This window comes from Theropithecus gelada, chromosome 6 (genome assembly GCF_003255815.1).
Source record: "Theropithecus gelada isolate Dixy chromosome 6, Tgel_1.0, whole genome shotgun sequence".
NCBI classification, from domain to species: domain Eukaryota; kingdom Metazoa; phylum Chordata; class Mammalia; order Primates; family Cercopithecidae; genus Theropithecus; species Theropithecus gelada.
Genome location: NC_037673.1, coordinates 24,348,627 through 24,636,984, shown reverse-complemented (window position 1 = coordinate 24,636,984; position 288,358 = coordinate 24,348,627). Strand labels below are relative to the sequence as shown.

General features: G+C 35.1%; 1 protein-coding gene across 5 annotated transcripts; it reads left to right on the top strand.

The window, feature by feature from the left end:
- Positions 1–119,664: 119,664 nt before the first annotated feature.
- CDH10 (cadherin 10) lies at positions 119,665–284,652 on the top strand. Of its 5 annotated transcripts, none has more exons than XM_025388152.1 (12): positions 119,665–120,046; positions 173,476–173,829; positions 233,589–233,883; positions 235,447–235,566; positions 236,305–236,472; positions 260,197–260,384; positions 261,893–262,146; positions 266,558–266,694; positions 273,143–273,264; positions 278,754–278,862; positions 279,858–280,109; positions 283,608–284,652. In XM_025388152.1, the coding sequence occupies exons 2-12, from the start codon at positions 173,599–173,601 to the stop codon at positions 284,090–284,092; spliced, it is 2,361 nt and encodes a 786-aa protein (XP_025243937.1). In that variant the 5' UTR covers positions 119,665–120,046; positions 173,476–173,598; the 3' UTR covers positions 284,093–284,652. The 5 variants fall into 5 exon arrangements, with proteins under 5 accessions (XP_025243937.1, XP_025243936.1, XP_025243941.1 ...); XM_025388151.1 differs by having other exon boundaries at positions 283,602–284,652; XM_025388156.1 differs by lacking the exon at positions 266,558–266,694 and having other exon boundaries at positions 283,602–284,652.
- The last annotated feature ends 3,706 nt before the right edge of the window (positions 284,653–288,358 follow it).

Sequence of the window (288,358 nt, the reverse complement as noted above, 5' to 3'; positions counted from 1 at the left end):
CAATACAGTAATAGGGGAGAACTTCAACACCCCACTCACAGCACCTGACAAATCATTGTGACAGAAAATTAACTAACTTCATTAAATGTTAGGAAAAATGGACTTAAAAGACATTTCAGAACATTCTACCAAATGCAGAATATACATTCCTTTTATTAGAACATGGAATATTCTTTAAGATAGACCATGTTTTAGGCCACAAAAAGAGTCTTAAACTTTTTTTTAAAATCAAAATTATATCAAGTGTCTTCTCAGACCAAGGTTGAATAAAACTAGAAACTAACACCAAGAAGAAATTCAGGAACTATAAAAATAAATGGAAAGTAAAAAGTATGCTGCACCAAAACCTGTGTAATATAGCAAAAGCAATGCTAAGGGAAACATTTATAGCATTAAATGCCTACATTGAAAAAAGTAGAAAGATAAAAAATTGGCAATTAACACTACGCCTTAGGAAACTAGAAAAGAAAAAAAAGAACAAACTCAAACCAAAGTGAGCCGAAGAAAAACATTAATGATCAGGAAAGAACTAAATTCAGTAGAGACAAAGAACAATAAAAAAAAAAAAACCAAAAAGTTGATTCTTCAAACTGATTTACAAAAATGATAATCACAAACTAGAGTAACCAAAAAAAGAGGGGAAAATCTAAATAAGCCCACTCAGAAATCAAAACTGAGACACTAAAACTGATACCACAGAAACACAAAAGATCATCAGAGACTATTATAAATAACTTATGCTCAAAAATTAGAAACCTAGAGGATATAAGTAAATTTCTAAAAAAAAAAATACAACCTCCTGAGATTGAACCTGGAAGAAATAAAACTTCTGAATAGATTGACAATGAGTAGCAAGATTGAATCAGTAATTAAAAAAAAAAAAAAAAAACACAAAAACAAAATAAACCTCCCCAAAACAAAAACAATAACCAAAAGCCCAGTACCAGATGGATTCACAGCTGATTCTAACAAACATAAGGTAAAAAACTAATACCAATATTCTTAAAAATATTCCCACAAATCAAGGAGGAAAAAAATTTCCCTAATTCACTCTATGAAGCTGGTATAACCCTGAAACTAACTGAAATCAAATGAGGACAAAAAAAACAAAAAAAAAAAAAAAAAAAAAAAAGGAAGGAAGGAAGAAAGAAAGAAAGACTATAGGCCAATATCCATGATTCATTATCCATATGTTCATAGATTTAAAACCCCTCAACAAAATGCTAGCAAAGTGAAGCCAACAACGCAAAACAAAGATAACATTCTATGATCAGGTAGGATTTATCCCAGGGATGCAAGGATGACTCAAGATCTGTAAATAAATAACTGTGATACATCACATAAAGATAATTAAAGACAAAAACCATATGAACATCTCAGTAGATACAGAAAAGGCATTGGATAAAATTTAGCATAGGTTTATGATAAAACTTATCAACAAATTAGGCATAGATGGAACAAACCTTAATATAATAAAAACAATATATAACAAACCCATAACCAACATCATACTCAATAAGAAAAAGTTGAAAACATTCTAAGAACTGGAACAAGACAACAATGCCCACCTTCACTACTCTTATTCAATATAGTGCTAGAAGTCCTCACCAGAGCAATCAGAAATACAAAAAAAAAAAAAAGTCACCCAAATTGAAAAAGGAAGTTAAACTATCACTGTTCACTGATAAGATGATCTTATATTTAGAAAACCCTAATGAATCCACCAAAAAACTCTTAAAGTTGATAAAGGAATTCAGGAAAGTTTCAGGATATAATATTAATAGACAGAAATCAGTATCATTTCTATAGACCAATAATGATCTAGCCAAGGATCAAATCAAGAAGGCAATTCAATGTACAGTAGCCATAAAAAATATTTAGTAATGTATTTAACCAATGAGGTGAAAGATTTCTATAAGGAGAACTACAGAAATCATAGATAACACAAACAAATGGAAAAACATCCTATGCTCATGGATAGGAAGACTCCAGCCTGAGCGAGAGAGAGAGACTCCAACTCATTAAAAACAAAAAGGAAGAATCAGTATCATTGGAATGATCATACTACCTGTATTAGTCAGGATTCTTTAGAGGGACAGAACTAAAGGAATATATATATGAGTTTATTAAGTATTAACTCACATGAGTTATTACAAGTTGTTAATTATTATCACATGAGTTATTACTATTAGTATTAACTCACATGATCACAATGTCCCACAATACGCCATCTGCAGCCTGAGGAGCAAGGAGATCCAGTCCAAGTTCAAAAACTGAAGAACTCGAAGTCTGATGTTCAAAGGCAGGAAGCATCCAGCACAGGAGAAAGATGTAGGCTAGAAGACTAGGCCAGTCTCTCTTTTCAAATTTTTCTGCCTGCTTATATTCTAGCTGTGCTGGCAGCTGATTGGAGTGCCCACCCAGATTAAGGGTGGGTCTGCCATTCCCGGCTAACTATCAGATGTTAATTTCCTTTGGTAATACCCTCACAGACACACCCAGGATCAATACTCTGTAACCTTCAATCCAATCAAGTTGACACTCAGTATTAACCATCACACTGCCTAAAGCAATCTATAGATTCAACATAATCTCTATGAAATTATCCATGTCTTTTCTTAGAGAATTATAAAAAAAAAATCTTAAAATTCATATGGAATAAGAAAACAGCCTGTATAGCCAAAACAGTTCTGAGCAAAATAAGCAAGGCTGGAGGCATCACATTACCTGACTTCACCTTATACTAGTAGACTACAAACAGTAATCCAAACATCATGGCACTGGTATAAAAATAGACAGATCAATGAAACAGAATAGAGTTCCGAGAAATAAAGCCACATACCTAAAACCATCTGATCTTTGACAAAGTCAATAAAAATATACACTAGAGAAAAAACACCTATTTCAGTAAAAAGTGCTTGACAAATTGGGCTGCCTTATGCAGAAGAATTAAACTAGCACCATACCTCTTAACATATACAAAAATTAACTGAATGTGGATTAAAGATCTAAATATAAGACCTGTAGTTACACAAATTCTAGAAGAAAATCTAAGAAAAACTTTTCTGGTCATTGGCTTAGGCAAACAATTTATGAGACAGTCCTCAAAGGCAAATGCAACAAAAACAAAAATAGACAAGTGGGATGTAATTCAACTAAAAAGTTTCTGCACAGCAAAAGACATAATCAACAGAGTGAACAGACAACATGTAGAATGGGAAAAAATATTTGAAAACTATGCCTTTAACAAAAGGCAAATATCCAGAATCTATGAGGAACTCAAACAGCATAACGAGGAAAAAGCAAATAATCCTAATAAAAAGGGCTTAAAGGATATGAGCAGACATTTTTCAAAAGAAGACACAAAAGTGGCCAACCAACATGAAAAAGTGCTCAACATCACTAGTCATCAAATTAAAACCAAAATGAGATACTATTTTATGCCAGCAGAATGGCTACTACTAAAAAGTTTTAAAAAAAAGAAAAAGGAAAAGACGTTGGTGATACTGCTTAAACACTTAGTATAACCTTTATGGGAAATAGTATGGAGATTTCTCCAAGAATTAAAAATAGAACTACCATTTGATCCAGCAATCTGAATACTGGTTATCTACCCCAAAATGAAGAAATCACTATACCAAAACATATCTGCACTCATGTGTTTATTGTAGCACTATTTACAATAGCAAAGATATGCAATAAATGTTAAGTGTCCATCATTGGAGGCATACACACACTCACACACATACTTGCACACACACATACATACATATTCCAGGGTATGTTTGTGTATATGTTTGTATCTATGTATGAAAGTACACACATGCACACATAAATTCCATGGTAGTATTCCATGGGGTGTGTGTGTTTATATATCCAAAACAATGAAGTCATGTATTTTGCAATTGGAGGCTACTATTTTAACTGAAATAATTCAGAAACAGAAAAATCAAATACAGAATATTCTCATTTATAAGTGGGAGCTAAACAATGGGTACACATTGAACATAAAGAGTAGAATACTATACATAGGAGACTTCAAAACGTGGGAGGTAGGAAAGGAGTGATGGTTAAAAAATTTACCTATTGGGTACGATGTTCACTATTCAGATAATGAATATACTAAAAGTCTAAACTTCACTACTACGAAATATATGCATGTAAGAAATCTGTATATGCATGCCATATAAATTTTTTTTATTTATTTACTTTGTAAATATACTTTAAGTTCTGGGATATATGTGCAGAAAGTGCAGGTTTGTTAATAAGTATACAAGTGCCATAGTGGTTTGCTGCACCCATCAACTTGTCATTTACACTAGGTATTTCTCCTAATGCTATCCCTCCCCAGTGCCCCGGCTCCCGGACCAGCCCCAGTGTGTGACGTTCCCCTCTCTGTGTCCATATGTTCTTATTGTTCAACTCCCATTTATAAGAGGGGACATGCATTGTTTCATTTTCTGTTCCTGTGCTGGTTTGCTGAGAATAATGCTTTCCAGCTTCATCCATGTCCCTGCAAAAACAAGAACTCATACATTTTTATGGCTGCATAGTATTCCATGGTGTATATATCATTGATGGACATTTGGGTTGGTTCAAAGTCTTTGCTATTGTGAATGGTGCTGCAATCAACATACATGTGCAGGTGTCTTTATAGTAGAATGATTTATAATCCTTTGGGTATATACCCAGTAATGGGATTGCTGGGTCAGATGGTATTTCTAGTTCTAGATCCTTGAGGAATCACCACATTCTCTTCCACAATGGTTGAACTAATTTACACTCCCACAAACAAAGTAAAAGCATTCCTCTTTCTTCACATCCTCTCCAGCATCTGTTGTTTCTTGACTTTAATAATCACCATCCTAACTGGCATGATATGGTATCTCATTGTGGTTTTGATTTGCATTGCTCTAATGATCAGTGATGATGAGCTTTTCTTCACATCTTTGTTGACCACATAAATGTCTTCTGTTCATATCCTTTGCCCACTTTTTGATGGGGTTTTTGGTTTTTTCTTGTAAATTTGTTTAAGTTCCTTGTAGACTCTGGATATTAGCCCTTTGTCAGATGGATAGATTGCAAAAATTTTCTCCCTTTCTGTAGGTTGCCTGTTCACTCTGATGATAGTTTCTTTCACTGTGCAGAAGCTCTTTAGTTTAATTAGATCTCATTTGTCAATTTTGGCTTTTGTTGCTATTGCTTTTGGTGTTTACTCATGAAGTCTTTGCTCATGCCTATGTCCTGAATGGTATTGCGGAGGTTTTCTTCTAGGGTTTTTATGGTTTTAGGTTTTACATTTAAATCTTTAATCCATCTGGCGTTAATTTTTGTATAAGGTATAAGGAAGGGGTCCAGTTTCAGTTTTCTGCATATGGTTAGCTAGTTTTCCTAACACCATTTCTTAAATAGGAAATCCTTTCCCCATTGCTGGTTTTTGTCAAACTTGACAAAGATCAGATGGTTTAGATGTGTGGCATTATTGCTGAGGCCTCTGTTCTGTTCCATTGGTCTATATATATGTTTTGGTACCAGTACCATGCTGTTTTGGTTATTGTGGCCTTGTAGTAGAATTTGAAGTCAGGTAGCATGATGCCTCCAGCTTTGTTCTTTTTGCTTAGGATTGTCTTGGCTATACAAGCTCTTTTTGGTTTCACATTAAATTTAAAGTAGTTTTTTTCTAATTCTGTGAAGAAAGCAGCATGAGAACTTCCTAAAGGATACACAAGTATCAATAGCCAAATATATCAAGCAGAAGAAAGCATATCAGAGATTGAAGATCAACTTAATATAAGAAAGTGTGAAGACAAGATAAGAGATAAAAGAATGAAAAGGAACAAACAAATCCTCCAAGAAATATGGAACTGTGTGAAAAGGTCAAACTTACATTTGATTGGTGTACTACAAAGTGACGGAGAGAATGGAACCAAGCTGGAAAACACTCTTTAGGATATTATCCATGAAAACTTCCCCAACCTAGCAAGACAGATCAACATTCAAATTCAGGAAATACAGAGAACACCACAAAGATATTCCTTGAGAAAAGCAACCCCAAGACACATAATCGTCAAATTCACGAAGGTTGAAATGAAAGAATAAACGTTAAGGGCAGCCAGAGAGAAAGGCTGAGTTACCCACAAAGGGAAGATGAACAGACTAACAGTGTCTCTCTTCATAAATCCTACAAGCCAGAAGAGAGTGGGGGCCAATATTCAACATTCTTAAAGAAAACAATTTTCAACCCAGAATTTCATATCCAGCCAAACTAAGCTTCATAAGTAAAAGACAAATAAAATCCTTTACAGGCAACCAAATGCTGAGGTATTTTGTCACCCCCAGGCCTGCCTTACAAGTGCTCCTGAAGGAAGCACTAAATATGGAAAGGAAAAACCAGTACCAGCCACTGCAAAAACATACCAAAGTGTAAATATCATCGACACTATGAAGAAACTGCATCAACTAACATGCAAAATAAATAGCTAGCATCATAATGACAGGATCAAATTCACTCATAACAATATTAACCTTAAATGTAAATAGTCTAAATGCCCCTAATTAAAAGACACAGACTGGCAAATTGGATAAAGAGTCAAAATCCAGCAATGTGTTGTATTCAGGAGACCCATCTCATGTGCAAAGGTGCACATAGGCTCAAAATAAAGGGATGAAGATATACTTACCAAGAAAATGGAAAGCAAAGAAGAGCAGGCATTGCAATACTAGTCTGTGATAAAAGACATTAATCCAACAAAGATTTAAAAAGACAAAGAAGGACATTACATAATGGTAAAGGGATCAATCCAACAAGAAGAGCTAACTATCCTAAATATATATGCACCCAATAAAGAAGCACCCGGATTCATAAAGCAAGTTCTTAGAGACTTACAAAGAGACTTAGACTTTCATACAACAGTAGTGGGATATTTTAACACCCCACTGTCCATATTAGACAGATCAACGAGGCAGAAAATTAACAAGGATATTCAGGACTTGAACTCAGCTCTGGACCTAGCGGACCTAATAGACATCTACAGAACTCTCCACCCCAAATCAACAGAATATATATTCTTCTCAGCACCACATCACACTTATTCTAAAACTGACCACATAATTGGAAGTAACACACTCCTTTGCAAATGTAAAAGAACTATAATCATAACAAACAGTCTCTCAGACCACAGTGCAATCAAATTAGAACTCAGGATTAAGAAACTCACTCAAAACTATACAACCACATGGAAACTGAACAACCTGCTCCTAAATGACTACTGAGTAAATAGCACAATGAAGACAGAAATTAAGATGTTCTTTGAAGCCAATACACAACATACCAGAATCTCTGAGACAGAACTAAAACAGTGTTTAGAGGGAAATTTATAGCACTAAATGCCCACAGGAGAAAACTGAAAATATCTAAAATCAATACCCTAACATGACAATTAAAAGGACTAGAGAAGCAAGAGCAGACAAATGCAAAAGCCAGCAGAACACAAGAAATAACTAAGATCAGAGCAGAACTAAACAGATGGAGACACGAAAAACCCTTCAAAAAAAATTCAATGAATCCAGGAACTGGTTTTGTAAAAGATTAACAAAATAGACAAACCACTAGTCAGACTAATAAAGAAAAAAAGAGAGGAGAATCACATAGAATAAAAAATGATAAATGGGATGTCACAACTAATCCCACAAAAATACAAATGACCATCAGAGAATACTATAAACACTTCACACAAATAAACTAGAAAATCTAGAAGAAATGGATAAATTCTTGGACACAAACACCTTCCCAAGTCTAAACCTGGAAGAAGTTAAATCCCTGAATAGACCAATAACAAGTTCTGAAATTGGGGCAGTAATTAATAGCTTACCAACCAAAAAATGCCCAGGACCAGACAGATTCACAGCCGAATTCTACCAGAGTTATAAAGAGAAGCTGGTACCATTCCATCTGAAACTTTTCCAAACAATAGAATAAGACTCCTCTCTACCTTACTTTATGAGGCTAGCAACATCGTTATATCAAAATCTGGCAGAGACACAACAAAACAAGAAAATTTCAGACCAATATTCCTGATGAACATCGAGGTGAAAATCCTCAATAAAATTCTGGCAAACCAAATCCAGCAGCACTTTGAAAAGCTTATTCACCACGATCAAGTCGACTTTATCCATGGGATGCAAGGCTGGTTCAACACATGCAAATCAATAAACGTAATCCATCACATAAACAGAACCAATGACAAAATCCACATGATAATTTCAATAGATGCAGAAAAGGCCTTCAATAAAATTCAACACCGCTTTATGCTGAAAACTCTCAATAAACTCGGTATTGATGGAACATACTTCAAAATAATAAGAGCTATTTATGACAAACCCACAGCCAATATCATACTGAATGGGCAAAAGCTGGAAGCATTCCCTTTGAAAACCAGCAGAACACAAGGATGCCCTTTCTCACCACTCCTATTCAACATAGTAATGGAAGTTCTGGCCAGGGAAATCAGACAAGAGAAATAAATAAAGCATATTCAAATAGGAAGAAAGGAAGTCAAATTGTCTCTCTTTATAGATAACATGATCGTATATTTAGAAAATGTTGGGAAAAGCTGAGTGTTTGGAGAAGGTGAGGCAAGGTTTGCATGTCTGACATAATGTAAAAGAGTCTTGGAACATGTCCAGAGTCCAGGGTCTAAAACCCCTTGTGGCCTTTGAAACACCAAGCTGTGTGCTAAAGGTTGGAAGGCTACCCTGATGCACCATAATATAAGCCCAGGGCATAAAATCCCTGATAGCTTGGATAGAATCCAGGGCTCATGGCTCTGGAATGTGTCTAGACTTGCTGGCTCCTTGCTCCTTGCTTTCCCAGGATCCATTGTACCTTGAGTTAAAAGAGTCTGCTCTCCATTATCAAGTAGCAAAGCAAATGCTGAACGACCACAGCTGTAAATCATGTGCTTAATGCAACACGCCCTTTCAACCTCCACATTCTTATCACCTGTTTCTTTGTTGGATTACCAATAAATAGCGTGGGCTCCCAGCGGTCAGGGCCTTTGCAGCCTCCACGATCGTGTTGGCCCTGTGATGCTCACATTTCTCTCTCAAACTGTCTTTTTCTCAATCCTTTGACTCTGCCGAACTTTGTCACCCCCATGACCTGGTGTTGGATCTGATCACAACAACATTCCTGGCTGCTCAACGTGGGGCGACAAAGACCTCAGTGAAGGAACGCTAGAGCATGTGAAAGCGGAGGACGCATCGTCAAAGGACACCCGAGGACGTCTAAAAGAAGCTCGGTGGGAAAGCTGAGTGCCTGGAAGAACTAGGGTAACAATGGAACAAAGTGAAAGCAGATCTTCTGCTTGATTAAATTTCTTAAGACATTTATTACAAAGAGGGGGAGTGAAAGCGCTCAGAATTTATCACTCTTTAGTGCAGTAAAGCAGTTCTGCCCATGTTTCCAGGTACAAGGGACTATGGAGTTGGATGAATGGCAGAGAATTGGCAGAGATTTTTCAAAAGCATATAAAGATGGAGCAAAAATTGCAGTCTTGGTTTGGTCAATGTGGGTGCTAATAAAAGCAACTCTTGAGCCATTTCAAACAGATGATGAGGCAGATTCAGATGAGGAAGAGGAGGATGAGTGTAAAAATTCAACTTCAGATTCTGCATGTGAGGAACAGAAACGGGAGGAAATTAAAGAAAGGGAAACTGAAAAAAAAGTATGTTTTACTAGCCCTTCAGCTCCACCTGCTGAACTAAGTTTATAGCCACCTCCTCTCTCTCCCCTTAATGGGTGAGAAAATAGCTACAAAACTTAGCCCTCCTGTAGCTGTAACAGTAAACCCTGGAGCAATTGGTAGTACTAAGACCCAGTGGAATCTGAGACTGCTTATTCAGAGAGCACCTCAATAAGTGGAGACATATCCGGCACAGTCAGTGCCCTTACAAATGGCAACAATTGTCTCCCACCACGGTGGGGCGGTGCTGCCGTGGACTTTTGCAGTACAGTTCCTGTTTCCCTGCTTCGTGGGGAGCCACCAGAGATGGTCCCCAGGGGAGTTGGGGGACCCTTGCCTCAGAAACAGTCAGTCTATTACTTGAAAGATCTAGAGGTGTCACTGTGCATATGGGAATGATAGGTTCTGATTATACTGGAGAAATTCAATTAGTTATTAGTTCCTCAACTCCGTGGTCTGCTTCCCTAGGAGAAAGAATTGCTCAGTTGTTGACATAAAGCTGGGAATCAGCACAGTGAAAAGAACAGGAGGCTTTGGTAGTACTAATCCAACAGGAAAGGCTGTATATTGGGTTAATCAAGTGTCTGACAAAAGACATATTTGTACAGTAGACCTGCTGTTGGATGCTTACAGATTGACACACAGGCCTTGTTGGCAGTAGTCCCCGGAAAAAACAAATCATGGGCTGCTTTGCGTAGGGCAAGTAAAGTCATCTTGAAGCTTCAGTTTCATGGTTAACCTGCCTCTGCTAGAGAAAAACATTTAATGAGCACACAGGCATGATATGGGCTGAATGTGTTCATTGTAGTGTTTGTGGCTTTTAAGATGGGAATGTTCAACCTTTACTTCTACTACACTGGTGCAGAACAAAATGAAGCCTTCACAACAGAGTTTTAAGACACTGTTCTGGGCTATATTTGGTTTCTGAAGTGAAATCAGTGGTCATCAACTATAACCAAAAATTAATTGAAAACATTGTTCCTTATGGAGTCTATAATGTTACAATGGTGATTGTTTTGCTAAAATTTCCATGATCAACCATTTATTCCAGGAAATTGAGGATGACGCTGATATTGAGTAGACATTTGCAAGGACGAAACTCTGGTTTTCCTGCTTTGGGGAGAGGACAGCACTTCCTGTTCCCTTCAATCTGGTGCCGGGTCTAAGGTCCCTGTCTTGTCTCTTGCTGAAGCTTCTTTAAGTGGAGTTCTGAGCTCTACCCAGGGTCATAAAAAAGGTTTCCAGGAAAGATGTAGAGATAAGTAAGTAAAGTAGAGACAAGTAAGTAGAGCTAAGTATAAACAGAGGTAGAGAGAGGGTAGAGATAAAGGTAGAGAGGTAGAGATAGAGATAGGTAGAGAGATACATGAAGACTAACAATATCAGGTCAGTGCCCTAAAGAGGTACAAAAGCAGAGACTAGCAGAGATTTGCAGGGACAGACAATAACATTCTGAATTATGGAAATTTGTTATGGCTCAAAGAGCAAATATAAAAGGAATAGAGAGGAGGGAGGTAAGGATAAAAATGTTCTTTCTTTTCTCTCCAACAGGACATGTTGGTCCTTTAAACTTAATCAAAGGGTGGATGTACTGGTGTCTGCAGTTTTTGCTGATGCACAAGCATTCCACTATTTAATTCATCTTAATGCTGTAGGCCTTAGAAAATATATGGTCACACACAAAGAACTGGGGGAAAGGAAAGATAATTATATGGGGAAGAGGATTTATTTGTGACTCTCCAGGTGACAATCAAGTGCCTATGTGGGTGCCCACCAAACATCTGAAGATCTATCATGAGCCACAGCATCTAGTGGACCCACCTGTAGAGTGCGAATTGAAGGTTTGAAGAGCCTCTTTTGCTTTCCCTGTGCCTTCTGTTAGAAGGGGCCTGTTTCTCATTATCAGTGGCCTCCCAGCTACAACCACAAAAGTTTTTGCTTCTGTTTCAGTAGATTTACTAATGTGGGGGTGAGGGAATGCTTGTGTTTTGCAGGAGATGAATGAACCATATGGATGCCCTCAAGATGTGTATGACCATGGAACGGGAGACTGGAGGGACCCATGGATCCCAACCATTGACTGGCTTCCCCAGTACAAGCCATAAGCCAGCTGAATCTGAATGAGAAGATGGAACAAAGACCGACTGGAGTCACGATGCTTAATGGACCAATGCTTTCTGACTTGGCTCCTCTCTACCCTGAATATAAGAGACCCTAATAGTTAGGCAGGAGTATCATCACCCCTATTCAGCATGAAGAAACTACAGAAGACCTAGGATTAAGGGTCCTCTTGTAAAAGATAAAGGGGAAATATGTGGAAAGCATTCAAACCAGAGTGACTCCAGTTTGAATAAGGGCTAAGAAAAATGAAGCTGAATCACCAACCGGCAATTAAGGGCTGCACAGCCTGCAATTGCCTTGCTCAATTAAAAGAGACTACTTTTTATGCTAGTAATAATGATGGCTAATAATAATGATAGTAATAATGATACCTTCTCTTTTACAAAAATGAGAAGGGGGGCATGTTGGGAAAAGCTAAGTGTTGGGAGGAGCTGAGGCAGGGCTTGCATGTCTGACATAATGTAAAAGTCTTGGAACATGTCCGGGGTCCAGGGTCTAAAACCCCTTGTGGCCTTTGGAACACCAAGCTCTGCTAAAGGGTGGAAGGCTACCCTGATGCACCATAATCTAAGCCCAGGGAATAAAATCCCTTGTGGCTTGAATAAAATCCAGGACTCGTGGCTCTGGAATGTGTCTAGACTTGCTGGCTCCTTGCTCCTTGCTTTCCCAGGATCCATTGTACCTTGAGTTAAAAGAAACTGCTCTCCATTATCAAGTAGCAGAGCAAATGCTAAACTATCACAGCTGTAAATCGTGAGCTTAATGTAATGTGCCCTTTCCACCTCCATGTTCTCAGCACCTGTTTCTCTGTTGGATTATTAGTAAATAACTGGACTCCCAGATCTCAGGGCCTTCACAGCCTCCACAATCGTGATGGCCCCCTGGTCCCACTTTAATTCTCACTGTCTTTTTCTCAATCCTTTGACTCTGCTGGACTTTGCCACCCCTACAACCTGGTGTTGGGTCTGATCACCCCAACAAAACCCCATTGTCTCAGCCCCAAATCTCCTTAAGCTGATGAGCAACTTCAGCAAAGTCTAAGGATAAAAAATAAATATATAAAAATCACAAGCATTCCAGTAATAGACACCAGTAATAGACAAATAGCTAAATTATGAGTGAACTCCCATTCACAATTGATACAAAAAGAATAAAATACCTAGGAATCCAACTCACAAGAGTTGTGAAGGACCTCTTCAAGGAGAACTACAAACCACTGCTCAAGGAAATAAGAGGACACAAAAGGAAAAATATTCCATGCTCATGGATAGGAAGAATCAATATCATAAAAATGGCCATACTGCCCAACGTAATTTATAGATTGAATACATGTATATATTTTTAATGGAACATTGAAGTTTTTTTAAAATGGAAACCCCAAACTCATATATAATATCAATTATATGATATTTATACATACATGTTGAATAGCTTATTAAAATATAATAAAGTCAAATTTATACTAAATGAAGAAAATTATTTTTAAAACAAATTTTATAACAAAATGCCAAAAAAAAATTTTAATATTTTGCACATTTCCTTTTTGCTTCCCCACCTCATCCTATCCAATTTTTTAGCCATCTATGTTTCCTAATACCTGATTCTTGGAATAGTTGATTTGAAATTTGTAGCTGTAACTTTTATCTTCTGATTTATATATATGCAAATTCTGTGTAAACATCAAAAACATTTAAAGAGTATTTGTAGAACAAATGGAAAAATAGTTCACAATGATAATCCTCCATAGATAAAGCAGCCTAATTTTAGTTCAAACCGGGAATCTATTTGCAAATCAAATGTCATAAATTTCAAGATTTGTAAATACTCTCACATTCTTATACTAAAGGGAATTTCTAAATGAAAAAGTTATATTCATAGTGATTTTGAATTAGCAGTACACACAATATTATATAATTATTCCTTACTGAATACAAAATGCTAATATACCTACTTGAAGGGCATATATAAATCCCAGTAGTTCATCTCTAAAATCATCTATAATATGCTCACTTTTAATTGTAAATTATTAGTTTAAATGTTACTTTCTACAGTAGATTTAAATTCCCACTTGTTATCCATAATTGTTATAGAAGATTTGGTTTACATATGAATCTCATTTTTTTTATTATGCTCTTTACTACATTAACAGCAAATATTGCTTTTAATATATTGTGACATGTCATATTTAAAATATTGTAATGATAGTTTAAAAATGACTAGATTATTCAGTTGATTATAAAATTGATTCAAGAAAATTTATCACACGTACCTCAATTTATGGATACAATCTGTTTCTAGAATGTTTCTTGGTCAATAATTATACCTAATAATTTTAATAATTTTACTTATTAATACTTTTTTTTTTTTTTTTTGAGATGGAGTCTCGCTTTGTCACCTAGGCTGGAATGCAGTGGCGGGATCTCAGCTCACTGCAAGTTCGGCCTCCCAGGTTCACGCCATTCTCCTCCCTCAGCCTCCTGAGTAGCTGGGACTACAGGTGCCTGCCACCACACCCAGCTAATTTTTTGTTTGTTTGTTTTTGCTTTTTTTAGTAGAGACAGGGTTTCACCATGTTAGCCAGGATGGTCTCCATCTCCTGACCTCATGATCTGCCCGCCTCAGCCTCCCAAAGTGCTGGGATTACAGGCATGAGCCACAGCGCCCGGCCTCATTAACACTTCTAGCCTAAAAGATTTTCATATAATCAATGAAAATTAGTGGTTATATTTAAAGATTATGCTGTTATATAAACTATTTTTTTAATTAAATCTTCAAATAAGCGAAATAATTGGTAACATAATTTGTTTTTTCTTGTTTCAGCTATATTTATGAAAATAACATTAACAAGTCCCATGGAATATATGCAGTATCTTTAATGATTCAAAGTGTGTCTAGCAAAAGTAAGCTCTATACAAGTGTCTATTAAATATTCAATGAATGCATTTCTATCCTTTCTGTTGCTGTAAAATAATATGTACCAGCTGTAGGCACTGATTCAAAAGAAGTAAAAGCTGAAATAGGAAAACAAGGTTTTTTTGTTGATAAATCTTAATGGCTAATCTGTACAGAGCTTTGAATAGGTTCTGATGGTATGTAAGGTTGAAATAGACTCCACACTCTTAGAATGTAAACTCTAGAAATGAAAATTATGCTCATATGTAAGTAATTGTAAAACACAATATTAAATTTAAGGTTAATGGTACAAGAACAAAAGTTATTATGTGGTTTTAGAAGAAGATTTGCTTCCAGCTGTGTAAATTAGAAAATTATTTGACCTCAGGCTTTCATAAACATAAAATAGACAAGTGGAGTAACTCAAGTAGTGTACGGTGAACAATTTAATTGGCTTGTAGTTGGAAGCAAAATAAAGCAGAGATTATGTAGAAAAAAAAAATTAGACAAGATGGGAAAAGTCATCTTGGGGACATATAATCCTGGGCCTTATATTAAAATTAAGGTAATTTCATTTGGTATATAATGAAGCCATTTAAAAGGATTTTATATAAAATGTAACATGATTTTTATGGCTTTGGGAATATTAATCTGGCAACATTTTGTCATCTCAAATGGAAAAGGAGTGGAGAAGTCTATTGAAGTTTAATGCAATAGTTCAGGGAAGAGGCAGTAAGTTTAAGTACACTTGAAATAAAGCGATGCCAGTAGGGTTAGAGAAAAAGAAAAGAGGATAGTGAGTATAAAAGTGTTAATAAAAGACACAAGAATTAGAGGCAAAGAAGAAAGTTTAAAAGAGCCATGACTCCATTCTAGAAATATTGTATGGATGTGCCACAAAATTATCCAGATCCAGTACTGAGCAGTGGTGTGGAAATGCTGAATAATCAGGCAAATGGTTTAACATCTACACCTGTTGTTAAAATTTTATTTTTGTGAATTACCGAATCAGAACTGGAAAAAGTAAAGATTTTGAATAGCTACATTGGAATCCCCTGAGATGCTTACTAAAATGTGCATTTCAAAGCCATTCCCTGAACTAAATCAAAACATGTTTAAATTCACTAACCTTATAACCTTATTTTATTTCTTCATACTCTATGCTATCATTAAATTATAAATATTAATTTTGGGCTAAAATATAGACATCTTTTGTAATGAATAAAAATTATAACAGTAAAGACATACTTTGAACATATTTAACCCTGATGTTTCAGGAGAAATTTACTGTAGGTTAATTTAGTCACAGTAATACATAGGACAATGTAATAGTTAAATTATTTTTAAATCACAATGGAAATTTGTGGATTAATAGAGACAAGGATAGCATTTTCATCTGTAATTGCTTACCTGTAGTCAATGTTATTAATGACTAATGTGTATTTTAAAACAAAAATGTATAAATAATTAGCTTTTACTATTGTCTGTTCCAATACTCTTCTTTCAATATATATTTTCATTTTTTAATACACTTATTTTCTGTTTTGATTACGCTCATCAAAGTCATAGTACACTCATTTTATATTTCTATCATACACTACCTGACTTTAAAATTTTGCAGAACCATCAAAACTGTTGTGAAACTCTTTAGCATATTAAACAAAATAGTTTTAATGAAATTTTCTTAAGTCGAGAAGCATTTATAAATAAAAAATACAGGCAAAGATTCTAACAAAGAGTTGTATTTTTACTTTGGTTTCTCAATAATTTACACTTGATTTTAGGTAAAGAATGTAATAAATGTGTGGAGAAATGTAATTACCTGTATTGGGGACCTAACATTTCTGTCTTTACATGCCTTCATGAACAGACAATTTTATATAAGACAGTCTGAAACTGGACTTATTAACATTAATTTTCATCTTTTTACATAGAGATAGAATAAAAAGGTGAGGTACGAAGATATAGAAGACAAGACTAAACCTGTTACAATTATAAACTATTTGAGTCACCAACATTTTTTAATAGCATTGATGAAGTGGTTGACTGTGGACCAGGTCACTAGATATTGAATAACATGACCATAGTATGTTCATACAGGTGTAGTTCAACAAAGCATGCACAAAGGTCTAGAGACCTATTTTGCTGAGAAGCATAGCAGATCACGCTGAGCTTATTTTAGTACTGATGTAATAAAGAGGAACTTGAAGGGATTGAAGAGCAATTTGTAGGGATTTGTTAAGGAGAAAATTAGCTATGCCAGAGTGCATGTAGGCAGAATCAGAAAGATAATGAATCTGGAAAGATGTTTGCCATATGGAGATAAAAAAACATGACATTTTCCTAAAAATGGAATTTATGTATCAATCTAGATCCAGATCTGGAATTGGTTGAATCATACAGATATCAATCTTCAAAAGACTATAAAAATTCAATTGGATATAATGTTTCCAAATTAAGTCAAGAAAAATCTCCTTAAAATCTATCTTTGAAAGAAATAGAACGTGGACTTCCTGATAATAAGAGTTATTGGGTCATTCCGTATCAGAATATAGACTAATCGCTAAAGAAATAATTTGTTATTTGTTTTTAAATATTCTTATTAAATATATGTTTTAAAACTACCACTTTAAATGGAAGTTTGCAATTGTCCCCTGATTAAGTGCCAGGTTTTCTTTGTTAAAATGCTCATAGAGCTACATAACTAGACTAAAAATCATAAAAATATGCAAAATGTAAAATGTCAAGCAGTGAAAGAAATATGTGCTAATGTTAATGCTAATGAAATAGAAATAAGAAAAAAATAAATGTTGCGTCTTAAAGATTGCCAGTCATTGAACCAAAGCACAGACCATGTCATAAAAAAGAAACTCACTTCTGACTCAGAGACTTGGTATTCAAAATAATCAGAACAATTATTGGTAATCTTTCTCCTTAGACAGCTTGTTTTTACTTCCTCCAAGATATAGCCCTCCCTTTCAAGGAGGTGGATGCCTCCATGGTAACTGTACACTGTCAGTTAAAGTCTAGAGATGGCCGCATGTTTGAAGTTGTGGCTTTATGTGTACTTCATCGTATTACAAAATGTAGTTGAAGAGGAAAGTGTCACTTGAGAAGATATGATCTAGATGAATAACTCCTGTAAACTGCATTCTGACTTATAAGTTTGTCCAAATGTATTTCAGCTATAGATCTTAACACATAAGTTGACTTTTATGCAAATTAATGTAAAACAAAGTCAGCGTCCACTCACACATCATTTCTAGTGACAAACATAGACCATATTAAGATCTCATCTTGCTTAAAGATGAAAAATGAAATAAAAACTGTAGAATCTGAAACCTATCAAAGAAATGTAAACAAATGAGTGAACATGATTGTGAAATCTCAGTTTATGAGATCTTCAATACAATATAGAAAAAAATGGAAGGAAAATATTTAATAATCTCAGAAGATTATGTGAATATGTGGCCTCACAATCCTTATCAAAATCTCAACAGCACTTTTTTGAGATAGAGGAAAATTTATATGGAACCCCAAGGGACCCTGAATAGCCTCCAAAATTTGAGAAAACCAAACAAAGTTGGACTCACGCTTCCTAATTTTAAAAGGTACTACAAAGCTATAGTAATCAAAACAATGTGGTACATGACATAATGATGGACAAACAGATCAGTGGAAAACAGTAAAGTGCCCAGAAATAAACCCTCACATATATGGTCAAATGACCTTCAACAAGTGCAAAACCACTCAATGGGGAAAGGATAACAATTGGTGTTGATAAAATTGTATATTCATATTCAAAAGAATGAAGTTGGACCCTTATCTTACACCATACAAAAATTAAACTGGATTAATAGGACTTGAAACTATAAAACTCCTAAAGAAAGTATAGAGGAATATTAAACTTGGCAACATTTTTTTTTGGATATGACACCAAAAGCAAACTCAACAAAAACAAAAATAGCCAATTGCAACTACATGAAACTTAAACACTTTTGTGCATGAAAGGACTTAATCAACAGACTGGAAAAGCAACACATCGTATGGGAGAAAATATTTGCAAATTGTATTATGGATAATTGGTAAGTTCAGAATGTATGAAAAACTCTTACAACTTAAAAATAAAAATTTAAATAACCCAATTAAAACATGGATAAAGGATTTAAATAGACGTTTCTTCAAGATAATACACAACGACCAACAAGCATATGAAAAGATGCACAATGCCACTAATCAGGGAAATATAAATGAAAACCACAATGAGACATCACCTTACACCCATGAGGATGACTACTATTAAAAAACAAAACCATAGAAAAAAGGAAAAAAAAAAAAACAAGAAATAAGTGTTGGCTAAGATAAGGAAAATTTGGAACCATGCACACTTTTGACAGGATTGTAAAATGGTGCAACTAACATGGAAAACAGTATGGGCGTTCCTCAGAAAAGTTTGAACTGTCACATTATCTAATAATCTCACTCCTGAGTAAATATCCAAAAGAATTAGAAGCAGTGTCTCAAAGAGATATTTGCAAATGCATGTTCATAGCAGCACTGTTCAAAATTGCCAAAAGTCTGAAGCAACCCAAATGTCCACTGACTAATGAATAGATAAACAAAGTATTCTATGCACATACAATGGAGTATTATTCATCTTAAACAGGAAGAAAATTCTGTCACATGTTACAACATGGATGTACCTTGAAGATATTAGGCTAAGTGAAATCAACCTGTCACACACATACACACAAAAATACTATGTAGTTCTGTTTATATAAGATATCTAAAGTAGTCAAATTCATAGAAACAGGTTACCAAGGGCTAGAGGGAGAAAAAAAGGAGAATTGTTTAATGGGTATAAAGTTTCAGATTTGTAAGATAAAAATGTTTTGGAGATCTGCTTCAAAACAATAAGAATATACATAATACTATGAACTTAAAAATGGTTGTGATTGTAAATTTGATTTGATGTGTTTTTACTGCAATATAAAGAAAGGAAAAGAAAACCTGGCAAAAGAATATAAGGAGCTATGTTAGGCTATTTTGCATTGCTTTAAAGAAATATCCGAGACTGGATAACTTATAAAGAAAAGAAGGTTAATTGACTCACAGTTCTGCAGGCTTTACAGGAAGCATGATGCTAGCATCTGCTTGGTTTTAGGGAGACCTCAGGAAGTCTACGAATCATGCTGGAAGACGAAGGGGAAGCAGGCACATCGCAACATGAAAACACACACAGAGAGAGAGAGAGAGAGAGAGAGAGAGAGAGAGAGAGAGAGAGATAGGTGGGGAGGTGGAAAGGTGTACCTCAGACTTTTAAATGACCAGACTTCATGAGAACTCACAGTCATGAGGACAGTACCAAGCCATGAGGGACTCGCCCCCATGATCCAAACACCTCCCACCAGGCTTCACCTTCAGGGTTGGGGATTAAAATTCAACATGAGATTTGGGTGGGGACACAAATCCAAACTATATCAGCAACCAACAAATTTCAATGTATGTAAAATAACTTGAGATTAAAGAAAATTAGGGATTTAAGAAATGTTTACAAGAAACCTAAAAAATACAAAAAACAAACCCTCACATTAGAGAAAGTAAATGCAGGATTTATACTGTAAAAAAGAAAATGGTTTCAGACTTGGCAAAAGAGGGAGTGAGAGAAAGCCTTCCCAGAATACAGATGAAAAAGTCAAAGAGATTTCTAATGTTAAATCAAAAAGACAATACAATAGAGGACAGAAAATAGAGATGCAGCCTTCCAAAACTAATATTAATAAAGAAAAAAGTAGGAAATAAGGGGAAGCAGAAGCAAAAAAAGACAGCTTTAGTGAAATAACACTTTCCTATGATAAAGACCAGTAGGTGTACATTGAAAAATGGGAATGCATTGTAGATAAATAAAGAGAATTATAGCTTAGAAATAACTACAAATTATTCTCACAATATTTTAATTTTAAAGCCCTGTAGCAAACCTGAAAATATATAAAAAACTGGAATCGCAAACATATTCTTTTGCACTCTACTGGATATATAGAACAAAAATTATATTTTAAGTATATTCTACCTGCTCAGATTGTTCTCCTATGTAAAGTTTATATGGAAGTCTTCACAAACATGCAACTGTCTAGTCAATATTGCATTCTTAAAGCTCTTCTTGGAAAACATTTCTTTGAGCATTTCAAATCATTCTTGAATTTTAGAATATACCAAAGTTTGGACTTCCTCTCATATATTGTCAAGGCCATAATTTAAGTCTTCTTATTCCTGATAAAGTGAAAACTGCAGAACTGTTAGAGATAAAAATTGACATCTATTTTCCCAATGGCTTCATGTCTTATGAAGTTCGAGGCCAGGAAATGGACAGGTGCCCCGCTCCCTGCTTCAAGCCCTCTGCCTGAAGACAGACTTACCCAATCATCAGTCTTAATCCAAAAAGTTTGTCTTCCTTAGTTGGAAGAAAAGGGCACAGGACAAAGGAATTTGTCTCTGGGCTACAATTGAGTTTTGGAAGGACATATTATGGAACTATTTCCAAGTAAATCCTGCAGGGTGAGGGCTGGGGAGAGGGAGTGCCATTCTGTCATCTTTTCTAATTTCCTTCAAGGTTAGTCTATGGTAGCATTCCATCCCAATTTTCTCATACCCACAAGGTGGTGTCTTTCTACTCTTTTATGGAAGTATACATTTTAAAAGACTAGTATGATTTTAACATAAAGGAGGATTATAAAAGAGATTTGAAGGCATGACATAGTCTTACTCTAATTACAGAACAGAGGCTTATATTTTGATAAGAGCCCAGAGACGTTTTGTATCTTAAGACAAGTGACACTGATTTAATCTGTTTCTCTATTCTACTTTCCTAGAGAAAGAAAAATGGTATTTTTACTGATGTAAGGAATGTGAGCTCATTTGGGATTTTTTTTTTTCTTAAGGGATTTTCTTAACTGCAAGGAATCACACAAAATGAAAGAACAATTAATGTGAAAGATATAAAGAAAAAGCAGTGGCGGTGGCAGGCGGGAGGGGGGAGGGGGGAAGCCAGCTAATCAGAGGAGTCTAAATACCAAAGACTTTTTAAACAGTTTTATGAAGGTATCATCCACTTACAAGAAAACCCTATTTAATTGTACAAGTCAATAAATTGTAGTAAATTTGCAGAGTTGTCCAACAATCTCCAGCTGTAGAACACTTCCACTCATTCTGAAAATATCCTTTGCAGCCATAAAAAAGGATGAGTTTGTGTCCTTTGTAGGGACATGGATGCAGCTGGAAACCATCATTCTTAGCAAACTATCACAAGAACTGAAAACCAAACACCGCATGTTCTCACTCATAGGTGGGAACTGAACAATGAGATCACTTGGACTCAGGAAGGGGAACATCACACACCGGGGCCTATCATGGGGAGGGGGGAGGGGGGAGGGGGGAGGGATTGCATTGGGAGTTATACCTGATGTAAATGACGAGTTGATGGGTGCAGCACACCAACATGGCACAAGTATACATACGTAACAAACCTGCACGTTATGCACATGTACCCTACAACTTAAAGTATAATCATAATAAATAAATTTAAAAAAAAAAAAAAGAAAAAGAAAATATCCTTCAGACCCATTTGCAATCATTGCCAATTTCCATGCACAGCACTAGCAACCACTAATTTCTTATCTTCCTCTACAGGTTTGCCTTTCCTGGAAAAAACAAAAGCTCTGAAAATGAATACAGTTATGTTTTAATAAATATTTTAGACACATATGAACTGAACCTCATATGCCTATTGCCCTAGATTCCAAATATCTGAGCTTTCCTGAGAAGCGGCCCTGCCTGTGTTTGCAGAAAACAACAACAAAACAGTTTACAAGCATGCTAACTTGCTGTTGCAAAGGCCCAGCCTCATTTGTTGTTGCTTAGAATGTTCTTACTCTAAACACTATGCTACAAAGAGCTTGACCAGGTGTGGTTGCTCACGCCTGTGATCCCAGCAGTTTGGGAGGCTGAGGCGGGCGGATCACTTGGGGTCAGGAGTTCAAGACCAGCCTAGTCAACATGGTGAATCCCCGTCTCTACTAAAAATACAAAAATATTAGCCAGGCATGGTGGTGTGCCTGTAATCCCAGCTACTCAGGAGACCGAGGCACGAGAATTGCTTGAACTCAAGAGGCAGAGGTTTCAGTGAGCCGAAATCTGGCCTGGGTGACAGAGCGAGACTCCGTCTCAAAAAAAAAAAAAAAAAAAAAAAAGGAAATAAAAGAAAAGAAAAGAGCCTAAAGCTTTATTTCTCCAATATTCCTGTGCTGATTATTAGACCTGGGTTCAATACCACAAAGACCTAGTTCTACACACCTGTTTTTCCACAGTTGTTGATATTCATTTAACTCTGCTTGTACTTTTTTTTGTTGTTCATTAATTTTGATCTTTCCCACAATCGTAAGGCATCACTTTAAGAGAAATTCTGCATTGAATGGAATCACAGAGTAAGAGACTATGTCTCTGTTTCTTATGGATACAAATGCTCATTTTCATAACAGAATAGTCATTTATTGTCCAACATAGAAATTTTACACACTGGTTTTAATTCTAACACTTCATTTTAGCCTCCCTGGTACGAGGTATTGTAATGAATCATGTAGGAAATATTCTCATCCCCAATGTACTATCTTGGCTAATCAATGTCAACATCTGCATTCATTCCTTCAGAACTACTGGGCAGATCTCATGTCTGGCTCCACTTCTAACATTAGAATGTCTAACATTCTAACATTAGGATGTTAGAAGTCTGTCCCGACTTCTAACATTGCCATAAAGTCAAATTTGTGTGTCCAAACTCATCCAAGAAACGCCAAGGCAGTTTAGTTATACTTTCATAGAATGAAGAGAGGCAAATAATCTGTATCCTCGCTTAAATGAAACCCACATTTTTATATGATTTCAGTGAATCAGTTGGTAAAGAAGTTGGGGAGATTCAAAAGCCACCTGCAAGAGACATAGTGAGTCAAACAGGAAATTATGGCATTTTTCACATATAAGAAAGAGTACCCTAAAAAAAGTGGATATCTTTTTGTTCTGTCTGAAGGCAGAGAAACATACAAGCTGTTAATCCAGCATTACCTGGGAGTTCAATGACAGGATGATACAGTTAGAAAGAGATCTGTGAAGAACATTATCTGTTTCTCTCTCTGTCCCTCTTGTTTTTTTCTTCTCCTTAGTTAAGTTGCAAGTCATCAGATCCTGAAGTTTCATGAAATAAATATCAACTGGTAAGTCAAAATTGCTGTTAAGAACATCTGGTACCAGCATGACTAGTTGTTTTGAGGCCATTAAGAGTTCAGGCAAATTAAAACTTGAAATATTTTCTCCTTCATTCTGAATTTTTTAAGAAAGATTTAGGCTATAAGTGATGACTAAGAGTTGAATTTTTTCTAATCATGCTTCTTAATATAACGTTCTGTAATAATTTTTCCTCATTGCTGTAAGACATAATTCTTCCTTAAGAGAAAAATCACATCGGGAGAGATACAGCAAGATTTAAAGAAAAACCATGGCTTTCGAATCGAACATAGATTTGATTTCCAGTTGTGCTTGCTATGCACTTAAACTTTTAAATAAAAATGAACAAATAAAAACTTAATAGCTTTATCTAAATATCTTTTTTTTTTTTTTTTTTGCATTAAGGAGTCTATTCACTGGTTTTAATCTTAAAAAAAAATTATAACGTGGATGTTCCAGTTCTACTTTCCCACCTGAAATTCAAAAGTTGCTTACATACCAGAGATGCATTTGGACCTAAATCTATACGACTCCAAAATACATTTCACTCTCATATTAGCAATGTTTTGATTAACTGAAATTGTAGTGAAGATTTACACAGCAAAGGAAAGTACACAGACCATAAATGTACAGCTCAATGGATTTTACACACTGAACACATTTGTGTACCCAAAACTCAAATCAAGGAATAAAAATCATCCGCCTCCCAGAAACATTCCTTCCCATAAATACCTCTTCCAAAATAATCACTATGCTACCTCAAAAACGCAACTTAGTTTTATCTGTTTTAAATGTATAGAAATGGAATCCTATGGCATAAAATCGTTTGTCTGCCTTCTTTAGTGCAGCGTCATGTTTCTGTTGTTTTTAATATTATAATTAAGTCAGTGAAGATTTTTATGCATGAATTTCGGTGAATATTTGTAGAACACCTGATCCTGTTGCTGTTCTGGGTGCCACTATACGGCGAACCTATTGGACTGAACAAAGAGGGGTGAATGCGGGAATAAAGACAGGAGACAAAAGAGTATATTGGAAGAAGGGGTCAAGGGGCACCTTGCCTCTAGTGGACAAGGGCTCTGAGCTTTACACAGCCCTCCGTATTTATTAGGCAAAAGAGACAGTGAGAAGGGTGGGGTGGAAGAAGGGGTCAGGTGCTGAGTCCAGAGTAGGCTTGCAAGACTGTATTGTCTAGATGTCGCAGTAGACAACCTCGGCGCCAGGGAGTGATTGCCTCCAGCAAACCTTCTGTTGGCAGGAGCAGTCCGGAGTTTGTTAGCATCCTGCATGCATGATAAACAGTTTGCTGTTTGATCATATAGCCTCCAGTGGAATGCTGAGTTGGTCACGTCCCACGGGCCTTCGGCTCCCTGCAAATATTAGTATATGTTTCTGTCCTATATAACCTAGGACTAGAATTGTGGATTGATGAGTATACCGATATTCAAATTTAATAGATAATGGCTCCCCCAAAAAAGTTTCCAAAGTGTTTTTTGGGTGTGAGTTTTAGTTTTAGCTTTTTGTTTTAGCTTTTTGTCCTACCACATCTAGATTCTCCCTTTTACCTTTGCCAAAATATTTTATTTATCTGAATAGTAATTTTCACATCTGATAATAAGAACAGCCCTTCAGTATTGATGTGAGAATTAAATACTGTGGCATATTAAGAATAATTCATATTTGGTCCATTGGAACTATTTGAGCATTATTAGTAACTTAACCACTTGGATTTTCTCCTTTGCTTGTTTTGCATAAAACATCATCAATTATTTCAAATAGTCTATCTGTTGCTGTTAATTCTAATTCCTCAAAAACTCATATACTTAATATTTCCAGAGACAATTTACATTTGCAGAAAAAAACTATGTAAAATGTGTATGAAAATGTCTTATATTTTTCATATTATAAAGAGGTCAACATGATACTAAAATAGTAAATGCACTATTTAAAATCTAAAGAACCAATTTCAAATAGCATTACATTATAATTACTGGCTCAGAGTGGTAACCAAAAGACCATCCTTGCTTCCACTAAGCTTTCATTAAGCTCATATTACAGGTTTATAGATAATTACCAACTCATTTCTTTCTTCTCTTTGTTGCTCTGGGATAGTGCTCAGTTCTAGAACTATCACTAAATTAATTTGAAATAGGCGCTGTGGCACCTCCCAACTTAAAAGGAGGCATATTTTGATATAGAAAATGGAGAGAAACACAGTAAGCTTAAGAAGCTGAGAATTCTATTTAACTCAGTAAATATTAATTGAGCAATAAACTGAGAACTCTGATTGCATAAAAATATGAAAACATGATTCTTTTAATAAAAATTCATACCTATTTTTTGAGACAGGGTCTCATTCTGTCACCTAGGACAGAGTGCGATTGCAGGATCTCAGCTCACTGAACTCTTGGCTCACTCAGTGAGGATCAAGCAATCCTCCTGCTTTAGCCTCCCATTTATCCCCAAATTGAAAAGCTGCATTATGGGTATACACGTGATAGAGAATCACGCCTAACTGCGGGATTTTGTTTTGTTTTGTTTAGTTTTCTGTTTATTTGTTTTCTGATAAGCAATGTAACACTTTTAAATTTAAATGAAAAAGATACCGGCCTAATGATTTAGTGGTATTCTAAAGCTACTAGAACAATACAACAACTCATGACATTTTCAGTTTTTAGAAGGCAGCTCTTAATGATAAATACAAAGAACAATATTGTACAGTCTTTGTCTGTAAAATTAAAAAAAAACTGTTTATGATAGAAATGCTTTTAAATTGTTTTAGTCAAACTCAAATAAAAGGACTTAAAAAATAAAACGTCAACTAAAAAGAGTTTACCAGAATACTGAGCTCTTTTTGATATTCATAGAAATCAACACAATGTCCATTAGCACAGAATAAAAAACATAAAACAAATCAGTGTTAAAAAATACCCTGAATTAATGGAACATTAAAGTTATGATTTAAACCCACAAAAGTCAGGAAATTCAGAATTAGAACTCCCAAGGTAACCTTAACTGTGACCTCTTGCGCATGTACACTGTTTAGAAAATTGAGAGTTTTGCCTTCCTGATCACATATCACTATAAAGAACAATTCTGAAGGAAAAAAAGGTACAACATTTTTTAGAACCATTGTACACGTTTAAAATTTTATACCTACTTACAAAATCAAACCATCAATCTTATATGACCACATGAGCTAATTATGGGATAGGAAAGAATTTTAAATATATACTATAGAAAGCTGCAGAAGCTATAACATAATGCATATATATATGAAACATATGAATTTGTGCTTTCTTTTAAATATAGCCATAAATGCCTTCCATATAAAAATATTCACATTGCAAAATGATGGTGGGGGATATTGTCAAAATGGAATAACATTTAAGAAAGAATGATCAAGAGAAATAATTGATCTGAGAGCCCAAAATACCATTTTTCATATTTATAGTTTCCTAGAGAAGATATTTTATCTCTACAACTATGACTTCTTCATTTGTAAAATGAGAAGATTGAGGTAAGCGACATCTTAGCATCTTCCAACTTCAAAAATAGTATAATTCTGTGACTTCATATAAGTTTATATTCTAGAGGAGAATCAGAAAACTGAGATCATATTATTCCTAAGTAACTTGTGTCAGAAAGCTTAGTGAGAAATAGATGGTCAGCCAAGAAAAAAAAAAATGTGATGTAAATAACTACTGCGCTTCTCTTCAATAAGATTAGCCCATCTCACTAATACTGACATTTCTTTCAGAATTTTTAGTCCAAAATGTTAACTCATCCATCCAAAGATTAGCCTAGTCTCTGTGACTAGGGGTAGGGTAGATGTCTTTTACTAAATTGAAAAACATTCATCAGGCCCCCAGATCTGTTTTTCACAATACCATGAAATTAGACCAAGCAGAGCTGAGAAGAAAGATATTAGAGTAAAAATGCCATATCAGAGTCACCATGGTATCCAGTTCTTTCAAGGAAAGGCACCAAAAACAGTTTCTAGACCTCCTTGACTTTACTGTAGGGCTTAGCCTGATGCGGAATCAGAGGCTCATTAACTAAACAATAAATTTCTGAAAGCAAGCAACAACAACAACAAAATTCCATGACATTCAGTTCTATATAGATCAAAGGAAGCAATTATTGTTTTTAATTCTGTGTGTTTAAACTTTTGTTGAGGTGTTAAAAACTTTCTAGTTTCAAGCAACATTGAATGACACAGATCAACATAAGGATGCTGTGTCAGGGCAACTCAAGTCTAATAGCCATGTGTGAAGTTGGAACTTTGTGCCTAAGTATTGTTTTCACCAAAGAGCATAATGCCATTTTCAAGAAAACCAAAAAGACTGGATTTTTTGTGGTTAGATAAGAATTTCTTAAGTCAGTTATGAAATCCTAGAGACAGGATTGTATGGCCAATTTACATGAAGAAATTTAATATATTTGACTCATTGGTGAACGTACTATAAAGAAAATAACATTAAAATGTTACCTTTGTAAATGTAATGTCATTTACAAAATCCAAGCAACCTTTTCTATTATAGGTGTCATAGATTTAATTTCTGACAATTGTTTTACTATCTCTCTTATTTGCAGCTGGATAAATTGAGAGAATAGCAACAGTGCCTATGACATAGCCTCTTCTTATTGAAAAAGGTTAAAGTGAGCTCTGAGAAAATTTAAATGTTCTATAAATCAAAAAACATACTTTTCACTATTTTTATGTTTACATATTCTCCTGCAAATATTGCCAATAGGGATATACTTATTTTATGGTTGAAATAGTAATAAAACCAAATCATTGTATAGTCTACTTTTCAATAGAACTTTAAATCACCATGTTTACATGTCACAAAATATTTTCATCATTGTTTTAAAGGCAGCATAATATGCTACCAAGTTAATGCACCATAATTTACTTAATTTCCTTATTGTAAGACACTTTAGCTATTAGAGAATATACCCAGGGAATTACTATGTTCACATTGCTTTTTTCCCCTTCCTTGACAAATTTCCAACATGAAATATTTATGACTTAATACATAGAGTGACATTGTAACTAGTTGAAGGTTGAGGAAAGGAGTGCTTAAAAATTAGACTGCAGTCTTAAGAGAAATGACTGTCAATGATAAATTGTCTACTGAGATAGCAGGACAGAAATCTTGTCTCCTTATGGTACGTAGAACTTTAAAAGTAGGCTCCCATAGACATGGATATCTATTCAGTACCCCAAACTAGTTGTTGCTGAAAGAGTAACAGCAATATTTTAGATTTAAATAGCCATTCAGAGTCACAAAATACTTTTAAGTACCTACTCAAGCATTTTTATTACCTTAACTTTCAGATTAAAATATTAGGGTACAAACTCTGATACACTCACACTAAAACAAAAATCGGGATGCTATAAATATTAGCAGGATAAGCACTGATATTTTTAGAGTGATGACGTTGCTTTGTGTAGGTAATAGAATTATCTAAGAGATATTATTTCATTATGCAAAACAAGTATTCCTACTCTGAAATATCACTGCAATTGAGGCTAATATCATTTTAACAAATACCCTTCCACTACCTTGAATGCTTGTAGTACTTTCCTTCTCTTTCCTAACACAATCACATTTCTCCATTGCGATGTCTATCCTTTTATTAACTTTTTTCCTCCTAGTCACTCCTCAGCACTTATGGTCCGGTTGCTGGCCCTATCACTTGACTGAAACATCTCCGAGAATAGGTAGCAATAACCTGTGTGTGATGAAATCTAAGGAACACTTTCCCATCTCTATTTTTATTTGACCCCCCTGCCACATTTGATATTTTTGATTACTTGCTGTAGAAAATTTTATTTTCCCTTGGCTTCCATGTAAAAAATCTGCCCCCATTGTCCTATAACTTTGTTGTCTCTCTTTCTCACACACATACACATTCATATACATGTACACACATACACACATATACACTTTTGGCCAGCTTTTCAGGTTGAAGCTCCCCAGGATACTGTTCTACCCTATTATCTTATCACTGTACATTTTACCTGCTGCTTATTCTTTCTCATTGCTTAAAAATTAAGTCATATATACTGATTCCATAATTTAGATTTCCTGCTCAAACCTAAGAATAGAATAATAGATATATCGTAAAGCCCTCTCTCTACATGAATAGTCCTGTTTAAAACTGAACCAATTGCCTCATCCCAAGACCTCCAATCCTGATTTCAATACTTGTTCCACTGAAATCAGCCAGAATCATGTTATCTTCACCACCACTCACACCTCCACGTTTTTTTCACCTTATGCATCCGCTTAATTATTGCTCACCCTCTAAATATCTCTGTAATCTATTTTTTTCACTGCATGGCCTCTGCTGTTGGTTCACAATGTCTTCTTTTTAAAACTGTTAAAAATATCCTCCTAATTCATATTATGATATAATACTTGTCCTCTAATCCTATCTCTTTCCAGGTTCCCCCCACGTCCCTCTCCCCCACCCCCCGTTCAATAAAGGGAATTTTCTAAAACACATTGGATTTAGTTACTTCCCGGTTTGATCCATGGAACTTCAGTTACCTGCAGAAAAGAGTCTATACTCCACAGCATTCATGCACATTTTCATTCAGCCACTCATTCATTCATACATCCACTCACTACCATGTCTGAGAAGCGAAGAGGATATGGAACTCCCCGTTTCATGAGGCTTACAGTCAATAATGAATGATTTAAGTTTAACAAGCAATGACACATGGAAGGAACTTAGAAACAGAGAACCTAGCAATGCTTTGGGGTCAGCCAAAGGCTTTGTGATCAAATGTAATATCAAAGTTGCAAAATGTAACGTCAAAGTTGCATGTGGATTTCCCAGCTAAATGTGAGGAGAATGGAGGCAGCGAAGCATGGAGGCGTGGATTAGACGATTGTTCCAAATAGAGGCAACAGAGTAAACAAGGCTCTGGGGCAAAAGAGATTTACATAAATCTCTTAGATTTACAAAAACCTGATAGCGGTGGAGGGGACAAAAGTTGAGAGAGAGTAGGTACAGATGAAATTTAGGAGGAATACTGACATAAGAGCTTGGTGGACCCTACTGTTACTCTTAAAAATATGACAGACGCACATTTGCATTTTAGGAGACGTAAGCAAGAACCAAACAAACAAACAGATAAAACAAGCTCTCTGGCTGCAGAGAAGAATTGCAAGGACCTTCATGACCAAGATCCTGCTTATAGGCCCCACCTCGCTTCATCCCTTCCTCTCACCCGCAGTGCCTCTTTTCCTCCACCCCGAATATCCCCCACAGAAGTAACGTGGCCGTTTCCTAGTGTCTGCTCTTCCGTCTGTTAAGGTCTACATACATGCTTTTCTTAGTTTTTGTTGTCGTTGTTGTTGCTTTAGATCTGAGTCTCGCTCTGTCGCCCAGGCTGGAGTGCAGTGGGGCGATCTCGGCTCAATGAAAGCTCCGCCTCCCGGGTTCACGCCATTCTCCTGCCTCAGCCTCCGGAGTAGCAGGGACTACAGGCGCCCGCCAGCATGCCCGGCTGATTTTTTGTATTTTTAGTATAGATGGGGTTTCACTGCGTTAGCCAGGATGGTCTCGATCTCCTGACCTCGTGATCCACCCGCCTCGGCCTCTCGAAGTGCTGGGATTACAGGCCTGAGCCACCGCGCCCGGCCGCTTTTCTTAGTTCTTCGAATCTGCTTCCCCTTTTCTCAAGCCATCAAAATCCTCATCTTGTACAACCAGTTCTAGCATTTTGTCTTCTGTAAAGCCGTATTTGATTCTGCTGTCCTTTGTGTTTTTACCATCTCATGAACACATTTATTCGAAGATGCATATCCACTTTTTGAGTTCCTGTCCCTACACTAGAATTAGAGTACCTAAAATCACTGGATGCATTTTTCACTCTTTATTCACTATGTCTAGCACAGTGTCTGACACTTGATGAAAGACAGGGAAGGGAGGATGGCAAAAAAGAGAAAGTGAATGGGGGTGGGGAGGAGAGCGAGTTTATTTGATCAGTATGTTATTTTCCTGCTATTTCTATTACCAGAGTAAAATGCCAAAGTGGGAGGGGGGAAACTTCCTATGAAGTAAGTCGTCTTCTCTACAAAATTCTTGACAGATGGCCATGCAGACTTTGCTTGAACATTCAGTGACTTGTGGCTCATTTTTTTTTTTTTTCCTAAACTAAACCAGTATTTAAAATGTTGAATTTTTAGAACTGATGTTTGCCTTGTAACTTTTATTCATTGTACCAAGTTGTTCTTCCTGGAGACATGAAAATCATGAAAGAAACCATCTCTAGGTACTTTATGCTATGTTATTGAACTTATTTCCCTGGACAGTTACAGTTTGGCAATGCCCAGAATGAAATGTAACACTCATTAAGCAATAGCATTGATAAAACATAATATTAAAGCCACATTTGAAGCCAATGCTATTAGATTGTTACTTTCAGTACTCAGTCTTTTGGAGTCACCTATGCTTTCCTTGTTTCCTGAAGATATGGGCCCTTAATTTTCTAGCGTTCTTTTCACTATTACTCCTTTCCTGAACCATGATGATTCTAATATCCCCAAAGACAATCTTTCTAACACCCTGGACTTGATGTTCTTTAGCAAAATACTATCTAAACTTCTCTGCCATGCAGACCATGCATGTTCATATCCAACATCTTACTAAAACACGTTGGATTTAGTTACTTCCCTGTTTGATCCATTGAACTTCAGTCACCTGCAGAAAAGAGTCTATACTCCACAGCATTCATGTACATTTTCATTCAGTCACTCATTCATTCATACATCCACTCACTACCATGTCTGAGAAGCGAAGAGGATATGGAACTCCCCGTCTCATGACGCTTACAGTCAATAATGAATGACGTAAGTTTAACAAGCAATGACACATGGAAGGAACTTAGAAACAGAGAACCCAGCAATGCTTTGGGGTCAGCCAAAGGCTTTGTGATCAAATGTAATGTCAAAGTCACAAAATGTAATGTCAAAGTTGAATGTAGATTTCCCAGCTAAATGTGAGGAGAATGGAGGCAGTTGTTATTGGTAAGTAACAATCAACCACAACTTCAAACTCAAGAGTTTCATTTTTACAATTACCTTCTCCTCTTATTTCTCTAGGTCTCTGACTTCAAAAATTATTGGTCTCCAAAGGGACAATCAATCCTGTGGTCCTACCACTTCTTACTGTTACTCCCCTTTCTCACGTCTTCATTTTGCTCCTAAATTTGTTCCCTTGGTTTATCATTATCATCATTTCCTAATATATTTGTCAATTTACTTCCTCTGTTCATTGTAGTCTGGGGGGCAACTCCAAACATGGTAAAATACCATATCCTTTTCCTTGATAATTTTGCTTGTGCAGTTGAATGTTTAAATCCATGGCCGTTGACATGAGATGACCTTTTAAAACCATATTTTTATTTCCTGTTATTTTATACATTCTATTTATCCTTCAAATCTTACACCTATCCTGACAGTCCTCATTTTTGCTTGATATCTTGTTTCCAACTTCACTGAAGAAAAGGGAAGAAATATGAACAGACCTTTCATGTTCTCCCATCACCACATGTATAAGCCTGCCTGCATCTTTGTCTATCGCAGTAAATGACAAATCCAACTCCACTTTTTTCCAGTAACTCAAGGCAAAATCTTGTAGTCAGTCAGAAATCTCATTCTGTATTAATACCTAGGTCCAATTTGTGGAGCTCTGAGGAGGTAAGAGAAACGTGAAAATGGACTTAGCTGGCAGGAATGGAAATAGGGTCAACAGGAAGGAAATGTTCAGAGAAATAGGGTCAACTGCAAATGGCTCACTGGCACCCAAGTATCCAGTTTCAGGCGTTCAGACTGAGCAACAGGATCTTATAAAACTTCCCTCCAGCCCCTGCCTCTTTGCAGACAGCCCCTTCTCTGCTGTGTTGCCCATTGTTGCACCCTTGCAACATACTTTTGTGCTTTTTCTAATAAATCTGCCTTTTTGTTTCCTAAAATTGCCTTGATAAATTATTTTACCCACTATGCGCCGGCCCCAGGCAGTTGTAAACCACGACACAATCCATTGGTAAATCCTGCTGGTGTTAGTGTTAGTGCTACTCAAGAATCTATGTCTTCTCAATTCCATGGGAATATTATTTTCCTGCTGGACTGAGATATTTTTCTTTTGTTTTTTAAAGAGGACTTCAAAATGATTGTGATTGTAGTCTTCTAACTGGTTTCCCCTTGTGTATCCTTGTCTACCATTATGCTGCCTATTTTCCCAGGAGATAATATGATAAGTTTTAAAATATTTTGGATTATGTTATTTCTCTGCTTATCTCATTGAATAAAAGTCAAAGTGATTACAGTGCCTTTGGACTATCTGAGAGCATTTTTTAAAATATCTTTTAACATGTCCAACCAATCACATACTGCTATTTTATAAATATACACAAATAAATTATTAAAAGTAAAATAATAAATGTTAATTCAGACCAATTAAAAGTAAATTCCTTCAGATAATTATTTTACAAAATTACACCAACAAATTTCAAATGCTTACGCTCAGTTTTCATATTCATTTAATCATACACTGATGACAGTTTTCAGAATGAGATTAAACTCTGTACCTATCTTGAATGGTCTATGTGGCTTTCCAGGGTCTAGTTCATAGCTACCTTGCTCATCTTACCTCCTTGCACCTTTCCCTTCAGCTTTTCTTCACAAGCCACATCAGCCTCATGACTTTACTTTAAATAAGACAAACATTCTTCCTGTTAGGCCGTTCGTACTTGTTCTCCACTTTAACTTCTTCCAGATTTCCACACTTTGTATTTTAATAACCTAATATGCAGAAATGTTTACGGAGACAGTACTTCTGTTGTATTTCTGTAATTAACCACATTTCCTATACTTAAATCATGCAGACAATTTATTTTCCAGTTTTATTAAAGCTTCACCCTTTACTTAACCATATTTTTCACAAGAAAAAAATGATAAAAATGTTGGTATGCCTGATTTTTACCTCGTTATGAGTATTACTGTGCTATGAACAATGAAAGAAGGATTGGCTAGGTTCAGTTGAAGGCTTTGGTCAACTGTTAATAGTTTTACTTATTACATTATTTATTCCTGCACACTAGTATGGCAAATCCATTGTTGAGCAAAATAAAATAATTCCAAAGTTCAAGCTCTCATGGCTATTGACAAAAATTTCATAGATTTACCATGTGCAATTTCAGTCTTTTGCAAAGGACCCTACTTAGAATATCAACTCGCATTCCACGCTCTACAATTTTTTAAGATCTCTGAAGTTATAAGCTAAATATCTTCAAAAGTATATCTTTTATTTCTATAAGAATCAACATATATTGGCTATTGACAGTAGCTGGTGGAATTTATGAGAAAATCAACAGACTCTCCACCAACATTAAGATTCATTCTTCAGAACAATGTAGTTATCTACAAACAAATCAGTAACTCATCAGCCTTTTAAATGTTTACCTATAAGTTTTCATAGATAGATAGATAGATAGATAGATAGATAGATACTTAGATACATAGATAGATAGATTGATTGATGGATGATAGATTTTATTTGATGATAACAAGATGTGAGACATTGCCAGCAGAATTAACTGCTGTCTTTATTTTATAATGAAGCGTAACATGAAGAGAGGTTTGAAAAGAAAATTTGACATTATATAATAATGCATATTTTTCTCTCTTTCTTCATTTTGCCACATGTTATTTTTATCAAACTTCCTAAAAGCTTGCTGTTATATCTTCATACTTGTTTCTTTATTTCTTTCTGTCCTGGCCTACATCCTTAAAGATTTTCTCCATTCTATCTGGAAACTCTACTTCCTTTCTCAGAAACTAGAGCATATGGTTATTTATTTTAAGACCTTACTATTTCTTATCTATCTATGTGATCATTCTCTTTTATTGCTCACAACATTTTTGATGATATCAGGGAGGAAAACAAAGATTGTGTTGATTGAAGGTCACTTTATATGTTTCATCAGCATCTATACTTCCTGGATCTCAAATTGAATAATATTTCTTGTGTCCCTTCTGAAAGCAGCACTTGCAAATTGCCACCCCAAGTTATCTATATTTCATGTCTATTTGTAAAAAAATTCATTTTAAAGAAGTATTCTATAAGTACATTTAACATGGGTATATTATCTGATTCACTTAGTAAAAATAATATAATAAATATGGTTCATAGCTAACTGAAATTTTATTATTATTTTCTGTCATAAATGTGTTTATCTTCAAGTAAAAATTAGTAATTCATCAATCTTTCTCTCAGTTCTCTATATTAAGCAGCAATATTCATGGATTCTCTGTATATTCTCTCTCTCATGCTTTCTATAGCTAAAAGATAAGATGCACTAAGAATTACATTTGACTATGGAAGCCAACATTTTGTATTTCCATGCAGTTCAACAGGATGCTGGTAGTTTCATTTTTAATTATTTTATTAAACTATTTCACTCAATGCTTAAAAGTTAATTACTTCCAGTTTTATCCCTCAAATTTTTAAAAGTGTTTGTACACAATTAATGATCTGAAAAAATGAAGATATTTCTAAATACGTATATTTTATACACTCTCATGCTTTCTATAGCTAAAAGATAAGATGCACTAAGAATTATATTTGACTATGGATGCCAACTTTTTGTATTTCCATGCAGTTCAACAGGATGCTAGTATTTTCATTTCTAATTATTTTATTAAACTATTTCACTCAATGCTTAAGAGTTAATTACTTCCGGTTTTATCCATTAAATTTTTACAGGTGTTTGTACACTATTAGTGATCTGAAAAAGTGAAGATATTTTTAAATATGTATATTTTATTCACTCAGTTTGCCTTCTGAATGCATCCAACAACCCTTAAATAATATTATGTGATGATTCAATATATTTCATTCATTGGATCAAAATTTACTGACTAAATAATCATGCCAATCTGCTATCTTTGTCCACAAATAGCTTAACATGCAATAAGTGAAGAAATATGAATAAACAAGCATTTAAAACAATATAATACTAGTAAGACAAAGTAATATGGAATGAATATTTAAGCAAAGAATAGAGTCTTAAGGAACACTGTCAGTAATCAATTATGTCTATTTCATAGCATGGGAGTAAATAGGGAATAGAGGAATGATGACAGACATCTTCATAAATCCTAAACATATTTTAAGAAGGGAATATTATGTTGCAATATAATGCCAGCAAGTTTGAAATGTAGAAGAAATGGTTGAGTTCCTTGACTACATAAATTATCCAATTTGACTCTAAGCAAGAGTATATCAGAGTGCTCTCATACCAATTTAAAAAGTGAATTTATAATAAAACACTTTCTTACAAAGAAAAGATGTATAGTTTTATATGGATAACTTTGCTGGTGAATCCTTTCAAACATTTAGAGAAAAAAATATTACAAGTTCTCTGCAAGCATTTTGAGAAAATAGAAGAGGAAGGAACACTTCCAAGCTAATCTTAGGAGGATAGCACTACTGATACCAAAACCAAAGACAATTAAAAGCAAAAAAAAATCAAACATATTTTGGGAAAACATGCATTACATAGCCCAGAAGTATGGTTGGCTACTACAGGGACATGGAATAATACAAATAAAAACAATTCAATAAAAGTTAAGAGTGAACCTGCACCAATTGTGAGGATAGTATTCTCTGTACAGGGAGAATGCATAGCTCTGATTGGAGTCCAACAAGGTTTAGAAAAATGTTAAAATTGAAGAGTATAGCTCATGTAAGTTTGATGGTCAAAGATGGAAAAGGAAAGGTGAAGGTAATCCGGGCAACATATATTCTCATCTTACATAGTCTGAAGTCAAAGTAAATTATTAATATCTTGATAAAAAATAATACAATGGTGGTTATCAAAGGCTGTGGACACAAGGGAGTGGGTGAGGTTGGAAAGGGGGAAAGCAGTGTTGGAGGATGCAAGAGGAAAGAAGTGATATTGGTCCAAGCTTACCAAAATTTCCGTTAGACAGAAGAAACATGTTCAAGTGATCTATTGCACAACATGGTGACCAAGATTAATAATACTATATTATATATTTCAAAATTGCTAAAAGAGTAGATTTTAAATGTTATAACCATAAAGAAATAATAAACATGTGAGATAATGGATATGTTAATTTGCATGATCTTATCATTCTAGAATATATACATGTATTAAAACATCTCATTGTATCACATAAACATGTACAATTATTATTTGTCAGTTAAAAAATCAAAGTTTTGAAAGTGGAACTTTACAATTTAAGGAAAAATTGTGGAAATAATATTCTATCTAATTATGTATTATATAAAAGAAAGTGTCAAAAAGAAGTAAGGCCTAAAATTAAGTCAAGAGTGATTAAGACAACATTATAAGAATTAAAAACAAACTGTTGAATGTGTTTTCCCCTAGGGAGTTGTGTGTTTTTAAGGACAAAGAAGTGTGAAATTATTTTTAAGCCATTCTGAAATAATTGCCTTTTTAAAATTAAAAAACACTGCATATATTCTTTTAAAATTAAGGAAAATCATGTAATAGGATTCCAGTAAAACAACAACGAAAAATGTTAGATGATACTGAAACTAGGAGATATGTCAACCAGCCAACCAATCAATCATTAAAGTAGCAGCTGTCTATTATTTTCAAGATTCCATGTTAAAAGTAACAGAGCACACTAAAATTATGTGTTGAAAAATTATGTATTGAAGAAGATTGCAACTTAACTAAGCAAGACATATGCTTCACACATATGCATATGCACACAAACTCTGTACAGGTTGAATACACTTTCTGATCTCCAAGAGTATAATGCCTTAAATGCAATCAGATGTGTTGCAATAGGGCCAGCACAGCAGCTCAGGCCTGTAATCCCAGCACTTTGGGAGGCTGAGATGGGCAGATCACTTGAATTCAGGAGTTTGAGACCAGCCTCGCCAACATGGTACATGGTGAAAACCCATTTCTACTAAAAATACCAAAAAAAAGGAAAATTAGCCGGGCGTGGTGGCAGGTGTCTATGATCCCAGCTACTCGGGAGGCTGAGGGAGGAGAATTGCTTGAACCCGAGAGACAGACTGAGGTTCAGTGAGCCGAGATCACACTGCACTCCAGCCTGGATTAGAAAGAAAGAGTCCATCTCAAAAACAAACAAACAAAAAATGTGTTGTAATAGCTAATGACAGTGATCTCAGTGCAGGAAAGAGACCCCCGAAAGCTCCCTGTGGAGCAGCTGTATATTTTTAAATTACACAGTCTAATATTAATTTACATTTGAAATATGTGAATATAAACATTTCAATTATTATCTTTTTTTTTTTTTTTTTTTTTTTTTTTTTTTTTTTTTTTTTTTTTTTGAGACAGAGTCTCGCTCTGTCGCCCAGGCTGGAGTGCAGTGACCGGATCTCAGCTCACTGCAAGCTCCGCCTCCCGGGTTTACGCCATTCTCCTGCCTCAGCCTCCCGAGTAGCTGGGACTACAGGCGCCCACCACCTCGCCCGGCTAGTTTTTTGTATTTTTTAGTAGAGACGGGGTTTCACCGTGTTAGCCAGGATGGTCTCGATCTCCTGACCTCGTGATCCGCCCGTCTCGGCCTCCCAAAGTGCTGGGATTACAGGCTTGAGCCACCGCGCCCGGCCTCAATTATTATCTTAAGTGATAATTCCAAAATAACCTGAAAATATCAGCTTTTTCAAGTTTCACAAATCCTCAAATAAAATGAATTGTTATTATGCCCCTCTTCCTAGCCAACTTTAGTAAAGTGGATCAATAAACAGAGTTGTTATTCTATCTTGACAGGGATTTTTGTCCACTTTGGTCAGGTCAATGTTTTCACGGGTTACTTTCTTTTTTAAGGCAATCTTCTCAGTTGTGACTCCAACAGATGCATTGCAAGTCCCAGGGAACCTCCCACACTCAGAGACTGCTTTCAAAATAGATTCATACAAAAGTGAAAAAGCAGTTAAACGTTAAACAAACGCCAATGGCCGGAAGCAGTGGCTCATGCCTGTAATCCCAGCACTTTGGGAGGCCAAGGCGGGCAAATCACCCGAGGTCAAGAGTTGAAGACCAGTCTGGTCAACATGATGAAACCCCATCTCTACTAAAACTACAAAAATTAGCCAGGTGTGGTTGCATGCACCTGTAGTCCCCGCTACTCGGGAGGCTGAGGCAGGAGAATTGCTCAAACCGGGGAGGCAGAGATTGCAGTGAGCCAAGATCACGTCCCTGCACTCCAACCTAGGTGAGACTTCGTCTCAAAAAAAAAAAAAAAAAAAAAAAAGTGCTAATGTATTTTATGCTGGCCAAGACATAAATCATATACAAAAATATAGGAGAGTGTTCCCTCTATTCCAAAAAATAAAGTAGCTCTATTATGTGGATTGTTTTTTAGTTGGGTTTCCTGGTTGCTGTCGTTTTGGTTTAAATGAAAAGCATCTCAAGAAAATAAGGATATTTTTTCTGTGTTTATCATGTGTCTGTTAGATTAGTCCAACATCCCTCCTGTCTGGGGAGCCTCCTACACTGACTTTTTCAGGTCAGTTCACATCATGAATCTGTTTTCATTCAGAGCCACCCAGTTGCACTCAGGGTCATATTGTACTATATGGCTCTCTGTATTTCATGATCTCTTTCTTACGTGTTTTTCAGGGACTTTTTTGCTTCCAGCCTTTTACATATGTTCTTTCATCTGTCTAAAAGAATCTCTGACTTCCCTCCAACACTAAACCTGATAGCTCTAGCTTCTTATGTGAGCTGGGACAAACCCTAATATTTAATCTGGATTGGAAGTTTACACAAACATTGGCTCACCTTCAGCTGAAATTGCCTTCAGTGTGCTTCTGCAATAAATGCCCAACTAGATGTTCAACTGACAAAGGGAACAAGGATAGGAAAAAGGTGAATTGCACCCTGTGTCTCTCTTTTACTGAGTAAAGACCCAGACATTTGGCAGTTAAGGCAATCCAGGTCAATGGAGCGAGGAATCTATTTTGTTGAAAAGCCGAGATGACTTCTGTAAAATCCATTAAAACAAATCCTTTATTTACTTCCACAGAGAGAACTTTGTCTAATCCCTAAAGAGTTCAAATTCAGTATGCCTTGTCATAATTAAATGTTTACCTGCATACTTTCCATATTGTACTCCAAACTTAATGAGCAAGGGAAAGAGGTGATTTTCTATCATAGTACTTTGTATTAGTGTGCACTCAACAAATGTTTGTTCATACATCCTGAATATTTTTCTCATACCTACAATATATTAAGTTTTTACTGAAAAATGAAAAGAAAGTAAGAGAGGCAATATCTTGGTAAAATCCTTTCTTCCATAATTTAAATTAAGAAAAAAAAAAAGTTGGCCAGGTGCGGTGATTCACTTCTGTAATCCCAGCACTTTGGGAGGCCAAGGCAGGTGGATCATCAGGTCAGGAGTTGAAGACCAGCCTAACCAAGATGGTGAAACACCGTCTCCACTAAAAATACAAAAAAACATTAATTGGGTGTAATGATAGGTGCTTGTAATCCCAGCTACTCAGGAGGCTGAGGCAGAGAATTGCTTGAACCTGGGAGGTGGAGGTTGCAGTGTGCCGAGATCACACCACTGCTCTTCAGTCTGGGTGACAGAGCGAGACTCCATCTCAAAACAAACAAACAAACAAACAAACAAACAAAAAAAAAAAAACCCACGCTTCCATGCAATAACAACAGGAACAAGAATTAAAAACAAAACAAAGCATTGGACTCTCCTCTGCAATAACGGAAGTGGAAGACAATGGAAGAACATCTACAGACCATTGAGAAGTTGAGACTACAACTATCACATCTCCAAGCAAAATACCAAACATACGTTAGGCAAAAGAAAGGCACATTTGAGCAGCAACAAACTTTAAAAGGATACATCTTTATGTATGTATTTGAAGAAAATGTCAATGAAAAACTCTCAATAAAAATATATTTGAATTAATGATATGAATTTCAAAAGAAAAGACAAAAGGAGAGGGGACAGCAGTGGTGATCCATCAGTCTTGAAATTAGTTAATTGTAAATAATGGATGTGTGGAAAACAAGTGGAAGTCGTGATTCTTGTAACAGAAAAAGTGCACAGAAAAGAAAAAATAATAATATTATGAAACTAAACTAAAATAAAGTATGCCAGTATAAGCCAGGAAATTGTAGAATGGGCTCTCAGTGGGAGACATTATTAAGGCAAAATTTCTCTAAAAAGATTATCTTATATTATTGCCCCTAATAATTTTTGATCTCATTGGTCATGCATATTCTTCATTGCCTAGTATGTAAACAGTATTCTTGATAGAGAAAGTAAAACTAAATAGTACACACAACTTCTGCTACTGAAAGGCTGTCAGATGATTGTGAGAAAAACACATTTTTTAAATAGAGAATAGAAACATGCTCAAGAAGCTGTGAACTTTAGAAGTGAATTTATGCATGCAAAAAGGAGGCCGAGAAGACAGATGTTTTCTGGAAAGAAATCGGTAGAAAGGGGGAAGGGGCAGTAATTTGTTAATAGCATTGCGTTTATTGTTTTAGGTTGTCTTAGTTCTGCTGTTTCCTGGAAGCATGGCCATCAGAGAAGCACTACCAGCTGCCACCCGCAGACTCCAGAAGCAACTGTGGAATAGCAAATAGCTAGATTGTCCCTGAAAAAGTGCCAGTTTGCTCCTCTCTCCCCAACCTTCCCTATAACACACACACACACACACACACACACACACACACACACCAGACTTACTGCATTCTTTTTAACTTGATAGATGTAAATGTTTCTTTTTCTTACTATATGAAAGTCAAATATGTATGTGCATTACAATTTCTCTCTTTAGACAGATAAACTGAACCCATCTCTGTATCTGTGAAAGAATTTAGATCTCAGAGCCCTGCTGCAAGCACAGACCTTGGAATACAAGGATAATTGAGCAGTTTTCAAATCCAATGGGGAAGAGTGGGGGCAAATGTATCCCCAGCTGGCATGAGTAACTGGGAACTGGCATCTGTGGCTTATAATTCCAACCCTTATGGTGAAAGGAAAAATGCACATACATACTCTATTAGGGTCTATTTTCAATTGATCATTGTCTCTTTTCAGTTGTTTCATTTAGAAGCCTTGTAATTAACCTTCACCCAGAGGTTTCATTTACTGAAATGGATTGCATATTTTTGGCCGTGTTGTTTGAGGAGGAGAATGAGATCAATATAGTCAATAAGATTAAAATAGAATGTATTCAAATTGTTCAATGCAATTGGACACATTTGACATATCTTAGCATATTAAAGATTAGACTGAGGAAATAAATTAATTTCAATTTATAATAATAATGAAGGAACAAAGTAAGAAAACAAGCTACTCAAGGGAGAAAAAAAAAATCCTTCAGAGCTTTCTTTTTCCTCACTAAATTGAGATGACAACTGTGCTGGGATTTCTAGTCCCCTTGTTATCACTACCATCACTATCACTGGGTCACCTTGTCATACATCTCATTAGTTAACACACAATTCTGTAGAAACTGCAATAATCAGTATACATCCAGATAGGTTTCAATGTCATCTCTCCAAAATGTCTATTGACAAAACGGAAGTGATTCGATATATTAGCCAAAATTAGAACCTTCAGAGTTCTGTCAGTAGGAAAAAAATAAATATATTTGATGTTTCTAAACAATTTTTTTATTACTAAAGGTGATTTAGGCCTAAACAATAACAAACAATAAAGATGACTAGTAGCCACTAATATAATGTAGCCAATAATCATTAAGCATATCTTCAGTGCAACTCCTCATAGGTAATGGAGGCGAAGTTGGGAGAGACAGGTCAATCATTTCACCTATGAATGAAGTAAGATGCTGACTGATGCATTATACCTGTGAACACTTTCCAATTGAGGACACATGTTGGTAAGGTCATATTCACTTATCTATTATTGATCCTGTTCTCTCTTTTCTCTGTTACTTTTGGAAAAGGTGTAATGAAAAACAGCAAATTAGTCAGAAAATAAATTTTATCAACCACAGTTGTGCCAATTCATGAACTTTGCAAAGTATTCTTTCATTTGCCATCTGAACGCTAGCATCAAAGATGATGCAAGGGAGACAGAAAAAAAAGAGCAGATGAGTGAATGAGTAAAAAACAATGCATGGCTAAAATAGTTCGGTATACAATGCTGAATAACCAGTTTCAAAGGGAGCAGAAATTTCCACACAAAGCATCCTACATCTTTTGGAAAATTACATCATTTTTCTTAATTTACAAAGTAATACTACAAATGCAAATAAGAAAGAAAGAAGGAAGGAAACCTGAAATTTACTTATATTTTTCTGCTATTAGAATGAACTGGTTTTGTGTTATTAATAGACTCAAACGGCTTTTACTAGTATCACTCCCATGTCACAATGTGTTGACACATTATGTATTTTCTAACACATTTGGAACGCTAGGTTTCCCTAGTGAATCTCAGCATCTCAGAGGATGAAAACAAAATCTGAACATTGTCAGAAACATCCAACTGTGTTCTAATTTAGAGACTCAATGGATTATCCAATTGTCTTGAGATGTTCATTGTAGGATAGAAAATAAACCTTTTTTGAAAAATCATATTACTTATTTAACTATTTATCTTGCCTTTGTGGTATACTCCTATTATGATTCTCATTCTTCTTGTCCCCTGGTTCACATATGCGAAATAAATTAGTTGAGACCAGAAACTTAAAACAAATAGAGAAATCTCAAAGAAAAAATTGTATTATATGGTAAAATATTACATTAACCACTGCTAATAGTTCTTGTATTCTTCCCTCAATCATTGTCTCTCTAAGCACATACATATAGAGAAAGTGAATAAATATACATATCATTATGTCCTCTTTGAACACCTGATTTCCAATAGCTATGCTTCAGTCAGTATGTGAATTTGATATTTCTCTATGGTTAGACATTGGAATTACTTTATTTTTTTCACAGTCATGGTTGCCAAGTACATTCATGAACATAACATTTTGTATCCATTTCTTACCATTTTTAGTAGAGTTTCATACAAATGAAATAACATCATCTTAAAGACTTTTTTTTTCAGTTAGACATACAGTAGTTCCTCGGTATTCGTGGGGTATTGGTTGCAAGACTTCCCACCGATATCAAAATCCAAGGATGCTCAAGTCCTTTATATACAAAGATGTAATATTTGTGTACAATCTCTGCACATCCTCCTACATACAACTCTGTACATCCTATATACATCACCCCTAGGTAACTTATAATACCTAATACAAAGTAAATATTTTGTAAATACTTGTTTTATCATATTTTATTTCATTATTTTTATTGCCATATTTTTTTATTGTTTCTTTACTCAAATATTTTTGATCTGCCATTGGTTGAATCCAGGGATACAGAACCCACAGATACAAAGGGGCTACTGTACCTTCATTTCACTTTAGTGAAAGATTGAAAACAATATCCCAAAATGTAAAGGGCATGAGTGTGCAAGGTTTTGCTATTTCACAGACAGTCGCTATGTTTAGAAGCTCTTTCAACTTTGGACATTTACTTAAACTATTTGGGTTTTAGTTCCTTCTCTAGTCTCAGAAGAAAATAAACTTTCCTCTAGAGATTACTTGAAATGCCACGTATAAATGATTACCATAATCCCTAGCAAACACGTAGTGTTCATAAGTGTTAAATATTATTGTTATACCTTGCAAGCACTGCCCTGTGTTTAAGAGTCTCATGTCCTATAGAGCCAGACAACTTGATGATGAACCTTGGTTTTTCCACTGCACTAATTATAAAAACAAGTTTTGAATTTTTATGTGCCTCAATTTACTCATAAAGTGGGAATACTAACAGTGCCTACTTGGGGATTTTTTGAAGATAAATTGCTAATACATATAACTCAAGTCCTAGAAAATTGCGAATCACATATTGGATGTTTAATAAATGTGGGCTACTACATACGCTATTAATACTGCAATGTTTACCCTACACCTTCTTTAGGATGTATCTTATTTTTAAATTATAAATTATTTTCAAATGTCCCAGTTATAAAAGAAATATTTTGTTTTTATAAGTCGTTCTTTTAATACTGGTGTGTTGATTCCTCTTCTGAGAATTGACAAACTCCATAAATTTTTCTCTAGGTGATGGTAATCAAGAATGTTTGTATTTTAGCTATTTGTTCATTGTATTTTCTTGCACAGATTTTCCTAATGTGTATATGTTAACTTTGGTGATATTGGTTTCAGTTATAATTCCTTCATAGGTTGTTACATCCAACAAGCATCCACTGATTTTTCTTTTTCATTTTTTTGAAGGCTAGTGGGAGTTTGTTAATGTTCTGTTTAGAATTTGTTTATTTATGTCTTTATTTATTTTATTTATTTATTTTTTGAGACTGAGTTTTGCTCTTGTCGCCCAGGCTGGAGTGCAATGGCATGATCTCAGCTCACTGCAATGTCTGCCTCCCGGATTCAAGCAATTCTGCTGCCTCAGCCTTCCGAGTAGCTGGGATTACAGGTGCCCACCACCATGCATAGCTAATTATTTTTATTTTTAGTAGAAACACAGTTTCACCGTGTTGGCCAGGCTGGTCTCGAACTCCTGACCTCATGTGATCCACACATCTCAGCTCCCCAAAGTGCTGGGATTACAGGCGTGAGCCACCACTCTCAGTCAAATTTGTTTATTTGTAATAGAAGGTAGAACATAATATTTGTAATTTCATTGGCTACATTTAACATTTTGAATACTGTTCATTTATTCACTTATGAACTTATTTGTTTGATGCTGAGTATTGTGCTATGGACTGAATGTTTGTGTCTCCCCAAAATTTATATGTTGAAGCCCTAATCCCCAGTGTGATGGTGTTTGGAGGTGGGAATTTTGGGAGATTATTAGGTCATGAGGAGTGCTCCTGATGGGATTAACATGCCCTTAAGAACAAGATTTATCTTTGTGTCATGTGAGTATACAGAAAGAAGCATCCTTCTGAAAATTAGGAGGATGGCCCTTGCCAAGAATTGAGTGAGCCAGCACGTTAATCTTGGACTTCCCATCCTCCAGAATTGTGAGAAATAAATGTTTGTAGCTTAAAGCCATGTAGTGTATGGTAATTGTTATTGAAGTCTGAACTGACAACTGACTAACATACTGGATAAGGCTAAATATAAAAATTCTATTACAAATTTTCAATGTGTAACAAATACTACTTTTAAATAGTTATCTTTCATTCATTTGTGATTATTTCTATGTATATTAGCCTATTTCATTGCATTGATTTCTATTTAGTTCATTTTGTGCTGCCACAACGACTGGGTCATTTATAAGGATGGAAATTTATTTACTCACATTTCCAGAAGTGGAAAAGTCCAAGATTAAGACACAGGCAAATTTAAAAGGGCCTGGTCTCCATATCCGAGATGGTGCCTTAAACGCTGCTTCTCACATGGGAGAAGAGCATAAGAGCTCACACCTGCAAGCCTTTATATAACAGCATTAATCCTTTCCTGAAGGCAGACCCTTAATGACCCAAGTTCCTTTCAAGGTCCCCATCCCCAACACTATTGCGTTGTGAATTGTTTCCAACACATAAAATTGGGAGGAAACATTTAAATCATAGCAATTCCTTATAACTCATTTTAATAGTGCCCCCACTATTTTGAGTCTGTTATTTCTATGTTTTTATATTAGGTAGAACAAGACTTACAATTTTTTTTCCTTTTCTGAAACATTTTAGCTATGACTTACCCTTGTTTCATTTGTCCTCCATGAGAATTTAGAAATATGTATGTATGTATGTATGCATGTATGAAAAGATAGATAATGGTTTAATTATAATGTCGATATCTATATTTTCTCTTGATACAGTGATATTTGTATTACTTTTTATAATCTTGGAAAAGAAAACATTTAAGCTTCTTGTTGGTAGAATTAAAATGTTTATTACATGCCCATAAATCTTAAAATCTTAATATATACATATATATATTATAACTATGTATTATATATCATATGGCTAAAGTTACTGATTACTGGTTATCTGATTATCTTATGATTCTCAATTTGAAGAACATATTTAAAACTTATTATAGAAATTAGATACAGAGGACAATGAAGACTAATTTATACCTTTCAATCTGTATTGTAGAAGACCCTATTAGATACTATTTGTAGCACAGAAGGATTAAAACACTACATGCCTTCTATCCAACTAGGAAGTTTAGTAACTCATTTAATTAGCCTAAGCAGAAATAGGAAAAATAGGGAGAAAATTTTAAATTTAATTAATTCCGAATAAAGAGGCATTCACAAGTTTTGGCAAGAAAAAATTATCAGATTTCTTGATATAATTGAACACAAGTATTTTAGAAGTCTCAAAATCTCCAAATTAATATCATTTATCCACTTTTTTTAAGAAGAAACATATATAATAGCACTACACCATATATAAATAGTTTTAAAATTTTTCTTGGATTATGCCATTTATGTTTTTAAAAATATAGTCATCAGATAAGCCTTATCCTTCAATTACTGCTAATTTCTATCAGAGAAAATACTAAAAAACAATTATCTGAGTAATGTTACCAGTTTAATATATGATAATATTAATTAGAAGAGAGTATTTTACTCAACACTCATGAAATATTTAATGCTAATGAATGCATCTTCAAACACACTTAATAGTTCAAATATACAATTTTCTTATTCATGTTATTTCAAATATATATGATATGACTTAAATATAAACAGTGATCATATCATTATCTATAAATCAAACAGGTTAAAATAGAGATGTTTCCTTCCAGTAGTCAATTATGTATATTGTTCTATTTACACAATGCAAATATAATGTTTTATTTTTATATTTTCATGGTTTAAAAAATGTAAACCTATTTAACCCTGAACATAAAATTTTATTCCAGCAAATCAATGATCACTCAACTGAAAAAAACTAAATATGTAAGATGAACATAACTGAACATATTTAAAAGGCTTTATTTTTGTTTTCATTTACTTGTTTGGATTGTGAATCTGAATTTTTAGAGACAATATTTTGTTTCCTATGTAATAATTTTGCCAAAGGAATGATCACTCTCTATGAATCTTAATATCAAGGAACTTTTAGAACAATAATCAACGTTATTGTTCACTGAATTTCTAGGATTATTATTTGTAGATTCAATCTATAGCTAATGTTATTAGGTTACTCAAGACAAAGTTAACGGAGAAAAACACACACATTGTTCTATAAAAATGCTACAGAATACAAGTTTTTCTTATATAGAGAGCTTAGTTTAGTGTTTACTGATTATTTCAAAAGCAGCTTTATTCATAGCTACAGTGGCAGAATTTGAAACTATGCAATAAATTTCACTGGATAACAGCAATCCACATGACTTTCAATAAAGATGATACTTTAAGACCATAATTTGAGTATAATTCCCAAACCTAAATACATACACACACACACACACACACACACACACACACACACACACCCCATGATAGTTTCAATTAATAACCTGAGCTTAGAAAAGAACTTATTTTGTTCAACTATAAGGTAACCATTTCCATAACCCGTGTTCAAAACTCAAACATACATCAGAGCATGGGGCCAAGGTTTCAAGCTTCCTGACCCTCAGCCAGCAGGCAACAGAGATCAAAAGAAAAGCTTTCTCTGTAATAAAAGTAAATAATTCCATTTAAAGCACAAAAACAAAACAAGGCTCTGTACTCTAAAACAGGCATCTGGGGTGAGAACCACTTGCTGAGAAGAGAATGGAAAAGCTGCTGCCATCTCATCACTCCCTGAGACTATGAATTATTTGGGGGACCTGGGAGAGGTGGGACTGAGACAAACCACCCTGATGGCTTGGTGTCTAGATCTACAAATATCTGCTGTCACCAAGGGGACAAAGTCCCCATGCTGCTTTCAGATTGATAGAAACTGTGGTTTGTTGAAGTCATTGCCAAAACTTCTAGACACAGAGAATAAAACACAAAGAGATAGATGCAAAAGGGAAAATGAATTTACATCTAGAATGAAACTCAGTCACATACTCTTAAACACATGGGCAAATAGGCCGTAAAAGAAAATTTATTTACAAATTAAAATTAGACAATAACACATAATTCATTCTATTAAAGTATAATTTTAATCTTTAAAAGTAAGTGAATTATGTCAAGAAAGCATAATATTGGCAAAATAATATAAAACAGAAGCACAAAGATATTAAAGATACATGTATACAGTGCATATGGATGGATCTCTGAGTGACGATAGGTCAACAATTTTTTGAATTTACAAAAGCAAAACCATACTTCAAGTAGCTATACAACCATTCTGAGGGTGTTTTTTGGTTTTTAAAATTATTTTTAATTAATATATAGGAATTGTACATATTGATGGGGTGTAGCATAAAATTTAGTGCATGTATACAATGTGTAATGATCTAATCAGGGTAACTAGCTTATTCATCACCTCAAGCATTTATTATCTATTTGTGTTGGAATCATTCAAAATTCACTCTTTTTTTTATTTGAAAATATAATTTTTTTTTTTTTTTTTTTTTTTGAAGACAGGGTATAGCCCTGTTGCCCAGGCTAGAATGCAGTGGTGCGATCTTGGCTCACTGCAGCCTCCACCTCCCAAGTTCAAGCAATTCTCCCACCTCAGCCTCCCAAGCAGCTGGGATTACAGGGGTGTGCCACCATACCCGGGTTCTTTTTGCATTTTTAGTAGAGACGGAGTTTTGCCATGTTGGCCAAGCTGGTCTCGAACTCCTGACCTCAGGTGACCCACTCGCCCTGGTCTCCCAAAGTGCTGGAATTACAGGCATGAGCCACCATTCCTGGCCTGAAATAAAAAAATAAATTTTTATTTATAGTCACCTACAGTGCTTAAAGCAGTAGAACTGATTCCTATTATCTAGCTGTAATTTTTTATCTGTTAACCAATTTTATACTGTTCTTCCTCCTCATTTCTCTTGCCAGTATCTAGTAACCACTATTCTACTTTCTACTTCTATAAATCAACTATGTTAGCTTCCACATATAAATGAGAATATGTGGTATTTATCTCTTTTCAACTGGATTATTTCACTTAAAGTCTTCCAAGCTCATCCATGTTGCTGTGAATTTTAGGATTTCATTCCTTTTTGCTGCTGGATAGTATTTCATTGAGTATATATTCCACATTTTCTTTATCCATTCATCTGTTGATGGGTGTTTAGGTTGATTTCATATCTTTGTTGTTGCGAATAGTTCTGCAATAAATATGGGAGTGCAGATATTGCCTCAACATACTGATTACTTTTCTTTTAGATATATACCTAATGTGGAATTGCTGGATCATGTGGTAGTTCTACTTTTAGTCTTCTAAGAAACCTGCATACTATTCTGCATACTATTTTCTTTCTTTCTTTGTTTCTTTCTTTCTTTCTTTTTCTTTCTTTCCTTCCTTCTCTCTCTCTCTCCTTCCTTCCTTCCTTCCTTCTCTCTCTCTCTTTTCTTTTCTTCCTTTCTTTCTCTCTTTCTTTCTTTCCTTTCTTTCCTTCCTTCCTTCGTTCCTTCCTTCCTTTCTTCTTTCTTTCTTTCTTTCTTTCTTTCTTTCTTTCTTTCTTTCTTTCTTTCTTTCTTTCTTTCTTTCTTTCACAGAATTTCACTCTCATTGCCTAGGCTGGAGAGCAGTAGCACAATCTCAGCTCACTGCAACCTCCCCCTCTTGGGATCAAGCGGTTCTCCTGCCTCAGCTGTCCAAGTAGCTGGGATTACAGGCATGCACCACCATGTCTGGTGAATTTTTTGTACTTTTAGTACAGACAGGGTTTCACCATGTTGGCCGGGCTGTTGTCAAACTCCTGACCTTAAGTGATCTGCCTGCCTTGGCCTCCCAAAGTGCTGGGATTACAGGAGTGAGCCACCTCACCTGGCCAATACTGTTTTCTATAATAGCTATATTAATTTCCATTTCCATCACAATGTATAAGAGTTCCCCTTTCTATGCATTTGTTATCTTTTGTCTATTTTATAATAGCCATTGTAACTAGAAGGAGATTATATCTCATCGTGGTTTTAATTTGCATTTCCCTGATGATTAACGATGTTAAGTATTTTTTCATATACCTTTTGGCCATTCGTATGTCTTCTTTTCAGAGATGTCAATTCGACTAATTTGCCAATTTTTTAAAAAATTTTTTTCTTTGATGTTGAGCTGTTTGAGTTTCTTGTGTATTCTGAATACTAATTCATTGTCAAATGAATAACTTTGCAAATATTTTCTTTCTTTCTGCAGGTTACCTTTTTATTATGTTATAACCATTCTGTTTTTCACCTTCAGTTTAGTATTCAATAAATTACATAAGATATTCAAATCTTTGTTATAAAATAGGCTTTGTGTTAAAATAGGCTTTGCCTATCTGTAGGTTAATATAAGTGTTCTGAGCATGTATAAGGTAGGCTAAGCTAAGCTATTATGGTCAATTCATTGGGTATATTTTATGCATTTCAACTTACAATATTTTTAACCAGCAATATGTTTATGGGAACATAGCCCCATTGTAAATTAAGAAGTATCTGTATATGTACATAAAGTGAATTCAGAAATCATGGGTATGTTAATTTTGTTTGTGTGTTAGTGTGTGCATGTACAATGCACATGTATGTTTAAAAGAAAATTGAGGGTCTAAGATAAATATAACAAGGATTTATAAAACTTAACAATGAGAATAGCAATATTTTAGCAAAAATAATTACAAAATTTTCAATTTAAAAAAAAGTTGGGCCAGGCCCGGTCTGTTGCTCACTCCTGTAATCCCAGCACTTTGGGAGGCCAAGGCAGGCAGATCACAAGGTCAGGAGATCGAGACCATCTTGGCCAACATGGTGAAACCCCATCTCTAAGAAAATGCAGAAATTAGCTGGGTGTGGTGGTGCGTGCCTGTAATCCCAGCTACTCGGGAGACTGAGGCACGAAAATCGCTTGAACCCAGGAGGTGGAGGTTGCAGTGAGCCAAGATCACACCACTGCACTCTAGCCTGGTAACAGAGCGAGACTCCATCTGAAAAAAAAAAAAAAGTGTTATCAAATGGAGGGAACACTCTAATTCACTCTAAAACACTCATATTCTATGAATCCTATATTGAGTCAATGGGGAAAGTTTAATATTATTTTTGCAGAAACATCAAATAGTGAGATGCAGACATGTGTCTCAAGCTTTAAATCCTCTTCTGTAGTATGGAAGTAGATCATATATCACAAGATATTCTTAAAATCACAATCAGTACTACTTTGCAAACTACTGCTGTCAGCTTGAAGCAGGGAATTCCATCTTCCCACATTCAGAACAAAGAGGATCTGCAAACATTAAACATTAGAATTCAATTTGTCAAAGACCATTGCATCTGAATACAGTTATCATTAGATAGTGAAACTGAGACTATTAGTGGCCCAGCCAGTTGAAATTTATCCTGTTCAAGGAAGAGGAAAATGTAGTTGGGGGAAATGTTCAACCTGAAAGAAAAGAAGTGATCGTTGTAATTTGTCAAGCTACACTCTTCACATATCTAAATTACTCTTTTTTATACTTTAACAATATAAGCATATTGCAAAGCTTTAATTACTATTTAGGGCCACTGGAGGGCTATTTATAAAGACAACAGTAACAAACTAAGAGTACATAATGCCCATGTGGTGAGAAGGAGTTAATATAACTTCCGAAGGAAATTAACCTCCCACAAGACTACACTTACTGCTTTAAGAGCTTCTGATTTTTCGTTGTTTCCTGATGAAGGCAAAATATTCCAATTAATACTGACATTCTCTTCATATTATAACTAGTTCAGATTATGTTGTTCTGGGCAAGGGGAGAAATAGGACAAAAAGCAGCAAATAAGTAATCAAGTGACTATCCTAAGCATTTTGTCTCAAATATTTATTGTGCATTTTATTTCTCCTCCTTCTTTGCATGGGTATTTCAGCTTTGAGGATATATAGTTTGGTTGCTGAATTTAAATTGAAGAAAAATGTTAATTTATTAACAATAGTAAGATCATTCACTAGACTTGTAATCAATTATATTCAAGAGTGGAATGGAGAACACAATGAGAAAGGAAAGGAGAGTTTTGAGAAACCCACAGCTATGTTTTTTCTGATGCTTATATTGCTGACAGGACCAAAAATATACCTGAGAACATTGCTTAGTACAGCTGGCAAAAGACAAGGGAACAGATATTTAAGTGGCAAACAGTAGAAGGTCACACACTAGTGATTACACACACATATGCTGGAAATCAGCAGGGTGTCAAGGGAAAAGATAAAGTTCAGCTGAGCTAATACAGCAAAGAATCTGTATGCAAACATATCCTTTACCCTAGATTATCAAGACAACATATTTACTGATCCCTATTTTTAATTGGTCTTTCCTCACTAGCAGTGAAGTAGACTGCAAAAAAAGGTGGCATTTCCCCTGATGTGATATTATTTGCGGTACTCACGGCTCATGTCACACTTAAACACTACACTTTTGACTTAATCTCTGTCATAAAGGAATATAGTTCACAGATATAAGTTATTTACATTATGTGTGCTGTTTTAAATACATAAGCTTTCAGGCTTTTTAGTTAAACTTTGGAGGGTACTGACTCTATGTTCTTCCCTTTAAGCTAATCAAATTGACAAATGAAAAGAGACAGACGGTAAGGAGCAGAAGGAGGTAGGGTGATAGCTAAGAAAACAGAATAAAAAGGTCACTCTGGTGATTCCCAGTGTGGGGAAAGAATATAAATTCTAGAGAAAAGGCACTCAACAGTCAATGTTGTGCTAGCAAGTGACATTTTGATAGACATGTCAAGAACGTGAGTTAATTGCTTTTTACATAGACAGCCTTATATGTCCAAATCTTTTTCTATGTTTTGTATATAATACTCAGCATCTGGTTATTTATACTGCTTTGCAAAGTCATGCAATGAAACGGAATTATTTTAAACTTAGCATGACCATTATCATCTCCTGGGATCCACACTACATTTATACTCTGTCATTGAGCAAACCCTACTCCAGCTCATGTGCAGTAAATGGAAAGATCAATGAGCCGCTGCCAGTAGCTCCTGGTGGATGCTGGGCCCCTTTTGCACATGACACACAGGTTTTCATAACAGAACTGACTCTCAAAGTCAACTTATTCCTCCAGTGCACCTACTCATTGTCACGATGGATCATGTCCTGGATCAGCACAGAAAGATCTAAGATAAGTCTCTACTGAGTTTGTTGCTATTGCTACTGTTCTACATGGAAACATAAGAGCTCCACTGGCAATCTAAGAATAGTCGAGCTGGTTATCTCAAAGGATGATTTACTTCTGGATTAGATGCATTATTAACTTCAGTACTTTTGAACATCAGTTGTGTGACACACCATTATTAAGCCTGTTTGAGCTCCTCACTGAAGATCAAAATTAGACTTCTCAATGTAACTTTTAAGTTTTCCCATACCTCTCAAATTTGGATTATGTTTGTTTTTGTTGTTGTTGTTCTCTGTCGTTCTATATTTTCCAGGCCAAACTTCACTCATTTTAAGGTAGCAAATTTATTGATTTAAGCTTTCATAATCAATAAATCTTTCCAATATGTCGGTCACCACTGATGTGTTTGTGGAAAACACTGGTGTTTGTGACTCTTTTCCTACAAACAATAGGCATGCATATTAATAGTCTTGGACCATAAGTAAAAGTATTGACCTTATGCTGTTGGACAGCATTTCTAGACCTGCCCTGGGCCAGAAGGGAGACCACTCCACTGGAGGGTGAGTCCCAAGACTGGCAGCATTTATCACAAGCTGATGCAGATCGCCCTGGGCTTTAAGCAAACGTCTTCAGAAACCTGGCAGAACTCGCCATGGGCCAGTGGTGGTAGGGGCCACACGGAGAGGCTCTTCTGCCTGTGAAAAGGGGAGAGAAGAGTACAAAGGACTTCATCTTGTGGTTCGAGTGACAGCTTAGCTGTAGTAGAATAGAATATATATTAAATAAATTGCTAAAGTTTTTTACTCTAATCCCTGGGATACTCTAAGGGCCTGGGGGAACTTGCCACTCTAACTAAGAGCCCTGGGCATCACGGCAGTAATGGCTACAGGGGTGCTTGCATCACTACACTCCCCATTTCCAGATGGCTCAGTAAAGAGAGAGAGATGGTGTGTTTAGGAGAAAGTAAATGAAAAAAAAAACAAAAAAAAACACAAGGTTCTCTGCTTGGTAATCCAGAGAACTCCTCCAGAACTCATCCAAGACCATCAAGGCAGTATTGCTACAAGTTTGAAAAAACCACAGTGTTATTGGGCTTGAATCCCAAGTCCCTCCAAATACCAGAAAAGTCCTCAAAAGAAAGACAAACACAAATAAGCCCAGACTGTGAAAACTATGATAAGTATCTCTTTTCAATGCCCAGACAATAAAAAACATCTACAAGCATCAACACCATCCAAGAAAACATGACCTAATCAAATGAACTAAATAAGGCACCAGGGATGAATCCTAGAGAAACAGTCATACATGACCTTTCAGGCAGAAAATTAAATGTGCTGTTTTAAGGACACTCAAGAAAAATTCAGATAGCACAGAGAAGAACGTCAAAATTATATCAGATAAATTTAATAAAGAGATTAAAATTATTTTTAAAAATGAAACAGAAATTCTAGGGTTCAAAAATGCAACTGACATGCTGAGAAATGCATCACAGTCTCTTAATAGCAGAATTGATCAGGAGGAAGAAAGAATTAGTGAGCTTGAGGACAGGCTATTTGAAAAAACACAGTCAGAGGAGACAAAATAATAAAAAATAAAAAACAATGACGCACACCTACAAGATTTAGAAAATAGACCCAAAAGGGCAAATCTAAGAGTTAGTGGCCTTCAAGAAGAAGTAGAGGAAAAAAATAGGAGTGGAAAGCTTACTCAAAGGGAGAATATAGAATTTCCCAAATCAAGAGAAAGATATCAGCATTAAATTACAAAAAACTTATAGGACACCAAGCAGATTTAACCCAAAATAGATTACCACAGGGGATTGAATAATCAAATTCCTAAATGTCAAGGATACATTAAGGATTATAAAAGCAGCAAGAGAAAAGAAACCAATAACATATAATGGAACTCTGATATGTCTGGCAGCAGACTTTTTAATGGAAGCCATACAGGCCAGAAGAGGGTGTCACAACATATTTAAGGTATTGAAGGAAAAAACTTTTACCCTACAATAGTATATCCAACGAATATATTCTCTATGCATAAAGGAGACATAAAGATATTCCCAGACAAACAATAGTTGAGTAATTTCATCAACACCAGAACTGTCCCACCAGAAATGCTAAAGGGAGCACTTCAGTCAGAAAGAAAGGGATATTAATGAACAATAACAAAAAAACATTTGAAGATTTAAAGCTCACTGCTAATAATAAGAACATGAAAAAACGCAGAATGATGTAACATCATAATTTTGGTGTGTAAACTTGTCTTGACTAAAGTAGAAAGACTAAATGATGAACCAATAAAAAAAAGTACAGCAACTGCTCAAGATATAAACAGTACAATGAGATATAAAGGGAAATAAGCAAAGTTTAAAAGCTGGAAAATAAAGATAAAGTATAGGGTTTTCATTAGTTTTATTTTGTGTTTTTGTTATGCAATTGGAATTAACTTCTCACCAGTTTAAAATAATAGGTTATGAGATAGAGTTGGAAACCTAATGGTTATCTCAAATCAGAAAATATACAACGAATACACAAAAATAAAAAAACAACAAATCAAAGCATACTGCCAGATAAAATTATCTTCAATAAAAGGAAAACAAGTAACAAAATGGCAAGAATAGGTCTTTACTTATCAATAACAACATTGAATGCAAATGCACTAAACTCTCCAATCAAAAGACAAAGAGGGACTGAATGGATAAAAAATACTCAATGATCTGTTGCCTATAAGAAACACACTTCATACGTAAAGATACACATAGACTGAAAATAAAGGGATGGAAAAAGTTCAACATCACTTCATGATAAAAAGCTTCAAATACATGCTTATAGAAGAAACATACTTCAATATAATAAAGGCCATATATGACAGACCCACATCTAGTATCATACTGAATGAGGAAAAACTCAAAGCCTTTTCTCTTACATCTGAAACACAGTAAGGATGCCCAATTTCACCAGTTATTCAAATAGTGCTGGAAGTCTTAGCTAGAGCAATTAGACAAGAGAAAGAAATAAATAGCATCCAAATTGGAAAGGAAGAAAAGCTGTCCTTGTTAGCAGATGATATAATCATATATTTAGAAAACTCTGAAGACTCTATCAGGAAAATATTATAACTTATAAATTCAGTAAAGCTGCAGGACACAAAATCAGAACACATAAATTAGTAGCATTTCTAAAGGCCAACACTGAACAATCTGAAAAAGAAATCAGTAAAGTAATATCATAAACAATACCCTCAAATAAAATTACATACCTAGGAATTAACATAACCAAAAAAGTGAAAGATCTCTACAACAAGAACTATAAAACACTAATGAAATAAATTGGAGAGGACACCAAAAAATGGAAAGATATTTCATATTCACAAATTAGAAGAACAATACTGTTAAAATGTGCATAGTACCCAAAGCAATCTACAGATTCAATGCAATATCTATCAAAATACCAATGATATTGATCACAGAAATAGAGAAAACAATCCTAAAATGTATATGGAATGACAAAAGACCAGGAAAACAAAAGCTATCCTGAGCAAAAAGATCAAAACTGGAGGAATTGCATTACCTTTCTTCAAATTATACCACAGAGCTATAGTAACCAAAACAGCACGGTACCGGCATAAAAACAGAAGACACATAGACCAAAGGAACAGAATAGAGAATGGACAAATAAATCCACATGCCTACACTGAACTCATTTTTGACAAAGGGGTCAAGAACATACATTGGGGAAAAAAACAGTTACTTCAATAAACAGGGCTGGGAAAACTAAATAGCAATATGCAGAAGAATTAAACTAGACCCCTATCACTTGTCTGACTAAAAAAAAAAAATCATTAAAGACTTAAATCTAAGATCTCAAATTGTGAAATTACTACAAAAAAGTGTTGAGGAAACTCTTCAGGGCATTGGTGTGGGTAAAAATTTCTTGAGTAATACCCCATAAGCACAAGCAACTAAAGCAAAAATGAACAAATGAGATCACATCAATTTAGAAAGCCTCTGTACAATGAAGGAAACAATCAGCAAAGTGAAGAGACAACCCACAGAATGAGACAAAATATTTGCAAACTATCCATCTGACAAGGGATGAATAACCAGATATATGGAACTCAAATACCTCTTTAGAAAACTTCTAGTGATTTGATTGAAAAAACAGACAAAGGATATTTGTAGACATTTCTCAAAAGAAGACATACAGATTCCAGACAGGCATATAAAGAGGTACTCAACATTACTGATCATCAGAGAAATGGAAGTCAAAATTTACAGTGAGATATCATTTCACTTCTGTTAAAATGGCTTTTATCCAAAAGTTAAGCAATAGCAAACACTGGTGAGGATGGGGAGAAAAGGGAACCTTCGTACACTTTTATTGGAAATGTAAATTTTCATAGTACAACTGTGGAGAATAGTTTGAAGGTTCCTCAAAAAAAGAAAAATGCAGCTACCAAATGAACCAGTAACTCCACTGCTGGGTCTATACCCAAAGGATATCAGCATATTGAAGAGATATCTGCATTCTCATGTTTGTTCTAGCGTGGTTAACAATAGCCAAGATTTGGGAGCAACCTAAGTGTCCATCAACAAATGAATGGATAAAGAAAATGTAGTACTTAGACACAATGAAGTACTATTCAGCTATTAAAAAAATGAGATTCAGTCATTTATAATAACATCAATGGAACTGGAGGTCATTATGTTAAGTAAAATAAGCCAGGAACAGAAAAACAAACTTCACATGTTCTCACTTATTTGTGGTATCTAAAAATCAAAACAATTGAACTCATGAAGATAAAGAATAGAAGGATGGTTACCAGAGGCAGGGAAGGATAGTAGGTGGGTGGAAAGTGGGAGTAGGGATTGTTAATTGGTTAAAAAAAATAGAAAGAATAAATAAGACCTAGTATTGATAGCACAACAGGGTTACTATAGTCAATAAATAATTTAATTGTACATTTTTAAATAACAAAAAATGCACAATTAGATTGTTTGCAACACAAAGGATAAATGCTTGAAAGGATAGTCAATTTTTTATTATGTGATTATTACTCATTCCATGCCTGTATCAAAATATCTCATGTACTGTGTAAAAATATACACCTATATGTACCCACAAAAATTAAAACATAAAATTATAAAAAGATTGTTTGTTTCAATTATTTGCCAACTGAAATGTTGCAATTATGCACAAAATATTTCTGGGATAAGGTCTCTAGACATGTATTTTTGAATGTAGAGTGTTATTTTAAAAATATGTTAATATATTTAATTAGTTGTCTTATTCATACTTTCATTTAATGATTTAAATGCATCTTTTACCTAAAAGGTAAATGTGCTAAGTGTGGTTCCAAGAATTAGGTATAGTTTATTAAACAAATCCAAGTCCCTTACTTATAGGAGCTTACAATAGATTGGAGGTGGGAGTTGGGGTAGAGAATAAAGGCAGGGTCAGGCAAATCAAAGTGAAATTATAATACACTAGGGTAATTTAAGTGTTCCAAACTTAATTCATATCTTGTAATCCATATTGCACAGGTTAAAAATTTCCTTTAAGTATAAGCACACACAGAAATTTTACTTTGATACCTACCCTGTGAAATGGATCAGAAAGCGAAGAATGACCCTTTCTTCATGTATTCCACATATGATCAAATCACGAACTACAGTTGAGTCAGACTCATAAAAATCACTTTAATCTAGGTTTATTTTGCTCCTGGACCTTCATACTAGTTCCAGTGACCCGAATCTGGACTCTGGTGCACTTGTATGGACTGTGCCTTAACATATACCACTAACTGTATATTACAAACAAGTTTATGAATGAGGATATAAGTAACACAAATTATCTACTTTTGCATTATCAAACCAGGTCAGGGATTTTCCCTGGTAAGAGATCTCTGAAGGTAGACTGTCTACTGGCTACTCCAGAACCAATGTTTCAGATAGACCAGTCCCCATTTATATTTTGTCCAAGAAGAATGAGAGTAACACATTTAGGACTTACAACATGATACAAATTGCAGAAGCTCAAGTTTCTAATAGATCAAAACAACCACCTCAGTACTTATGTCTTGAAAAGGTGGTCATTTCAGAAGCCAGAGCCTATTTATTTTGGCTAATTTCCTCCTAAGACCTAATCAGAGAAATGATAATTTAATTATGAAATCGATGTTGATAAATCACAATGTTTTTCTATCCAATTCATGAAAAACCATACTGTAATATCATTAATTTATTTTATATTTAAAATAAGATATTCTCAATACAGGCATATCTTCAAGATATTGTGTATTTGGTTCCAGATCACAGCAAAAAGCAAGTGACATGTTTCTTTTTATTTCCAAGGGTATATAGAGTTATGTTCTACTGTAGTTTATTCAGTGTGTAATATCAACTTGTCCAAAAAACAATATACATACCTTAATTTTAAAATTTTTTACTGCAAAAATATGCTAGCAATCATCTGAGCCTTCAGTGAGTTATAATCTTTTTGCTAGTGGAGTTTGTTGCCGTAATGTTGATGGCTGCTGACTGATCAAAGTGGTAGTTGCTGAATGTTGTGGTGGCTGGGACACTTTCTTAAAATAAGACAACAACGAAGTTTGCAATAGGCTTCCTTTAATGAAAGATTTTTCTGTGGAATGTGGTGATGTTTGACATTCCAGTTGTAGTAGAACTTTTTTCAAATTGGAGGTCAATCTTTACAAACATTTCCACTGCTTCATCAACTAAGTTTATGTAATATTCAAAATGCTTTGTTGTCATTTGAACAATTTTCATGGCGTCTTTACCCAGAATAGATTCCATCTCAAGTAACCGCTTTCTTTGTTCATGCATAAGAAGTAACCCCTAATTTGTTCACATTTTACCATGAGATCTCAACAATTCAGTCACATCTTAAGTCTTTACTTCTAGTTATAGTTCTCTCGCTATTTGTACCACATCCGCAGTAACTTCCTCCACTGAAATCTTGAACTCCTCAAAGTCATTTATGAGTTGTGGAACCAACTTCTTTCAAATTCCTATTATTGTTTATTTATTTACCTCTTCCTATTAATCACAAATGTCGTTAATGACATCTAAAATGGTGAATCCTTCCCAGAAGGTTTTCCATTTACTTTGCCCAGATCCAAGAGAAGAATTACTATCTATGGAAATCATAGTCTAAAAAATTATTTCTTAAATAATGAGGTTTAAGAGTTAAAATTACTCCTTGATCCATGGGCTACAGAATAGATACTGGGTTAGCAAGCAGGAAAACAGCATTAATCTCCTTATAAATTTCCATCAGATCTCTTAGATGACTAGGTATATTGTCAATGAGCAGTAACATTGTAAAAGAAATATTTTATTCTGAGCAGTAGGTCTCAACAGTGGGCTTAAAATATTTAGTAAACCATTGTGTAAGAAAATATGCTATCATCCAGACATTGCTGTCCTATTCATAGATAACACCCAAATTACATCTAGCATAATTCTTAAAGGCCTTAACACTATAGCCTTGGCTTCAGTTGAAAGTCACTAATATGGTTTGGATCTCTGTCCTCACCCAAATCTCATGTTTAATTATAATCCCAAATGTTAGAGGTGGGGCTTGAGAGGGAGATGATTCAATTATGGGGGTGAGCATCATCCCTTTGGTGCTATTCTTGTGATAGAGTGCTCAGGAAAGCTGATTGTTTGAAAGTGTGTGGCACCTCCCCCCATCTCTTTCTTACATGCTAGCCATGTTAGGAGTACCTGCTTCCCCTTTGCCTTCAGCCATGATTGTAACTTTCCTGAGGCCACCCCAGAATCCACTGTGCTTCCTGTACAGCCTGTAGAACCATGTGCCAATTAAACCTCTTTTCTTTACAAATTACCCAGTCTCAGTTATGCCTTTATAGCAATGCAAGGACTGACTAATACTGTCACCAATTGTGTTGTCTCCTAACAAGAGTGTCAGCCTTGTTTAAAGCTCTGAATCCAGGCATTTACTTTTCCTGTCTAACTATGGAAGTGTGAGATGGTATCTTCTTCCAATAGAAGACTCTTTTATATGCATTGAAAAATCTGTTGTGTAGTGTAGCCACCTTCATCATTTATCTTAACTAGATGATCTGGATAATATGCTGTGGTTACTACATAAGCACTTACTGTTTCACCTTGCACTTTTATATTATGGAGATAGCTTATTTCCTTAAGTCTCATGAACCAACCCCTACTAGATTCAAACTTTTCTTCTGCAGCTTTCTTACTTCTGTCAGCCTTCATAAAATTGAGAGTTAGGACCTTGCTCTGGATTAGGCTTTTCCTGAAAGAAATGTTGTGGCCGGTTGATCTTCTACTCAGACTGCTAAAACTTTCTCCATATCAGCAATAAGACTGTTTTGCTTTCTTACCATTTGTGTGTTCACTGGAGTAGCACTTCAAATTTCCTTCAAAAACATTTGTTTTGCATTCACAACTTGGCTAAATGGTTGGCACGTGAGGCCTATCTTTCAGGCTATCTCAGCTTTCAACATGCCTTCTTCACTAAGCTGAGTCATTCCTAGTTTTGATTGAAAGTGAGAGATGTGTGACTTTTCACTTCACTTCAACATTTAGAGGCCATTGTAGGGCTATTAACTGGTTTAACTTAAATATTGTGTGTCAGGGGATAGGAAGACCCAAGGAGAAGGAAGAAAACATGGAAAACAGCCAGTTGGTGCAGTAGTGAGAGCACATACGACATTTGTCATATTTGCCATTCTTTGGCAAGAATTACTAAAATGTAACACAGGGACATGAAAAGAATGTTCTTGGGAAAATGACACCAACAGCACCAATATATTTACTCGACACAAGGTTGCCACAAACTTAAATCACAATACCTGTGAAACACAATAAAACAAAGCACAATAAAACAAGGTGTGCCTATATTTAAACTTAGGTTAACTAAAGCAGGTGTTCCATGAGAGCAGGGAATTTTTGTTTGTTTGTTTTATTTTCTTTTATGTGTTCAGCATCTAAATAAATATCAGGTTCATAAGAGGTGCTTTATAAATATATATTGAATGAACAAGTACACCTAAGTATATTTCCTTCTTTTTCATCCAGGAAAGGTAAAACAATAGCATTCTGAACAAAAACATCTTTCACATGAATTTCCACTGTCTTTTATTGTTTTTCCTATTTGCCTCAAAATGAGAAATTTAGGAAAATCACTATAAGAAACACAGGGTAAATTACCCAGTTTCTCAGTTTATGAAATCTAGAATTCTTAAAGACTCTTTTAACTATCAGTAAAAAAAAATACACCTCAAAAGATTTAATAAACAACTAAATTATTGTTTCATCAAGCCAGTAAATAATTAATTATATAATTTTCTGTCATGGCTGAATAGGTGTCCTATTTATAACCTCAGGAATTTTATTCAGTTTCTCCCTCTCTCTCCTCTTCCTCCTTCTCTTCCTCCTCTTCCTCCTCCTCATTCTGATTCTTCTTCTCCTTCTCCTTCTCCTTCTCCTTCTTCCTCTTCCCCTTCCCCTTCCTCTTCCTCTTCCTCTCTTTGTGTAGGCATTGTTCTCAGGTAGACACCTGAATATGAATTTGAGATGCCCATTGGCATTTCCAAACATACATGCCATTATAGCTTGAATTTCCAGAGGAAGAGAAAGTATGTTTCCTGATACATCATTCTGGTAAATGTCCCAAGGAGATAAGATGGTCTCAACATAATTTAAGTGTACACCTCTCTAAGCCAACCACTGGGCTGCTAACGTGGGTCTCTTGTCTCGCATTTATCTTTGGGCTAAAGACTAAAAGTCTGGATTAAATTAGATCCACCCATGAGCTAGGTAGACACAAAATATTATCAATCACTCATAGCCCACAAGGTGCTGCCTCATTCTCTGTGTTTCGAACTCATTGGCCTTGTTACTTTCCTCAAATACATCAAAGCTCTTTTATTCCTGAAAGCTTTTACATGTGATATTCCCTCTCTCTAGACTATCTCTCCTTCCTCTTCACCCTGACTAGATCGTATTTATCTGGCAGCCCTCAGTTGCTTGACCACTTTCTCATGAAAGCCATCAATACTTTCCAAAATTAGGGAAAGTCCATTTATACATTGCTCCCTGCTAGAAAACATATATGCTTCTTTTCAGAGCTTGTCATTATTATAATTACTTTCTAAAGATTTGTTGATTTTCTATTCCTTTACCAACAGGAGTACACAACCAAGAAAACAATCAACAAAGTCAAGAGACAACCCACAGAATGAGAGAAAATATTTGCAAACTACTCATCTGACAAGGAATTAATAACTAGAATATAGAAGGAATTCAAACATCTCTTCAGAAAATTTCTAATGATTTGATTTAAAAATGGGCAAGGAATCTGAGCAGACCTTGAATTATACTCCCAATTCACTGTACTGAGGAGTACAGTGTTTCAGGTGGTTACCTTTATCGGCATTGCTCCAGCACACAGCAAGCTATGTCTGTCAAAAGGTAAGTGTTAAACGTATTCGTTAATGAGTCAAAGAAAATGAGTCAAAGAAATGAGTTGATTAATTAAATATTTGCTAACTGACTACTCTAGTGGGAGAATGACTTTTGCAGTTAAAGGCCAGATAGTAAATATTTAAGGCTTTGCAACAATGTATAGCTCCTGTGACATATTCTTATTCGGATTTTGATTGTTTTTCTGACTCTGGATTTTTAGTCATTTAGGCCATCAGCCAGATTTGCCCTGTGGATCATAATTCACAGATCTCTGCATTACTTTACAAGTAGTTATGGTAATTTCTCTGACTGCTTAATTATAGTGACATCCTAACTGTATCTCTTCTATCTTTTGCTTTTCTTTTCTTTCTGAGCACTTAGCTTTCTATTCTATATAGATACTACTTCTGTTCTCAGCACCCAATCCAGAGTCATATTGTTGTGATCTCTTCTCAAATTTATTTGTTACCAACTTTTATCCCTGTAAACTGTCTGTGCATTTCATCTAATCTCCTGCTGTCTGTGCCACACTGTGCCTTCTTCATTCTTTAGCCAAGTGCACCTGCTGCCAGTGCTTCTTATTACTGTTTCAAATTTTTATGCTGCATCATCATCCCTTCTGCTTTCTGCAGCGTATAGTATGATATTTCAACAGAAGAAGAAATGTTTATGTAAAATAAACTAAGTAAAACAGACATTCTTAGGTCCCGACACCTGGAAAATAACATGCCATCTGCCCTCCTCCATAAGGAGTTATTTGCTGGAGGGGCTTGCCCTCCATAAGGAGTTATTTGAGGTTATGATAAGGTGATAAGCTCACCTTATCACCCAGGTAAGCTCTTACTAATGTAAAGATTGCACTGCAACCTACAAATTGTGGTTGTCATTCCAAACCTTCTGTCCTTTCACCACCCTCTGTTCTATACTTCATTTTTTAATTATTCTTTCTCTGATTGTATATACCTTGACATCTCTTTCCCTGGAATACACAACCACTAGTGGTGTGAATGGGAAACTCAGAACATCTTATCCATTATAGCTTTGTACCTTAAATTTCTAAATGTAAATTCTAGAATCTATATTGTTTTTAGTAAAAAAAAAAAAAAGCCTTCACAATTCAAGTACTGCTGTTACATAATTTGAGGGAAATAAGGCCAACCTAAAAAATATACACATAAAGGTATTTTAGAGTACATTATTTATTACTTTATTATATAAAATAGCTAACTATCAAACAAAATATAAAAATTATAACAATAATCCAGGTCAAGTTCTTCATGTTAGGAAGGTCCAGAAAGAAGTAATGATTTTTACAAAGTTGGTTAGATAGTAGCAGGTTGAGGTCTAAAAGTCCATCTCTTTACTCCAAGCTTTATATTTTTTCTGCACAGAAATGTATGTTCTTTCAGCAATTCTTTCTGAATCAGAATTGACTCTGTTCTTGGCCCTCTTTTCCCTCTTTGTTGAACCCACACTTTTTTAAACTAGATGGGGTCTTGCTCTGCTGCAGTCTGGAAAGCAGTGGTGCAATCACAGCCTCCAAATCCTGACCTCAAGTGATCCTCCTACCTCAGCCTCCCAAAGTGTTAGGATTACAAGCATGAGCCACTGCTCCTGGCCCATCTAATTCCTTTATGATTGTGCCATACATCTTTCATCTAATTATTTATGTTTAATTTTTGTGGATACATAATAGGTATATATATTTATGGGGTATATGAGATATTTTGTTACAGGCATGATAATCACATCATGAATAATGGGCTGTCCATCCCCTAAAGCATTTATCCTTTGTGTTACTAACAACACAATTATATCCTTTGAGCTACTTTAAAATGTACAATTAATTAATACTTGACTATAGTCACCCTGCTTTGATATCAAATATTAGGTCTTATTCATTCTTTCTATTTTTTTGTACCCATTAAACATCCTTGCCTCCCACCCAATCCCCCACTATACTTCCAGCTTCTGGTAACCATTATTCTGCTATCTTTCTCTCTGAGTTTAATTGTTTTTGACTTTTAGATCCCACAAGTAAATAAAAACATGGCAATGTTTTTCTTTCTATGCCTGGCTTATTTTACCTAACAAAAGAAGCTTCAGTTCCACACATGTTGTTGCAAATGACTGAATCTAATTCTTTTTTATGGCTGAATAGTAGTCCGTTGCGTATAAGTACCATACTTTTTTCCATTCATCTGTTTATGGACTCTTAGGTTGCTTCCAAATCTTGGCTATAGTGAACAGAACAGCAACAAAAATGGGAGTGCAGATATCTCTTCAATATACTGATTTCTTCTTGGTACACACCCAGCAGTAGGGTTACTGGATCATATGGTAGCTCTATTTTTAGTTTTTTTGAGGAACCACCAAACTGTTCTTCATAGTGGTTATGCTAATTTACATTCCCACTAACAGTGTATGAGGGTTCCCTTTTCTCCGCATCCTCGCCAGCATTTGTTATTGCCTGACTTTTGGATAAAAGCTGTTTTAACTGGGGTGAGATAATTTCTCACCGTAGCTTTCATTTCCATTTCTCTAATGATAAGTGATGCTGAACACCTCTTCATATGCCAGTTTGGAACCTGTATGTCTTCTTTTAAGAAATGTCTACTCAGATTCCTTGCCCACTTTTTAATCAGATCATTGGAATTTTCCTAAAGAGATGTTTGAGCTCCTTATATATTCTGGTTATTAATTCCTTCTCAGATGAGTAGTTTGCAAATGTTTTCTCACATTCTGCGGGCTGTCTCTTCACTTTGTTGATTGTTTTCTTGGCTGTGCAGAAGCTTTTTAACTTGAGAACCCATTGTGTGTTCTTGCTTTTGTTGCCTGTGCTTGTGGGGTTTTACTAAATAAATTTTTGCCCAATCTGCTTCCTGGAGAGTTAAGCCAGGATTTACTTGTAGAAATTTCATAGTTTGAGGTCTTAGTTTTAAGTCTTTAATCTATTTTGATTTGATTTTTGTATAAGGCAAGAGATAGGGGGCTAGTTTCATTCTTCAACATGTTACTATTTAGTTTTCCCTTCCCTAATATGTGTTCTTGGCACCATTGTTGAAAATGACTACTGTAGAGGTGTAGATTTGTTTGTGTGTTCTCAATCCTGTTCTATTGTTCTATGTACCTGTTTTTATTCCAGTACCATGCTGTTTTGGTTACTATAGCTCGGTAGTATAATTTGAAGAAAGGTAATATAATGCCTCCAGTTTTTTGTTTTTTCTCTTTGCTCAGGATGGCTTTGGTTATTTGGGGTCTTTTGTGGTTCCATATGAATTTTAGAAACTTTTTTTTTTTTAATTTCTGTGAAGAATGTCTTTGGTGTTTTGCAAAGAATTCCATTGAATATGTCAATTACTTTGAGTAGTGATATGGTTTGGGTTTGTGTTTCCACTCAAATCTCATGTCAGATTGTAATCTCCAATGTAGGAGGAGAGGTCTAGTCGGTGGTGATTGGATCATGGAGGCAGATTTCTCCCTTGTTGTTCTTGTGATAGTGAATTCTCATGAGATTTGGTTGCTTAAAATTGTGTAGCACCTCCCCCTTTTCTCTTACTCCTTCTCTAATCATTTAAGACATACCTGCTTTCCCTTATGCCATGATTGAAAGTTTCCTAAGGATTCCCAAGTCATGCTTCCTGTATAGCCTTCTTAACCATGAGCCAATTAAATCTCTTTTAACTATAAATTACCCAGTTTCAAGTATTTCTTTATAGCAGTGCAAGAACAGACTAATACAGGTAGTATGGACATTTTAACAATATTTCTTCTACCCATTTATAAACATGGAATATCTTCTCATTTTTATGTATCCTCTTCAATCTCTTTCATTAATGTTTTATAGTTTTTATTGTAGGGATCTTTCATTTCTTTGTTTACGTTAATTTCTTGATATGTAATTTTATTTGTGGCTATTGCAAGTAGGATTACTTGATTGATTTCTTTTTCAGATTGTTCACTGTCGACATATAAAAGTGATGGCAGTGAAGGTCCATCTGGAGCAGCTGCTGCAAAGATGCTGGGTGCAGCAGGGGAGGAGTGGCCAGGGCTGTCTGCTGACTGGGGATAGGCAGAAGTCCCACCCTCTTCCGAGCTGGAGGGGTGGGAGCCCCAATGTACCTGTCGCAGCTGTAGCCTCCCAGCCATGGCTATGAACCCAGGCATCTCTGCTCTCTCTGGAGCCTGGAAATCCCCCCTTACCTCTACAAGCTCAGAAGTGTCTGCTCCCACTGCCTGGCCTCTCTCTGCTCCTGGCACCCACTCTAATTTTGGAGCAAAGTTGTGGCCGAGTCCAGGTCAGTGTCACAACCTGGCCATGTGTGCATCTGCTCAGGGCAGCACTGACATGCCAGCCCTCTGCCACCTAGGCACCCTCTGGACTTTAGACCGTCTGGACTCCATAGACAGCAAGATAATGGTAGCAGAAGGCAAGGCAGACAGGCTCCTGGGTGAAAAGAGGCAGGTCCCTGGTGAAATCCCACTTTCAGGTCAGAGACTGCCTGAGGCCTGTGGGCCAGACTGCCTGTTCTGCGAACCAGAGTAAAAATTTGTGGTGCTTTTTCACGGACCATCACCCATGGACACACTTCTCCCGCCCTGAGGCCCATAAAAACCCCAGGCTTAGCCAGACTTGGGCAGATGATGGGAGGATCTGGCTGCAGGGACAAACTACCCACTATGGGTTTCCACTCTGCTGAGAGCTGAACAGATAATGGGACAATCGGCCTGCAGAAAGGAACTACCCACTGTGGGTCTCCTCTCTGCTGAAAGCTGAACACTCATTGGGATGCCCTGCCTGTGGAGAGGAGCTAGCCACTGTGAGTCTCCTTTCTACTGAGAATTAGACACTTGTCAGGATGACCTGCCTGCAGAGAGGAGCTATCCACTGTAGTTCTCCTCTGAGCTGTTCTGTAGCTGAATAAAACACCACTGTGTTGCTCACCCTCCACTTATCTGCATACCTCATTTTTTCCTGGACACAAATCAAGAACATGGCACCCACTGAGGGTGGGGCTGAAAGAGCTGAAACACAAAGAGGGCTGAAACATGCCCCTGACTCACCCAGTTGTGGGCAATGAGAGGGATAGAATTAAGGAGGAGAGAAAAGCTGCAGCACTTAGGGGAGCCCAGACCTAGGATCTCCCTGCGCCAGGGCTGTGACACCTTCTTTGAGGATCTGCAGTTCCTGGCATCTCCAAGCTTCCAGTCAGAAATGCATTCCCTAGAGCCAGCTGTGGAAGCTGATTGTGGTATGCCTGAGCCACCACAGCCTCACAGGGAGCTGCAGCCTGTGCCAGCACCTGGAATTGCCCACCCCACTGCAGCAGGCGTGCCTGAATGTACACAGTGACCAGACCCCATGCTCACTTGCTCACACACCCCCTCACCACTCTGCACCTTGCTCCCCTTTAACAGGCATGGGATCCAGGCTGGTAGTATGAGTGCAGCCTGGCAGACTAAGTAGGCAGAATGAGCCCAGCATGCCCAAGCAAATCTTGAGCAGGGACACTACCGCCCACAGAGGTTCTGGCTGGTGAAGTGACACCCCAAGCATCCTTTGACAAAAGTGTTATTGATTTTGGTATGTTGATTTTGTATCCCTCAACCTTAGTAAATTTATCAGTTCTAATAGTTTCCAGTGGAGTCTTTAGGGTTTTCCAAATATAAAATCATATGATCTGCAAACATAGATAATTTGACTTCCTTCCCAATTTGGAGGCTATTTATTTCTTTCTATTGTCTAATCGCTCTAGCTAGGATTTCCAGTACTATGCGAAACAAGAGTGGTTACAGTAGGCATGCTTGCCTTGTTTCAGATCTTAGAGAAAAGGCTTTCAGGTTTTCCCCATTCAGTATGGTACTAGCTGTGGGTCTGTTGTATGTGGCTTTTATTATGTTGTGGTATGTTTCTTCCATACCCAGGTTTTTGAGGTTTATTTTTTGGGGGGTCATGAACAATACTGAATTTTATTCAATGCTTTTTCAGCATTAATTGAAATGATCATACGGTTTTATTGTCCTTCATTCTGTTAATGTAATATAGCACATTGATTTATTTGCATATATTGAGCCATCCTTGCACCTCAGAGATAAATCTTACTTGGTCATGGTGGCTAATCTTTCTAATGTGTTATTCAATTTCATTTTCTAGTATTTCATTGAGGATTTTCACATGAATATTAATGAGAAATATTGGTGTGTTGTTTTCTATTATTGATATGTCTTTGGTTTTGGCATCAGGGTAATGTTGGCCTCATTTAATGAATTTGGAAGTATTCACTCCTCCTCTATTTTTCTGAATAGTTTAAATATCTTTGGTAATATTTCTTCTTTAATGTTTTGTAGAATTCAGCAATTAAACCATCAGGTTAGGGGCTCTTGTTTACTGAGAAACTTTTTATTACAGCTTCAAACTCGTTTCTTGTTTTTGCTCAGGTTTTGGATTTCTTTATGATTCAGTGTTGGTATGTTGTAGATGTCTAGGAATTTTTCCATTTCCTCTAGATTTTCCAATTTATTGGCATATGGTTGTTCAGAGTAGCCTCTAGTGATCCTTTGGATTTCTGTGGTATCATTTGTAATGTCTCCTTTTTCATTTCTAATTTCACAGAATACACATCCTGCAGCCATTGGATGACCTTTTCTGTAAATACTCATTAGGTCCATTTGGTCTATAATGCAGATAAAGTTCAATGTTTCTTTGTTGATTCCCTGTCTGATGATCTGTCTAATGCTGAAAGTTAAATGTTGAAGTCTCCATGTCTTATCATATTGAAACCTCTCTCTCTTTAGCTCTAATAATATTTGCTTTAAATATCTCAGTGCTCCAGTGTTAGATACATGTACATTTCCTATTGATATATCCTCTTAATGAATTGATTCTGTTATCATTAATAATAACTTTCTTTGTGTCTTCTTACACTTTTTATCTTAAAGTTTATTTTATCTAATATAAATTTAGCTATTCCTGCTATTTTATGGTTTACATTTGTATGGAATATCTTTTTCCATCTCTTTATTTTTAGTCTATATGTGTCTTTATAGGTGAATTGTGTGTCTTATAGGCCACAGACGGTTGGGCCTTGTTTTTTTTTCTGTTCATACAACTAACCTATGTCTTTTGATTGAAGTATTTAGTTCATTTACATTCAACGTTATTATTGAAAATATGAACTTACTCCTGCTATTTTATTATTTGTTTCCCAGTTGTTTTGTCATATTCTTTTCCTTATTTTCAATCTTCCTTTTTGTGAAGGAGACTTTCTCTTGTGATATGTTTAATTTTCTTACTTTTTATTCTTTGTATGCATTGTGTATACCTTTTTTTTAATTCGAGGTCACCAAGAGTTTTGTAAATAGTATCTTGTAACCCATTATTTTAAATTGATGACAACTTAATACTGCTTGCATAAGCGAACAAAGAAAACAACTAATAAAAACTCTACATTTCAAGTTCAACCTCCCTTTTTAAAATTTTGTGTTGTTATTATTTATATTTTATTATACTTGTTATGTTTTAAAATGTTTTGTCATTTTTTAAGAAGTTTATCTTTTAGTCTTCCTACTCAAGATATGAGTAATTTACACACCACAGTTATAGTATTATAGTACTCTGTGTTTTCCTCTGTACTTACTATGAGTTTTGTACTTTCAGATGATTTCTTTTTGCTCATTAGTGTCCTTTTCCTTCAGATTGAAGAACTTCCTTCAGTATTTCTGCATGGCCACTACTGATATTCACTCAAGGACCATGGGCTATTCAGTCAGCTTGTGATGAATGCTGCTAGCCCTGAATCTCTCCTTTCAGGGCAGTGGACTCTCTTCTGGTCCAGGGCAGCTACACAAATGCCACCCAGGATCCAAGGTCTGCAACTGGGGACTCTAGGAGTCCGCTTGGTGCTCTACTCCCCTGAGGCCAAGCTGGTACCCAAGGTGCAAGACAAAGTGTCCTTTATTCTTCCCTCTCTTTTCATCCCCACAGCTATCACAGCTAGCTATGTGCTGGGTCACACCTGAAGCTAGCATGGGTCTGAGTCTCACCCAAGACCCATGGCAAGCACTTCCTGGCTATGACTGCTGGTTATTCAAACCCGAAGAGCTCTTTAGTCAGGAGGTAATGAATTTTGACAGGACTGAGTCCTTCCCTTTAAGGCAACAGATTCTCTTCTGGCCCAGGGATCAGGGGGTGTTTAGAAATGTTGTTTGAGAGCTAGGTCCTGGAATGGAGGCCTCAGCGCTCTGCCTGGTGCCCTATTCTACTGTGGCTGAGCTGGTAACAAAGTTGCAAGACAAAGTCCTCTTTACTCTTCTCTCTCCTCTTCTCAAACAGAGGGAAGAAGTCTCTTCCAGAGCTGTGAGCTGTGCTGCCTGGGGTTGAAAGACGGGTGATGCAAGCACTCCCTAGGCAGCCCCTGATTGTACCTCACTAGGTGGTGTGCATCCTAAGTCCACTGGTTGTAAGCTCAGCATAACACCAGGACTTGCCCAGAAATTGCACCCCTCATGGCCTAGACTGCCTTTCAAGTTGATTTAGGACACCTAAGAACTTTAGCCCATGGTGGTGGGGCTTGCCAGAACTCAAGTTCTCACTGCCAGATGGACAATTTGCCTCTAGCTAGGGCTAGTTCAAATGCTCCCTCCATGGGCAGTGGCTGAATTCTGCCCTGGTTGCTGTATGATGTGACAGGGCAGCACTGAGTTCCAATGCAAATTCCCTCAGTTGCTGTATTCTTCATACACCAAGTGCACAGACTGACTCTCCACACCATGTGGCTGTGGCTAGGATGTGTGGGAGGGGTGGTTTAGGCCATTAAATATTGATTTATGTATCATCCTCAGAGCCTCTTTTATTAATATGATGTTAAAATCAGGTACTGTGATTGCTTACCTGATTTTTGATTCTTACGCCGGTGCTTTATTTTTGGATAGTTGTTCACATATTTTCATTATTAATCCATGTCAGATGGATAATTTGGAAATATTTTCTCCCATTCTATGGGTTGTCTCTTCACTTAATTGATGTGGAGAAGCTTTTTAACTTTACGTGATCCTATTGGTCCATTTTTGAGTGGGTTGCCTGTTCTTGTAGTGTATTATTAAAGAAATCTTTACCCAGTCCAATGTCCTGGAGAGTTTCCATGAGGTTTTCTTATAGTAGTTTTATAGTTAGAAGTATTAGATTTAATTCTCTATTCCATTTTGATATGAATTTTGGATATGGAAGGAAATAAGGGTCTAGTTTTATTCTTCTGAATATTGATGTCCAGTTATTCCACCAAAATTTATTGAAAATACTGTCCTTTTCACAATGTAAGTTCTTGACACCTTCATGGAAAATGAGCTCACTGTAGATGTATGGATGTGTTTCTGTGTTATATATTCTATTCCCTTTGTCTACTTGTCTGGTATTATACCAGTATCATGCTGTTTGGGTACTATAGTGCTGTAGTACAATTTGAAGAAAGCTAATGTGATTTCTTCAAATTTGTTGTTTTTACTTAGGATAGCTTTGGCTGTACTCATTGTTACTGCAGTTAGATATATGTTAGTCTAGTTAATAGTTCTTACAATTCATTGAGGTTCTGTTTCTTTTTTTAATTTTCAGTTTGATTCTACTTTTATTTCAAATTCCATTTTTCTTCAAGTTCATATTCTTACTTTTGACATCAACAGTCTGCTGTTAAGCACATGCATTTTTTTAAATTTCAAGTATTATTTTCACTTTTAGATTTTCCATTTTTTCATAGGTATAGTTTTTTATCTTCTGAGATATTCTGTTTATTAAGGTATTGTTTTATTTTAAGTCCTTAGGTACATTTATAATATTTGCTTTGTATTATTTTTCTATAACTGTGTAACAAATTACCACAAACTTAGCTAATTAAAATAACATCCATTTGTTAGCTCCATTTGGTAAGAACACTATATTGATTTCTTTGCTTAGGATCTCACAAAGCTAACATTAAAGTGTCAGTCACGGGGCTCTTGTCCATATGCCATGGGAAAGAAATCCCTTCCAAGTTCATTTTTGGTTTTAGCAGAATTAGTTTATTTCCAGTTGTGGGACTGACCTACCCATTGTCTTTCTATCTCTTAGACTGTGGTATTTTCAACTTCTAGACATCCTCCTCAGATCATGGATATTCCTTTCTAGTCTTTTACATGTAGCCCCTCTATCTTGAAAACCAGAACTGGTATGTAAAATCTTTCTTGTGCTTCAAATCACTCTGCTACCATCCAGGAAGACTATCCACTTCTAAAGGGCTAATTTGCTTAGATTAGCTCAACTTGGCTAAACTCTCTTTTGTCTAAATCAAAATCAATTGATTAGTTATTAACCAAGAATATCCCAAAAATGAGAATCAATAGAACATACATGCATATGAAGAGATATGTTATAAGGAATTGGCTCACATAATTATGGAGGCTGGTGAGTCCAAATCTGCAATATAGGCCAGTAGGCTTCAGACCCAGTAGGGCTGATGAGGCATTGCCAATCTGAAGACCAGACAGACTGGAGACCTAGGAGAACCTATGGTGCATTTACAATCTGAAGGCCCAGCAGGTTGGGGACACAGGAAAGCTGATGGTATAGATAAAGTCTGAAGACAGTATGCTGGAGAATTTCCCCTTGCTTGTGGAGGCCTGTTTGTTGTTTTATTCAGGCCTTCAATTGACTCAATCAGGCCCACTCACATTATGGTGGGCAATCAACTTACTCAAATTTAATTAATTTAAATGTTACCATCATCCATAAACACCTTCCAATTTGATACATAAAATTAACCTTCACAACTATAGATCTTAATTATATCTGCTAAATTTCTTTTGCAATGTTATATGCCATAATCTTTGGTGTGATATCTCTTCATATTATAATCCCCAGGATTAAGACAGTGAATCTTGATGGGCTATTTTAGGATATTGCTTACGACTTATTTAAAGTTCTTGTCTGTTAATTCTAACATCCATGTCATCTAAATTTCAACTAATATTGACTGCTTTTTCTTTTGACTTTTGATTACATATTTGTTACTTTACGTATTAGTTTATTCTCTCAGTTCTATAAAGAAATACTGGAGATTAGATAATTTACAAAGAAAAGAGGTTTAATTATCTCACAGTTCTGCAGTACCAAGTAGGAAACTTGCCCTCATGATCCAATTACCTCACATCAGGACCCACCTAGAATATTGGAGATTGCAATACAACATGAGATTTGGGCAAGAATACAGATCTATATCATATCATATCGCATTGCATCGCATCGCATTGCATAGCATAGCATAGCATAGCATTCTGCTCTTGGCCTCTCCCAAACCTTATGTCTTTCTCACATTGTAAAATTCAGTCATACCTTCCCAACAGTCCCTCAATGCCCTCTCCTATTCCAGCATTAACTCAAAGGTCCAAACTCCAAAGTCTCATCTGAGACAAGGCAAGTCCCTTCCACCTATGAGCCTGTAAAATAAGAAACAGATTATTTACTTTCAAGATACAATGGGTATGTATGCATTGGGTATATATTCACATTGAAAAATGGAGGTATTGATCCAAAAAAAGAGACTACAGGCTCCAAGCAAGGCAGTCATTAAAAATCTTAAAGCTCCAAATTAATCTCTTTTGCCTCCATTTCTCACATCCATGGCACACTGAGGCAAGAGGTGGGCTCCCAAGGTCTTGAGAAGTCCCACCTCTGTGACTTTGTAGGGTTCAGTTCCCATGGCTGCTTTCAAGAACTGTCAGTGGAGACTCTGTGTGGGGGCTCAAACCTCACATTTGCCCTCTGCGTTGCCCTAGTAGAGTTTCTCCATGAGGGCTCCATTCCTGAGCAGGCTTCTGCTTGGACATCCAGGCTTTTTTGTACATCCTCTGAAATCTAAGCAAAGGCTCCCACACTTCAACTCTTGAATTCTGTTCACCTGCAGGCTTAAGAGCACATGGAAACCACCAGGCATTATGGTTTGTGCCCTCTGAAGCAGTGATCCAAGCTGTACCCAGGCCCCATGAGCCACAACTGGAGCTGGAGCAGCTGGGATGTCAGGAGCAGTCTCCTGAGGCTGTGCAAGGCAGTGGAGCTCTGGGCCTGGCCAAGGAAACCATTCCATCCTCCTACAACTCCAGGCCTGTGACTAGAGAATTTGTCCCAGAGGTCTCTGAAATGCCTTCAAGGCCTTTTTTCTATTGTGTAGGCTATCAGCATTTGCCTTCCTTTTAGTTATGCAAATTTCTACAGCCCCCTTGAATTTCTCCCCTTAAATTGGGCTTTTGTTTCCTACCATATGGCCAGGGTGTAAATTTTCTAAACTTTTATGCTCTATTTCTCTTTTAAATAATAAGTTCCAGTTTTAGGTCATTTATTTGCTCACACATATTAGTGTAGGTTGTTAGCATCAGTCATGCCACATCTTGAACACTTTGCTGCTTAGGACTTCCTTCCACCAGACATCCTAAATTGTTCTAAGTTCCACAGATCCTTAGGACATTGGTAGAATGTTGCCAAGTTATTTGCTAAAGCATAGCAAAAGTAAAGTAACCTTTACTCCAGATCCCAAAAGGTTTCTCATTTCTATCTGTGACCTCCTTAGCCTAAACATCATTGTTCATGTAACAATAAGCATTTTGGTCACAATTTAAGCGGTCTCTAGAATGTTTCAAAATTTTCCATCATCTCTCTCCTTAGGTCTCCAAATTCTTCCATCGTTAGCCCGTTAACCAGCTCCAAAGCTACTTCTACATGTTCAGGTATCTACAGCAATGCCCTGATCCTTGGTACCAATTTTCTGTGTTAATTCATTCTTGCATTGCTATAAAGAAACACCAGAGCTGTGTAATTTATAAGAAAAGAGGTGTAATTGGCTCATGCTTCTGCAGACTGTACAAGAAGCATGGCAGCATTTGCTTCTGGGGTGGCTAGGGAGCTTTTACTCATGGTAGAAGGCAAAGCAGGGGCAAGCATCTTATATGGTGGAAGTAGGAGGAAGAGAGAGAGGAGGTGACACACACTTTTAAATAACCAGATCTCATGAGATCTCATTCACTGTGATGAGAACAGCACCAAGGGGAAAACCTGCCCCCATGATCCAATCACCTCTCACCAGGGCCTAACCTCCAACACAAGGGGATTATGATTTGACATGAGATTTGGGTGAAGACGTAGATCCAAACGATATCACTTTAGTTACATTTTATTATAAACTGAATAGTTCATATGGTACATTGAGGAGACTGAATTCTGTTATCTTCTTCAGAAATGTTTATCTTTGTTCCAGTATGAGAATAAATTATTGAATATAATTGTAATGTTAAATGAAGTTTGATGTTATGCTTTTTTGTCCAGGGAAACTCTTTTAATCCTGTAATATCATAACAATTTTAAGGTGTGGGTATTTTAAGTTCTCAGTGATAAACTTTAAATGTTTGCCAAGTCCCTTCTAATGTTTTGGGAAAGAAACTTTGCATGAGCCTATTTTTAAGATGCTAATAAAAACATATCAGAGACTGGGTAATTTATAAAGGAAAGAGGTTTAATTGACTCACAGCTCAGGTTCAATTGACTCACAATCACAGCAGAAGGGGAAGCAAACACATCCTTCCTCACAGGGTGGCAGAAGAGAAGTGTTGAGCAAAAGGGGGAAAAGCCACTTATAAAACCATGAGATTTCATGAGAACTCAATTACTATGATAACAAAAGTAGTATGGGGGTAACTGTCCTCATGATTCGATTACCTCCCACCAGGTCCCTGCCACAGCAGATGGGAATTAAGGGAACTTCTATTCAAGATGAAATTTGGGTGGGGACACAGTCAAACCATATTATTCTGCCTCTGGTTTCTCCAAAATCTCATGTTCTCACATTTTAGGCCACAATAATGCCTGCCCAACAGTACCCCAAAGTCTTAACTCATTCTAGCATTAACCAAAAAGTCCAAGACCAAAGTGTCACCTACAACAAGGCAAGTCCCTTCCCCCTATGGGCCTGTAAAATCAGATGCAAGTTAGCTACTTCCTAGATACAATGGGAATACAGGCATTGGGTAAATACACCTGTTCCAAATGGGAACAACTGGCCAAAACAAAGGGGCTACAGTCCCCATGTTAAGTCCAAAATTCAATAGAGCAATCCTTAAATCTTAAAGTTCCAAAATGATCTCCTTTGGCTCCATGTCTCACATCCAGGGCATGCTGATGAAATAGGTGGGCTCCCACTGCCTTTGGCAGATCCTCTGGCTTTGCATGATAGAGTTCCCTTCTGACTGCTTTCACAGCTAACACTGAGAGCTTGTGGCTTTTCCAGGTGCATGGTGCAAGCAGTTGCTGGATCTACCATTCTGGAGTCTGAAGGACAGTGACCCTTCTCACAGCTCCTCTAGGCAGTGCCCCAGTGGGGACTCTGTGGAGGGTTCTGATGTTACTTTTCCCTTCCTCACTGCCCTAGTAGAATTTCTCCATGAGGGCTCTGCCTCTGCAGCAGATTTCTGCCTGGACATCCAGTCATTTTCATATATCGTCTGAAATCTAGGCAGAGGTTTCCAAACCTCAATTCTTGACTTCTGTGCACCCACAGGCCCAATAACACGTGAAAGCTACCAAATTGTGGGGCTTGCACCCTCTGAAGCAACAACTTGAGCTGTCTATTGGCCCCCTTAGCCATGACTGGAGCTGAAGCACCTGGGATGCAGGGCATGATGTCCTGAGGCTGCACAGAGAAAGGGGGCCCTGGACAAGGACCTGAAAACATTTTTCCTTGAAAGACCTCCAGGCCTTTGAAGGGAAGGTTGCCAAGTGAAGGTTTCTGACATGCCCTGGAGACATTTTTCCCATTGTCTTGGTGATTGATATTCGGCTTCTCCTATGCAAATTTTTGCAGCAGGCTTGAATTTCTCCCCAGAAAATGGGTTTTTCTTTTCAAAAATTTCCAAGGTTTTTAAGCATTTTTCTTGAATGCTTTGCCACTTAGAAATTTCTTCCACCAGATACCCTAAATTATGTCTCTCAAGTTCAAAGTTCTACAGATCTCTACAGCAGGAGCGATATGCTGTCAGTCTTTTTGAGAAAACATAGCAGGAATCACCTTTATTCTAGTTCCCAACAAGTCCATCTACAACTGAGACCACCTCAGCCTGGAATTCACTGTCCATAGTATTATTGTATTTTGGTCAAAGTCATTCAGCAAGTCTCTAGGAACTTCCAAACTTTCCCATGTTAGATGATTACCACCCACTAGGTTCCTCCCATGACAAATGGGGATTATAGGAACTACAATTCAAGATGAGATTTCAGTGGGTGCCCAGCAAAACCATGTCAAGCTTCACACTCTTTTTGTCTCACAGCTCAGCTCTCTTAGCCTTACAATGATTACTTTCTGGTGGGATCTTTTGTCTCCTTTTTTAAAAGTTTTATTTTTGTAGATTTGGGGGGTACAAGTGCCATTTTGTTACATAAATATATTGTAGTGGTGAAGTCTGGGCTTTTAGTGTAACCGTCACACGAATACACCCGAATAGTGTTGAAGTGCAGTCAGAGTTCACTGAAGGATTTAAAGCGACTTGTATGCAAGTTTTAGAATTGTCTCCTGTGGGTCGCTACCTTCTTTTCAGTATTTCCTTCTTCAATTTCCAGTGACTCTGGTAGCCCAGAACTCTTCTTTAACACCCTAAATTAATATGGTGGGATCTTTCTGCTTGATTTTTAGCCAACTTAGGCCTCATTGACATGGCATTTCAATCAGGTTAAAACATTTTAAGAATGTATTTCACTTAGTGTGCCTCCCTTTTTTTCAAGGGTTGCATTTGCACAGAATTTTATGTTGTGGTTTTCCTTCCAGTGCTTTTATTCAAGTGACTTTCTGATGGTTTTTCTTCAAAGAGTTGAGGATAATGTTTTTTTTTTTCATTTATTTAATTTTACATTTTGTCCAGAGGTTATTATTTATCCTTATGAGCAGATTTTTCTGATACCAGCTGATACTGAACTATGTTGCTACTATTAAACCAGATCTTCCTACTGAAATTTATTTAAAATGTTAACAAATATTTTGATGACACTAATAACAATAATAATTTGATTGTAGTAGGTCTTCAAATTTAGGTATTTATTTTGAATTCATTTAATTTTATATATAAATTTTACTCTCAAACATTTATATGTTAACAGATATGCATGCTTATGTACACAAACATCTGTACCCCTCCACAAACACACACACAACGCATACATACACACTGACACACACGCACATTTTTAGTAGAAATGAAATTTCTTCCAACTAAATTTTAAGGAGGCATTATATACCCTTTAATTTGCACTATTCCAAATAACTACAAGTGGTATTTGCCCAAGCACACATACTAATCTATCCAAATTATTTATTCCTTTAAGATCAAAGTCAATTTCTATCTTCCAAATAAAGAATTCTTCAACGACTGTTAACACTCACTGATATTTAAAACATGATTTAGCACTACTTTTCATACTGACTTGGCTTTCTCACTTTTTGAGTCATATATATTACTCATGCCATCTCAACTTGAGAGCAAACTTCTTCAAGATAAGTACAAAGTTTAAGGCTATTTTTTAAATAGTTCATAGTGGTAACGAAAGAGCTTAAGTTCTATACTCAAATAGAAATAAATTGCAGTTCTGACATAATGCTTGGCTGTGTTACTTTGACTCATTTAAAAAAATTTCTAGTCTCAGTTTCTCTCTCTGGAAAATGTAACTGAACATGTTCCGTAGTTCATAAGTTGTTTTATCAATGTCTTTATTTTTTTTCTCTGGGATAATATTTTAATGTTGTAAACATATTTGGTTTTCAAAAATTTTGCTAGTGTAGCAATAATTCTATTATATTACTCCCAGTGTACTCTGGCTACGTACTAAAAGTGAATTTAATCTGCGTGTTTCTGTTTATTGCAACACCTTCAACGACAAAAATTTAACATTTCTGGAATACTAATCCTATATGATACAAGTTGTGCATCCTTTATCCAAAATGCTTGGAACCAAAAATGTTTTACGTTTCTAATTTTTTTAAAAGCTTGGAATATTTACACATACATAATGAACTATTTTGAGGATGAGACCCAAGTCTAAACACAAAATTTATTTGTGTTTCATATACAACTTATACAGGTAGCCTAAAGGTAATTTTAATTTTCCCTTGGGGATGCTGAATAAACTGTGTGTTATACATTTGTTTTGATTGTGACCTGTCACATGAGGTCAGGTGTGGAATTTTCCCCTTGTGGTGCCATATCAGTGCTCAAAACTTTCAGATTTTTGAAGCATTGTGGATTTCAGATTTTCTCTTTTTTTTTTGAGACAGAGTTTCACTCTAGTTGCCCAGACTGGAGTGCAATGGCACAATCTCAGCTCACCACAACATCCGCCTCCTGGGTTCAAGCAATTTCCTGACTCAACCTCCCCAGTAGCTGGGATTACAGGTATGCGCCACTATGCCTGGCTAATTTTGTATTTTTAGTAGAGATGGGGTTTCTCCATGTTGGACAGGCTGGTATCGAACCCCTGATCTCAGGTGATCTGCCCACCTTGACTCCCACAGTGCTGGGATTACAGGTGTGAGCCACCACCTGGCTCAGATTTTCAAATTAAGGATGTGTAACCTGTACATCATTGATATTCGTAATAAAGATTGCATAGATATTTTAAGACATGCAAAAGGTATCAGATTGAGTACACCACTATGGCTAAAAAATTCAATGCGAAATGAGTAGGCTGGTGAGAAATTGAATTTCCAAAACTTCAAATTTAATTTGAAATGATAACAGGCTTTATCAGTTTTGTGCTTTGCTTCAACTATCTGGATGAAATGCCTGTCTTCTACTAAACAGAAGAGTTAGCATTGGAAAATATAGAAATTTTCCCTTGGGGAAAAATTAAAACCAAAGCTTTTTTTCCAAAAATTAATTATTATACAAACCTTCTAAACTGTGGATCCTTGAAATAATTATGATAATTAGATTATGATCAAAGATAAATGGGATGGTGCTTTATTTAGTTTACCGTAATAAATACACTTATATAGTACACATTCTCGCCCTAGACACTGACTTTCCCAGCATCTGAAAACTGTGAAATAATTTGTACAAACACCATATTAAATTCAGCCTATGATTTAGATTAGAAGTTGAAAATATTCATTTGATTTAGTTAAGTTGTCATCATATCCTCTGTATTTTACCATATCTTTCTCTTCGCAGCAGCCATCTTCTGATCTTTTTTAGGTGAAAACAAATCTGGAGAAATTTGTAGGCCATATCTTGATGATTATGGAAAGAAAAAACACAGATTTTTTTAAAGGACGTGTTTGTGATTATTGTAATAGGATAATGAAATTACATTTTTGTAATTGGTGAATATTTAACTATATGAATTCTAACCAAACACAGAGGTTTACATAAATTCAGAATATAACTAAATAAAAAATGGAAGGAGAAACACTAGGTTTTGATCAATGCACTTTTAATTGCTAAAATACATATTAGGAATAAGTGATAGAATTAAGACAAGCTTTAATTTGAAGTTGCTAAATGTAGAAACTTTTCTTTTCTGTATTTTCTTTTTAATCCCCAGGGGAAAAACTGTATTTTGTATCTGAATATGAAAAAATTGGCTGGTTTTATTTGTCTTTTTAGGTTTTGTTTTAAATTTTTTTTTTTACTTCCTATAAACTAATAGTTCCTCTGTTTTTCTGAAGAGGAAGAGAAAGATGACTATAAATATTATTTTCATCTGTTAAGTTACTGAGGCAAGCTTCATGATACTATGGTATAGGTGGGAAATCACGTATTAAAATGTCATTTTCCCTTTTGCTATTATTCTATGGATTATATATAGCTAAATTTACATTTGAAAAAATTTTTTAAAATGTTGCTGCTGTTAACAATAGAAAAAAATAAGGGATTTAAATAATTTACAATTTAAATATTGTAATTATTTAAATCTCATTGCACATCTGCTGAGTCTTTAATCCTTGGTTCTGTAATACAGGTAATTTTCATGTTTGGTGTATGGTGAAAATGGAGTTACATAGTTTCCTTTTATATCAATTAACTACCTTGTTCTTTTGTATAAATTATGTCATTTAATTATCAAAACCTAGCTATGAAGTAGGAACTATTTTTATCCCATCTTGCAGAGAAGAAAAATGAGTTGCAGAGAGACTTCCACAACTAGTTGATGGCAAAGCCTGTATTTGGAGTCTGGAATTTTGACTGCAGGATCCAATCTTTTATCCATTGTGTTATTCTTCCTAATACTTAATGGGTCTTTCACAGAAAAAAACAACTCAAAAAATGAGCATATTGCTAAGCATGAACAGGCAAAAAGCTGAATGTCAAAATGGCCATGATGTGTGGTGTTGAAGAATATCTTGTTTTTCTGCTCTATTACAGTTAAAGATACTCCTTTGCTGCTGAAGTGATCAAAGGAAAATCAAGACTGTTATTCGATTCTTTCTCAGGGTATATGTGTGCCTAAAACTGCCAATCACTAGTGTAGATAGATACATGGATAATTTTTTTGAACTTGGAATGGCCCAAGTTAAGATGAAAAGACAAACATATACAGTTTACATAATGAATAAGAAAAAAGAAAAGAAGAATACATTATTAGTACTATCAGCTAAAGGATTTGGAAGATATTTTTGGGTAGAGGTAGGTTGAAAGGGTCATGAGTGCATATGAGAGAAGCTACAGAAAATGTAGGCAGTTCATAAAAAGGAGATAAAATGTAATTTAATAAATATTTCTGCAAATTATGAATTTTGATACATACAGTTGTCTCTTAGTATCTGTGGGTTTTTTTTTTTTTTCAGAACTCCCTTGTATACCAAAAGTTGGGGATACTCAAGTCTCTTAAATAAAATAACGTAGTATTTGAATGTAACCTACACACATTCTCCTCTATATTTTAAATAATCTCTAGATTACTTACGATTTCTACGACATGCCTAAATCATTTTATTCATGTGAATTCAATGCAGTACTCTGTGTGCAGTAAATTCAAGTCTTGCTTTTTGAAACTTTGTTGATATTTTTATGAATGATTTTAATCCAGGGTTGGTGAATCCATGATACAGAACCCACAGATATGGAATGCTGACTGTATATGTAGAAAACTAGGGTTCATAAGTTATTTTAGCTCTTATAAATGTACTCTCTGATTTTAACCTACATGGGGAACACACAGACACACAACCACACACACAAATGCTCACACATACACCCACACGTTGAGAGTCAGATATGATTGTCTTTACTCTCAAAAACTTTTATTTCTGTTTTAAAACAACACTGTAGCATACATCTTAGTGTATTCTAAATACAAATCCCATTCTACATGACATTACTGACTGTATTAGTCCATTTTGCGTTGCTATAAAGAAATGTCTGAAACTGGATAGTTTATAAAGAGAAGAGGTTTATTTTGGCTCACAGTCTGCAGACTGTACAAGTGTGATGCTAGCATCCACTTCTGGTGAGGGCTGAGGGAACTTACAATCATGGTAGAAGGTAAAGGGGGAGCAGGCATGCCACGTGGTGAGAACGGGAGCAAGAACGAGAGGAGGAACTTCCAGGCTCTTTTAAACAACCAGCCCTCATGTGAATGAATGGGGTGAAAATTCACTTATTACCATGGGAAAGGCACCAAGCCATTCATGAGAGATCCACCCCCATAACCCAAACACCTTCTACCAGGCCCCACCTTCAACACTGGGGATCACATTTTAACATGAGATTTGGAAAGGATGAGCATCCAAACTATATCACTGACCAATGTTGATTTAATGTGTTGTTAAATATACTGAGGATAGAGTTCTCTTACTACATGAGAGCATTCCTCATCCAAAATCCCATTTGACATCTACTTCAGACCAGCTCAGTCTAGGGAGCCTTCCTCCAGGGAGGTTTAAATGGGCCCCTACCTCCACATTTTTTTTTGTTCTTGCAGAACCATCTAGCTAATGCTCTTCTTTTTTAGTCCTGCGTCCCAGCTGAACCACTAAATGGGAAGCCTCACTAAGTTCTCTTATAATGATAACCATCCAACCAAATTAGCTCCTTCCTTGGAAGCAAAATAACTACAAACTATTTTTTAAAATTACATGTGGTCATATTAATAAATAATCATAAATTAATACATAAATAATTATACACACAAATTAGTTTTCAAGGAAATACATGTATATATAGTATTTATTAATAGAAATAATTTCATTTTAAGTATTTCAAGGCTTTTCCACATGAGAACTCGAAGAAACAAAGTTTTGTAGCTATCTTTTGATTAAATAGTTGATTTTATTGAAAGGGAATACTTAACATTTCAAATAGATCTACATGTCCTTCAGAACATGAAACAAATCTAAAATTATTCTTAAAACTAATAATAATTCATTTTCAAAAACTAAAGCTATGTTTGATTTACTGGTAGCTAATATTTATAGTCATTTTAAAAATCAGAAATAAAAAAAAACTATGTGTATTTTCAAAGATAATATGCTAGTTTTTGTTTTCAAGGCTTTTCGAAATAAAAATGATTTTTTTGTTGTTTGATTGAGCCACTGTTGTTGTGTCACTGAGGCTGCAGTGCAGTGGCATAATCTTGGCTTACTATAACCTTCACCTCCCGGTTCAAGGGAATGTCATGCCTCAGTCTTCTGAGTAGCTGGGGCTACAGGTGCGCATCACCAGGCCTGACTAATTTTTGTACTTTTAGTAATAACAGGGTCTCAGCATGTTGGCCAGGCTTGCCTTGAACTTTTGGCCTCAAGTGATCTGCCCGCCTTGGCCTCCCAAAGTGCTGGAATTACAGGCATGAGCCATCAAACCTGGCTAAAAATGATGACATTTTTCAGTAAGCCAAAATAATAGAAAGGTGTTACCACATTCCATTGAACCCATTGATTTTCAGAAAATCTGGGCCAAATTAGCAAGCACATGATGAAAGCAACACTGTTTTACATTATTTAGGAAGATTAGTTGGTTCATTCCAAGAAAATTCTAAAAAATTTCAAATACATTTTTAGTTTATTGGAATATTTAAGTGTTAATAGTATCTACTGAAAGTAATGCTGAAAGAAACAGGATTGTTTTCCCCTCCATTTTGCACATGAGAAAATGGAGGTGGAAAGAGTTTAAGTCACTCATCCCATGTCACACAGCCACTGCGTGACAACACAATAATCTTAATACGAGTACTACTGCACACATTCTCTAATGTAAAATATGACAAAATATTTTATCTGTTTTTCCATTAGCAAGATAAATTCTAGTAACCACCATTATATCACTTGCATTGCCACCAAGATGAGGGGGGAAAAGAGAAAAACATACATGACTGTGCCATTTGAGCTCAGCAAATATACTGAGATGAATATATTTCCTCTGAAATAAATATGTCTCAGTTTAAGCACTATCAATTAAGCACCAAAGACACATATAAATATTTCATTTGCAGTATACCTTTCTAAATGAAGCCATGCCTGTTTCTCTGACTAGATCCAGTGTCTATATTAAATCAAAATTTGCTTAACTCAGGACTAAAAAAATCAATGGATTTTTTAACAAAAGCCATCAAAAATACTATTTAGGATTTTAAAAACAAGTTGACTTCATTTAAAAAGAAATTTAAGTAGTTTTGTTGATACAGCCACAGATAACAAAGCTGGTATTTTTAAAGCAGCGAAACACAGCTCTATATTGCATAAAATTTTATATATACTGTGTTACTTTATATTTTCTCTTTCATTCCCCTAAAAATGTCATTGACGGAGTGAGTGATTATTTGGCAGTTTCACATTTATAATTGACCAGTAGTGAAAATGTAAATGAGAGGAAAAAATAAAAGATATTGTCAGATGGTGTTCAATTTATAGCTGAATATTGTCATATAATGTTCTATAATTGAAACAATATTTGCAAGAAATGATCTTAGAAGAAATTCTTCCTGAAGGCATGCATATGGAGCATTACTCAAACTGCCTGTGTTGGAATTTTATTGGAAACAAATTATTTTAAGATTTTTATTAATATTAACACTTCAGAACTACAAAAGTACTTTCATATTGGTAATAACGTTGAGTAGACAAAATGTCTGGTAATAACTCTGTGCTTGAATATAGTTCTGCTATAAGAATATGATACTGAGCCGGGCGCGGTGGCTCATGCCTGTAATCCCAGCACCTTGGGACACCGAGGCGGGCGGATTACTTGAGGTCAGGAGTTCAAGACCACCCTGGCCATTATGGCAAACCCCCGTCTCTACTAAAAATACAAATATTAGCTGGGTGTGGTGGCTCATGCCTGTAATCCCAACTACTTGGGAGGCTGAAGAGGAGAATCACTTGAACCCAGGAGGCAGAGCCTGCAGTGAGCCGAGAGCATGCCACTGCACTCCCCTGGGGGACAGAGCGAGACACAGTGTCAAAAAAAATAAAAATAAAAATAAAAAAGAGTATGACACTGAATAGAAGTTTTGTGTAAGTCTCCTTAATTCTTAACTCTGTGTTGATTTTTAAAGTGGCAACATAAGCAAAATAAACAAACAAAAGCAAACATCCCAAGCCTTTAAAGTTTGGGCTAATCATCTCCTGAAGGCCTTCATTTACCTCCTAAGGTCATTCAGTACCACACGTTAGAAACTTCCAGAACTTAGATTTGGGGAGAGAGAGGAGAAGGCTCGTAAATGATTTCTTAGGGATAGGGAAGCAATGAAAGTAAAGGAACTGAAACAAAAACCTTCCGCTGGTTTCGAGTTTACAGATGAAAAATAAAGGTTACTGGCCTCCTAAAGTCCTCATTTGCTTTTGTTGTTGTTGTATGTTTGTTCTTTGAAATATGTATATTACCTTAAACTAAAACTCTGCATTATTTTAGCTCCTAATGCACTTATTATTCTGTGCTCTACTGTGCTTTTTGTAGATAAGGAGATAAAAATTTCTTTTGGGAATTGAATTGTATACTGGACAAAAAAGACAAATATTTTAGAATTCTAGTTTAGGGAAAAATTATTGTGATGAAAGCTTCTTTATAGGCTACATTGACCCATGTGCTTTAACCTTTGTCAAATAAGTTACAGCCAGCAAAGTCACAATAATTCTACATTGTACACAAAAACTGGTTTCTCAATTGGTGAGGTCACAATAAATCAAAACAAATAGCTAAGGTCACTGGTTTATTTCCACTGTACTCTTAATTCCATCCATCAGCTATAGATTTGTACCTCACCCTTGAAAAGTTATTTCTGAAAATGGGAATATTTATTTTCTTAAATTTGGGGAATGGGATAAGATAGTGTAAATGGAAATGTAAAAATAGATCACTAAAGTCTTTTTTAGTTTTTCACTAAAAAAAAAAAAAAAAAAAAGAAAAGAGAAAGAGAAAGGAAAAACGGCGGCGTCTCCAGAGGATATCAATGAGTAACACTCAAAGGACTCTACACAAAGGTGTTCTCAAAAATTTAATCCTATACTTTCAACACACAACACAACTGCAGTTTCCTCTACTTTCAACACACAACACAACTCAACTCTCAAACAATGATTTTGGAGAAGTTAATTTCCTTTTTTTTTTTTTTTTTTTTTTTTGCGATGGAGTCTCACTCTGTCGTCCAGGCTGGAGTGCAGTGGTGCGATCTCGACTCACTGCAAGCTCCGCCCTCTGTGTTCACGCCGTTCTCCTGCCTCAGCCTCCCGAGTCGCTGGGACTACAGGCACTCGCCACCATACCCGGCTAATTTTTTGTATTTTTAGTAGAAATGGGGTTTCACCCTATTAGTCTCAAGTCCTATTGGTCTCGATCTCCTAACATCGTGATCTGCCCGCCTGGGCCTCCCAAAGTGCTGGGATTACAGGCGTGAGCCACCACGCCCGGCCAAGAAGTTTATTTTCAAGGTTCCAAACAGACCTAAGGTATGATTTAATGAATAAGTTAACAATCAGTACGCTGCAAAGGTTACACAATATAGTCACAAGACTGAACATGAAAGGAAAATAAAGCAGGAATCAGAGAACGCTGTTCAATATCAGAAGTAGTCTTTTCTCAAATGCTTGTTATAATACATCAGAAAAATTTTGTTAAAGTGGTGGACAAATACTAAGTCACAAAACACATGATTTCACCTATAACTGAAATGCCTTGTAACAAATGTATGGAATAAATTAAAATTAGTAGTTATCTGATTTTTTTGTTGAGGAAAAAATAAGGCTTATATGTAACTAAATTACTATGTTAACTAAATATTTGGAAAGCAAAACTGCACATTTTTATCCTGACATCTCTAACTTTTATGTACGAGGAAAAGAAAAAATTTTGTTGATCAATGATGATCTTAACACAAATAGCACTACAGTCTCCTCTGCTTGGCTACTGATCATATCACACTTAATTTTTTTTAATGACATTAAAAGAAGCTATTCTGCATCAGATTCTTAGATAATTTCAATATATGAACAAGATTATAATTTAATACTATTATTATCAAAATATCTAAATTTGGTAAAATATCCTTATTTTTGTGAAACAGAATGAGGTATATTTCTGGAATAAATTATATTTTTATGCTTAGACATTTAGTAAGTATATCTTATTATATTATTAATTCAGTAATTAGGTCATAACTTGGCTGGTACTAACATTTATTAACTATTTTACATTTAAAAAACATCCTTTGTTTTTCATCTATGTGGCATTCTCCATACGACAAGCTTAGAAAAATTTACCTAGATATGAATTCATGATATCATCAAAAGTTAAGATAAACACAATGAACCATATAAAAACATAAATTAGCCTGTAGAGAGCTAATGCCCAGACAAATAATATTATTTGTCCTTTAAGAATGTATAAACAAAAAAAGTAATAAAAAAAAGGAGGAAGAATTCATAAACCCTTGTGGTATTTTGTAACAATCCACAAATATATAATCAAAATAATTATATTAAAATTATTTTTACAGTAGGGGATTTAATGGGAGTTTATCAGTAAATGTTAAAAATACTACTTTGCTATAATAAAATATGAGACATGAATATTTCAGTTATGTTAAACTATTATTTTATATACAATTTAAAAATTTTATATTTATGTATGGCTACTTCATATAGTTGGAAGATAGTTTATTATTTAGATTTGCTTTTCAACAAAGTGGCAATTGCTGTAAATATTTTGTTTAGATTTAAATTACCTTTGATTTTATTCTAACTTACTTTTTAATTTAGCATTACATGTGCAAACTTAAGCCTCAATCCCAGTATGGTATATTTCTAACATATAATGCTGACACTTTTAAATAATGCAAATTATAGTAGTCATGCTTAATGTTCAAAACCCACCATCTAACAAGCCAAAATTGCTCATCCCCACATAACATTACCTAGGAACCAACTACCATTGCTAAGAAGAATCCAAGCGCAGAAGTTTCTCATTTCAATGAATTTGCATATACCTTCAAATATCATTCTTATTTAGATTTTCAAATTATGTTTTAGCTGAAAAAAACATTGACTAGAAAGTACTCAAGTGAAAAATGTATAGTTTGCAAAGTGGTTAGGAAGACAGGCAGAAAACTCTGAAGATAAAAACTTCTGAGTGAACAACACAGCAGTGGCGATTTAAGCATGAAAACATTGATGGCCTCTTCTAAGGTAGCATTGTGGAGTATGTGAATTAATGAAATAGTCATGTGCACAGTTGGAGGTAGGGTAAAAGACAGATAAATTCAACATATGTGCAATATGGAAAAATAAGAAATGTTTTAAAGTCCTAAAAGAAACCTTTGCAAATGTTTTGGTTGTCCCCAAACTAATTCCATCCTTAGTTGTGATCTCAGTAGGGCAACTCCATTTTGCATTTGGAATTATTCTCCCCTTTTTTCCTCTGACCCTACTGTCTAATCCATTAGCAGATCTTATTACATCTAGCTCCAAAATATATCTATCTATTTCTCATCAACTCATCCAAGATGCCGTCTTCTATTTGGACAGACCTCTTGGTTGATCCTCAGATTTCTCACTCCTACTCCTGCCTTTCCTATAGTCTGATCTCCACTAGGCAACCAAAATGTTCCTTTTCAAATGATGTGTTTCCCCTCCCCCAGACCTCCAAGAGCTTCCCATGTCAATCAGAATAAGCTGCCAGGACATACCAGGCCCCAGAATGTCTGGCTTCTTGATGCTGGCACTCATCTCATTGACTAATTCTCTGTCACTAATTTACTGATTTTCAGTCATTATGTTCTTCTTGCTATTTCCCAAACAACTAGCATATTTCTGTCTCAAGACATTTCCATTTGCGGCTTCCTCTGCCCATAAGACTCTTCCCATGTGTATGCAGATGGCTGACTTTGTCACTTCATTCAATTCTGCTCAAGCATCCCCTCCTCAAGAACTCCTTCCCTGACTATACTACACAAAATGGCATATACCTACCAGACTCTACTGATCTCCTGTATTAGTTTCCTCTTGCTGCTGTAACAAAATACCTCAAATTTGGTGGCTTCAATAACACAAATTTATTATCTGCCGCTCTGTAGGCCAGAAGTCCTACATGGGGTGGGGGTGTGGTTCACTGGGCTAAAATCAAGTATCAGCAAAGACTGAATTCCTGTCTGGGGACTCTGAGAATGTGTTCTCTTCTATTTTGCAGCTTTTAGAGACTGGCCACAGTTCTTGACTCCTCCATATGAGAAGCCAGTAGCAATGCGCTGAAAGTCCTACTTATGCTATTGCCACTCTGGTTTTCTTCTGTCTTTGCTTTCTGAGCTGAGAAACATTCTTTGCTTTAAAGACTTCTGTGATTACATTGGGCCCCTCAGAATCATGCAAAGCAAAAAAAAAACAACAACAACAACAATAACAACAAAAACTCACTGGATCTCAAGGTTTTTTGTTTTGTTTTGTTTTCTTTTTTTTTTTTGAGATGGAGTCTTGGTGTGTTGCCCAGGCTGGAGAGCAGTGGCACAATCTCGGCTCACTGCAACTTCTGCCTCCTGGGTTCAAGCGATTCTTCTGCCTCAGCCTCCAGAGTAGCTGGGACTATAGGCACGTGCCACCACGCCGGACCAATTTTTGTATTTTTTTTAGTAGAGACAGGGTTTCACCATATTGACCAGGCTGGTCTTGAACTCCTGACCTCGTGATCCGCCCACCTGTGCCTCCCAATGTGCTGGGATTACAGGCGTGAGCCAGCGCACCTGGCCAAGATTTTTAACTTATATCAACAACATCACTTTTGCTATGCATATTACTATATTCACAGGTTTCAGGGATTAGGATGTGCACATCTTTGGGGACCACTATTGTGCCTACCTTCCCCTGCTTCATTTTTACCTATAGCTCATATTACCGTCTGTTGTGTTATATGCTTCTTTGCTTGCTGTCTGTCTCTCCTTAGTCAAAGGTAATTTTCTCAAGAACAGAGTGTTTGTATGTTGTGCTCACTGGTGCATACCCAAGGCCTATAACAGTGTTTGAGATCTAGGAGGCATTAAAGAAATACTTGCACAGTGAAGAAATGTCAGGTGTATTTAATAACTAAAACATATTTGTGACCAGGGATAGTAGATTCAATATTGTAAACAGTAAATAGTACACAAAATATTTGTGATTTTGTTTAAATATAAGAACAGAATTAAAACAGGTGTAGTAAAATAATTTATGTCGTATGTTTCTTAGTATAGCAATCTGTCTGCAAACCACATCTTCCATATTCATACAAGGAAGGATAGGTTAAGTAAAGAAAACAAAAACAAATATTGTACTGAAAGTTTAGATCTAGAAGAAATTTACTTTTTTTTTTTTTTTCCATAAAAAGAAAACTGGCCAGGCATAGTGGCTCACACATATAATCCCATCACTTTGGGAGGCTGAGGTGGGAGGACTGCTTGGGGTCAGGGGTTCAAGACCAGCCTGGGCAATATAGTGAGACCCTCATCTCTAAAAATACAAATAAGAAAACACGATAGCAAATTAGCTTTAAACTAGATTAAGCTCTTGACAAATATTTCAAAGTGTATGGGGAAGAGGGATTGACTTAAACAAATGAAATGCAAACATTTCCTACTAAGGGTATTGTACATCAATGTCTTCTAATTGAAAAGTGTTAACACTCATTTAAGTAATTATCTGAATTCATTCCCTCTGTATTGTCTTAAATTTAACCTGACTGTTATTTAACTTTTGGCTCAACATCATATTTTTGAGGGATTGCGCATAAACATCTAAGTGTTTTTTTTTCTGTTGATCAGCTTCAAAAAGGCACAAGCAATCTCGCCTGCACTATAGACTGTAAGCATCAAGGTGAACACAAAGGATACAGGGTAATCATCATTACAGAGATTTTCAAAGCTCTAGTAATAATTACCTGCAATTCACTTCCCTTCACGACACTACATAGCCATTTATGTGTGACGATATATTGCACTGAATTTAAATACATCCACATAGTACCTATGATTCATCTTGCTATATCAACACTACTGAAACAATAAGGATTCTCACTTTCTGATCTGCGTTTGGCTACATTATTAATTTCTTTATTTTGTCAATGGCTTTATTTCTCAATTATTCGTGTATAATTTTCTTGTTGAAGAAAATTTAGACAAAAATGAAAAAAATTTTTTTTCGAGATGAAGTCTTACTGTGTTGCCCAGGCTGGAGAGCAGTGGCACAATCTCGGCTCACTGCAACCTCTGCCTGCTGGGTTCAAGCGATTCTTGATTATGTAGATTCTACAGAGAAACATGGAGGCACTTAAGAATGTCTGTGGGGCTTTAGGATCAAATGAACGGTTATAGGATCATAATCTCCTGTTTTAGTATAGTCTACCTTATTCTCCATCCTAGTTTTATGGAAAAAAGTAGCCCCTGATTATGGTGACAACCGCCTGTGCCAAGGTAGGACTAGAAATTTCCAGTGATGAGCCCAAATTCAGAGACCTCTCTATCCTAGGCCTCCAAGTCAAACTCAGTTCTTTCCCATTATTTTCTAGGGCACTGCACCTTACTTCTGGAATTCAGATCATCTCTATTTGCTAATCTTTCCTCTCACCCCTAGTGCAAGATGTAGGGAGCCAAATGGATTAATATCAACATAATCATGAACTTATTCAAAAATAGCAAATATGTCTAAAAGGCCTAAGAAAGGAGATGTGAGCAGGAAAGTTCAACTCAGGGTGGAGATGCAGAAGGGAATTTTTTTTTTTGAGAAATAGAAATGTAATAACAGTAATAATATTTAACATACTTTAATAGCTATAATGTTCTGAATATCATGTCTGTACAAACACATTTATATGTTTTATGATTATGAGCATTAACATTAAAAGTCATTGATAGTTTTGCATCTTAAATTTATCTCACTGTTTGGAATTCTGTTTATCATTTACTCATTTTGTTAAATGATGCTGTTCTCTTGCTTTTCTTAAATGTTGGTCATTTTCTTTTTAGTTTGGAGAAAGAAAATTTTACTACACCACAATGATAACAAGTAAAAAATAAAATTGATAAAATACACACTTTAAAAAATTCTACCTTTGGAACAGCATTTTTACAGAAACCAGCTCAGGACTTTCACAAGTGATCCTTATGATTTGATTTATTTTGCTCTTAATTTTTAATTTAGTATTTTATACAAGGCAGCAATTGAATTGCTAAGTAGTTTGACAAATCACCCAAATTTTGCTTTTGATTGTGTATTTTTTGTAAAGACTTTTAATTCATTTGTTTTAATTGAGTCAGGATAAGAAATGAAAAATGTTAAGCAACTATACTTAGCTTGAGATCTTGTATCTAGTTGAATAGTTATTGTATCAATTAAGTAATCAAATTTATTTAAGATAAAATTTTATCTGAAAATAAAACTTCTAAATCAGAATATTTATTTTGTGTCTCAGTTTAACTGTGAGCTACAAATTATGTTTAAAACAATTTAAATACTTGATTAATCTTGGTGACTTTTCAACCAAAGAGTATTTTAATGCAGAAATCATAGTATTAAAATAGGATAAAAATTAAAGAAATAATGGCATAATTCCTTATATAAATGAACTGTTTAAACACAGATTTTTCCCCCATGATTTTCCTGAAAGATGGTTTGATACCAAAGAATAAACATATATAGTTCAATAGTTGTGGTTTTTTTTTTTTTTTTTTTTTTTTATTATTATACTTTAAGTTGTAGGGTACATGTGCATAACTTGCAGGTTTGTTACATAAGTATACTTGTGCCATGTTGGTGTGCTGCACCCATCAACTCATCATTTACATCAGGTATAACTCCCAATGCAATCCCTCCCCCCTCCCCCCTCCCCATGATAGGCCCTGGTGTGTGATGTTCCCCTTCCTGAGTCCAAGTGATCTCATTGTTCAGTTCCCACCTATGAGTTGTTTTGTTTTTATTTCATTTTGCTCGTGCTAAAAATTGGACAAAAAGCTGATAAAGATTAAAGTACTTTCACAGGGGCTTTGTAGATATAACCTTTGCATTGTAATAATTGGGGTGTGTTATGCTCTTTTCTAATGTATTACAGGATGAGTAAGATCTTTTAGGGCAACTAGAGGAGTATGTATTTGCATGATATGTCTGATAATTTGGTTATCTACCATGTATTGGTTACAGATACTTGCACCAGTGAAATCTCTTGGCCAATTAGGTGTTAGGAGGGTAGGATTCAAGTGTTACCAGTCAATACACAAAATGATTTCTTCTAAAAGTCAGTGGGACAAATGACATTCTACTGTGTTTCCTGTTTTACCCTAAGGCTCATTTTATCAAGGAAACTTCTCTGACCCTCTTTTCAGCCCCTGCCTTTCTATGTTGTTCCCATTTAGGTCAAGACCTTCATAAGCTGCAAAAGAATCAAGTGCCTTCCTTTAGGGCACATACAACGATGTGCAATTATATAATCATTTATATGATTAAATGATTCTTTTCTTCTGCTAGAGTATGAACTTTGTGAGGGTGAGAACTGAATGAGGTACTGATTTCCATTATATCCCCAGTGCTAAGCAGAATATCTGGCAAAGTGTAGCTATTCAATAAATAGCTGGAGAATAAACAGCTGAGTACATAAAAGAACAAAATTTTACCTGCTGATTTCATAGAAACCTTAGGCCACTGCCTTGACACTAGAGATCAAATGATACACAGACGCAGGCCCACTTAATAGGAGTCAAGTACACTTTATTGTCCTTGTTTACTAATGACAAACGGATTTATCAATGTTGTTTGTCTGTTAAATGTCAACGTTGATTACTGTGCAAACATTCACCTGTGTGGGACTTTTTTAGTCCATGGGCCGTCCTACTGCATTGGCATTATTAGCCAGTGAATAAGCAGGTAGGCTACAAAATGGTATGTCCCAATGCAAAATGGAAACGTGGAGCCCTTCGTTAAAAATCTTAGGAAATTCTGGGATGCAATCTCAGTGCATTAAACCAAGAAGGGGCCTTTGGGAGCACGAAGTGCTATGCAACTATGCAAGATGCACATTTCTAAAGCTAACCCTGTCAATAAAGAAGAAGACAGTTGTGGTTTCCTTTAGTTTTAGAATCTGACTTTATACAATTTCTTTTCCTTCTTCTGTTTCTTCTCCTTGTCTTAATTCCCTCTTCTTTTTCTTCTCTGATGTCACGCTAAGGATTACACAGGGGAGGTATTGTTACAAGAGGGACTGGGGAAAGGGCAGACATTTGTATGCAAAGCAAGCTACCATCATCAATTGGAGATTATTAGAAAGGAGTAAAGAGCTCCTCCTTCTTCTGGTCTGTTCTCTTGGCAACTCCTGTGGGACTCTGCATTATCAACATACTTCTAGGATGGAACATCACAACCCAGGAGTTTTCACTGCTGTCCTTCCCCAGGATGTTGCCTGCTGAAATGAATACCAAAGCTGACATTCATCAGAGTTGTAATACTCTATTTTGAAACCTCTAGAGTAACTATATCTATATTCATCACATATAGCAAAATTCCTTCCTTTCTTCCCATTCATTTACTTTTGTGTATCACTCGTCTTCATTTGTCTCTCTCATCACATGTTTAAATCCTTATTTAGCCAGGATCAAGATTATAGCTGTCCTCCACAATCTCATAAATAGCATAATATTTTGCAGTGATTCTGCATATGATATATATGTGTAAAAATAAGTGATTGCATAAACAAATCTCTCATATATGAACTGTGAGTTTTAATTCAGAGGTGTTTTCTTTTCTTAACTGAAGCAATTGTTGTAGGGCGAGGGTTCTCAAATTTTCATTCCCAGAATTGTCTTGAGACTTTTGAAAACACAGAATGCTGATCATGGTATGATTGAAAAGTCTCAGACCTACTAAATCAGAAACTGTGAAAATGATCCCAACTTCCAGACGAGGCTAATGCTTTATTCCCTGAACTACATTTCAAGAACCATTGTTTCAAGTCATAAAATTGATTCTAGAGGTAGAATATTCATGTTCTTTTGGATTTTCCTAAGGATTGGGGCGGCCACATGCTGAGTATAGGTGAGTTTCCCAGCAGACACACTGAGGCAAGATTAAGAACTCACTATGAATGACAAAGTCGGAGATTCACTCCTAGAGCAGGAAGAGGAGTGGCATTCCACTGAGCTTGCATATTCTTGGTGGGATATCTCTGCCTGAGCTCCTGGTTAACAGTAAAGGGGTCGTTACAGACATTTAGAGAGGGGAAAAGTACAGAGGAAAGGTTAGGAAGGGTGAAAAGAGATTAAAGAATAGACCTTTGAAAAATAAAATTTCATCTCACCCTCTTTCCCACCATTTAAATGGTAAAATGGGAAGAACAATGAATTCAGTAGCTTAAAGAGCAAAGATTACTGTGTAGGGGACAAAAATCTTAATTTCATAATTGTTTTTTAGTTGATGTAAGATTATAAAAAGAAATGGAAAAGAAATTAATCTACATGGTACCTTTATACTGAGTCCAACTGAAGTGAGAATTAAATATCATGAGAATGATTATATTAGTTTTATTAAACATACTTCCTAGTGTATTTGATAGTCTGATTGAATAGAGTCCTCAAAATCTGAATTTCTTGTCTAATATTCTCACCCTCGGCCTCCCATTGCCTTATGGAACCTGTAGCCTGTGCAGCCATACATTGCTGTAGTGGTCGATGTGGCTGTTGTATCTTGAGAGAATTAGTGGCCTTTTTAATGTTATGCCCATGTCAGGATCAATTTCTGGCTGGAGTAATGGTCAAATATAAACCCTTCATAGTCTAGGTGGATGACATAGAGTCAGAAGAGGGGAAGGAGATACACTTTCTAATAAGGAACCTAGAACTTGCATAGCATAAAATGAGATGGGATCCTGTGAGACAATTTTCCATGTATTTCTATATAAAAAGCCTTTTTTTCCTGAACTGTCTTAAGGACATTGACCTAAGAATAGTCTTGGATGATATAATGTCACCATCAGACAGATAACAAGTTTGTATATTGTACAGTGAATGTTGCATATATACCAACATGAAATCTCTTTAGTCAGACCCAGACGAAATAGAGACGGTAGGGCCCAAAGGAAAGGAGGTGTATGCTTACATGGTTGAGAGAATATATGGTACATACACACTGTGGAATACTATGCAGTCATAAAAAAGAATGAGATAATGTCCTTTGCAGGGATATGGATGGAGCTGGAGGCCATTATCCTTAGCAAACTAACACAGGAACAGAAAACCAAATATCACATGTTTTCACCTACAAGTGGGAGCTAAATGATGAAAACACCAGGGTACATAGAGAGGAACAATACACACTGGGGCCTTTTGGAGGCAGAGGGAAGGAGGAAGGAGAGGATCAGGAAAGACAACTAATGGATACTAGGCTTAATACTGGGATGATGAAATAATCTGTACAACAAACCCCCATGACACAAATTTACCTAGTAACAAACCTGTACTTATACCACTGAACTTAAAAGTAAAAAAAAAAAATAAACAAAGAAAAATAAAATAACAATTTACAAGAACTTTCTAGATAAAAAAAAAATAAAAAATAAAAACCTGCAAGGAACCCATCATGCATCTCCTCCTTTGCTAGGGTTGTCACTAGACTGGGACTGTAGTAATTCAGTTAAGACATTCTGGGAAGGAGACTTGCCCAGTAACAAACAGCATTTTAATATATGAACTGACATCTCTGGGTTTGAACCTCCAGAACCAATGAACTCTGTTTCTAAACAGTTTACATAAATCTCTTTTATTAAAAAGCTCCCCTCACCCTTCTTTCACCCTCACTAAATGCACTGGGGACTTGCTATTTCATGCATTCTGGATTATAATCCTTGTAACTTAATCCTGAATAAACCAAACATACTTAAAGATAATTTCCTCTGGAGTCTTTTTTTTTTTTTTTTTAAGTTGACAGCATAATAAAATAAAGATAAGTATTTCCTTGGGAACAAAATTCGGACAGTATAGCTCACCAACCATTATGACAAAATGCTACGTTTCCCTGTTGTCCCTCAGCTAATATGCAAACCCATTCTATGTGCAATGTCCACTTGAGTCCATCTCAGGTATGGCCCCTATGGGATATTGGGAAGAAAAAATGTCACAAATATGATAGTCATGCTGCTTCCTGTGCCCTTTGTCTCTTACTCAGAAGTCTCATATCTTCTGTCAGCATCCATGAAACGGGCAAGGGGGTTTGTTAGTTTACATTTAAGTAATAGTCTCAAGCAATTAATAGTTCTTGACAAATAATAAGAGAAGAAAAAGCATAGAAGTAATGAAATAATATTTTAAGAGAGAATAAATAAAAATTATAGTTGTGGTTTGTCTGGGGTTTTATAATACATATTTATTTATTTTAAAATATTGCATTTTATTAAGAAGCATCTAATAATTCTTAGAATGGCTTTTCAGAATGGCAATATTGATTAAAACGCTAGTTTTAGCACCAAAGCCTCGTTTCTGCGTTAAAATTACAGCCTAAAGTATAAAAATAAAAGATTATATCTATGTTCACTAAACACAATTACAAATACACTAGATTATGATTTATTTGTCACTTTTTTATATCGAAGATTTTTAAAATTCGCTTCCTCAAACATAAAGTTATATCACAACCAAACAATGTATAATTCATCCTTGATTATTTTCACTTCACCAATGTCTCAAAATTTAAACTAGGCTACTGACCTTGTTTAGGTATGGATTGAAGTAGTCAGTTTGAGTAAGAATTTAATTTTCAATCAATGTAAGAATAATTCACTCTACTTTTTGTCAATTTTCCTATGAAAATATCATTTAATTTACTCGTAAATCTTTTCATATGTAAGTAAATTGTTTTAACATTAAAATAGGAAAAAGATCAAGCAGTGGGATTCAGGTTTTATCTAAGAAAGTATAGGGGTAAAGATAATTTTTCTTCGCCAATTGAAGGTTTGAATCTTCTGCAGTGAACTGGCAATGGACAGATTAACAGGAGAAAGACAAAAAAATTTATTAACTTGTATAAGCACAGGAGCCATATAAAATATAAGACTCAAAGAAGGGCCAGATGGTTGAGACTTAAATAGCGTGGGGGAGAAGGAAGTGGGAGATGAAGGCATTTGTGAGGGGTAGCAAATGACTTTCAGGGGAAATGAATGAACCCAAAGACCAGACAATGGGCTGGGACAAAGCTCCTCTGAGTTCTGCGAGAAGTAGTGAAAAAGCAAGAGGCAGAACTTCACTGTTATCAAAGGTTGAACTTTATGCAAATAAAGTGTCCCGGGTAATCTTTCTGAGCAACTCTCGGAAGAACAGATGAAAAGTCTGCCTGGTCACAGTGACAACATTTAATCTTTTCTCTGGTGGGGTGGTTAATCTTTATTGGTTATTTGATGAGATTCCTAGGGAAGGGATCTTAAGACAATTGCATTTCTTGTGGAAGAAGCTTTCCTCAATTAGATATAGAGCACCTGATTCTGTTTCTATTTGGGGTGCCACTGTGTAACCCGCATGGACCTAGGGAGACTGAACGAAGCAAGGTGAACATGGGAATAAAAGACAAGAGACAAAAAAGTATATTTGGAAAAAGAGATCGGGGGCATCTTGCCTCTAGTGGACAAGGGCCATGAGCTTTACACAGCCCACCATATTTATTAGGCAAAAGAGATAGTGAGGCCATTCCAAGATGGCCAAATAGAAACAACTCGGGTCTCCAGATCCCAGCATGATTGACACAGAAGACAGGTGATTTCTGCATTCCCAACTGAGGTACATGGTTCATCTCATTGGGACTGGTCGGACAGTGGGTACAGTCCATGGATGGTGAGCCAAAGCAGGGCAGGGAGTTGCCTCACCTGGGAAGTGCAGGGGGTCAGGGGATTTCCCTTTCCTAGGCAAGGGAAACAGTGACAGACTGTACCAGGAAAACTGCAACACTGCCACCTAAAAACTGCACTTTGTTTTTTTGTGTTTTGGGTTTTGTTTTTTGAGACGGAGTCTCACTCTGTCGCCCAGGCTGGAGTGCAGTGGTGTGATCTCAGCTCACTGCAAGCTCCGCCTCCCAGGTTCAAGCCATTCTCCTGCCTCAGCTTCCCCAGTAGCTGGGACTACAGGCATGTGCCACCATGCCTGGCTAATTTTTTTGTATTTTAGTAGAGACAGGGTTTCACCATGTTAGCCAGGATGGTCTCGATCTCCTGACCTTGTGATCTGCCCGCCTCGGCCTCCCAAAGTGCTGGGATTACAGGCATGAGCCACCACACCCGGCCACACTGCACTTTCCCATGGTCTTAGCAAATGGCACACCAGGAGATTATATCTGGTGCCTGGTTCAGCAGGTCCCACGCCCACAGAGCCTTGCTAACTGCTAGTCCCAGATCGAACTGTGAGGCGGCAAGCCTTGCTGGGGGAGGGGCATCCACCATTGCTGAGGTTTGAGTAGGTAAATAAAGCCGCCAGGAAACTCAAACTGGGTGGAGTCCACCACAGCTCATTGAGGTCCACCTGCCTCTGTAGACTCTACCTCTGGGGGCAAGGCATAGCTGAACAAAAGGCAGCAGAAACTTTTGCAGACTTAAATGTCCCTGATTGACAACTCTGAAGAGAGCACTGGTTCTCTCAGAATGGTGTTTGAGCTCTGGGAACAAACAGACTGCCTCCTCAAGTGGATCGCTGAACACCGTGTAGCCTAACTTGGAGACACCTCCCAGTAGGGGCCAACTGACACCTCATACAGCCAGGAGCCCCTCTGAGATGAAGCTTCCAGAGGAAGGATCAGGCAGCAGTATTTGCTGTTCTGCAATATTTGCTGTTCTGCAGCCTCTGCTGGTGATACCCCGACAAACAGGGTCTGGAGTGGACCTGCAGCAAACTCCAATAGACCTGCATCTGAGGGACCTGACTGTTAGAAGGAAAACTAACAAACAGAAAGGAATAGCATCAACATCAACAAAAAGGACATCCACACCAAAACCAGATCTGTAGGTCACCATCATCAAAGACCAAAGGCAGACAAAACCACAAAGATGGGGAGAAACCAGAGCAGAAAAGCTGAAAATTCTAAAAACCAGAGCACCTCTTCCCCTCTAAAGGATTGCAGCTCCTCACCAGCAATGGAACAAAGCTGAATGGAGAATGACTTTGACAAGTTGACAGAAGTAGGCTTCAGAAAGTCAGTAATAACAAACTTCTCCAAGCTAAAGGAAGATGTTCAAAGCCATCACAAGGAAACTAAAAACCTTGAAAAAAAGATTACATGAATGGTTAACTATAATAAACAGTGTAGAGAAGACCTTAAATGACCTGATGCCACTGAAAACCATGGCACGATAACTACATGATGCATGCACAAGCTTCAGTAGCCAACTCGATCAAGTGGAAGAAAGGGTATCAGTGATTGAGGATCAAATGAATGAAATAAAGCAAGAAGAAAAGTTTAGAGAAAAAAGAATAAAAAGAAAGGAACAAAACCTCCAAGAAATATAGGACTATGTGAAAAACCCAAATCTACGTTTGACTGGTATACCTGAAAGTGACGGGGAGGATGGAACCAAGTTGGAAAACACTCTTCAGGATATTGTCCAGGAGGACTTCCCCAACCTAGCAAGGCAGGCCAACATTCACATTCAGGCAATACAGAGAACACCACAAAGATACCCCCTGAGATGAGCAACCCCAAGACACATAATTGTCATATTCACTAAGGTGGAAATGAAGGAAAAAATATTAAGGGCAGCCAGAGAGAAATGTTGGGTTACCCACAACGGGAAGTCCAACAGACTAACAGTGGATCTCTCAGCAGAAACTCTACGAGCCAGAAGAGAGTGGGGGCCAATATCCAACCTTCTTAAAGAAAAGAATTTTCAGCCCAGAATTTCATATCCAGCCAAACTAAGTTTCATAAGTGAAGGAGAAATAAAATTCTTTACAGACAAGCAAATGCTGAGAGATTTTGTCACCACCAGGCCTGTCTTACAAGAGCTCCTGAAGGAAACACTAAACCTGGAAAGGAACAACCAGTACAAACCACTGCAAAAACATGCCAAATTGTAAACACCATCGATGCTAGGAAGAAACTGCATCAACTAATGAGCAACATAACCAGCTAACATCATAATGACAGGATCAAAATCACACATAACAATATTAACCTTAAATGTAAATGGGCTAAAGGCACCAATTAAAAGACACAGACTGGCAAAAATGGATAAAGAGTCAAGACCCATCAGTGTGATGTATTCAGGAGACCCATCTCACGTGTAGAAACATACTTAGGCTCAAAATAAAGGGATAGAGGAAGATCTACCAAGCAAATGGAAAGCAAAAAAAAAAAAAAAAAAAAGAGCTAACTGTCATAAATATATATGCACCCAATACAGGAGCACCCAGATTCATAAAGCAAGTCCTTAGAGACCTAAAAAGAGACTTAGAATCCCACACAATAACAATGGGAGAATTTAACACCCCACTTTTAATATTAGACAGATCAACGAGACAAAAAGTTAACAAGGATATCCAGGACTTGAATTCAGCTCTGCACCAAGCAGACCTAACAGCCAACTACAGAACTCTCCACCGCAAATCAACAGAATATACATTTTTCTCAGCACCACATCACACTTATTCCAAAATTGACCACATAGTTGGAAGTAAAGCACTCCTCAGCAAATCAAATGTAAAAGAAGTCACAACAAACTGTCTCTCAGACCACAGTGCAATCAAATTAGACCTCATTAAGAAACCCACTCAAAACCACACAACTACATGGAAACTGAACAACCTGCTCCTAAATGACTACCGAGTAAATAACGAATGAAGGCAGAAATGAAGATGTTCTTTGAAACCAATGAGAACAAAGACACAATGTCCAGAATCTCTGGGACACATTTAAAGCAGTGTGTAGAGGGAAATTTACAGCAATAAATGGCCACAAGAGAGAGCAGAAAAGTTCTAAAATCTACATGCTAACATCACAATTAAAAAGAACTAGAGAAGCAAGAGCAAACACATTCAAAAGCCAGCCAAAGGCAAGAAATAACTAAGATCAGAGCAAAACTGAAGGAGATAGAGACACAAAAAAAACCTTCAAAAAATCAATGAATCCAGGAGCTGGTTTTTTGAAAAGATTAACAAAATTGATAGACTGCTAGCAAGACTAATAAAGAAGAAAAGAGAGAAGAATCACATAGACGCAATAAAAATGATAAAGGGGATATTACCACAGATCCCACAGACATACATCTATCATATGAGAATACTATAAACACCTCTAGGCAAATAAATTAGAAAATCTAGAAGAAATGGATAAATTCCAGGACACATACACCTTTCCAAGATTAAACCAGGAAGAAGTTGAATTGCTGAATAGACCAATAACAGGCTCTGAAATTGAGGCAATAATTAATAGCCTACCAAACAAAAAAATTCCAGGACCAGATGGATTCACAGCCGAATTCTGCCAGAGGTACAAACGGGAGCTGGTACCATTCCTTCAGAAGCTATTCCAAACAATAGAAAAAGAGAAAATCCTCCCTAACTCATTTTATGAGGCCAGCATCATCCTGATACCAAAACCTGGCAGAGACACAACAAAAAAAGAGAATTTTAGATCAATATCCCTGATGAACATCAATGTGAAAATCTTCAATAAAATACTGGCAAGCCAAATCCAGCAGCGTATGAAAAAGCTTATCCACCACAATCAAGTTGGCTTCATCCCTGGGAAGCAAGGCTGGTTCAACATACACAAATCAATAAACGTAATCCACCACATAAACAGAAACAATGACAAAAAAACACATGAGTATCCCAATAGATACAGAAAAGGCCTTCGACAAAATTCAAGAGCCCCTTCATGTTAAAAACTCTCAATAAACTAGATATTGATGGAACATATCTCAAAATAATGAGACATATTTATGACAAACCCACAGCCAGTATCATACTGAATGGGCAAAAACTGGAAGCATTCCCTTTGAAACTGACATAGACAGGGATGCCCTCTCTCACACTATTCAACATAGTGTTGTAAGTTCTGGCCAGGGCAATCAAGAAAGAGAAAGAAATAAAGGATATTCAATCAGGAAAAGAGGAAGTCAAATTGTCCCTGTTTACAGCTGACTTGATTGTGTATTCAGAAAACCCCATCGTCTCAGCCCAATATCTCCTTAAGCTGATAAGTAACTTCAGCAAAGTCTCAGGATACAGAATCCATGTGCAAAAACCACCAGCATTCTTTTTCTTTTTCTTTTTTTTTTTTTTTGAAACGGAGTCTTGTTCTGGTCGCCCAGGCTGGAGTGCAGTGGCAAGATCTCGGCTCGCTGCAAGCTCTGCTTTCCAGGTTCATGCCATTCTCCTGCCTCAGCCTCTGGAGTAGCTGGGACTACAGATGCCCACCACTACACCCAGCTACTTTTTTTTGTGCTTTTAGTAGAGACGGAGTTTCACCATGTTAGCCAGGATGGTCTCAATCTCCTGACCTCATGATCCACTCTCCTTGGCTTCCCAAAGTGCTGGGATTACAGGTGTGAGCCATGATGCACAGCCACAAGCATTCCTATACACCAATAACAGACAAACGGAGAACCAAATCATAAGTGAACTCCCATTCACAATTGCTACAAAGAGAATAAAATACCTAGGAATCCAATTTACAAGGGATGTGAAGGACTTCTTCAAGGAGAACTACAAATCACTGCGCAATGAAATAAAAGAGGACACAAACAAACGGAAGAACAGTTGATGCTCATGGATAGGAAGAATCAATATCGTGAAATGGTCATACTGCCCAAGGTAATGTATAGATTCAATGCCATCCCCATCAAGCTACCAATGATTTTCTTCACAGAATTGGAAAAAAAAAAACTACTTTAAAGTTCATATGAGACCAAAAAAGAGCCCACATTGCCAAGACAATCGTAAACAAAAAGAACATAGCTGGAGGCATCACACTACCTGACTTCAAACTATACTACAAGGCTATAGTAACCAAAACAGCATGGAACTGGTACCAAAACAGAGATATAGACCAACGGAACAGAACAGAGGCCTCAGAAATATCACCGCACATCTACAACCATCTGATCTTTGACGAACCTGACCAAAACAAGAAACGGGGAAAGGATTCCCTATTTAACAAATGGTGCTGGGAAAACTGACTAGCCATATGTAGAAAGCTGAAACTGGATCCCTTCCGTACATCTTATACAAAAATTAATTCAAGATGGATTAAAGACTTAGATGTTAGACCTAAAACCATTGAAACCTTAGAAGAAAACCTAGGCAATACCATTCATGACATACGCATGAGCAAGGACTTTATAACTAAAACACCAAAAGCAATGGCAACAAAAGCCAAAATAGACAAATTGGATCAAATTAAACTAAAAAGCTTCTACACAGGAAAAGAAGCTACCATCAGAGTGAACAGGCAACCTAGAGAATAGGAGAAAATTTTTGCAATCTACCCATCTGACAAAGGGCTAATATCCAGAATCTACAAAGAACTTAAATTTACAAGAAAAAATAAAACAAACCCATCAAAAAGTGGGCCAAGTATGTGAACAGACAATTCTCAAAAGAAGACATTTACACAGCCAACAGACAGATGAAAAAATGCTCATCATCACTGGTCATCAGAGAAATGCAAATCAAAACCACAATGAGATACCATCTCACGCCAGTTAGAATGGCGATTATTAAAAAGCCAGGAAACAACAGGTGCTGGAGAGGATGTGGAGAAATAGGAATGCTTTTACACTGTTCATGGGAGTGTAAACTAGTTCAACCATTGTGGAAGATAGTGTGGCGATTCCTCAAGGATCTAGAACTAGAAATACCATTTGACCCAGCAATCCCATTACTGGGTATATATGCAAAGGATTATAAATCATGCTACTATAAAGACACATGCATACGTATGTTTATTGCAGCACTACTGACAATAGCAAAGACTTGGAACCAACCCAAATGCCCATCAATGATAGACTGGATTAAGGACATGTGGCACATATACACCATGGAATACTATGCAGCCATACAAAAAGATGAGTGCATGTCCTTTGTAGGGACATGTATAAAGCTGAAAACCATCATTCTGAGCAAACTATTGCAAGGACAGAAAACTAAAACCACATGTTCTCACTCATAGGTGGGAATTAAACAATACAAACACTTGGACACAGGGCATGGAACATCACACACTGGGGCCTGTTGTGGAGTGAGGATGTCGGGGAGGGATAGCATTAGGAGAAATACCTACCGTAAATGATGAGTTAATGGGTGCAGCAAACCAACACAGCACATGTACACATATGTAACAAAACTGTACGTTGTTCACATGTACCCTAGAACTTAAAATATAATAAAAAAAGAAAGAAAAGAAGATAGTGAGAAGAGGTGTGGGAGAAGGCGTCTGCTGCTCAGTCCAGAGTAGGCCTGCAAGACTGTATTCTCTAGATGTCGCAGTAAATAACCTCAGCGCCAAGGAGTGATTGCCCCCAGCAAACGTTCTGCCGGCAGGAGCGGTCGTGAGTTTGCTCACATCTTGCATTCACGATAAACAGTTTGCTGTTTGATCACATAGCCTCTAGTGGAATGCCGAGTTGGTCACATCCCACAGGCCTTCAGCTCGTTGCATATTCCCTTTTCTATTTATGAATTAATTGAAAGAAGGTAAGGCCAGGTTGGGCAGCTCTCATTCTCTGACTGGCAGTCCATCTGATTTTACAGACTATAAACAGAAGACAGAGATAACACAACAGTATTCCAACTACATATAAGATGTTAATGTGGTGCCTTAAATAGGTCTAAAGGCTGAGACTCTCCAGGCTTGCTGGAATTCAGTTCAGTCTTCTAAAGAAGGCTGAAGTCTTGAGTTTGCCTATTTAAATCAAGAATTTTGTTTTGTAATTCACCAACATCAAAGGTGATGTTGAATGTGAAAGCTCTCTGAAAATGGGCTTTCACGAGGTCCCATGGATACTCACTTTGGTTATATTCTAAGTTAGTTACACAAATGTGGACGTCATTAAAATGACAATGCAATTGCTGCTGCGATTGCAAGCTTTGTACTTGTTCCCCTGACCATAGAACCATGGATTTAAACATTGACACTTCAGTTTGTAACTCAGTGTTAATTTTATTGTGAAGTAGCCATGCTTGGTTAGCTGTAGGTATCCAGTGCTCCAAGTACTGAGCTGTTTGAACAGAACTATGCAAAGCTACAGAAGATATCACAACAGAAGTTAGTGTGAACAAGGAAACAAGAGCAAAAATTATCATGCCTAAGGCTCTACAGACATGATGAGTAAACTGAGTTAGAAGTTTCACGAAATTCAAAGCAGGTCTGGCAGCCCAAGGCTCTGGACAAATTTACGGGAATCCATAGCCCAGGAATGTGACCTAAAAATCATCAAAGTAGAGATATTATGAGTTTGCAATGTATTATGATTAATGCAGTGATATAACTGGCAAGATTTGCAGGTCAATTTGGTATTTTTTACCTGGAGCTGGTCCTTCTTAGCTGCCAAAAAGACATAAGGATTAAAAACACAAACTGTAAATTGAGTGGTGATATTCTTTACAAATGTAACAGTAGAACTGTGTTGTGACTCTGGTCAGCCTTCTCTCTGTCTTTACACTCAGGTTCAGCTGACTCATGGCTCATACCAGAGGGAGCGGGCCCATGGTTGGCCACCCTAGGTTCCTCCAGTCTCCCATTGCATGGTTGCACGCATCTTGAGGGCACCTACATGGCTTGTCCGTCTCCTGTAAAAACACAAGCATACTCTCATCCCCACGTCAGTAAAACCACTGGACATTTCCATTGTTTTTCTTCCGGGGATTTCCATAACACTTTTGGATAAACTTTCCTCTTTTCCTCTAACACTTGCCAATCAATGTCTTTCTGCTGGAGTTTTACCATCCATAGCAGGAATCAGAAAATTTAAAGTAAATAAGGCTAAATATAGTTTCGATTGAGGTGGTAGTTGGCCTCTTATACCCCCTTTTTGTTTTTTCAATATGTGTTGTAATGTTTGATGTGCCTGCTCTATAATGCCTTGACCTCTAGGATTATAAGGAATTCCTGTTTTATGGGTTATAGCCCAAAGCTGTAAGAAATTTTGAAAAGCATGACTAGTAGAAGTGGGTCTATCGCCAGTTTTTAATTGTTTAGGTATACTTATATGAGCAAATGATGACAAGTACATGACCAGCTGTCTCACCTGTTTAGCATGCAGCATATGAGAATAAGTGAAACACATTAAGCAGTTCTGGGTCTAGTGTACTTTTAACTGTAGCAGTTTCTATGTGACTGGCTACATTTACAACATAAGCTAAATCACAGATAATGTTGATAGGATCTGAAGCTGTGAGCCGTAAAACCTGAATGACTGCAATTAGCTCTGAGCCTTGAACTGAAGCACCAGAGGTCATTATTGCTTTCGGACCTTTTTGGAATAACACTGGCTAACTGACTTTTCTATATATCCTGCATTCAGTTGCTCTTTTACCAAGAGATGAAGTTGATCTAGCTTCTCCTGTGTTAGGGGCCATTGATCCACCCACACAGGTTTGTCACTATGCCATTCTAATGGTAAGGCCATGGGTGGAGGAGAAGTATCAATGACCCCCACTAGAAATCGTGACGTCCTAGCCCTTTTCCATCTGTTTTTTTTCAGTACTGATATCAGGTGAGGATTTCATTGTAGAAACTTCCCCAAACCTTTTCCACTCTGATATCCCATGTTCTTCAACATTTTAAATCCTAGGTTATCAAAGTTTTCATTTTTAAGTCTTCTATCCCATGCTGTAAGTCAGTCTTGATCCCATAAATTTATGACTATACTTGCCACATAAGATTGAAAAGTACGTGACTGTCCATCCGTACCAAGGCAAGGTAAAATCTCAGCACGCTGTTGAATACTTTCAGCTGTTCCTACTCCCACTAGAGACGCAGAAGTTAATTGCAAGGGCCAGGATGGAGATCGATTGTCTTTAGATATTACTGATACATCAGCTCCTGTATCCATAAGTCCATAACATTTCTTTCCTTTAATTTGGACTACACAGGTCGGTCTATTAGAGGCTATGGGTTGGGATAGATAGATTTCCCATGTAGTTGTGCTCTCAAATCCTTTATTTTCTCGTTTCTCTTTTCATGGAGAAGGTTGTAATTTGCAGGGAATAAGTAATAATTGAACAATATGTTCTCCCAGTTCAAAAACCCAAAGATCTTGTGACATTAAAACTTGAATTTCTCCTTCATAATTGGAGTCAATCACTCCTGGGACTACAGTAATGCCTTGCAAGTTAAGGCGACTTTTGCCTAAAATTAGTCCCATGTATCCTTTTGGTAAAGGTCTCCAAATGCCAGTGGTTTGATAGGTTTGTCTCCACCAACTAATGCGATTCTTTCTCTGGAGGGTAAATCTAATCCGGCACTACCTGGTGTTCCTGGGGTGAGGGAATCAATGTGCCCCTGGGAACCCATCCCTGAAATAGGGTTGAGGTCTGGACTGGGAATGCCCTCATCCTTTGTGGGGCCCAGGTCCAGGCCCCCATCTTGTTTGCTGGCAGGGGAGTGCCGTTTTGATGAAATTTTGAGTGGCACTGATTAGCCCGGTGATTTCCTTTGTTACAGCGAGGACAAAGTCATGGCGTTTTTTCTGCTGGGTGGGGTACTGCATTGTAAAGTCCTTTCTGTCCTGATATCTGGCCACATTCTTTTTTAAAATGTCCAGTTTTTCCACAATTATGACATTTTCTCATTTTAGGGTTTGACCCTTGGCTCCTTTTAGAATTGTCAGCTGCTAAATTAGTCATTGCTTGTGCTGACATTGCAAGGCGATGAAGCTTAGTTCCTACATTTGACAAGCTCTGAGAAAATTTTCCAAGTTTTTGTACACCTCACCAGTGCCAGTGCATGTTTACAATCCTCATTTGCATTCTTAAAAGCCAGAGTTAAGGTTAGCATTTCTGCGGCCACGGTATGAGGAATCTGACGCTTCACTGCCTCTTGTAATCTTGCAAGAAATTGCATATAGGGTTCCTGTGACCCTTGTATGATATGTAAAAAGGATTGTACTGGGACTCCCTCTTCAGGAATTGTGGCCCAGGTGCATTTAGCGACCTGTGAAAATTGCTGATAAGCAGTGTCTGAGAGGGCCATTGGATGTTCCAGGTCTGAATAAGGGCCATTAGCTAACAGCATATCCTCTGTAATGTCTGCATGTCTAGCAACACGGTTCTGTTTAGCCTGGTCTGCACACATTTCTTGCCATTTTAAATTCCATGTCAGATATGCACTAGTGGACAAGCAAGTTCACGCCAAGTGTCTCACATCAAAGAGTAAAAGACGCATAGGATCAAACACAGATTCTAGCAATCTTAAGGTAAATGGGCTCTGCTCGCTATTATTTACCACACTCGCTTTTAATTCCTTCAACAACTTAAACTCTAGCAGAGCGTGTTCATGAATAACATGCTGTGGATTGTTTGGCTCAGGCCTTACGGAAATAGGAAAAGCGTGAGGTCCTAAGGGCTCTCCAGCTATGACAGCAGAAGGTAAAATTATTTGTATTGGGGTTTCTATTTCTGCTACCAAAGGAGGTGGTACAGATGTGTCTACAATGGGAGAAGGCGGTATAGGCCAATTTTTATCCTTCCTCTCCAGTTTTTTATTTTCAACTGGAGCTGTGGGTGGGACAACAGATTCTTTCAGATTTTTTTTTTTTTTTTTTTTTGAGACAGAGTCTCGCTCTGTCACCAGGTTGGAGTGAAGTGGCCTGATCTTGGCTCACCGCAACTTCCGCCTCCCGAGTTCAAGGGATTCTCCTGCTTCAGCCTCCCGAGTAGCTGGGACTACAGGTGTACACTACGACACCCAGCTAATTTGTGTATTTTTAATAGAGATGAGGTTTCACCATGTTAGCCAGGATGGTCTCAATCTCTTGACCTCGTGATCCACCCACCTCGGCCTCCCAAAGTGCTGGGATTACAGGCATGAGCCACCACACCCGGCCGATTCTTTCAGATTTTTAGACTCAGCCTGTTGTCCAGCAGAATAATAAGGAGATAATGGCAGAAGTACAGTATGAACTAAATTCCAAGTGGAGAAAACAGAAGAATCAACTTTATTAGGCAAAAGAGATAGCGAGAAGCTGGTTGGAAGAAGAGGTCAGCTGCTCAGTCCAGAGTAGGCTTGAAAGACTGTATTGTCTAGATGTCGCAGTAGATAACCTCGGTGCCAGGGAGTGATTGCCTCCAGCAAACCTTCTGTCGGCAGGAGCATCATGAGTTTGCTCACAGCCTCCAGTCACGATAAACAGTTTGCTGTTTGATCATATAGCCTCCAGTGGAATGCTGATTTGGTCATGTCCCACGGGGCTTTCGGGGCCTTCGGCTCCCTGCAGTTAGATAAGGGAAGTTCCAGAGTGAACCCTTGATGGGGGAGAAACAAGAGAAGGTGAAGAAGTCCTTGGTTCTGAAGCAGTTTCTAAGGTCTTTCAATTTCTTTTAATTGAAACATGCTCATATACCAAAGCACCGTACTTTGAGGTATTGTTCTCTGCATTCCTAAAAGAGTGGAGAAAGCAAGCAGTAGCCTTTATACCTAAAGCACAGAGAGCATAGTAACTTATAAAGAGAAGAGGACATGAGGATAAAAATAAATTTAAGATCATATGTTCTTTAATTAATTATTGATTGTTTGTCAGAATGATTACATTTTTTAAAACATCGCTATTTGACACTTCACTTTTTCCCCAGGATTCATTCTCCCTTTTTCCATCTGCAAGTTATAGGACTTAAGAAATGTTGAGGCCGGGCGCGGTGACTCAAGCCTGTAATCCCAGCACTTTGGGAGGCCGAGACGGGCGGATCACGAGGTCAGGAGATCGAGACCATCCTGGCTAACACGGTGAAACCCCGTCTCTACTAAAAAATACAAAAAACTAGCCGGGCGAGGTTGCGGGCGCCTGTAGTCCCAGCTACTCGGGAGGCTGAGGCAGGAGAATGGCGGGAACCTGGGAGGCGGAGCTTGCAGTGAGCTGAGATCCGGCCACAGCACTCCAGCCTGGGCGACAGAGCGAGACTCCGTCTCAAAAAAAAAAAAAAAAAAAAAAAAAAAAAGAAATGTTGAGATATGATTAAGTAGAAAAATATCAGTAACAGTTCAGTTGCAGATAACAGAAACCACTCTCACTATTTTAGACAAATAATAACAATTTAATTTGGAATGCTGTGTGGTTAACAATCTAAGTAGAAAGAGAGGCACTAGGTGAAGATCGAAGTACTTCTAGCTCCCAGGATCACACATTCATTGTCCTGGTTCAAAAAGCTCCCAGCCTGGCACGGTGGGTCATGCCTGTAATTCCAGCCCTTTGGGAGGCCAAGGCAGCTGTATCACGAGGTCAGGAGTTTGAGACCAGTCTGGCCAACACAGTGAAACCCTGTCTCTATTAAAAATACAAGAACCAGCTGGGCGTGGTGGTGCGCACCTGTAATCCCAGCTACTTGGGAGGCTGAGGCAGGAGAATCACTTCTCGGGAAGGCAGAGGTTGCAGTGAGCTGAGATCATGCCACTGCACTCCAGCCTGACTCCATCTCAAAACAAAACAAAACAAAACAAAACAAAAAAACTCCCAGTACTGCCCCAGGTAACGGTAACTGCAAAACTATGGTTCCTCAGCTACTATGGTAGTGAAATAAATACCTTGCATCTTGTCCTTCTGCTTATTTAACTCTGTTTCTAATTAAAGATGATGAGGGCATCTGAAAAACTGAATATGAATCACCCTCCATTCCTACCCCAAACACTAGCTGTAAGGAAAATGTGATTTTTAATTTTCCAAGCCTGTACAGTCCTGTAAGGCAGACTAGAAGGAGTGTAGCAAAAATGTTGTCAAACAAACTATGACAAATTATTATTCTGCCAACATATTTATGAAGAGTGAAGCAATGTGGACACTCTTTACTTTTGTTTCACAGACGTAGAGAGAGAACTAGGTTTCAGTAACTTCCTAACAGAAAATAGAAATTGATATTATCTTTCATAACACTCAAAGAAACCGAGGAAAGGGTGTCTAAGAAGCTACTGTTTTAAAAGAAGCATGTCGCTATTCAGCAAGTGACACTTTATGCAGTTAAGCTTATTGTTTAGCAACAGCATGACAACTTCTAGGCATGAAATAGTTTCATACAAAATGGAAAGTTGTTTCATTTAATTGATTTCACTCAAATTGGATCTTTCACATTTGCAATGAAGAGATCAGCCTTCACAGAGTCCCATTATTATATTAATAATATAATGCTTTCAAATTTTCTTAGTGCTTTATGATTGTATTAAGGTATTTTCTGTGTATTTTCCTATTTAGTTTTAAAAGTTGTATATAGAAATATATTTGCAAAAGTTTTCATCAACCTTTATTTGCTTGTAGTTGATATATGGCCTCTCCTCACACTGAAGGGCACTTTTGCAAGATATTGACCCATTCATTTCATTGAGAGTTTACTGTCCCTTTTACATTTCATTTATTCATTTCACTTCCCATGTGCTACCAGTTTCCTGATATTGGTAACTACAGGAAAACCCTATCTAATTCACAAGACTATTTCACATAAGATTTGGAGGGAACATTATAAAGAAATAGAAAAGCTTGAAGAATCCCAAGTTAACTCATTTATATTGTGAAATAAGGAAAATGAAAAATAATACTGTTTAATAAAACAAAACCCACTGTCAGAAGTTTTACATGTTAGTCAATGTTCTGTTTATTCTTTATTTTAATTTTAATTACTAGGGCATATATTGGATAGGATGGCAAATGATCTCAGATATAGAGTCTTTCTTTTATGAGATGAACATTAAGAAAAATGTGAATGAGTTTAATTCATTTATTGTTCAAATGTTTTCCTCTTCGTTCTCTCATATCTGTAACTAGATCCCCTGAACTTTGGAATACCTGGATGCTTTGCCTATTATTTATTAATTATATTACTTGATCAAAAAACAGAAAAAATGCAATAACTGACAATTGTTTCATGCTTCAAAATGTTAAAATATTATTAACATTATGTTGTATAGATATCTTTTACTAGCATTCTGACACAATTTTAATTTTAAACTAGAATGAAAATTTGCTTTTCTCCAAAAAAGTACATTGTACAAAATATGCTACTCTATCATACATGGATCTAATAGACAATCCTGCTGTTTGTACCCAATTCTGTCACCTCCCTAACAGCACTAGTGAGTTTAGCTGGGCAAATAGTGAGAGTAAATACCAGCCTCACTAGCAACAATGTGTGACCAAATGTCTAAATTCCACCCAATGAGATCATGGAAGTGACATGTACATCTTCAGGGTCACATTTTTCAAGGGACAGGAGCAACTTTCTCTTGTTCCTTTTATTCCTTTTTCTAGAAGATAGATGTGGGGTGATCTCTCTTGGATCATATAAATGAGTTCAATTCCTTAAAAACATTAAGCATCAAGACAGAAGGAACCTGAGTTTCTGACGATTAGACAGGGCAGAATAAACACACCAACTCAAAAACTTACGTAAGAGAAGACTAAACTTCTATATAATTCAGAAAATGTTATTTTGGGAATACATCATTGCAACATGTATTCTAATTAATAAAATAGCAATTTACCTCAGATCTTAGCCTTTGGTTATTTTCTCAACCCATTTAAATGTAACCCCCAAATTCCTCACATTGTGTAGTCATATATTTTGAAATTAGCACTAAACGAACATATGGAAACAGTTAATCCAATAACATAACAGTGTGTGTGTGTACCTAACCTGCTGCATTTAATTAAATATTATAAATTTCTCTTGATAGCTAATTTTAGCATGTTAATAACAGTATTATTTTGAGTACACACATATACCAGGCTAACACAAATATACACAAATATACATATCACAGGTAAAAAATGAAATATCTATTTTCACTTGACCCTGAAATTAAGGCACCCTGTTAAAAAAACATACAAAACATAACAAAAAACTATGAGCAAGTGATACAGTGATAATGCAGAATTCTAGTTCTATTATTATCAAACTTTAGAGGGGCCATAGAATTTTCCTGGTCTTAATGGTATCATCTGTAAAATTAAGAGTTTCAAAAGTCCATTTCTGCTCTAAATATCATTTAACTGTTTAGCTCAGTGGAAATGTTTGGTGCTTTCAAATATAAAACTAATTAGTAAAATTCATCATAATAATAACACTGTGATACATTAAAACCTTTTTGGAATCTAATTTAGAATCTCCCTCTCACTTATTTTTTCCCCCCAGATTGAGTTTCCTTCCTTTTTCACTATGCTGATTATATAAGGGGCCTGCTGACTGTTTGAATGATGAAATAGGTACAGAGGAGGCAGTATGGCACACCGGAAACAATACTAAACCGGAAGTAGGAGTGCGGTATTACAGCTTTGACACCGCCTCCAGTTAGTCCTGTGACCATTTAACATTCTGAGCATTATTATCTGATAAAAAATAATAATAACTGGCCAAAAAGATCTTCATAATTTCTCCTCTAGCTTTAAAACTATAATTGACATATATATATCTATGTGCATATATATGTATATATGTATATAATTTATTTATGGATGGCACTTTAAAAGGAATCTACCTGTAGCCGGAAAAATGCAAAGATGTTAATTACTTTGTGGCGCTATACTGACATCCTTTGGTAAAGTTTGGTTGATTGCAATTTGATGTGGAGATAGATAAATAGCGAGACAGTTAAATATTTAAGTAGATAGAACAATCCAAATGTATTTATATCTGTCCACACACTCATTTGGGTATGAAACTCATATTTATGAGAAAAAAAAAGTTAATAAGAAAAAAAGGGACACTGTGTCAAGTTCCAACACTAATTATATATTTAAATTTTTAATAAAATATTTTATCTATAAAGTATTAAAATGCAAAGATGAGGCACAGAAGACTGGCTCGTGGACATTCCAAAATGATGAGCGAGCTATGCACTCCTCTGACAATAAGCAACAAGAAAAGGGATTGGGAAAATCCAGCCGATAAAGTTCCCGGAAAGCAAAAAATAAATAAACATTTAAAACCCCAACGAAAAATGACTCTGGTAACACATCAGATCTGGCTGCAATTTGACTTGGCGCTCCTATAATACGTGGATTTCGGTAGTCTGGTGTAAGGATGGTGCAGGAATATATATGCCAGAAGAACTATCTGTTTTAGAAAAAATTGCAAGAAGCAGTCCTGTTCCTGAGATTTTATTACGGACACAGGCGGATTAGATTGGGCTGATTACCTTAGCCTTGAAACAGAGAGTCTTTCTGCCCTGCGGGGGAGGGGACGCCTTTCAAGCAAAGCCCTCCTCTCGGATGCGCCCTCCCCTCGCATTCACTTGCAAATCGCTGTGTGCTCGCAGAAGCCAGCGCTTCCCCAGTCTCTAACCTTCCCATGGCGAGTGCTGCAGCTCTATCAGCAGAACCTTTCTCTCCGTGTGAGGAAGAGCTTTTTTCCTCCCTTTCCTTTTTTTTCCCTTTCCCCTTAATCAGAAGCACTGAATGAAAGCCAATCAGAGAGAGAGCTCGCCCCCGTTTTCTTCGGCTCCCTGCTGTCCAGAGTTAAAAGTGATGCTGAGAAAGAGCTTGAGTTAGATTGAAGTAGAATCAGTGATAGAAAATAACAGCCGAAAACAAACAAAAAGGGGACATAGTGACAATTTCTCCTGGGTTATTTTGACTGGAACCAACTTCCACTATCCAGAAGCTGATAAAAAAGGTAGGAAGACTTCATTCACCTCTTTTCTTTTAACTCCCTTAAGGGATTTTATATTCTTCTACTTGAGAGGTGGGGTGGGGGGGGAGAGGGAGGAGAGAAATGTTTGTTTTTAAGTTGTGTTTATCAATTATTTCAAAATAATTATCTTTAGTACCTAAATAAATAAGCATACAACTATATATTTAATTCTAGCAACAACTGCTTCGAGTATCTATATAGGCAATGTAAAGCTGGATAAATTATATATTATGCTCAACAGTGGGTCATGATATTAGAGTTTGTGAATTCATTCACTTGGAACAAATGCTAAAAAATATGTTATGAAGTGAATTTGTCATGCCCAGACTTGTTCATCTTTATTTTAAAAATCAGTTCAAGAGATAACATTGTTGCTGTGAACTCTAACATCATCTAACATTACTTTGCATTCCATATGAATGGATTCACTCTGCACTTATTCATAGTCATAGTTCATTGTACGTTCAATATAAAGAGAAATGACAGGCAGAAGACAGATTCCTTGAAACTGCCAATGGTCACTAAGCATCTACATACATACAATAGATTGACATTCATCAGAAATAGAATAGACAGAATTCTTATTTTCAATTTTATATCTGAGTCAGAAGTATGGGGGGGAGAGGTAAAGAGAGGGAGAGTAAATGCGTGTAGTCAGCAGTTGCAGCATTTATTGTTTCTGCTGCAATAAAATCCATATTTTATGTGGTGTTAAATTAATGCAGCATATTGCAAGTATAAATGCATGTCCCCAACAAGTAACTATTGATAACACTGTAAGTATGGGGAAAAGCAGTAGTCTGAAATTGTTTTTATGCCACTAAAATAAAAACCTACTGTCTCCTTATTATTGAAAAAGAGGAGTCTACAGGTACAAAGACAAATATTGTTTTAAAAATGACCTATCATCTTTTGCTTTGAAAAAAACAGATCTGAAAAAAATTGTAGTCCTTCATTCCAGTAAAAGCTTCTATTATCCAAAACTGCACATCCATTACTTCTCAGCTCTTTGGGGATACATTATTTTTTCTCCTTTTTTTTTTTCTTGAAAGATCTATATTAAAAATAATCTGTCCTTCTGATGTTGACAACTGTTATACTTCAATGCATATGTTAGTAGACTTTCTCCCTCCACACCATCCCCCTCTCTATCTTCCTTTAAAATGTAGCTACAAGAGCTTCTCTGTGGTGAATAACACTTGGCAAGAGTGTGCTCATTTTTTAGGTCTGGTATGGTGAGGATTTTTAATTAGTAGAACTTTCATGAAAACATTATGTCATTGACAGAGCCGTATGTTCATTTTTAGTTAAAGTGATGAAGAAGAAAGGAAGAGGTTATGTCCTAGAAATATAGGTAAATGCTAAGTTGCATAGATAATCTGGCCCCTGCTCCCCCCAGTGTACTAAATGTGGCACATATGTATTCAATGTGCAATGCATAAGGAAGGAATGGTTTATCTGGGGAGGGATGTGGTGAAGAGACTGGAGAGTGCACAAGTATAAACAGCATAGATCTGTGCCTTAGGGACACATCAGATACAAACCCATTCTGATGATAAAAATATAAAGAAATGCTTCTTTCACTTTTTTTTTTTTTTTTTTTTGGCTGTGTTATTAAAGTATGAGTCAATGTCTGCTTTCATTAAATCAAATACTTCTTGGGTTTCAAATACTTGCTGCGAACAAATTGACTTCCCTGGTGAATGCATATGCCTTCCCTGACTCCAATCAAAGAATAGAATTCCATACACTTAAAGGTTTGGGGAAAAAAACCGACAAACAAAACCAAAATCTCTGGGAAATGGGAAAAAAGAAGGTAAACTGTATGAGCATCCACCTACATATGCATATGTGTGAAGTCAGTGGTTAAATGGTTTGGTACCTGATTAATGCTCTAGGTGATGTTCTTTAATGTTTATAGAAACTGCTTCTTAATTAGAACAGTACTATGCAGGTAATCAATTGAATATTTCATTGTTAGATTTTTACCCACACTGTGGTTTTCTTTAAAAAGGAAAAAAAGAGGATAAAAAATTGATTTTAATTTAGAGTGATATTTCTGACATATTATTTACAAAGTTAGTGTAATCTGGAAGAGGTATTTATTTATTTATTTATTTTCTTGTGAAAAATAGACTATTTGAAACTGGAAAGGTTAATTTCAAAATATGTGACTCTTGCATAAAAATAAGGTGAATTTCTTTACCTTTACTTAAGTTTTTATATAAGCAAATAACTAAGGCAAAGTATATACTATCTGGGGGGTTTCTGTGCTTATAACTGATTTTCTGTTTCTTAACCTACTTTGCAGCAAGTGATAACGTGTCTTACTGGAATATGTCATTTTTATACCAAATCATTCCACTAGGCTGCAGCACAGCAGTAGTATTGGCTCTGATGATGCTGATTCAGCAGCAAAGTGAACCATATTCTTGTTAAGTGTTATTATCAGTAACAGTGTTTCATAGTAAGCAATTAATACAAATCAGTGATGTAAACCCAAGTACCTCTAGTATATCCCTTGGGCATTAAAAGCATTAGCCACATTATATTCTTATTTCTACTATGCAAATTACATTCTAATACTGTCGTCACGTTAGACGTACTTGTAAAATACTGAAATTATAAATAGAAAAACATAAAAAGTATTTATGCCAATTATAAGTAATTTTATGCAGATATTTGATCTCTAAATTTCAGGTCTATAAAACTCTACTTTCGATTAACCCAACATATTATCTGGAATAGTGTTTCAAAAGAGACAATTTACTAACCATATTATATATTTAAGAGTCATGTCTGGAAGAGATTGAAGTTAAAAACCAAGTAGCAAGAAAAATTTCCTCATCCTTCTTAGACTTATACTGAGCAATGGTAAAATTGATTAAGCATTATACAAAGTACAATATATGGTTCCTATTAGGATATTTTAAGGAGTAAAAAGAAGAGTACTTGGAATGACACCATATATGCATATTTGAAAGACTGAAAGTTAGCACAGACAAATCTATTTTTCTTTTCTTGACACTCATACAGACCAATGAGTTCACAAAAATATATTTTTTTGTCATAATTGCAATAATCTGAAATCTACAGAAAAAAATACAAGTCCTAAATTTAAAAGAAAATCTGCCTTTTTCTTTTCTAGTTGGAACCTTTGGATGATATTCACAAAGCATCCGTATACTTTTCTGCATTTACCCCAATAAGTTCAACCTTCAAAATTACAGATTTTTTCTCATGCATAACAACAAGAGACCATTTCAAACAATTACCAAGCAATGCCTGTTTCGTAAGATAACAATATCGGCTCTGGGTCACCTGTGCCCTCTTCTTTTCTGACTGTAGAGCAGTCTCACCTCACTTGACATTTTGGTATGAGCCCTTGAGCCCTTTTACAATCCAGTTGTCCTGTCTTTCTTGAATAGAAGGGCATCTAAAGCATATAAGGCCATTTTGCTTTTCCCACACCTTTTTGTCGTCATTCACTTGAACTAACTGTACACACATATTGTCAAAAAATAAGACCCATCACATTAAATTTTTAGATTTCTGGGAATGTATTATTCTTAAACTAATATTGACAGTGATAAGTTGAAATAATCTGACCTGTTTAAAAAATTTTAATACAACTTTTGCTCAACTCTATTATCAATGCAACTTCTCACAAAAAGTAACTTTTTTTTTTAAGAATGAAAGTGCTTTATTTTCATCAGTTTCTTTATATTTTTATCCTATTTCTTTCTTGCAATGTATGTGATGACCTATACACTTTATGACTAAGAGGCATTGCTTAAACATTAACCATATTGGAGTTGGAACTAAAGAAAGGGAAAGCTGCAAATTGAATAAGAAGGAGCAAAACAAAATCACATTTTGCATCATTTTTGGAAATGAAATGTAGCATTCCTTCAAAATAATGCCTGCCTGTGGGAGGTTGAAATGCCTTCATATAAAAATCCCTTTCAGTGAAGGGATTCGTATCCTTAGAGAGTTTGTCAAAAACATTATAAGCACTTTACCAAATCACGTGGTTTCAATTTTCAATCTTTTTTCAAGAAAGCAGTCTTGATTCAACATACTCTTTATGATGCAGTGATATAAATTAAAGTCAAATGACATTTCAAGCTTCAGGACAGAATTAAACAATAGACTATAAGATATAATACAACATTGCTTCACAACAGGAAATTCAGCATTAAGTGACATTTCTAAACACTTGAGAGCCCTGCTGATCCCCATAAATTTAGCAGGTCATATTCTCTTTCTCTCTCTTCTACCCCATCTCTCTTTCTGTAAATCTGTGTCTATTTCCATCTCCCTCTCTTTTTTCCTTTCCTCTCCTTCCTCATTTAAAACAATTACAAAACCCCTTGAATAAATGTCCCATGTGCTTTAAAAAAATATTACCTTATTGTAAAGTTATATTTCTGTAAATCTGGTGTTTTTTATGGCCAGTATTCTATCATCTGCCACATTATACATTATATTTACTGCATTAAACTTCGCATTATGGCACAAAGTATATGACAATTGGCTAGAATCTATTCTTTTAAATGAAAGCAACTCTTTTATAAATTTTGTAACGCTGAGGCTTCTAAGGAGTTGAAATTGGCACCAGTGTAGTTTACTGCACTAGCAAGCCAAGTATGGGAATTCAACATTTATTATTGAAGTGACTCCTTCAAATTGTCAGAATGTAGAATGTATAGACATGAATTATTATGCTCAATGCATAAGTTATTGATTAGGAATCTTTATTGATTTACTGTGAGAGAGGATATTGAAATGGTTTGACAGAGCCCTGATTTTTAAAACAAACATAAATTACATGTTTCTGGAAAGCAATGTTTCACTAGACATGTTGATTCTTCTTTGCTGCAAGAAACACATATTACCAGTTTGGAATCTAAAAATGAAATCCGGTATATAATGAGCAAATGTCTATTCTAGAGATTGTGGAGTAAAGAACTACCATTGCTTTTGTTTCCAGTTGGAAATTTGGGAAACAGAAACTATAACAATAATTGAGGTAGGCATAATATGTAACAAAATGAAATAATCAATAAATTGAATACAGTAAATATTCTACCTTGAGTTATTCTGGGAATTCTCTCCATGGTTAATGTAATATGTATAAATGCAAGAATTAAAGTTGAAATTCAATATCATTATCTGAATAGATCAAAGGCAACCAATATATTTGCCCCAATAATTGGAAAATTTGGAGCAAATTTTGTACATAATATTAATGTAAGCTTTTAAAATGTAACTGTTTTTCCTTTTGCAAAAATATAACTCCACTCTCAATAAAATTAAGTCAAATAAACTTCCTTTGAAACCATTGTAAATTCTGAGATTTCTGAATTAAGGAATATTTTCATAATTATTAAAGCAAACTTCAAATTTAAATGAGGCACTATAATGTTTCCAAATAATTTGACTTCTAAAGGTGAATTTTAAATTAATAGGCTCATTTTTTTGATAGATTTGAAAATATTTAAACTACCTGAGGAATTTTAAGGGTTTTGTGTTTCCATGTAAATCTTCAACCTCTAAAGTGTATTTATCAATTATTTTATTTAAAATATTTTCCTTAAATAAACCAAAACATTAAAATTTTTATACCTCTAACTCAAGTGGTTTAAATCTATTGAGAATAAGATCCAAAACATGAATTACATGCTTTCAAAACCAACAGTGTGGTGTTGATTTGCTTTAGTGGTGACCTGAAGAAAATAAACTGTTGGAGTAAAATATATGTCAACTTATTACATCAAATATGAAACTGATTATCCAAAGATTATCTATTAGCTTAGCCAATGATAATATATTTTCTTTTCTTTTTTGACTTCTTAAAGCATTATACATTGGGGGTTATTCCTACTCTGTAGTATTGAACCATATTTTGTTACCAGAGTGATTTTTCAATATGTAGTCCCTGAAGAGTGAAAACCAGCAACATGCAGATTTATTCTGCCTGCATTTAGCTCCCTAAATTTGAATATTTCTCCATGAGTAGAAACTTACAGAAAAATCTTTATTTATCTACCCCCTCAACCAAGACTTTAGTTATTCCTTTAGAGATTAGTTAAAAAATGAATCCTAAGCACAGACATATACTTAGAGGCACTGTCACTTTGTCTATTTTTCCTTTTTTTTTTTTTTTTTTTTTTCAACTGCTGAGTGAAGAGTGGAGGTTTTCTACACAATTTCTACACTAAAGAAGTTATTTCACCCCCTTCTGGATGTGTGGAATTAAAAATGATCAATATGAACTCTACCTTTTCTGAGACTTTCTTCTCTTCTAGCTACTGTCTTTTAAAATATATATCCTAGTTTTCAATGGTTAGTAATAGATAGTTCTACATAATATTTAAAAAATTAATTTATAAGCCTTCACTGACTTGAGAATAGACGTAAGTACTTGCTATCAATACTTAAAAAACGACAGAAATGAAATACTCCTAAAATCTAAGATGAGAAAAATATTTAGTAATTTTTTTTCTCCCCTTGGAGTTAGATTAGCCATCATGATGGTGTATGAAATCTGAAATCCAGCCCAGTGGAGATGCGAAAATAGATGAATGGCAACCATAACCTTGACTTCAGAACAATGAAATTAATCACTTTGCTTTGTAGGTAGAGGCTAGGTCAAGCCTGTTTCTAGGTAGGTCCAAGAAGAAAAAAGTGTGGATGGGGGAGAGCCTTGTCCTTCATTGAAGCAAAATGAAATGTTGCACAGGAACCACTGTTTCCAGAAACACCATCATGGAAATTTGAAATTTTTGATAGTACTTAGGGGCTCAGTACTTTGAGTTCAAAATTCATAATCATTAAATAACTCTCTTTTGATTTTAGGGTATCATATGTTGCTATTATTATTACATGTGTTATACATTTTATTTTGCAGTTTCTATTGTTAATTTAACTGATATCCTGGTATCTATACAACAATTTGCTCAATTTTTCTTTAGCTCCTAATTAATTTCACTCATTTTGGGAGAAGTTACTGTGAGCCATTCCCTTCTGTCACACCTGGAGATACGGGAATAAATTTAGTACAAATTTTGTCCTTGAGAAGAGGCAGGTTCTAATCTGAGATAGTCATAATTAAATATCATATAATTTACATTGGAAATATCAGTAGTTGTGTTCTAAATGTTTCCATTTTTATGAAATAGTAGTAGAATTAGATGGTAGAACATCATTGGGCGGTAATGTACTCCTCCACCTAACACAGTGTTAAGTTTTCATCTTCCATTAGAAATACTGCTGAAAAAACCCCTCAAAAGCATTTTATTCATTCACCCATTCTTTCATTCCTTCATTTGCCAAGTATTCTTTAAGTGCCTACCATAAGCCAGACACTGTGCAAGCATCCAGAAAGACAAACTTGGGAAGAGAGAGAAAGAGAGAGAAACAAACAAAAGCCTCTGCTACTGTGAACCATTGTGTGAATAATCACATGACTTGTTATAGTCCAGCTTTGATAAATATAAGAAAGATAAGTACAAGGTGTGTTTAAAGTGACTAATACAGGGATCTAACTTATCTATATTTTTCAAGCTGTATCGTTGCATTTACAGCCATACCACATCGTTAAAGAAAATATCAGAGTTAGCAGTTTGGTTCAAGATACATTTTTGTGTAGCCTAAGATTTCTTCAGTCAACACCTGAGAATGGATTTTGAATGGATGTTTCCATTAGGAGCAGCCTTTTGGTTGGTGATATGTGGTGTACTTCAAATTGGCAACAGCCAATTATCATCTCGCAGACACGGGGAGCTATATGGGATAAAGCAAGGGCCGAAAGTTGAGTATACCCATCCCCATCAAGAAACCTACAGAAAAATTATGTGTCAGGAGGCCAAATGTATCCCAAATTTCTACTGCTAATTTTTTTGTTTTCTTTCTTTTTTTAACTTATTTTAGATTCAGAGGTACATATGCAGGTTTGTTATATAGATATATTGTGTGTCACGGAGTTTGGTATACAGAAAAATTTTATGAACAGGAGCTTCGTTACTCATAAAGTAATGAAAATAAGCACTTCATAGAAGCCACTGTGTTTAAAACTTGGTCACTCTGTGAAAAAGACTCTTCTATATAATAGTCTGTTTTTGTGAGGACACCGGATGAAGGTCATGCTTAATAGGAGACTATACAGTGTTAAGCCTACATTCTAGAAGCACTGAGATTTCCTTTCTTAGAAAATGCAATGACCCTAATCTAAGTGCTCTCACAAGGTCCTTTGACGGATAAAAGCATGGATCGTGGTACCAGAATGTCTGGATTTAAATCCTGGCTGTGCCACTTACCATATATTTCATATTTAATGTCACTTGTAGTTTTTTCCATCTGTGAAATGGGGTTAATAATTATACTTACATAATAGGGCAATTGTCATGATTAAAATAAGCAATTACTATAATGTCTAACAACAACGCCTAATACACAATAGGTGTTCTAGTGCTACCTAGTACTGTCCTTGGTATTATTATTAGATGTTAATTCATGTGACCTATGCTTTTTCATTAATATTGAGTGTGTTGTATTTTTACCACAGTGTTTAATATCATTAGGGCTATAACTTTAAATTATTTAAATATTTTAAATTATATTATGTAATAATTTTGTACTTGAAGTGAGAAATTCTTGTTTTAAGTCTAATTCTCTCACTAATTCTACTGACAATGTAATAAATTCTTCATTCCAAATTTTATTTTTGGAAAAATGGGAGTTTGAACCATAACATTTCCAGGTACACAGTTGATTTATCTATTATTATAATTGGAAAGGGCTCATAAGTCCATGATTGTAACTGGAAAGGGCTCAATATAAAACTTTTGTAAATATATTCCTTCTCTAATGATTGTGAAAATGTCAGTTGCACAAAGACTTGAATGTAACCTGAAAACTTAAATTTCATTCTCAGAGAGGCATTGCATGAACTAGGGAATTGATGGATATGAATTTTGAAAACGATAGGAAAGACTCGAAACAGAGGCAGAGGAGGAAAAAATCATAAGAAAGAGTGAGACTAACTGTTGTGAGGTCCATGAGCCACATAAACTCACTCAGGTGAAACATGAGCCATTTCTGAATACACTGCAGTAATGGTTCCTTTCACAGATTCTCCTTCTTGAGGTCAGAGTAATGAGAATAAGAAAAAGAATGATGAACAGAGGCAGTGCATTACAGAAATTATCCCATTAAAGTTTTGATACCTATAAATCTCAAGAATAATTCTGCAGTCTATATTACAAGCTGAAAGGTCAGTGGACTACTGATTTCCTAGACTAGGTCCCTGAAACTGTCTGATGAAGACATAGAACCTGCTGCAAAAATGTGAAAAATTTAACAGGTTTTATTTAGATCACTCATTCTTTTCATTCTTCACATTCAAGGGGATATGAAGATCAATTTGAAACTGTTTATTTTTTTTTTCCTTTTTGTGGCTCTATTTATATGTTAATTTAAAAAGCATCTGGAATGGTTTCTACAGATTACATAAACAAATGAAAACATACATTGAGGTCATAAAATATACATTTATATGGGTTCGTAAATACCTTTTAAAAAGCTTTATTTTAAAAATCCAGAATTATATCACAGTTTTTTTTCAGTTTTATTTATAGCTCAGGGATAATTAATATATTATTTATACCATTTACATACTGGAAGGACATACTTAGCACTTCATTTTATCCAATAACCTGTAAAGATGAGGTAAGCTATAATAGAGACTCCTAAACCTAGCTAAAAGGTATATTTTGGTGCGCCTAGTAAAATAATGCTTGTATTTGCCATAGCTATGCATTTACATCTATTATCTCTTTAATCATGTATTATCTGCTTAATCAGAGTCACAGTTATTGTTTTTCTAATCATCCTGATTAAATGCTGTGGCCATTTCATAGGATTCTTTTTTTTCACAACTTCACTATAATATTTGGCAAAATAATTTGACCTTATGGCTTATTCATCAGGATGGCTAATTTAAAATATTCTATTAATATTACACACATTTTACATTTAGTATAATTGATCATCTAGATGTATGTATACTTTTATAACTGGACTTTACAAGGGCTAAATCTTTGACATACTTTCTCTTTAATTTTCATATTCTTTAATCATAGTACAAAGTTTGTTAACTTGCATCTATTTTGCTTTCATGTAGTTGGAAGTAAAGTGAGAATAAAATTCTGCAAAATTAGAGGAGAAATTAATTTTTAAAGCCCAAGAAATGGTTACTGAATAATTAATTATGCAGACTACTGAAATAGTCATTTCTTTTCAAAATCCTTCAAATTCTTTAAAGGTTTTCAACCATTTCATGTGTTGTTTTGAATGTCTGAAGTTTAAAACAATATAAATTAGGCTTCACAATGTCATCAGAGGGTTGAGATGAATTTACGTTTTTGAAGTATTGACCCATTTATAGGGTAAATAGCTGCTAATATTTCTGGTAAATTTCTATTCACTTGTCCAAAGGGAAAATAACATATTTCGGTGTTGAGAGCCACCTTGTGGTCATATTGAGAATTATTATTCTATGGTACACAATGTTTCTGGCTTTAGATGTTTTTCCAAGTGAACACCCTTGGAAGCATTGATGTGAATTACACAGATGTGAATTTACGCTAAGGGTTATAAGATGACATTGAAAATGAATCATTTTTAAATGAATGCCATTTAATGTTTACATATTGACATGAATTATAGCAAATATTGTTTTACAAAATCCACATGAGATCTTTTAAACAATATTTTTGAGGCAAGATGTTATTTTTAAACTAAAATATATGACTGTGCAGTTACAAGTAAGCTCTAATGACTCATACATTTAACCTTCTCAAGGAAAAATACCTTTCAGAGTCCTCTGGTGTTCAATGCAAAGAAACCAGGGACTGAATTATTGTTATTTTTGCATTTTGTAAAACTTAAAAGTAAATATGCTACCTACAAGAAAAGCAGAGAACTAATACCAGCAAACTCTGGTCATTGAATGCATTTTTCAGTGGGTTCATTGGAAGTTCAAAGAGACAAATTTGTTTACTTTTTTTTAATAAACTCTGAAACAATTTATGTTTACTTTGTGTAATATACATATTCACCAAATATCAAGCCTCTTTGACTAGGTTTTTTAATAATGTAGTATGGTACTTGCAGAGGAGTAAGATCTGTAATTACTGCTTGTAATTTTACTAGGATGTACCTATACTTAAAAAGAAAATAATATAATTATTTTCTAGAAAATGAAAATAAGCACTGACCTAGGTATTTAAGTCAAGAATAGTCATTGATTGCTTATGTGGTCTTACTCCTCGTTATTTTCTTTACTTTATTATCTGAAGGTAAACATGAATTAATTTGATCAAAATAAATTTTCTTTGTATATAACTCATAAGACTATATGAGCACAAAATTTTCCCCTACTTTATTTCTATGTATATAATTATCTCTAGTGATATCTATTTATCAATCGATCTGGATACATTTATGTTACATCCTAAAGTATCAACATTGTCCTCCTCATCATCATCATTATCATCATCATCATCATCAAAACCTGAGTAAAACTTCAGTTGTGACATTGGACATGGAATAGCTTAATCACAATTACAGGATACCGTGGGAATAGGTTCTGTATCACCCATCTTTGGGGCACTGGGATGATTTGATTTAATTAACAGAATAGACCTCAACGGGAACTAACGACACATTTATAAAATTGCATACAAATCTTATAACAATGATCTCTATGTTATGTGTTAAAGCTGTGAGTTGTCCATTGCTATCAGGCAAATTATTTTCTCTAGTTTGAACCTGCCATACTGCCCTTTAATGTAGAACAAGTGGTCAGAGCCTGTCATTTCTCATGCACAGCCCAATAGTCTTACTGAAAACAAAGATTACTTTGCTTCCCATTAAACCATGCTCCTTCTGTCAACAAAAGTGCTTCTATTCTGAGAGATATTACTATTGATCTGCTTTTATTCTCAAAAGACTGATAGAGTTATTTTCTCTACAATGCTGCACACTAGGTATTATTTCAAATGAAAATATAAAGCATTTATTTCAACCTCAAAGGGGAGACAGAAATTGAAATAGCGTATATAAGAGTATAGAAATGTTTAAAATTTGCATGCAACCTTTTGATGCTGTCATAGTGATATGTAGTGCTATATTTTAGGGCAAAGGTTTTTTGCAGAATAAATCGTAAATGGATCATAAATATAGAAAGAAGCATATGAAAGCACCTCCCAAGTAAAAGTAAAAACCAAGAAACAACCCAAAATAATTTTAGCTAAAAATATCTACTTCCTTCTCAATTTTTGTCTAAAATATAGCAAACCTGTTTATACAAGATAATTATCCTCAAGTGATAAGGGAGATTTTCATAGTCAACCATCACCCTGGGATCATTTTTGAACCGCTTTTCATTTCTCACTAACTTAAGGCAAAAAAATGTATTTTCTATAAATCTCAACTTTTTTCTCTCAAATCGAATTATTTGACAAATGAATTTAATTCTCTCTGTATTTTAAAAATGATCCTTTCCTTTTGATTCCGACTCCACACTAAAGAAGAGGTTCAAATTACATCTTTCCTTCACAAGTCAACAACATTTCAGAGTTTTCATATATATATATATATATCTATATATAAATTTCATATATATATTATGTGCTAAGAACTTGAGAAATGGATGTAGATGAGTTTTTTTGTCCCCTTTCTCAATGAAATGGAAATATAGTAGGAGAGAGTCACTTTTTAAAGTAAATACATTGCCAATTATTTAGTGTTTTGCTTGCAATATGAATGGATTTTCAGGAAAATGTGGAGGAGGGAACATGGTCATTTACTCATGGGAAGCTGAAGATGGACTTGAAAGGTGAGTACTCTTTCGCTGGGTATTAAATGAAGCTGATGAGCCAGGAGGCATGGCTGTCTGCAAATCCAAAGACCTAGCTGAGCTGATCTTCATGCCTGTATCTCCTCCCCCTCCAATTCTTCCTGAAATATATTTTTCTTAATTGATTTTTTCCCACAATTATCCATTCAGTAATGTGTACTGATTTTTTATAAAGAAACTACAGAAACTACAATGTATTATGAAAATTTCACAGAACGGTACACATATAGGATATTATAAGAATTAAAGTTGATGGCATACAGTGTTAGGTTTCCTTCAGGGATGAGATTAACCTAAGTCCTTAAGGCAGTGACACTTTGTGTCACTCACTAGCTCAGTATTTACCCTGGGCACAATCCCATTTCCAGAGGCAGTACTGCATAGTGGTAAATTGCTCTCACTCCAGACGAGGCAGATCTACTAAGAGTTTTACCACTTCCACCAAGGAAGGAATTTGAAAATTTGACCAAATTATTCAATCCAGCTAAACCTCAGTTCCCTTGTCTAGAAGATGGGACAGTAATGTTGCTGCCTCCTAGCTCTGCTGAAAGGATTAAATGAAACTTACAAAGCACTTAGCAGAGTTTTTTTGCAATTACAAATGCCTATTAAATATTATCAGCATGTATTACTGCTTACTAGGTAAGGGTCAAATTTTTTAATCTGTTCTAATACTTTCTTCATTGTATCATTCTCTGCCCCTCTTGTAATTTGCCTCATAATATTGACAAATAGACCAGTTTTTATTTCTAGTTCTGTTTATTTATTTTATTATTATTATTTTAATCTCTTTCATTTTGTTTCTATTGATCAGTCTGCCCTCAGGTTCTGGCTACTAAAACTCACACTTAAGTAGTTTTCAAATGTTTCTTTTTCCTTAAGGTATTCTAGATATATATGTATATATATTTTGAGACAAGGTCTCTCTTTGTCACCGGGGCTAGAGTTCCATGGTGCAATCTCCGCTCACTGCAACCTCCGCCTCCCTAGTTCAAGCAATTCTCATGCCTCAGCCTCTCACATAGCTAGGATTACAGGCAGAAGCTACCACGCCAGGCTAATTTTTTGTATCTTTAGTAGAGATGGGGTTCCACCATGTTGGCCAGGCTGGTTTCAAACTCCTGGCCTCAAGTGATCTGCCAGCCTCAGCCTCCCAAAGTGCTGGGATTATAGGTGTGAGCCACTGTGTGTGGCCTCCTTAAGATATTCCCTCAGTTCTCCAGGCGCTAGGACTCTCTAGCTTTGGAAAACTCATAACTCTTAATTTATACCTCTTTTTTTTTTTTTTTTGATACAGAGTTTCACTCTGTCGCCCAGACTGGAGTGCAGTGGCGCAATCTCTGCTCACTGCAAGCTCCGCCTCCTGGGTTCACGCCATTCTCCTGCCTCAGCCTCCCCAGTAGCTGGGACTACAGGCGCCTGCCAACACGCCCGGCTAATTTTTTGTATTTTTTGTAGAGACAGGTTTTCACCATGTTAGCCAGGATAGTCACGATCTCCTGACCTCGTGATCTGCCCTCCTCAGCCTCCCAAAGTGCTGGGATTACAGGTGTGAGCCACCGCGCCTGGCTATACCTCTCTTTACTGTGGATCATCACTCTGAGTTGTTTTTTTGCATGCCTTATTCCTTTTGTATAATTTTACTTTCTTAAAACCAAGATCATTCTGATTTTTATTTACATCCCCAACTCATGCACCATATAAGTAGAATACATATTATGGTTTGCATTTTACAGACAAGTATACTAACATTGAGTAATTGGAAGATTAAATGACTCATGAGAGACACAAAAGTTGTTTTTCTTTCCACTGGAAAATATTCCTATATTAGTCCATTTTCACACTGCTATAAAAAACTGCCCATGCCTGGGTAATTTATAAAGAAAAGAGATTTAATTGACTCATAGTTCCACATGGCTGGGGAGGCCTCAGGAATCTTACAGTCATAGCAGAAGAGGAAGTAGGCACGTTTTACATGGCAGCAGGCAAGAGAGCCTGTGAAGGACGCAAAGAGGGAAGAGCCTTTATAAAACCATCAGATCTGGTGAGACTCATGCATTATCACGAGAACAACATGGGAAAACTGCCCTCATGATCCAGTCACCTCCCACCAGACCCCTCCCTCAACACCTGTGGATTACAATTTGAGATAAGTTTGGGTAGGGACGCAAAGCCAAACCCTGTCAATTCCTTCTTTAAGCTAAAGCAATTGTCTTTTTAAGAGGAGAAACTTTAAAGTAGTTTTTTTCTTCACCTGATGAGTTTGCTTTTTATTTATTTCTTTGTTATCCTTTTCACTTAATATATACAACTGGCCTCACCCTAAGATCTGCTGAATCCGAATTTTTGAAGTAAAAGTTATGGCATGGTGAAATATATTTTAAAAGTCATACTGGGTGGTTTGGGTAGATTCATAATTATAACTAGAAAATATTGAGATGTTCATAACTGTAACTAGAAAATACTGAGATGTTTCTATATCCAAGCTCATAAACTGAACCTAAAATCAGTTTCAAAAGAGAAAGTTTTCTAAATACATTGAAAATGACAAGTATTTATTCTTTAAAGTAGGCTTATTGAAGAGGACATTACTCATTTTGAGAAATACAAATTATTTGATTTTTTGTTAAATTGATTCTTGCTTTATAGCCATTTATTGTTTTAAACACATATTCTCTACAGAACTTTGACTTAGTGAGATGAATATAGTAGAAAAACTAAGAGACATAGTATATCTTTGAGAAATAAAATAATGCATGGAAGTACTTGGTGGCATATAATTAAGCACTAAAAGAAACTAATAAAGTACTAGGATCATCAGTATAAGCAAGAAAACTGATGTAATGGAGGGCATGGAATTTTTACCTGACTTTGCTTGGAGAATATATAGAATATGTGTGTGTATTGGGGGGCGGTGGCAAGGCGGGGAGGGAGATGGGGGCGGCAAGTGTTCCAGAATTTGTATTTCTGTGAGCAAGGGCAGGAATGAATATGGAAGTTCAATTGGTAACTAAGACACCAACCTGGGTTTATGCTAAGAAAATACATTTGTGAAGAAACTTGAATACAAGCTTAAAGGGTTCAGATGTAATGAAAAAGTTTATGAAAGAGGTATTATTTTAAAACTTCACTTAAAAGAAGTTCAAAGAGACAAGTAGGGTAAGAAAGTATCAACCTGTGTTCTTGGCATTTTATATGCATGGCTGTTGGTGTTAATATACACCCAAATGCTTCCAAGTCAACCAGAAGCTTAGATTTCAGATAAACCAACCTGAGGGGTGACAATGGAATTAAACAAATAGTGTGTGTATGTTCTACCTGTTCTCCACTAGTAGCATTTTTCTCATATGTGCTCTCAAATTCACATGTATATTGAATTACCACTTGGTGTCTGCAGTTTGTCTCCACTACATTTCCAGTAAAGATAGCTTTAAAATGTCTTTAATTAATCTTTAAAATATCATTGTTTTGGTTTGATTGCTGTATAGCATCTTCTCCCACTGATGAAAGTATAATTGTCTCTAGTGTGTGCTTGTTGTTGGTGTTATGGTGTTTTGCAGCTGTTAGAACTACTGATGGTCACACTGATGAGTCTTTGATGTGCAAGATAGTTTTGTTTAAATCCTGCCTCAGTTTCGGCTCATCTGTGTAACCAGGGGAGGCATTATTTCAAACTCTATGGTTTTTATTTCCCCTGGGAAAACAATTTGCTCTTAATCTTATAGCTGGTCATCAACAAAATATGATGTAGAGCTTACACTTAAAATTCCCATTCCTGTGTTATTACCATGATGCTATAAAAGTAGTCAAAGTTTTCCTCACTATAAAATAAAAACTTGGACAATATCAACTTCATGAGTTTATTTTTTTCTAATTAACTGAGATAATGCATATACTATATTAGTGTGTGTGTGGTGTGTGTGTGTGCTGTGCAGTACATACTGTTCGTATATTTAAAGCTATCGTTGTGCTTTCACTAATACTGATTGTATGTGGATGTTTTCTTCTGCTATTAAAATGTGTTAACACAAATAAATAAATGATAGGTATCATTTATTGAACACTTTCTACATACTAGACAATGTATAGAGTGGTTTGCCTCTAGTATTTCCTTTCATCATCGTGTTAAAGGAAGCAGGTTATATCACCTCCATTTTACAAATGAGGGACCTGAGGCTCAAAGAAGTTTAGATGATTTTCACAAATCACAAAGCTGGTAAGCGAGAGAACCAGAATGAAACTCTTATAATATGGTCCCTGCCCCTCCATTCTTAACTGCTATTGCATATTTAAATATACATGCCTGTATTCCTGAGAGGAAAAAATATATGACCTATTATTTCACTCTATATTTTTCTTTTTATAAAATTTTTATTTATTGGTGATTTATTGTTTTACTTTTCAATGAGAGAAAATTGCCCTAAAATTAAGTAGGATTTAAGCATTTAAGAGTACACCAAATGTGTCATATTTTAAACACTGTTTTATTTTATTAATATGTAAAATCGAGTTTTCAAAATATATTCACAGCAGTGAGAAGATTAGTATTATGTGTAAGAAAATGTCACTAAAACTAACGTAAAAATAGCCATGAATTCCTCAGTGAACTTCATGTCATCCCTTTAGCATTATGTAATAGTTTACTTTTTAAAAATGTTTCTAGTAGGGCAGATAAGGCATATGGTGATATTATTTAATGGGCATAGAATATTTTTAATTATATACAGGAAAATAGTCACAATGGTTGCTTCTAGGTAGAAGGGTAAGGGATTTGCATGTCTGTATCTAGAGGATTTTCACTGTACTTAATTTTTTTTAGAAATTGTTCTTACGAGTATGGATTAAGTTTTCAGTAAAAACGAATTAACTTTTAAAAACTTGCCGATCATAATGAACTCTGTTGTGCAGGAGAAAGATGAAAGATTCTAAACTCTAATTTCATCTTTATAACATAAGCTGACCACTCAATGTCCCCATCCATAAAGTAGCACACCGTATACACACACACTGCTACACACACACATACCTCACACACAGATACACATCACAACACACACACCATACAGACACCACACACACGCACACACACACACACACACCCCTCAATGAGTTTTAGCAACCTGAATAGCTATTACTGGAAAAATATTCAGCAGCATTTTTTTCTTCCTGTGGCTTTAACCATAAAAGAAAATATACATATACATACACACACACACACACACACACACACATATATATATATGTATATAACTTTTTGAGACAGAGTCTCACTCTATTGCCCAGGCTGGAGTGCAGTGGCATGATCTCAGCTCACCGCAACCTCTGCCTACCAGGTTTAAGGGGTTCATGCCTCAGCCTCCCAAGTAGCTGGGATTACAGGCATATGCCAGTCACCCAGCTAGATTATATTTTTTAATAAAAATTTACTATTAGAAATCTACATCGAAGTTATGGTATAAAATAGTGTTTCTCAAACCTGATTCAAGTTGTATGACTTTTGAGAACTTTCATGTGATACTATGAATGTGTTTAATATAATCATGCTTAACGTGGGTAGCTCATCTATCAAATTACTTTCGTGTTATTTTAGGACCTGTTTTCCATCGTGGTTATTATCCCTTTCATGCCTCCTTCCTTGAGCCTTCTGAAAAAGGAACAGATAAAGTCATACCATATATTTTATCAGTTTTTGCCAAATAAGCTTCAAATTATTTAATGGTGAATTATAAGAATTATGTAAAAATTTTACCATATAGAGAAAAAATGAATCAAGAGTTTACTTCAAGCCTATCAATCTCTAAAACTCTCTCTGTTAGCTCCCAGTGCCCTATTCACATAGTCATTAACCACATTGTTTTGGGAACCAAAAGAATCTGATCCGTAAAATTAACATGAATTTGAATGGCCATTGGTTTTGTGAATTGTGTTTGCAGTTATTTTTATTTTTTTGTGTTGACTTTGTAAGTATTAGAAGCACAAACGTTTATATGATAAGCTTTTATGCTTAATTTACATGTGTTCCAGCAACATTATTCTACAAGTAATTCATATTAATGTAGCTCAAGCATCGTGATAAGAGAACATGATTCAACATAAGAGCCCAAGATAAATAAATTCTCTCTTAAATGTTAGTAAAAACTTTTCAGATCGTAATTACTAAATGAGAGTATTATATAATGAAAATATTTTATTCTGCAACAAAGATTAACACTTAAAAATGTAATGAGTTTTGTGATGTAGGAGAACTTTATAAATCCCTAACACCAAGAGCCTAAGATGCTTCAAAATGATGCCATGTACCAAAACCTAAAACCATTTACCAAAATCTAAACTGCACATCTAGAAGGGAAATAGCCTTTGGTACATTTTCTTGTTTGTGAATTCATGAATATATATATGTATACAGATAGATAGATAGATAGATAGATAGATAGATAGATAGATAGATACATAGATACATAGATACATAGATAGATAGATAGATCGATCTCAGATCTTGCATCTAAATTTAAAGATGTAATACACACCGTTGAAAAATTTGTGTTCAGAGAGCGTTTGATATATCTAATCACATTGCTGTAATGGTCATTTGGAAATTTCACCTTGGCTTTATGTGTAGAGTATTGCACCATATCTACTCTTGCTATTTAGTTCATATTACTGAGACACCTGGTTTTTTAATATCAGTGCAACAATGTTCAAGCTTAGGCACTTCCAGTGTAACTAAAGAGCAAGGAGAGTTCTGTACTTTGACAAAGATAAAAGTGGTAGTAACCGTATATTGGGCCAATTCCCTTTAATAGTTTGGAATTGATTTATTGCATGTTTTTTATCTAAACCTTTTATGAACCTATTATATTTTCAGCCTGTGTTACTTCCATGAGCACTCTACCTAATAAATAAAGTAGTATGGCACTTCCCATTATTTTCCTATATTTATCTCTTTTAAACTTCAAAGGGTGCCCTAAGACCTAGTATAATTGAAGTTTGTGGATAGCTTGGCTTTTACACTATCCACCTTCTTCATGATTTAATAGATGTCAGAGTTTCCAGATTGAAGATTCTAATCTTTAAGGTCTTCCTTTACAAAGCTACTTCTTTTCTTTAATGATACTTTAGTTGTCTTCCTGTTAGCATTTTCCAGCTCTATTGTATTTCTTTGAGGTAATGCAGTCCTTTGTGAGAGAACATGCAGGCACATGGTTCATAGAAGCTAATGATAGAGAAGATGAGCATTTCAGCATATGGATTCCAGACTTGCCTTTTTCACCAATCAAGGGACCTTCAACATACGCCTTACTACCTCTTGATTTGAGTTTGCTTTCGTCAAACATTGGCACTTGGAAGAATTGGTTCTAAATTCCATTCTGAACCTGGAATCTCAGAAATGAAACTACAAAATTACTTTAAGAAATACTTTCGGGTGGTTAATGAGACAGGAAGCAAAATGAAGTCATTTAGACTTTAGCCATGCAATTTCATATTCTGATATGGAAACTTTCTAGGACCTAGAGATCACCATACCCAGTGTGTCACCTCATCATAAGTATCTTTACATGTCTCAGAGGGAATTAAATTTTCCTATCTCTTTGTACATGTTGTTTACCCATAATTTGTAATATTAACAGGAATATTTGATAATTATTATCTGATTTATTTAAATATTGATTGAGGCAGTGAGGAAAAATCCATATATAAAATAGATGAAAATCTATGATCTCATAGAGTTTACTTTCAAGGGTGGCAGCAGACAGTAAAATGTGAATAACAAAAACATTTCATATGGCTTATTTGTAGTAAGTGCTATGGAGGAAACAGTGCAGAGAAGAGGCGTGTTATTGGTTTATGAGTTGTTTCTCCTCACAACAGGACACCGCTCCTTGATGACAGAGTCTTTTTCTCTACTAGACCTCAGAGTACCTACTGAGCTCTCAAAAAACAAAACAAGCAAAAAACAGTTGCTGTGTGGGTATCTGGCTATGTCCTGTGTTTCCTTCAACCTGCTGTTATACTTTGATAGTGTTGAAATGTTACAGGAATGTATTTCTTAGGAAAAAAGAGAGAGAGAGAGAACTTCATTTCTCACTAGATAAGGTACAGTTCAGAAAACAAAAAGTTTTGAGTGATACATTTTTCATTTTCATCACGGATATAGTTGACAGTTATATGGGAAAAAAAAAAAAGAGAGACATGCTGCGAGGCAAATCCCTAAAAACACATATGCTGTTATTTAAAAACAGCTCACCCTGCAATTGCATTTGGAATTCAGCACTGCCTTCTACATGCTTTGTTTCTGATAGCATTCCTTTTCTGCAAGGTAAGAGATATTCCTACCTCAGTGTTGCTTCAATTCATAAATATTTTTGTTCACATGATGCTTAAATGTCACTGAAAAGCTCTTACTGGACCTGAAAATTTCTCTTTTCAGGATTTTCTTATTTCTCTATTGCTAATATTGCATTATTTTCCAATTACATATGTTTGAGGTGATTGAAAAGAGAGAATTTCTCTGATTGTTTAAATTATTTCTGATTTGAAAGAAATAGTCCACTCTAAGAATGCACATTACAATGACAGTTCTCTTTTAAAATTTGTTATGCGATTTACGCATTTTGGCCTGGCACTGTACATTTGTTCTGTGGTATATTGTTATTACCCTTTTTCCTCATTGCATGCCATATTTTATATGCAATCATCAGACACTTTCATGCTCAAGTGGTCGTTAGCATTGTGCTGTCCAGCTGTTCAAGACTGTTAAATAAAACTAGTACCCCCACCAGGAGTGTGCCTCACTAGCTTCCCTGCATCTGCAGGACTGCTGGCTTGGAATTGGCTGCAGAATGAGTGCTGTGAGGCTGCTCTGATCCAGTAGCTCTAGTTCCCAGTCGTATCTTCTTCCTGCGTGACACAAAGGAAAGGTGAAATAATTCTCATTTCTGGCAGAGGCATAGCATTTTTCCCCTTTTCCCTACAATTGGCTTTATAAGAACAACAGTTTTTGAAGCTATCTTACAGTTTTATATGTCCTAGAAAGTGCTACCACTGAGGTCAGATATGCTAGTCGCATCACGTTATGTGGTCTCAGAATCCTCCTCTTGAAAATAAAAGGATTAAACTAAATAATTTCTAACTTTTTAAAAATTTACAAAACGGAATGATACTAAGTGAAGATTTTATTTTTAAAAATATGGGAGTAAAATATAAACCTGACATTAGAGGGCTGTTTCCCCTAACTACCTATACTTTTATTTCTTTGTGATTAAAATACATGAAGCAATGCTTGTTGTCTCTTGAATATTGAGAACCTCCCTGCTAGGACCACCAATAAATGCCTCATCTGTCCTAGGATTTTGTTAAGTCCTGGGGACCTGAAGAGGAGTTAGAGTCTGTATTCAAAAGTTTAGATTAGCAGATTTCAATTGCCTCATGATTATCACTGTCAAAACTGGCTGGGCTTTAGAATGGTAATCCATTCTCTAATCAGAACACTAGAGTGATCTGAATAAGGTACATATCTGATCTACAAATTTTCATCCATGCTAATGCATTCCAAATTCTGCAGCCTGCTGAAACTGATCCTTCAATATCAGCAGAGCTAATGAATTTGTTGTGGCTAGCCAGGAGAATGTCCCTTCTTCCCTCAGGCCCTTTCTTCTTCCTCCTTGCCAGTTCTCACAGTCAAATTGCGATCAAATACATTCTTGATTCATCATGCATACTCTTTCCCATAACATTTAGAGGCTGAAAAATTTTGTCAACAATCATTCGCACATCAAATTAATATGTTTTGTCAAAGGTCAGCTGTGACTTGTGAGTTTGAGTTTGTGCTGACATTTTCTGAAGTCTTCGTTCTAACTGAATTGAGTAGCCTTCAAGCAGGTCTGCTTGTTTCTGTGCTTGCTGTACCTCAGTCTCTCTCAACCCAAGTAAATGAGATCATGTTAGTCTTCTGTGCAAATGTCTCACTTGGTGTAAAAGCCAAAGACGTTGCAAGAGCTGGCAAGAAGCCAATGCAGTTGGATCTGCATTTCCTCTCTAACCTCATCTTCTTTTGTTCTGTCAGGACTCACACCACTCTAGTCATCCTAGTTTTAGGCTGGTCATATAACATTCCATCATATCTCTACCGTGGGTGGGGCCTTTACTTGTTGCTGTCCCTTATGAATGAAAGATGTTTATATCTGTGTGTGTGTGTACACACACATGTATATCGTGTATATAATGCGTATACATGGATTATATGTGTGCATGCACACACACATAAATATGTCTATCTCTATAGATGAGAAGGAGAGAGAAAGAGAGAGAGAGAGCAATGAGACTTTCTCTCTTTTCCTTCAGTTCTTTAGTCAAAATGACTCTTTCAGGAAGGCTTCCCCGGACTTTCCAATTTAAAATAGAAATCTCTCCACATTCCCCATGCTGTTTTCCTGTTTTGGTGTTTTCTGAACATGTGTTACATGCCATATACTCTATATTTTACTTTTTCCATGTGGTTATTGTTGATATCCTCTCAGTGAGATCAAACTTCTTGCTGACAGTGTGTCTCTGCTATGTTACTTATATATTGTACTTGTTATCTGAATCTTTCCACTAAAATGGAAGCAAGCTTTTTATGGCTGAGAAGGCTGTTTGATTTGCTTAGCCCTGTGTCCTCTTAGTAGATATGCCTTGGTCAAATGCATGAATAGATCAATGGATATGGGGATTCTGTGGGGTTTCTAGATGGCAGCCAGTCCCAGAGATCTCAGGGAGACCCGGTTTCTTCTTTGGGATTCCTTGTCCACACTGCTTCTCTGACACTCATTGGCATTGTAGATGAGAGGCGGAGTGGGGGCTCTTAGAGACAAATCTGACGTCCTTGAGGAGGCAGCCGAGGGAGGCTCCCTCCTGAATTAAACTGCATCAGACCTACCAATATTTGCCGCATGCTGGCAGATATATCCCAGTTTCAATCTCAGAATATTAAGTCAAATGCTGATAGGTCCAGGCGTCTTGTATATTATGCTGGCAGTTAGACCTTGACGATAAGATGGAACTAAAAAGAGATTTCCATAAACCTTCAAAAGTTGAAACAAGCTGTCCAGAGCTAGTCAGTCAGCTAAATTGATTGCTGCTTTATGGGATTTGTATATTTCGTTTGTGCCTCTTCTGTCAACATTCTTTATGTCTAATATGAATACAGACTGGTATGGGCACCACTTAACAGAACAGTGGCAATAAGAAGAGGATGAAAAAAGACCTCTTCTGCCCTATAACTGTGGTAATACACAACTGGAGTATTCCAAGTTCATTGCCTAAAGCAATTCTAAACAATATATAAAGGTCAGAGAAGTACAACTTTAACAAGCATAGGTACTGTCCTTAGTATATACGTGGAAAAATAGTTGAACTTGTATGATTTTAAATCAAACACAGAGCTAAGGTGTATTTTCACTTTCGGAGATCTCTCTTTATTCAGTAACCATTTTTTTGAAGAGAAAAAGGACATCATCACATTTTATATACCTTATTCAAGGTCTTATCTTAATTTACTAGTCATTAAGGCTGATTCATTTTAGAAAAAAAATGAATAACTTTGCTTTTTTAATAATTTTTTTCTCAGCCTATTGGAGATGTAATTATTGATGGAGCTAATGTACATCTTAGAAAGATGTGCAATCTTCTTTTAATGTATATTGTTTTGTCAGACTATAATAGATATAAATAATTACTGCATTTTGAGCTGTCAAAGGACATCAGAAAACAGGTTGTTAACTTTAGAAAAACTATTGATATGTTTAATAAAAATATTATGCCTATTAATATGTGTGAGGAGATAAGAGCTTTATGAGCTGAAGTTAGTAAGGTAGAACTAAAAAAGAGATAATTTAAGGTAGATTTTTGGAGAAGTATTTATTCTGATGTGTGTAAATATGTATCATTCATTTTACTGCTACAAAACATTTCTTTTTGTGAACAAACCTCAATGTTAACTTTCTTAGTCCCTTCTGGTTGCAATGACAACCTACCATAAAGTCGGTAGCTTGTAAACATTAGAAATTTATTTCTCACGGTTCTGAAGGCTGGAAACTCCAAGATAAAGGCGAGCAGAGTCAGTATATGGTGAGGCCCTCTTTCTGGTACAGAGACACCTCCTCCTCCTTGTGACCACACATGGTAGTGGGAGTTAACTAGCGCTCTGGGGTCACTTTTATGATTACTAATCCCAATCGTGACCTAATCATCTTCCTAGACTCTCCCTTGTAATATCATTATCTTGGGGGTTAGGATTCCAACATACACATTTTTTAGGAACATAAATATTCAGACAATTAATATTTATAAATATTCAGCATTTTGCACCTGGTCCTCCAAAATTCATGTCCTTCCTGCAGGCAAAATACATTTATTTTATCTCATAGCCTTGAAAATCTTAACTCATTCCAGCATCAACTTTAAAATCTAAGTCCAGTGTCTCATCTAAATATCATCTAATTCAGATATAGATGAGACTCGCGGTACCGTTCATCTTGAAGTAGATTGTTCTCCAACTATGCATCTGTGAAATCAAACATATTATGTACTTCCAACATGCAGTGGTGGGACAGGTACAGGATAGACATTCCCATCTCAAAAGTAGAGAAATAGGAGAGAAGAAAGGAGTGTCATGTTTTGGGCTGTTTTATGATTGACTATCTTAGTATATTACTCAACAATCCTATAGAGCACATTAAAACAATTAAAAATAATTATTAAAATCAGATGTTTGACCTACAGTCCTTTGCAGTTTGTAAAAAATTCAAAATTAAAGAATATATAGTACCTCTAGGTATTTCTTAATAATTCATTTAATACCATTATAAAATAAGCTCTACAAAGACCAGAAAGTCAAATTAAAGAAAAGAAAATGTTCCTATAGATAATGGGTGGCATGATTATGAATAAACATTTGATTAAACTGTTGTGGAGAGTTTAAGGATTATTTAGATCATTATACAATATACCTTTTGCCTCTTTATGATTCTTTAAAATGACCAGGGCCAATTACTGGACTATTTGTTTAATCAGTTAGATAGAACCAGTTTGAAATCTCTATGTCAACTAAAATTAAGGAGCCAGCATTTAAAAGAAATAGCTGATACAAATTTAGAACTTTAACAAAAATATAAAATACAGAAAAGAAAAAGGCTTCTTGCTTATCCACTTAGTATTTATTCAAGACTGTAGAATAATCACATGCATTTTAAGAATGATATTTAAATTATTAAGTAAATGTTTTGTTAATTGAAAGGATTTAAAAAACAAATGGCAATGAAACACCTCTACAACAGCGTTGTCTCTTCAAATGATTTCAACTTTTGCTTCGTAACAAGTTATCCTTCAGTCATATTCATAAGAGTGTAGTTTCCAGAAACTCAGAAATTTCGCAATCACATCCATGTTAAATGATTTTACATCAGTTTTATCCATAATTTTGCTAATAATAATGGTCTATTCTTTGAGATGGGTTTCTGAACAGATGATGAACTACCTCATATTTTACATTTAACGGGGAAAAAATTCTAAAAACCAGAAAATGAACTCCTAACCGAACACACATTGAAACTGGACACTCTTGAATTGAGAAGTGTAATCTACCCTTTTAGCCATTGCACATGATACAGGTAAAATCACATAACATGTTTGACACTGATATGTAAAACAGAGGGTAGAGAACAGACCGATTGCTAAGATTCCTTACAATTCTAAAACCGTATGGCTTTGTAAACAGCCCCTTCACAAGAAGACCAATTGGGTTTACAGGTGTATTGATAATGACAAAGTGATCCAAGTGCATCAGGTGGGGAGGTGGGTGTCATTTTTCTACAAGGAGGCTCTGGGAGGCACATAGCAAAGGAGTATGGATATGTAATCCTAAAGAGGAACAAATGAAGAGTTAGAAGCAGCTGTTTGGTTATTCCTTTGTTGCATCTTCCATTAATTTGTGGTCAGATATTTCTTTATTCTTGTGTTCTGTTTTTATCCTAAGATCTAAGAAATAGTGAATGGTATTTTCTTAGAGCTTCTTAAAAAATAGTATCACTTTTACATTTGCTCTTAAAGTCATTTAAAATTCATATTGGCATGTATAGGCTATGAGGAGCCAATTCTTTTTCAAATAGTCAACTAATTTTATCAGCAAATTTTGCTAATTATCAACAAATTATAATTCAGAAATTATAATTTCCATATTGTAAATGAGTAGCAGCTGTTTCTTTTATGGGAAAGTATTATAAGTATTGAAAAAGGTATAACTGAAGATGGCTAAGTTGCCAGAAATTCCACAAATGACATTTCTTTTTCACAACTTGCCCCATACACAAAAATAGAGACATTGTTTCAGAAATCATGTTGAGTTAACTCATTCCAATGAAAATCAAGGTGCAAGCTAAGGTAGACAGAGAGACAGACTTTTAAGGTAGAATCTTTAAAAATTATGTATTTTGTCTACTATTGGTTAGAGAAATTGACTTTTTGAACTCTGCTGAACCTAAGCACTCTGCCCTCTACCTTCTCCCTCATACCTCAAGTGCCAGTTTTTCTAGGAAGTGTTTCTGTCAATTATTGCAAAATAGAACTTGCTAAGTCTTATCAATCAGGTACACACTTTAGTCTAAATGAACGTTAATCTTTTCCTGAGTTACGGTGCATTGTGGAAGACAGTCTACATGTATGTTTGAGAGTATACAGAATGTTTTAGGTAATTTTGTGTGAGACTGAAGACTAACATTTTGAGTTTTTGGATCACCTATGCTAGTAAGAACCCTTAAGGAAATAATTTACCTCCATGAAGACTCATTTTTTTGCATTTATACAATTACTAATTTGGATTAGATTAACTCATGAGTCTTGAGCTTTAAGCTTTTATAAAAATAGCCTAAAATCGGGAAAACACAACAGTATTCTATAAATATTTTGCTTACATTGTAAGTTTGCTTACAAATTAATTAACAAACATATGCTTCATGCCTCCTCCAGACTTTAGCCAGGTCCTACTTTCAGTCTTATTTTTTTCTTTAAACTTGTACATTTTGTTTAAAGTTTGCTTTTGGTTCTTAAGTTATTGATCTCAATACAGATATTCTAGGCAATATGACAATTTTATGGTTCTCCACTTGGGGTAATTTTTCTCCCTTCCCTCCAGATAGTATTTGGCAATATCTGGAGACATTTTTTTGTCTGCCATGATCAGGGCAAAAGCAGGAGGGATGCATTGCTACTGGCGTGGTGTAGGTAGACGCTGGGGCTGCTGCTAAACATCCTACAATGCACGAGATTCACTTCCCTAACAAAGAATTGTCTAGTCTAAGGTATCAAGAGTACCACTCTCAATAAACTCTGAAATATACCCATTTTGAATACAGCTTGATGCACCTGCAAGGGGCTGGATTGACCATTCCCTTTCATAATAACTGATGCAAAGGTTTTTGACTAAAGGAATATGCGTTTTCAAAAGATGAGGTGTTAAATTCAATGGAATTATAACAATGAGAGATTTGTGCTTTTCTAAAATTACTTCTTGCTTAAATGTCTTTGAATTTTTTAAAAAAGATATATTGATAAGATAACTGCTAGAGGAAAAATAGTATATGCACTCTGAGGACCAGTATAATTTATGGTCATGCCACAGAGTGAACTTAGCTGACATACAAATTGATAAACACAAGACTTTGGCCTTAGTCCAGTGGTCTAATAGAAATATGAATTTGATACTCCTACTTATCTGGAATCAATGAAACCATCTGAGTGCCTGAGAATGTTTATTCTGGAGAATAAGTTTTATTTAGCCTCATGTTCAAGTACTCACAGAACAAGAACAATTGATTGTAGAATTCTTTTTTTAAATATAGAAGGTATGAGGTATGTGCAGCTTTTGAAAAACAAAAAAATTGCAATCTGTTAATGGCCTTTTCTTTGTATGAGCTTTATTCACATTTATCAATGCCGCCATTTATTTCTACCATTCATTTTTCTATATACTTTGTGCCTTCATTCCTTTTCTTACCTTTTAACCTAATCCAACCCCCAGGTATAGAACCTATATTCAGTGTTCTTTCCTACAATGTAAAAGATCTTAAAAAATTGCAATGTTAACCATCATCCAAATTTGTTTCTGAGAAAACAAATTCCTGGTTCTTGTGAGCCTTGGTAAACACAAAAGTTATTCACTTAGTTCCTTAGTTAATGAACATTTAAATATTACTTTGTCTTTGCAACAGAAAAATGAGAAAATGGAAGTTTACTTTGTTTGCCAAGGCTAGATACTTCTTCCTAAAACTTATTTCATGTAGACCTTCCTCTTCCTTTTTTTTTTTTTTAACTTGCTGAAAGAACTAAATGTATGTAATGCAATGAAATATATACTTTTTTTAAAAGAACATAAAATAATTACAGTCAACATTCCATAAAAAGAATATAGCTATAATTTATATAATTTGGGGTAAATAAAACACAAGACATGCTAACACCTTGGCAATGAGAAGGGATAAATGAAAAACACGAAAACACTATGATCAGGCTCACGACATCTAATTGCCAAGCGATTTGGGAAATGAACACCTACTAAGGTTAAACTCAATAAGGACCTCCTCATGCCTCAAGGCAGAATTTCCAAAATATATGCTGTGCTCAGCTTTGGTCACTTTGTTGAACTGCATATATGATTTAATTTATATGAAGAGAGCCAGTCTAATAAGTAGGCATGGCAGTGAGAATCCAATGGTACCTGGAAATTAAGTGAAGGGTAGAGAGCTCTGTTGGTATTATTTGGGAATTATATTCACCAACACTTTAGGCTTCAGAGAGCAAAAGCCATCCATGAAAGATGTAGGAGTTTATAGGGAAGCTCCATAGTCTTAGAAAGAATTGAAGTTATTCACATATTATCTGTTTCATTCCATTTGTTCCATATCTACAATATACCAAGCACTGTTCTGTGCAGTGTGGCTCCTAAGGGAACAATCAAAACTAGTTTTCTGTACTCCTGTAGAATGTATTTCAGTGACAGATGATTAACAGTTAAATACTATAAAAAATCACATTGTGATAACATGAATAAAATAAACAAGATAAACAGAACAAGAATGTCTTTGAAGGTCAGTTTTTAGTGCCAACGAGGTGATATTTGAGAATTGAGAAATGTGAACAGAAATATAAAATATTTGAAATATGTGAAAAGTGAGCAGAAGAGATTTCCGTGCAAAAGGAACAGCAAGTGCAAAAATTCTGATGCAGAAATGAGCTTGGTGTATTGGTAAAAATGAATGGAGGCTATTGGGCCAAAAGATAATTGATCAAGAGAAATCAGTGAGAAAGGAGTTTAGAGAAATAGGCGGGAACAGTATTATCATGGATTGTGGGTAAAGTGGGCAAGTTGAGAAGAAAGCATAGTTGAGAGTGGATGTTTACGTGTTGGGGAGGTGGCCACACTCACCACAGACAACAGAATATATAGATGCTCTTGGTGCTTGACTCCTGCAGCTGAAGATGGCACAATGGGTAAAATCAGAGCCTGTGCATTGTCATCTGCTACTGCTCTGACCAATAGGAGTGCAGGAGAGAGCCACACAAAAAATAAGTCCTGCCGCCTTGGGTTTTCACAGAAAAATTAGATGGCAAAATTAAGAAGCAAATGTGAGATAAACATGAGTCTTATACTATGCCCCAGTTTACATGGGTACATATAAAATGCTCCCAAATATCAAATTTTAATCTAGTTGGCAAAGACAATTATCGCAGGCATGAGGACACCAATAATTGTGACTGGTTCTCTGTTTACTCGGTCTGGAAACCAAAGAAGTCTTGCTCTGTCGCCCAGGCTGGAATGCAGTGGCTGGATCTCAGCTCACTGCAAGCCCCGCCTCCCGGGTTCACGCCATTCTCCTGCCTCAGCCTCCCGAGTAGCTGGGACTACAGGCGCCCGCCACCTCGCCCAGCTAGTTTTTTGTTTTTGTTTTGTTTTTAAGTAGAGACGGGGTTTCACTGCGTTAGCCAGGATGGTCTCGACCTCATGACCTCGTGATCCGCCCGTCTCGGCCTCCCAAAGTGCTGGGATTACAGGCTTGAGCCACTGCGCCCGGCCCAAAACTAAATTCTATCTTCATCCGATGGTGGCCCGAAGAATGAGAAGCTGTGAAAGGCAGTGATAGAGAAAAAAGATGGAGAGATTCATCCCTGACCCATTTTATTAGCTTCTGCAATGTCGTGCTAATCATTTCCTCAAATATTTAATTTATCAGCCTGCTATTATTTAATATGCACATCATCAATTACAGTGAGATCTGCACCCAATTAGTGTTTTCCAAACTCTGTACCATTGGATCAGGAGGGAGCATGGATAACACTGAAAAGGTGCAAGCTGCGGAGATATGTTTCTATTTATGTATGGTTTTAGAAGTAATTAAGGAATATATTGTGTGCTGTGTAATGCCAGAGTCCATTATTCAAGCATAACTTTATCCATAGTTGTTTGCATTTTTCTACTTCATAAATCTTCATTGCAAGGATGTAGCCTATCTGTAGAACTTAAAGAGTTTTTCCTATCAATAGAGAGTCATTATTGTTTTAACATTTTTGGATCCACCATGATTGTATTTTATATATATATATATAATGACACTGACCATGCAATAGAACCAGAAAGCACCTTTATCAACATTATTATCAGACTATGTTCTTTATCTGTCTGCTTTGACTTAGTTATACTGCTCCAGAATGCACATTTTTAACTCACAAACTGAACTCTTGGTTTTGATGTTTGGATATTCTCTAAATAGGTAATTCTTCAGATGCAAAGTTGAATTTGTCCTTTTCCCATTCTTAAATGAATGCTTCATTCAACATTTATTTATTGAATAAATACATAGAACATAGAATATTGAATATATAAATAGAAACACAGACGGTGTTTTTAGCGTGGTAAGGGAGCAATAAATACCCAGTTTGAAAATATCCTTTCTATACAAAAACTAGGGAAAATATTTTATCTGTACCACAGAATGTATGTTGATGAGAAACTAATTCTTCAGTGACCAATAATTCATGTGCCCTAAAGTTTATTTAAAGCTTGAGACAATTGCCACAGTGTCCTAGGTAGCAACATTGTCCCCATTTGTACTTCTGAGACTCTTCTCCAGCTGCCCCAAATACTTCCAAGGACATTCTTTCGCTTTTATGTTAAATAAAAGCTGTCATTTCCTTTTTTTTTTTTTTTTTTTTTTCTCCAGCAAAGAGGATGCTTGCCAGCCAAACAATAGAGAGAAAAATACAGTGAAAACAATGAGCAAAAATGTGAAAACTATTACACAGGAAAGAAAGAGAACACATAGAAAATAAAGATGATACAGTCTTCCTTTTTTCTAGGAAGGCTGCAAAAGCATGAAAATGAGTCTTATCTAACCACATGTTATTTATACTTGCTCATAGATATATTAACAGCAGAGAATACATATGCATTGTTTTTCCTGAGTTTTTAAAAGGTATTTTACTCACCACAACTACAGTTGAACAAAACATGAAATAGCTATAGGCAGTGCTGATACTCTCCACATATTCCCTATGGCAGATTTGCACTTCAGTTATCCATTTTTTTTCTTTTAAGAAAGAGATACTTTCAGTAGGAATGGAATAAAAATCATATTGAATTATTTAACATTTTTTTTCTATGTGGAAGTACTCTAGAATTATCCTAGTAATGACAATGGCATTCAAATCCGTTACTAGTATGTTTCTGAAGCAGTCGATTTGGATTACATCTCTCAGAGGACTGTGTCCTCAATGTGTTGCAAATAGCATACTGCGCAATCTTGATAAGTCTAGTCATCCTTTAAAAAATGGAAAATACAATAGTAATATTCCATCAGGGGCTCTGATTACCACAAATACTTTATGATAGATTGAAAAACTACCTTACATTTCAAAAGCTCCATTTACATCATATTAATCTTACTGTATTGATTAAATAGGAGCACACCAGTAAATGTAAACAAGTGAAACAAATAACTTTTCCAAAAGTTATTTTTGCTGTAAGAATTATGTATATAAACCTGAGAGCTTTTCTCAGTTGACTTCTGACTTTCTAATGGCCAGTGTGTTTGTGTAGCTTTTACCCCCAATAATAAAGAAATACAAAAAGCATTAATGTATACCATTAACACATTGATCAATTATTGAGGTTTCTCAATTGTATAAGCTCCATTATTTTGTGACACTAAGTGAGTAAACTATTTTTAATTCAACCTTACTATCGGTTGAAATACATTTTATATATTCACAGTTGTAAATATGCAAAAAAGAAGTATATCTGTGAGAGAAGATGATAAGCAATAAAGTTTTCGACCGAACATGATGGCTCACGCCTGTAATCCCAGCACTTTGGGAGGTCAAGGTGGGTGGATCACGCGGCCAGGAGATCGAGACCATCCTGGCTAACGCAGTGAAACCCCGTCTCTACTAAAAGTACAAAAAATTAGCCGGGCGTGGTGGCGGGCGCCTGTAGTCCCAGCTACTCAGGAGGCTGAGGCAGGAGAATGGCGTGAACCCGGGAGGCGGAGCTTGCAGTGAGCCAAGTCCGCCCCACTGCCCTCCAGCCTGGGCGACAGAGCAAGACTCCACCTCAAAAGAAAATAAAACAAAACAAAAAAAAACAAAAAACAACAAAAGCAATAAAGTTTTCACCGAAGCAAAATTGCAAAACTTTATAAAATGTCCTTTTTGGGATATCATATTGCAATTGAAACCACATTGATTATGGCATTTATTGTAGTTCAGTGAACTATTCTTACTTCCAGTGGGCCACTAAGGCACTTTGTCCCTTCACACACATGCGATCATAAGCAGCTGATACCTTTTTCTAAAAAATATTGATATCTAATTCTTATTAAAATAATATGTCTATAATATTTCTTATTAATTTGTTTGATATTGTATTAGGTATCTATTAATGTGTAATGTATTATCACAAAATTTAGCTGTTTAAAACAACATACATCCATTATCTCACAAGTTCTGTAGGTCAGGAATGCAGGCAGGCTTAGCTGGATCCACTGCTTTAAGATTTCTTGACGGTTGCAATTCAGGTTTCCTGTGAGGGGTTGCTCAATGGATAGTTGTTGGCAGGTTCCAGTTTCTATGGGTTGTTGGACTGAAGTCCTCAGTTTCTTGATGGCTGTTGGCCTTCAGTCACACTCAGTTCTTGGCTCCATGATCCTCTTCAACATGGTGGCTTGTGCATCAAAGCATTCAAGCTGAGAAGGCAATAGAGAGTCTCCTAGCAAGATGTAAGTAAGCTGCCATCTTTTGTAACTGAATCATGGGAATGTATCTCTTCACCTTTGCTGAATTCTATTGGTTAGCAGCAAGTCACTAGATCCGTGCCCATGAAAGAAGATGGGATCACATAGGGTTTGCATACCAGGAGGAAGGGACCATTGGTGGGGGACCCTCTTAAAAATTCATTGTTAACAAAAATCTACTCTGAAAAATAGGAGACAAAACGTATTTAACAATTTTTCTAATAATCCTATTTTATTCGCTCCCTATAACTATGTTTTTTGATACTTTACAAGTTATGATCAGTCTATTGTTTGAAGACAACATAATAAGGGAGACAGAGAAAGACTTTTTTTAATTTTAATTTTATTTTTTATAGAGATGTAGTCTCCCTGTGTTGTCCAGGCTTGTCTCAAACTCTTAGTCTCAAGCGATCCTCTCACCTCCCAAATTGTTGGGTTGCAGGCATGGAGCCCCCACATCAGGCCAAGACTTTAAAAAATCCCAGTTTAACCAGTTGTGAGCTATATTATGCTAATCACATTACTTAATTCATCAGCATTGTTTGGTGTATCAATTAAAGGGGTGAATACTTAATATGGCCTAGTCATGGGCACCTTGTGAGGGAAGAATAACAATGTATTATTTTCCAGGAACTTATTGAGCAACTGTCTATACAAGGATCTATGCTAAATCCTGGGTATAAAAAGGTAAGGAATAAATAGTCTTTTCCCGGATCAACAAATAATATAGGATGAGAAACAATGTTTAAGCTATGCATAAATGTGTTTGGCCTGTAATAGTCATTCAGCAAATGATGGTACTGAAGAGGGATATTGTTATTTTCCTGTTTTCTTTACTAAATACTGATTGCTGAGCCTCCCTACATATTGTACCTTGTAGCCTTCAGTGACTGCAAAGGAGCAATTGTTACAGTCTTAGGAGGACATCAATTAAAGGTGCAGCTTCCCCACTTTCTCCGGCTCTAACCTGTTTACATTTTTCTAACTTCTTCACATCTCCAAACTGTCTTCCCTATCCCTTCAGTGCACATAGGTACAAGTCACTTAAAATCTTCTTGAGGATTTGAACTGAGAAAAATAAAATCCTGAGGATGAGAATATTGCCAGGAAATATTTATTGATGTTAGTATGAAGATTTCACCAGAAATAAATTAAATCAATATATAATCTCTATATTCAGAGATCATAATTCCATTTGGTAGAGCAGTTTAACATTGCCATTCAGAGGAAACGTAATGTTTTATTCATGTATATTTTGAAATAGAGGCCAAACATTCATATTTATGATATGAAAAAAACATTAATATTTAAATCTCTCTAAATTTAATCAAATACAATTAGCATAATGGAAGCAAAAATAAAGATAATCCTAGTCAATACAATTTTTAAATGTACTCCAAAACTGTTGTAACTAACATTGAAAATTAAGTTTATATTTAAGAAGCTATTTAATGTTCTTTTCTATAGTCCAACACATGTATGTTTAGGATTCTTTGCCTCATTTTCCCATTTATGTCATTAGGAATCTACTTCACAATATTTAAAAAATTAATTTAGCATTTGTGAAACTACATTGCTAAGCAGTTGTCATGGAATAATTGGCAATATAAGAAAGTTTATTTTGCAGAACTGTCTCAGGATAAAATTAGGCCCTCCAAACAATCATCAACTAGCTAAATACCTCTCATGTATGAGTAATAATATGGAACGTTTCTGGGCCCAGGGCCTCCTTACCATATGCGACAGAGTGACTTTTACTGGGTTTCCCTCCCTGCTCTTCTACTCTGTACCTTGGCTTGCACATTGTAATGGTGACCAGATGCTGTAGCGTGAATTCTGTGAATGGCAGGGGAAGACTTGGATGAACATCCGACAGGCAGTGAGCAGCACGATTAGTCATTCTGATAGGTGCCTGATCATCGATGTGAAGCCAGCTAGTGGGGAGTTAGGAGACTATCAGCTGTTGTGAGGATGACTCGAGCCAGGCCGGAAAAGGTGTAGGAGAAAGAGATCTAAGAAGAAAGAGCAGAAATCAAAACACTGTGGGGAAACTTGCACAGCCTTGCAGTGGTGACACACCATCTCCTGGATTCCTGTGGGTCTCTGCTGTAGAGTAGCTAGTCCTTCAATACACTTATACTGTAATCATTTAAGATGTGTTAATTTTGATAGACACTTCCTGAGTTGTGCTGGCATCTGATGTAGTGTGGTGGTCTTAACAGATTCTCATAGTGTCCTGTCATAATCTCCTGCTGAAGTCTGTGGTCCAAGCTTTCTTGTCTTTTCCTCCCTTCCAAATTTTGTTCTGTTACTCTGAGTCACGTCTTCAGCACACACTGGATTGTGTGGGGCTCTGCGAGGTTGTCCTCTTACTCATTTACCTAGACACTTTGATCAACCATTTCTTATTTTCCACCCAGCCTGTGCTTCTAACTCCCCCTCCACTATCGTTCCACCAAGCCTCAAGGATGTCGACTAGAGGCATGAAAGGGGAAAAAATCAACTAGGGCTCAATAGCTTCACCCTCTTTGATGATCTTCGTTCTGTTTCTTTCCCTGAGAGCCACTCTTCAGAATCCGTAATGGTTTCCCCCTTCCCTAGTGGGATGGGAATTCTCCTACATTTTCTTCTTAGTTTTGTCTATACTGAGGTTTTGAGTAAAACTTTAGAAATTCAACAATTACTGATTTTCAATCATTGATTCTGCACATCCACTAAAGAAAATACAATTTGAAACTCAGAACTATATAATCACACCTTTGTTCTAATCCTATCCACACCCTTGCAGCCTTATATCCAAAGCCTCCAGCTCAAAGAATAATGTTAAGTTAATTGGGTTGCAGCTATGCATAATGTGTTATGGTACATTTTTCAATGTACAAATTTTAATAACTTTGAAAATGTAGCTTATTCATTTTATATTGCTAATATGTCTATTTCACCCTGTTGAAATGTAAACTTTCCTTAAACCAGTGCCCTTGTGCCATTATATCCTTGTTATGTAGCAAAGTATCTGGTTCATGTGAAGTATTAAATAATTGTTCATTGAACAGATTAATTAAGTGATGGGATGATTAAAAATTTTTAAATGTCTTTTCACTGAGATATTAGGATAATGTAATTTTGCTACTACTTTATATTTTGAAACCTTTTGTTAAAAAATTCAGAATGTAGGCCAGGCGTGGTGGCTCACACCTGTAATCCCAGCACTTTGGGAGGCCAAGGTGGGTGGATCACGAGGTCAAGAGATTGAGACCATCCTGGCGAACATGGCAAAACCCCGTCTCTACTAAAAATACAAAAATTAGCTGGGCATGGTGGTACGCACCTGTAGTCCCAGCTACTCAGGAGGCTGAGACAGGAGAATCACTTGAACCCAGGAGCCCGAGGTAACAGTGAGCTGAGATTGTGCCACTGCACTCCAGCCTGGCAACAGAGTGAGACTCAATCCCAAAAAAAAAAAAAAAAAAAAAAAAATTCAGGATGTAAATAAATTAAGCCACTGAGGAACAACACATGTGTTGACAAATAGAGTAAGAAAAGTCCTAGAAGATGGCTTGGTTTGCCAACAGAACCCATTACTGTTCCATATTCTTTCTCATAACCAGTGGTTTAAAATGGGATAGTCCTGTTAGCAATCTTTTTTAAGATAAAAATATGGCTATACTACTATTTAAAAATATGAAATATTATCTTACATACACTAGTGGTTTTCCTCCAAAGATTAATATTTCTAGTCAAGGATATTTCAGTAGCGAAGAATGAAGATTTGAACATTGTCAGGAATCTCAAAATGTCTAGGTTGAGACTGTCAAATTAAACAAAAAATAGAGGGCCTGCTTTAAAATATAAAATTATCTATAGAGCAATACTTAGTTAATAATTTTTAATCACCAGATAATCTTTCATATTTATATTAGGCTAGGAGATAAAATATTTAAAATATTAATGAAACACTTATAAAAATGGTATCTATTTGCTTTTTCCTCAGTATGACAAAATTTTCATTGTGTGATCTGAGACAAAATATCCTTGCTCTGTGAATAATACATAATTTAATTTTTTGAGAAATCATTAATTTGATCTTTTCAGATAGAATTTTAAAAGTCATAAAAAACTAATGGACATCCCTAGACAATAAAGTGTATAATATAATACTTAAAATTCTAAGTCATATTGCTAAAATTTCTGTGGGATTTACAAGGGATTGTTAGAAAGCTTAGCATATAAGTCATAAAAATATTTTTCCTTATTTATAATTTATGTCAGACTTTCTGTGTGAATAAAGTAGGAACAACAGACACCTGATGGTGTTTTTTTTAAAACTTTCCTTCTTATAAATAATGCAACTCTGTTAAGTTCATTTCCCTCGTTGGTTTTCCCTTAAGTGTGCCTTTCCCTATTTTTGTTCTGTTCCATCAGATACTTGTAAATCTAAATCCCTTTGAGAGTAATTCTCCCACCCTTGTGCCTGTCTCCAAGGGAAAATGTAATCTTACTTCAGTCATCTAATTAGGACTAGGAGTCTCCGTGCTGCAGGCATCGGCATCAACATGAGTCTGATGAGCCCGTGTGCTGACATCAATGAACACTTTATTAAATTACACACTCCCCTAAGCAGGCCCAGACTTTCAGAGCCCTCATATTTTATGCACTATTGCACTGACTCCCTGTTTGCTGAAGCTGAGGGTGTCCAGGCCAAGCTGAGGAAATAAAGTTCTAATGAGGTTATAGAGATGGAAAAATATATATTTGACATGCCGTAAAGTGTTAGGTTTAGTGTGTTGTTTTGACAACTGATAACTAGCTAGAATCAAAGAATAACAGGAAACAAAATGGAACATTCAATTTAGGGCACCTTTTTCTTTGAAACACCAATGTCTCAGAGTAGAATAAAGGAACCATTGATCTAAATAACATTTTTAAACAAATGCTTTCTTCTGGATGCCGCATACTTAGATATATAATGGATATGTAGTAAGTTTTATTTCCTGTATAATCCATACAATTACATACTCTTAAACATTTTCAATTATTAAAATAATATTTGATAATGAAAATACAATGAAGGTAAAAATCTTTTTTATACATTGCATTAATCCTTTTATATAAAAGCCATCTTTTTAAATCTTTTTTATTTTATTTTATTTTTATTTTTATTATTTTTTTTTGAGACAGAGTCTCATTCTGTCACCCAGGCTGGAGTGCAGTGGTGCAATCTTGGCTCACTGCAACCTCTACCTCCCAGGTTGAAGCAATTCTCCTGCCTCAGTCTCTCCAGTAGCTGGGATTACAGGCACATGCCACCATGCCAGCTAATTTTTGTATTTTTAGTAGAGAAGAGGTTTCACCTTGTTGGCCAGGCTGGTCTTGAACTCCTGACCTCAAGTGATCTGCCCACCTTGGCCTCCCAAAATGCTGGGATTACAGGTGTGAGCCGCTGTGCCAGGCCTGTAATAGTCATCTTAGCAGCTGTTAGATGATACTCATTGTGATTTTGATTTGCATTTCCCTGATTAGTGATGCTGAGCATCATTTCATGTAACTTATGGCCATTTGCAGGGAGGTAAAATTTACAGATAGTAAAATTCATCCTTTCTAGGGTAAAGTTCTATGAATTTTGATAAATGCCTACAGTTTTATAACACCACTGTAGTCTACATGGAGAACATTTCCATCTCCCCAGGGAGTTACCTCCTGTCACTTTGTGGTGAGTAGACATTAACCATCACCGATATTTTTGCTTTTGCAAGAATGCCATATAAATAAAACCATACATTATATGTGATTTTGAGGCTGGCTTATTCTATTTAGCATAATGCATTTGAGATTCATCCATGTATCAATTGTTCATTCCATTATATTAATAAGTAGTATGCCATTGTATGGATGCACCAAAGTTTGTTTACCCATTCACCCATTTGAGGACATTTGGGCTGTTCCCAATTGATGATTATAAATAAAGAAGATATAGTCATTTGTATAAAGTTTTATGTGAACAAATGTTCTTATTTTTCCTCTACAAGTACCTAGGGTACGAATATTGTATCAAATGATTAGTACATATGTAACATCTTAAGAACCACAAATTTAGGCCGGGTGCGGTGGCTCGTGCCTGTAATCCCAGCACTTTGGGAGGCCGAGGCAGGTGGATCACGAGGTCAAGAGATCAAGACCACCCTAGCTAACACGGTGAAACCCCGTCTCTACTAAACAATACAAAAAATGAGTCGAGCATGGTGGCGGGCGCCTGTAGTCCCAGCTACTGGGGAGGCTGAGGCAGGAGAATGGTGGGAACCTGGGAGGGTGGAGCTTGCAGTGAGCCGAGATCGCGCCACTGCACTCCAGCCTGGGCAACAGAGTGAGACTTTGTTTCAAAAAAAAAAAAAAGAACCACAAATTTGTTTTCTAAAGTGTCTATGATATTTTGCATTCCCACCAGCAAGGTATAGAAGCTTCAATTAATCTATATCAGTGGTCTCCAACCTTTTTGGTGCCAACGATGTACTTCGTGGAAGACAGTTTTTCTATGAATGGGAGGAGGTGTCAGAGGAATTGTTTCAGAATGACTGTTCCACTTCAGATTGTCAGGCAATCAGTCATTAGATTCTCATAAGGAGTGTGCAAACTACATCCCTTGCATGTGCAGTTCACAATAAAGTTCCTGCTCCTATGAGAAGCTAATCCCCACTCCCCCTACTGCTGATTGGATCTGAGAGGAGGTGGAACTCAAGTGGTAATGCTTGGTCACAGGCTGCTCACCTCCTGCTGTGCGGCCTGGTTCCTAAGAGGCCATAGACTTGTACTATATCCTTGCTCTATATCCTTTCCAACACTTGGTAATGTCTTCTTAAAATTTTATTTTAGCTTTGGAACAGTGCTGCAATAAACATACATGTGCATGTGTCTGACAGACTGGATAAAGAAAATGTGGCACATATACACCATGGAATACTACGCAGCCATAAAAAAGGATAAGTTCATGTCCTTTGCAGGGACATGGATGAAACTGGAAACCATCATTCTCAGCAAACTAACACAAGAACAGAAAACCAAACACTGCATGTTCTCACTCAGATGTGGGAGCTGAACAATGAGAACATATGGACACAGGGAGGGGAACATCACACACTGGGACCTATCGGGGGGTGGGAGGCAAGGGGAGGGATAGCATTAGCAGAAATACCTAATGTAGATGATGGGTTGATGGGTGCAGCAAATCACCATGGCACCTGTATACCTGTGTAACAAACCTGCATGTTCTGCACATGTACCACAGAACTTAAAGTATAGTAAAAAAAAATATTTTAGCTATTTGAATTTAATTTAGTGATATGCATTGTGGTCTTCATTTTCAAATTTTTGTTCCATATGGATGAATGATGTTGAGCAAGTCTTTATATGCTTATTTTTCGTCTATATATTTTCTTTGCCATCTGTATATTTTCTTTGCTAAAGATGTCTGTTCAAGTTCTTTGCCTATTTTCAATTGAGTTGTTTTCATTTATGGAGATTTGCAGTTCTTTATGTAGTATGAAAAAAGGCTTTATCAGAGATACATTTTCAATTATTTTCTAAGAGTTTCTTTTTTTTTTTTTTTTTGAGAGAGAAGTCTCACTTTTGTCCCCCAGGTTTGAGTTCAATGGCTTGATCTCAGCTCACTGCAACCTCTGCCTCATGGGTTCAAATGATTCTCCTGACTCTGCCTCCTAAGTAACTGGGATTAAGGCGCTTGCCACCATGCCCAGCTAATTTTTGTATTTTTTAGTAGAGACGGGTTTCACCATGTTGGCCAGGCTGGTCTCAAACTCCTGACCTCAGGTGATCTGCCCGCCTCTGCCTCCCAAACTACTGGAATTACAGGCGTGAGCCATCGTGCCCGGCCAAGAGTTTCTAACTTATCTTTCATTTTATTGTGTCTTTGAAGAGACTTTTGCTATTAATTTTCATCAAATGCAATTTGTCAGCTTTTTTCTTTTATGGATCATGATTTAGGTATCATCTCAAAGAAATCTTTACCAATTACAAAACACAAAAGTTTCAGCATAGTGATCTTGCATATATTTTGTTTAATATCTACCCAAATTTTTGCACATTGATAAATTTTTTTTTATTGTATTGTATTTTTAGAGACAGAATTTTGCTTCATCACCCAGGCTGGAGGGCAATTACATGATTATAGCTCACTGCAGCTGTGAACTTCTGGGCTCAAGCAATCCTCCCACACCAGTCTCCAGAGTAGCTACTACAAGCATGTGCCACTACCCATGACTAATTTGTAAAAATTTTTTTTGTGGATATGGGGTCTCACTATGTTGCACAGGCTGGTCTTGAACTCCTGGCCTCATGTAGTCCTTCTGCCTCTGTCTCTCAAAGGGTTTGGAATACAGGAGTGAGCCACATGCCAGATATTTTTAATTTTTATTTTTATTTCAATTTAAAAGTATTAATTGTTTATATGTAAAACTTTAATTGTTTTGTTTGATCGTATATTCCTGTCCACTTACTGGACTCATTGATTAGATTGGTAGCTTTTAATGTAACTTATCTGGGATGTTCCATGTGCAGGATCATGCCATTTGCAAATAGAGACAGTTTTATTTTTTCCTTTTCAATATGTATGATTTCCATTTCTTTTTTCCTTGCCTCACTACTTTGGCTAGGACAACCAGTGTAAAGTTGAATACAAGTGGTAAAAGTAGATATCTTATCTGCACTTTGTTCCTGAATATACAGGGGGAAACTTTAGCTTTTTTTTTTTTTTTTTTTTTTTTTCCATCAGTTATGCTACTTGTAGGATTTTGTGGGTCCTCTATATGAGTCTTGAGGAAGTTAGTTTCAGTCATACTTTGTGGAGAATTTTTATCATGAAGGATGTCAAATTTTGTCTATTGTTTTTTCTTCATCTACTGAAATGGTCATAGTTTTAAAAAATCTGTTGATATAATGATTACAACAATGATTGGCACTTGAATGTTGAGCTAGTATTATACTAAGGTGAAGTCATGATGTTTTATATGTCTTCCATATTGCTTCCACTTGATAATATTGTGGTGCAGATTTGTGTATCTGTCTTCACAAAAGTTGTTTTTCAATTTTGTTTTGTTTTTGATTTTCTCCTCTTGTAATAATGTTTTACCAATTTAGGTGTCAGAGTAATGATACCTTCATAAAATGTGTTGGGAAGTGTTTTGTATTCTTTATATTCTACGTATATAGTACCTGTTTGGATTGTGTTAGACCCCGAAGAGAAAATGTGCAGATTGTATTGAACGGTCTTTACAACTAAAGCTGATGAAGGCAGAAACTGGCACCTGTAGGTATACAGAGACTTGTACTTTCTTATCACGTTGTGTTCTTTGTTCCTCTTGATATATCACACGTTTTATTTCAACCGTAGTGCCTGTGTGGTTCCTCTTATTTAAAAAATTGAAATCTACTAGTTTTTAGAGTTTCATTATTAGACAAAGCCATTGTAATCCCAAGATAAGTTATTAAAATGATCAATGAGTTGTCTTGAAAAGGGTGAATAAACATTTCAGAAAAGAAATCAGGATAAATAGTGAATGTATTCAGGAAGCATCTATTCTAGAAAATTAGGCCTTGAGACATATTATTCCCTTATGACTCCATATTTTCATTCCGTAGCTGAGTTAGGGGAGTAAGAAAGTAAGAAGACTCAATCTAAATAAACTATTTTTTCCTTAATCTCTTTCCCATCTTCTTATCTCTAGCATCTACTACTGCATATTCCTAGACTGAGGTAGGAGACAGGAGAGTAAGTTAAAATAAACTTGAAAATAAATTTTTTCTTCGATTAACTCAGTCCATGGAAGGTCATTAAGGGAACACACACAAGTACACATATACACACACATGCAAATCTATACAATGATACCTTTTCCCAAGTTGCAGAATGTCTAATTGGGGAAATAAGTAAAAAGTGCTGTAACATCATGTAGTAAGTATCACCATGCAGAAATTCGAGAAATACCATTTAAACCCAGAGCGGGTATACACAAAAGGTATACCAGCTATCCAAGGGAGACAGGAAATGCTGAGCAGCACTCCGCTTGACATACTATTTTGCAATTAAACTGAATGAATGGCACTTTACAGATTGTGGTTTAATGGTCCAGAATTTAGATGTACTGCTTTGTTTCTGGGGGTGATCTTAGCCCACTAAATACTTACTGAAATGATAAATCTCTCTGGTTCCCACAGTAATTGTGACTGAATATAGATCAAGTATATAATTGGTGCAAGGACTAATGCATAATCTCTTTTAATGTCTGAAAGCTTACAAATTTCACTGCCTTTAGTAAGTGCGAATTTTTGTTGTAGTGATTAGTATTATACTGGATTTGTGCACCAAATTATTCACTGAATCAGACTTATAAACTCTAATACTTTCTAATGGTTAAACATAATTAAAAGTAATGATTTCACCATTAGTGTGCACTACAAATAAAGTCAGACATACATACACAAAACCCAAAATTTGTTAAAGTGGGTGGTCTTAAAACCTATTGAATGAAAAACTGCGAACTGTGATTTAGTTGGAATTGCAAGAGCAGTATCAGGGGATGGTAATGGTAGCGTTAGGGTCAGGGTGTAAATTTAATGAGTGTGGGAGAAGAAACCACTTAATGTGTCCACACTTTTAAAGGTGAATTTTAAAATGTCTTTTTATCAATTAATTTACAACTTTAACCCATTCAAGCTTTCCTTCCACTGGCATAATTCTTAAAAAAGAAAAACAAATTAACTATTGAATCTTTATTCTCAAGGGCCTTTGAATAGCAAATTTATACTTAACAGTCAACGTAACAATGATATGTTTGAAATCAAAGCAATCTGTGGAATTTAGATATCCCACACATTTTTAAATATTTTGAACTAGTATTCTTTTCTTGGACCCTTACTTTGTGTGTCTAAATACATTCATAGTCTGTAGTTCATACGCTTCCAACTCCCAGTGGGTCTGTCTTATTTGTGTTCAGCAAACTGGAAGCTAGCTGGGATGTCTCCTAGATAAGGGCATGAGCATGTACATTTTAATCATAGTAACGTCTATTCATTACTAAATTATGTAGATTTCAGAACAGTGCAAAGGGAGTCTGGTGACCCAAGTTGTATTTCTGGTTATGACACTAACTGTTTGAGACTGAGCAAATCACATAACATTACTCTTAAACTGTTTCCTTATCTGTCATATTAACCCATGGGAGAAAAATTTGACTTCTGAAGCTGGGTACAGAAGTCCATGATGATGTGTTTGCTGCTAAGGACATGGTTGTCTTTTCCATTAAGCCCAGTAGGGACCCAGCTAAGTGCCCATGATACTTTTGGGCCCATGAAAATGATTTAATTTCTTTTAAAATTAAAAAAAAAAAAGAACTTTTAGATGCAAGAAAATTCTGTAACATATAATAGTAATATGTGGGTCTTTGCTTAAATGCAGTTGTAAAATATGTTTTCTTTCCTCTTTTTTTTTTTAAGAAAAAAATGGCCATGCCGGGCGCGGTGGCTCAAGCCTGTAATCCCAGCACTTTGGGAGGCCGAGACGGGCGGATCACAAGGTCAGGAGATCGAGACCATCCTGGCTAACATGGTGAAACCCCGTCTCTACTAAAAATACAAAAAACTAGCCGGGCGAGGTGGCGGGCGCCTGTAGTCCCAGCTACTCCGGAGGCTGAGCCAGGAGAATGGCGTAAACCCGGGAGGTGGAGCTTGCAGTGAGCTGAGATCCGGCCACTGCACTCCAGCCCGGGCTACAGAGCAAGACTCCGTCTCAAAAAAAAAAAAAAAAAAAAAAAAAGAAAAAAATGGCCACAAATACAAATTGCCTTGGGCCCATCAAAGACATAACCCAATCCTGGCTACAGTAGAAAAAATTGTGGCTGAAGGATTAGCTGCTTTGAACTCCACATTGTATCAGACCTAGACCTAAATCTGTTTTTGAACTTAGTCACTTTAGAAGTGTCACACAAAATAATTGTATTTCTTTAATGCATATGTTTCTGTTTCCCCCTGAGCTTTGCACATTCTTTTTTCATAGCCCATTACATACTCATGATCCATTATGTCAACTCATGAAATGCAATTTCTCTCTGTTGTGTTGCCACAACTCATTTTAACTCCTGTCCTTGTTTGCAAACACGTACATCTGCATGCATGTACAGAACACACACACACGTACACACACACACACACACACACGACACTCTTGCTCTTTCCTTTGTGCCAGATAGGATGTGGTTTCCTCCAAAAAGATTTCTCAGACCACCCATGTTTGGATTAGGTGCTATTTTCATGGATTCCCATTGTTAATTCTTAGATTGTGAGAACCATTTCAATTTTGTTTACATTTTACAGCTTCCACACAGCAGAATTCATGGCTCCATAGAGACAGAGCTCCATGGACACTGCTGAAGGAATAATTCTCAGCGTCAATCACCCTATTTATAGAAAGAAAATTCTAAACATACTCTGTTAAGATGTGAAGCAAAAAATACAATGATTTCTTCAATAAGTGATTCATTGAGGTGCTCACTATATTATAGCTCAATAGTTGAAGGATTTACACAACTCATGTTTCAGATTCTATATTCTATATTTTGGGATTGATCCCCTTAAGAATCAAAAATTGGATATTAGAAAATGAGGAATAAGTCTTGTATTGTCTTTTTTGGTGAGTTGAAAACTACAGTGTAAGTACAATTTAGAATTGAGTCAAGCATTTAAAAAAATAAAGAATAAGTTACAATCTGGCCCCTTTCTGCCCTCAGGAAAATGAAATTTAACTAATGGAACAGTATTCCAATTTTATATATCAGCTACAGATGCATAATTTAGGAGATAATCTTTTTTATATAAAATGGGAGTACACATAGAGATAAGACAGGCCATCTAAAATTGGGTTTTAGTATTGTGCAAATATTAAACCTTGATTAGAGTCAAAAATTAGTGCTGATAAGTTTTTTTCTGCTTCTTTTTCTTAACCTTGACTATCTCACAAATACATGCCACAAAGATTTGTCTTATGATTACTGTGCTTATCCTTGTGTAAAGATCTATATTTATGCATTTAAGTAGATATTTAATGGCCAATGTTATATCTCCATATGTTTATACTTTTTATTGCCTTTCACAAATGAGTGTCATGTGTATTTTTGCAACTTCAAGTTTAACAGACAGTTTATGCCAGTCTGATGCATGTTCTACACATTCTCATATTTGAACACGCTAAAGTGCATAGTAATTTAGTTTACACACCATTCATTAGTACATGCACAAATGGTCTTCTTAGAAGTAACTTAGAAGAAAAATAATTTCTAATGGATTCTTTCTTCCAGCTAGGGCTATTTTTCTTGATGTCCTAATAATAATTAAGTGAAGAATGACAAACCATCTTGGGCAGGAAATCTTAATAATCTCCCAAACTCTCTCTTCCTATCTCTTCACTCATTGTTTTACAGAAGCAGTTCAAATCCTGGATCAAAGAAAACTGGGTACCAGATGGCTTTTATGCGAACATCTTTAAGTAACCCTCAGAGCATTCTTGCTACCATTCTCCACAGAATGAAATAAATCCTAGCTACAGTAAAATGAGACTTTCAGGAAGTAGCAGGTGCAATGTCACATCTGTATTAGCACTGCTAACTTGCTTGTGGCTCAAATTACATCTGGGACTGTCACATTGGCTGCTGAGTTAAAAAGGTTGCTCAGAGAGTAGCAAGAACTCTTGGATACTATTATTTAGCCTATTAGCAGGAATCTTAGAGATAACAGCCACATGAAGTTATGTGCCTCATTCAACAATCCTCTTTATCCCTGCCATGTGTTTTATCTACCCACTGACCCTAAATTTATATGGTTTATGTCTGGTTTTTCAAATTATCACGTAAAGATGTTAGCGTGTAGTATAGCTGGAGAAGTGTATTACCAGTTTGTGTGCAGGTCACATTCCTGGAGAATAAAACTAATTTCAAATGGTTTTGCTTGAAGGAGAATTTTAATCTGAGAAGAATAGCAAGGACCAGAACTTCTTGGATTCTTTCTGCATTGATAACAATCCTAGCAATGGTTGATAACTTATCTAAGACTATCAAACCTTTGTGTTCTGTATTTCATTCAACAGTGATATATTGATTTCCTTTTTGGTTAATGTCTTATGTGAGTTCTGTCATGTTAAATACAAATAAGATACAGGCATAAAATGGTCCTTGACCTTTTTTGTTAAGAAAAACAAGGCAAGTTTCTTTCTTATTGAAATGTTTTACAAAGAATTATTATATTCAATCCAATTTAAAAATACTTATTTAACACTTTGTATTAATCTCTATATTACTAGCTTTGCACGGAAGACATAAAACCCTGCCTCAAACTTACAGTCTAAACAGAAATACATATGCAGAATACTTAAAAAAGCAATGTAGAATTATACATTATCTATGACAATGGAGCACAGTAGGTAATGTGTAATGAACTCTTGGATAATATGATCAAGCATATGGACTCATATTATTTGATTCCTTAGTGTAATGCTTTGATTCAATTATCTCACATGGTGCTTTATACTAGATGCATAAAATGGTATCAGCTGAATAAAAAGGAAGTATTTAGTATGCACTGACTCATTTTAATTGTATAAACACATCTGAAAAATGTTCCTTTATTTCTCAGTGTTGAAATGTTATTAGACTGTATTTGTTCTATGAAACTTTAAAAGGATTAAAATTGTCCATCTATAGGGACTTTTATATCTATAATCTTTAGCATTTTTGATTACTCTTATAAATAATATGTATATTTTTTAAAAGCTGGTAATTAGGTTCCTAATCAACATAATAAATTGACTGAGAAGGACTAATTCCTTTTATTAGCCAAGAATAGATTATAGCTTAATTGATCATCTGTGATGTGTGGAGACTTAATTAGTAATTGAGATGTGCCAAAATGCCCATTATATTATATTCTGTGATGTGCTGTTTTTGGCTGGCTATATAATAAAATTAATAGGTTATAGAGAAAATAATATTTGTGATAAGTATTTCAGATGAATAATGAAAGTCCTGTAATTGTAAAATGAAATGGGACCCAGTGAGACAAATGCTTTAAAATGCACATATAAAGAAAAACATAGTTTACAGCATGATTAGGAGAAAAATTGCTATCGTATGTACTGTAGCTTGAAGCAAACAAACTCTTCTGGTTAAAAAAAATATGGAAAAAGGTCTTAGATTATTTAGAAATAATTTTCTGATCTTCTGACTGCAGTCATCGTAAAGCTTATTTTCCCCTCATTGTAGTAGGTTACGTACCTGGGGACTGAAGCACTAAATAGGAAAAAGTTACAAAAACATTCTGAGGATGATTTTAGGTTTGAGGGAGGTCTACAGCTTTGCCAGTCAAAGCACATGGTCCGCCTGCATTGGCATTATAGGTGAACATATGAGAAATGTTGCATCTTATGCCCCACAGTAGACCCGCGGAATGAGAACATAGATATTTAGTAAGTGACCCAGGAGTTGTGAGTGTACATTAAAATTGGAGGAGCACTGGTCTAAAGGAAATATGGGATTGCAGAATGGCTAAAGGATGTTTTAATAATTCTTAAAGTTCATGTGATATTCGTATTAAATTATTTTTATATTAAAATAAAGATGTAGTTTTGAAAATATTTTCTGAAAATAAAATTAACTGGAACTGAAATTATAGAATTTCATTAATTGTAGCAATTTTAGTCAGAGAGGTAGTTTAGCAGTAGTTCCAACCCACTTGATTCCTTTCGTTACAATTCCGTTAATAATTTCAAGCAAGCACAACAGCTCCCTTATGTAATATTTTTATATTCTAAAATTTAGCTTTTATTTCTCATCATAAATAGTCCAACATATTTAGAGAGGCTTTTATAAATATATCAGTTAATTAAAGAGACATATACTGATACATCTGTATATACCACTTTTTACTGTTGGGAGAAATTCGATACGTTTTAATCACCTGGATATTATTCAGAATTGTATATTAGTGGGGAAATAGTTTATACATATAAGAAGTTACATATCAGGTTTGAAATTAAAACAACTAGAAATACTGCAAAATGATGTTTTAAAACTTACCTGGTTCCAGATACTGAAATGAAATATAAAGTTTTGATGTTAATCTTCCCAGTGATAGACGTGTTCAAAAATTTTAATTGATTTGAGCCTTGGAGAAGTGGGTTTTAGAAAATTAATTTAGCTAACACCCTGTAGGATATATTTTAAATAAGAAAGATTGAGGTTAAGGAAAATGGCTGTTAGTAGTTATTGTATGCTGTTTGCATGAAATGATGATCATTTAAAATAGTGTGATGACAACATTGACAGAAAAAAAGGACAGCTGAGAGCCATGGGGGGTACGGAAAGCAGCAATGCAATATATTGACTGACCATGTAAAAGGTACACTTGGTTGAATGGAAATGCCCAAGATATTCTGTAATTTGAGTTAGGCTACTGGAAGGATGATGATTAGTGATATTTGTAATAAAGTCACAATGTTGTGAAATGTCTCATAGGTAGGCTCCTAGTTACTTTGAACATAACTAGGAAGAACTAACTGCAAAGTAAATGTTAGATTTGTTTCATATAATTTTCTATTTTTATTTAACCATGTCATTGTTTGCAATGTTTCTGTCAAATACTGTAGTCTTTATGTAAAATGTGTTTTAAATATTCTCTAGTTATCTTGCATCAGTATTAAATAATGCATTTTACTGGGGATTCTTCAGGACATTTATCATTAAATATTTGAAACTTGAACAATAACAAAGGAAATGATCTCATGCATTATGTGGGGTTCCAATTATTCAATAGCAACCTTTATAGCTATAGTCCCCACCTACTCTTTTCCGAAACATTGGTGCGTAGGCTTTTCACACTAGGGAAGGTTATAACTGTATTGAAAATGATCACCAATGCATCATAGAATTGCTGACAATTTTTCAAAATGAGAAAAGAGATGAAATGAGAATGACCGTTTCTTCAATAAGTTTTAAAGCTTTTGTAGAAGAAAGCAGAAACCCTCACTTACACAGACTCTCCCCTGCCTCTTGGGGATAATGTACATTTCTGGAGAATACCGTCCAGCACATCCTAATACATATGAAAGCCCCTATTTTGGTAAATGTTCCTATTACTTAGAATCCAATCAATTTGAGTTTCAGTGCTTTGTGATGTAAGACCATTTTATGCATCAGATAATTTCTAAACTCCAAGTAGAGTATTACATGACATATTGAAATACAATTTCCGTCTATCATGCTGTACATCTTCAAGCATTGTGGACGACTCCACTGTCATTTAATACACTCAAGGGAGACACTGCTTCACTATTAATCTTATTTCCTTGAAACATTTATATTAACTTTTAAATCTTCTTAATAATGAAACAAAAAGTAAAGAGATTGCTAACAAATTACTGTGGATGTAAGCATAAATGTAAAAGCAGGAGTATTTATAATGCAATGCCATATTAGAGAAGTGAAACTCAATCCTTTTGGTTCTCAAATCACTTTTTATAACAAATACTTTATCACATCCTGAAATAAAATCCATACATATTAGGAAAGAAAAGACAATCGACACATACAAAAAATAAAATAAGTATATTCACAATAATATAAATGAAGAATAATATAAAAGTTATTGTAATTCAAAAATATGTATTTCTATACCTAAATGCTTGGGCATAAGAACATATAGCAGGTAAATGGTAGTCAAATGTTTGCATTCACTTGCAATTCATTCATTCATTTATTCATACATTTAAAGTGCTTCTTGAACATCTATTATACACAAGATTCTTTTTTCGGCATTGTGAATACAGTAATGAAGAAAAGAATAAAATTATCTTTCTACATGGGATTGCAGCAGAAAAACGGAGTATGTACACAGTCAATAAATAAATAAATAAATAAATAAATAAATAAATAAATAAACATGTCATATAATGGAACCTATGAAATTTCAGGGGTGGTTTTAAAGAAATACCTGAAGGAAACAGAGGATCTAGCTAGGTGAATATCTACAGGAAAATCATTCTAGACATAGAGAACAAGTAGGAAGTTGCTGGTTAAGGAAGGCAGCATGTAAAATGTATTGCATGGTAAAGCAAGAAGGACCCTGTGGCTGGAGAAGAGTCAGTTTAGGGAGATGTGGTGGAGGGTTAAAGTGAAACGTGGTCAGAGAGGTGGCCAGCAGTCATGAAATTGAGTGCAGCATTATTGGACGGACTTTGGTTTCTTTCAAGGGATGAGAAACTGCTGGTGTGTTTTGTGAAGAAAAATGACATGCTATGACTTACATTTTAATAGATTTCTAAGGAAATTTTGTTGAGAAAATAGTGGCAGGGAGGGGGTAGAGAGCAGTCAGTAGGCTGTTACCATAGTCAGCCTCGGGTATAACAGAGTTCTAGACCAGGCAGTAGAGGTAGTTAGAAGCAGACAATCTGCTAGATTTAATTATACTGCAAATTGGTTCACTGTAGTAGTGATTATTTTCTACTTAAGGAATCTCTAAGTGTTCCACAGTCCAACCTAACAGGGAAGAGAGGAGAGGTCTTCAAAGGAAGGCATTCCTAGTTTTCTCATTTGTTTTGTTTTGTTTTGTTTTGTTTTGTTTTGTTTTGTTTGTGCCTTTACTTTTACCTCTGAGTAGGATTAAATTTGAAGAAATTATGCCGCTGTTTAAAAACATTAAAATATAAAATTGCACAACAGAAGGCATGATTCCTGTAGGTTATTTAAATCACAGTTTTGTTTTCAAAATTTTAATTCGTGTTAAATTACTCTGAAAAAAATTGACATGCAGATGAACTATATCTCCTGTTTATACAGGAATGTAATTCCTAAAAACTGTTAAAGTGCCAAAAGAAAAAAAAAAAAAAAAAGCCTAATAATGCCCTTTCTTTAGGATTTGGTGGAAATAAACATTTACAATATTTTCATAAATTGTGGACATATTGCTAAACAAGTAATATTTCTCAAAACTATTCGTTATTGTATGAAAAATAAAGAAAATGAATGTTTTGGTTGTTATTAACAAACTGTTGTCACTTTGAATTTAAAATGAAAAGTAATAATGATAATGTTGTCAACTAACTTTTTTTGTTTGTTTGTTTGAAGCTTTGGGAAACATGTACAAAACATTGATGAAATGTTGGAAACCAGTTGAAACACAGTAAAATCAACTCGTAAAATAGGACCGCTTCTCTTCATCTACGTTGGGATTTGTCAAGGAGGTGAACTATGACAATATATCAATTTTTGCTACTGTTTCTACTCTGGGTATGCCTGCCACATTTCTGCTCTCCGGAAATAATGTTCAGAAGGACGCCTGTACCACAGCAAAGAATTTTAAGTTCACGTGTACCAAGGAGTGATGGCAAAATTCTCCATCGTCAAAAGCGTGGTTGGATGTGGAATCAGTTTTTCCTACTGGAAGAATATACAGGATCTGATTATCAATACGTAGGCAAGGTAAGTCTGTGTTAAAATGGCACATATTTACATTTGCTCTTTATATATTTTACTGATGAAAATTTGACGGCCATCAAACCATCATTGTTATAAATATGATTCTTTAAATCTCCCTAAAGCATTTTTGTTTACAGAATACAAATTCTAATGTGATAAAAACTGTGGAATGAATATAACATGATAAATGCATACATTTATTTATTTAAATTAATTCTGCCAATAACTTATGAATTAAAGAGGTACTCGAAACTGCGATTTTAGTATTTATGGTTAGAAAGCAATGATAGTGAGAAAGCTGTATGTAAATACGGTCATTTAAATGACAATGCATATGTGTATATGTATATTTCACATTGCTATTGAGTTCAGTGAGGAAGCAAAAACATTTCAAAGTTGTTTAATCTTCTACAGAACAAGAAAGCAAATGTGAACAAGAAAGCAAAATATGATTCAAGGACAAAAATGTTGCTTATTATAAGAAAATTTATTCTAGGTATGAATGTTATTTATTTTTCTTAGGCCACACTATGGGTGCATTTGTATAAAGAAAAACAAATAGGAAGAAAAGCAGGTAAAAATAGTTTAGTTATTCCAATATGAGGTGGACAGAGGAGAGTTTTCATTCTACAGAGTTATAAATTTAGTGAGGACAATTAGTTGTGATTGGGAATGAAATGAAAAGCTTAACATAAAAGCACTAATGAATGCTTTTATACACTAGGTTGTATTAAGTTCAAATTTTCTTTCTTGACACGATCTGAATCTAATTGAAGTCAGATAATGCCTTAGTTGACTTGAGAGCTTAAGAAGAAATTCATTTAATAGCCAATATTATTACCTTTATAGATAGTCTATGAGAATATGTCAAAGAAATAAAGGGAAATTAAGCACACTAACATAAATCACACGTTAACACTACACAATTATGATGGACACATTACTGCATTGCCAACTTTTGCATTAACCTTAACTGTGATATCTTCATTGGAATAATTAAAATCGTGCAAAAGCTTTTTTCTTCTAAAAATCCTATTTTTGAGACAACATTTTCATTGATTTTGAAACACTGATATGTTTTGTCATATTGCAATCATTTCAGACCTTTTAAAATATTTGGTAAAATGAGAAAGATGAGGTTAAATATCATATTGACTAGAAAGAAAAGGAAAAGAAACAACACCCTAAGGAATCTTACCAGAAAGCACAGAGTAGCAAGCTTTTCACAGATCTCATTGATTGAAAGCCTGGGAATAGAGAGTGAAGGTTGCTCTCATAGACAACTTTTAGTTTATGAAACTAACTGCATAAAAATATAATAATTGAAATCTGGGCTGTAGAAACTATAAATAGTTTTCTTTGGTTCTTCCTGTACATAGCAGTTAGCTTGTTTGCATCTATTTCCCTTCTTCTAGTACTTTATGATGATCTAATAAATGTTGGTAAATTGAATTATCATCATTACATACTCTCTCATTATAGTCAAGCTACTTCTTATTTACTTTGTATTTTTATCTCATAAAATATCAACACCTTGACATCAAGAACTGTACTTCATATCTCTTAGAGCAGTGAGAGAGTGTTAAGCTCTTAGAGTAGATCTTACTAACTATTTAGCTGATTGAATTCACCTGAGTCATATTACACTGAATTCCCTCTGCCATCTGGTGGCATTTGGCTCTTTGGCAGAGAAGACTAGTCTAGAAATTTTAATCACTGAAGACCATTAAGTTGGTAAATTTAAGATATACGCATCTTGATATACAACTCAAATTTTATGCTTCCTACTCTGCTTTATGAAAACAAATTAGAAAACTCTTTAATGAGTATTGGTGTAAGGAATTTGTGAATGTGTTCACCAGTTCTTTTCCATATAGACTGTGCTGAACTGCTAGAGTAACAGAAATGATTTAGGTGTTATAACTCTCCGACTTCTCTGAGTCTTTTAATGGCCAGAGTATCTAGATTTTAGTTCACATTTCAATCAATTTTCTAGTTTCCATGGTGTATTCATGTCATAATCTGTGAAATAGATGCTTTAACATTTTTTGTCTATACTATAGTATTGTATTAATTACCTTATTATTTGTATTACATTAATTACTGGTACAATTAAAATATTATTTAAGAGATAAGACAGTGTGGCGATTCCTCAAGGATCTAGAACTAGAAATACCATTTGACCCAGCCATCCCATTACTGGGTATATACAAGGATTATAAATCATGCTGCTGTAAAGACACATGCACACATATGTTTATTGCAGCACTATTCACAGTATCAAAGACTTGAAACAAACCCAAATGTCCATCACTGACAGACTCGATTAAGAAAATATGACACATATACATCATGGAGTACTATGCAACCATAAAAAAGGATGAATTCATGTCCTTTGTAGGGACATGGATACAGCTGGAAACCATCATTCTCAGCAAACTATCACAAGAACAGAAAACTAAACACCGCATGTTCTCACTCACAGGTGGGAATTGAACAATGAGAACACTTGGACACAGGGTGGGGAACATCACACACGGGCACCTGTCATGGGTGGGGGGGACGGGGGAGGAGGGAGGAAGAGCATTAGGAGATATACCTAATGTAAATGATGAGTTAATGGGTGCAGCACACCAACAGGGCACATGTATACATGTGTAACAAACCTGCACATTGTGCACATGCACCCTAGAACTCAAAGTATAATAAAAAATTTTAAAAAAAGAGATAAACATGCAGATGAAGATATGCCAAAAAGGCAATGTTTATGATATTTTAATAAACAAACATTTTGATAAATATAACTTGAGGCTAAAATATATTTTCCTTGTGAAGTATACAAGACTTAAAATCCCCCACATATTCTCTCCATCATTATTTGTAAGGAATTTATCATATAGTCATATTTTCTTTCAGAAATTATTCTTCCAGTTTGTATATCCTTTAAGTAGGCGTGTGATATGGTGATAAGTGTTTCAATGCCTCTGGGTTGGTTTAGATGTTGGAGTAATATGTGTTCCAATCACTAGACATATGAAAACACAGTGACAGATATCTCTCTATATGGGGAATATTTTGGGAGCTCACAAAGCACTCTCCCACCAGCGATGGAGAGGCTTACACTGGTTTGATGAGGACAAGACTAGAAAGCACCTGTGTGGAGCAGAAGAAAAAAATTTTTAAATACCCATACAATTAGCTAACCAGACCCTAGGAAGAATTGATGCCTATAATTTCTCAGATAGAAACCTATTACTGCTATGTGGTTAAAGCAAAATGAAAAAACCATTACTGCTCATTGGGTTAAAGCAAAGAGGAGCTTAACAAAACATACAACTGTTAATCAGAAAATCTAGGATGTGGCATTTTTTTTGCCACTGTCTCTTGGCCTTCTCTGAACTTCTCTTGACCTTCATTTACTTATCCATGAAATCAAAGGGCATGATTATAATGTATTATATACACTAATGCACTAACATTATATATACTAAATAATTTCTATTATTGTACTCACTTCTAATAATGTTACATTATAAATATAAATTATATGTGTATTTAAAAACTCATTTAGAAAAAAAATCAAGAGAGGGAGAGAGAGAAGGAAAGGAGAGGAGTAAAGCCCATTGGCTAATTGTCACTGCCACAACTCCTTTTGTTTTGTAAGAAACAAAGTCAACCGTACTCAATTCAAAACATTCATTTGTTGAGTTCGCCATAAAAAGAAACATTTTCCGGTAAATCATTCTGTTAAATACATTCTAAACAAAAGCATATTTCGCGTAAGAGCTTTCTTTTTCCATTTTTTCCGTGATCTAATCATAACACTGACCTTTAAGAATCTTCCTGTATACTGGAATTTATTGGAATATGTGGATATTTCCTGTATACTTACTCCCCTCTCTTTATCTTCCAAGGCAAGAGCTTCACATGTTGAACTTCAAGGAACCTACTTTTGAAATATGTTACCTCCATAGTGAAACCTTCTGTAAATATTTTAAAATTTCCAAATTTAAATTCAAGGAACATTGTGTTTATAAACTCCTATTTTTTATTAGTTTAATATTTTTTTACATGTAGTTTCTAGTCAGTTTCCTATTGCTCAATCCAGTTGGGTTGAGGAGATAATTTCAAATTCCTCAGCTTCCATATCTTCAAATCTAAAGTAAATAATGATATTAAACTGTAAAGTCTTGAATTTACTTTTAGTTGTAATAAATATGCAGTTCTAAGCAAATCACTAATTTTATATTTCCTGCACAAACTTTGTCTATATTTTATATGATAATTAGTCTCAGGTGGTAAAAAAGCATGTTAAAAATAGATTTTAATCAAAACCAAAAATTGAGAAAAATCCCAAAACACCAAAAAAATAAAAATAAAAATAAAAAATAAAAAAATAACATAGAGGGGCAACCATAAATCTTATTCTAAGTCATTATAGTAAAATCTCTCTTGCCTTTTCCTAACAGTTCTACCTAATTTTATTTCTTCATGGGTTCTTACTTCTAAATATGCTCTCAATACTTCTAAATATGCTCTCAATTATATTCTTCCCTTCAGAGTTAGCATTACTGTTTGTTTCCCACAGTGTAGACTTCTGACAAGACCTCCTGACCTCCTGTTTATGTCCAATCTTAAAGCATATGTTTTTCTCCAGTCTCGTGGTCATCCTTCTCTATAGACTTGTCTGCTCCAAACACCCACTATGCATGAAGTATATATTCCTTCTTTCAGTAAATATGTGGAGGACCTTCTAGGTACCACTCTGGTATTATGCACACAGTAGGGAAAATATAAGCTCTCTGCTCACAAAGTGCCGGCCTTTAAGAAAGAGAACAAATACTAAGAATAACAGCAAGTTATGGGCCTCTTTTGTCTCAAATATAACACAGACTCCACAACCAAGAATAAAACAATAGTCGACAAATATTCCCATGTTCTGTTTCTGCAGTACTTGTAAATACAGTGAAAATGAAACAGTTTGGGGGTTTTTTACTGTATGAATCAATGTTACTAAATGTTAAGATTGAAGACTCAAAAAGCATGCTTTTATTGTTTTATTGATCTGTTTATTCCTTGGGAACGTATTTTTGATGTGAAATACCTCTTAAGGAAATTATAATTGAGAATTTCTAGAGCATCTCTCTGAAAGTGTAAAAACTGATCCATGAGAGACTAACTCAAATTTAAATATCAATAAAGCCCAGAAATAGCAACTGCGTCCACCATATTAGACTGCATCCCTTTTACTCTTGATAACACGGACACAGTCATGTCAACTGGCCGCAGCTGGAGAAGGAGTAGCTGGAACGAAGTTGGAGGAGAAGCTGTTCTGACCTCCACCACTTCAAACTTCCTAGGCTAAAATAAATCTCAATTGCACAAGTGGACAATCTTTACATTATATGAGAGTTCAGTATGTAGAAAACACTCTATTTGATAATTGAAATGAGACTGTTCTTGAGACTAAATGTTCCCAAGTGATTAAAAAAAAATTATCCAAACATGACCAAAACGACCTACATAAAAAACAACTGTTTACTAAATATAAACCTGCTTTTAGTGATTAGATGGGGTAGGGGGATATAGGGATTTTGGGACACAGTCATTTTTTATTTGAACCGTGTCCATTGCAACCATATAATGAATAGAATATGAAAACATAAATGCATTAGTAAATTTTTCTTAGAGAAAGTCCTGGAAAACATTAATCAGGTTGATGTGATATACATTGACAGAGACTCCTTTGGATTAAATGATTATAAATATCTTCCTGATGAGTGGACATTTGCATGAATATAGACATTATTTCTTTAATATGTAAAGACCACACAAACACACAAAATGTAAACCTGTATTAAAATCTCTAGGGACTTCAAGTAAGAAGTAATAAAAGCATTTGTAAATAGAGGCATGACTTGCAGAAAACCGTGATAATTTTCAGAGCAGACCACCTCTTTGTTTTTAGTTCTCAGAATGCATACAATGTATGTATCTCTGCATACAATATTTTAGCTAGCAGTTAGGTAGGGAAAATACATCTTCAAATCTCACTATATCATTTTAACAAAATATTCAGGAAAATCCTGAATGTGTAAATTTTGCACTCATAATTCTCCATCACAAATTTGAAAAACTTTATTCAATCAAAATATCCAAAGAAAAATAAAACATTTATATCTATAATTTAGCCAATCATTTTTCAAATGCAGAATTTCTAAAATATGTAGTCAAGAATGAAGATTATATGAAAATGGAGTCAGTGATTTTTAGTAAAAGTGCAAGAGAAATCTCAGTAAATGAAAACTGTATTAAATCTCACATAAATTTTGCTCTGTAGAAGTTATCTCAATATAATTTGTCAATAACAAGTAAGTACATATATAATAGCAATGAAGCATGGTTATTGTTAATATGATATTATGAATTACTAGAGCTCTGTCATTTTCTTTCTTGGAGGCAATATATAATTATATGTTCAATTAAATTTTGTACCCATTGTATTGAAGAATAATGCTCTTTTCTGTAAAGTAAGTGAAAGAGAGGGATGTATGTTAATGTGTTTGCTCATCAATATCTCATACTTGGCATATGTTCATATATTAAGGTTCTCACTTGTTTCATATGAAAGCATGAATAGGAGGGAGCCCTTTAATAGGTTTCCTAAAGTAAATTCTTAAATATTCACTTCATATAAATTCTTAAATATTCACTTCACTAAACGTCTACATCCATTTTATTAAAGAATATGGGCTATCTTACTGTTTTATTATTATTATTGTTATTAATCACTGAACTGTGTTCCATGACTCCTAGTAATTTTAATTAAGAGTTAACATGACTGGATGCGATGGCTCTCGCCCGTAATCCCAGCACTTTGGGAGGCTGAGACGGATGGATCACCTGAGGTCAGGAGTTCAAGACCAGCCTGACCAACATGGTGAAAACTTGTTTCTACTAAAAGTACAAAAAAATTATCCGGGCGTGGTGGTGTATGCCTGTAATCCCAGCTACGTGGGAGGCTGAGGCAGGAGAATCGCTTGAACCCGGGAGGTGGAGGTGGCAGTGAGTTGAGATTGCAGCATTGCACCACTCCGCCTCGGCAAAAAGAGCTAAACTCTGTCTCAAAAAAAAGGAGTTAAAATAAAGAAAAACATGTAAATTTTCAGGTAGGTGGATTAAAATTGAGAGGGGAGCAGCAACTTTGTTAAACTATAACTTAAAACCTTTGCTTCTCTCCTTAGAACTCTAATCCACAATAGGCAAAGGGAATTTAATGTAAATTTCAGATTCCCCCTTTAGCAAAATTATCTCACAAACTTCATGTTTAAAAATATACTGTGCATTTATAGATTACATAAAGCTATTAAATGTAAAACTTTATATTAAAATGTTAAATCCTAGCCCCAGATTAGAGGTATATTATCAAGTAGGAAACTGATCTGTAAGAATGTATACTATTATATCAAATTTTCTAAAGGAACATTTTATATTTGGCTGCAGTTTAGCTTAACTTACATCATCAAATTTCTCACCATTCAGTGGTGTCATTTTCAAATACCACCCCAAAAAAAGCCCAAGACGACTGAGCTTTTTCAATTTCCTTTGACACTCCTCTGTCGCTATTTACAAGTCTACATCATAGGCGTAGCACCAAATCTAGTTTGTGTCTGTTTGATTTTCCTGAGTCTAGCAGAGCAGAGGGACAGAAATGTGAATCATGAGTGTACTAGGCTTCTGCCCCTGTCATAACTGAGCTTCTGAAGGGACACAATAAAGAGAAAAAAACACAAATCTAGGAAATGACCTTTGATTATGTTTACTCCTAAATGTAGAGAACATCCAAGTAAAAGTATGTTTGGGCCAGGCGTGGTGGCTGACCCCTGTCATCCCGGTACTTTTGGAGGCTGAGGCATGTGGATCATCTGAGGTCAGGAGTTTGAGACCAGCCTGGCCAACAGGGTGAAACCCTGTCTCTACAAAAAATACAAAAAATTAGCTGGGCGTGGTAGCGGGCACCTGTAATCCCAGCTACTTGGGAGGCTGAGGCAAGAGATTTACTTGAACCTGGGAGGTAGAGGTTGCAATGAGCCAAGATCGCACTACTGCACTCCAGTGTGGGCAACAAAAGCGAAACTCCATTTTTGTTTTGTTTTGATTTGTTTTGTTTTAAAGAAAAAGTATGTTTGTGTGTTGGTGGAGGGAAGGAGACTATGACTGTTCTAGAGGCCAAAGAAGCAAAACGTTCCAAGAAATTGATGACTGATCTTGTTGAGTGATACAAACTCATCACAGGGACAGATGTAGCAATTTAGAGATCCGTGTGGACCCAGAAGAGACTTATTGTAATAATCTGGGCAAATGAGAATAAGATGGCTTTCAGTTAGACTGGAAGAAGGCTACATGCTAGGTTTTCAGAGTCATATTATTAAGATTAAAAATTAAGTGGGCCGGGAGCAGTGACTCACGCCTGCAATCCCAGCACTTTGGGACACGGAAGCAAAGTCTCCCAGTGCTTGAGCCTGGGAGTTTGAGATCAGCCTGGGCAACATGGCCAAACACTCTCTCTACTAAAAATACAAAAAATTATCCAGGCATGGTGGCATGTGCCTGTAGTCCCAGCTACCAGAAAGGCTGAGGTGAAAAGATCACCTGAGCCTAGGAGTTTGAGGCTGCAGTGAGCCATGATCGTGCCACTGCACTCCAGCCTGGATGACAGAGTGAGACCTTGTATCAGGGGCGAAAAAAACCTATATTTGAAATGATGAACAACTAGAAAGGTAAGATATATTATGATGTGGATAGTAAAAAAGGATCTGAGGTCAGTCACAGTGGCTCACGCCTGTAATCCCAGTGCTTTGGGAGGCCAAGGCAGTTGGATCACTAGGTCAGGAGATTGAGACTAGCCTGGCCAACATGGTGAAACCCTGTCTCTACTGAAATACAAAATATTAGCCGGGCGTGGTGGCATGCACCTGTATTCCCAGCTACTTGGGGAGCTGAGGCAGGGAATCCTGTAAACCTGGGAGATGGAGGTTGTAGTGAGCCGAGATTGTGCCACTGTACACTCCAGCCTGGCAACAGAACAAGACTTCGTCTCACAAAAAAAAAAAAAAACGAAAAAGAAAGGATGTGAATGTGAACCTCAGGTGAGCTCACTCTTTTTGTTAAAAATTGTAGTTAAATATATCTATATTAAGCTCAAAGTCACCATCATACATAATCAGCAAACAAAAAATCATGCTAATTTAAATCACCGGTTTTTAAAAAGACCTTTCTCATCAGCAGTTCTTAACATTCTTCTGGAATCAAAATACTGTATAATTACTGTCACATAAAATTTGGGGGGTACAGTTAAATAAGATATATAATATTTTGAAACTTGATGTAGCCTGATAGTGATACCTTCAAAGTTCATTTCATTTTTTTAGGATTTCAACAACCTCATGATGTAGATCCAATTATCTTTCATTTATAATTAAGAGAAAATATGTGCCCTCATTGTCTAAGTTTTCTAATGGTATGAATCGAGAAAGTTGTAAAGATGGGCTTCTAACCCTGAATATATGACTCCAGGATTAGAACCAACATTATATCTCATTCACCATTATTAAGACTATTCTTGGCCGGGCACGGTGGCTCATGCCTGTAATCCCAGCACTTTGGGAGGCCGAGGCAGGTGGATCATGAAATCAGGAGTTCAAGACCAGCCTGGCCAAGTTGGGGAAACCCTGTCTCTACTAAAAATACAAAACTTAGCCGGGTGTGGTGGTGCATGCCTGTAGTCCCAGCTATTCAGGAGGCTGAGGCAGAAAATTGCTTGAAGCCGGGAGGCGGAGGTTGCAGTGAGCAGAGACTGCGCCACTGCACTCCAGCCTGGGTGACAAAGTGAGACTCCCCGCCTCAAAAAAAAAAAAAAAAAAAAAAAAAATTCTTATATTTATTACTATATATTACCACATCAAAACAGTTATATTTTTGTTTAAGTAGCACGCTGATGAATAATTAGCAGATTTTTTCTAGTTAAGTACAAAACTAAGTTTGCATATGTAATAGAGCTCTTTTGACTATTTCACAGAAAAATCCAATTAATTTTCATAGCCATTATGTTATTATTTAATTTATATTTGGAATTGATGATGCATGCACTTTTTACAGAAAAGGTATACAGTTAAAACTAAGATTCTCATCATGATCCTCAGACATCCCCAGTTTTCTTCTTTAAAAAAACATATATTTCCAGTTTTTTGTTACATATTCCCAGAGAAACATGTAAAGACATGTGTGTTATCTTGTTTTTGGAAACATGGCAGTGTACTTTATGAGATATGAGATGTTAATGTAATCTGCCTTTTTTGTTTTGTTTTGTTTTGTTTTGAGACGGAGTCTCGCTCTGTCGCCCAGGCCGGAGTGCAGTGGCCAGATCTCGGCTCACTGCAAGCTCCGCCTCCCGGGTTCACGCCATTCTACTGCCTTAGCCTCCCGAGTAGCTGGGACTACAGGCGCCCGCCACCTCGCCCGGCTAGTTTTTTGTATTTTTTAGTAGAGACGGGGTTTCACCAGGTTAGCTAGGATGGTCTCGATCTCCTGACCTCCTGATCCGCCCGTCTCGGCCTCCCAAAGTGCTGGGATTACAGGCTTGAGCCACTGCGCCCGGCCGCTGTTTTTTTTTTTTTTACTTAAAAATATAAACTGGGACTCATTGCATTACAGTACATAAAGACATTTTTCTCTTTCTGAGTAGCTGAACAATATTCTTTCTAATGGGTGCACTAGAATTGTTTTAACATTTTTAAAGGACATTTAGATTGTTTTTAAAAAAATTGCTAATATAGCAATTTGACACAGAGTTATATCTTTAGGAATTATGATTACAAGTAGAAATGCTGAAGTATAGTCTTGAAAAGTTTTAAACTTTGATAGGGATTTTATGTTGCTCTCCATTGAGGTTGTTTCAGCTTAAACCAATGACTATGAAAGTAACTGTTTTTCCACAACTGCAGCGAATCACTGTATCACCATTATCATTTTTATTTATTTTATAAGTGAAAAGGTTTATGAGTGACATTTTATTGTTCATGCTAAGTGAGCATGAGCATCTATGTGTTTAAAGCATTTTGCAGTTTGAAAACACATTTGAAAATGTGTTCAGATCCTTTGTCAATCTTTCTATTGACATGGTAGTATTTCTTTTGATCCACAGTCTGTCCTTATTAATTGACCTTTATGTTTTAAAAATTTTAAACATAATGCATATTTCAATTTACATAAAACATATATACACTTTAACACATACATAAAAATCAATGGAAGCGTCCTCTTCCCAGTCCAGGAAATGGAAAATTTCTAGCCCCCAATAATTCCTCTCTGTGGTGTGTTAATAGCAACACCATTTCTCCTTCCGAGAGGTGCCACTGAGCTTTATTTTGTGATAGTAATGTCTGTTTCTCTTTATGGTTTGAATATCTACATAAGTATTTCTAAATAAACTACTAGAATTTTGGCTGTTTTTGAAATTAAAGTGCAATCGTAATTCAGATAATCTTTACCTTTCTTCTTTTGCCAAATATTGTTGTGTAGAGTATCATTCTCCATAAATGTATTTGAATTTGGTACAATCCTATTAATATGGATCACATTTCAATGGATATATTATGCACATATCAGTGGGTATGTGGAATTACCTCTTCCCCTAGTTTTCAGTGTTACTAACAATGCTCCTACGATCATTTCTATACATGCATCCCGATACTCATGTATGTTAGTATATAATCTGAAGTAAAATTGCTCTTCTATAGTATGTACCTAGCTTTAATCTTTTCAGAAGTTGTCATGGTACTTTCCTAAGTTGTAACCAAGACAATTTATATCAGCAGTGAATGAGTTCCTGTTATTTGATGTCAGCATCTTAACTTCTTATTTTTAGAATTTTAAAAATATCTTTTTTATTCACATATTTCTAAATATCAGTAATCTTTCATCTTTGTAATTAAGTTTATTTTAGATCAAAACATTTACTTTTTGTGTTACCAAAAATAAATCCAAGCAGATGATGAAATAAATAAATTTGCTAAGGGTACCATCCTGGATTCTCTGTTCTAGAATTTAGTAAACAGGTCAAGTTTAGGTTACTTAAACACTTCTGGATGATTATAATTATGTATTGAAGTTTTTCAAGTGTTTTACTGATAGTTTACTGATAGTTTCTTACTGATTGTTTTCTTGTGGATTGCTTCGTTCACAAATTCAAGCTATGCTTGACTCCTTGCTTTCCTCAAGTATTCACCAGTATTCTGGTGAATTCTTGAGGAAAGCAAGGAGTCAAGCGTAGCTGAAGCAAAAGCAGCGAGAGGAGAGTGGTAGTTGAAGCGGGAAAAGAGGTAACAGGTCGGGGAGTGCCCAGAATCCCTAGGGTGTGGTAGACTGAATAATGGCCCCCAAGGATGGCCACACCCTAATCCTCACAACTGTGAACATGTCACTTCAAATGTCAGAAGAGACTATGCAAATGTGATCAAATTAAGGATCTTGATGTGAAGCAAGTATCCTGGATTACATGGGTGATCCCAATATAACTCAGTGGTCTCTGTTAAGAGTGAAGCAAGAGAGTCAATTTCAGAAAAAAGAGATATGACAATGGAAGTAGAGGTTGAAATGATGCACTTTGGAGATGAAGGAAGGGGACACAAACCACAGAATGCAGACAGCTGGAAAAGGCAAGGAAACATAGTCTCCTTTGAAACTTCCAGAAGGAATGCAACCCTATCAGCTCCTTGATTTTAAACTTCTGACATTTAACAGCTATAAGACAATGAATTTGTGTTGTTTTAATTCATTAGGTTTGTGGTTATTTCTTACGCTAGGAATCGGAAACTATTATGTAGGGTCTTTTATAAATTCTGACTTTTACTCTATGTTGCATGGGAAGATACTGTAGAATTTTTAGCAGAAGGCTGATATTATACTAATTACGGTTTCACTAATGGGTACTAGGCTTAATACCTGGGTGATGAAATAATCTGTATAACAAACCAGTAACTCATTTTCTTCTACAACAAAACTGAGGTATCATAGGATATCTTTAGTAAATTCTATCTACCATTCGTGAGAGTAATAATTCCATCTCACACAAATTATTTAAGGGAATGGAAAATATGTTGATACTACCTATCTGATTTTATGTGGCTAATATAAGTTTGCCATCTAAATCCAATAAAAATAGTTAAACATAAGGTATTTTACAGGGAAATATCTTGTATAAAATAAGTAATTTTTTAAAACTCAAAAATTATATATAATCTGCATAATAATCTGTGTAACAAAACCCCATGACATGGGTTTACCTGCACATGTACCTCTGAACTTAAAATAAAAGTTAAAAAAAATAAATTTTTCACTCTGTCTTCTGGCTTTAAAGTTGATACGATAGAAATTTCTGGAGTATTATATGTAGAGTTTTTGGGAATGTTGTTAAGGGTGTCTCCTAAGTCAAAGATTTGGCCTGAGCAACTGGAAACTATAAATCTGCTTTTATTTGAAGTGATAGAGCATTAGGGAGGAAAAAACAGATTTCAGCTTTGGATATAGTAAGATCCATGAAGTTCTGAATTGTAAATTGGAATTTCTTAGCAGTAATTACCTTCTATATGATGTTTAATGTGATGGGACTAGATAATATGTAAAAAATGTGAGTGTAGTCAGAGAAGAACTAGGTCCATGTTCGGGGCAAGACCTCATTAAGACATGTGTATGGTAGATGAGGGTGTGGGCAGAGAGAAGAAAAAAAAAAACAAATGAAACTGAGAATAAATATTTCTTGAGCTGCAGGAAAACCTAACGGTCAGAGATATCTGATAAGACAAAGCAAATGTAAGGAGAAGAGAATGTGTCAACCTTGTCAAAAGCTGCTACTAAGTCAAGAATGACAAAAGGTTTGAATTGACTGTTAACTTTGGTTTCCATGAGATTATAGGTGTGCTTGATGTCTATAATTTCATGATGTGACGGGTCCAGGATTCTTTTTGCAGTGGATTTAAAAGGGAATGCAGTGAGAAAAAGTGGAGAAAGCACATGAGAGCAAACTTTAGAAAGTCTTGCTAGAAAGGAGCAAATATATGCAGCAGTATCTGGCAGGGAACAGTGTTAGTGTAATCAAGAAAAAAATAAACATCTATATACATAGATTATATATATATATTATATATACATAGATATATATTTTTTCCTTGTCTTTCTGCATGAATAAAGAATCTAAAACAAAATCAAATAAAAATATGATAGGGAGAATTCTTATTTTGTTCTTGACTCAAAGAAAATGTTTAACATTTTACTCTTAATCATAAAGTTTCTTAAGGTTGTCTTTAAATATACCTTTACCAGAAGAAGGAATTGCCTTTCAATCATAATGTCTTAGTTTTTTACTCATAAATGAATATTAAATATTTTCAAATATATTTATAACTCTATTGACCTATTTGTTTCCCCTTTAATAACCAAATTTGAAGATCTGGAAAAAGTCCACATTGGTAATTATAACTTTTTAAAATTATTATCTTCCATTTTCTTGTTTAAAATTTTTGAGTTTTATAAAAAATTTTTTGTGCAAGTATTTCCCTGTAAAATATATTTTCTTCAACTCTTTTTATTGGATTTAGATGGCAAACTTATATTAACCACATATCAAGTCAGGTAGGCAGTATCAACATGTTTTCCATTCTCTCAAATAATTTGTGTGAGATGGAATTATTGCTTTCATGAATGGTAAATAGAATTCATTAAAGATATCTTATAATACCACAGTTTTGTTGTAGAGAAAATGAGCTACTGATTTGTTTTCTTCAATGGTTATAGAGATACTTGAGTTCTTCTTGCTTCTTGCCTTAGTTTTAGTAAACCTTATTTTTAGCACTTATTAAATATTAATTTTGACAGATTAATATTTGTATTTTATTTACAAAAATATTTGTATTTAATATTTGTATTATATATATTTGTCAAAATATTAATTTTGACAAATATATAGTAATGCATATATATTTGCAGAGCAGGAGTTTCCAGCAGTTCTAATGGATCAGAGTATAGCAGAAAGTTATGTAGCTGGTAAATCCAGTGATTCTGAAGCAGAAATTCTTAAACTAGACTATTACTCTTTGTATGGCAAAGGAATAAAGTCTGCATGGTCTTCTGGTCACCTGCAGCTAGATGAAGAAGATGAAGATGCTTCTTTCAGTACACCAACTGCTGAAGACAGGACTTTGCTAAAAACATGTAATTACTTTTTAGCTTAAAAGTGTGAACTCTATGAAGATTTCTTTTTTTTTTTTTTTTTTTTTTTTTTTGAGGCGGAGTCTCGCTGTGTCTCCCAGGCTGGAGTGCAGTGGCGTGATCTCGGCTCACTGCAAGCTCCGCCTCCCGGGTTCACGCCATTCTCCCGCCTCAGCCGATTTCTGAGTCAGTTTCATGTTACCCAACTTAGGCAAAAAATAATAAAGCTTGTGAAAACCATTTTCTTGTTTAGGATGTATGCATTGGCATTAAGGAAATCTTCTCATTTTGGACACCTACTTTATGAACGATCTAGCTGCTGCCCCATTTGTTGAGCTTCACTCCTCTGCTCCCTCTGAAGGGACAATGGAAAGTGTCCTCTCCTCACCAGCACTGTGGTGGGGTGAGGCGGGTATTTGTCATCTCCATTACGCATTTCCTCATAGAGACATTACAAGTGAAGGTCAGGCTCTTCAATGCTAAAGAATGGTGACAGTATGGGTTAGAATATGGAATTGGCTTCTAATGACACTTAGTGATTTAGTAGATTGTGACTGCATTGATCATTGTGCTCTTGAACAACACTTAAAAAGATTTCAGTCCTTATTATTTGTGTGGGGACCATTAAAGATGGTCTTGTTATATGGTAAGGACTTCAATTTTTATAGCATGTATGAGAGGAGCATGGCCGTCCTATAGCCTCAGGAACAAGGTGACGACTTAGATCCTCTCAACAGAATACAGATTTAGAATTAATCTAGTAGTTGGAAGAAATGTAAATCTAGGAAATTTATAAATTAAATCAATTTCTAAAGCCAGACATATACCTAATAAGAATATTAGGATGTTTGACTTATAAATTCTATAATCTTAACTATTTACTATATGTAGTGAAAGAGAAACATTAACAGATCAGTTGGTTTATCTAATATTTCCTGCTAGAGTTTATTTTATTGTCATATCTTACATATATGCAGGCAAGGAAATGAGATGAAAATTGTTGTAATAAAGAGTGATGGAAAATCTATGTAATTAAAAATTTGAAAAACTTATTAATGAACAATTATATTTTATGATACTTTCAGGTTTGTAGAAAAGTTAGAGGATAGTATGAAAGTCCTGTATATCCCACAACCCACTTCCCCTCTTGCAATCATTTTTAGTTACTTTAGTACTTTTGTCACAAATAATCACCCAATAGGGATACATTGTTGCTAAATAAATTCTGTGGTTTGTTCAGACTTTCATGTTTCTTCCCTAATGACTTTTTCACCTCTGGAATTCCACCAGAAAACCACATTGTATTTAGCCATCATGTATCCTTAGATTATTTTATGCTGTGGAAGCTTCACGGCTTTGTTTTGTTTTGTTTTGTTTTTGTTTGTTTTGTTTTGTTTTTTAATAACTTTGACATGGTTGAGGTGGACTCGAGTATTTTGTAGAATGTCTCTCAGTTTGGGCTTTTAAAAATATTTTAGCTAATGGACAGACTGTGGTTATGGGCTTTGGGAGGAAGACTACAGAGGTAAAAATGCCATTCTCAGCACATCATAGCATGGCATGGGCAGATGTTTTCAATATTGCCCATTAGTGATCATGTTAACCTTGAAACCTAGGTAAGGTCTCCACTGGAATGCTGGTTTCTATACTGTCCTTTTGGAAGCTACTCACTAAGCATAGTCCACACTTGAGGGACTGCCAGTTTTTCTCTAACTTTTTGAAGGGTAGATTTACAAAATTACCTGAAATTCTTCTCTAGGATATTTGTCTCTTCTCCCCTGTTCATTGATTTATTTGGTAATTTATTTATATTCACATTTACACCTGGATATTTACTTTTTACTTTGGGTTATAATCTAATACTATTTGACTGACTTCGTTACTCAGATTGATCCAGCTTTGACTATTGGGAACTCTGGCCTATTGTTTTGGGGTTTGAGCACTTTTCACTTTCTTATTTTGAGCACTGCAAGATGTCTCAGTCTCATTTTGTATTTTCTAGCCCAGTGATCAAATAAGACATTTCAAGAAGACATTTTTCAAAGAAAAAGATGGTGAGGACGTTTAACCTACCAGAATTTAAGTCAAGTTATATCATAATTTTCTAAAGCACGTAGCTCTAAGTTGAAAAAACAATACAAAATAATAAATGAAATTCTAAAAGGTGATATAAAGTGTTATGAAATATCAATGTAATACACATCAGGAACAACTCAGTAATGGAAAAAGTCATCCTCATCTTAACTGCTATTGTAACTAGCAATAAGGAAATTAAATTTTGGTCTATAGCTGATATAATTGAGGAAATGCAGATGACAGATTATCACATAGAAAAGTCAAATTGTCTCTCCACATGAGAAAAATAAATGCCCTAAAAATAATTAAAGTTATAAAAATAAGTAAAAATGTTATTGGCAGGTTTATAAGAAACAGATATGCATGAATGATAGCTCTGTGGGTTAATTCAAATCATTGGGAATCAGTATTTCAGACAATAGGTAACAAACAGTACATTTTTATATCTTTGATCCAATAATAGCATTTTGAACATTTTAGAAGTTAACCCCAAAGAGAAAAAAAATGTTTATGGAAGTACTATTTATAAAATACACAATAGAAACCTATTCAAACTCTCAACAACAGAATAATGGCTAAACATTAAGATATCTAAACACAGTATAAAGCTCGCACAGGTCTTTAAATATACAGAATACAAAAGCACATGGGAATGTTATTGGAAAGGAATATTTCCCTCACCGGAAAGCATGTTACCAAAAGTAAAGCAGGCAGTCCTTACATTTAAATGGACATACATGTTTGTTCATTTATATTTATTTATTCAATCATTCAATAAAAATATTTATTTGAGAACCTCAGTTAGATGCTGAGGAAATACTATGACCAGTAGTATCTACTTCTGGCTTTCAAAAAATGTATATTTTAACAAAAATCCAAACATTTGAAAACAATATAATAAAGCTAAGTGTTCATTAAGCATTGTTGATTTTTAGGGAAAATATCATAACGTAATTCATAAAAAAGATGGAAATAATAAACTACTCTATAATTACAGACTGAGTATGCAGGAGACTTTTCTTTTCTTTCTTTCTTTCTTTTTCTTTTTTGTTGCTCAGGCTGGATGCAGTGGCATAACCTCAACTCACTGCAATCTCTGCCTCCCAGGTTCAAGGGATTCTCATGCCTCAGCCTCCTGAGTAGCTGAGATTACAGGTGCACACCACCATGTCTGGCTAATTTTTGTATTTTTAGTAGAAAGGGGGTTTTGCCATGTTGGCCAGGCTGGTCTGGAGCTCCTGATCTCAGGTGATCTGCCCACCTAGGCCTCCCAAAGTGCTAGGATTATAGGCGTGAGCCACGGTGCTGGTTCTGGGCCAGCAGGAGACATTTTGAATGTGAAATTAACCTCCCTGTCTTAGATCCGTTTGAGTGACCATGAAAAATTTACCTGCAAACAGACTTTTGTAATAGTGATTAACTTCATTTCTAAATAACATATTGAGATATTTGCACTATTTACATTTAAGGTATCGTTCATGGGTTAGGTTTGAATCTATAATCTTACTATTTGTTTACTATTTGTATCATCTACATTTGTTCTCTTGTTTTTTTCTATCATCTTTTGAACTAATTAAATTTTAAAAATATTATTATTATTTGCTCATTAACTCTAAGTCTTTATTTTGTTATCTTAGTTCAGAAGTTGGTGAACTATGACTAGTGGGCTAAATCTAGAAAGCAATATCTTAGCCCTTGATCTAAGAATGATTTTTGCATCTTATTAGGCTGGGTTAAAAAAGAAAAGTAAAAGATGATATTGGTATTATATGTGGCCTTCAAAGTCTAAAATATTTACTATCTGCTTCTTTACAAAAAAAAAAAAAGTAGTTTGTTGATCCCTTCTTAGTGGTTTCTTCAAGAATTCTACTACAGAAAGTCCTTGTTTTGTATGGCAGTGAGAAACCATAGAAAGGTCTGTGCCTGCTGAAAGCCGTGCAAAGTGATCTATCTTAATAATTAATTGAGGAAATCATAACTATTCTACTACCTTTAAATTTTTTAGTCAAAGCTCTAAAACTCTTCTACAATTGGTCATAAATGTATAGAAAATGAAAAAAAAAACCACAGTAAGAAACTATTATTGGGTATGCTATAATGTGACACACTAGAAACATTGAGAATTCAAGTGTTTTGTTTCTTTATTCAAAAAAAAAGAAAGAAAGAAAACCTTGTCTAGGCCTGGTGGTTTATGCCTGTAATCCCAACGTTTTGGGAAGTCAAGGCAGGAGGATTTCTTGAGCCCAGGAGTTTAAGACCAGCCTGGCAATGTTGTAAGAATTCGTCTCTACAAAAGAGAGAAAGAGAGAAAGAGAGGAAGGAAAGAAGGAAGGAAGGAAGGAAGAAAGGAAGGAAGGAAGGGAGGGAGGGAGGGAGGGGAGGGAGGGGAGGGAAGGGAGGGAAAGAGGGAAGAAGGGAAAGGAAAGGGGAAGGGGAGGGGGAGCGGGTAGGGGAAGGGGAAGGGGAAGTGAGAAATATCTGGTGCTATTGGTGTGTACCTGTAGTCCGCTTGGGAGACTGAGGTGGTAGGATCTCTTGAGCTGCATTCCAGCCTGGGTGACAAACAGATACCCTGTCTCAAGACAAAAACAAAAACAAAAACAAAACTTAAGCACAGTTTAAATAGTGCTTGCCTTCTTCTGTATCATGTTTTATGCATCTGTTTTTTGCCTTGGCAAATTGTCATACTCCTTTCAGAGTTTGTTGTAAAACATCTCTGAAGTTCCTTCAATAGGATATTTTGTGTTGGTGTTACTTCCTCTGTGACATTTCATTCTTTTCTTTACATCCACATTCTTCAATATGTCAATATCCTGTTCACTGTTCAGTTGGCATCAGATCTGGAGTGGCATCAGATCTCAAGTGGTGACACTGTGTCAATATTCGTATGGTTGTAATTTCTTCTACAGCTACACTTGTGTTTGATTCGAATTTTACTTTCAAGAGTGTCATATTTGGTTTACTACACTTTCATCTATGTTGGCCAATATCCTCTTCCAATTATCCATTTTTGTAAAATGTCATGTGAGTTTATCACTGAGAACCAACCAGACAATGCAATACACATTTAAGTATCTGTGAATGAATTAAAGAATAGATACACAGTGATCAATCACCAACGGATTTTGAAAAAAGTGACATATTTGGTCAGTATAATCACTGTTATTTATGTAGTGGCTTGAGGACTGCTAGGCTAGCATGCAATTACTTAAGTTAACATACTATGATAGGCAGGGAGCGGTGGCTCACACCTATAATCCCAGCACTTTGGGAGGCTGAGGCAGGTGGATCACGAGGTCAGGAGATCACCCTGGCTAACACGGTGAAACCCCGTCTCTACTAAAAATACAAAAAAAATTAACCGGGCGTGGTGACCGGACGTGGTGTCAGGCACCTGTAGTCCCAGCTACTCAGGAGGCTGAGGCAGGAGAATGGTGTGAAGCCGGGAGGCGGAGCTTGCAGTGAGCTGAGATCGCGCCACTGCACTCCAGTCTGGGCGACAGAGCGAGCCAAAAAAAAAAAAAAATATATATATATAAAATTGAAAATTGAGCTGTGTTGTTAGATGAATGGCTGTTTCTGTCTTTCTTTCTTTCTTTTTTTTTTTTTTTTTTTTTTTTTGAGGTGGAGTCTTGCTCAATTGCCCAGGCTAGAGTGCAGTGGCGCGATCTGGGTGCACTGCAAGCTCCGCCTCCTGGGTTCAAGCGATTCTCCTGCCTCAGCCTCCCGAGGAGCTGGGTCTACAGTACAAGCGCCCAGCACCACACTCGGCTAGTTTTTTGCATTTTTAGTAGAGATGGGGTTTCACCATGTTAGCCAGGATGGTCTCGATCGCCTGACCTCATGATCCGCCCGCCTCGGCCTCCCAAAGTGTTGGGATTACTGGCCTGAGCCACTGCGCCAGTCTGAATGGCGTTTTTTCAACTGTGATAACTGAGCTGTATTCATAAAAGAACTATGCACGATGAGGACTCCACATACTCAATTTTAACATCATAGTTTTTGTTATATTTCATCACCTCATGCATCATGTGAAAATATTTCCTTTTCTTTTTGTCAACGAAGGTTAGGATCCCTAAAACACAGAATATTAGATGAGATTAAAAACTATCTTTTCCTCAGCATTCTGCCGTCAGACACAAGTGCATAGAAGAACACAGGCTGAGGCTGATGGTGATGACAAGTCGTTGAGTCTGAGTCTGGGAAGACTGAGATGGCTGGTGCTCGCAGGACAGAGAAGCAGAGATGAGAAAGGTGCACAGAGAGAGAAAGAACTCTGTGGATGTTCATAGTGTTTCCTTCAATTATTCAAAACCTGTGGCAACTCCCTGAGGCTGGAGAAAGAACCACTTAAGGGATTAGAGGAAACAGTGCTCCATACTGAGTGATGAGAATAATGCTTGTTCTCATCAGCAGACATGGAAAACCTCAAGGTCTATGGCTAATTGATTACACATGAAAATCTTGATTTACTGGTAGGGAACAATTAATCCAAGAGCTATTATTCCAATTCTACATACAAGAAATAATGGTCTTACAGAAGCAAGAATCAAAGTACAAACAGTCCCAAAATAAAGTGCAAGGGTCTTCATAGTAATTCAAAAATACTCAGAATTCCAAAATAAATTCTTAATGTTTATCCTATAGACACATTATGAGCCATGCAAAGAAGCAGGAAAAATAACTCATGACAAGGAGATAAATCAATTACAATCAACCCAGAAATGAAATAGATATTATAATTAGCTGATAAGAATATGAAAATGTTTATAATAAATATTTAATGTGATGAAAATTAAGTAAAGATATGAATATATACAAGATATATAAATTAAACTACTAGAGTTGAAAACTAAAATGAGTGTGATGAAAGTTACAGAGAGATGATTATTTGTAGGTTAGGATATTGCAGAAGAGAAGAGTAGAGAACTTGAAGATAAAACAATAAAAACTTTCCAAAATCAAACCTAGAAATTTTAAAAATTCCTCTCTTAAAGTTTTTTTAATCATTTAGTTTTTCACTCTACCAGTTTATTAATTTATTTTAGCTATTACAGATTTAGTTACTGCTTATTTAGTAACTCTTTTGTAGTTTGCCCCACAAATCATATTATGTACCATTAGGTATCAAAATCTAGTTTCAATCTATAATGTTATCTGGATGCTGCATTATAAAAGTACCACAGAATACATTATAACTGCTCATCTCTGACCTGAATTACATTACAATTGTCTTTTGTGTTCTTTGTTCGTATAGATTTATTCATGTATGTTACATTCCCTTTATCTTCTTTTTCTATCTCACATTCAATTGTAGGTCATTTGTCTTTGTTATGAAATCATTTTGTTTAGTGTGTATGCTAAAGTTGATATCTCTTAGCATTGTTTATCTGAAGATATTTTTGCCCTTCTGTTAAAAACTTAATTTTTGTCGGTATAGAATTTAAAGATGACAGCTAGTTCAGTTAAATTTTCTCTATCTCCTGGATTATTAATGGATTGTTGTTGCTGAGAGATCAGCTGACAGTCTGCCTGTCTGTTGATCATAATTTGTCGTTTTTGTCTGACTGCTTCCAAGTTTTTATCTTAGGCTCTTCTGGTTTATTTACATATTTTAAATCTGGCTCAAAATATTGATGAGGGCCAGCCTGCAGCCATAGCTTCCCAGAATTAGTTGATTTTTCTTTACCTTTAGTTTCTTGTACATTTTTTTTTCTTTCTTCCTCTAGCTTTGCTTGTAAGGCAATTTTCTCTTCAGCTACATAGGATGAGCAGCTGGTTTTAGCTGTTTAAGTCTTTGCACATTGCGTCTACATCTTTGTCCTTGAATTGTGTATCTTACCCCAGGACAGCAACAAAGCTGAAAAGCAAATTTTCCCATACAAAATCTATTCTCACAGAAAAAGCAGGATTGTGATCTGTTCTACTTAGAACTCTATGTTTTCACTAGTGCTTAGATTTTCTTCTGACATCTTGTCTTTATTACTTTTACAGAACTATTTCTTATATTCTTTCCAGCATTTTAAATTGATTTTAACATAATTATTTTCCAAACAAACTTCTCTACCATGTCTGAAAACGATAGTCTCTCTCTAAGAGTTTTAATATGAGTTGCAAATATATTGTCCCAATATATTTGGCATTTTAACCATTGGGGTATATATTCATAAACAGATTAATGGAGTATTTTTACTGAAGTCAAGTTATTTATTTGCTTTTGTCTTTAAACTTTCTTCCCTCATTATTCTGATACTCTCAGAAACAACTCCCTTCATTCTTTCATTTTTCTTTCTAAATCTTTTTACTCTATTTTTATAATTCCCTTTGCTTAATTTCTTCATCTTGTATTCTCTTTCATTTACTATGTTTACAAATTCTACTATCTTTTTAATTGTTTACAATCATGTCTTTATTCTTGTCACTATTTTTTAACTCTTCAAATTTTTTCCTGAACTCTGCTTATTTATATATTTATCATTTATTTTATTGCAGTATCTTTTATTTTATTGCGCTATCTTCTATGAACTCATCAATATTTGTAGTCTTGTTACATAAAAGCACATTTTCTTGTTACTTTTAAAAATCAATTTATATTTGTTTTATCATAATTTTCTGATGATTTTTTTTTATTTTTTGTGTACATCTTTTTGTTCTGTCTTCTGCTCTTTTTTTGTTTTTTTTTCCTTCTTCTAAGTACAATTATACAGATTCTGACCCTGTCCTTATGATTGAATAAAGTAAAGCTTTTCTGTCCCAGTTTTTGACAGATAATATGTGAGGCAGAGGCAAGAATGAGGAATTCTCTGTATATGTGAATATGGTGTCAGAAAGACACAAGATTTATGTGTGCTTGCTTTCCTCTTTATTGTCAGCTGAAATTGGTGGCTCTAAGATTACTTATACCGTAAAATGTCTCTCCTCTTTTAGTCTCATACATACAGGGCTTCCTGAAAATACGATTCTACTCTTTGTTTCATTTTACCTTGCTATTTTTCTGCCAGAACTGAGCCACTATGTCCCCGCCATCAGCCAATATAACCTTTCCCTTTTTTCTAAACAAGATAGTATTGATTTTTTTTTCCGGGGTGGGGGGGGGGCATTTAATATTAATTGTTTTGTCAAACTGAATTCTGTCAGCTTTTCTGTTTTTAAGATCCTCAGCTCCAGATATCCTCTCCCCATGTCTTTTTCTCCTAATATTTTAAAATTTACAGCATTCAGATAACTTCAGGCTATCTCTTGGTTTCTTCAAAGAAGGTGCTGGCATTTTTCCTTCTAGATCTCCCAAATTCCTTTAGTTTTTTTTTTTTTTTTTTTTTTTTTAATAAAAAAAAAGAAAGTGGGAAATTCTCTCTCTTCATTGCTACTTCTTTACCTGGAAGTTGAAAGGCATGGTTCAAAGGTGTTATTCCAGATTCCCAGAACATGGCTGACTTCACTCCTCAAGCTCTGCTCCTTGGGTTTCCCAGGTCCTTGTAAGTTCCAGGTTAATTTTGATTTCTTCTTCAGACAGAGCTCCAAGATAATATAGACTTCACAAAAGAAATCCAGACAACAATTGTTTTTATTTGTTTGTTTCCTGAATACTAGATTAGTAAAGTTGTGGATTTTAAACCGGAAAAATTTTACGTAAATTTGAGTCTACCCTTCTGTCATTTTTTTAATTTGTAGCAGTGTTTTCATTTGTAAAACATACGTAGCAATGGTGTGATGTGCTGGAGCAGGCTCATGCTTACTTTGCAAGAGCCCATTGTTAATTTTTTAGGATTTTTACATACCCAGCTGAGGTCATGGGGGTAGTTTCAAGTCGGGAATGGTGCAGTATTTATACCACAGAAATTGGCAAACACTACAAGTCAGGACTCCTGCTCCCAGAAAGCTAGTTGTTAAAGATTTTCCAGCTCATTGATACATAACATTACTTTTTTTCATAGAACTATTGCTATTATAGAATTGATGTAATAATGTATGGACTACCTTACATAGGTTTTCTGTCTAGCATATTATAAATGCTTAGTAAATCTCCTCTACTTTTTGTCTTCCTGCTGCTCTATTCTAGTCAGTGTCTTAACTTTAGCTCTCATGGCCAATATAAAATTTCTTCTGAATTGTTTCATTGTTCTTATATTGATCTTGACTCCAAACTGGGTAATAATGCTTTCCTGGCATCTGACTTCAATTAATTTATTTTCTTGTCACATAACCTCTCAGTTATTCCTTTCTCTGAGGCATTTTCTTACTGTTGACCCCTGTGGCTTTCAGCATTAATCAGTCTTTTCTCAGCGTAATTGAAGTTGTCCCTGTTATTTCTCACATCCTGCTTTTTTTTCTTAATTTTTTTCCAACTTCTTAAGAAGGTTTTGCCCTTTATCTCTATAATCTTCAAGGCTTATGAACATAACAATTAAAATGCACTGAAGCATATGAATTATTAATATATTTACCCCATGTATACTGTTACAGTCCTCAGACTACTGAGATGCTGACTGTGAGAGATTCCATGAAAAGAAAAGATTGGTTCTCCGTAAAACTCTTAAATCGGCTCTTCACTGACAGAAAATTCCATTATGTAGAATATGAAACCTCTGAATGAAAGAATGGGCTCATGGACACCGTTCCTCTACTTTATCCAGATCAAATTTTAAAACACGTCATCAGGAACAATTTTATTAAAATTGGTAATAAGCCAGCAGGACTTCAAAACCAGGGGTTGAAATACATTCACACTACCCACCCAAGTGAGTCTAGCCGGGTCATATTTTTGTTTGTAAAAAAACAAAAAAGATTTCAAATCATTCTCAAAACGAGCTTCTATCTATGAGGTAAAATTTGAAAGCTTCCAAAGCAAATTGGATAAAAAGTGTGAAGTACAAAACTATCATAAGCAGACATTTTTTGTATATTTCACAGAGATAGTTTTAAAGATTTGATTAGATAGAAATGCAGAGAGGCCACTTTACTCTAGAATTTTTTTTTTTTTTTTTTTTTTTTTACAGTAAGGTAACAAGCAGTGTATAATTTGGGTATGGGTGTTGCAGGATGCAGCCTATCAGAATATATATTCGTCAATGCTCCTTGTATAAACATCTGCGGATAGGATTTGATAACGTCAACAGTTGGGCAGTGATGCAATCTCTACAGCCTCCACCCACCTTCTCTGGTCTCTAAAGCTTAAATATCCTACCAGAATTGTCCTTCTTTGAAGTGAAATGGCCAGGCCCTTACCCTTCCACTTCTATCAGACAGTAATGGAGCTAGGCATCCCTGTGAAGCATCCCTGAAAGGGATTTCGTACAACTGTAGTAATGCTCTATCCTTGAAGGCAGAACTTGAGGTAGTATATCTATGCACAAACTAGATGATTATTTTTGTCTTATTGTTTGACTTTTTTTTTCTTTAATGTATTGTTTCAGTTAAAACAAAGTTGAATAGAAATACTTTATCTGTTAAAATTGTACACAAAAGTTTCTACAAATTAATATCTCTAAGAGGGTGATTCCCAATTTAACAGAAAATTGGAACAATTTGAGACAAAAACAAATCTCGTAGAAAACACACACTTCTTGACTGGGCGTGGTGGCTCACACCTGTAATCCTAGGACTTTGGGAGGCCGAGGTGAGGAGATCATCTGAGGTTAGGAGTTGGAGACCAGCCTGTCTAATATGGTTAAACCCCGTCTCTACTAAAAGTACAAAAAAATTAGCCGGGCGTCGTGGCGTGCGCCTGTCGTCCCATGCAACTCGGGAGGCTGAGACAGGAGAATTGCTTGAAGTACTAAAAATAGAAAAAAAATTAGCCGGGCGTCATGGCTTGTGCCTGTAATCCCAGCTACTCAGGAGGCTGAGACAGGAGAATTGCTTGAACCCGGTAGGTGGAGGTTGCAGTGAGCTGAGATCGCGACACTGCACTCCAGATTTCGTCTATTTAAAAAAAAAAAAAAAAAAGAGCACACACAAAGATTCACACTGATGACAGTGAAATTCCCCAGTGAATCTTTGAAAAAAGTATATATTTGAAATGTTGTCTGCTAAAATTTTATTTTAAAAATAAATTATTTTAATGAAGAAAAAGTATGGAGTAATTTTTAAATGCGTAAATTTGTACAGATTATTTTGGAAATTACATTACTGATTCGGAGGAAAACCCATTATTTTTATGAAAATTATTTTGAAAATATTTCAATGAGTTACTTACATGCATACATATGTAGTATTTATTGTAGCATATATAGAAGAAGGCATTATAAATCAAGTTTATTAAATCAATATGCTACCACAATTCCTATGATTTTTTATTTTATTATTGTAAAAAAATACACAACCACAGCATATTTACTGTTGTAACCATTTTTAAGTGTACAGTTTATTAATTTACATCATTGTGCAAACATCGCTACTATCTAGAATATTTGTATCATCTCAAATGGAAACTCTGTACAAATTAAACAATAATTCCCCTTTACTCTATCTCCCTCACCCACAGTAACTACTAACGCTATTTTCTGTCTTTATAAATTTGCTTATTGTAAGTCATTCATATAAGTGGAATTATATGTTTTCAAAATTTATTCACGTTATAGCATGTCTCAGGAATCCTTTTTTTTTTTTTTTTTTTTTTTTTTTTTTTTGAGAAGGAGTCTCCCTGTGTCGCCCAGCCTGGAGTGCAGTGGCAGGATCTTGGCTCACTGCAACTTCCGCCTCCCAGGTTCAAGCAATTCTCTGCCTCAGCCTCCTGAGTAGCTGGGAATACAGGTGCCTGCCACCACAACCGGCTGTTTTTTGTATTATTAGTAGAAACGGAGATTCCTTATCTTGACCAGGCTGATCTTGAATTCCTGACCTCATGATCCACCCACCTTGGCCTCCGAAAGTGCTGGGATTACAGGCACGAACCACTGCTCCCGGACAAGAAATCCTTTCTGTTAGTCTGAATCGTATTCTATTTTGTATATGCTGTATTTTGTTTATCCATTCATCTATTGATGAACATCTGGATTGTTTCCACCTTTTGGCTATAGTGAATAATGCTAGTATGAACACTGCTATGCAAATATCTGTTCAAATTCCTGCTTTCAATTCTGTCATGTATATACCCAAAAGTTGAATTACCGAATCATCTGGTAATTCTATGTTTAATTTTCATGGAAGTATCATATTGTTTTCCACAGCGGTTGAACCATTCTATATTCCCACCAGCAATGCACAAGGGTTCCGATTTCACCGCATTCTTGACAATACTTTTTTCTGTTTGGTGTTGTTGATAATAACTATCCTTATGGGTATGAAATGATAATTCATTGTGGTTTGATTTGCATTTCCCTAATGACTGGTGATATCGAGTACCTTTTTATGTACTTATTGGCTATTTGGATGTCTTCTCTGGAGAAATGTCTATTACATTTCTTTGATCTTTTTTTAATTGTGCTACCTGCTTAAAATTCCTTAGTTTTGAATAATTTTACTTTTTATGTGAATTAAGGATATGTTCTCCATACTCAATATTTCTTTATGGAGGTCATATTTCCAACATATTAACATTTTCTCTCTGTTTTATATTCTATGTTTTTTGTTTATTTTTATAACAAGACTCTCTTAAAGAAGGTTTTTAATCTACTTATATTAAAAACTCAAAGCAAAAATAGATAATTCAGGCAAACAGTCTTGTGGATATTTTTCTGGAGAGTAGAGCATGAACCCTCCATTGAATTCCACCTTCTGCTACTCTCCATAAAATTATGGGAAAGTGATTTAATTTCTTGTGTTCCTTTTTTGATCATGATTAAAACTTGAATTTTTTGTGTGAGATTAAATTTGAGACCTCATTGAAGTCTACATTTTTGTATCAATACTGCTGACAAAATAAAAAGAAAAGAAAGGAAAAATACAAAGTCACAGGAAGAAGGAATACTACTTATTTGCTTATTTAAATTTTCTCTCTAAATGTCCTTATTAGAAGTCCCTTTTTACATTTTTGAAGTATAATTTACATATAGCAAAGTACACTGACGTTGAATGTACTTTGATGAGTTTTGACAAATACGTATACATTTGCAATTATGTGATAATACAAATCATTTTCATTACTTTGAAATTTCCCTCTATGTCTTTCCAGTCCATTTCCTATTTCTATAGGCAACCACCTTTCCGATTTTTTTCAATAGGAATTAATATTCTTTTATTTAAAATTTTACTTAAATGGACCTTTAGAGCATATACTCTTACATAGGTAGCTTCTTTTTCTCAGCGTGTTTTTTGAGGATCTTGTATGCTATTGCATTAATCAGTGGTTCCTTTCCTTGCTGAGTGAGTGCTGTTCCACAATATTAGTATATCATAGTTTGTGTATCCCATTTCCTGTTGATGGGCATTTTGGGTCCTTTTGTGTACATATAGTTTCACTTTTTCTCCAAGTGTGTAAAAATGGAGTTCTGGGTCATGGCCTAGGGATGTGTTAACTTAATGAGAACCTTCGCATTTTCTCAGGTAGATGTATATAAAAATTTACACTATCATAATTAGTACATGAGAACTCCTATTAGTCAATGTCCTGGATAATATTGGTGTTGTTAGAGTCTTTAAATGAGTCATTCTAAACAGTATATAATAACAGTGTAGTGTAGTTTTTATTTGCATTTCCTTGATGACTTGTTGAGCATCCTTAATATGGCTTAATAAAATGGCTTAATGGCTATTTGTATATATTGGTTTATTCAGGATGTTGTTGAGGTTTGCCCAAATATTTTATTGGGTGGTTGGGATTTTATAAGTGTGTTATAAGAGTTTATATATTCTGGATATAAGACATTTACCAAATATGTAGACATTGTAAATGATTTTACTCCCAGTCTCCGACTTGCTCATTCATTTTCTTTACGTTGAGGAGAAGTTTTAATTGTGGTGCATTCCGTTTTATTATTTTTTTATGGTTAGTGCTTTTTGGGTCCTGTCTAACAAATCCTTTATTACCTTAAGATCATAAGGTTATTCATTTGTATTGGCTTCTAGAAAATACATAGTTTTAGATTTTCATTAGAACTTAAATATATTTTTGTACATAGTATAATAATATATAAATAGGTGATTTTTTTGTTTGTTTTCCATAGAGAGAACCAGTTGTTCTAGCATAATTTGTGAAAACAACTTTCCTGTCCTCATTGATATGTTCTCATACCCTGGACAAAAATCGACTGACCATATATACTTTGTGGTCTAATTATGAATGATTGATTCTGTTCGGTTGTTCTATATATACAGCTAGGCCAATAACACATTGTCTTAATTAATGTAGCTTCAAAAGTAAGGCACCAACTGTGTTTTATTCTCCAAGTGTTTTTAAAATAATTCTGTATCTTTTGCATTTTCACATACATTTTACCTTTATCAAAAATATACTTAAAACATGCTAGGGGCTGGGAGTGGTGGCTCACTCCTGTACTCCCAGCACTTTGGGAGGCTGAGACAGGTGGATCACCTGAGGTCAGGAGTGCGAAATCAGCCTGGCCAACATGGTGAAATCCTGCCTCTACTAAAAATACAAAATTAGCCAGGCATGGTGGTGCGCGTCTGTAATCTCTGGTGCTCCGGAGGCTAAGGCATGAGAATGACTTGAAACTGAAAGGCAGAAGTTGCAGTGAGCTGAGATCTCACCACTCCACTCCAGCCTGGGCAAGAGGGCAAGACTCTGTCTCAAAAACAAAACAAAACAAAACAAAAAACTACTATATTATTTGAATCTTATTGGATCTGTAAACCAAGCTGGACAGAACTAATGCTTTGTATTAGTCTGCTTGGGCTGCCATAACAAAATCCCATAGATTGAGTCACTTAAATGAGAAATTTATTTTCTCATTTTTCTGGAGGCTAATAGTTCCAGATCAAGGTGCATCAAGATTGCTTTTTGATGAGTGCTTTCTTCTTGACTTGCTGATGGTTGCCTTCTTGCTATGTCCTCCCATGTCCTTTTCAAGGTGTGTGTGTGTGTGTGTGTGTATGTGTATGTGAAAGAGAGAGACAGAGACAGAGACAGAGAGTGAGAATTCTCCCTGTCTTGTTATAAAGATACTAACCTTATAGGATCAGGGTCCCACTCTTAGGACCTCATTAACCTCAGTTACTTCCTTAGAGGCCCCATCTTCAAATCTAATTATGCTGGGAATTAGGGCTTTAACATTTAAATTTGGTGGGGGTCAAAAACGTCCAGTCCGTAATAAATTTTAACATTGAATCTTCTTATATATGAATATGTTATACCTTTCCATCTATTTAGCACTTCTTTCATTCAACAATTTTGTACAGATTTTAGTGTAGAGATTTTGCATATTATCCTGTTACATTTATCATCAGTGTTTTATGTTCTCTGTGCTATTGTAAAAGGCATAGTATGCTAGAGTTCAATTTCCAAGAATGTAATGTTAGCACATAGAAATATATTTTGTATTTATTTTGACTCTGTGAACAATGACCTTAATTTATTTAGCAACTATAGAAGTTTTTTAAAATATAGATTTCTTAGGATTTTCTATATACATCATCATGTTTTCTGAATAAAGACAATTTTGCATCTTTGCTTTCCTCCTCCCTTTTTCTTCTCTTCTTTCTTAAACAATTCAGTTCTATTGGAGAAGATTAACCTATATATCCACTTTCCAGGTTGAAAAGGCCCCTATTGCATAGAATGAGCTTTCAGAACTAAATTAGGGTAAGGAGGCATTCTTAGAGATGGGAGCTGATGTGGAGCATCAGGAGAGGTATGGAAAGTTACTGTACGGGGATTTGGACTGGTGTGCACATTCAGAGTCAGCAAAGGGTATGGTGGGCATACACTCAATAGAGTGGCCCAGTGAGGGGGTCAAATGAGGGCAGAATGAGCAGGACAGCCATGCACAGGAGGGTCCAGCATGAGGTTTCAGAGCCTGGGCGGGAATTACTAGATGAAGTATCCTGAGAGAGGTGGAAGAGATGGGAGATTTGTTATATGCAGGAGGATTGATCCAATAAGTAAATATACTAAGGAGCATTATAACAAGTATTCTTTCTCTCATAGAAGAAAGTTGCAAATAAGAAAAGCAAGAAAATTAGAATCACTTTTGTGCTACTGGAGAGCAATTAGAAATACTGGTGTGAACTCATGTTTTAAACATATTTATTCAGATTGATATAAAAATGTCCTGGAGGGGGCCACGGGGGACTTGCTCACTTTTAACAACCCCTGTAGGGGCAGAAGTCTTAGCTCCACCAGCAGCACAGAACCCAAGAACGCTGTGCTAGGATCTGACCTCTACCATTATGAAGAGGAAAAGCCTTCTTGACTTCATTATAGAAATGATTGCTTTCTAAAGATTATTCATCCTTCACTGAACTGAAAACACACCATGTAGACCCTGTATGAAGGACGAATGCCACCACCAGTAATGTTTCTATATGCCAATTAGTATTCTCTACTTTTCTTCACAGAAGAAAAGTAGGTCCAATAAAGCGTTTATTTAGGTCCAAATAAAGCGTTCAACATTTTGGTATGATCTATGTTCAGAGCTATCTCAACAACAACAAAAAGAAATATATCTATATATAGTATGTGTGTGTACAAATATTTCTTCATTGTGTCCAATGAGGAGGGTCTGAGGAAAGCAGTATCCCAATAGCAATGAGTACACATATTACAGAGATATTTGTTTCTAAATATCATTTTTGACTAAGAGGAACCAGAGATCTTTTGAGATATAGGTGATTTCACAGGTGGTCCACTGTATGTACAAGATAAATTCTACCCTTCTGAGCCAAAAAGCAAGTAAGTGCTCAAAGAATAAATGGAACTTGTCTAAAGTATTCAGAAGCAAATTAATATGACTTGGACATCAAAATAAATATAGTGATGAATTACAACCCATTGAAGAAGATAGAAAACCATTAGTCTATACAGATACAATTTATTAATTGATTGATTAGAACATTTTATGAAGAGTGGGATATTTACATAGCTCTTTTCTTTTCTTTTTTCTTTTTTCTTTTTTTGCTTTTGAGACAGAGTCTTGCTCTGTTGCCCAGGCTGGAGCATAGTGGCACAATCTCAGCTCCCTGCAAGCTCCGCCTCCTGGGTTCACGCCATTCTCCTGCCTCTGCCTCCCTAGTAGCTGGGACTACTGGCGCCCGCTACCACGCCTAGCTAATATTTTTATTTATTTATTTATTTATTTATCTATTTATTTATTTATTTATTTGTGTTTTTAGTAGAGATGGGGTTTCACCGTGTTACAGGATGGTCTCCATCTCCTGACCTTGTGCTCCGCCCACCTCAGCCTCCCAAAGTGCTGGAATTACAGGCTTGAGCCACCGCGCCCAGCTATTTACATAGTTTTTTTGTTTGTTTTGTTTTTTGTTGGTTGGTTGGTTTTTTAAGCTTCTATAAAAGACGTATTAATTCTGAAGGGAAAATGTAAATCTTTCTAGTGGAGAAGACTTAATTAGTTAACCAAATTGAATATCACTGTCAGTAAAGGGATAAGTGGAAACGCACCTGTCTACAGAAAGAACATAGCACCGTTTCTATGATAATCCTGCTCTAAATGCCTAACTTAAATATAAACATGAGGAAATATCAAAGCTAAATTGAGGTAGATACTACAGTACAACTCATCTGTAATTATTACAGTCACCTAAATCTTCAAGTTGAGGAAGGACTGATACTCTTCTAGCCTCAAAGATGCCAAAAGTCAAGACAACTAAATGTAGCACTTGATTTGAGGTGGTTATTTGTACTACCCAGGATATTACTGGAATAATTGGTGAAGTTTAAATGGAATCTGAGAATTGGATTATAATAACAAATTAATATTACATTACCAATTTTCACGGAGCATTTGAGGTCGTGTAAGAATATCCTTTTGTAGGATCTGTCTGCTGAATTACTCAGGAATGATGATTCGTCAAGTTGATAGCTTGCTGTCAAATGGATGAGGAAAAAATAAATTATTTATACGTTAGTTTTACCTTTCTATAAGTTTGTTAGTATTTCAAATGACTTTTTTTTTTAAAAGGTATTTTTCTCCATCTCTAATTGGTACACCTGTGATTGTATTTCTATTTACTAATTGCAGTGGTTAGGATCTCTAGTGTTAGGTTAAGTGCAAGGAGTGAGAATAGATATTCTCTTTTTGTTTAACTTACAGGGAAATCATTTTTGTCTTTCTACATCATATATGATATTAATCACAGAAATTTTTATAGACTAAATAGACAATCAAGTTTTAAAGTGGCTTATAGTGAAATAATAAGATAAAATACAGTCAAATAGTCTTGTATTTTTTTTTTTTTTTCCGTAAGGTATATCATAAGACAAGTTGAATTCCATGCTCTCCCACTAAATGTCAGTATGGTTATAGGAAAATCATTTAATTCCTTTGGTTTCCAGTTTGATGAAAACTAAAAACAGAGTAGTTGAGTGAAATTAAATTTGAGACACCATTAGACTCTGTAATTCTGTATCAACAGTGGTGATAAAAATAAAAGAAGGAAAAATACACTCATAAATACAGGAGGGGGAGATAATACTTCTTGACATATTTAAATCTCTTTTTAAATCTCTTTAAGAGGAATGTTTTAAATTATGAATGTATAATTTGAATATGGCATGGCAACATAAAAATTGTGACTATAGTTTTAGAAGTGTATGTTTAAATTTACATGAATGTAGTTTGATTATTTCTCATTTTTTCTATTTTCTCATTTTTCTCAACAGTATGTATGTGTGTGTATATATATATAAAAGATTTATAGTATCATAATTTCTGCATCTGTATTATTGCATCTAACTATTGCACAGTATTTTATTATATGCATCCAGCAAATTAGAAACAACAGTAACAAACCTTTTATTGGGCCTACCAAGAAAGACTCCAATCAACTTCGACTAAAGTCTTGATCACATATGTTTTTTGTTTGTTTTTGTTTTTATTTTTTAAGTTTCTGTGCATGGTTCATAGTGGGAAGAGAAACATAAGCCTGACCTCCCTTAATGTTCTGAATCCAAATCTTTAATTAATTACTCTGATCAGTGTCCTGTGGTTTCTTTACAAAATTATGTTTTGTTGCTCCAGGCTTAAGCTTCTTCAGGATTTCCTAGAGATGAACTGATCTTACTGTCGGTTGTCTTGTGCTGTGGTTTCACTTTGCTTTAAATTTCCATTATTCCAAATAATCTGCATTTAATCTTAACATGTGGGTACTTTTGAAAAACTTTATAGCTTTTGATCTGATTCTTTCTTTTTTTTTTTTTTTTTTTTTTTTTTTGAGCAGCAGCAAGATTTATTACAAAGCGCAAAAGAACAAAGCTTCCACATCCTGGAAGGTGACCTGAGCAGGTTGCCCCTGATTCTTTCCTTTTAACCTAATTGTGGGAGAGAAGGGATGACTGTAAGTTGGTATATGCCTTGTAGAATTACTACAGGGTGGGAAAGGGGAACTGAAAAATGCAATAGGGTCACAAATGATGGCTCACTTTGAGCTAATCTCCAGGTGAACTACCCTTAAATTAAGTTCAGAGTAAATTTACTGTAACATTCCTAGAAACTGATACAGTTTTGTCTTTTACCTCTTCCCACTGAAGTTTATCTTCACAATTTTCTCAAATAATTATTTTTTAATTTTATTTGTCTTGATTATGAAATAAATTAATACCAAATACATATATTTGCCATGACTAGTATAGGATATGAAATTTTTGTTAGTTCTCCAGAGATTACTCTTTTTAAACCCCAAACATACTCTGTTCCATTCATTTTTACTACATATATATTGACATGATATTAGCACTTTGTTTTTAAAAATAAAATATATGTAATACTTCTAAACATAAAATAATTAAGTTAACACTAGTTACCGCTTATTGAGAGTGTGGTATGTGCCAGCTATTGCTAGGCACTTTAAATACTGAATTTTTAATTTACTCAAGACTATTGCAAGACAATGATTGTTATTCCTACTTTATCAAGAGGAAACTGAAGCTTAGGGAAGTGGCCTATAATATCTATCCATTTAGCTAATAAATTACATATCTATAATTCAAATCTAGTATTATATAGTCAGGAAACTTGGATTATTTCACTCTAGTAAAAAAGAAGCATATCAGTAAATATATGTAAAACACCACAGAATAACAACTTTATTTTTGTGGACAAGTTTCAGATTGAATACATCCATCTATCAGCAATACATTTTAAAGGCTGAAGTTGCTTTGGTCTAAAAATACACTGACAACCATTTATAGAGAAAAGAACTGTGGAGCTTCAACTCCAACATGGATTAGCAGCCAAGATTCCTTGAAAACATGACCTCATCTCCTACAGTCTTGGTTTTTATAGTTTTAAATAAAATAATAGCATCTATTTATATAAACTGTTATTTGAGAATCAAAATTAGGTGATAAATATGCAAATCCTTTAAAATCTCTCAAGTTTTATTCAAATGCCCAGCATTATTCAAACTTAGGGCACACCTCAATGAAAAAATACAATAGTTTCTATCAAAAAACATATTTAATTCAATGCAGTTTTAATTATATACATGAAAAGAAAAATCTAAAGGAAATAGTAAGAAGTGGAAGTCAGTGTAAGTTGTAATTACATGTTGGCCATGTGCCATATTAGTGGGTTGGTGGCTGGGCTTCTTTCCCAACATATTTCCCTACAGATCTGTTTAATATGCAGGAAGCATGCAAACCAGAGGAAATGTGTAGAATGTTGAAACACACAAACACACGCGCGCGCGCGCGCACACACACACACACACACACACACAGGATTGCAAATATTTCCAAATGAAAGATTATCATCTTATTTAAACTTCACCTGGAGAGTAAAAAAGAAGAAATCTCGCTTTAAGTTGATCATCTGGGATCGTGGATTACTAAAGTGAAATCAGCCAACATGTTAAATTAAAAAGTTAAAGGAAAGACACAAATAGGTGTTCATGAATTTGGAGATAAAATAATGAAAACTGGTAAATTATTTAAGAACAGTGATATGAAAGCAAAATAGTATGAAGTCACACTTTAAAACACAGAAAGTATGACCACACATTTCCTTTGTCTTCTGGCCACAAGCCATATAGCAACCGAAATCTGGCTCATAAAATAAAGAGACTGATAGAATTATTTGCATTTTAATCAGTTCAATGATTCCAAATGAAAATGTTCAGTTCTCATTTTTGATAGTAATTTTGAACTAGACTTTAACATTTACTTTGTATGAAACTTGACCTTCTCTTTCAAAGCATCATGTTGCAGTCAGTCTTATAAATAAAAACTTTTGAATTATTGTTGTCACCTGTTTCATTGTCATGTAGACTCATCAGTTGTGGTAATATCTTAACCACAATTTCACAATATCAGAACAAACCTATTTTTCTCTTTTTTCCCATGTTTTCAGTTGACCAAAGACATTTTCAGTTTTCTTTTCCCATGTACAGAGATCTCAATATAAAGTACTGCAGTGTGAATCAGTTCAATAGTGAAATGTTTGAAGGAAGTGCTGTTGATTGGATATTGATCTAAGATAAATTTATGCATATTGTAACTATGCATTCAGTTGGATTAAAAAGATAATTTATTGTGAATGTTTCTCTTATGTGCCCAGATATACATTTGTTTACACATACTTGTAGCTAAACAATGTCAGAATCAAGTAATAAATTTCAACAAAGGCTTATTTATTGCTAACATTGGCTGCCTGATACAACTTGACTAAAACAGTTTTATGGAATGATTTGCTCAAGGAGTAAAATGTTAACAGCCTATTTTATTTAGTCATTTATTTCTACTAAACAAACAGAAATATTTCCTTTAATACCTGTTTCCTAACAGCCTATTTATTTGTGTACAATAATAAAACAAAATAAGGGATCCGATGTCTATCTTTATGAGAAGAATTATTCTACTAGAAAGACAAGTTAAAACAAGTAATTCAAACTAGACCGACCTCCCCATGACATCACCCCAAGCAACCGCTTGTAAGAGATGAGATTTCTAAAATCTCTAAAATAATTGAAAATAAAAGGGGGATACTGAATGAGATTGAGCTAATTTAATGAGAGAATAATCTGGATCTTGGAATGGAATATTTTAATAACTAATATATGTTAAAAAGTTTATATTTGCAGGCCACAGCAAAGCAAAAACTGAGACTTCATGATTAAATGTCCTGATTCTAACATATTGCACAAGCTTTGTAAACGTTGCTTGAACCAAACTGATATACATTGTAATAATATAGATGTATCTTACAATATTTAAAAGCATTTATCTGTTTCTTTTTCCCTTTTGACTCTTATGCGGATATCTTCATTTCTTGACTGACTTTTTCCTTGATTAGATGCATTTCCTTGGCATGTATTTTATTATACTTACAGCCTTTGGAAGTTGGATACAGTATTCTATATAAAGTATGGCTGTCTAAAATTATTTTTACTTATTTAAAATACATTTTTGATTGTTAAATAATGTATTTTAAATATAGAATAATTATGATTTTTTAAACATTATTTAATTTATTTTAATTCCTTTGCCATACTGTCATTGCTTGCTAAATCCAAATTATAGTCTGGGGAAATATTTGAAATTATGAATGTCCTGGATAATTCAGAATCCTGGTCATAGTTTATAATAATGAGCTATTAAACAAATATGTAGTTTCTATATAACAAAATATTCTGAAATAATAAAATGCACTAACATACATTAAACAGCCTCCATTACAGAAAGTTTGCCCCAAAACATGAATAATTCTCAACATTATTTACAGAAAGTCCTACAGAGGATTTAAGACTTCCAACACTTAAGTGAGCAGTTAATACTGTATTTATTATTCTAGACTCTCAAAATATATTTTGTCTTTTTCCCCTTTTTCCTGTTTAGTTTACTAAATATCATTTGGAATTCTAATAGACAAAAATTATTTTATTTTCATACTTTGCCTCTTGTTTCTAAAAATTTGAATTCTGGGAGTGGTTGAAAGTTTTAAGCCAAATATAAAACTGCTGTAATGCTTTATCAAAGGGATTAGAAACAATTAAATTTGGTTCTTGCTTGAGAAAACTGCTATGCATCATTAGTTACCTCTTTAATCCATTCCATTCATCTTATTTTCTTTAGTGACTATACTAATTTTTAAGTAATTGTTAGATTCAGCAGGGAGGGTTTTATTGGAACATTGGAATACAATCAGTTGCTGCAGAAGCTGAAGTAGTTATTTATTCTTATATTAGACAGAGATGCTTACTGGTAACCTCAGGCTTTTATTTATTTATTTTTTTATAAACTGACTAGAAGTAAGCATCGTGAATTCATCTCATTTCCTTTTCCCTTGACAAGACTAAAGGATGCAAGCAAACAACTTAGCTAAAAAATGAGATTAAGTTGTGGAATTTTAATGGTGTTATCTTTATTGCTATGTGAAGGGGGCCGAGCATCACAAATGAAATTAAGCATGAAATTATATGAAAATATATTGAGTTCTTTTTTTTTCAGTCAGCAATTGGTTCTGTTTTACTAAAAATGAAATGGATGTAAATTGAAAATTACACAATGGGAAATAAGAGTGATTCTTTAAATTACGGACATTAAAATGTTGGAAAGAAAAAAAACACACCTTTTTTAGTTGGCAACAAAAGTAAATTACAAGTAATACAAAAAAACCCATAAAATTTCAAATTAAAAAATTATCTGGAAGGTATAAATATATGATTTATAAAATAATCTAAATAATCTAAATTTAAAAATAATCTAAATTAAATAATCTAAATTAAAATACAGTAAGTTTTTTTTTAAAAAAAATGATGTTAATAATTCTATTCTGATCTTTGTTTAAAGTTACAGAATATACTAATAGTACTAACAGAAAGCCGTTCACCATCATTCTACCCTACTCACACATGACCACTACATATACACACCAACATTTTTTATAGGCTTTAAGCACATCAAATGAGTTTGTCTAGGCAAGTTGAAAAGAATACCTTCCAATATGTTTTCTTTTTATATTTTATTTTATTTTTTTATTTTTTGAGACGGAGTCTCACTCTGTCGCCCAGGCTGGAGTGCAGTGGCCAGATCTCGGCTCACTGCAAGCTCCGCCTCCCGGGTTTACACCATTCTCCTGCCTCAGCCCCCCGAGTAGCTGGGATGAAAAAACCTTCAGATTAAATTTTATTTGGTTTAAAAATTTTGAAGTAACTGGGAATATGTATAGAAATACTTTTTGTGAACATCTCTAGAAGCCAATTGAATGTGTAATAATTATAACAGAATTATGAAGAATAAATTATGCTCAATTAACTTTATTATATATAGAATGACAGGCATACAAAATGGATGGGCTGATTTTTTTAATTCTACTACTTATAATTCTCTAGTCATTACATGTTTAAGAATCATCCAAACAGTAAGTATTTAATGGTTAGTTTAACCAAAAAATTGTTTAATTTTTAGTAGTAGTAAGACTTTTAAGATATTTTTTAGTAAGGATGGAGCTCATTATAACTTTGATTTTAGTTAAATATTATTAAAGAAGGCTTACAGAGCTAATCATATAAAATAACATGTAAAAATGTTGAAAATATTTTTGAAATTTGGAGGGTCTACCAAAATATACAAATTAACACGATCTTCACAGCTATATTTTATTTATCAATAGACATCAAACACAATTATTTTAAAAGCAATTAGAAATTACAATTCATTTTGACTCAGTAAAAGTGTATTTTTTTAAAGTTAAGCTTCCTTCAACATGATAGCCTACTCACTCTTATTTGCTTTCCTAGCTAAAGAAAAAATGAATTAAGTATAAATTGGAAACACAAGGAGCAACCGAATGATACAACAGATCAACAACACTTATAAATTAAACGTGGATTGGGTTTCCATAATGGCTATGCTAATCACCAGAGCAGACATAAACACTGATGATTAGTAATGTAGAAGAAAGCTGAGATGGAAGTGGGTTTAATTTTCACCTTTAACTTGTACTATTTTTGTTTTAACTTTCTTCTTAACAAGGAGCTCTATCGGTTCACTTCTCTTTCCCTTATACCCACCTCTGCTAATAACATAAGCAAAACATCCAATAAGGTATCTTCCTAGAAGTGATTGTGGTTTACAAATTGGATATCACTACCTAGCGTCAAGCTTATTATCTTTGCAGTATAGTAAAGATGGCAGCTCGTTGTCTTCATGTTTTTTCATGTGCAGTTTGTATTAGAGTTCTCTAATCCCAATAGACATATGCTAACCTTGCTAGAAGACAATTGCTTATAGATTTCTCACTTTTCTTCACTTCTAGAGATTGAAAGCTAATTCACTTAGATTCGTTTACATTTCATAATAATAATATAGCTCACTCCCAAGTGATATTTGAGGATAGACGATAATCTCTCCCTCTCATTTCTGATGAAGCTTGCATACATTCCAGGTAAATAGATAAAGCTACAGGTTCTCTTGACGGTCTCCTGGGCTCAGTGTCTCTCAGCTGTGATACTGACCCGCTTTATGATCAGTGAGTTGTAATGCCATATCACCCCCATGAATGAGGGGGCAAGAGAAACTGATACTAGCATGAAACTTATGCTGCCTGCTCTGCTGACGGAGTAAGTAATGTCTACATCTGTTTGAACTCATTGGGTCTTTAGTGGCCACATCCACGGAAGTGTGACAGACCAGCCTGGCAGCTGCTACCATGCTACTGCTTGCGAACTGCTTGACAGTCCTATTTGGAAAGCTTGTAGTCTTCGTGTTCATTTAATGGTCAGGCTTGTAAGGAAAGAGAAAAGTCACCTAAGCCTCTAATGAAACTTTTGCAAAATTAGAAAAGAATAATAAAATGTCACTGATACTTTAGGAAATCCAGTAGCACAAAAAAAACCTCATTTAATAAATAGAGCATCACTCTCTGGGGGACCAAGAAATAAGTCAGAGAAGAGTTAAGAACATTAGAAAAATTAAATCATATCTTCCAAGGGACTGGAAAAAGTACAGTACATTCTTATAAAAAAGAGTTATTTGAAGCAAGCACAAATTGTATTCCAAAAATAAATAATCAAAGAAAATGTTAAAGGAGGTTCTGGGAAAAATAGGGATTAATTGAGGTCTAATAAATCTGTAATATAAAATGTAAAGAGAGGGCAAGAAGCAAATAAAGATCAGAAAATGCAAACATAAAATATTAATTTACATAATATTTTTCAAAGACGTAATGTTGGACAATAATGTTTCCAAAACATTAATGGTCAGACCAAAGATACTTGATGATACACTACCACAGAAATGGAAGAGTGCAATTTCTATAATTATTATTATGAGATTTTAAAACCACAAGGACAAGATCTTTTACACATTCTCACAATAGTCTTTCTCTTTTTTTACCATAATTAAACGAAAATCGGATTTGACTAGACTTTCCAACAGCAATATTGGGTATTAGGAGAAAATGACAGTTTCTAAAATTCTCTGAGAAAAAAATATTTGGATCATAGGATGTATAACTAGTTAAATTATCAGTTAAGACATTTGAGGAAAGCCATCACTAAAAATCACGTGCGTGCACACACACACACACACACACACACACACATGAATAGGGAGAAAGAGCAACTGGAAAAGTTAGGGAATATGCAGAGAAAATAAAATCCCCCAAGGAAGCATCAAGTTTCACAGGTATGTAAGATATTGTGCAATGTAATTTTATATACATAATACTCATAAAACAATAATCAATTACATTTTTAGTTGGCCATTGCTGCCTAACATTGCAAAATTTAATAATTTAGAACAACAATAATTTTATCTGCCGTGATTCCTGGGTTTCAGGACCTTGGAAAGGTTTTGGCTGAATGTTTCTCTACTTAGAGTTACTTATGAAGTTGCAGTCAAATGGTAGGTGAGGGGCTAGAGTTCTTGAGGGCTGACTGAATCTCTCTCTCTCTCTCTCTCTCTCTCTCTCTCCCTCCCTCCCCAACTCCCTCACTCTCTCTCTTTCTGCTTGCTCTTTCACTCCTGCTCTCACTCTCACTCTGTCCTTATGTGGTCCAATGACTTTCCCATGTGGTTTCTGCACAGCCCAGTGGGAGCTCCTGAAAGTCTAGTAGTAAGTAGTCAGACAACTGGATAGCGTCCATGGTAACTCGGGGGGCGGTAGTATAAGTTTTCAAGTTCCAAAGGCAAAGGCATCTTTCTTCACCTTGCCCCACCCAACCTCAAAAATGATGCAGTATCACCTTAGCTACTTAACGTTCTGTCCATTACAAAATATTCAAGGGGAGAGGAATTAGATTCCACATCTTGATGGGGATTCAATGGGAGGGGTATAGAATTTTTCCTCTCGATTATGGAATGGCAAGTTACTGAAAGAAGATATAGGGTGGAAGGTGTCACTGTAACCACCCGTGGAAAATATTATACACTATATATATAATACAAAACATGAATTCACATAGAAGAAAAATTGTCTTTGGAAATTAAAAATATAGTACGAATCATAAAAAATTTCAATAGAGGGCTGGGAGAATAACAGGAAAATGTCCTACGAAGTAAAGCAAGAAGACAAAGAGATGGAAAGTAGGAGCCAAGGGGGACAGTGAAATTAAAGGGAAAAGCCAGGAGGACGAATACCTAATAAATAGGAACTCCAAAATGACTGAACAAGAAAAATGGAGCAGAGGGACAATGAAAAACTTATAGACTGTCCCAGAAGAGAATGGCATGAAACTGCAGACTGAAAGTGCCTGATGAGCGTTCTGCAGTTTTGATAAATACATACACACACCGAAGAACAATACCAAAAAGTTTCAGGAATATGGACAAACAAAAGCTTCTGCAAGCTTCTGAAATAAATAAATCCGTGGCTTTTATACGAACAGAGATCAGAATGACTATGGATTTCTTAATAGCAATATTAAGAAGAAGAAGTTAATGAAATAAATGGTTGGTTCAATATTCTAAAAAATAATAATATTCAGTCTTGTCTGCCTTGCCCAATAAGAGAGTCCATGTACATCCAGCATTTTGTTATCACGTTAAAATCAAAGAATAAACACAAAAAAGAGGAAAACTTGAGAGATTGGAGAGGCCAAAGATGCTGGTGAAGAAATATTACAGGATGACAGCTCTAAACAAAGTTTGAATCACAAACGGTCCCTTTTGGAATCTGTCAGAAGGCTCTGGGAGATTTATCTTATCTCCAACAAGATGAAACCCATTTATCCTCAGGAGATTGAGAGGAAATTTATGAAGTTATAGAAGAATTTGTGATTCAGTTAAAAAAATAAAAAGGAGCACAGAAAAATAAGAATTTAGACAATTAGTAGCTGTGAGGAAAGAAGGAAATAATAGTGGTGACAAAAATATTGAATTTAAGGGAAAATTAATCATTGAGGGGTGGTGAAATAGAACTAATGTCAATTCTATGTATTATAGAGTCAACCTATTATTGCCTATACTAACAAAGGAATCTACATTGACAAAGTTTGAAATTAAGGAATGGAAAATGAGGCACCAATCAAACATTAACAGAAAAAGAAGATTAACAATATGATAATAGACAAAAAATTACTAACAACATACTGTAGTGAGTTATTTCTATCAGATTATAAGAAAAACTCACAAGAAAATTATAAATTATACAGAGGTATATAATGAAAAACCTATTTATTATATTGATTATAATTATATTGATGTTAATATGCATATATAATGAATTTTCTTCAATTTACTAGAATGCATAACAGTTTTGCACACTAAAAGTGACTATTCTTATCAAAAGATTACATTAAAAAATCTCACTCACAGTAGCACAATATCTCTAGAAAGCTAATAGAGTCCCACAAATTCATATGGAAAAGTCAGCTACATATCAAAACAAAAATGTAAAATTATAGTGAAAGGCATTAAGATGTCCTAAGTAAATGGAGATACATGTGTATTTGAGACCAAGAAGTGCTTATATGTTTCACATAAATTAATTGCAATCCCAATAAAATATTTTGCAAGAATATTTTGTTCTTGTTTATAGTTTTGCTTTGTTTCTAACAGAAGATAACATACTGATGTTAAAAATCCATGTAGAAAATCCATGTCCAAATGAAAAATAAATAAATAAAAATCCATGTCACAAAGACCCAGAACCCTAAGATGATTTTTCTAAAAGATGGATGAGGAAGCATGTTTATTTGGATAGATATCAGGTAATAGTTATAAAGCGTAAGAAACTAACAGTATGTTATTAGTGTAATACTGGAGCCAATAGATAAATGGAACAGATAGAAGGCTGTAAAGCAGATGGTGGGCATACCAGACATATTTACATTACAAAATTGGAATTTAATATCAATGATTAAATGAATATCTCCAGTAAATTCTCATTTAAAAATAGATCTGTTGCTCACACCACACACATGTTCACACAAGCACAAATCTGCATGGTAAAAGTGAATGAAATATCAAAAGAAAAGCTTTAAAAATATAAAAGTGAAGAGACTATGAGACCATATTAATGACACTGGCTTAGAAAAATAATTTTTGAATAAGATACAAAGAAGAGTAACCATAAAATGAATGCTTGATAAATTTGACTATATTAAAATTAAACATTTCTCTAGTACAAAATGAACTGTTACCAATGTTAAAAGAAATATCTCAAACTTGAAGAAGATATTTGTAGTAATATATTACCCTATTGTTAAATCAGAATATATAAAGTGTCTGTTACAAATTGAAAAGAATATGACAGAGTAAGTGAAACAAGAGGGAATAATAAAATATAAACATACTAAAGAGGAATGCTGAATAGTCTATAAAAATGTAAGTGAGGGAGTGAGTCTCATTCAATGGAATAGCAAATGCAAAAGGCTGAGGTAGAAATAAATGTAGCATGTTTAAGAAACAGAAAGGCCAGTTTAAGTTTACATGCCTAAAGAAGGGAAAAGGATGAGGCCAAAGTGACAGGCAGGAGCTTGCATCATATGGATGTTGTAAATTGGGCTAAGGGATTTAGATTGTATTCTAATGTGATGCAAAGTCATTGATGGGTTTTGAGCAGAGAAATGCCATGCATAGTTTTGCATTTAAAAATCATCATTCTCACTACTGGGTAGAGAGTAGCCGTAGAATGATGGAAAAAGAAGCAAAGGGACTAAATGAGAGCTGAGGTGATGGCTTAGGATGATTTGTATTGGAATGGGAACAGTAGAGGCAGTGAGAAGGAATTGGACGTACATTAGAAGTCAGAAGGGATTTTCTTATGGAATAAATGAGTAAAGTTGGAGAAAAACTCAATGACTCCTAGGTTTTTATTTTGGAAAATTGGCTTGATTATCATGCAGGTTAGTAAAATGAGAAGCACTGTTTTGTGGGGAGGATGGAAATGATGCATTCTGTTAAGGGCAAGTATTCTTACCCAAAATGTAAAGATATAAAATATGAATGAAAAAGATGCATACCAGCCTCAGGATGGAGGTTGTGTAAGGATCTAATGAAAGGGAGAAAAAGACAGAAGAGATTTCAATTGAATGAATGACAGTTCATTTTAATTTTAGTTCTTAAAGTAAAAAAGATCTGATATAAATTTGGAAAAATATTGACATTTATGGAATCCTAGTATTTCCTTGTTTTGTTTTCTTATTCTATGTAGTTTTCTTTACATTCCATTTTGGTGGAATACATCATTTTTTGTTTTTTAGATTTATAATTGGATGTATAAGCCTGGATGTTGTTGGTGGGTGAAGGTGGTGGAGTCAAATGGAAAGTGGAAAGACGTGAAAGATGATAACTTTGTATTGAAGAAAAATTATAATGAAAAATGTGCATGTCAAAACTGTACAATTCAATGTATTTTCACAAACTGGTTGAAATTTAGAATACTTTAAACATTTGCCCCCTTTTCTTCTATGTATTATTTTCATGTACTTTATTTCCATATCCAAAGACATGACTATTTTTGTTTTGTATATTCAGCAATTATTTATATTTACCACGTAGTTGCTGTTCTGGTATTCTTCATTTCTTTCTGTGATTTTATCTGGGATCATTTTCCTTAGGCCTGAAAATACCAGTTTAATAGTTCTTTTACTGACTGCCTGTTGGGATAAATTCCCTGTTTTTTTACAAAAAAAATATACTTATTTCACCTTTCTTTGAAACCTATTTTAATACAATATAGAATGTTATACTGCTAGCTATTTTTTTATCAATGCTTTAAGATGTCATTCCAGACCAGGAGCAGTGGCTCATGCCTGTAATCCCAGCACTTTGGGAGGCCGAGGCAGGCAGCTCACCTGAGGTCAGGAGTTTGAGACCAGCCTGGCCAACATGGTGAAACCCCGTCTCTACTAAAAACACAAAAATTAGCGGGGCATTATGGCAAGTGCGTGTAATCCCAGCTACTCGGGAGGCTGGGGCAGGAGAATCGCTTGAACCTAGGAGGCAGGGGTGGCAGTGAGCTGAGATAGCGCCACTGCACTCCAGCCTGGGCGACAAGATTGAGACTTCGCCTCAAAAAAAAAAAAAAAAAAAAAAAAAAAAGTCATTCCATTGTGTATTGGTTTCTGTTATTTTTACTGAAACACCAACTATTACCCACTTTGCTACTTTGACATTAATGTGTCTTTCTCCTTGGTACTTTTATAGTTTTCTCTATGTCCTGAGTATTTAAAATTTTGAGTATAACTGGGTTAGATGTGGTTTTTTTCTCATTTATCCTTTTGGGAGTTCTCACATTTTATTGAATGTGTAGGCTGTCATTTTTCACCAGTTTTTTAAAATTTCTTACCTATTTTCTCTTAGAATACAACTTCGACTTCATTTTCTTTCTCCTGGAAAATCTGATTTCATGTCTTGCAACTTCTGATTCTGCTTCACAAGCATTCAATGACCTTATGTAATTTTCATTTTCATATTTTTATTTTCTGCATCTTTCAGTTTGTGTATGATCTATATATCTGACTTCACTTGGGAATTTTTGTTTTGGCTTCTGAAAGATTAAACTTATGTTTTTCTGTATCCAATTTGCTGTAAAACCCCTCTGTTGATTTATGAATGTCAGACATTTTATTTTCAGTTTTAGAATGCTCTTTTGATTCATTTTATCTCAATTATTTTCTATTTTTCCATATTTTTTACATTTTTAAATATATTAAATATAGCTATTTTCAGCTTTGTTTGCTAAATCTGTTATTCAATTATGGTTTCTCTCTACCTCTACTTTTATTCTTGCATATTAATCACATAATCGTGCGTTTTTGCATGTATAGTAAAATTTATTTTTAACCACACAATATGTGTAAAGAGCACGAAGACTCCAGAGTGGGTTATTTTTTACTGGAAAGCTTTATTTTTGTTTATCAGATTATTTATTTGCTTATAACTCTGATTATTAATTTTATATGTCAAGTTGGCAAAGACGTGGTACACAGTTGATCAACTAATTAGTCTCGTTGTTGTTATGAAGGTATTTTTTAGATATGCTCAACATTTATAATCAGAAAACAAATAGAGCAGATTACTCTCCATAATACCATTGGGCCCCATCAAAACAGTTAAGAGCAAGGATTGAGGTTTCCTTAAAAAAAAAAGAAGAAGAAAGGGGACTGGGAATTCTTTCTCAAGACTATAACATAGAAACTCTTCTGAGGTTCCCTTGGCTGGGCTCAGTGACTCAAATCTGTAATCTCAGCACTTTGGGAGTCTGAGGCAGGTGTATCCCCCAAGGTCAGGTGTTCAAGACCATCAGGCCAACATGGTGAAACCCCGTCTCTACTAAAAATACAAAAAAAAAAAAAAAAAATGGTGGGGAATCATGACAGGAGCCTGTAGTTCCAGTTACTCAAGAGGCTGAGGCAGGAGAACCGCTTGAACCTGGGAGGTGGAGGTTGCAGTGAGCCAAAATCACGCCACTGCACTCCAGCCTATGTGACAGAGCAAGACTCAGTCTCAAGAAAAAAAAAGAAAGAAAGAAAACCTGCTGAGGTTCCCATCTGGTGGCCTAGTCTGTGGGTTTCTGATTCAAGACTGGAATATCAACCATTACATGCATTTTGACTCTGCTGCCCTTCCCTGTAGATTTTGGACCTGCCAACTCCCGCAATTGCATGACCCAATGTCTTAACATTTATTTGCTTTACGCTTCTTCAACAATTGACAGAAGTCACTAGGAGGAATTTGTTTGTGTGTTTTGCCACTTCAGCTTGACGTGAAGAGCAGCGTATCTTCTACTTTCTCTTCTCCTGAGCGATGGCCATTTGTCAAGGGATCAAGTGTGTATGTTTAGTTTCTACAGGCACTGAGAATTGTTGAATGCCCTTAGGTTAAAAAATAAGTCTCTGTAAATCCTCAAGTTCAACTCCACAATCTCTGGAGGACTTCCAACTTTCACCATTTTACTTAAAAAAAAAAAAAATGAATCTAAGAACCACAAGTCTCTGGAAATGTGGATGATTATATTACAGCTTTCAGCCTTGCCCTTTAGCCTCCTACAGACTATTCTACAAAAGTCTTTTGGGGAAGGCTGACAATGTGCTTGAAGACCTTCAGTTTACCAATATTTTTACTCCAGTACCATACAAACTCTAATTTTTTTTTTTTCGTCCTAGAAGTGCCCTTTCATTGGACAGTTACAGATATTCACCTTCAAGGCCCCTGCCAAGAATTGGCAAATTCCCTCAGGAAAAAGCAGCTGCCAGTCATAAGCTCGCATCTGTACAATTCTCTTCTCTCAGGTTTCAGTTTATTCAGTTCTTGTTTACATAGCAATTTGGTCCTGGCAATATGATTTTCTGTGATTTACTTAGCTGTTCTACATGATGTCGGTGGGAACGTTGGCCTGCTGTTACTTACCTACCTCATCCTACACTTAAGATAAATTACAGATGTTTACAGTGATCTAACTTCCAGTTTCTAAGGCAAATTTGGATTAGCATTTCCATTATTAGCACTTCACTAAAAATTTTAAATTGTCCACTGATCCAATTTCATAGTTAACTGGAATTCCTGTATATCTTACATAGCCCCATCTTTTTCAGTTTGAAAGCTAAAATTTTCTTTGTGCAGATTCATACTTTTAATATAGAGTAATTGTTGACCACATGTTTCATTATGAATTTCTGGCTCTCTTGCACTTTGTTCAGAATATTCAGGCTTTCCAAACAATAGCACAAAATATACCCATCATTGCTCATCTTTTTTATTTTATTTGTGTGACATTTGACTCTGATGTCCAGTTCCTTTTATAAATAAATAAAATAGATAAAAGGAAAATGTACTATGTGCTGTGAAAATTTTGGCGTCCATAAGAGTAGAAAATTTGGTTCTTATTTTCAAAATAAATATACTTTTAGTTTCAGAAAAAATTACAAAAATAGTAGTTCAAAATTGTTACAGGTGTTATAAGAGTTTATATGTGTATATATTTGTGCACACAATTTATATATGTATATACACATACATACTCAGTTATATATACATACATAAGCAATTTAAATATTTAATTTTATATACTATTGTATATACATATTACCTACACATAAAAGGTATAATTGGATACATAGGATCTTTATAGATGAGTATGAATTTTTAGGATGGATAAATCGATGTCATGAGGGAGGAGGCAAATCACAGACGCATGACATTGATATGTTTGGGGATAGGTATATTCATCCGATGAAGATATGAATATCTCCCAGTCAATCGAGCAATCCCTTTTCCTGGTGAGAGTATTGATCTTGATTTCTTAATTCTTTTTTACTGGGGAAAACGCAGAAAGCTAACCTACAACAAGAATTTTTTTTTCTTTTTTTAGGGGTCTTGGACTATATTTCAGAGGATCTTTGTACTCCCTGATACTGCGTTAGCATTGTTTGTGTGTTTTGTACACACACACACAATTTTTTTTCAAGGATACCATTCATAGCCTTTTTTAAAAATACTCATTTTAGTTCATGTCTCAAAAATCAAATAAATGTAAAGATCCAATCTTGTTTATCTCTTTCCTCTCTTTGACCATAGTCCCTCGAGACCGTAGTCTGCTGTTTCATCCTTCCTCAGGCATCCAGTCATGTATTTGTCACCCTATACCTTCTGAAATCAAAAAGCACCTATAGAAGGCTTAGAGGCACAGACCTTCCAATATTGTCTCTGTAGCAAAGTCTCCAAACCTTTTAAAGTCCAAAAATACCACCCTTCGAATTTCTATCACTTCTTTAGTTTCATTAAATCGGTTACAGAAATATTTCCTTTTTTATTTTTATTTTTTTGAAGACAGAGTTCTACTCTGTCTCCCAGAATGTTGTGGCAGGATCATACCTCACTGTAACCTTGCGTGCATGGGCTCGAGCAATCCTGACTGTAAGTCCCAATCGAGTCCCAAGTAGCTGGGACTACAGGCATGCCACCACACCTGGCTAATTAAAATAATAAAAAAAAAAATGTAGAGAGGAGTCTGTGTTACCTAGACTGGTCTTGATCTCCTGGCCTCAAAAGGAGATCGTGGCTTCCCAAAGCACTGATATTATAGATGTGAACCCCATGCCAGGCCTAAAAGACTCCTTTAGTGAATACTTACACCGAGCCCTCACCTGCATTTAAAACTGTCTGTCACTGTGCCTTTCTTGGTGAAAAGGAGGAAAGAATGATTCTCAGCTATTTGTATAGCTCATAGTAAAGGAGTTATATTTCCCTACCAATTTTTCTGTGATCTCCTTTTAAATGAATTTCTTGCTTTTGAATGTTGTGAATTTACTTAACAACTTCTTAGACACCTATGTACATATATCGCTAGGTTGCAAATCCAAGATGCTTAAGAAGACTTCTCCAAGTTGTTGGAAAAAAATAAGGTGTAAAAACATTCAATGTCATTTTAAGACCACAAGGAGATAATTTTCATAATTCGGTGATCTTCAAAAATATAAGATTCCAGGCTTCTAAAAGACTATGGACCTTCTCTAAATCATTTTTTCAATAACTCTCTTTACAAGTGATAAGCTAATACATGAGAAATAATGTGTCTATTTTGTGTTTTATATATCACTTAAGGACTTACAAGGCGGGTACCTTAAGTTATGTACTTAAATTGTTGACCTTTGAAGCAATTAATGCCTGTAAATATATTTTTAAAATTTCTGGCCTTGGAAGCAGATAATGCCTGTGAAAGTCTGTCTCTGAAATAAATAACTGCCTTCAATGTAATCTCAATATCTTTCCAATGCTAGCAAATAAATATATCCTGGTTGGGATGCTTCAAGATGTGACATAGCAACATTTTTAGCAGGACCTGCCTTCTAAAATTATATAGCATCCTCATGAAGAAGTCTGATCTCTTGTAGGTTCTTGAGTAATTCAAGTTGACTTCAAAGAGAGCTCCAACATCTCCAGGACCATCCCAGACTGGACACTTTAGTCAGAAGTGGCTACAAGCACAAGGCCAACTTTCAATAGGCTGCAGACTTGGAAGACTAAATGGGAAAGAGGAATCCCTAGTTATTTAATCCAGATCCTATTGACATTTTTCCTCTTGGAGGAAATCTCTGGGGAACCCTGTCAAATGTGAAGAATGAACCACTTAACTTTTTCGCCCAGAACTAATTTATGCAGCTATGTGTGCCCACCCATCATTTACATCTTCAAAACTTGCCTCTGGCCCCAGAAAGAAATTATTCAGAAAAGTACTTATGAATCTAAATCATATACATGGGCAAATTATTATAGTTGTTTTTACAATGTATTTCATTGTTAAGCTTTTTTTGCCCTCTCCATTTCCATTTTTGTTGTTGTTGTTGTTGTTGAGACAGAGTCTTGCTCTGTCTCCAGGCTGGAGAGCAGTGGCGTGATCTTGGCTCACCGCAACCTCTGCCTCCCGGATTCAAACGATTCTCCTGCCTCAGCCTCCCAAGTACCTGGGACTACAGACATGCACTACCATGCCCAGCTAATTTTTGTATTTTTAGTAGAGACGAGGTTTCACCATGTTGGCCAGGACAGTCTTGATCTCTTGACCTCATGATTCGCCTTCCTCGGCCTCCCAAAGTGCTGGGATTATAGGCGTGAGCCATCGCACCCAGCCTTCCATTTTTGAAGGAAGGATTGTTTTATCGAGATTCATGAAATTGGTCTTGTTTTTCTGTACATTAATATTAAAACAGTGCTCTGGAGGGAGCAAACTACACTTGGAGGACTATATTGCCAGTATTACTCTGTAATCTTCCCATACTCCATCCAATTCAAGGTTTTCTCCCATTCTCTTCATTTTTCTTCAGCCCCAAAAACATGAGTAATTAACTACTGACCAGATTGTGTTTGCTGGCTTTGACATGCTTTCAGCTGCTTTCTCATGCCAGACAATTTTTCACCTATGTGTTTTTGTTTTTTTATTGGGTGCAAATTTAAAGTTATTTGATTCAGTGCTTTATTTTCCGTGTAATATTATGTTTATCAACTGGAGCAATTAGAGCAGAATACTAATGATGCTACCGGGAGAGGACAGCATATTTGCCACATTCTACATTTTTTTCAACAAATATAAAATACTGTGGCTGTCTGAAAGAAAATCAGGCATAAATTATCTCTGTAAGTTGAAAATCTATTCAAAAATTTTGTTATTTCAGGTTAATGTGCATAAAAACTTAGCATAAATTGTTTAACTCAGATACTTAATGTTATAATCCTTGTGATTCATTCATCAAAATTTATCTAAAAACTAGTCTATTACAAATATATTTCTAATATAGTGCTACAAATATATTTCTAATGATCTCTGCTTTCCCAGTTTTTGGAATGAAATCAAATACCAGCAAATACCAATACCTAAAATGGTATCAATATTCTGAATGAGAAATAATCTCACAATATAAGCAATATAAGTGTCTATTGATAGATACGGTTTTTTCACTATTTTAATTTTTTCTTTATTTTTCTTCTAGCCAATGGTGAAAATAAGAGTAAAATATTTTATATGTTATCCTTTTGGTAACAAATTACTTAAATTTTCTATACTTTGTAGATTTTTTTTTTTTTTGGTAATATTTCCTCATTTAATGTAACTTAAAAATGAATTGATATTAAGAGTTAAAGATTTGCTATGGTGTGAATATTTGTGCCCTGACCACCATGATTCATATGTTGAAATCCTAACTCCTAAGGTGATGGTTTTAGGAGGTGGGGCCTTTGTGAGGCACTTAGGTGTGAGGGTAGAAACCTCATGAATAAGATTAGTGCTCTAGCAAGAGATCCTCAAGGAAGACCTTTTGCCCTTCTACCATGTGAAGATACAGCCAGAAGGTATCATCTATGAGCCAGAAAGTGGGCTCTTACCAGACACCGAATCTGTTGGCACCTTGATCTTGGACTTCCCAGTCTCCAGAATAGTGAGAAGTATATTTCTGTTGTTTATAAGCCACCCAGTCTGTAGTCCAGTCATGCATAGCTTCACCTTCTGAGAAATGCATCATTAGGCAATTTTGTCATTGTGCAAACATCGTGGAATGTACTCATACAATCCTAGATGGTGTAGCCTTCTACATACCTAGGCTATATGGTAGGGCCTATTGCTGCTAGGTTACAAACCTGTACAGCATGTTATTTTACTGAGTACTGTGGGCAATTATAACACAATGATAAGTCCTTGTATATCTAAACGTAGAAAATGTACAGTAAAAATACAGTATTATAAACTTGTGGGACTACTGTTGTCTATGCAATCTGTCATTGAAATGTTTTCACGTGGCCCATGATTGTAGTTTGCTATAGCAGACTGAACAGATAAAAACTAAAATGTCCTACCAACATTGTCCCTATATTTAAGTGTAAGTTTATTTCATTTCCACTTGATAAACAATTGATTGGATATTCTTCTCCTCCTCTTTAAAAACAAACAAAAAAAATGCTCTTAAGCCAGATAGGCTGCAAGACCCCTTTAGCTTATAAACTTCATTTTATACAAAGAATATGTTTTGCCAGAAATGTTATAATATCATCAGAAAACTGACACATTTCAAGTGACCGGGCATTCATTAAAAAATTTGTTTAAATTTTTCTTTAAATTCAATCTATCATTTGGTTTTAAATATTAAAATTACTATAAACAAATGTAATAATGTATTATGATTAAAAAATGTCTGAATAAAAAAATTAAAGAATGGGAAAATGACTTTTAAATGTGCAGGGCAGTACCAGTTGTTCTATTTTCATTAGTTGTCATGTATCTTGCCATGTCCTTTATCTGGTTGTGAATTTACAAGGAACACAGCAGGTTGTGAATTTTTAATAGACTTTTCCCAAGGAAAGAAAAGGTCAGTATTAACATAAAATTCTTTTTAAAAATGTGTGACACAAATGTTTCACACCGAAGAACAGGTGTTACTGAGGAACTAAAACCACAATAATCTATTTTTTTTATATTTAAAGAAAACTTAATATCTCACATAATAAAATAGTAACACACAAATCAATATATTAGTCCTATCTTTCAAAGTAGATGCTTTAAGTTTTTTGACATGTGACCCATTGATCCCAGCTTCTCAGCAATGTAAACTCTTTTGTTCAATAAAGTGTTTGTTTTTTAAATCCAAGTATTGTTACCTGATATCCAAATAAAAAAGGAAGAGTCATGAGAAAGCTGCAGTTATAAAAGACTAACCCTTGCCTGATCATTACTCAGTGTATGAATTGGAATAGGAAATAAAATTGTGCCACAGACACACAAAGAATGAGGGAAGGTGGTAATACCAGAACAACTGTTGAAAAAATAGGCAGAGTAAGAGAAAAATTAAAAAATAAAGAGAAATTTAAAAAGAAGATGGGAAGCTTAGGAAGGGGACTATAACTCAAGAACTTTGTCCTTTGGTCTGTTTCTGTAACTGTTAGGAAATCATCAATATCAATAGACCTGTTATTACTTAGTTCTTGTATCCCATCAGTTTCATCTACAAGAGGAGCTATTCCCTAAGTCTCAGGAGATCTAGAAATTCATCTTTCTGCCTCCTTTATTTACTTGAAGAGTAAAGCGTGGCCACAGGAAGAACAGATCATGGCTTTGAAAAACATAAGAAGTGTAAGGTTTTTTGTTGTTGTTGTTGTTGTTGTTTTTAAGTTGTATCACCCTACCAATAAACATTTTTACATGCCAGGATCACAGTTTTATTATGTGCAATGAGATTATTCACATAATATTATTACAGTAAGTATCTCTTGTAGTTTCTTTACTTGTCCATGTATCAAATATGTTTTCAAAGACCATCTTTCATTAAACATAGACTAATGTCATGCCCTCAAATATGGTCCTTTTTGCCTTTTATTCTAGTGCTAGCGATCACTTGTTTCCCTCTGTGACTTTTTAAATGCACATTATCATTAGTACAAGCTCTAGTGGCTTGAGAAAATCGCATAGTAATTCTGTCGTCTTAGAATCGATCTGTATAAATTCTTAGTTGTAATTTGCTTCTCTTAATTGTATTCCCATTGGTGAAGGTAGAAATCCTTTCATTTTCTGATTCTCAAAACCACAGTCTACTTGCAAACTCCATCTCTTTGATTCCCTACTACCATGTTCAATTTTCTAATCCAACACAAACTCCCACAGTATGTGGTCCAATTATAAGATTTAATTTTCACTCTCTGTAGTATAAGTGAAGATAATAAATCCTGCTATGATTTATGTTCCAAAACTGAGCTTTATAAAAATTAAAATCTCACCATCTTAGCAGCTTTTTTGTATGTCTAACTGATTAGAATAGAGAAAGGGTTTTAATGACCCCTATCTTGCCTTAGATCCTTCTTCATTCCAAATCTATATTCTATATTTATGCAGTGTTCTTCCTAAAATGCAAAATTAATAACATATAAAAATTCCCCAGGTTCAAACCTCTACTCATTCTTTGATAATTTAGGTATTGTAAGCTTAAGAAATCCTCATTCATTCCTGGGTGCTTTTTTAGGGGCTGTCTTGTGAATTTCCATTTCACAAAATGTTTGAATATTCCACAGAAACTGGAATTGTTGATTTGGATTAAGAAGTACACGATTCTTATGAGTATAAACAAATATTTCTCAATTAAAATTATTGAATGCATAGGGAATAAATATAACTGTCAACTATAAAACATAACGTTATCTGATCAAATTATTGATAATATCAATAATTTTTCCTGAATTATTTTGATTCTCAGACAGAACAAGAAACATGCAGTGCTTAAATCTGTAACTTGGAAAATTGCCACTGTGTTGCACATGCATATAATTGGAAAGTTTCCCAGCAACTATGTACATTTTCAGTTCCTGTAAAGCATCAGTCTTGTGACTTTTTTTAAGAGTGGTTTCCTGGATAAAAGTCACATGTTACTTCGGAAAGCTTTTTAGTTAAAAGGAGTTATTTCCTGAGCTTCTCAACCTTACTTTATTGTTTATGAATAGCTAAAAATGTAGTAAGAAACTATTTGCTCCCTGACTTCTTTATCTTTTTCTCCACAATATATGTCCATTTGGAGTTTTCTTAATCTGTTATATCTGTATTAATAAACAGTTTATCCAGAAATGTAGTTTTATCCAGAGTTGATGGCTCAGTGCTAATTACTACTTCCATTAACCAAAAAGTAGACTGCTTTTGTAGACCCAGTTATAACAAATAATACAATACATTAAAGATAAATATGCATAAAATTTTATTTATTTTAAATATTTTGGTGTCTACATAAAAATGTTTTCAGGGGCAAGTTCATTGAAATAAGTTCTCATAAGTAAAAAAGAACCTTTCAATTAAATAAACTAAAGTCTTCTTAAATAGAAAGTAATTAGTTTAAAATTCTACACTTAATTAGATGAAAATGAGTGTTGATGTAAACAGTCTAAAGAGGAAAAATGAAACATTTAGATAAATGTGTAACTCTATGTATTTTTTCATATAATTGAAGATTACTGTCTTGAATTCTTAATTCTGTAGACTGTAGGTTAGTGTGCCTATTCTGATTTATGTCTACATTTTATATAAATATTAAAACACAAAACATGTCTATAATGATGTCTGTTGTAATAAATGTTTTGTAGAAATTAAGATCTACAGTTTTTAAAATATTTCTTATCAAATGTGTAACAACATAACAATTTGTTGAAGCATAATCACATTGCACATAATAAAACTGTGATTCTAGCATGTAAAAGCTTTCATTGGTAGGGCGGTAACACTAAAAAAACCTTACACTTCTTACGTTTTTCAAAGCCAAGATCTGTTCTTCCTGTGGCCAAGCTTTACTTTTCAGAGTAAGAATTCTATATGGGGCAGGAGATGTACCCATCTGGCAACTGCCTGTCCGTTTCCAGAATTCTCAAGGTCATTGGGGCCTATTACTTCTTTCCCAAACATTCCGGAGCTTGCTTCTAGGTTTTAGAAGAGGCTCTTCTTTAAGTCCATTGCCCAAAGGTTAGACTCAGTGACTAGTACATGTATTCCTAAGCCTATTGGCTAGCCTTCAGGGCAGCTGTTGAAAAATAACCTAGATGGAATTTATCCATGACACATGGCCTCCTGGAGTGGCATTTGCACTAGGATGGTATGTACATTGGGTTGAGATGTCCACATGAAGGTATGAAGGTATGCAGAGCTCTTTGATGTGATGAATTGATTCTCAAAACTTCAGTGTGGTTATGTTAGAGGCTTAGGAAAAGGAGCAAGACACAGGCCTTGTATTGTCTTGTTCCTGCACAGAATTTGTCCTTGTAGGTTTTTAAAAAGGTAGATTTGACAAGGTAGGAGGCTAGAACATATTTTATTTTATAGTTCATTAATTTGATTTATAACTTTAAAATATAAAGACATGTGTTATGTAGATATCTGTCTGCTCTGAGTACTACAAATATTTGTGGGGTAATCACTGTCTATTGTATAAGAAAAAAAATGATGGTTGTTTTTAAAGTAAGAGCTTTGTCTCCTACAACTTTGCTTGTCTTACAGTTAAGACATTACTAATTCATCAACAGAAATATAATAGCTAATAACAAGTTTATAGCAGATGAGTTTTTTGCATATTATAAGAATAAAATAATCTTCCATTCACAGAAAGAGATGAGAGAGCAGTGTTTACACCAGCCTATCAGGACTGATATCTTATATCTGAAACAGAATTTATTTGCCCATGAAAATGAGTATTTACCAAGCAAAGAGAGGAGCTCGGTTTAATTTTATTACATTTTTTTCATTTAGGATAAAAATTATCCTGATATATAAAAGGCTATTCATATTCTTTAAAGTGTATAAATGAGTGTGATCAAACTTATTCAACTCTCATTTCAAGAACTACTATAGGCGACCCCATTGCTCAGTGATGAGACTTGAAAAACCTTCTGTGAATTCTTTCAGCCTCATGTACCTTTATACATTATCATGGATAAACTCTTTTTTTATTTCCCCTAGCTACATTCAGACCAAGATAAAGGAGATGGATCACTCAAATATATCTTATCTGGAGATGGAGCTGGTACTCTTTTTATTATTGATGAAAAAACAGGTGATATTCATGCCACAAGACGAATTGATAGGGAGGAAAAGGCCTTTTATACTCTACGTGCACAAGCGATTAACAGAAGAACTCTGAGGCCAGTAGAGCCAGAGTCAGAGTTTGTGATCAAAATTCATGATATCAATGACAATGAACCCACGTTTCCAGAAGAAATCTATACAGCAAGTGTTCCGGAAATGTCTGTTGTAGGTAAGTTCATTTACAACATTTATTATGGTATTCAAAAAGTGTTCTAAAAATCAAGAAATTCTTATAGTAGTATAATCAATTAATTGATATCCTCTTTGATTTGCTACCATGAAAATATATATATATATATATATATATATTTTTCTTTTAGGAGACAATCAGTAAAAAAGATTAATGCAATTTACACTTCCTACAGATTTGTGAATCTTTATAATACTTATAGGTAGACACTCTCCTCAAAAATCAAGAAAATATCATTGAACTTCAGTAGAAAATTGTGAAAATAAATTGTTTTTTGTCACTTGGATTCAGATAAAAGTTGTATAATTTTTTGATCCCAAATATAATATAAATATATTTAGAATACCATACAGGTTATAGAATCTTCACATATACTCTAGTCATAATTTACCAAAAGATTTCATCTTGAATATGTACTATCTACATATTTCAATTGAGGAAATTGATTATATTCTTTTTTATTAAATATCATAAAATATCCTATCATTATGATTATCATATATAAAACTCTGCTGGTATCTTTAAAACTCTTTGAAATCTTATATTCAAAGAAGCCAGTTGAAAAGCCATGGTTAAATACATACTGATACAGAATTACCAAGTTAGATTGTGGAACCTGTAAAACATACGGCATGAAAAAAAGGTAGAAATATAACATTCAAGAAAATAGAATTTCTCTCTTCAGTGTAAATAAATGGGAGATGTATCAGTAGGCCAAGAAAATTAAAACTGCATTAATTTAGATATAGAATGAAAGGCAGTGAAAAGCATCAGAGAACAGTGATAACATTTTTAGAGAAATATGTTTGGATTCAGTAGGAGAATAGACACTTTTCAAATATGTGTGAAGTTGTTTAAACTGATTAAACAAATCTGAAGCTTTTTTTTTACTTGTTAACAGTTATAATAGCACATTTTCAGACTCTGCATTTCTCAAAAGCATTGTTCTGGGATTGTTATTTAATATTTGCTTCATTAAATCCCAAGAACTTTTGGCAGTAATCTCACTATAAAGTCCTTTTAAATATCTTGAACTTTATTAAATAGATTTTAGTAGTTCATGGGACTTGGGATCATGTTGAATTGTTTCTAAATTTAGAATTTAATCTATTCATAAAATTGTATTCTAGAGCAGATGTTAATTATTTTTAGAGTTAATTAGTGGAGAGCAGGAAGAAGAACACACTTACTCCTGTGTGATTAGATATGCCCTTTACACAAAACAAATCTATTATGTGAAAATGAATTTCAATATCCAACTTGAGCATTTGTAAAGTAATTGTATTTATCATATTCTGATATACTAGCATTATTTATTGCATGTATACAAAATAGGCATGTTGACTAAATAAATATTATGTACTTGAACTCAGAGTTTACCTGTAATAACACTATATTAATGTACATATTCATCCAAATTGTATATGAAAGTTTAAGAGGTCATTATTAAAGCCAGAAATCATTCAAGTCTTCAATGAAAACCAGTGCTTTTGCTCCTCCTTCTGGTACTGTGCAGAACTAAGCTGAATTTGGATACTTCAGGTACTTCTGTGGTGCAAGTCACAGCTACAGATGCCGATGATCCTTCATACGGGAACAGCGCCAGAGTCATTTACAGCATACTTCAAGGGCAGCCCTATTTCTCTGTGGAGCCTGAAACAGGTCAGGAATCATGAATTGCTGTTTGTTCATTTGATCATCTTTGTGACCTTTATCAGTAGAAAGACCATGGGAGAATAAGAACAAAACTTTAACGTTAATACTCACAGTTGAGTGAGGATGCAACACTTAAAGATGTAAGAATTCAAAGTTAAATCATAGAGTGAACTAATGGAAACCTCTGTGTAGATATTTTAACACATAGGCTTAGGCCACTCTAAGCACATGTGATGTTGCTAGGAAATGGAAACACAATACAAATGATTATTTCCACAGATTCACTTTTCACTTTTATAATTTTTTTTTTTTTTTGAGACGGAGTCTCGCTCTGTCGCCCAGGCTGGAGTGCAGTGGCCGGATCTCAGCTCACTGCAAGCTCCGCCTCCCAGGTTCACGCCATTCTCCTGCCTCAGCCTCCCGAGTAGCTGGGACTACAGGCGCCCGCCACCTCTCCTGGCTAATTTTTTGTATTTTTTAGTAGAGACGGAGTTTCACTGTGTTAGCCAGGATGGTCTGGATCTCCTGACCTTGTGATCCACCCATCTCGGCCTCCCAAAGTGCTGGGATTACAGGCTTGAGCCACGGTGCCTGGCCTCCACTTTTATAATTTCTAGACAATAAAAATGAGTATGGAAACATGTCTTTCAAAAAATCACTAGCTTAAAAATACCTTTTGTGGACTTAATAAAATAATAATGGAGATTTCAGTGAAGATAATGGAAGTTTTTATATTTTCTCAAGGTATCATCAGGACTGCTTTACCAAACATGAACAGAGAAAACAGAGAGCAATACCAAGTGGTCATCCAGGCCAAAGACATGGGCGGCCAGATGGGAGGTTTATCAGGGACAACCACCGTGAACATCACGCTGACAGATGTCAATGACAACCCGCCACGTTTCCCCCAGAGTAAGCACTCTTTAATGGTCATTCTGCAGGGCAAAAGATTTAGAGTAAAAAAAGAGAGACAAAGAAAAAAAAAAAAAGCAATTGTCATTCGTTTAATTTAAAACATACTAAAAATGTGCTACAAAAGTAAAGGTGTACATGCTGATGAATTACTGTTATTATAAAATAAAATTGAATATTTCAAGCATATTTCACTCAGAGACAGGAGGACCTATGATCCCAAACCTCTTCATATGTGAGCTTGGCATCTATACTTGTAGTTTTAAGAACTGTTTCTTTCAGCTAATAAAATGAAACAATGTTTATTAGAAAACTAAGTCATAATTTTACAATAAACTTATTTGTTTCTGTTTCAAATTTAATAATGAGGATCCTAAATTGAGGACACAGTTTTTCAACAAAAAATCTAATTTGACAAATTATAAGGACTAAGCCAGAAAGCACTGTAGAGGGAGAACCTCAGGAAACTATCTGACTTGCATTTAATGTTATTATGTGTGGAGTGATAAACTTAGTACAACATTTTGTATTCCTGATCTGCACATAGATCTATTTTGAACTGACCTCTCAAATTCTTAAAATAGATTAAGAATAGGTTAAGAACCTTTAGCTCCTGACCATAAAAACACATGCATTTGTTCTTCTTTCTTGTACAAATTTGATAGATTACATGTCAACTCGCATACTAGAGAGGATGGTATCAAATCTCAATGGAAACTCCCAAATTTTTGCTTTGCCAGAAGATCCTGTACTTAAAGATAGAATGTAGGGTCATCAGAAAAGTGACACAAAAAACATATTCGACTACCATCTATGTCCTGAATTTTCAGTATATGCTGAATATTAACCTCTGAATTGGTCCCCCCATTTTAGTTTTAATTGACTTTAAATACCTTGTGACAAAGTACTAAAATTTAAAGGCAATAGCTTTTTTGTAATATTTGTATCTTTATATTAAAGACCATTGCTCAGAGGAATTACTGTCTAGAATTAACAGCATTGTTTTGACTCTTCAAAAGCATTTTTTTCTCTTTTCTGTACTATTTTTACCTAACTTTGATTATTAATAGTACCTGATTCGAATTAAATTGTTTAAAAGCATGTATTTGGAAAGATTTCAAAATTCATACAGAATTTTCTTGAGCAGGCTAATCACATGCCTACGTATTTGTGATGGTTGTTTGATTAGATATTTAAGGTGTGCCCATCAGGTCTGCTGGTATGGTGCTGGGCCCCAGAACTCATAGGGAAAGGCGTGTGCTTATGCTTTTTTCAAATCATTAGGTTTCAGGTCCAGGTTACCTTTAATATTGGTAAGAAAAATAAAAGCAATAATAATCCTGCATATTTCTTAGAACACGTTTAAAGATGCGTGCTGTTTAAAATTTAAATTTCACATTTTACATGTATTTTTGACCACCTCTTAGCTCGAGCCTTTTACCAGGAGAACGAGCATGCAAATTCAGCACAATAAACCATAACAAATTAATTACATAATCTACAATGAGCAAAACTATTACTGGAAAAAAAAAGTATTTTATCGGTAATAAATTTCCTTTGGGAGTAGTATTGTATTTTACATTTTTGGGAACATATATGCACATGTGTCTAAAATACAGTCCATTTACAAATGACACATTCAATAATTAAACTAAATCTACCTCCAACTCCAAATGTACAGTACAATACATTTAGAGGATTTTAGATCATCCCGTATCTTGTCTCATTATTATTATCACTATTATATTATTATTTTGAGAGTGAATCTTACTCTGTGGCACAGGCTAGAGTGCAGTGATGCGATCTCAGCTCACTGCAACCTCCACCTCCCAGGCTAAAATGATTCTCCTGCCTCAGCTTCCTGAGTAGCTGGGATTACAGGCTCATGCCACCATGCCAAGCTAATTTTTGTATTTTTAGGAGACACAAGGTTTCGCCATGTTGCCCAGGTTGATCTGAACTGTCCCATTATTTTTAAATTATAGATGGAAATATAATTTATGGATTTTTATTTTCTAAGTTTTCTTTTTTGTTATGAATATTTACAACCTTATCTAACCTTTGGGAACCCACATTCATGGGAATTAGAATGTTATTTGATTGTCTAAATCATACAACATCTGGAAAATAGTATTTAATATTATGTAAGTAAATAGCCAATCTTTGGAGGGAGTTCTACAGTTCACAAAGCCTTTCATATGTAGCATATCATTGAAACCTCACAACTAATCTATAGAAACTGTTACTATTATTATACCCATACATAGAAGAAAAGGAGGCTCAGGGTAAAAATGATAAAGCCACATAGGAAAAGTTTTCAAAAAGCGAGAGACATTTATTTGCAGTATATGTTTTTCTTTAACCCAATATTACCCTTTGAATATGACAATATAAAACTTACTCAAATATTTTACATTCTTTTTTTCTCTAAGTCTTAAGGTTATACCAAGTTATCAAGTATTTTCAACTTACATCAAATCTCAATTCAAAAACTATGTTTGTAGTTATAGCTATATGAGGGTTAGTGGCTGGGCTAGTGGCTGCCATGTTGGATAGCTCAGCAGCAGGCCCTGCAGTCATCCTTCATAAGTCCCAGTAATTTTCACTTAGTAGTTTTTTCACTTGGGTCAGTTAAACTGACATCTATTTTTCATTGTCATCAGTAACACTGGATAGTGGTCTCTTCTTTGCAGAGTAATGTAAGACTAAGTAATTTCATATCTAAGAAGCATTGACTCAGTGGCTGGCATTTAGTATATTTATGCATCCAGTAATGTTGATTCATGCTAGTTCTCTATTACCATTATTATTTTTATTATTCAATATTATAAAAGTTAGGTCGCAACTCAAACTTTCCTTTAGGTTGGCTGATCTAAATTCATTATTTCCTTATATGCTGTATCAACAATCTCAATCATCTGGAGGAGACAGAGACACATGAAAACTCAGATATCTTGCTTTATTTTTTCATTTATTTTATTGTGTGGATTTACAACAATGTTTCTAATTCAGAGATAATTTTGCCCTCCTCAGTCATGGCCCTGGACATTGTCAACTGGCAAATGCTACTGGGATCTAATGGGTAGGAGCCAGGGCTGCTTCTAAGCATCCTTAAAATTTCAATGACAAAGAGTTATCTGGCCCAATATTTCAGTAGCATCTAAGTGAGAAATTTTGATGTTGTATGAGGGACAATTCAAGTAAATCACAAATTCATTGATTTAAAAATATTTATTGAGATCACCCTTGTACCAAATGCCATTGATATGGTTTGGCTGTGTTTCTGCCCAAATCTCATCTTGAATTGTAGCTCCCATACTTCCCACGTGTCATGGGAGGGACCTGGTGGGAGGTAATTGAATCACGGGGGTGGTCTTTCCCATGCTGTTCTTGTGATAGTGAATATGTCTCATGAGAGGTGGTGGTTTTATAAAGTGGAGTTCCTCTACACAAGCTCTCTCTTTCCTGCTGCCATGTAAGACATGACTTTGCTTCTCATTTACCTTCCACCACGATTGTGAGGCCTCCCCAGCCATGTGGAACTGTGAGTCAATTACACCTCTTTCCTTTATAAATTACCCAGTCTCGGGTATGTCTTTATTAGCAGTATGAGAACAGACTAATACAGCCAGTTTAGAAACTAAGTCCAAGCATATGGCATTTGTCGAAACAACAACAAAAAGTCCTGGTTTGTATCCCTGTCGCCTTTCTTTAAAGTAGCGGAGACAAATCATACATAAGTAAAAGCATTGTACACTGGCAAGGGGTCGTTCAGTCCTGTATAAAAAACAATCACATGTGAGACAATTCCAGTGTAAGCAGGATTTGGCGATTGGGGGAAGGGGAAGGCTAATAGAAGCTCTCATTCAAAAGGTGATGTTTCACCTAAACACTGCAATATCTAGCCACTAACAGAGGGAGAAATCCACTTAGCAAAAAGATCAGCATGTGGGAACCCCTGAGGTTGGAAATTGAAGGGAGTCTATCCACAACTGAAACTTCCTGTGACTGGAACATTCCAAAGAATGAGGAGGTTGATGGGAGATGAGTTTAGAGGGCTTTACCCTCAGGGTAACATTGACAATTATAAATTATCATTGGCATTAACAAAATAATAACTGTGTGCCTGATCCAAGTTATCTTTGTAGTCTCATGGTTTTAAAAGTATGTAAATATGTGAACATTAATATATGCACATTAGTATGATTCTAAAAAGGAGTCCGTGGTTTGGAAGGTCGGGATGCACCTTAAAACTGATATCTAAAAGTATTTTCTACTCTTTTGCTCTAAATATTAAAATGTATACAAAATAAATCCACTTACTTCATGTGTACCAATAACAGTTCCATTAAGGAGGATTCCAGAGCAAATTTTCCTGGTCTCCAATCAAACATTCAATAATCCTTAAATTTTTCTGTTTCATTGTGCTAATACTAGAAAAATATTATACTTCCATACTTTAAATCTATTTGCCTGGTATTTTCACTTGAATATTTTTAGTCCTGTTTACCCCTTTTCTTTCCTTCTTTCTCTAAAATCATAAAAACATAGAAAATCATAAAATTATGTAAAATTGTTAAAGCAGATCATTGGAAAGGTCTATGAAAAGCTTAAATTACTGAAACGTGATCATTGTAGGGCTTTGCAAAACCAACTGGGACAACAGTATTTGTTTCCAAAAGGTTTTACAAAAAGTGTCCCTGAGAAAATGTTACAATATTGATTTTCATCCGTCCATAGTTAATGATTAAGGGACATCTAATGTACTGAGGTCTGGCTAATTCCATCTTTGCCTTAACACTCCAGAGAATCTCTATTTGAAAACGCTCTCCAATATCTTCAAGGAACAAAAATAGGCACCAGAGAAGAAGGTCAAGGCCTAGAGAGAAAGAGTTTGCAAAAGCAACTAAGCAGGAGGTCAGGTTCCCAGCCAACTGGTTGGTGCCTAGGATTGGGCACTAGTTTAAAAAAAAAAAGAAAGAAAGAAAACAGAGCCTTTTATTTACGGTAGGTGCTCTTCCATACATCCCATCACAGGGACAAAAGTCAAGAAAAGCAGATTGTTTTCAAATTCCACTTACCAATGTTGTGAGCTCCTAAGAAACCTGGCTTTTATAGAATCATGCTTCTGTACACTCACTGACTCACAGACATTATTGCAAATAATTTAGGTTGACAAATAAAAGTCATGGACCAATAACATGTACATTTATGTAGTGTCAGCTTTGCTGAGCCTTTTTGAGGGAGGAAAAAACCTTACAAACTCCAAGCAAAAGGTCACTGTGTGATTGAGTGACTCTCTCATATGTATGCAGGGTATCATGTATATAGATAATCAATGTCAAATTAAACGAGAATTTGATATATTTATTATGTAAGCATCCAAATCGATCCTAAATGCACTCAAACGAGTGAATGTATTGTTGTCTAATATAATTTCCCATGGATTATTGACAATAGGGACAAATATAAATAGCTTTTCATCATTTGGTTAATGTTAGTTTTGAAAATTAATAAAACATTTCCCCACTTAAAAGACAGTTTTTATTAAGATAAATTATAGGTGATGGAAGACTTTGAGTATTCAAATAAACTGAGGTAAGATCTTACTTCCTGAGAATTTCAACATCAATTCTTCATATTTCCCATCAAATTAACTCTAAGGATTATACACAACTATAACCAATTCAGAAACAACTGTAAACAATTCCAGAATTATTTCCAGAATAATCATCTAAAAGAGATGTCATAGCTATGCATGCTTATTTGTTTATCTGAATGCCATTGATGGGCTACTGACTTTATCTCATTAAATTATTTAAGAAAGGATTATCTGGTTTGCCCAAATAAAACAGCAACAGTATAAAAATAATAGTATTAGGCATTGTTATAGCATGTACTAAACACTACTATAAAGTATAGTGCAAATATAAACTCACTTCATCTTTACATCATCCGTATGAGATTGATAATGTATTAGGTTGGTGCAAAAGTAATCGCAGTTTTTGCTATTAATGGCAAAATTACTTTTGTATTAGGTTGGTGGAAAAGTAATTTTGCCATTAATAGCAAAAACTGCGATTACTTTTGCACCAACATAAATCTACCCCTTTTTGTTAGTTAAAAAAACAGAATCGTGTAAATGTAAAGTCGCTTGTTCATGAAATAAATAAGAAGCAGGTTGAGGATCCAGGTTATTTGGCTTTTAAGCCTATGCTTCAAAGCACTACACCTAGAAAGATACTGGCACATCAAAAATTTAATCTTCCTTCGTGCATCCCACTTTAGTTGATTCTGTGGTTCACTACTTTTATATAGATTATAGGGCAAAATTCAGGCAGGACATACTGAATTCTTAAAATGTGTATGCATGTTGTTACAGAGACAAGTAAATCGTACTTTTATTGCTTGGTGCTTTTGCAGTATCCAAGGACCAAACACGACTGACCTCTTTTCTGGGATCCTTATACTGCCTGGGCAGATAAACAAGTTTGCATGAGACAAGGTCTTTCAAGGAAATGTCTATATGATATACATAGGGATTTAAGACACGTACGTTCAGTGAGCTGTGAGACTATCATAATCCCTGCCTGGTACAAGAGAGATTTGATTTAATAAGTGCTGATTTTCACTTTGTAAATAGAGTCAACCTCTCCTCTGCTGGGGATCCCAAGGTAATGTAGGCCCCAGGCTGATTTGCATATTTTAAAATTATCAAGCACTTTTCAACTAGAGCAACTGTCAGGTATGCCCCAAGGAAGATGCTTCAGCATGAGAAAGAAGGGAATAAAATTAAAAATGTCTCTTTTTCCCTGTTTTATTATCTAGAAAAAAATGAACCTACTTACACGCAAAAGCACTGTTCTACAATTTATGTTGGTTAGATGTAGCGTGATTTTCCCTCATGTTCCCAATGCCTATAGTTTGAAGGAGTTACAAAAGAAATTATGTCATTAAAGCATTCATTGATTTATTAAACATTGACCAAAGCCCTATATGTACCAAGAACTGTGCTAAGAAATAAAAATGAACTGTAGTTGTCTTAAAGTAAGAAATTATGTACAGGATACATTCACAACTAATTTGCATTTTGGTGGGATAAACAGAACCAAACTCTCTCTCTCTGTCTCTCATACACACAGACACATGTACATACACACATTTACTTTTTTTCATTTCAGTTTCTCTTATATTCATTGTCTGTCTCACTTTTTCTTGCTTGCCTTTGTAACTGTACAGTCATGCACTCCATAATGACATTTCAGTCAATGACGGACCACCTATTGTGATGGTGGTCTCATAAGATTAGAATACCAATACTTATTTTTTACTGTGTTTAGCTATGTTTAGACACACAAATACCATTGTGTTACACATGTCTGCAGTATTCAATACAGTAACATGCTGTGCAGGTTTCTAGATTAGGAGCAGTAGATTCTACCATATAGCCTAGTTGTGTAGAAGGCGATACCATCTAGGTTTGTGTAAGTACACTCTGTGATGTTTGTACAACAAAACTACCTAACAGTGCATTTTTCAGAACGTATCCCTGTTAAGTGAAACATAACTCTACATATATATATATATGTGTTTTGTTTATAAATGTATAAATATAAATATATATAAAATATGTGTGTACATGTTTGTTTTGTGTATATATGTATGAATATAAGTATATTCAATTATATAAATATATATAAGACTATATATTTAATTATATAAGTATATATAAGGCTATATATATTTAATTATATAAGTTTATGTAAGACTATGTATACTTATATTTATCTGTATATACACAAAAACATACATGATTATATATACTTATATTTATACATATATACACAAAACATAAACATGTACAGAAATATAACTGGTGAGTAATGCAATAAGATTAGTGCCATAATTGTCTAAATAATTAAATAATTAAATATTTTAGACATAAGGGAATCATGAAAAAGAACATTATTTAAAACTACTTCTAAAATGAATAAGAATTTTCCAGGCAGGAAAATAAGGGGCATTGAGGGAAAGAATATTTTTGGTGGTTATTGTTGTTAGAGAAGATAAAATGAATAAAAACAGACTTCAGTGAAATGTGTGTAATTTGGTTTAAATCAGGGATTGTGAAAGGTGAGATTATGACATAAGACATTGTTAGCATCATGAAAGAGTTGAATAAAAAGATAAAATGCTACATATATTATTTAAGAGATCTTTTTTTTGGAGAGCATCAGGCACAGTTCTTCATTTTGACCAATTATTTTGATAGCAATGAAGCACATTGCTGGATAGGAACAGCAAGAGTTGATGCAGTCTGAACTAATGCTGAAGAGAAGAGGAATTTGAGATATATTTAAGACAATTTAGTAACTAGGTAAATAAAAGGTTTGAGGGATAAAAGGAAAAATATCAATGAAAAGATACTTTCAAGCTTTCTACCAGAAGTGTTTATTTGAAGAGAGGGACAGGGATTTCAACTGGACTTGAGCATTTTGAACTGAGATGCCTGCAGAAAGACAGTGCCATCTAGTAGCTAGTGAAATACAGCATGTCAATCAGATGTGTGCAAATGAGATATTAGTGAAAATAAACATGTAAGATATCAGCTAGGCTAAATGTTTAGCATGACAGAACCCGGGGAAATACATATTTTCTGTGTGTGATGAAATGCATAGTTTTCTAAGAGAAATCATGTATATGGAAATTACACAAAAACCTACTTGGAACATTCCAGTTAGTCCAGTGGAAAGTTGCCTTAGACCAAACTACTTGGCATATTACATAATGGGATTCACACTCCTTCTGCATCGTGATATCCTCTAGGACAACTTGGACAATAACCCTCTGTAGGTATAAATTTAGAAATATAGATGTAAAACCAGTTATGCAAACCTGTTTAGACACAATTAAAGCTGTTGTTACAGAGTACACTTACAATTTCAGGTGAGATCCATTGTAAAGAATACCTAGGACAAAATAATATACTTATGAGTGATTAAAGTTTATCTTAACCTTCCTGAATCCTATATGCTTTTATTGTTTATACACATTGCAATTGTGTGTTATCTATTGATGCCAATTAACTTGGGGACCGCTCTAGAGGAATGTAGCAAAACGGATTTCCAGGACTCTGGGGATCCATGGCAGCTTCACTGAAAGCTTTGTCAAGTTACTTTCTTCAGTAGCTTAAACAGGAAACTAAGACATTGTACAGCATCTCGTTTTGCTCTAATTTAACTTAAATGCCCAAAGCTGAGTTGATGATCGTATCTCCAGTGCTCACAAATTTGGGTTTCTCTCTTTCCTCTGGTAAGAATCTTCAATTCGAAAGCCTCAGTAGTTTCTCAGTCTCTGGTGTGACTTTCAGCTCTCCTCTGCTGTCTCCTAAATGCCCATTTAGCATTGCATAATTTCCTTAACTACTCTGCAGTTCCCTCCAAGGAGCTTTATCTTGTTTTTAATTTCTTCCTCTTAAGCTCATTAAAAAACATCTTTTAAGCATTATACAATGGAATGGTTTATAAACGTGCATAATTATGCCATTTTTCTTAAAGCAAGTATTGTTCGAGATTATCATGCAGCATAGAGATGTTACAATATGATTATACACAAAGCAAATAACAAAATAAGCTAATGTTAAATTATTTTGTTGATTCATATATATGATGCCTTTTTCATCTCAACTCTGGAAAAGTAGAATTTTAATGTAAATGTGAGTAGCAACGAGAGTAGAAAATAAAGGATGAGGACAAATTATATCTCTTTGAACTTTATTGGTTTTTATCAACAAAAAGAAACAGCAGCTGTTTGTCGCTAAACAAAACCTAGAGGTAAGCAGTTTGCCTTTGTCACCGTCCCAGTTGATTTCTGGCATCATTTTGTTGTTCTTAAGGAAGTCACCCTGTCACATCTCTTAAATCACCTATTATATCTTTCCTCCAAAGTCTCTTACTCACATTGAGCTGTCAGTTATTTTTAACTCTTGTACACAAATTGGCAGTATTTTAAATATTCAAGTGCAAAGGTCCTACTGATCAAATTTTGATAGAAGTGACTAGGCATATCAGCCTCAAATAGTGAAAAACCATAAATTCATCAAAATTGTTTGAAATCATTAATAACTGACAGTGCGGATGTTGTGGTAGGTTGTCAGTATCAGGATGAGAGTACACTTATTTATGTAGCCCCACATTTTGCTCAGTCCTTTGGAAGCTTTCTTTGCAATATTACCTCCTAGATTTTTACTTGCTCAATACGACTTTATTATTATTATTTTTTATTTTATTTTTGAGACGGAGTCTGGCTCTGTCACCCAGGCTGCAGTGCAGTGGCTGATCTTGGCTCACTGCAAGCTCCGCCTCCCGGGTTCACGCCATTCTCCCGCCTCAGCCTCCCGAGTAGCTGGGACTACAGGCGCTCGCCACCTCGCCCGACTAGTTTTTTGTATTTTTTTTTAGTAGAGACGGGGTTTCACCGCGTTAGCCAGGATGACCTCGATCTCCTGACCTCGTGATCCGCCCACCTCAGTCTCCCAGGTGCTGGGATTACAGGCATGAGCCACCGCGCCCGACCAATACGACTTTATTTATGTGATATAGAAATGGCAATTACCTCTCTCCTTCTCACATTCATGCCTTTGTGCTTCAATGGGTAACCACACTAAGAATGTACTCACCAGGAAGAAATATTTATCTGCCTAAACATTAAAAGGAAAGCAGATGATTCAATCTGACACCTGGAAATGAATTTAAAACAGCTATAAATTAGAATTGATAGGAAAGCGTACCACATAATTAAAGCTTCATCACTGTAAGATAAAAAATAAGGAGCATGCAAATAGGTGTCTTTAAGGAGAAATGAAACTTAAGCACTCATTTGCCTTTGCCAGTGTATGCATAAACCATCTACGCCTGCTTTCTAGTTCCCTGCCTACTGCTTGCCCGAAATGGCAAACACCCTTGGAGGCAGAGCATGCTGGTTCTCAATTAGTAATTTCAGTTTGCTTGACAAAGTAGGATACTTGTATTCAACAGACTCATCTTAGAAATAAATTAGAAAGTGTGAATGAATTACTCTCATACATTTAAAATAAAGAAATTCACTTTTCAATTTTGAAATAGACCCAATAAATCTTGTCCTAAAAATGATTTCTGAGCATAAACATAATTCCAGAGAAAACATGATAAACATATGTATGTAGGAAACTGAATATAACTTTGTTGAATGAATTAATTACTGATGTTGCCATATAATCAATTTTTGTTTTAGGGAAAAATAAATATGTTTATGTGCATGTGTGCTCTAGAAAAAAATTAATGTACGTATGTGCATGCATGCACACACACACCCCATCTATATTCTTCAGAGAAATTACTGTGGAAAAGAACGGATCGATCATCAATATAGTTATATTGTATCATCAGTAAAATTTAAAAAAATTTAGATTCGTTTTAATGTGAAGCATTAAATGCTTCACTTTCCTGTTTAAGTCTTGAAAGTAGATAGAATTAACATGAAAAACACTAACTCTCATAAACATGAAATACACCTTGTAACAAATATTGTCTCTGTACCAATCAAAAAATAAAATACAGTAATAAATAATTTTGGATATTTGACCAGAACTGTAATGGCAAGTTTAAAGCAGACATATTTTCAGATTCTAAGCATGTGCCTAAGAATACAAATCAAACAATCTCAAAGAGATCAAACTAAAAATAAAATGTTTGAGAACAAATTTCCAGAGATAATATTCACAATGAATTCCATGTGAAAGTAAAATTAATGTAACAAAGGAATGGTTTTTTTCCAGAAGAGAACATTGATATGGTAACTTTTTATCATAAACTGATTATTTCTTCTATCATTAGGAAATTTTTGAAATTTTTTAAAAACAATTTTTACTAGAGTATTAAATGCATATATGTATGCCTATATGTGTGCACGTATACATAAATAAAATAAGCCATCCATTCCATTCTCATCTATAACTCTAATTCTCACAGATTATAACTTTATTACTCTTTTTAGTTCACCTAGGATTTAGCTACAATTTTCTAACTAATATCCTCTTGTTATTTGTTGAGATATTTTTATACATTACTCATTGACTTGCTTTTATGATTGATGAAAATGGACATCAGTTACACATCATTCTATTCTCCCCAAATATAATTTCACTCCCCATCCTCCCTTCCCGCCCCCCCACACCCCCGTTTTTTGTATTAGTTATCTTTGCATATTTAAATGCCATGCTATGAAAGGCTTCCTTTCTGTGTGCCTCTGTTTTGTTTTAATATTCACCGTTGTCAACCTCCCTCTTTGGCTTTCTGTCCCAAGAACAATCTCACAACAGCACTAAATGTATCACCTTTTTTTTATTGTTTAAGACACAAACTGATTTTTTAGTGTAATTTTCAAAAATGCTGTGCTGTTTACTGTAAAATTTAGGTCTCATGTGCTAAAATTTATAACAGAGCATACCATTGCTCCCAAAGGTCAATAAGGAAAAAAAGGCATTTTATTTCCTAAGTAATTATTTCCAACTGATGAATATTATAGATATTCTTTAGCAAGGTGATATTTTCTGAGATATCACAGGCTTGTGTTTTTGATGTGTTGTGTGTGCAGCTGCTGAAAATTTGTTAGTGAGCAGCTCTATAGCATTTGCTTCAACTTGGCAGACCTGAAGATGCAATCTTAGAGCCCTCAGTATTCTGGTTCCAGCATGGGGGGGACTATTTTATTTTATTTTATTTTATTTTATCTTATTTTATTTTATTTTTTTACTTTCTTGCTTTGGATTCAAGCTTTCTGGATCTCATGCATTCCTAAAACTTGATTTTTAGTCCCTTATGTTCCTAGAATGCATTCTTTACTAGGTTCCTTAAAAAGGTCCAAAGGGACTATGCTGAATCTAAAACCATCTTCACTGAGTTATCACACTTAATTAATATGGTGGCTAAAGTGAGCATTCAAGGTTCAAAATCACATTATCATAAAATGTTGATAATATTGTTCAATAATTTGTGGGATCGGGGTTGCTGTTGAAAGGTCACTGACATTTTAATCTTTTTTTTTTTTTTTTAATGCTCACAATTACATATCAGTTTTTGTTTGTTCGTTTTTGAGGCAGAGTCTTGCTCCGTTGCCCAGTCTGGAGTGCAGTGGCACAATCTCTGCTCACTGCAATGCCTGCCTCCTGGGTTCAAGCGATTCTCTTGTCTCAGCCCCCGAGTAGCTGGGACTACAGGCACCCGCCACCACGCCTGGCTAATTTTTGTATTTTTAGTAGAGACGGGGTTTCACCATATTGGCCAGGCTGGTCTGAAACTCCTGACCTTGTGATCTGCCCACCTCACCCTCCCAAAGTGCTGGGATTACAGGCATGAGCCTCCACGCCTAGCCTACATATTGTTTTTAAATGCTTGTACTTCCTTCCTTTTATCCTTCAGCTCACTTATTTTCTTGTTGGATGATGTTAATCTTTTTAACCCATCCATTATTTTCTTAACTTCAATGATTATGTTTTTAATATTCAGTTATGTTTGGTTTTAATATCAAATGTGCTGAGTCATTTTTAGAGTTATAGTCTAGTCATATTTTTATGTCAACTTTTACTTTTTTTTTTTGAGATGGGGTTTCGCTCTTGTTGCCTAGGCTGGAGTGCAATGGCACGATCTCGGCTCACCGCAACCTCCGCCTCCCATGTTCAAGCGATTCTCCTGCCTCAGCCTCCCGAGTAGCCGAGATTACAGGCATGCACCACCATGCCCAGCTAATTTTGTAATGGGGTTTTTCCATGTTGGTCAGGCTGGTTTCTCCATGTTGGTCAGGCTGATCACCGACCTCAGGTGATCCACCCACCTTGGCCTCCCAAAGTGCTGGGATTACAGGCATGAGCCACCATACCTGGCCAAGTTTTACTTATTTAAACATATTTAACGTGAGTTTGTGTGTGGATTGTTCTGCATCTGATGACTCCAACATTAGCCATTTTGTTGATTGGATTCCGCTAGAGGTTGTTTTGTTTTGGAGGTGTTTTGTATGTTTGGGTTGTTGTTGCTTTTCTGTTTTTTGATTTTCTGTGTAAATCTTAAATAGCAGAGCTGTGTTTACCTCTGTTGAGTGCCAGGAATACTACCCATACTTTAAATTATCAACTTGAAAATTATTTGTGGCCGGGCACAGTGGCTCATGCCTGTAATCCCAGCACTTTGGGAGGCTGAGGCTGGTGGATCGCCTGAGGTAAGGAGTTCGAGACCAGCCTAGCCAATACAGTGAAACCCCATTTCTACTAAAAATACAAAAAAAAAAAAAAAAAAATTAGCCGGGCATGGTGGCACACGCCTGTAATCCCAGCTATTTGGGAGACTGAGATGGGAGAATCGCTTGAACATGGGAGGCAGTGGTTGCAGTGAGCTGAGATCGTGGCCACTACACTCAAGCCTGGGTGACACAGCAAGATTCCATCTCAAAAAAAAAAAAAATGTTATTTGTGTTGTATATGTGTCTGTTTCTTTGTTTTAAATTTTCTGGTAGTATTTAATAAATACAAAAGAATATAAGTAGCACTCCTGAAAAATTACATTACAAAGATTTTAAGAATACTTCACATGGACATACATCATCCTCTCCTTTTAGATAGTCCAGAGTTAGTTACCATGTGATACTATCTGATCATTGAGACTATCTGATAGATGTAGAAAGGGACAGGGTTGGGGAGGCATATATGTATATAACTGTGTGTATATATTCATAGTAGTATGTATGTATTCCTAGAAAATATAATGAGTTCTTCTTGTTTTAGGTTTATAAAGCTAGTATCACACTATACCTCATTTTCTGAAACTTGGTTTTTTCACTCAATAATGTGTACCTAAGATTCACCCATATTTTTCCATATAAGTATAGCTCGCATTTTTCACTTTTGTATTATGTTGAGATATGCGATTACACAATTATTTATTCATCTGTTCTCATGCTGTTTGACACTTTGGTTTACTTCCTTTTTTTTTTTTTCATTTTACAAACAATAATTCTATATGTCCTATGTCTACATAAGTGTTGAATTACTGACCTCCAGTACCGCAGAATTTGAGCTTATTTGGGAATAGAGGAAATCAGTTTAAAATGAGGTTACTAGAGTTAAAGCCCTAATCCAATATGAATGGTGTATTTACGAAAAGCGGCAATTAAGACACAGAGACAGGGAAGGCCAAGTGAATACACAGGGAGAAGATGGCTATGCAATGGTAGTGATACAGCTACAAGCTGAGGGGCACCAAGAATTTCTAGTGAACTCCAGTAGCAGAAGCAGCAAGGTAAGATTCTCTAAGAGTATGTCCTTATCAGACTTGTATCTTCCAGAACTGCCAGACAGTATGTTTCTATAGTTATTGGCCACCTAGTTTTTGTTACTTTGTTACAGCAGCTGTAGGAAACTACATTTCCGAAAAAGTCATTGTGTCAAATATAACATCCATCAATTCTACATAATAGTTTTTATTCTACCACATACTTTTAACACTTGGGATTGTCAGACTTAACTTTTATTAATTTCATAAGTGTAAAGTTGGCTTTAATTTGCACTTACCTGGTTTAATTTTAGAATAGTTGTCTCTGTTTATTGATCTTTCATGTTTCCTCCTCTGTCAATTGTTTTCTATCAACATCCTTGACTAATTTCTCTACTAGTTTATTCTACCTTTTCTTATGGATCTTTAAACATACTATATTTGTAAATATGTGTGCTGAAACTGTCTGCTCTTTATTTGTAAAATGTTTCACTTTCTCTACATTGCCTTCATTTTATAGAAGGTTTTAGTTTAAGTATAGACTGATTTATCAACCTTTTTAAATTTTGTTTTGTTGTTTTAGAAATTCCTTTCTAACTGAAGATCATTAAAATATTGATCTATGTTGTTTTATAAACTAAACTTTTGCTAAAAATTATTTTATAAATTTAGGATTGCTGGGGAAAACCAAAAAGATGCAGACTGAGAATTTTTAACTTAAATTTTGCATGTGAGCTGGGCATGGTAGCTCATGCCTGCAATACCAGCATTTTGGGAAGCTGAGGCAGGTGGAGCACCTGAGGCTAGGAGTTTGAGACCAGCCTGGGTAACATGGAGAAAACCTATCTATACTAGAAATACAAAAATTAGCCAGGCATGGTGGTGCACGACTATAATCCCAGCTACCTAGGAGGCTGACACATGAGAATCACTTGAACCCGGGAAGTGGATGTTACAGAGAGCCAAGGTCGCACCACTGCAGTCCAGCCTGGGTGACCAAGCAAGACTCTGTCTCAAAAAAAAAAAAAAAAAAAGTGCACATGTGAAAAAGCAAAATTAGTCCCTGGCAAGATAAACTTAGAAATTACCACCTCAGTGTGATCCTTCTCCCATATAGGTCAAAGCCGCCTTTGGCAATAAAATAACTTTATTAATATACAGATATGACTTAATATTTCTCAGTTCAAGCATTATGTTGAGACATGAAGAGAACAGGGAGAAAAACAAAACAAAACATGATATTCATTGAAAGGGGAGATCTTGTGATCTTTAAGGCAGGAAAAACTGCAACATTGTGACAGGGCTGAATTTGCCCTCAGTGGAAAATTTCAAAAGTTTATTTTTGCTAAAGAAGGTGAATAAATTAAAATATTAAAGATCTATTAGCTTGGTAAAACTGTCCATTATATTTCCACATATGTATATATACACTCATATATTTATGTATATGCATGTATATATAAATATAATTATGTGTGTGTATATATATGAATATGTGTATACATGTGTGTATATCTGTGTGTGTGTATATATCTCTCTCTCCAATATGCATCTGATGTGTTGTTCTATATTTTAGGGTAACTAATACCATCATTTTCATTCCTTTTTGGCTTTATGAGCTAAATGTTTACAACTGTACTCTCACTGAGCTATATAATAAACGTTTCAGAGATATTAATGTCCCTCACTTTTGCAAAAGACACTTCAGAGAAAAACGTATGTGGAGAAGAAGCCAGGAAGGGTCCTGTCAGTTAGGACAAGCTTAGAGGTTTTCTTGTCTGTACACAGAATCTCCCTCAGGTAATTTTAGACTGCTTTATGATCCTTCATTCCATTCCATTGTGGATACCACAGTGTCACCCTCTCCCCTAGCAGTTAACGCTATCTGTGTCTGTAGAAATAGATATTACCAGGGTTATCTGAGCCAACACTGTGAAATCTAAAATGTTGTCAAGGGTGGCTTACATCTGGATCCCCCTTAAACCTAGCGCAAAGCTCGTTAAGTTTAGTTTGTTGTGGAGTCTATCGGCGGCTTCAGTAAATAACCTTGTAGATAACCTAGACTTTGGTCTATCTCCTCCTTGCTTCAAGAGGCCATAAAAATAAAGATAAATGTTGTGAAAAGGGCAAATATCCCCAGGCCATAAAAGCTTTTAGTCTTTTGCTTACTTCTCTAGGTTCTCATTTTCCTTCAATTTGGGCTTCCGTTTTTTTTGCCACCTTCATACAACTATCTTTATCTTTACATATAATCCACAAATATTAATTGTTTGTCACTAAGATATTGAACTGAATTATTTAGCTTGCATTGTCAAAAACCAAATATGATTTAATGTATTTTAATCATCTAAATTATCTTATTGATTATCAAATTTTCTAAATGTTGGCCGGTGGAGGCAAGCTGACTGGTTTCTTTGTATGTTTCTGTGATCCCATTAATCTTTGATATCTCACTTAATTTTTGTCTCAAGAAGAAATCCTATTCCCACTTTCTCTTCGATTCCTCAGACTTAGAAGACAGCAAATCTCTAAGAAAATCTAGTTTATATCCGTGTGAAAACAGTGGTATTGCTGACCAGCGTTTGGCCACTAGAGTTGTGTTTCATGCCAAGAAATGAAATTATAGGCTTTTTTCCAGCAATAATGATTAAACAAAAATGTGTGACTACTTTACAAATACGCATTTGCAAAAAGCATACATAATCAGTTCTAATATTATAGTGTTGCTATTTAAACACTTTCATTTTATTCTTGTGGAGAATTTTTTTCTTTTGCTGAAAAGTCTTAAATACTAATATTATATGTCATAGATTTCAAAATTACTTTTCAAGGATGCAAGTACGTTGATTTCTAAAATGAAGGTCAATTAACATGTAAACAATAACTTGCTGTTATTTAGTTTTTTATATTCAATACACAGATTTATTTCAAATACAAATAATTACTTTCATGTACATATGTTGACATATTTACACATTATGAAGAGTTTTTTTTTTATTCTTAATACTGCACTATATTAAACAATTATGGTTCTTTCTCAAGCAGAAGCAACCAGACTTACATATATATGTATATATGGAAACTTGTTTGATTTGAGGGCTTAGGCACAAAAAATATAAGATGAACTTGGAACATTTTGTGATGCCAGAAATTAAGGAAGCATGCTGAAAGAATGATGGAGACATGTTGAAAGAGCCAACCTAAAAAAATCATCCAATAACTGAATCTGGAAGAATTTGCAGAAAACAATAAATAATCATATTATTAGATTCTAATAAATAAAATAAAATAAATGTTTTTGAATCTATACTGATCTAAATAAATAAAAGCATAAGTAAAAATAAATGAGAGAGAAGGGGTAGCTTTTCCTTACAGAAGAATTTCAAATAATAAATGTGGAACTGAATGAAAAAAATTGAAAATCATTGTTAGTAAACTGCAGTATTAATTGTTGCCAGCAAGATCACTGATTGATGCTACATTTAGTGGGCATATTTTTTTAGGAGGAATGGGATATTTGCATACACTCAAAATATCTTCACCAAGAAATATATTAACTATGAGGAAAAAAAAAAACCCAGTAATTTAACAAAGGAGAAAACTGGCAGAAACACCTTAGTTGACTTAAGATCATCATTCCTAAGACATATTGATATTGAATACTCCCTGCTATGATACAATACACTAAGAACAGACTGCTTCTGTGATAGTCTTACAAAAATGCATAACTTTAATCTAATGACAAGAACATATCAGATAGGCCCTCATTGAAAGAGATTCTGCACAGTAACTTGACAAGTATTCTTTAAAAGTGTCAGGGTCATTGTATTAGTCTGTTTTCATGCTGCTAATAAAGACATACCCGAGACAGGGTAATTTATAAAGGAAAGAGGTTTAATTGACTCACAGTTACACATGGCTGGGAAGGCCTCACAGTCATGGCAGAAGAGCAAGGGACATCTTACATGACTGCAGGCAAAAGAGATTGTTCAGGGGAACTCCCTTTTATAAAACCATCAGATCTCATGAGACTTATTCAATCTCACGAGAACAGCACTGGAAAGACCCGCCCCCATGATCCAATGACCTCCCACCACGTCCCTCCCATGACACGTGGGAATTGCAGGAGCTACAATTCACGATGAGATTTGAGCGGGTACACAGCTAAACCATATCAGTCATGAAAGACAAAGATTAAAGAATTCTCACAGATTGGAGAAGAGGAAGGAGACATGACAATCAAATGCAAAGTGAGATCTCCAGAAAAGAAGAATGACTTTAATGGCAAAGATGAGATTTGAATGAAGTCAGGAATTTAGTTAGTAGTAAAATGATTAGAATAGTGTCTGTAATAGGCTAAACTTGACATAAGTGATCATAAACTAAAAAAATTTTAAATGAACTTACTAAATATTATACATTTCCATGTGATACAGTGTGATACAGCCTGAATCTTGACCACACTATATGCCCACTTCACTTGTCTTCTCCTGTCTGGTTTTATGTCAGGGTAATACTGTTCTCATGAGTTACGATAGGAGCCCCACTTTTCTTTGCTCAAGAAGACTTTCCATAAGACTGGAATTTTCTTTTCCATGAATGTTCCCTAAAAACTGTTCAAGTGAACGTTTTGGATTTGGAAGGGTAGAATATTTTAAATCATACTTGATTTTCTCTTTTGTAGATTTTGGTATATTTTGTATTTTTAGGAATTTTCCACTAAGGCTAAGTACTCAATTTTATTAGCACATAAGTGTGGGTAATATTTTCGAACATTCACAATCTTGGTATTATCTGTTATTTTTAATTTTATTCTTTAAATATATTCAGGAATATAAGGATTTGAGTTTATCTTTTCTGTGTTAACCTTTAACTTAATTGTGGCATGGTCAGAGTATTTGGTGGATAGTGGTTTATCAAAATGTATTTAGACTTGCCTAATAACTTAGTATTTGGTTAGATTGCATTAAATGTTTTATGTCGGCTCTAAAAGAATCTGTACTCTCTAAATGGTGTGTTCAAGTTGTATATATATCTCAATTTCATTATCCATATGTTTGTATTTGTTTTGTTAAATATTCCTCCTATTTAAAATTTTTAATTGAAAGCTTATTAATTGAAAAAATGTATTGTGGCTGCATTTCCTGTATGCTCTAGCTTTGAGAATAGATACTAGTAACAATGAAGATTTTAGCAGAAATCAAATTTTATAAGACTTTACACACCAAATGAAATTAAACACGTAACATCAACAATAAGTGCTTTCACTGAGGCAGTGAAATCATTTTTGTATTTTAGAAAGGTCACCTTTGCTAAGGAGTAATAAATTCATTTACTGAGGTGCCACTTGTGTAAAATTTAGTTTTTAAAGGAAGTTCTTGCAATCAACAGATTAGATTTTATGATGTTCTGTGGTAGAATCATAGTGAACTATATGAAAAGAGTATGTGGTTATGAGGCAGAGTTGTGTGGAAAATCTTTCATAGGGAAGGAAAAAATGTTGAGGTAGGAAAAGTTTGTTGGACAAAACTAAAAGAGACCAAGATAATTGGATGTATTAATTTGAGAGAAACTGACAGGACAGAGGATCTAAATAAATTACGAAGGGTCAGCCTGTGGATATTTTCTTTTAAGTAAAATGGGAACAATCAAAGAGTTTTGAAACTGAGTAAAGCTTAATAACATGAATGTTTTTAAGGAGCAACAGGGCAGCAATGTGGACTAAGAGTGTGTACGAATTGATTTGATTTGGCCAAGCATAGGAGCTAGTAGACTAGGTAGGAAGCTTCTATGCAATATGCAATATACAAATAATTTATTTTATTGTATAAGATAATGTACCAATAATGATATGGTGGCTACTACACTCAAATGAACCCTTAGATAAAAATACTAAGTGCCTGTTTACTGTTACATTCTTTTGTTTCGTACGAATAAGTAAGTAGATAATAGAATGCCTGGTGATGACTGGTGATAGGAGAAGTGATTGCGAGCACTATTTTTGATAAGTCTATTTTCAGTTAAGCTATTAGTGAAAGCTCTTGAGGAGGTCCCCGTAGAGCAGACAACTGAAGGAAGAGAACAGGGGAGCCATCAGAATATCCAGGGGACAGGTGTTGCAAGAAGAATCAGCAAAGGCAAAGAGAACCAATAAGATGGTAGCAAAGTAATGAGTTGAGAATTGCTTTCAGTGGTGTGTTACCAGAGATCGAAAAATGAAGAAGGATACAGGCTAAGGCACCAACTGCAGTGTGATGGAAACTGAGTTTTAATGATGCCTCTTAGGAAGTGTCTTCCAACGTGTAGTGTATGTATATGCCCATAGTCATTTGTTAGGGCTGCCACAACAAAGTCTCACAGAATGGGTGGCTTAAACCACACAAATGTATTTTCTCACAGTTCTAGGAACTAGAATCCTAAGAACAAGATGTCTGCTGGCTCATTTTTTTCTGAGACCTCTCTCCTGGGCTTGGCATAGCCCAACAAACAGTCAGCATTGAACAGTATCATTTTCTCAGATTTGGTAAACTGCGTTATAATAACATGAGGCTAAGGGGAAGGAATTTTATGTGAGAGAAATAGCATGAGAAATACCGAAATGGTGATATAAGGGCAGGTACAGTGGCTCATGCCTGTAATCCCAGCACTTTGGGAGGTCGAGGTGAGCAGATCACCTGAGGTCAGGAGTTCGAGACCAGCCTGACCAATATGGTAAAACCCCGTCTCTACTAAAAATACAGAAATTAGCCTGCTATGGTATGGTGCCAGGTGCCTATAGTCCCAGCTACTCGGGAGACTGAGGCACGAGAATCACTTGAACCTGGGAGGCAAGGGTGCAGTGAGCCAAGATCATGTCACAAAACTCCAGCACTCCATCCTGAGTGACAGAGTGAGACTCTATTTAAGAAAAAAAAAAAAAGAAAGAAAAGAAAAAAAGAGAGAAAGAAAGAAGAAATAGTGATATAGGAAATTAAGTTTTGACTAGAAAACTTTGAAAAGCCCAGTTTGGTCCATATCTTTCATGGAAGTAACTAAATGCAAAATGATATAAGAAAGATATACTCAGGCAAGACTGTGACAAGCTAAGAGTTCTGGTCTTTATTATGTATATTAAGGAGAATTACTTAAGGTTTATGAGCAAGAAGGTGCTATAATCAGAAGTGTACTTGAGGTCGATTAATCCGTCAGAAATACGTAGTTTATGAGCAGGTGCTGAAACATAAATCTCATTAGCAGTAGAGGTTGCTCATGCTGGAAGTACATCTAAGTACACCAAAAGCATAGATACATTTTTATTTTGCTCTGGAATGAAGGGGAGTTTGTCAGTATTTAGTGTTTTTACTCTGACACTGCGAAGGGCATCTTTATGTTTTTTCCGTAGACTGTCCTTTGTTCCTGCTGTCACAAGTAGAAATAGGATTCCTACCCATAATGGCTGAGTTCATTGGATTTTGTAATGTTCTGCCATGCAGTTGAAATAAGTATGAGTAGTAAATAACTAAATATAGCATAGTCAAAACAACTAAATAGAAACATTCACTGTATATCCTGTGGTTTGTTGTGATTGTGTAAACACACATAAATACATATCTGCACTCAAAACAGACGTATGCAATGAAAAAATACATGCTTGGTTGGTGCAGTGGCTTGCATCTGTAATCCCAGCTACCCAGATATTAAAGTGGGAGGATAGCTTGAGCTCAGACCAGCCTGGGCAACATAGCAAGACACCCATCTCAAAATAAATAAATAAATCAATAAATAAATAAATAAAGAGACATCATGCTAATATTTTTTAACTTTTATTTTAGGTTCAGGGATACATGTGCAGGATTGTTACATAGGTAAACTTGTTTCATCGGGGTTTGTTGTACAGATATATATTTCATAGCCCGGGTAATAGGCCTACTACCCAGTAGTTATTGTTTTTCTGTTCCTCTCCCTCCTCCCACCCTCCAGCCTCAAGTAGGCCCCTGTGTCTGTTGTTCCTCTCTTTGTGTCTGTGAGTTCTCATCATTTAGCTCCCACTTATGAGTAATAACATGTGGTATTTGATTTCCTGTTCCTGCATTCGTGTGTTAAGAATAATGGCCTCCACCTCTATCCATGTTCCTGCAAAAGATAGGAACTTGTCTCTCTTTATGAACATATTCATTTTTAAACCAGAATTTCTCTTACTGTTAGGACTTGTTTCTTACTATGCATAATATGCACAGATCAAAGCCCTCAAAGTTCCTAAACCTTAATGTTATCCATATTACATGTATTCATCATTTGTCAACATCTGATTTAGAGTTTAAGATCTATTATATTGCCTCGTATACATTTTGCTTTTGGCTATTCTATTGAGAAATCTCTCTCTCTCTCTCTCTCTCTCTCTCTCTCTCTCTCTCTCTCTCTCTCTCCTTTTCTTTATACTTTACAGACACTATTCATCTTCGAGTTCTTGAATCCTCCCCAGTTGGCACAGCCATTGGAAGTGTCAAAGCAACTGATGCTGACACTGGGAAAAATGCTGAAGTAGAATACCGAATTATTGATGGTGATGGTACTGATATGTTTGACATCGTGACTGAGAAGGACACACAGGAAGGCATCATAACTGTGAAACAGGTGCAAAGCATTCATATAAATAAGCATCTGTGTGTTTCAGGAGTAGGGATTGCATTATATCCTCTTCACTCATGAATTATCCACTGGGAAATACCACTCTAATGTTCCAAAAATGTGATTTATACTGTGTATACATAAGAAAGACATAAAGCCAAAGAGCTCCTTGAAAATTTTGACCACGTGTTTTGGTTGATTGAGACATGAAACCTGAAATTTTAGAAAATATAAAAGGCAAGTTAATATATGTGTAATCATATTTCTAAGCCACGTTAATAAAAGCACATCATAATCACGTTGTTTTATTTTAAAATGTTTAGTTAATACCTAATAATGGCAATATATCATCCCAGTTGGAGGTATAAAAAGTGTGATGCCATCTATCCAGCTGATGAAGCAATAATTAGAGTTACTAATAAAAGAGACAGCATGGATTGGAACATAATTTAATTGTTCACATTTTCCCTTCTGCTGTATAAATGTAAGTTTTCTTCTAACATATGCTCAGTGATACAATCTAAAGGTAACCTGTTTTTTTTATTGTAGCAACAGTGCCATCATTATGAGAAAAAAATAAGGCCCATTAAACTTTAGGTCCTAATGAAATGCCATACATAGAGTAACTACATAGGCATTAGTTAATAATTAAACTATCCTGAGATACTTTTGCAAGGTACAAAGTACAAAACCAACTGTTATTAAATGAACAGTGATTATCAAATGGGAAAGCAGCTGTCTTGTCATTTTTCAGACCAGATAGCAGCAGTAATACAAATAGAATCTGTTTCTTTTTGAAACAAAAATAGAAGGTTGAGGGAATCCGAACTAACAAAGTCTTTTATCTGGTAACAAAACATACATTTTAGAATAGGTGAGATATAAAATACTTGATTTTATACTTCTGACAGTTAAACTATATGAATATTTAGGGTATTTTGTTTCATCATGTAACCTATTTACCAAATTACTATCAAAGTATTTCTTATTACAGAAGGTTTTTCTTATCTTGAATATTTGATATAACTTGAAAGTTTTATATTAGTCTCCAAGATTTCATAATTCTTTTATAATATCATAAGCCCATTACATTGAATGGAAACATCACGGCATAAATGTAAAAAGGTAACTGCATGTATTTACTTAGAAAAATTGAGCAGTAGCTAACACCTCCACACATGCACATTCACACACAAACACATACAACATCCACCAGCCCATTTTTTGTAATATTACCACCTATAAGATAGGTTTCAATACCCATCCCAATTTTTCCAAGGTTTAAACTCTCAAGTTCCTATGTTCCAAAGTATTACTAATTGAATGCATAAAAAGTAAAAGTCGAATCCTAAATGAAACATGAAGATTGTATTATTTGTGTTTGTCTTTTTTATTTATAATTAATGAACTATGTAAGAGAACTCAACCAAAACTTAAAAATCATATTGTACCTTGGTGGGAGCCTATCATCCAATTTCCCTCACTCTAATTTGATGATTTATTTTTTTATATAGCCGCTTGACTATGAGAGCCGAAGACTTTATACTCTGAAAGTCGAAGCAGAAAATACCCATGTGGATCCCCGTTTTTATTACCTAGGACCATTTAAAGATACTACCATAGTGAAAATCTCTATAGAAGATGTGGATGAACCTCCTGTTTTTAGTAGGTCCTCCTATCTGTTTGAAGTTCATGAAGATATTGAAGTTGGCACAATCATTGGTACTGTAATGGCAAGGGACCCAGATTCTATTTCCAGCCCTATTAGGTAAGTGTGCCTTTTAAAAATGAAAACAGCTGAGCTCGGTGGCCCACACCTGTAATCCCAGCACTTTAGGAGGCCGAGGTGGGTGGATCATGAAGTCAGGAGTTCGAGATCAGCCTGGCCGACATAGTAAAACCCCGTCTCTACTAAAGATACAAAAAATGAGCCAGTCATGGTGGCACACACCTGGAATCCTGGCTACTTGGGAGGTTGAGGCAGGAGATCACTTGATCCTGGGATGCAGAGGTTGCATGAGCCGAGATTGTGCCCTTGCACTCCAGCCTAGGCAACAGGGCATGACTCTTTCTCAAAATAAATAAATAAATAAATAAATAAATAAATAGGAAAACAAAGTATAGTTTAAAATGAGAAAAAAAGAAAAGAAGCGGAGATACATATAGAGATCATGAAATTCTATTTAAAACATTTATTGCAATGGAAGATACAAGAGTCCTTCCATAAGTTGTATACAAATATGTTGAGCACAGGCATTTCTAGTAAATTGCCTCTGAATGTTTTTGGGGCGTGGCATGCACAAGCTTCATGGTTTTCTTATTTTTATCATGCCCTTTACATTGAAATCTTACTTGTTACACCTGCATGTCTCCTTACGGTGTTCGTTGTTCTGATCCCTGGTACAGATCCAGGGTACTATGTCAACTCTGCATTTACAGTACAACCAAACCACTTTATTTGTGCTTTAAAGGTATTAAATAAAATGTAAGGTTGAATGAGGGAAGTTTTAACAGTTATAAAATAGGTTGGATGTGCTGGCTCACACCTGTACTCAGCACTTTGGGAAGCCACGTTGGACAGATTGCTTAAGCTCAGGGATTCGAAACCAACCTGGGGAACATACTGAGACTCCGTCTCTATTAAAAAAATTAAAAATTAGCCGGGCATGGTGGTGCACACTTATAGTCCCATCTACTCAGGAGGTTAAGATGGGAGGATCACTTAAGCCCAGGAGGTCAAGGCTGCCATGAGCTGCATTCACACCACAGCTCTCCAGTGACAAAGCAATACCCTGTCTCCATGAAAAAAGAAAAAAGTAATTATGATACTGCAGTGTGGGTTATATTATGATGTTAGAAACTCCCCTAATACACAGCCATCAAAGTTGAGAGGATTCTGTTTTGTTTTATGTTTATTTATTTATTCTGCCAATTTTCAAAATATATGAGAACATTCTAGAAAGGTGAGTCTTTTTTGATTCTTGTTTTCCTTCTTATGACAGCTTAAAAACATATGAAATGTCATAAACTCCTGAAAATGAAAAAAAAATCACTGTTTTAATGACACTTGTTCTATTACTTTAAAGAAATACGTATATCGACATACACTATTCAGTATGAAAATGAACGCTTACGATAATCCATTAGTCCATCCTGTATTTTGGATTTCATTTGTTTTCTAAATCTCTGCGGGCTAATTTTGCTTGCCCATTTTCTATGTGAACCAGTCAAGTATGAGTTCAGATGGTTATTGTTCACTTTCTGAGTGCATGCTTATCTTTCTCCTACACATGCCACAGCGCATTCAGGAAACTTCTAATTTTATGTGCCACATGACTTGAACCAGTTAAAAATTCTATAGGGTCTGCCATATCTTCAAGTGAAATCATGTATTTTATGAATATCTATGTTACTTTTTATTTATATAATTTCACATAAATATGTTTTCTTATATTCACACACAGCATCACAGGTTACATATTGGCAAAAGAAACCTGTACATGCCACATGACGTTCCCATAAATGCCTCTTTCCCAGTTCATTTACCAACATCTAAATTGCTGCATTCCTTCTGTTTTTTTGTTTTTGTTTTTGTTTTTTCCTTTGAAGGTTTTATATAACCAATACACAGGCCTAATTTTCTTCATTAAATACTTACCAAGCATTTTCTTGGCAGAGATTCTAAGGTTTAGCAAGCTGTCTTCTGTGTTTCAGATTTAAAATGGACTTTACAAAATAAAATATAATATTGTTAGTTAAATGTATATTAAGTGGCATACTTAAATTGTAATATCAAGATATTTCTCCACACAATGAAATAGAATTTAAATCCTCCTAATATATATATAATTATTAATGTCATATAATTATTATATGTCATATAATTATTATATGTCAAAATATACCTGTGGATATTTAAAATAAAATAAAATGGTTAATAAGGATGCAAGTCTAAAGACTAGGAGGAAATAATCCTCTTATGAATATTATTATACATATATTCCTGTTATGTATATTATATTATGTATGTGTATATTATAGTCCTCTTAGGTATAATATTATACATATTATAGTAAAAATAGTAACTCCTTTGTTATCAATGACAGAGGGTATGCCATTAAAGTTGCTGTACACTTTGACTTTATACTAATTTGATGTAGAAAATTTAATGAATATTCGTGGATATCATTCTTTGGTTAGAATATATATATTCAAAAAAATAGAATAGCCTTACTAATGCAATATGTCATTATGGGAAGGATCATACTTGACATGCTATAAATTGTGTCATATCTTGTGAATGTTAATACAGTATTCAAATGGATTTTCTTAAAATGTGTGTTCTGGAAATTATTTTAGAAAGGAAAATGAAAGTTAACACACATAACTTTCCAATACAGAATTGCAAACTATATACTTTGAATCATATTTGCAAAAGAACTATGATCTCTGTGTATCTGCAAGATAATGTCACATAATGTTTGAAATTTTGTCATTACTTCTTCATTCTGAACTACAAGAAATAATTAAGAAAGAACACACATGAAGTGGATTTAGCAAAATCAGTGATGCATGACAGCAGAGGCTTTTATTGATTTATATATTTCAACTTTATGTCATATTTCTACAGAAATAAGAAACCTTATTATTTGCCAAAATGCCACATAATTAGGTCATTCTTTCTTTCATTTAACAAATATTTGTGGATCACCATATCAGATATTAACATGTTTCTTAAGGAGTTCTCAGTCTATTAGAAAAGAAGACTCACAATGAGAATCAAATATTATTCATTGAGTGCCTAGTAGAGTTTGATGCTTGGTGTTTTCATGTTTTATTGTCTGTTTGAGATGTTATATGAAATGAATTCCTAATACAACATGGTAAATGGAAAGATGGTGGTACAGCTGCTTTATGAGTGAAGGGGGGATAAATAGCTTCTACTTTACATCATCATGAGGGGCTACAATGAAGAGGTGAAATTTATGTTAGATCTCTCAGTAATAAAATAATTATTCCAAGTGGAGAGACACAACGATTTTCTTAATATGTGAATGTTAGATATGTAGTTTGATAAAGATAATGAGATGTATTTAAACTACATCAACCAGAATGGTAAATCTAGTTTTAGGCTTTAAAATGACACACAGCACACCATGCTTGCTATCAAATTGCAGGATAGTTTGTTGATATTTTTTAAATGCATATAGACGTTATTTGATACAGATATATTAAAAACTCTTGTCCCAAACTTTTCTTTTTCTTTTTCTTTTTTTCTATTTTCTTCTTTTTTTTTTTTTTTTTTTTTTTTTTTTTATGGAGTCTCGCTCTGTCACTCAGGCTGGAGTGCAGTGGCGTGCATTCTTGGCTCAGGGCAACCTCTGCCTCCTGGGTTCAAGCAGTTCTCCTGCTTCAGCCTCCCGAGTAGCTGGGACTACAGGCGTGTGCCACCATACCCAGCTAATTTTTGTATTTTTATTAGAGATGGAATTTTACCATATTGGTCAGGCTGCTCTTGAACTCCTGACCTTGTGGTCCACCTACCTGGGCCTCCCAAAGTACTGGGATTACAGGCGTGAGCCCCTGTGCCTGACCATCCAAACTTTTCTATTTTTTAAATATTTTGCATTAAAAGTAATATGTATAATAATGATACAAATAGCTAGGAAATTGAAGCTGCATGAGTGTCATACCATGAAGCTACTAAACACCATAAGAAGTTGATAGTCTATTACTTTGATGAAACTAACATTGTCTTCAATTTTCTAAGAACACATAGCTTCTGGGAATAATCTTTTGCAATAAATCTTTGTATTATTCTTCAGTAGAACTTCCAATAACCAAATAATGTCAGTTGGCAATGTAACTGCCTGTAATTCCAACTGTTTTGTGACCAAATATATCAAAATCAGTTGAATGAATATGACAACAGACAATAATTTAAATAACACAAGCATTCAGGAGAATAGCATTTGAATGCAGAGCGAAGTACCAATTTATGCCTTGAGGAGAATGTATGTGTGCAACTATGAAAAGTCATTCAAACAATCTACATTCTGGGTCAGCACTGTGTTCTTTCCTGTAATTATCAGTGATTTGTGTGTCTTTGCATTTCACTGTTTTTTCCTGCAAACTATTAATAATGCTACCCTGTATTTTTTCTTGCCCTCCATGTTCAGATTTTCCTTGGATCGCCATACTGACCTTGACAGAATCTTTAACATTCATTCAGGAAATGGATCTCTTTATACTTCAAAACCTCTTGACCGAGAACTATCTCAGTGGCATAATCTTACTGTTATTGCTGCTGAAATCAGTAAGATGAATTTTATGTATCTAACATATATCTAGATGTTTATGTTTATATATTTTAAGTATTTAACATATTTTATGGGTTTTATTTTATATTAGAAATAATTCATTCTCATTGGACAGATGAATTGTAATTTTCTCAGCACTTATACTTTTTTTTTTTTTTTTTGTATTTGCTACATGGATACATAGAGGGATACCTATACGTATTGGTAGAAGATGCAAAAATTTTATTTCTGCCTTCTTGGAGTTTTTGACTGAGCCTCAAAATAACATTGACATAAAACAGATTAATGGGCTGGGCACAGTGGCTCATGCGTGTAATCCCAGCACTTTGGGAGGCTGAGGTGGCCAGGTCACGAGGTCAGGAGACCGAGACCATCCTGGCTAACACCGTGAAACCCCGTCTCTACTAAAAATACCAAAAAAAAAAAAAAAAAAAAAAATTAGCCGGGCGCGGTGACGGGCGCCTGTAGTCTCAGCTACTCCAGAGACTGAGGTAGGAGAATGGCGTGAACCCAGGAGGCGGAGCTTGAGGTGAGCCGCCGAGATCGCGCCACTGCACTCCAGCCCGGGCGACAGAGCGAGACTCCGTCTCAAAAAAAAAAAAAAAAAAAAAAGAAAGACCCAATGAAATGGCAAAATTAATGTTTTTATACTAGGATGATAAAGAGAGGCAATTGTGAAAAAGTAATTAAATGTATATGCAGAGCATAAAGATAAAAATTATGTTAATAAAATCTGAATCTGTTTGTACGAAATTTTCTTGGCCTCACTTCCCATTTTTGATGATAAGAATGTTACTTTTCTTCTGGCATAGAGAGGACATTTCTATATGGGGGTTTTATCTCCTGCTTTCAGGAAGAAAAGGAGAGGAGCAGAACACCCTTTTTACATCTGCTGGTTTTCGTGGGTTTTTTTGTTTTGTTTTGTTTTGTTTTGAGTACCTTTAACTCAAAATAATCTGTATGCCAAAATGGCATATTTTGCCACCTTTCCATACACGTAAATGTATATTTAATATTTAACTAATAAAAATGAGCTTGAATTATAGACTAAAGATATTATCATTTGTGAACAAATTAAAAGTATTAAATTTGTCACTCGCACACTAATAATTAGGATCTATGCTAAATGCTGGGTATATATGATGCAATTTAATCTTATCAACAAACATGTAGGTAGATATTACAACTTCTCTTTTACAGATGAGAAATCCCAGGTATATATTGTTAATCAGAGTTCACATTAATCATATATGTCAGGTGTCATTCTAAAAAAAAAAAAAAGATTTTCTCTTAATATTTTTATTAACCTTTAACAGAGAAGGTACTAAGGCTCTGGGAACTTTAGTAACTGGTCCAAAGTTATAATGTCAGAGTTAGCACAACTGAGATTTGAAACCATGTCATTTCTAGATTCATTACTTAATTCCACAGCTAATTTACAAAATTGTATTCACTAAAACCTGACAGATTCAAGCCACATTTGCTTCTAAAAGTGAAAGTTCTTGCCCATACTAGGACAATTCATGGGGCCTATTGTAAAATGAAAATGGCAGGTGCTTGTTAAAAGTAAATTAAGAAATGTAAGATGCAGCATTAAAACAAGTGTGAATCTCTTCTAAGGGTAAGGCCCTGTGGAACTGCTTGGATCACATGCCCATGAAGCCAGCCCTACCAGCACATGTATATGCAAACCTGTTCAGATTTTCTAATTCCCATGTTGTGATGTATGTGGTGTAGAGCAACTCTTGAACTGTTTTTAAAATAAGCACAAATTAGGGATGGAATTGTTTTTAAAAATTAAGCCCATAAATTTTAGATCTGTAATACTAAGCTGAATCCACAAACACGTATCAACTTCAAGTTATTTATATGAAGTAACTGCTACAGGCTTTGGAAGGCAAAGTATTGGATGAGGCCGAATCACCAAGTGTCCCAGAGCAATTGAATTAGGCTAGACAGATCATCAGCAATGAACTCAAAGCTTCAGGACAAAGCAATAGATTTAGTGTCTTGCTTACATCTACCCCTGAAATACAGATTAATCTCAAATGGTCCATTTTTTTTCCATTGTGAGATATAAATATCTGTTTATATCCCCTTGTTCTCTCCATATAATTGCTATATATGACATACAAAAGCTAAATACCCTGTGAATTTAGCTTTTGATTTTAAGGCTAACTAAATACTTCTAAGTTTTTATTTTAAAGAAAGTTTTTATTTCTATATCTGTATCCACATCCCCATAGTTAGATGTACCTAACATGATACAATCTGGTCATGTCAGAATCATGATTGTGCTCTCTGCTTGATTCAATATCCTTATTCAAGCCTAGTAAACAAGGAACTGCATTTTCCCTTTCAGATATTTTGTGAGATTTAACTTCTAAAGCTAGTTGAAGTAATTACAATGCTGTAAAAAGCTAAGCCAATTACTTCTTTTTTTAAAGGACTGAATCTTTTTTTTTTTTTGTCCTCAAATAAAATCAATCTGTAGAACAACTGCCAAAAATGCATACCTGCCAAACCACAAACAATCAGGATCCCATTATTCTGTTCTGGGCATTAAATGCAATGAGGATGAGAGCGAAACAACGTGTAAGGATTTTTTTCTACTAAATTTTAAACACTGGCTTTACAGTCAGTGTGTCATACATCACACCCTGAACAGGACAGAATGGTGTTCAAATGTACTTCTTACCAATACGTTTTTGGCTTGACTTCTAATCATTTAAGTCTATATTCCATACAAATATATCACATCATATGGCAGGTACCACTCCAGGTAATTATGTAGTGCATCGTATCATGGAATAACTCCTCTTTTTCTTCTTCAAAAATATTTTAAAATGTCATGCGGAGAATAAAACATCTAAAATTAAGGTCACAATCAATGACTTAATAATAAACTTGGGATTTTAGGGCATATTTGTTAGAGAAACCAAAGAACTCCTCTCACTACATGTGAAAATTTGACTATAATCATTGCAGTACATTCTGAGGACAATAGAACTAAGTTTATGACTAAAGAACTCCATTATCTACACCATAGTTCTTATTCATAGACATTCTTACCCAAAGCAGGTAAAACAGTTATATTTTTCGAATGCCTGTGATTTCTAGATAATTGTTTAAACTTTCTCCATCTGGAGGCATGAAAAGGCCTGTGGATGCATAGTCATGGCTTCACCGTAGGACATACATTTTAAGATCCTTTATTGCTGATCCATTCTTGCTACAGTAGTGTTTCCCTAAAGAACTTTGAGAGAAACTCAGGTGGTAAATATATGCCAACTGCTATTCAGTTTGATTCTTCCTTGGAACACTTTATACTTTTATTTATACATAAGCGACAACGTCTGCCAGCAAAAAAAGATTAGTGTAAGCACTGTTTTTTGAATAGGTGGCTCCAGGCTCGATGCTTTACAAAGCACATTCATCCCTGTGGATTTCGATTTTGATTTTAAGAGCCTTGAGTTATTTGTAAAGATCCTGGAGAATCTCTATATTGTGTTAGGGAAGCGGCTGACGACACAATTTTTTAGATATGAAACTTTTGTCTCTTCTGGCTCCTGTGGCATCATTAGAAAGTGAATTGTTAGCAACAAGGGTTCTTTATATGTCAAGACTTTATATTGAAAGGAAATATTTTGCTACTCACTATATAATTAGGTTAAAGAGCACATTTCAGAAAATATGGAAGAAGCATACCTTCCCACTTTTCTCCATAGCAACAAGTAGATAGCAAAAGGTCCATTTGTAGAGAACACCATGGCTCTGGGTATCAGCAAATGGTCTGGCATAGAGGAAGCGGAAAATAATGAGACAGCATTTTTCTCCTTTTTTTTTTTTTTCTCCTCTCTCCACTTCTTCCCAAATGCACACCTCTTCAGACTCACATGGATGGTAGGAAGGCTAATTAATGTGTTTTTATTAGGTAGATACTTTATGTGGAAAAAGTACAAGTTTTTAAGTAACATGAGAAAATGAAGAAGATATAATAATGATAATAAAGATGATGGTAATGATTATAGTCAATGCATATTGAGTCCTGATCATTAAACTGATACTTTGATAAGAAACTTTGATGCACTAACTCCAATTTTCTTTTCTTTTTTTTTTTTTGAGACGGAATCTCACTCTGTGGCCCAGGCTGGAGTGCAGTGACGCCATCTCGGCTCACTGCAAGTTCCGCCTCCCGGGTTCACGCCATTCTCCTGCCTCAGCCTCCCGAGTAGCTGGGACTACAGGGACCCGCCACCATGCCCGGCTAATTTTTTATGTTTTTATTAGAGGCGGGGTTTCACCGTGTTAGGCCGGATGGTCTCGATCTCCTGACCTTGTGATCCGCCCGCCTTGGCCTCCCAAAGTGCTGGGATTACAGGCGTGAGCCCCCGCGCCCGGCCGCATTAACTCCTAATTTTACAAGTAACTCTGTGAGATTAGAGGTTCTACTTTGATGTATACTGAGTAAACCAGGACATTGAATACGTGGAGTAAATTGGCCAAAGTAATGTAACAAATGAGTGGTGAACTTGTGAATCAAAGCAGCGGCTATGTTAGACTCCACGGTCTGAACTCTAAACCTCCTGGTACACTAACAAGTGGATAATATGCAGCAATATATTAGCAAATATGAAGTTAGAACCTGACAACTGAATACATGTGAGTTCAGTAGACTGCAGTAAGACTTAAATAAATAGTGAATAAAGGATGCATTTTAAATTTTCTCTGCAAAGAGGGATAAATACACTTCATTTCTGTCTGCCTTTCTTTATTCTCTCTCAACCTTGTAAATACATCCCTGCTAAGTAGTCTGTTCTTATATATCATTTTTTAAAGTGTTAATTTTAATATTGGAGTAACATTCAATTATATGGACAGAACAAGGGGATATAAATTATTTTTAGTAGTAATATACTTCCTGTTTGTATGTGACAGTATATTTTACCTTTTTATCTGAAAATTATTTAGATTACCTTAAGACGTCAAATCAATTTTACAGGGCTAAATGATATCCACAGCTGATGTTGGTTGAGACCATTTAATAAGGTTGCCGCTGTCCCCTAGCTATTCTGCTATTGTTTTGTTTTGTTTTCTGCTAATTATAGTCTTTATTGCATTATATTGCTCTTCAGCTTCACTTTTCCAAAATTTACACAGAAGTTTAACTGTATCCAAAGACTGAGATATTGACATCATAAAACCTGATGAATATAAACTGAATTTAAAATGTAAACACATTCTCAGCTAGCATAAGTGACTAGAAAAATCTATAATAGAAAAAAATGCAATTATAACCAATACAGGGTTGTTACTCAAAGCTAAGCTAAATAAAGAGGCATTTATATTTTTATTAATTTACATATCAAAACAAGTTTGAAAATGCATCTTTTTTTTTTTTTTTTTGAGATGGAGTCTCATTCTGTTGCCCTTGCTAGAATGCAGTGGCACAATCTCGGCTCACTGCAACTTCTGCCTCCTGGGCTCAAGTGATCCCCCTGCCTCAGCCTCCCAAGTAGCTGAGATTACAGGCTCTTGTCACAACACGTGGCTATTTTTTGTATTTTTTTTTTTATAGAGATAGGGTTTCACCATGGTGGCCAGGCTGGTCTTGAACTCCTGACCTCAAGTGATGCACCTGTCTCAGCCTCCCAAAATGCTGGGATTACAGCCGTGAGCTAGCGTGACCAGCCAGAAATGCATCTTTTTATGTGAGAACTTTGATGCTGTTGATTTCAGCATTTGTTGCAAAAGGTATGATTATTATGCTATGTCTTACTACTGAGCTAATTTGTGACAATAGATTGTAATGCAAAATTGAGCTAGATTGTGGAGATGGTACCAGCAATAACTATATTAATAAAATATTTGAATCTTCATATTTCATCATAAATTTTTCAAGTAGTTTGTAAAGTAAGTACCCATATAATAAAATTTTCAAACAGAAATTTGAGAGCAGTGTTGAAATACACTTTGGTGATAAAACTAGTCACAAACGTAGGTTTTATGACAGTTACCACTTACGAGCAAATGACCTTGGATAAATTACCAATTTATTTAAAACTATTTCTTCATCCAAAAAAATATAGGTAAAAATTAAATGGTACTATGAAGTATAACAAGGATTTAATAAATAAGTGTTCTTATTTTATATATTTGGACAATAAGGACACAAATATAGTGTGAACTCAATTATACTGGCTTGTACTTTTAACATGATTTCCAAAATAATAATAGTACCCTTGTGCCCAATGATAACTGAATCCATGACTACTTAATTAGGCTCTGCAGTAATTTTCTTTATTGCATTTGCTCATTATGTTAGTAGAATGATTGCAATGCTTATTTGTATGTGAGCACTTCATATCCACAAGATGCCTATATAAATTAACTTTGATGCAAAAATTTGTCTTCCTAAACAATATTTTTCTTCCCCTTTTCTAGACAATCCCAAAGAGACAACACGCGTCGCTGTTTTTGTGAGAATTTTGGATGTTAATGACAATGCCCCACAGTTTGCTGTGTTCTATGACACTTTTGTATGTGAAAATGCCAGACCAGGGCAGGTAAGCACCTACAGGATTAAAACTATGGAAAGATTTTAACTGTGTGCGAAATATTTTGTTTTCAGAATCCTGAGAGGAAAGAATACACAGAGATGGAGACATTCGTATACAGTCCCGATAGCATTTTTAAAAACCGTAACTGATGTTTTTAAAGGTGAAAGTGTTTTTAAAAGCCGTATACCAGGTTTCATATTTCCTTTGTAAAATTCTAATGCTGAAATAAAATTTTATTGTTGCCACAAAAGTCGAAATATAAGAAGGAATAACTACTTTCAAAACTTTCAAAAACAAAGACAAGCAAACCCTTAAGACCCCCTGCTGCGTCATTAAGTAAATACTGATACTGGCTAGACAGATGAGAGATGAATGCTGTGGAAAACCAGAGACAAACGTACGGGAGCAGCAGAATATTTAATCACTATTCTGATGTGTGCAGATATTGTTTTGCATCAGGGCAGCAGAATTTGCTCCTTAGACTTACACATTGCATGTCATCATTACAGCAACGTATGAAGTGCTTAATGACTTGATTTTAGTACTTTAAAACATTTTTTTCTGCGTCAGCTTTGTTTATAATTCTGTAAGTCTTTTCCTCAGTGGACTCGTTTTGTTGATTGAAAAGCTCCAGTGTATATGGCTGAAAGAGAATGCTCTTAATTGGTTTGAGTGCTATCTTCACAGAAGGAAGCTGCGTGGTGTAAATAATAATTGGGAATCAAATGTGTTTTATTAAAAAAAGGAACCATCATGAAATTGTATTATGTTTTGACATTATTTGATGCTCTTTATAAACATCAATGTCATTGTTACATTTTTATGCAAATTATATTGTGGAATAATTCAAATTCTTTCTTTTGAAGATTCTAACAAGAATTCAATAGCCTGTCTGTTGTCTGAATATGGCAAAATTGCTGCAATTTGATTCATTTTTTTTTTACTTGAAAATGTTATGGAAATGTTTAATTTGGAATATTTAAATGACTTAGCTGCTTCCCACTTACTACTTAATGAAACAGTGCACGCCCCGAAAATACCATTCCAAATCATCCTCTGCTTGGCAGGCTCAGCATGATATAAGCTGAAGTCTTTTCTCTAAGAGATAAATTAGCCACTTTGCTACTGCTGCATACATTGCTCCCTCTATGGTTATTCTATTTGATTTTCAAAAAATATCTTTTCAGAGCATTCAAGTCATTATAAATACTGATTTACAAATGTATTCAAAATATACAAAATGGAAAGGATGTTTGTTTATTTTCCTTCTGCCGATTTTCTTTTTAACTATAACTGGCTCACAACGTCTCCATACCTTTTGGACATTTAAAAAACAGCTGGCATATTGAAGGAAAATAATAAAATAAAAGATGATTTCAATAAAAAGGGAATTAGCCTGTCTTGACCCACTTGATAGGAAGAGGATGATTAATATTTTTTTGTCGAATTGGCTGCCTGTGCAATAGCCTCCCATACAGGCAAATTCTAATAACACCAGTTTGTTAGATGTCACTTTGGTCTCACAGGCTGAAAAATGCCTTGGTTAGACTAAACTGTGATGTATTAAGGAATGAAATTCTAGGTTATGACATCCTAGCAGGCAAAATCAAAGTGGTAATTTGATAAAATTCTTGTTCAGAGCCTTTTTAAAATTAATTTGTTAGCTCTGACTCCCCTTCTCCTAGGGAAGCAGAAGAATGTCAGGGTTTCAAGGTGTGCTTTAGTTTCTTATGGTGTATCTCAGTCCACCCAACACTCCTCTGAATTAACTGCTCCTTAAGAGTAGCACTTAAGAGTGACACCGACATGGAAAATAATCCATTCATTTGGTTGTGGACAAAATGAGGTGACAAATAAAACTAATGACCATTCCCTGCTCTTGCCTATTTTCTGATCTAAGGGTAGAATTTCTCCTTGGAAATGTTGCAACTTTTAACTGATGTAATATTAGTAGTCCCCTCCTGCGCCTGAACTAGGCGGCTTGACCCTTCACCTTTTCCATCTCCCAGAGAGTCAGAGGATCTCAGCAAAAGAGAGGATAGAGGGCTGGCTCTTTTTGTTTTTCATTCTATCTTGTCTCACTCATGCCTACTCCTGGAGTCAATAAAATATATTTTAAGTAAATGAAATACATTTGAATAATTTTAATCTTCATGGAAAGAATTTAATACCACAGATTTCCCAAGATGTCCCTCTAGGGAGAGATGCTGCTTTCATTTCCCTTCAGTAGTATCTACGTGACTTATCAAACCACATGCCAACTAACAACAGATATCAAACCAAATGGCAACTAAGCCTTTAAGAAACCAAAAATATCCCATTACATATTTTCCATAGAAAAAGCTAAAACATATTAAAACTTAACCAGTTTTCTAACTTTAAATATCTTAAAACCCATTCATTGTTCCAGACAACATAATAATATGATCACTGAAGCATTCCTCAATTTGATTTAAGATTATCTTAGAACAGACCAGTGAAAACAGAAATCAACTCTATGCTTATTACTTCCCTAACAACTGAAAAGGGTACAACGGTGCTTTTTTTTTTTTTTTTTTTTTTTTGAGAAGGAACCTGTCTGTTGCCAGACTGGGGTGCGGTGAGTGGCATGATCTCAGCTCACTGCAACCTCCACCTCCTGGATTCGGTTCAAGCGATTCTCCTGACTCAGCCTCCCAAGTAGCTGGTACTGCAGGCACATGCCACCATGCCTGCCTGATTTTTTTTGTATTTAGTAGAGACAGGGTTTCACCATGTTGGCCAGGATGGTCTCGATCTCCTGACCTTGTGATCCGCCCACCTTGGCCTCCTAAAGTGCTGAGATTACAGGCGTGAGCCACGGCACCCAGCCAAAAGGGTGCATTTTACCAGCACAAAGAAAATGTTCTCAATGACAGAAACTCCAAGGCTTCCCACAGAAAATGCTAAAACATATTAAAACTTAACCAGTTTTCTAATGTTAAATATTTAAAACCCATTCATTGTTCCAGACATTAAATATCTTAAAACCCATTCATTGTTCCAGACACCATAATAATATGATCACTGAAACATTGCTCAAGTTGATTTAAGATTATTTTAGAATAGTCCAGTGAAAATAGAAATCAATTATATTGTTGCTAAGGAGATAAAATGTAAATGACTTATCTGTGTACTTTTCTTCATATGCTCAAAATAAATACTGGAAATCACTAGTTTCTGTTTGTTTGTTTCTTAATTGTGGAAAACTCTTTTATTGGAAATGGATCAAATGAGTTTGTCTCCAGGACAAAAAAAGACAGTGGATGCTTACAGAGAGAGCCAGGGAAAATAATTTTACCTCCTTGTTGCCAAGTTCTGATATCTGTTACCAGTCTTTGTGGCATATTTACCAAAACAAAAGCATTGTGATTTTTAATATACGGTTGACGATTGAGAGGTAAATTCAGGATATGAAGAAGTTGAACACTAGAAGTAATGTCTTAAAGAGAAAAAAAAAAAACTTTTATCTTGTAAAGGATATAAGTGCCTGCATCTGCAATAGCGATGTCTTAAGGTCATAAAAATATATTGTAATGTAATATAGATTCTGTAACATATGATTTTGTTTGTATCATCTCTACGAGTTTGACTTACCCCTTTTGTAATATTCAATGAAAATGTATAAATTAACTACTGATCTTTAAATCAATAGTGCTATAATATTTGATTAAAATAGCACATTTTAATTAAAGATTTTAATGTTAATTTTTAAAGTTTCTGATAGATATAGGTAAAGATGTCGCCATTTGTTTTTTGAACTGCATTATTTTGATCCATAAAAATAAATTGAAATTATACTTTGTAAGTTTATTTTGAGGGAAAATATACAGTTGGAAATGTATATTTATTTTGAGACATTTGAGTTTCCATTTTGAAAGGCCATTAGCCCTATTTTTACATTTCCATCACTTTTTGTGTCTGTATGTGAATGTTAAAATATTAATCTTAATGACTAAGGATTTGTAGTAGTCTACTGTCTTTTTTGATGTTATTCCATTTATGTCATTTTTTCCTCTTCAATATATTCTTATAAATCATTATTTGAAAACAAAATCCTTAAGATAACAAATCAGTCAAGAAATGTTTTTTCACGGAATTGACACATCTTAAGTAGTATTAGTTAACAATATTTTGACTTTATTAATTTTAATAGATTTATATTCTTTTTTATAATTCTTGCTTATATTTAATTTTAAGTTACAATTAAAATTTAATCAAATAATTATGTTGCTATGATTTTAAAATGTACTTTTGAAATAATTCAAAGTTTTAAATGATGTTTTTCTTGCTGCTTATTTCTAGGCAATAAATATAAATCTTTATGTCCAATTATATTTCTTGTATCCTATTGAAATAAATGGTTAGGGTTGTAATTAAACAGGCTACTACCACAAATACATCACATTTTCATTGCTCTAAGATATTTTAAAAGAAAAGTAATCTAATACAGATAGTTGTAATAATTTCTTTATTTCTTGTAATTTTTTACATAATATTTTTAACTTGAAATCACTTGTTAAACCAACAAAACATCAGCAACAAATATTTTAACCCAACATCCACATAACATTGAGTTAATGCAGTAGAAAGTGTATTCCTTTTGGTTAAGCATTAATTTGACTATATAGGCATCAGTGTACATATTTAACAACTTTTGAGGCTGTCTTCAAAATTAAAATATGTAAAACATATACGAATCGTATTATAAATATAAATTAAAGGACAAAAGGAATACAGATGCAAAAAAACCCCACATATTACATATACATATACATCTTACATTCATATTTGTATATTAATCATATATGTCCAAAGCAGTGATCTGATTATGTATTGGAGCTAAATTGTCTACTTTGCTACCATATAGCTTCTTATGTTTTCTCTTACCGTAAAATCAATCAGAGTTTACCCTTTTCAAATAATCCCCACGTAATATACATATGCTGAATTTTTAAAATACAATTTTATTGAAAATGTAACTTAATTGAACTCGGACTGTCAAAGTTTCTAATAATGTTTAAGACTCTGTTAAAAAGTTACATATAACATTACCTATAAAATCTCTACATTCCTCGATCATTTTTCATTTTATTTTTGGGGAGAAACAAAGCATAGTCACAATAATTTCCTAAATTTTTCTGACATTAGAAAAATTCTTCCAGATCAATGTGTAAATGCATATGAAATAATCTCATTTTAAGTGCTATATCTAAATTAACAAAACCCCAAATAATATATTTTTGTTTACCATCTTGAAGTAAAGGGTATGATCCAAAAGAGAGAGAGATGAGAGAGGGAGAGATTATTAAAATCAAAGTAATAATAAAAAGATAGTTTAACTCAAGGATACATTCACAAGAAATAAAAGTCAATTATTTTGAACAACTTTAGACAAAATGAAGATCTTAAAAAAGTGCAGATTATACCCATGGATAAGAGATATATTGATGAGATATATTTTTCTTTTTCTGCAGCTAATACAGACTATAAGTGCAGTAGACAAAGATGACCCTTTAGGTGGACAGAAATTTTTTTTCAGTTTAGCTGCTGTCAATCCAAACTTCACAGTACAGGATAATGAAGGTAAGTTTTAGAACTTGTTCACTATGACCTATGATGATATTAACAGGAAATGTCCCTAATGTAATCATTGCAATATATATGCCATGTCAATTTATTGATCTGAGTTATACAATTTTGTTTTAATCAAGTATTTAATGACATATTTAGTAAACCCTTATTTGGCAATGTGTACTCTCTTCAATTTTAAAATACTAAAATATGTGAAAGAGGTCTCTTTATGGATGTTAAGGAAATGATTGAGTCTTGATAAGTTTAGAAAGGCTGGAAATAATTCTTACAACAATAATATAGGACACATAGGGTAGAGAAATGAATGATTCAGTAAGACTCTTAAGCAGACTTCAGTGAGATTTATCAGCAGCAGATTCACCAAAGCCAAATATGCATAAAGGAGTGAAAAGAATGAGAAGTAGCCTGTGAGGTGATTCAGTACAAAGGCATTGTTACAAAGGTACTGTTGCAATGGCAAGATGTATGCCTCTTGAAGGTTAAAAAACCTTCTTCTTCTATTTTGTTATTGATTTAAAACATGCAACAATGTGTGAAATTTACCTAATCCATTTTCTTCATGAATATTGGATTGATGTGTGTTCTGTATGTGTGTAAGCACACATGCACAGATGCACATAAATTTAAAAAACACACATTTAGTATGGTTTTTCTCTTGGTATGCAAAATAGGTTTTTTGAAAACAGAAAGCAATTGTTATCATCTATGTAATCTTCATAAATGATTCACTTATAAAAATTTACCACTTTGAAAACAGTACTGAGGAATTATGTGAAAACCTAATAAAAACAATTCATAGTATATTTTTCAAAGTAATCATTTGTCTTATCTATATATTAATTGCAATGTACTTATTTTTTAGGAAAATGTATATCAATTTTATTTTTTACATAAATACATTTTTATTTATATGTTAAACCTTGGTTATCACATTGGGGAAAATGTACTATCTCAAACCAATTGTAATATTTTAAAATTTATTTTAGATAATACTGCCAGAATCTTAACCAGAAAAAATGGATTCAATAGACATGAAATCAGTACCTATCTCTTGCCTGTGGTGATATCAGACAATGATTACCCAATTCAGAGCAGCACAGGCACATTGACCATTCGAGTGTGTGCTTGTGACAGCCAAGGCAACATGCAATCCTGCAGTGCCGAAGCCCTGCTCCTCCCTGCCGGCCTCAGCACCGGGGCCTTGATCGCCATCCTCCTCTGCATCATCATTCTACTGGGTAAGAAACCTTAAAACAATGGGAACATTTTCTAGGCTCTTTAGTATGTGTTTGAAGAAGAATCGTTGCTATTAAAATCCCTTTCCCAAAACCAATCCCACATTTTAAGACAGACATAAATTAACTATGTGATATGCTTTATATTAAAATATTTTATTTGATCAGAATATATAAGAATATATAAAGAATTTTTGTTGTAGTCATAGTAATAGCGGAACTTTACCTCGTGGGGCCTAGAATTCATTGTAATGCGAATCAAAATATTTAGAAAAAACAACAACTGTCTTTCACCACAATGCAGTAAACAAAGGAAAAGGCAAGAAGAATGAATGCAGAATGGCTTGTGTAGGAGCTTGGAAATTTGAGAGACAAAATTCTTGCTAGCCGTGCTGAATGTTCTGATGGAATTAAGAGATCTTTAGAACCTAAGTCCAGTGAACAAATGAAAGGAGACACATCAGTGGCCAGGACCCCAATTATTTTATTGCTGGCCCATTATTTTCTTCCTGAGTGGTATGGTAACAGAGTCTGGGGCAATGGTTCTTCTGGAACATCTTCTATACAGGAATCAAGTAAGAGTTGGAAGAGATGGAAGATAAATAGTAGGGTCTCAAACCACAACTCCGGAAGGTAGACGTTAATCAATCTCAATAAGACTAAAAACAACAAAGACAAAGGTTAAGTTGATAACATTTGTTAGAATAGCAATTCAAAAACTTGATATAGAAGCAATTCCCATCAGCATTCCTGTATTCAATAATTGCTAACTTTTCACACATACAAAATAAAGTAAAACTTTAGCATTTGTCTTAAATATTAAAATAATGTAGACAATAATAAATTGTAGCAATATTTTTATGATTATAAAAAAAGAGCATGTTTTTGTATGAAGTTAAGGCCTGCAACAACAAGAAATGGATTAAAAATATTTCCACGTTCTTTATTTGACTTGATTATGTCTACTTCATTCTATAGAAGTTTCCATTTTTCTGCTTTTATCATAGCATTTATGTACTTTCACTCTGTGTTTAAATATCAGAAAGGTAAATTACTTATGACAGGTAAATCATTGAATGGATGATTTGAACAATTCTAGATTAGATTTTTATGTGGTTCAGGAAATGAGAACATGCAAACTAAAAAATACACATTTTATCATTTGTTACTATGAAATGAAATCCAGAACAAAACTTTTCTCTGTACCACAAAAAATATATGCCTCATTTTATTTCATAGAGTGAGAATTTGGTATAATTCTATTTTTATAATTTGACTTACCATTAATACAACAAACATTGAGGAAAAGTTAATAAATGTACCTTACAATAGTTGAATCCCCAATAGCAAATATGAGTAATATAAATATTTATTTGGGGGATTTATACTTTAAATCATATAGAAAACTTGTTCTATTAAAATATGCAATTAAAATGAAAGTCTCTAGTACGAATAATATTAATGGTGGTAAGTTTTTAGTATGTGTTTACTGTGTTTCAGACTCTGTCACTGGCACTTTGCCATGACAACCTTTTTCACTTGACAAAAAAATATCTGGCATGTGTGGTGTTATTTTCATTTTATGCATAATGAAACTGAAAATTCAAAATAGTCAGAATAATTTCCAAGGTCACATAATTTCTGAGTGTTTGAGCTAGGGTACCTTGCTATTAGTGTATGCAGAGATCCCGCGAAATCTGTATTTCCACTTTTATTATGGCTAGATGGAGGCCTCACTATCTTACATATTCACTAAAATCGTATTAAAATAGATTTTTACCTGATTTGCTTTTCCCCCAAACAATGATAGTTCATTTTATAATCAGGAGCAGACTGCTTAACTGCTTTTGAATTAAAATCAGTTTAAGTATTCTCTCTAGTTTTGTTAGTTTAAACAGATTTTTATATTTCTATTACCCTAATCAAAAGACATTCAAGAAAAAGGGAAATGAACTTGAACTTGGAGCAAATCGTAATCAGTTGTCATTATTCTCAACATTAGAAGGCTTTTGCTGAGCAAGGTCGTTTGGTTGATGATAAATAATCTGAGATTTAAAATCTTTACACATTTTTATGTGCATAAATATTTGAATTTAGGCAAAATAAAATGGCATATTTTCTTAAAAGCTTGAAGAATACACTTTTTAAAAAGCTCTGCGTATTTGCTTTTTAATTACTTGGCCAAGAACACTTATCAATGGCTAAAAGTTTCTTTTTCATGGCATTAAAAATGTTTATTGTTTGCCTTCTCACATAGGTTAAAGACAGACTAGTCTGTGCTTTTGATGTTAAAACAGAAAACATAACTTAATACCCCTTCATATAATAATATAATTAATTACATACTCTTTAAATGTGTGTTCAAAGAAGGTAAATAAATACTTGTATCAATATTTCTTCAGATATATATGGATATATATTATATATATATTTTATATATATATATATCCAGTAAGAATCTTCCCATCCTTGTCTAACTGAGTTCGCACTTTTTCCCTTGAATCCTTTTAAAGGTTGAGGATCAAAATGTTTGGAAATAATGAGTAAGGGTGAGAAACTCTACTGCAATCAGAAGAATTTGATACTAACTTTCTCTTATCATTTATGCTGTTTCCACTGTTATGATTATGAATATTGTCTCTCATTGAAGTGGGAAAATGTCCTTTTTGAGCAGTACACTTTTCTATTGTGAATCTAGCCAAGATTCATAATTTTGGGGGGGAGCTAATCCAGTGTTGTAATTTGAGAATTTTACTCTTTGTAAATTGAGAAATTTACTCTTTGCCATCTTGTAACCTAACAATGTTTTTGGGGGGGTCTCATGCAAGGCATATATTTTCGTGGAAACCTTAGAAATTTCTAAATCCCCTAACTCTAAATAATCTTTTTTTTCCAATAATTACAGCATTCTTTTAATAAAGTAACAAAAAATATGTAAGTTCATCAGCAAAGCTATTTAACAGAAGTCAGTACTCAATATCTTGTGAAGGATGTTGCTTTTTGCTATTATGTAAAGGCTTTGAAAAAAGTAAGCATCAGGTTGTCCTTTTAAATTGTCTTCCTTGAAGCTGAATTCAATTGGTGTAGATTTATACACACAAATTTTATGTAGCATCTTACGTTCCTTATTTAATGCAAAATATAAATATTATCTGTACAATGAGGAACCGTTTTAAATGGTTCCTAGAAAAATAAAGTGTAAGTCACTATATTTAAGGAATATTTTACGTTGCTTTAAAAATAAGTCACTATATTTAAGGAATATTTTACGTTGCTTTAAAAATAAATTAGAAACACTGATCTAAACACCACCCACCCTTGCTAAACCCTTCAGCATCTCCCCTGACACCTCCCCCAAACTGTGGGAAGTATAAAATTAATCTGAAAGTCTAACCTGTTATAGAAAGCCTGAGTAACTTAAACTCCTTTATAGTATTTCCACTCGTTACAGTGTTTTGAACGGAGGTCTAATGTATCTTCTTGTCTTTTTTCAAGTTATAGTAGTACTGTTTGCAGCTCTGAAAAGACAGCGAAAAAAAGAGCCTCTGATCTTGTCAAAAGAAGATATCAGAGACAACATTGTGAGCTATAACGATGAGGGTGGCGGAGAGGAGGACACCCAGGCCTTTGATATCGGCACCCTGAGGAATCCTGCAGCCATTGAGGAAAAAAAGCTCCGGCGAGATATTATTCCAGAAACGTTATTTATTCCTCGGAGGACTCCTACAGCTCCAGATAACACGGACGTCCGGGATTTCATTAATGAAAGGCTAAAAGAGCACGACCTTGACCCCACCGCACCCCCATACGACTCACTTGCAACCTATGCCTATGAAGGAAATGATTCCATTGCTGAATCTCTGAGTTCTTTAGAATCAGGTACTACTGAAGGAGACCAAAACTACGATTACCTCCGAGAATGGGGCCCTCGGTTTAATAAGCTAGCAGAAATGTATGGTGGCGGGGAAAGTGACAAAGACTCTTAACGTAGGATATATGTTCTGTTCAAACAAGAGAAAGTAACTATACCCATGCTGTCTCCACTTCACAATATTTGATATTCAGGAGGTTTTTCCTGCCAGTCAGCACAATTTTTTTTTTCCCATTTACTTCTTAATTTGTTCATTAATTACATTAATTCTTTCCTGTAGGATGTCTCATGGAATATATACAACATTTTATTTAATCACTTCCAAGAGCCAAAGCTATGGAAATACAGTGTTGTCCATCTTAGTAAATAAAAGATAATTTCAGAAACATGAACAGGATAGTTCTCCCTTAAGCAACCTCACAAACAAGCCGCTTCTGTTAGATACATGTCCTGCCCTTGCAAATGAAGCTTTTAAAAAGGTGAAGAAAAATTTTAAGGTATATCCTGTTCTGTACATTAAATTAAAAAAAATGTACATGTGGTGTTAGTAGGTGTGATATGCAACCTGGTATACAGACATTTGTGCAATTTCATTTCATCAAATTCTATCTGCTAATGTTTTATATTTATATTTTTGTATTTATTTTTAAAAAAATAAACCAGTTTTTACAACTACTTTGTCTGTAGCTTCTTTTTTCTCCCTAGGATGGAAGACTTTCTCTCTGAACTAAATATCTTGATACACAATTACCTTACATACAGGTAAGAACACAATGTCATTATCATTAGTATTGAAAGTGCTAACCAAATTAATATGATTTAGGTAAGAATTACTTTTCCAATGAGTTTTGATACGCTGTGGTATGTGGAAAACTCTTCATATACAAAGTAATAGTCATTTATAAAACACATAAAAATTTGCCATTTAAACAACTTAAAACATGACCATCCTTATGCTAAATATCCCAAGACACCAGCAATGCAGTAATTTCATTTTGTTTATATTCACTAAAATCATACCTGAAAGAATAAAACATTTTCTCATTTTTTATGGCATTCATGCCATTAAAGTTTATAGAGAATAATAGTTCAGACAGATTTCAGACTAAAATAATCCTTTAATGGAAAATATACTTACCTCCTATGGTGACTTTAAAAATGCCTACTAATGACAGTAATAATGCAGAATATTCCATTAAGACATAGCTTTACAATTATATCAAGATTTTAAAAGCCATGATGCATCTGTTTGTAACAAAGCCTGCTTTTCTGTTAATGATTCCATAGAAAGCAAGAAAATAAAAATAAAAAAAATTAAAACACTGGCAGCTAATTATCCAGAGTTCCTAAGGATCATGAAAGTTAGCTGACACTAACTGATTCCTTATTTCTCAACCTCCACAACATGATTTATTTATAAAAGGAGCACTTTGTTGGACATAGACTAGGAAACCACATTCTCTGCTGCTTAGTATATTGTAAATAATACCAAAGATCTGTGTGCTCTCTACTTAGTGAAAATGCTGTGCTTTTGGATTGAATCAAGGTGTAATACTGATGTGTCCTTAATGTAGAATCTTATTAAATGGTAATATTTTCCCAACTTCCAGACTGAAAGGGCTCACATCACTCTGAACACAGATACTTTTGTTTGCATGTTAGCCTGATTATAAAAGAAAAACAACATATATTCTAGTTAAAAATACAGTCGTGTGACAAGGCTAAATGATAACACGATTTGGCAGACTTCCTCTTTTCCAAGAACCCATTCATTTTTACTGAAGGCTAGGTGTCAAAAGGACAAAGTTTAAGGAACAAAAAAAGTTTGATCATATATGTTGAACTAAAAGGAGAGAAAATCCTCAATATCCTAAAAGGACTACTCATTAAAAACAAAATCAGTTAACAATGGAAAAATTTAAAAAGGTACAAATTGTAAGAATTTTACGTTAGATATGATTCAAAATATACATTTGATTAAAATTACCTTTAAAATTTATAGCATTAGTTATTTTTATTAATACTGGATGTTAATATTTGGAATTCTTATTTGGATAATTTTAGTTTTCCTCATTTATGTAATTTTAAAGTAACATGAACTTGCTATCATTTATTGTATCATTCTGGTTTTTATTAAATTAAAGGATTAATCTTTAACATCATCCAATCCAGGTTTACAATAATTCTCTTTAGGGAGATTGAGTAATAGGCTTCTTTGTTGATATAAGGCCTATATCGCAGAGAAATTATTCAGTAACAGCCATCTTATTTGTTGATACTGAAGGGGATATGTTAAAAATTAATTGGTGATCCTGAAATGTAAAATGTATGCCTATAACTACCTGCTAAAACTCTCTCAATAATTTCCCTGCCATTGTGCTCTCCCAAAGGAGAGAAAGGAATGGACAATATGTAGATTATTCTATGCCCCAAATCTCCTTTACACGGGAACTGGGACAACCCTCTGTCAGTATCACTGATTTCATTGAACAAGTGTGGGCTTTTATTTTATTCATCTTCTTACACCTTCATTCATCACATATTTTTTGAGCAGCTATTATAAAATCAAGGGATGTTTTAAACACTAGACATGTAATAAATCATAGATCATTATTTTATATTACTGCATGATTTTTCTATTAATTAAAATGAAAATATTGCAAAACAGTTAACATAACATCTAACTTGTACTATTATTAATTTTTCTTTCTTTTTTTTTTTTTTTTGAGACAGGGTCTCACTCTTTCTTTTGCCCAGGCTGGAGTGCAATGGTTTGATCACTCCTCACTGCAGCCTCTACCTCCCAAGCTTACACAGCCCTCCCACCTCAGCCTCTCAATAGCTGACAGTACAAGTGTACACCATCAGATCTGGCTAATTTTGTATTTTTTTATTTTATTTTATTTTATTTTATTTTATATTCCATAGAGATGAGATTTTGCCATGTTGCCGAGGTTTGACTCAAACTCCTGGATTCAAGTGATCAACCTACCTCGGCCTCCCAGAATTCTTGGATTACAGGCATGAGCCACCATGCTATGCCCTATTGTTTACTTTTCTAAACAGCAAATAAATAAACCACTTTGCTCTTCATTTTTCATAATTTAAATAAGCTGAAAAAAGATGATTTATAAATCTTTTGATCATTCAAAATGGTGATTAAGTTGATCAATTATCATTGTTTCTACTATCAACAAAATATGAAAGAAAATTTATGCAATGATACATACATACTCAGGCTGAGATTTCACTGTATATCAAGTAGATACTCTTACGCAACCTCGAGAATTACAGATATTTATCGGTCGTCATTAAGTGTGAATAATTAGACATCTAGGATCTTCTAAAATTATAGAAACCTAAAATTCAGGTTTTTTAAGATTAAGGAGATCTACATATCTGCATTCATTTATCAATATAGCTATCTAAATGTCCATATATAATTTATGTCTATATTATATATATGTGTATGTACTTACAAAACATAACTCTTAGACTCTAACATTCAAGGAAATTATTCCTTTTATTTTTTCACTTACAAATACACATACACACACTTATATTCACATGTCTTTATTAAAAATTTCAGCTTAACATAGCTATTAACAAGAAAATACAGTCACTTTTCAAAATCCCTTACTCAGTATAGGTCTTTTGTGCTCAAATAGACAAATGAAGGAATGGAAGGATGGTGCGATTCTTACATTCATTCAGAACTCGATTATTAATCATGTTTGATATTTGCCTCAGAGATTTTGGTGAACAGTAAAATGAGACAAAGTTTATAAATTTGCAAGAACTGAATTATACAGAACATATAATTATTTTGTACAAGGATACAAAAGCAATGACTGAATTATGGACTCTGTCCTTAGTCAGTTATGGTATAACAAATGTTACATATATGCCCCAAGATTAACTAAGTGGCATACAACATGGAAAGTAAGAAATTAATAAAAAATGTTGTGGGCTCCTTTAATTCAAGGACAGAGTATGTCTTTCCTTCCATTGTTTTCTCAGTGATCAGTCCCTGGCACATTATAGTCACTAATAACGCTAAATAATTTCATTACATCTCCCCGACACATTTTCTAAATATTTCCTATAGTCATTCTCCAATGGCCTCATTATCAATTATGGCTGTTCAAGGTAGACTTGAGGCCTTCTTTTTCTTCCGTACCTATCACATCAGTTTTCATTTACTATAGAATCTCCCAAAATAAATATGTTTTAATCTACTGCCATTCTTGTTTTAAAAGAAATTTTTCAGTTACAATCGTTAAGCACCACTGTGTCAGTTTTTTGCCATACACTTAGATTGCCCTTAATCTTTACAATAAGTTCTCCAGTGTATTAATATCCCCATATCATACAAGATCTA

Excerpts from the sequence above, each read along its gene's own strand:
- CDH10 (XM_025388151.1), top strand. The coding sequence starts at position 173,599 with ATGACAATATATCAATTTTTGCTACTGTTTCTACTCTGGGTATGCCTG. Across the intron at positions 173,830-233,588 it reads ATTATCAATACGTAGGCAAG|CTACATTCAGACCAAGATAA; the intron begins GTAAGTCTGTGT and ends TATTTCCCCTAG. Across the intron at positions 273,265-278,753 it reads AAAATGCCAGACCAGGGCAG|CTAATACAGACTATAAGTGC; the intron begins GTAAGCACCTAC and ends CTTTTTCTGCAG.